Source organism: Ovis aries, chromosome 1 (assembly GCF_016772045.2).
Source record: "Ovis aries strain OAR_USU_Benz2616 breed Rambouillet chromosome 1, ARS-UI_Ramb_v3.0, whole genome shotgun sequence".
Classification (NCBI taxonomy): Eukaryota; Metazoa; Chordata; class Mammalia; order Artiodactyla; family Bovidae; genus Ovis; species Ovis aries.
In genome coordinates this window covers 130,436,941-130,725,298 of record NC_056054.1, presented here as the reverse complement: position 1 = coordinate 130,725,298, position 288,358 = coordinate 130,436,941, and the positions used below count along the sequence as shown (strand labels likewise).

Here is a 288,358-nt window from a genome sequence, read left to right as displayed (position 1 = left end):
TTACCATGCTATACCTTGGATCTCTAGAACTTAGTCATCTTATAACTAGAAGTTTATACCCTTTGATTAGTACTTCCCCATTTCTCCAGACTCCCAGCCCCTGGCAACCAGCATTCTGCTTAGAAAGAAGTTTTGAAGTTTTGCAATATACCTGTATATTTGTCTATTTTTTCTTTTAGTTTTGTCAGTTTTTCTTTATGTATTTTGAAGCTCTGTTCTTAGGTGCATACGGATTTAGGGTTATTTTGTTCCTTTTGGTAAATTGACTCTTTTAACATTATGTGGTTTCCCCTCTAGCCTTGGTTAATTTCTTTGCTCTGAAGTCTACTTTTGTATTAAGTATACCACCTCTGTTTTACCTTGATTAATGTTTATGTGGTATATCTTTACCTTTTTACTTTTTAAACTGCAAAATTCATTACATTTGAATAAACAGAATATGGATAGTTCATTAAATCTATTCTGACAACTTTTGTGTTTTAAATTGAAGTATAAACTTCATTTATACTGAATATGATTATATATAAATTTGAGTTTAATTTTAACATTTGTTATTTATCCTATTTCTTCCTTTTTATTCCTTTGTTTTTCTTTCCCTGACTCCTTTTGTTTTCTTTGAATGTTTTTAGTATTTCTTTTGAGTTTGTCTATTGTATGTTTTACTACATTTCTTTATATAGTTGATTTAGTGATTGCTCTATAGGTTACACATATTTGACTTTTCATAGGTTTTGTCTACCTCAAATGGAATTTCAACACCTTACTACCATATAGGTCCTAAAAAAATTCCTGAAGAAAATCAATATTTTTGATTTAACTATGTGTTGCAGACCCATTCTTATAACTCTTCTATTTCTCAGAAAGACATTACCCAACATATAAATGTTAATATCTAATAAGTTATTAAGGAAATATATATATTTTATCTTAAAGTCTAAAATAATTATAATGTAACTATTTTAGAAATGATGAATTATATTTTAAAATAATTTCATATGTGAAGAATAGAAATTTATTAATATTGAGCTTATTTATGAGGAGAAAATTAAATTAAACTTTTATTTTCAGGGTTTTTTTTTCCCTCTCCAAATAACTAAATAAATGAGTGAATTAGCAAACATTGAACATAGAAAATCAGTGACAAATCACACCTTGTTCACAAGACTTCCCTATTGGTACAGTGGATAGGAATCCACCTGCAAATGCAGGAAACATGGGTTCGATCCCTGGTCCAGGAAGATTCCACTGGCTGGGGAACAACTAACCCCGTGTGCCACAAATACTAAGCCCACGCTGTAGAGCCCACGGCTTGCAACTACCGAAGCCCATGTCCTAGAGCCTGTGCTCCACAATAGGAAGCCCACACTGCAATGCAGAGCAGCCCCTGCTGGCTCAACTAGAGAGAGCCCGTGTGCAGCAGCAGCAAAGACCTGTCACAGCCAACATAAATTTAGAAAAATAGTAATAAAATGAAAATAAAGAGTAAAAAACCACAAAAAAACTTGTTCACAGAAAACCTATCACTTATGATGCTTGTGATTAGTCTCTGGAAAAAGAAAATCACCCATTTATTGCCTTTTTTTTTACATAATTATAAATAAAAATTATGTCTACCATTTAATGTCTAACAATATTTTAGAGCAGGAATGAAAGTGTTACTTTTATTACGACAATATCAGGCAATATTTATATTCTACTTTTTCCATATGTGAAGTGATACTTCTCAGCAACTGTGTGAAGTAGGTTTTATCCTCATTTTAAACAAGAAAACTGAAAAATGGGGAGCATTTTTGAAGTTCATACACTTTGAGTGGTAAAGGCAGGATTTTGAGTATTTTGGTTTCAGAACCCATAGTCTGAACTGTTGTATCATCTGGTTTCTAGAGGAGAGGGCAGTAGTATTATAGTATTTTCATCCTGAGACTTTTTAGAATATACAACTATCACATTAATAAGAAAAAAAAAGCCAATAGATTATATGAGGTGTGTGTGTGTATGTGGATACAGATATCTGTATATAATTTTTGCTCAAAGTAACTCCCAAATAAGGTTAAGGATTTTTTGTTGGTTCCATAATGGGAAAAAAAAAAAAAAATCCCATTAGGCATTAGTAGATTCTAACACTTTGCGTTTACTTTCCGGCTTCACTCTGATCTCTTTAAACACAGAAGCATACACAAATAGCATGAAACAACCATCAAGTGCTCAATGCCACCTCTGAGAAAGGTCACAGGTTTACAGTCTTACAACTTTAATGAGCACAGTCCAAGCTGGCAGTGTTTTGCATATCATTATGCTCTCTTTGTAGAGGTGATCTTTCCTTGTACAATATTCCATTGTTTTGAGCTGAAGAACTACTGTACACCAATTATCAGAATTGTTATTTTATTCTTTGATGTCTATTTCTTTCCCCTTCTTCTTCAAATGTCATTTTCTGTAAAAGTGATCTGAAAAGAGGCTAGGCAAATCAAATAATTGCATGTTCCAATGTTCTGAAAATAAAAAATGACTTTGCTGCTTACAGAATATTGAAAAGGTATTTCTCATTATAGAAGTATACTTTACTTATTCTGCAGTAGAAAAAATTGAAATAGTTAACTACTTAATCTTCAAATAATTTGAAAATTCATATGTGATGTGGAATGTCTTAATAGTAATTCAAACTTTGGATGGGAAAATGCTCTGTGTGCTTTGTGATGAGAGAAGGTAGATTGTCTTCAACCATTCCTCATAGAATTTCTGTCTCTTTCTAGATACCGACAAAACAAAAAATTATAGCCTGTCCCTTTGTAACATTTAAAAATGATTTATTAAGATGTCTGAAACAGAATTTTTTCCACCATCAAACTTATTCTTCCAGTAACTCCCTTAAATTATTTTAGTGTATTCTTTGTTGGAATTTTGAAGAATGTTTTTATTTTAAGGGTGGACACAATGCTATGGAAGGAAAGTGTCCAGAAATTGGTGGACTTAGGCAACTTACTATTTTAATAGGCATTTAGAAAAATAAATCTTGGTACACATTCTTAAGTACACAGGTAGGAGTTCTAGTAGTTCTAATATGTGCTCAGTAAATATTAAAATGCTGGAAAATGCATAGCAACGGTTGTCTCAGTTAGATTAACCTTCCGTATTGTTGCGCTGGCTGCAGAGACAGTCTGTTTGCATAGCTTCACAGAGCCTCACTTACCATACACCGCTAAACCCCGAGTCCCAGTGTTTTCACCAGTGTATTATAATCCAGTGAAATCAAAGATGAAGTTATGGCCATAAACTATCACTTCTATATGTATTAATAGATCTGACTTCAACAAAAGAAGTTGAATTTCTGGCAATTTTCTATTGTACCAGAGAGACAAAGATGGAAGGGTACTTTATGTTAGCAGACTGAGAGAGACAATTAATCTGATATATGATTTTGTTTTCATATGAATCACAGTTTGCTAATAATAGACAGCATTTCTTGGGCTAGATTTCCCTCTTTCTAGAGTTTTTATCAGGGCTTTCAGCAAATATGCTCTCCTTCTCTTGATTTCCCAGTATACTCCTGGCTCAGTGACTTACTCATATGATATGAATTATTTAAATTAGTAAGAATTATTAAGGAGTAAACAATCTTGATATTTCCAACTAGTCCTCAGAATAATGCACCTAAATTTCCCTCTGCTTTAAAGAAAAGAGGGAAGATGTGGATATTCAGTTGAACAACTCACCCCGTAATATTGCATGACAGTCAATATAATATTTTTGAAATATGTAGGAGTAAGAATTCTTCAAAAAATACATAGGAGTGCAAGTTCTATCAGTTCCTTTGATAATTATTTAAATCACCAAATATTAACAGACAGCATTTTATGTTTTATATATACATATCTATATGTATATCCTATAGGCATATATATATATATACACATATATACACACACATGTGTATGTATATTACTGTTTTTCAGTCCCTCAGTGCTGTTTGACTCTTTGTGACCACATGGACTGCAGCATGCACACTTCCCTGTCCTTCACTATCTCCCAGAGTTTGCTCAAACTCATGTCCATTGAACTGGTGATGTCATCCAACCATCTCATCCTCTGTTACTCCCTTCTCCTCATGCCTTCAATCTTTCCCAGCATCAGGGTCTTTTCCAGTGAGTCAGCTGTTCGCATCAGGTAGACAAAATATTGGAGCTTCAGCTTCAGCATCAGTCCTTTCAATGAATATTTAGGGGTTGATTTCCTTTAGGATTCACTGGTTTAATGTCCTTGCAGTCCAAGGGACTCTCAAGAGTCTTCTCTAGCACCAGCACCACAATTTGAAAGCATCAGTTCTTCAGTGCTCAGCTTTCTTTATGGTCCAAATCTCACATCTCTACATGAATACTGGAAAAACCGTAGATTTGACTGTATGGACCTTTGTTGGCAAAGTAATGTCTCTACTTTTTAATACACTGTCTAAAATCCTGTGGACGGAGGAGCCTGGTGGGCTGCAGTCCATGGGGTCACTAAGGGTTGGAAGCAACTAAGCTACTTCCCTTTCACTTTTCACTTTCATGCATTGGAGAAGGAAATGGCAACCCACTCCAGTGTTCTTACCTGGAGAATCCCAGGGACGGGGGGGCCTGGTGGGCTACCATCTCTGGGGTCGCACAGAGTCGGACAGGACTGATGTGACTAGCAGCAGCAGCAGCTTTATCATAGCTTTCCTTCCAGGAGCAAGTGTCTTAATTTCATGGCTATAAATCACCATATACAGTGATTCTGGAGCCCAAGAAAATAAAATCTGTCACTGTTCCACTGTTTTCCCATCTATTTGCCATGAAGTGATGGGACTGGATGTCATGATTTTAGTTTTCTGAATGCTGAGTTTTAAGCCAACTTTTTCACTCCCCTCTTTCACTTTCATCAAGAGGCTCTTTAGTTCCTCTTCACTTTATGCCATTAGAGTGATATCATCTGCCTATCTGAGGTTATTGATATTTCTCCCAGCAATCTTGATTCCAGCTTGTGCTTCATCCAGCCCGGCATGTCACATGATGTACTCTGCATAGAAGTTAAATAAACAGGATGATGATATACAGCCTTGATGAACTCCTTTCGCAGTTTGGAACCAGTTCTTTATTCCCTGTCCGGGTCTGACTGTTGCTTCTTGACCTGCATACAGGCTCCTCAGGAGACAGGTAAGGTGGACTGGTATTCCTATCTCTTTAAGAATTTTCCAGTTGTTGTGATCCACACACTCAAAAGCATTTTCCTGATAGCTCATTTGGTAAAGAATCAGCTTTCAATGCAGGAGACCTCTGTTCGATTCCTGGGTTGGGAAGATCCCCTGGAGTAGAGATAAGCTACCCACTCCAGTATTTTTGGACTTCCCTTGTGGCTCAGCTATTAAAGAATCCACCTGCAGTGTGGGAGACCTGGATTCAATCCCTTGGTTGGGAAGGTCCCCTGGAGAAGGGAAAGGTTACCCACTCCAGTATTCTGGCCTGGAGAATTCCATGGACTCTATAGTCCATGGAGTCACAAAGAGTCAGACACGACTGAGCGACTTTCACTTTGACTAAAATCAAAGGCTTTACCGTAATCAATAAAGCAGAAGTAGGTTTGTTTTTTTTAATTCCCTTGCCTTTTCTTTGATTCAATGGATATTGGCAATTTGATCTCTGGTTCCTCTGCCTTTTCTAAATCCAGCTTGTACATCTGCAAGTTCTCGGTTCATGTACTGCTGAAGCCTAACTTGAAGGATTTTGAGCATTACCTTGCTAGCATGTGAAATGAGCACAATTGTGCAGTAGTTTGAACATTCTTTGGCATTGACCTCCTTTGGGATTAGAATGAAAACTGACCTTTTCCTGTCCTGTGGCCATTGCTGAGTTTTGCAGATTTCATGACTTATTGAGTGCAGCACTGTAACAGCATCATCTTTTAGGATTTGAATAGCTCAGCTGGAATTCCATCACCTCCACTGAGTTTGTTCTTAGTAATGCTTCCTAAAGCCCACTTGACTTCGCACCAGGATGTCTGGCTATAGGTGAGTGACCGTTGTGGTTATCTGGGTCATTAAAACCTATCTTGAATAGGTCTTCTGTGTATTCGTGCCATCTCTTCTTAATCTCTTCTGCTTCTGTTAGGTCCTTGCTGTTTCTGTCCTTAACTGTGCCCATCCTTGCATGAAATTTTCCCTTGGTATCTCCAATTTTCTTGAAGCAATCTCTAGTCTTTCCCATTCTTTTGTTTTTCCTCTATTTCCTTGAATATGTTGGTATATGTATATATATAACTTCTTATATATATTTTATATTATATATAATAACTTCTTTTTCTGGCAATAGTTGGAAAAATCAAAGCAAAGCAGAAAAATATGTGAACAGATTTTAAAAACTGACAAAGCTGAGACAACAGTTGCATGTTTACATAGGGCAGAGTGTGCTCACATGATACTCTGTACTAAGAGCACCAAAATGAATAAGGAATGATTTCAGTTCTGGAGGATTTGAGGAGGTGGAGTGATGAGGAGACACACTTATGAACAATTAATTCGATAATGATATATCAAGTTGAAGCACAGAGGAATTAATTGTTTATGCAGGCTGTATAGCTGGGAAGAACAAAGAGAAAACATCATACAGAAAAGCACAGAAGTCCGAATCTTTATGTCTGTTATCTGAGGTTGAAGAATCCTCCTCAATGTGCCTGAAAAATTGAGTGTAGGAAAGAGGTGAAAAAAAACCCAAGCAATGGACTGTGAAGACCCTGATGCCAGGCTGAAGGATCCTTGCTTTATTGGAAAGGACGAGACATAGAAAGAAGGCTGGCTGACACTTAAAAATTGGTTCTGATAAAAATACTGAACTTGAGTAACAAAAATATATCAAATATATGTACATAATGTGGGATGTTTACTGATAAAGGTTTATAGGAAATCTTATTTTATATTGGGCTACCTGATTTTTCAGTACCCCCCCCCACCCCCACACACAATAATTCACTTTCTACTTTCTAGCAGATCAAGGCTTATTTTAAAAATACTCACAAATTTACTTTCCCTGACTGACCCATTCTGTGACATTTATATATGAAAAGTAACACAAAATAAAGTGTTTGGCCACAACAAAATATTTTTCCACATTAGCTTTTGACAGCAAACTGACATGGAGTATTCAACAACTATATGCAGAGTTGAGGTAAGATATTTATTTTCATGGAAAAAATTCTCTTCATCAAGAAATATTAAACTCTTAAGGGATGTGAACATATGTTCCAAAACCATAACTTTGTCCTAAAGAGAATTTGAAGAATGCCAGTTCTCCCATGATGACTTTACCCAGAATTTTAATTACCTCATTAAAAGGAGATTTGCCATGTTAGTAAATCAAAGCATTTAGAACAAGATAAATCGAAGTTTCCAAAAAGAAAAAAAAAAATTTACGTGCTTCAATAGATACTTGAAAGCCTTTGTGTATACACGAAGAGCTTAGAGGAAAATTTATTCAAATACTTAAGATGGTAAGTAACCCTCATATGTAAATATGTTTCATTCCAAAAATATCACTGTTTGGTGGAAGTTTAGAACAAGATTAAATGTATTTTAAGATGTGGAAACATTTTGATTGAGCAGCCAAATCTCCTCCCCCTTAAAAAAAGGGAAACGATAAAGGTTGGATTTTCGGGACAAAATAATGTCAAAGATCGCAAAGATTTACATGTGTGTTAAAGGAAAACCTTTAGCATTCTTGTGCAGATGTAAAGAGCTCTATGAATTTGGACATCAGCCAATGGGCTTCCATTGGCAAGGCTGTTCTATGTTCAGACAGCTGCACAGATAGGTAAGATTCAAACTGTTTATCAAGTGTCACACCTCATAGACCTAGCAAGTAAGTGCAAACCTAGTGCAAAAGTGACAAAAATCACACTCAGAAACTACTGCCTGGGTATCTGGTCATTTCTTAGTTTGTGTCCTTGGCAGAAAGCACCACAGCAGAACTCCTCTGTCAACCCAGACCTGGTATTCACCTCACCCTCTTGATAGCAATTTAATGCCTTCTATGTTTTGAATGTTGAAGAGAAAGCTGTAAACACTACACCCAAGGCTCCTTTTCTCAGATAACTTATAAAAGAGGTATCGATGAAAGAGTACAGAAAGAAATGAGGTAATTACAGGTTGTGATGATTCTTGTGAAACAAAGATCAACAAGGTGATGCCTAAGAAATTAATCAGGGAGAGGTTGATTTAGAGAAAGTAATGAGTCAATAAAATTCCAATTGAGTCAAAGACCCTCTAAGTATATGATTGTGCTACATGTTTAAAAAAGTCATGGAAGAAGAATTTCAAGGGAAGGGCAACCCCTATAAGGGGGAAAGGACCTTTTGTTTATTCAACAAATATTATAAACATTTCCTAAATGCCAAACTCAATGTCAAGTGTAAAATTCATATCCTTGACCTAACAAGGTATTTTGGAGAAATAGGGGAGACATATATATAAGCTCTGTTGACTTAGGTTGCTAGTGAGTCATTAGTGAGTTAAGGAGATTCAGGCAAATGATCCATTTTATTTGGGTTGAGGGGAGAGAGAAGAAAGGCAGCTATTAATGCCTAAGGTAAGTGTTTAGTTGTGTCCAACTTTCTGCGAACCTATGGACTGTAGCCCGCCAGACTCTTCTGTCCATGGGATTCTCCAGGCAAGAATACTGGAGTGGGTTGCCACTTCCTTCCCCAGGGGCTCTTCCTGACCCAGGCATTGAACCTGCATCTCTTTCGTCTCCTGCATTGGCAGGGGGGTTCTTTGCTACTTGCACCACCTGGGAAGTATTAATAGCTAGGAAAGTGTTAAAAATATTGGTGTGCTTCCATCTAATGCTGTTTGTTTGAATCAGCCAGCTAGCAGACAGATTAAGTAACTGTTTCCTGTAGCTTCATTAAGACCACCAAGAAGCAGCATAATGACCAGCTGTACATTCAGATTATCTACAGGTATCCATGACAACCAGTACTAATCAGCTTGCTCTGGGTTCATCACTTCTTAGAGACTTGCTCAAATATGTCTTAGAAGAACTTCTAGTCCAGAAAGCCTAAGTGAAATGACAGAAAAGAAAGGCTATCATTATCTGATAGCTTTTGTTCAGAAACTTTCATAGGAAGTCTCTGATCCAATGAGGACTCAGTATTTTAGCCATGTTCTGAGATTATGTGACACTTTGGGATGGCACTGCTGTCATATGTGTTCTGGCTTAGCTTCTGTAGCTCACGGGTCATTTGAGACAGCTTGACCTTTGAGAATCACATGAAATTGGCTAAACGCCCCCCACCCCTGCACCCCACACCCCCTGGTATTTGAAGAGCAAGAAACTTGAACAGCACAGAAGGCTCCCAAGGAGAAGTGTAGCTAACATTTTTCCTAATCTTTTTGTCTCAGAGAGTTACCTGAATTTCTCAGAAGAAATTCAGGAAATGACTCATTTAATCATTTTTGAGAGTTCTTATCCTTTTCCTCATCTAGTTGTTCCCAATGAGGACCATTAATCACCAGGCATTTGTGTGTTACCAACTTTACTGAAGCCACAGGTAATGGAAAGGGCAACTCTAGATCAGATGATCTATCGAGTTGAATATTCAGCTTTCTGTTTCTGTGGAGTTTCTTGGGCAATTTCATCAACTCAAATTCTAAGCTTTTGCCCCATTTCTTGTCTCTCTTCTCTTCCCTTTTTACTGCTTCCATCAACTCCAACAAAATGCTGTAAAAAGGTTTGTTAACACTGCTCTGTCAATCAGGGCTTGGCACTACCGGGATGGGGAGCTGTTGGGAAGGTGACCCCGAAGACTTGCCTAGGCCAGGGTGTCTCTCTCATCCGAGTGTCTCCAGTTCACCCTGTACAGGCATTCTTTGTCTCATTCATGACCTCTCAGTTCAGTTCAGTTCAGTCGCTCAGTCGTGTCCCACTCTTTGCGACCCCATGAATCGCAGCACACCAGGCTTGCCTGTCCATCACCATCACCTGGAGTTCACTCAAACTCATGTCCATCGAGTCTGTGATGACATCCAGCCATCTCATCCTCTGTCGTCCCCCTTTCCTCCTGCCCCCTATCCCTCCCAGCATCAGAGTCTTTTCCAATGAGTCAACTCTTTGCATGAGGTGGCCAAAGTACTGGAGCTTCAGCTTTAGCATCATTCCTTCCAAAGAAATCCCAGGGTTGATCTCCTTCAGAATGGACTGGTTGGATCTCCTTGCAGTCCAAGGGACTCTCAAGAGTCTTCTCCAACACCACAGTTCAAAAGCATGAATTCTTCGGTGCTCAGCCTTCTTCACAGTCCAACTCTCACATCCATACATGACCACTGGAAAAACCATAGCCTTGACTAGATGGACCTTAGTTGGCAAAGTAATATCTCTGCTTTTGAATATGCTATCTAGGTTGGTCATAACTTTTCTTCCAAGGAGTAAGTCTTTTAATTTCATGGCTGCAGTAACCATCTGCAATGATTTTGGAGCCCCCCAAAATAAAGTCTGACACTGTTTCCACTGTTTCCCTATGACCAACCTAGACAGCATATTAAAAAGCAGAGACATTACTTTGCCAACAAAGGTCCATTTAGTCAAGGCTATGGTTTTCCAGTGGTCATGTATGGATGTGAGAGTTGGACTATAAAGAAAGCTGAGTGCTGAAGAACTGATGATTTTGAATTGTGGTGTTGGAGAAGACTCTTGAGAGTCCCTTGGACTGCAAGAAGATCCAACCAGTCCATCCTAAAGGAGATCAGTCCTAGGTGTTCATTGGAAGAACTGATGCTGAGGCTGAAACTCCAATACTTTGGCCACCTGATGGGAAGAGCTGACTCATTTGAAAAGACCCTGATTCTGGGAAAGATTGAGGGCAGGAAGAGAAGGGGACGACAGAGGATGAGATGGCTGGATGGCATCGCCGACTCGATGGACATGGGTTTGGGTGGACTCCTAGAGTTGGTGATGGACAGGGAAGTCTGGTGTGCTGCAATTCATGGGGTTGCAAAGAGTCAGACATGACTGAGCAACTGAACTGAACTGAAGGGACAGACAGACAGTAGTAAGAGTGTCACATAGTCAGGCTACTTCTAGGAAGGAAGCATCATCTATTATGGCTCAGCCTTGATAACTGGGGCGAGACTGAGGATGTGTTCAGATAAAGGACAGGGACTTTGCAGCCATAGAGTGAAAGGAGGAATTCCAAAGAAGGATACATTTCTGCACAAACGTGGCTCATACAGTGCCGAAGACAAACTTTGTTGGTTTTCCAGTTTTACCTGAGGCTGTCTCTTATTCTATAACTTGAACTGAATCACTGACCCTGCCTGAACCTTAGAAGTATTTTGTGGACAAAATACCTTGTGATCTTGCTGAAGCAAAGTAGCTTGGTTAACTCTATATTATAGCCAGGGGCAAGAGTTGGTATTCGATATAAAGTTTGCTGCCTTGCTTTTCATTTGCCCTTAAGAGTTTTCACAATCAATATAATCTATAGTTCTTCCCCTAAAAGGACTCAGTAGACCACTGTACCTCCACATTGATTCACTTAAAATTCTAGTTTTAGAAGAGAGAGGTTAGTCCTTAGCCTTCCCAAATACAGTGAAGATAGTTAATGAAAAATGTCAGGGGTACAAATTAAAGGAATGGGGATTATTTGGTATCTTATTCATCTTCAGAACATTTATCAATCCTCTTTCTTTAAACAAAGAATTATTGAGATTAAGAAGTAATATATGTTTAAACTTCTGAAACTGTTTTTAGGATATTTAAAGTTATGGTAATTTTATCTTGATTTTCCTCTTAGGTTATACATTTTGGAAAAAATGGTATTACTTCCTTTATTTATTTAAAGAAAAACACATTTCTGAATTTATATTTAAAATTTTAAGACATATTGAACAGTATAAAAGCAAAACTAAAAGTGCCCTGAATTATCTACTACTACTTATGTAACTGAACTTCCCTGGTGCCACAGTGGTAAAGAACATGCCTGCCAGTTCAGGAGATACAAGTTTGATCCCTGGGGTCAGGAAGATTCCCTGGAGAAGGAAATGGCTACCCTCTCCAGTATTCTTGCCTGGGGAATCCCATGGACAGAGGAGTCTGGCGGGCTAAGTCCGTGGGGTCACAAAAGAGTTGGATATGACTTAGTAACTAAACAACAACTCAGGTAACTATGCTGGTAATTACTCAGAGTTATCCATTATTAATATATTTTCTACTTCCTCTCTTCAGACATATTAATGCATGTGTAAATTTACACTACCATACTTGCATGTGGTGTATGTGAAGATGTTTACACCTAAATCAAATTTGTCAAATGCTGGATAGTTTTAGATGATGCTTTGTCACTTAATTTGTCTTTGACTGTTCTTCAAAAATATGAATTTTCAGAAATCCAGAAGATAACATATGGATGCACCATATTTTATTTTGAAGGTAAAAGTGAAGTTGCTCAGTCATGTCCGACTCTTTGTGACCCCATGGACTGTAGCCTACCAGGCTCCTCTGTCCATGCGATTTTCCAGGCAAGAATACTGGAGTGGGTTGCCATTTCCTTCTCCAGGGAATCTTCCTGACTCAGGGATTGAACCCAGATCTCCTGCATTGCAGGCAGATGCTTTACTGTCTGAGCTTAGCATAATGCCCTCCAAGTTCATCCTTGTCGTTCAAGAGGCAAAATTTCATTCTTTTTTATGGCTGAGTAGTATTCCAAATAAATAGCTATTTAAAAATAATGTTTGGTACATATTTTCAACTTTCCCTCTGGAAGAAGTATATCAGTTTCTCCCTGTCACAAGGGTGCTATCTCATTGTATTCTCATGTACTCTTCAGAATATAATGCTAAGAACAATGCTGGGCAAAACTGCCTCCGATTGTTTTATTTTTATCTTTGTCTCTGATAGTCAGAGATAAGTGATACATAAGGCATATTTCTTATATCAGTGCTCTGTAAGACATATTCAGATTGTTTTAATTTTATTTTTATCTTTGTCTCTGATAGTCAGAGATAAGTGATACATAAGGTATATTTCTTATATCAGTGCTCTGTAAGACATATTCATTTTCCTTTCCTTCCTTTAAGCCTTGAAAAGTAATGGTAATAGTTACCTTGTGGGAAGTTGGGACATATAAATATGTATGAGCATGCTATATACATGTTAGGAATTATTATTGCTTTTAAGCTGTATGTCAAGATGGAGAAATCATTAAGTGAGAGTCAGTTGTAAATAGCATGCCCCCTGCTGTCTCCTTTCCTGTCCTCGTGTGAAATAGAGGCCCTCGGGGCCCACATTGCACTTACTCAGGTCTCTTCTGATTTTAACCACAGCTGTGGTGGACAGAGCATGGAAGCTCAGATTCTTCTCTTCCTGCCAGGATTTTGCTGCAACACTTGCATTGTCTCTCTGCAGTCCTCCCCAGAGCCTTCTTCAATGCACGCGTCCCCCAGCTGGTTCACACTGGGGAACCCAAAGGTGCAGGGCTGAAGGAGGATGGATGCTCAATGGGAGGAGCCAGTGGAAAAGTGTTCCTCATCGTTCAGATGATCGTTGCTGGGTCCAGGGGACCAAGGGAATGTGCCCCAGGGAACCTGTGCTCTGTCTCTTTGGATCGCAGTGTCCGGGAATCCCTGCTCACATAGTGTTGAACCTGCTCCCAGGGTCTCTGCCAGCGCTCGGGTTGGACTTCTCAGGAAGCAGTTTCTGAGGAGCTTAGCACGCAGCCTGTTTAGAAAGAAGTGGTCTTGAGATGGAAACCTGGAGAAGCTCAGGGAAGGAAGCGGGACTGGGCAGAGAGTGAAGTTGAGCTGTGTTGCAGAGCTTCCCAGGTGGCAGGTAGTGGTAAAGAATCCGCTTGCCGATGAAGGAGACCCAAGAGATGCAGGTTCAATCCCTGGGTGAGGAAGATCCCCTGGAGGCGGGAATGGCTACCCACTCCAGTATTCTTGCCTGGAAAAATCCCAAGGACAGAGGAGCCTGGCGGGCTACAGCCCATGGGGTCGCAGAGAGTAAGAAGGACTTAGTGACTGACTGCACATGCACACAGGTCCAGCCAAAGTCTTAGCTGACTGCCTGGGAGCTCGGGACCTAGAATTGGGCCAGGTGGGGCGGTCCTGTTTAGTCTCACATCAGTCAGTCATTGAATGTGGGATGCCCCTGGAATGCGCGTGACCTTAGGTGAGACAGCTGAGCAGTCCTTAATGGGGCTAATAATGAGCAATGATCTACCTGCCTGCAGTGACCCTGTAGGATCAGGCAAAAAGAAGGGGGTTTGGTATCACATTACAGGGCTCACTTCAGCAGACCCCTTCCTAAGAGTCTGTCCTCACAAGAGGGTATAAGCTCTCTGGTACACACACCCTGCCACCAAGTGTGGCCAAGGAGAGGCTGATGGCAGGGTATAGGGCATTAGGGGTGAGCTTCAATTCTTGAGCCGGGATTTCTATATGTGTGTGTATGAAGACCTTTGAGATGTGGGATGTAGCTGGCGTAGGAAGGAAAATGGAACAGGGTCAGGCCTAAGGCTGGGGACTGGCTCTTCTCGCACTTCATGCTCTAGCGAAGTGCCCCCAAAGGTCAGAGGATTGTACATTTGAACCAGGCCTCCCAGGCTGTTCTGCAGGAATATTTGCCAAGGCAGAAGAGGAGAGAACCTATTTCATTTAACAGTGTATTAATTTTAAATATTTAAAAATCTTTAGATAAATAGAAGAGGGGGTCTGGTTTGTACTATTGTATTGAGTCCTGCAAATGTGGCAGGGGACTGTAGCTGACGGTTTCCCCCTGTTGAATCATTTCTGGATAAATTCAGTAGTACAGTTTTACAGGGCACAGGTTCACTTAGTAAAACTTCTCCCAACTGAAATCCTTAAATTTAATTGTTTCATATTACACTTCAGTTTACCTGCTTCAGAAAAAGATAATGGGGCCTAGAGACTTCCTCCTTAGGAATTATGGTCATATTCATTTCACCCACTGGAGTCAGTCATATGATCCCCCTTGCCCATGCTCTGATGCACAGGCTTTGGAGTAGCTATTTTTACTGGGTTGTTTTCCAGTATCCTGTGGGCCAGTGGGAGCCATGCTGGGAAACAATCACATTTTCATGACCAGATCGAACTCCCAGCTGCTAAACTCCTTTAGGGTAAGAGAAGAGCAGCCCTTGCTAAAGATGGAAAAACTTTCTTAGAGACATTAGGTTTTTTTTGGTGCACATGGCCCATTTCCCTTCTCAGCTGGAATCCAATCTAAAGTAGGTGGTTTATCCCCCTTTATTGTCTCACATAAGCTAGAATTCTTGCTCACTTGCTCTTCTTGTTTCTAGTAGACATGTATTGTTTTTGCCCGCCCTGAAACATGTCCCCTTTACTTTAGAGATTCCCCTCCTGCTCAGGTCATGGGTCTGGGAGAGCTGTCAATCACAGTGGTCTGCGTTCCTTCCCCTGCGTAGGGAGTGGGTGAAGGGAGTGTCCATAACCCTGGTACATTTGGATAATCTTTGCCAGGTCTCTAACTTTGAACAGAGTCACAGTTTAGGCTTAAAGTTGGTTGATACTGACTTGTTCTAAGGAAAATGTCCAGAAGAGACCTGTTATTGCTACTGAAGTCTCTCAGGGTACCCTTACTTATCCTTACTTAAGCTTGCAGGGTTGGCTTTCCTTCTGATTCTGCGAGCTACCTAGAAGCTTTCCAATAAGTTCTTTTGTTTACCTGAGTTAGCCAGAGAAGTGTCAGGCTGTTCTTTCTATTTGGAATGCCTTCCTCCAACCCAACTCTTATTTCCAACTTGACTCCCTACATTTAACACATGTTACTTTCTTGACTTGATGAGATAGTCTGCTCCCCACCCTACCCCCACCCCCATCCTAGAATTTTTCCTTGCTGGTTGCCTGTATGGCAACTCAGAAATCTCTCTGATTGACTGCAGGGAACTTTTGTTATCAGAATCACCGTTGGATTTTTCTCTCCTAGTGTCTCTATTAGCTTAGTGTGATGATTAAATCTAAGAAACTAGAACTCATAGTGCTCTATGCTAATGTAGATAGCTATGTTTATCCTTTAGAAAGTTCATAAATTGGACAAAAGGCTGAAGTAAAATTTAAGTAGTTTTAAACTGTTCTGTTTCAGAAGTGTGTGTATCAGAAATTGATTGTTGTAATAATTGTCTCTAATAAACAATAGCAATCTTCAGTGGGATATAGCAATATGTGTTTATTTAGCTTCTGAGTCTGCAGGTTCAACCAATCAGGACTGGATTGGGTTCATCTCAGGTATTCCCCTGGGTTGGGAAGATCTCTTGGAGAAGGAAATGGCAACCCACTTCACTCCAGGATTCTTGCTTGGGGAATTCCATGGACAGAGGAGCCTGGCAGGCTGCAGTCCTCGGGGTCACAAGGAGTCGGACACGATTGAGCAAGTAATGCTTTCACTTCTCATTTTCACATGTTTGCAGTCAGCAGGAGGTTGGGTAGGGGCTCTGCTGATCTTAGCTAGGCTCTCTTCCAGGTCTGGGAGGCTTCTAGGATAGCTTTGCTAGGATGACTGGGGCAACTCAGCTCTGGTTCTTGTTATTTCTCATTCCCTGGCACAAGAGGGCTACCCGGGGCATGCTTTTCTTATGATAGTGACAGAAGCAAGCTCTCGTGCAAGTACCTTCCATGTGCTTGTTTGTGTCACACTCATCACAATCTTACTGGCCTAAAAGGAGTTCAAACGTCTGAGCACAGGATGGGAGATTGCTATAGAATTACAGACAAAGGTTATAGATATAGGGAAGGATGGCAAACTGAGGCCATTGTTACCTTTGATCTACCACAGAGATACTATTTTTTCCTTTCTTTTCTCCCCTGCTTTTCTACATTTGATGATCTTTCTTCAAGAAACTCTACAGCCTATTTAATAAAGCAAAATTTCTAAACTATTAACAGAACAGACTGAAATTTGTTGAATGCTTAGAACTGTATATATATAATATATATATTACATACTATATATACATATATATATTACATACATTTGGCTACTCCATTGGTTAAAGTACATAGTAATTTATTAACACCAAAGTAGCTAACCTGCTTTGCATTCAGGTTATTTTCACATTCGGTAAGTACATCTTTCCCTGTTTCTATTCAGTGTGACTAGAGTTGGCAATTGAGTGCTGAAATTTATTTCTTTTGTAGACTTGAATGTACCAGTAATACCGTGGTGAGGATTAAGTGTTGTGTACTATCTTGCTACGGACTGAATCCAATGAGCTGCCTACTTCTGTAAGCTGTTTACAGGGAGTTTGGAATTTCATAAAACTAGAAGACAAATCACCGGAATCTACTCATTATCTTCTTTTTACATCAACTTTTTGATGTCCAAGTGATTGTCATGCTTTAAGAGGGACACGAGGCATGTAACAGGTTTATTTTGAAGAAGCTGGTCATTTTTGCGCTGTACCTTAGAGCTGAAATGTTGACATTCTGATCATGAAACAGAATTTACCTTGACTGTGGTCCAGTTATGAAGTCTGAAAGAAAGACCACCTCCTCAGAGAGGTCTTTCCAGATTACCCTTTAAAATATCTACTCTCTACTATTATTCCCTAACTCATTCTTGTTAGTTTCTTTCACACAGCTCTCAACCATGCATAGTTTTTTTTTTTGCATATTCTTAACCCTTTTATTTATTTACTTTTAAAATTTTATTGGAGTGTAATTGTTTTACAACGCTGTGTTAGTTTCTGCTGTATCGCAGTGAATCAGCTGTACATACACATGTATCCCTTCTTTTCTTGGATTTTTTTTTTCCCCTTTAGGTCATCACAGAGCATTGAGTAGAGTTCCCTGTGCTATACAGTAGGTTCTCATCAGTCATTTTATACATAGTATCTGTGTAGTTGTTTAATTATTTGGCATCCCCCCATTTGCCAAACCATTTGGAATCCCAGCACGCCTCGAGGAAGATGCGGGCTTGATAGGATACAGCTACTGGCTTCTGTCCAAGGTCTAGCTCTCAGCCGCTGCTCTTCTGCCTTATGTTCTTACTTCTGGTGCTACGTCTTGTCCCACTGCCTATGCTTTTCATTTTCCAGGCCATCTTCTAAAACACCTATAAAATTGTCAGAGGAACTAGAATGTTCATTTGCAAAATAATCAATGAGTATTTTGTGCTATAATCCAAAGTGCTTCCAACAGTTGACTCTTAGGAAAACCTGGCTTTTAAATGCAGACATGGATATTTGCAGCAGACATCTGCCCAACTGTACTATTGGTAATACAAAAGTCTTTTTAAGTCCATACTTTATGATATGCTTTGCAAGAAAATGCTTCTTAGCAGTTTTCATGGAATCTTGTCTTTTGCACAATAATGAAAGGCAGTTCTCCATTTTTGTGCAACTATTTGACAAAGTGAAATCCTCTTTTTTAAGACTGAAAAGACAAAAGAGCAGTGAAGGATATTTGGTTTGTGATGATCACTTACCCGGTTGGTGAAAGCCGAAGGTGTTTCTTATGTGATAACCACTGCATTTTAAATAAGTAGCAGAGATGAGTCTCATTTTATTCAGAGATGGTAGTTGTACAAAAATCAAATTTTTGTAAATTGAATTATAATATATAATACCCATAAATATACAATATACAGTATTAAATATACAATACCCATAAATTACTTACAGGACTTTTTGTTAGTAGAATATTTGTTTTACATAAATAATTGCTCAATATTCACCAATATAAATTCAGATACTTAATTACAATAGTGGTTTGTTTTAAAAAGGAACATATATCATACACATAAAAAGTACATATAAAGCACACAGATCAAATATACATATTTATTATAAGGTAATTTGTGGGAGAAAAGAAAAAAATGCATGTTTGTGATGGACTCAGCTGTTTCTAAACTTGTAGACATAATGTTTGATACTTGAAAAGTAGTTGTATTGATTTATAGAAAATAGCGTATTGTTCTCTCTTAAGCTGGGCAAAAGTTAGCCACCATAAAAGAAGAAAACAGAGTTTCTTAACTTTAGTTAAGGACTAATTTTATATTTTTAGTCAAACACTTCTTTGTTTGTTCAACTTGTTACTTGGAAAGTTTCAACTTGTTATTTGGGGAAGTTTTACCTGAAGAATTTTATCCTTTATCACATGCCATTTTACATAGGTGTTACTGTTGAAGTTATTTTGAACCCTTTCCTTCGTGAGTTAGAAGTTAAATGTCATGTTCCCTTTCTTTGAAATGGGCTTAAACTAATTCTCTATTTTGAACTAAAACTTTTAACGCAGCCTCCTGCTAGTAGGGTTCCAATTGGTTAAATAAATGAATAGGTGATAAATAAATACGGTTGGCCCTTGAAGAACACAAATTTGCACTGGCTTTTTTTTCCCAACAGTAAATACTACAATACTACATGATCTGTGCTTTGTTGAAGCTGCAGATATGGAGCAATTGTGAATACAAAAGGCTGACTGTAATTTTTAAGTTAAATGGAAAATTTCGACCCGGCCTTGTTGAAGTGTCAACTGTATATTCTGATTACCACAGCAAATCTCTTTTTTTTTTTATTATAGGGAGTCTGATTATGAAGGTCAGATCAGGTAAACAAAGCTGCTTTTACATCTGGAAAACACACAAATCAAATATACATTTCATTGTTCTTAACTGACCAAAGAATGTACCTTATATTAACTTTATTATAGTGGAGAATTGCATTCATTTTAGTCTATACACGTTTTAGTGGATTGAATGGTGCCCCTCCCCCCCAAATATGTCCATATCCTAATACCAAGAACCTGTGAATGTGGCCTTATTTGGTAAAAAAAAAAAAAAAAAAAAAAACAAAGTCTGCAGATTTAACTAAGTTAAAGGTCTCTGAAAAGTGAAAGTGTTAGTGGCTCAGTCATGTCTGACTATGTGTGACCCCGTGAACTATAGCCTACCAGGCTCCTCTGTCCATGTGATTTTCCAGGCAAGAATATTGGAGTGGGTAGCCCTTCCCTTCTCGTCAGTCTTCCTGACCCAGGGATGGAACTAGGGTCTCCTGCATTGCAGGTGGATTCTTTACCATCTGAGCCATCCTGTTGAAAAGATAAAAGGTCTCTGATGAGATCACTCTGGATCTAGATGAGATTATGTGGCTGTGCCCTAAATCCGGTGACAAGTGTTCTTGTATCAGAAGAAAAGACACAGAAACTTTGAGACTCAGAGAAGGCCATGTGAGGACAGAGGCAGAACTTGAAGAGATATGGCTGCAACTCAGGGGCCACTTGGGGCCACTGGAAGCTGGAAGAGGCAAGAAAGGATCCTTCCCTAGAGCTTTCTGGGGACGTACAGTCCTGTCGACATTTCGATCTTCCCTTCTCATCTCCAGAACTTGGAGAGAATACATTTCTGTTCTTTTAAGCCATTGAATCTGTAGTAATTTACTTATGACAGTCTCAGGAAATGAATATATACATCATATAGGAAGAGACCAATATGTTAAAGAGAATGAAAGTGACCCGAAAGGGGTCATGGTTCTTCATGCTGGACAATGAGGAAGGAAGCAAACCATCAGGAAGTTCATCTCTAACTTCTCCACTGAAAAGAGAACTTGGATAAAACTTTCACCTACTGCTGCTACCAAGATGTAAAATACTTATTTATCAATTTTTTGTTGCAGTATATAGCATACACCCTACAAGGCATACAAGTCTCAAGTGATAATTTTTTATATGTATGTTTATGTTTATATACTAATGTGTTTTGAATTTCTACACACACACGCACACATACATACACATTGTTTAACTGTAACCACCTCCCAGATGAGAATACAGAGTGTTTCCAGCATACCAGAAGGAGGTCATGGTTATTTGAGGAGGCTTTGTGAATAGTGGAAGAATGAAGAAAAGCAAAAAACAAGGGAGAGAGTGAAAGGTACATCCAATTAAACGCAGGTTTCAAAGGATAGGTAGAAGGGACAAGAAGGCCTTCTTCAATGAACAGTGTTTAATAATAGAAGAAAGCAACAAAAGGGGAAAGACTAGAGATCTACTCAGGAAAACTGGAAACATCAAGGGAATATTCCGGCCAAAGGTGGACATAAAAAAGGATAAAAACGGTAGAAACCTAGTAATGCTGAAGGGAATGAAAGATAACATGGAAAAACTGTATTAAAAAAGATCTTAATGAATTGGATTACTACCATGATGTGGTTAGTCACCCAGAGCCAGATATTCTGGAGTGCGAAGTCAAGTGGGCTTTAAGAAGCTGTTAATAAAGCTAGTGGATGCAATGAAATTCCAGCAGAACTATTCAGATCCCTAAAGGAGGATGCCATCAACGTTTTACATTCACTATGTCGGCAAATCTGGAAGACCCAGCAGTGGTGACAGGGCTGGAAAAAGTCAATCTTCATCCCAGGTCCCAAGAAGGGTAGTACCAAAGAATGTGCTAAGCATTGGACAGTTGCACTCGTCTCCCATGCTGGTAAGATCATGCTTAAAATCTTGCCTGCTAGGCTTCAGCATTATGCTAACCAAGAACTTCCAGATGTCCACACTGGGTTTAGAAAAGGAAGAGGAACTAGAGATCAAATTGCCAACATTTGCTGGACCATAGAAAAAACAAGGGAATTTCAGAAAAATACCCATGTTTCCTCAACTACACTAAAGCCTTTGAATGTGTAGATCATGACAAACTGTGGAAAGCTCCTAGAGAGATGGGGATACCAGACCATCTTACCTGTCTCCTGAGAAACCTGTAGACAGGTCAAGAAGCAACAGTTAAAACCCTGTATGGAACAACTGATTGGTTCAAGATCAAGAAAGGAGTACAACAGGGCTGTCTGCTGTCACCTTGCTGTTTAACCTTTATGCTGAGCACATCATGAAGAATGCTGGGCTGAATGAGTTACAATCTGGATTTGAGATAGGCAGGAGAAACATCAACTACCTCAGATATGCAGATGATACCACTCTAATAGCAGAAAGTGAAGAGGAGCTAAACAACTTCTTGATGAGGGTGAAGGAGGAGAGTGAGAGAGCCAGGTTTAAATTAAATATTTAAAAAACTAAGATCATGGCATCTGGCCTCATTACTGCATGGCAAATAGAAGGTGAAAAGGTGGAAGTAGTGACAGATTTCCTCTTCTTGGACTCCAAAATCACTGCGGATGGTGACTGCAGCCATAAAAGCAGAAGATGATTGCTTCTTGGCAGGAAAGCGATGACAAACTTAGACATTGTGTTGAACAGCAGAGACATTACTCTGCCAGTAAAGGTCCATATAGTCAAGGCTATGGTCTTCCCAATGATCACGTACGGTTGTGAGAGCTGGACCATAAAGAAGGTAGAATGCCAAAGAATTGATGCCTTTGAGCTGTGGTGCTGGAGAAGACCCCTGAAAGTCCCTTGGACAGCAAGGAGATCAAACCTGAATATTAAGGAAGATCAACACTGAATATTCACTGGAAGGACTGATGCTGAAGCTGAAGCTCCACTATTTTGGTCATCTGATGCGAACAGACAACTCATTGAAAAAGTCCCTCATGCTGGGAAAGACTGAGGGCAGAAGGAGAAGAGGGCATCAGAGCATGAGATGGCTGGACGGCATCACCAATGCAATGAGCGTGAACTTGGGCAAACTCTGGGAGATGGTAAGGGACAGGGAGGCCTGGCATGCTGCAGTTCATGAGTCACAGTGTCGGACACGACTGGGCGACTGAACAACAACGATACGATCTAGGAGTCCCACTCCAGGGCGTCTATCTGGGGAAAACCATAGTTGGAAAGGATAAGGCACCTCAGTGTTCACTGCAGCACTATTTACAGTAGCCAAGAGTTGGAAGCAACCAGAATGTCCATCCACAGATGAACGGATAAAGCAGATGTGGTATATTTATATGACGGACTGTTGACCAATAAAAAAGAATGAAGTAACGCCATTTGCAGCAACATGGATGGACCTGGAGATTGTCTAAGTGAAGTAAGCTGGGCAGGCAGAGCTTTACAAGCTTTTTGCCCCTTAGATCTACCCCACTTCTTTAACTGCAGTTACCTTTCTATTTGAACTTGAGGAAATTAGGGGCAGAAATAGTCATTCCTTCATGGGCAGAATTTAATTTTTGTATGTATTGATTTATTCCTAGAGAGCTTTAAAACTTGTACTTTGTGTCTATATACATTAAGGATTTGGACTCTAGTTCTTCAGTTTTCCTATCTGTAGTCCCCCAGATGCTATTGTTATATTGTCTGCTAACAGAATAGGCAATCTTTTGGGTGGGTATATAAGTTATATATTCCTATATGTTGATTATTAATTAAATATGAACTCACTTTAATTATATTATTTAAGAATAATATTATAGGAATAGTATTATAAAAATAGTAATTGGAGAAGAAGTGATTTACAATGTTAGATACACAAGATCAGTGTTAGAGCTGAGCTTAAGTTTCCAATTACTCAACTACTCAAGTTTCCAATTTTCATTCAGCTATATTTTGTGACTTCTACTTTTAAATTATCCTTGATTTATTTTCTTAACACATCATAAATGTTATTAGAGAACACAACCATTGTAAATAATTAAGAGAATAAACTGTTAGTGTATCATATGTGTATTTATGCCCTGGGGCCAAGACACTCATCTATTATTTAAAATAATGTGTTCAAAACATTTAGTATTATATATTATGGGAAAATAAATCCCCAAGGAATAAATAATTTGCTTTTAAGATTAAAATGCTTTACCTTCCTAATTAAAAATGTTGATCCTAAGAAGCTGAAGCTAAATTTGCTTAGCTTCTGGATTTTTTGTGTTGTTTTGTTGTTTTAATGGGAGAAAAAGAGAAATTGCCTAATGTTGGCTTAAACATATGGTCTTATCTCAGGAGCAGTCATAAGGTTTTAATAGAAAGTGTAGAACATTAAAAATAGGATTTTGGGTGCTACTTTCTTGAGCTTGGTTAGAGGACAGAACAATTACACAGTGGTTTTATGAGCACTCCTGATGTGTAATATTTATTTTTATTTGCCCCTCATTTATATTTAGTACATGCTGTAAAACTGCATAAGGCTATCAAGTAACTTTAAAAGTTGTAATGGGAAATGGTTCTCAATGAAAAAAATTTTTTTAAAGATTCACTTTGAAGTGTATTAAAGACTCATTTGGCTGAGTCAAGCAGCCTGTATGCATCATAGATTTAATTCAGACACATAATAAAACCTTTCCATGTGCTTGCAGAAATAATACAAAGATCAATAACCTGAAAGGGGCAGTGGAATGAAAATACATAGTAGATGAGGCTCATTTTGTATGAGACAAGAGAAGAGAAGGAATATTTAAGGCTTAGTGACAGATTAATATGGTCTGCTTTCCATTTTGCCTGCTGTATTGCCAGAGAGTTGCATCTATTTCCAGAATTTTAATCAAAACCACTGAAGGAGAAAAGTGGGCATTCAGAAAAATGAACCTAGTGGATGCCTAAGGACTTTCAGCAAAATAGTATATTCTACATGGCCTGTTATCTCTCTTGATTTTATAAGGACCTCATCTTTGAGTTTTGTTGGACATTATATACCTAGTCAGTCTGCGAAGTTATGATAAATGATGAGACTATCATGATACCAAGAAAACTTTCTTAATTTTTGCCTTTAAAAAATGTTAGGGGACTTCCCTGGTGGTCCAGTGGATAAGTCTCCAGGCTCCCAATGCAGGGGGCCTGGGTTCAATCCCTGGTCAGGGCACTTGATCCCACATACTGTAAATAACAGTTTGCATGGCACAACTGAAGATCCCATGTGCTGTAACTAAAAGATGACATGCGCTGTAACTCAGATTTAGTGCAGTCAAATAAAATAATAAATATTAAAAAATAAAAATGTTAAGATATAAAACAGTAGAAAAACTGGTTCTTGATATTGTTGGGCTTCCGTGATGACTCAGATGGTAAAGAATCCGCCTGCAATGCAGGAGATCTGGGTTGGATTCCTGGGTTAGGAAGATCCCCTGGAGAAGAGCACGGCAACCCATTCCAGTGTTCTTGCCTGAAGAATTCCACGTGCAGAGGAGCCTGGTAGGCTATAGTCCATGGGGTCTCAAAGAGTCAGACATGACTGATTGACCAACAGTAACACTTTAAAAGTAGCATATTGACCCCATGGATATTTGCATATTTGCCAGAAAGAAAGAGTGATCTTAAGTATAATAGTTGTTCCCATTGATATCATGGATTGAGGCTGTTGGTCTGGTTGTCAATGTGAGTGCCTTCTGCTTTCATTGTATTTCCATGGGTCTTTTCCCAGCTTTGCAAGAGATACGAGAGAGATGAAGAGCAGGTGAGGACACCTATCAGATAATGCAGGATCTTCTTTTGGTCAAGGCTAAATAGCAGGGGCAAACTCAAATGCCTACAGGGATTGGGTGGGCTGAGTTTAACAACTCAAACTGAGTGACATATAACAAATAGCACAGACCTCAGAGTCAAGAAGTGGCTGTAACTACGAGAAACCAGAGTATTTGTGCTTGGTTAAAGGGGTAATTATTTTTAATACCCCAATTCAGTTCAGTTCAGTCCCTTGGTCGTGTCCAACTCTTTGCGACCCCATGGAGTCACCAGGCTTCCCAGTCTATCACCAACTTCCAGAGCTTAGTCAAACTCATGTCCATTGAGTCAGTGATGCCATCCAACCCTCTCATCTTCTGTCTTCCCTTTCTCCTCCCACCTTCAATCTTTCCCAGCATCAGGCTCTTTTCAAATGAGTCAGTTCTTCGCATTAGGTGGCCAAAGTGTTGGAGTTTCAGCTTCAGCATCAGTCCTTCCAATGAATATTCAGGACTGATTTCCTTTAGGATGGACTGGTTGGATCTCCTTGCAGTCCAAGGGACTATCAAGTGTCTTCTCCAACACCACAGTTGAAAAAGCATCAATTCTTCTGCATTCAGCTTTCATCTGTAGTCTACCTCTCACATCCATACATGACCACTGGAAAAATCAAAGCTTTGACTAGATGGACCTTTGATGGCAAAGTAATGTCTCTGCTTTTTAATATGCTGTCTAGTTTGGTCATAGCTTTTCTTCCAAGGAGGAAGTGTCTTTTAATTTCATGCCTGCAGTCACCATCTGCAGTGATTTTGGAGCCCCCCAAAATAAAATCTCTCACTCTTTCCATTGTTTCCCCATCTATTTGCCATGAAGTGATGGGACCAGATGCCATGATCTTAGTTTTCTAAATGTTGAGTTTTAAGCCAACTTTTTCACTCTCCTCTTTCACTTTCATCAAGAGGCTCTTTAGTTCTTCTTCACTTTCTGCCGTAAGTGTGGTGTCATCTGCATATCTAAGGTTGCTGATATTTCTCCCAGCAATCTTGATTCCAGCTTGTGCTTATCCAACCCAGCATTTCTCATGATGTACTCTGCATAGAAGTTAAATAAGCAGAATGACAATACACAGCCTGACGTACACTTTTCCCAATTGGGAACCAGTCTGTTGTTTCATATCCAGCTCTAACTGTTGTTTCTTGACCTGCATACAGATTTCTCAAGAGAGAGGTCAGGTGGTCTGGTATTCTCATATCTTTAAGAATTTTCTACAGTTTGTTGTGATCTGCACAGTCAAAGGTTTTGGCATAGTCAATAATGCAGAAGTAGATGTTTTTCTGGAACTCTCTTGATTTTTCGATGGTCCAGTGGATGTTGGCAATTTGATCTCTGGTTCCTCTGCCTTTTCTAAGTCCAGCTTGAATATTTGGAAGTTCACGGTTCATGTACTGTTGAAGCCTGGCTTGGAGAATTTTGAGCATTACTTTGTTAGCATGAGAGATGAGTGCAATTGTGCGGTAATTTGAACATTCTTTAGCATTGCCTCTCTTTGGAATTGGAATGAAAACTGACCTTTCCAGTCCTGTGGCCACTGGAGAGTTTCCCGAATCTGCTGGCATATTGAGTGCAGCACTTTCACAGCATCATCTTTCAGGATTTGAAACAGCTCAACTGGAATTCCATCACGTCCACTAGCTTTGTTCACAGTGATGCTTCCTAAGACCCACTTAACTTTGCATTCCAGGATGTTTGGCTCTAGGTGAGTGATGACACCATCATGTTTATCTGGGTCATGAAGATCATTTTTGTATAGTTCTTCTGTGTATCCTTGCCACCTCTTCTTAATATCTTTTGCTTCTTTTAGGTCCATACCATTATTAATACCTAGCTCTAATCAGGAGAAGGCAATGGCACCCCACTCCAGTACTCTTGCCTGGAAAATCCCATGGATGGAGGAACCTGGTGTGCTGCAGTCCATGGGGTTGCTGAGAGTTGGACACGACTCAGTGACTTCACTTTCACTTTTCATTTTCATGCATTGGAGAAGGAAATGGCAAACCACTCCAGTGTTTTTGCCTGGAGAATCCCAGGGACGGAGGAGCCTGGTGGGCTGCCGTCTGTGGGGTCGCACGGAGTCGAACATGATTGAAGCAACTTAGCAGCAGCAGCTGGAGCTCTAATCAACTGCATAAAGGTCTATCATTGCAATTTAATAAATAATTGCATTTTAGAGCTACAATCATCATCACTTTTCCTATGGACAAAATTAGAACTGAATTCATGAAACCCCAGGGAGTTTTGTACTTGTTAAAATTATTTTTGCTTTATTGATGAAACATATGGGTAGAACAGCTACAGTTTCAGTACAGCAAACCTAATGTTAAAGTTGTGGTCATAAAGCTGATGTCATAGCCATGGTTTGCACATATTGCTTTGAAGATCATTAATCAAAGGAGTACCTACTATGAGTCATGAAACTGGAAGAGTTATAAAGATAGAATTATCCATCTTAGTCTAGCATCAATGGATACAATTTAAGTGCATTCAGAAAAGAAAAGTCACACAATTTAACATGTTCATACAATGTTTATATTATACATCGAGTAAACTGATTTCAGTACTTATTTTGGTTTCTAACTATGTGACAAATACTCTCAAAAACTGAGTATTTACTCTTGAATTTCTAATTTCTTATATACCATTGATGGGAAATTGCAATACTGATGCCATTTATGTTCGGTGCTAGAGTGCTTATATACCGAATAGCATTTGGAATATGAGATGACATTTGTACTTCCAAGGAGAGTACAGAAGCAATTTTAAAATGTAAGATGAAAGAAATCTCAGGAGCTAAATTTAGTCCTTCTTTGTATTTTCTCAGCCAATGCCTTTCCCCGACTCTAGAGTGAGTAGCAACACACACCCTTTCTGGTCTTAACACTAGTTCTGACTAGGACAGGGGTTAAATTGGGAGTTTTTAGTTCCACCAGGAAGTAGTAGGTGATATCATTTTATAGATACAGTCCTGGTCATTTTTTTTGCTTGGATAGGGTGGGCATTCCACTGCAGAGGTAACAGCTGGACTTGGGTCATGGACTTGGGTTTACCTCTATGTCTTTAGCTCCTCTTTCCTATAGTGTTTTGCTTGTGACCCAACTGGAATTCCAGTCTATGAGGCCAAAGCCCTGGTGTTTCTCACGTGGCGCTGTATCATCCTTCTTGTACTATCAGCTACTTGGTTGGCATCCTTCTCCAAGCATCATCAGAAAATAATTAATCTTGTCACTTTTACTCCTGTTAGTTCATTCCACCCTTTGGATTGGACCTTCCTGAGCAGTCATGCCTGTGTGAACCAAGCTGATTTCTCAAAGTGACCTTGAACAAAATATATTAATTTGGGGGGTACTTAGTTACTCCTACACAAAGCTGAGTATTCAGTAGTCTCAAATGTGAAGTTTCCCTCTTCCCCTCTTCAAGGGAAGTCCTAGTATTTTGTGGTGGAAACTGTCTGAGCCTCAGCAATATTTTGCAGAATTTTGGAAGTTCTTTAGTATCAGAATTTGAATCCCTAAAGTACCAGCTAGGTCCACCTTCCAGAACATTGTACAGTGTCACTTCCATAAGATTATATTAGAAAGACAAGCACCATCACAGGGTCAAAATTGTTTATCAAGAAAAAAGTTATTAGGCAAAGCCAGTTTTTCCTTGATTATATCAAAATGGTCTTTAGCTAGCCATGAGATATGCTCATATAGAATTAATTTTTTATTAAAAAAGATGCATATGAATTCTGATTTTTATTGCTTCTTTGGCAATGGCAATAAAATGTTTCTATCAGAAAAATCTGATTAAATATACAGTTTCTGCAAATATCACCATTTTGGAACTGGGTTTTATTTTGCACACTGGTGTCATCACAGCAGGGCACACATTTCTTATTCCTTTTTTGTTCCTTTTCAAACAACTTTATGTCTCATAAAAAGATTGCTGTTAAGGACTTGGAAGCATGAATTGAAATGCTTTACAAATTATTATTATGCCTTTCACTGAGAAAGAAAAAAAAAGTAGAAAGTATGAAAAACCAGGTAACTCTTGCCTTTGAGTAAAGATTTTGGGAGCCTTAGCTTTGTACCTCTGCTCTTGGCTAATTTAAATAATATATAGTAAGACTGAGTTAGAAAGTGAGCCCTTCTCTGGCATACAGAGGGAGTGATTATGATGATTAACAAGAGGCATTTTCCTTGGATTGTATTCTTGGCTCCAGGACAGATTTTATTGGATTCTCTTCCTAAGCCACCATCCACAGTGTTATGAACATACATCACTTGCCATAGCTAGGCAGCTGAGAAATGCAGCATGGTATCTACTCTGCTGAGGAAAAATTTCATTTTCAAATCTCTTATCTTATATTCTTATGACTTGTGCACAAGAACATTCTTCACTCTGTAGAAGTTAGAGTTTCTCAGTTTCATTATCATGGTCTATTCTTTTCACACTCACACAATTATGTTCTACATTCTGAAGATTATTGAGTGTACTGCCAACTGGTCTTTCAAATAGATTCTTCAAATCTTGCTCATGCTTGAATAATGTCATCTTCAGCATGTGTTCATAGCTGAAATAATGAAAGATATTTGCCTAAAAATGAGTTATATAATAATTGAATGTTACTTGAAGCAGTGCATATGATATAAGCTGGCATTTAAAAAATGTAGTATATTGATATTCACATAAGTGAAATTTTGTGAAGCTAGCTATAATAAAAAAAACTAAGATAAGGGCATCTGGTCCCCTCACTTCATGGCAAATAGATGGGTAAAATGTGGAAACAGTGACAGATTTTATTTTATTGGGCTCCAGAATCACTGCAGATGGTGACTGCAGTGATGAAATTAAGATGCTTGCTACTTGGAAGAAAAGGTATGAGAAACCTAGACAGCATATTAAAAAGCAGAGACATTACTTTGTAGACAAAGGTACTACTAATCAAAGCTATGGTTTTTCCAGTAGTCATGTATGGATGTGAAAGTTGGAGCACAAAGAAGGCTGAGCACTGAAGAATTGATGTCTTTGAACTGTGGTCCTGGAGAAGACTCTTGAGAGCCCATGGGCAGCAAGATCAAATCAGTCAATCCTAAAGGAAGGCAATGGCACTCCACTCCAATACTCCTGCCTGGAAAATCCCATGGGTGGAGGAGCCTGGTAGGCTGCAGTCCATGGGGTCGCTAAGAGTTGGACATGACTGAGCGACTTCATTTTCACTTTTCACTTTCATGCATTGGAGAAGGAAATGGCAACCTACTCCAGTGTTCTTGCCTGGAGAATCCCAGGGGCAGGGGAGCCTGGTGGGCTGCGGTCCATGGGATCGCACAGAGTCGGACACGACTGAAACGACTTAGCAGCAGCAGCAAAGGAAATCAACCCTGAATACTCATTAGGAAGACTGATGATGAAGCTGAAGCTCCAATACTTTGGCCACCTGATGTGAAGAGCAGACTCATTGGCAAAGACCCTGATGCTGGGAAAGATTGAGGACAGGAGGAGAAGGGGCTGACAGAAAATGTGGTTGTTGGATGGCTTCACTGAATCAATGAACGTGAGTTTGAGCAAACTCTGGGAGATAGTGAAGGACAGGGAAGCCTGGCGTGCTGCAGTCCATGGGGTCGCAAAAATTAGCGACTGATCAACAACAGTGGTGTTAGTAAGGATAGGATGAATTATGCTGCAGTAACAAATTAGCTCTGAAATCTGGCTTAAAACACACAATAAAGGTTAGATACAAAAAGAGATTTATGTAATGATTACACAGACTCTTGAGGTTCAGGAAACTCTCCAGGGCAGCTTCTTTCTGTGTGATGACTGTGTGATGACTCAGGAACCCAGTCTGGTTCTTCCATTTCAACACATGGCCTCCAAGGTTGCTTCTTAAACAGAAGAGAGGCTTTTGAAAGCCATAGTTTGGAAGTGACCTAAGTTACTTCCACTTCAGTTTCATTTCCTAGAACAGGGTTTGTCAACCTTGGCCCTATCGGCATTGGGGCTGAATGATCCATTGTTGTTGTCAGAATGTCTTGTACTTGGTAGGGTGTGCAGCAGCATCCCTGGGCTCTTTATACTAGATGTCAAGAGCACCTTCTACAGCTGTGATAACCAAACATGTCTCCAGACATTACTAAATCTCCCCCAGTGGAGTGGGGTGGAGAGGTGAGGGGGAAAATTACTCTCAATTGAAAAGCACTCAACTAGAACTAGTCATTTAGCTCTAACTGCAAGATTGTTGAGAAAAATGGTCTTCTTGTGTTCATAAGAAAGAAAGGAGAATCAGATGTGGATACGCACTGCTGCTGCTGCTGCTGCTGCTAAGTCGCTTCAGTCGTGTCCAATTCTGTGCGACCCCATAGATGGCAGCCCACCAGGCTCCTGTGTCCATGGGGTTCTCCAGGTAAGAATATTGGAGTGGGTTGCCATTTTCTTTTCTAGGGGAACTTCCTGGACCAGAGATTGAAAATGTGTTTCTTGCATTGGCAGGCAGATTCTTTACCACTGCGCCACCTGGGAAGCTCATTTCTGTAATATATTAGCTAATGGAAACAGAGAAATTCCAAAATTTTACTATATTTCGTATGTCTAAACATATATGAAAATGTTAGTATGTTTTAATTTCAACATGAAACAATATTCAATGTTCAAAGTAAATTTAATGACTCTTAAAAACTAATTAAAATTTTAAAGTATAAAAAGCACTACTTAAATAAAATTTAAATATTAAAAAAGTGACAAATACATTGAAAGAATTATTAAAAGAGGTTGAAATTATAACTTTTGTATTTGATGAGACTTAAACATTAACTATGATGTAAATATGAGCATTAGAGAGAACAAATTAGTGCTACTCTGAAAACTTGTTTAGCATCTCTGAGCATATGTTTAATGTTGAAGATAATTTCTTCTTTGACATTAAAATAGCCATTTCTAGGACAGACTGGTTAAATGTATACTTGTTCATGCATGTTGGGATCTTGGTAATTTGCTTTGTAAATGTGTTGCTAAATTGTATGCATTAGTAATGGAATAAGAATATATATTAGTCACAAGATAATTAGTCAGAATTCTTCCAGTTATAAGATAGAAACCTGGTGGAATCATCTTCTGGGAGAGACAGAGAGTGAGAGAGAGAGGGAGAAAGATTGATATATTAAAAGGAGTTTTTGTTGTACACTTCAGTTCAGTTCAGTTCAGTCGCTCAGTCGTGTCTGACTCTTTGCGACCCCATGAATTGCAGCACGCCAGGCCTCCCTGTCCATCACCAACTCCTGGAGCAAAGCTTTATTCCTTGTTCATGTTATATTCTGATTGTGTCTCTGGTACACATACATTCTCCTTCTGGGAACTGGGCTGAAGAAGCACCCCTGAAATAATTGTAGAACCAAGTTATGGTTCTTAATATTTTTGCTTGTATGTATCATATTCCGTTTGCATATATTCTGTCAGTTAAAGCAAGCCAAGTGGCCAAGGCTGATGACAAAGGGTGAGAGAAATATCACCTACAGGGAGACAGAGCAAGTGATATGACCAAGCAAGGGACATAGAGTCCTCTTTCAGAGAGGGCCACATATCATTGTGAACAGTACTAAAATCTCAACAGATATTGAGATTAATCATTGAAGACGGATACACACCTAGAACTAGGGGCACAACTGTAACCATCTCTGCTTCTTCCAGCTACGAAAAGTACCGTTGCTAAGTCGCTTCAGTTGTGTCCGACTCTGTGCAACCCCATAGACAGCAGCCTAGCAGGCTCCCCCGTCCCTGGGGATTCTCCAGGCAAAAACACTGGAGTGGGTTGCTATTTCCTTCTCCAATGCATGAAAGTGAAAAGTGAAAGTGAAGTCACTCAGTCGTGTCCGACCCTCCTTCCAGGCAGGAGTACTGGAGTGGGGTGCCATTGCCGTCTCCAACTATGGAAAGTAGGATGAAGTAAACAGCAGTCCTGCGTTTCCATTCTCCTTGTTAGGAACAAACAGAAGGACTTCTCTCCAGGAAGTAGTTCTGAGCATCCCTGGTGAGCTGATTTGCTAGAAGGAACTTGTATTTAACAATAACGTGACTGATTGACCCTACTCAAATATCCACTCTACATGGTTAAAAGTAGGATACTGAGATTCTAGCTTGACCATAATCATGTCTTAAGTGGGGAAAGTGTGTTTACCTCAAGGAAGGCAGGAGACAGTGTTGATAGAAGTAGGTACAGGTGCAGGGAAGACCAGAAAACATGCCCACTGTGTACAGAAATGAAGTCACTGAAAGGGAGTAGGTCATGATACAAAGAAAAATAAGAAAGGTGAACTTTCCCATCTTCATTTAACTTTCCCCAAGTCCCATAGTTACACAAAAATCTTTGCCACAGTAAAGGGACTGCAGAGAGCACAAAAATAAATTTTGGGGAAAAATAATTCCCTCAGTGCTTCTTATAAGCCTTCGAATAGAAATCCAGAACGATAAAAGCTTATTGCTCCATTAAAGTTATATTGTTAACTTGGCAAGGAAGATAACTTAAACTTGCTTTACTCTGGTTCCCAATTAGTATTGATTTTTTTTTCAAAAATTCTTTTGATACACTGACATTCCTTAATGTAGTGAGTTGAAAAATGATCAGTGAACCAACAATGATACATTGTAGCCACTTCTAGACATGTCTGAGATAAAGAGGAGCTCAAATTACAGTCATTGACTTTGAAGTATTTGCAGGTTAAAAGTAGAGATCGACACATTCACATGAAGAGATAATAGCAAATACCAAATGGATAGAGCCAATGAGTTGTTCATAGCCAGGGCTCTTAAAATAGTTGGCTGAGATAGTGTAAGAAAATGAGAGCGCTGAGATCTCAGGGGCAAGGCAGACAACTGGGGCAAGTTTACAATAGCACTCATTGTAGTACAGGCTCCATTCCCAAAGGAACATGTCTGTCCAGGCAGGTAGATGAACTGTGATGTCAGAAGGCTTTAGCAGCAGGTTCTGAAAATTTAAGTTTCCATACTAGGACAGTGGTTCCCAACTCAGGGTAATTTGGCCTCCTCAGGAAGATTTGGCAGTGTCAGGAAATTATTTTGGTTGTCACACCAAAATGGGAGGAGGTACTATTGGTATTTAGTAGGTAGACACCATGGGTACACATCCTACAGTGCACGAGACAGCCCCTCACAACAAACACTGTGTCACGAATTGTGCTAAGTCGCTTCAGTCTTGTTCAACTCTTTGTGATCCCATGGACTGTAGCCCACCAGGCTCCTCTGTCCATGGGATTCTTCAGGCAAGAATACTGGAGTGGGTAGCCATTCCCTTCTCCAGGGATCTTCCTAACCCAGGGATCGAACCCAGGTCTCCCACATGGCAGGCATTGCAGACATTGGTGTCTGAGCCCCCAGGGAAGTCCAAAACAACGATCCAGCTCCGATTGTCAGTAGCGTTAAGTTTGAGAAACCTGGCATTGGAAAGTTCAGTGGAAATGAGGTAGATTTGGACAAGGGTGAAGCATAAGTAAAAGAATCAGCATATGTTAGAGTCACTGCAAACAATGAGCCCATGTGAGTGTGTGTCTGGTACAGCAGAGCCCATAAAAAGTTTGTTCTGAAATTTTTCCATTTTCATACCTTACATTTCAATTCGGGCCCCAAACTGGCAATTTTTTCTTAACTGAGGGAATACTAACAGTGCTATAACAATTGGAAGGAGACTTAGAGGTAATTTAGATCTCAGGTCAAGAAAACTCATATATCTTCAATACCCAGACTAGTAATCAAATATCTGACTTAGGTCAGGTGTAAAATTAAAAGGAGGCTCCGTGAGCTGAGAGGACCCAAAAGAAACAACGCCCTAGCAGCAATGAGCATACCTACCACCCAGATCTTGGTTTTTAATACCTTTCTCTAATAAAAGGAACCAAGGCTCCTGGAGAAATGGAAGATTCTAGGACTGGGAAAGAAAATGTAAAACATGAATCTTGAGCATCTTATAGTATCAGAAAGTAAGAAAGAGCTTGAAAAAAGGTTCAAACTCATGTTGATAAGAGTGAGGCAAAGAATAGAATCCAACTGAAAAAGCTTCAGAAAACAAATGCTAGGACAATCCACAAAGTATAAAATAAATATCCATGAGTTCATATTGGAATAAGTGATAGAATAAATTTTAAAAGGAGAAAAAACACAAATCTCCCATACAGAAAAAAACCAAGTAATTTGTAGAGATATTTCACATGAAGGGGCAAGAGCATAACTCGCCACTCCTTAAATGTGGGTTGCACATATTTCAGTTCAGTTCAGTTCAGTCACTCAGTCGTGCCCAACTCTTTGTGACCCCATGAATCGCAGCATGCCAGGCCTCCCTGTCCATCACCAACTCCCGGAGTTCACTCAGACTCATGTCCATCCAATCAGTGATGCCATCCAGCCATCTCATTGTCTGTCGTCCCCTTTTCCTCCTGCCTGCAATCCCTCCCAGCATCAGAGTCTTTTCCAATGAGTCAACTCTTCGCATGAGGTAGCCAAAGTACTGGAGTTTCAGCTTTAGCATCATTCCTTCCACACCCAGGGCTGATCTCCTTTAGAATGGACTGGTTGGATCTCCTAGCAGTCCAAGGAACTCTCGAGAATCTTCTCCAACACCACAGTTCAAAAGCATCCATTCTTCGGCACTCAGCTTTCTACATATAGTTACTTCCTTCTAAAGTATATAGCGTGGAAAGGAAGAAAAAGTACCTTTATAGTGGAATAGCCTAACAAACACTGCTTCAGCCAGGTGATCAGATCAATATCAGCAGTCAAAAATCATGTTGACAGTAGGTACTGTTGATAGGTACTGTTGAGATGATGTCATGAGAATGGTGCTTTACTATCTTCCTCCTCCAAACTTACAACCCTAGTCTATTTATGAGAGAAACATCAAACAAATTTCTATAGATTAGCATCCTACAAAATACCCTGCCAGAATTCCTCAAACCTGTCATAGTCATCAAAAACAAGGAAAAGTATGCAAAAATGTTACAGCCCAGGAGACATGATGACTAAATGAAATGTAGTATCATGGACAGGATCCCAGAACAGAAGTCTTACTGAGTCTAAACTTGTACTGCTCACAGCCCAATAAGCCAATACACTGAGGGATGAGTTGTTGGGGCAGGGGGTAGTGACTTTATTTGGAAAAACAGAAGACCAAGAAGATGGTGAAGTAGTGTCCCAAAGAACCATCTGGCCTGAATTAGAATTAAGGCTTTTTTATATTAAAAGGGGAGGGGGTGTGGCTGACTGTTGCAAATTTCTGGGTGCAGGAATCGTTTGTTCTTGTACCTAGGTTCTTGGATCTATGTTTGGTCACAATGTGCCATAAACCTCTGGCAAGACAAATGTTATTCTCCATTCTGCAGCCTTTTATCTCTATATAAATGGAAAAGCTATGACCTTTATACTTTTAAAGGTCATAGCCTTGAGAATGGGCTATTCTGTATATTTCAGGCTATAGGCAATATATATATATATATATATATATATTTTTTTTTTTAACAAAAGGTGCAGAGCCAACATGACTAAGTACAGGCCACAGAACATGAAGATTAGACCTACAGGAATAGATCTAATCTATTCCTGGTATCTGGTCAATTTTTCAGTAAATACAAGACTATTCAAAAATGATGTCTATGAATTTAGAAAAGATATTCTTTTCTTTTTTTAATTTATTATTTTTATTGAAGGATAATTGCTTTACAGAATTTTGCTGTTTTCTGATGAAGGAGTAGGGCTATGATATACTAGAAAGTGAATGTTCTGCCTATCTGGCATTTTGAAGGCTGACAAAACACAATGGATTTGTCTTGCAATGAAACCTGTCCGTAGGTGTCAAATTTGTTACCCCTAATCTAGTCAGGCTCCTTCAATAATTGGGTCAGAGTCCCATCTTGAAAGGTTTACCAAAGTCACACAACTATCAGTTGCAGAGTCTGGCCCCCGAAGTCAACTTCCTTCACTTCTGGGAAGTGTTCTTTCCTCTGCTGCTGAGGTGATGCATATCCGTGAAAGTGGCTGGCGTAGTGACCAGACAGTTCATCTTTGCTCTGGAGTTTAGATGTGTGTGAACAGACCAACACTGAAACCTGTTGCAAGAGAAAAGCAAAATACAGGAAACAAAATTCTAAACACATCTATGAGAAGGGCAATTTTATCCTTTGTCAAACTTTTTTTTTTTAAAAAAACAAAGTACCATAATTCTTTATCATGTCATGAAGTTCACAGTAGCTAAAACTGATGAACAAAGAATAGTAAACTTGTGGGTCTTTATTTTCTACAATGGTAATGAGGATAGAATTAAAAAAATCTGGAGATTTAGAAAAAATCTGTAATTATTCAAATGTTACACAATGAGATATTTAAGTAGGAGTCAAAACACAGCTAATTCCTAACTTGGCCAAGCTATAATTTTCATGACTATGGATATGACAGAACCTAATGATAAAGCTAGGAAAATGTTGCTGTGGTTGAATACTTTGATGTTATTAATGCACTTTAAGATGAATTGATATTCTTATAAATGAGAAATGAGCATAGCATATGAACATAAAATAGGTTTTACAGAAATGTTATTAATCTTTTAACATGAGAGTATTTTACATTAATCACCAGTTTGGAAATTGACTATTTTTATTTTGAAAAATTGGCTATAATTTTAAAGACCTCTAAAGCTAACTATTGATTTTAAAAAGGGCATACTTAGTAGAAAGAAAATGTGTTTTTTTTTCACCATCAAATCAAACCCTTGGAGTTTGACTGATTGGTCCAAGTTCCCATCTTCTTTCTGTTGTGTTAAAACTTGGCAATAGTTCTGAGAATTTGCTATGGATTATCTCATTTAATTTTTAATATCAATACAACCCTCAGAGACAGAATTACAGTTTTAGGACTTCAAAGATGTGAACACGGAAGATGACAGCTAGTAAGTGGCAAAATTGGGACTTCTGTACTTATCGTCTATGTTCTACTGGCATACTTTAGTTATTTATAAAAATGAAAAACTGATCATTATCATATCTACTTAAAACCCTGCAAAGGCTTCCCATTTCTTTTAGAAGCAAGACTTGGGAAAGTCTTTCCCTATAAATTCTTGCTACTCATCACCACCCCCCAGAGAAGATCAGGTGGCCTTGTTATATGTTTACATATAACAAATATCTCTAAAATAATTATCTTGTAATTTTTATTTTACAGTGCTTATCACAAATCCGATTGTATATTGGATTATTTATTCAATAGCTTTTATCCCATAACCAGTAAACTCTTTCAGGACAGAGACCATATAGTTCATCACTGTTTCCCCAGTACTTGGAACAGTCCCAAGGACATAGCCTATGATGGAGAACATTTATTGAAGAAATAAATGGTAAAGAACAGTCTATTTAAATAGGACAGCATAAGATTTAAATAGAGTTTCTTAGACTACTTGTCTTACTCTATAATCCATGTGGAGGACTTACTAATATAGTAAGACTTTTTTTACTATCATAATTAAAAGAGTTTGGATTGAGTTCTAGAACTGAAATCTGTTCTTCATTCAATTATATGAAAAGGGGGCCCAAGTATATCAAAGTTTGTTCACACATTTTTCTATTTATTATTTTTTGGCATTATCACACCAAGAAATTTCAGATTGTTGTAATCATTGCCCTTACTATTGTCTAAATTATTTTTAGTTGTTTACCTTTTTGTTTTGGGAGTTTTCAAATATATGTATGTGTACATATACACATATATTATCATATATATGATATATATATTATATCATATATATGATATTTTATATCATATATATATATAACTTTGCAGACAATGGTCCATATAGTCAAAGCTAGGGTTTTTCCAGTAGTCATGTATGGATGTGAGTGCTAGTCCGTAAACATTAATGAGTGCCACAGAATTGATGCTTTAGGATTGTGGTGCTAGAAAATCCTCTTGAGAGTCCCTTGGACTGCATGGAGATCAAACTAGTCAATCCTAAAGGAAATCAACCCTGAATATTCAGTGTAAGGACTGCTGCTGAAGCTGAAACTCCATTGTTTTGGCCCCTGCTATGAAGCGCTGAATCTTGGAAAAGACCCTGATGCTGGGAAAGATTGAAGGTGAAAGGAGATGGGTGCAGCAGAGGATGAGATGGTTAGTTAGTATCGCCAACTCAATGGGCATAAATTTGAGCAAACTCTGGGAGGACAGAGGATCCTACTGTGCTGCAGTCCATGGGGTCACAAAGAGTCAGACACAACTTAGCGACTGAACAACAACATATGTATTCAAATATATACATATACTTTCAAATATATATGTATATATATTTGAAATTTTCCATAATTTCCATAAAAATTCCATTAAAATAACTTTTTATTATGGGACTTTTCAAATATATACGTACATATTTAGTATACATACACACATATATATTTTATTATGGGAATTTGAAAATTCCCATAATAAAAAGGTATACATTATATGTGTATTTATATATGTATACACACATATACACATATATATCTATACGAAGAAAGAGGAGAAAAATAAACCATATATGCTAATTATATAGTTTCAGCACTTATTATAATAATATTTGGCCATTCTGTTTCATCAATACTCCCATCCATTCCCACTTCTAAATTGTTTGAAAGCAATTCCCAGACTGATAAGTCTTATTGTAAATATTTCAGTATTTTTCTCTATAAGGAAAGGATTTTTAAATCTAATACATTTATAATACCATTATAAACATTTGATATTTCTTTGATATCATCGCATCTGTTTTCAGTGTTCACATTTGCTCAACTGTCTTATAGAAATTAAACTTATTTTTCCCTTTATTTTAATTGGGTCCTAAATAAGATACATACAGTGCAAATGGTTGGTTTCTCTTTTAAAATATAGATTTCCTGTCTTCTTTATTTTCTTATTATCTAGAGTCAAATAAATCATCCTCACTTGAGAAGCAGTTTAACCAATGATATTTACCCAAAGGCAATTCTATGCCTGTATCCACGTGAAGAATTATTGGTTCTATAAAATATTAATAACTATGTCCCTAGTTGTCACTTGCAGCATTTTAAATTAGAATCAGATAATTTGATCCTTGTCAAATTCCATATGGCACTTGTAGCCAGGATGGAGGGAGCAAGAATTTTGTGAAGAAAATAAGTTTTCCCTCTGGTATGCTAGGTAAAATTTTTCAACCAGCTTATTGTTTTGGCTATTCCATGGTTGACAGGAAAGGCTAAAGAAAGGCTAAAATGATAATCATCACTGTCTTTCAGAGTGTCGCAGTTGATAGGATTTTAAATGTTTTCTCTACTATTGACCGAAGCAGAGTAAGAATGGGTGATGGAATAACATACAAAATGCAGAAATAAAGCCATCTAGTCCAAGAAGCTCACCAATGTGCAATATATAATCATGACTCTTTCCTCCTCTGCAGACAGAATGAAGTGTTTAATGATTGGGAGAAGGCAGAATAAGACAAATATTTTCAAGAATATTTTTAAATGAATTCACATTGTAGTGGTTTTGGATTTTGTGTACTTGCTTTGTCTAGATGGCTGACATCTCCCATTTTTCAAAATCTGTGTATGGCTTGGTTTGTGCTAATAAATTCTCTCATCACCTCTATTCATTTGTCATGTACAGGATTGTTTATCCTTAGAATTTTTGAGGGTTCCATTTACTTATTCTTGTTCCATAATGCACTGCTTTTAATAAACAGAGAAGCTGCTACTGACTCATTACAAGTAGCTTTTCCAGTTGCCGTAAAGAGAGGATGCTTAAATTAAAAGCCATTATATCCACGAGAGCTATTTAGAGTTCCAGCTGTGACTTTAAAACAGAGCAAAGGGGCCTATCCTATATAAATATCTGATACTGAACAATGAGTACCGAGTTCTGGTCAGTTCATTCATTTGTGCTTAGTAATCATCCATTATGTTCTAGGTCAGTGGTTCTTTACTTGACTGCCAATTGCATTTACTTGTTAATCTTAAAACAAGGTGAGATAGCGATGCATGATTTTCTTGCTCCAGAGAGTCTGGTTTAATTGTCCTGGATTGGACCTGGGCATCTATCTGTTTAAAATCTCCCTGTGTGTTTCTAATGTAGAGCAAGTCTGAGCATTCTTCTAGATACCAGATACAGGGCAAACCAGGAAGATGATAAGGAAACATGTTCTGGAGTGAAAAAGGAGGACCATAAACAAATAGCTTAGACAAATTCACGACCATGATAGATTCATTTAATGCTCAATTCAACAAAAAGGTAGAAATACAGGGAAAGTGTAGAGAGGTACCAAGGGGGAGTTACTTCAGATCACGTAGTCAAGGGAAAACGTTTTGGGGTCAGGTGAGAATTGAATAGAATGTTGAATGAGTTTATTATGCTCAAGAGGAGTGGAGAAAGAAAGTTAATTCTTTAAAGATGAGTCAAAATATGTCAATATCCATTTTAATGTTAAGAGCTTTATTTTTTTCCCAGCAAGTTAAGACTCAGGACTCAACATTTTAATAGTTTAAAATTTTTTTGACATTTACCTTATACCAGGCACTGTGCTTGGCACTGGGGGTACAAAGATGAATAAAGCATAAGAAAATTTTAATATACTGCCTCACAAATGAACATATTTGATGTAACATGGACTGTACTGACATGGAGGTAATTTCAGGAGGGAGCTTGTGACCCACCAGTGGGAACCCACCAGGTTCCCTTTAATATATTCAAGGGACTACTCTCTCAGCCTGTTTTCTGCTTAGCATTTCTTCCCTTAATTTTGACTTTTGCCTTCACAGTTTAGAAAGCTGGCTTTAAATGAAAAAGCTGCCTTTTGTTAAGCAATTGCTCTGATCTTCGGATACAATTGATCAGTTGAGTCATTTAGCATAAGACCATTTGCTTCTCTGCTAGGGACAGTAGTGATTTAAAATGAATAAAATGTAGTTAATTATTTGGATAAATTTAAGAAAAGCCAGTAAAACAGAAAAGAACATAGTCAATCACAATGCAAAATTATAAGCGCTATACTAAGGTGTGCAAACAGTGTGTGGTTGAGTGGAGGAGCCAGTGAGGAACTTACACTGATAATAAACCTTGCTGCTGAGATCCAGGTACCTCAGGGGGCTAGTGCTGACTCTATTCATATTTACTGTACAAAACTGGTGTGACCAAAATAAAGCGGGTTTTGATTGAGCCTCACCATCAAGGTGATTAATTAGGTCATTAGTCCATTATTTAAGAACATCTTGGGGGACAGTTAAAAGAATGTCTATCCTTCCATAATCAGTGTATTCATTCTGACTCTTTTTCAGTGGTTTTTATCTTTTTGCTCTACTTTACTTTCACTTCAGAAGCAATTCTAGGTGATTTTTAATGGCCCATCAACACCCCAAGGTAACATTTTGTGATTGGGTTTTACAGAAACCATGAATAGGACTTAACAGAGAAATAAGTACAGATGAAAACAGAAGCTGAATAATAATAGTAATTTCACAACACTTTTCCACCTGGTAACTTAAAACATCTTGTGAAATACAAATAAGGATGCTGAGAATTCCCAGTGGGAAGGTGACAAAAATCATAGCTTCCCTTTAGAGAGGGAATTTTCCCTGAGAATCTCTGTGGAAGAGAAAAGTGAGGTGATATAATTGTTTTATAGTGCCTCTAAAAATATCCTTGAGGAAAGAGTTTCCTTGTGCTAAACCAAATTTTCTACACAGTAACTGGTGGTTATGGATACTTTCATTACTTGCAACAGTAGTAAACCTTCAATAAGTATCTGTTATTATCAACATCATTCAGCCTTTGGTTCAGCGGTAAATCTCCAGACTGGATCTCAACTGTGTATACCAAAAGGTTTCCCTGTTTTACATAGAGTTATTCTACATTTTCTATTTGATCCCATTCTTCTATAAATTGACTTTACCTTACTAAACTGTAAGATTGATGTGGGCAGGGAACTCTATCCTAACACACAGGTTGGTCTTAAGAACATAGTATTGTTTACACCTTAACTGAGGCATCATTGAGATGCAGGAGCTGTGTATATTTAAGGAGTACAGCTTGATGTTTTGATATATTTATTCACTGTGAAATGACCACTATGACCAAGCTGTTACCGTAACCTCACATAGTGACCATTTCCTTCCTCCTTTCTTCCCACTTTCCCTTCCTCCCTCCCTCCCTCCCTCCATTTCTCTGTCTATCTCACTCTCTCTTTCTTTTTGTGCTGAGGAAACTTAAAACCTACCCTCTTAGAAAAGATCAAGAATGCCAGATGGTTGGAGCCATCAAATTTTCTGTGATCTTCTCTCATCTCTCCTAGGTAAAAGACAATATGTTTATTCTTTCAGTGCCTCCGTGAAAAGCCATTATAGTATTCTGCAGTTTGTATGTTTGTTATTTATATCTGCCTTCCTCATGAGATTATAAATCATGTAAAGACAGAGGCCATGGAGTTTCATGTCTTTTTTCCTCTGGGCCTATGAAAATTTGTAGCCACAAAGTGGAGACCCAAGAGATGCACACTGCATGGAATTTAATCATTATATTTTCCTGTTCAGCATTCAAAATCTGTCTTCTGGGACAATAGTTTCTTGGCATAGAGAACATTATGTAGTTGGTTGGTATTTTCTTCGTGTTGAGAACTAAATCTTACTATGTACTCAGAATTTCTTTATCTTATTTTTTCCATCTTAAGAAAATTTTCCATCTTGTTCTGATTATTACTTGAATCAAAATCTGTAATTTTTTCCTGTGAAATGAGTGAATCTCAATCTTGCTTTTTTATTTGATACATTATTAAATTACTGTTTTGTTTATTTTAAAGGACATTAAAAGTAAGGAGCATGATGAAAGCAATGGAGATTTTGTGGCAAAATATTTTCTAGAAATGTTTCATCAGGGAGTAAAACAAGCAAGTAATGTATTTCTCCCCAGACTTCAAATGCTAAAACTAAGGCCTTATATTCTAGCGATCAGCAATGTGACAATGTCAAGCTTTTACCTTTCACTGTAGTGAGCTGGAGTCCAAGAATTTACTTTCAAACATGAATACTATAACAAAAGTCTTAGATTCAATAAGCAATCGACATTTGCAGAAGTAGAAGCAAGGCTACAATTCATCCATTTATTTATCAAGGACACAATATGCACTCAGATGAGTTTGTTAGAAACTTCCTGCCTTTGAATATCACTGGGGTACATTTTCACTTATAATGCTTTACCATGTCAGAAAGAAAAATAACACTCACCCTGCAGAATTTTCAATTTGTTCTTTTCTCTGTTTTGACTTCCCTTCTCTCACTGCATTCTGGATTTATTTTTCAGGATTTAAGGCTCTTTTCTTCTAGAAAGACCTTGAAGACCCTCAAGTCTAGTTTTTTGTAGCAGACACTTTGGGTGCTCAACACACTCGCTCTCCCCCTACATTTTTGTATATAGAGACCTCAGAGAAGAATACTTACACACCCTCTTTCCCCTGCAGCTATAAGTGACCATGTGATAGAGTGGGGACCAATGAACCAAAGAAGAAAGTCCCGCTAAGAGAAGTGGTTTGCCTTCTCTTCCCCATCCTCTTCCTCCTTGGAATGTGCAAATGATATTGTAGGTCCAGAAATCACTTTGTGACCCTGAAGAATCCAGCCACATGCTAAAGATGGCAGAGCTGACATACAGAAGGAGCCTAGTTCCTTGACAACATTGTTTAACAAATACACTAGCCCTGGACCATGTCCTTTTGGATTTTTTTTTCCTGTGAGATGAAAATGAATTACTTAAACAGCAATAATTTTTCATTTTTTGCTATTCACAGTGTATGCTTTTAACCAGTATAATCTTCTGTTCACCCATTCCAGACTGAGTTGAATTCAGAATTCAACTTTCTCTACGTGTAGGATTTAGAAAAAGTCCAGTAGATTAGATATCCTCCTTCTCTCCTTCCTCTTTCTTCCTTATTTCCCTCTAATTCAAATTCTACTATTAGCTTTACCATTAGATTTAATGTAATACATTTCTCTGAATTTCTTCTCTTGAATAAGTGTTATATATTTTAAAGGACTAGATCTGATAGACAGAGTGCCTGATGAACTATGGATGGAGGTTCATGACATTGTAAGGGGACAGGAATCAAGACCATCCCCAAGAAAAAGAAATGCAAACAAGCAAAATGGCTGTCTGGGGAGGCATTACAAATAGCTGTGAAAAGAAGGGAAGCGAAAAGGAAAGGAGAAAAGGAAAGATATACCCATTTGAATGCAGAGTTCCAAAGAATAGCAAGGAGAGATAAGAAAGCCTTCCTCAGCAATCAATGCAAAGAAATAGAGGAAAACAATAGAATGGGAAAGATTAGAGTTCTCTTCAAGAAAAATAGAGATACCAAGGGAATATTTCATGCAAAGATGGGCTCAACAAAGGCCAGAAATGGTAGGGACCTAACAGAAGCAGAAAATATTAAGAAGAGATGGCAAGAATACACAGAAGAACTATACAAAAAAGATCTTCACAACCCAGATAATCACGATGGTGTGATCAATCACCTAGAGCCAGACATCCTGGAAGGTGAAGTCAAGTGGGCCTTAGGAAGCATCATTATGAACAAAGCTAGTGGAGGTGATGGAATTCCAGTTGAGCTATTTCAAATCCTGAAAGATGATGCTGTGAAAGTGCTGCACTCAATATGCCAGCAAATTTAGAAAACTCAGCAGTGGCCACAGGACTGGAAAAGGTCAGTTTTCATCCCAATTCCAAAGAAAGGCAATGCAAAAGAATGCTCAAACTACCACACAACTGCAATCATCTCACATGCTAGTAAAGTGATGCTCAAAATTCTCCAAGCCAGGCTTCAGCAATATGTGAACCGTGAACTTCCAGATGTTCAAGCTGGTTTTTAGAAAAGGCAGAGGAACCAGAGATCAAATTGCCAACATCTGTTGGATCATGGAAAAAGCAAGAGAGTTCCAGAAAAACATCTATCTCTGCTTTATTGACTATGCCAAAGCCTTTGACTGTGTGGATCACAATGAACTGTGGAAAATTCTGAGAGAGATGGGAACACCAGACCACCTGACCTGCCTCTTGAGAAACCTGTATGCAGGTCAGGAAGTAACAGTTAGAACTGGACATGGAACAACAGACTGGTTCCAAATAGGAAAAGGAGTACATCAAGGCTGTACTTTGTCACCCTGCTTATTTAACTTATATGCAGAGTACATCATGAGAAACGCTGGACTGGAAGAAGCACAAGCTGGAATCAAGATTGCCGGGAGAAATATCAATAACCTCAGATATGCAGATGGCACCACCCTTATGGCAGAAAGTGAAGAGGAACTCAAAAGCCTCTTGATGAAAGTGAAAGAGGAGAGTGAAAAAGTTTGCTTAAAGCTCAACATTCTAAAAACAAAGATCATGGCATCTGGTCCCATCACTTCATGGCAAATAGATGAGGAAACAGTGGAAACAATGGCTGAGTTTATTTTTCTGGGCTCCAAAATCACTGCAGATGGTGATTGCAGCCATGAAATTAAAAGACACTTACTCTTTGGAAGGAAAGTTATGACCAACCTAGATAGCATATTAAAAAGCAGAGACATTACTTTGCCAGCAAAGATCCGTCTAGTCAAGGCTATGGTTTTTCTAGTGGTCATGTATGATGTGAGAGTTGGACTGTGAAGAAAGCTGAGTGCCGAAGAATTGATGCTTTTGAACTGTGGTGTTGGAGAAAACTCTTGAGAGTCCCTTGGACTGCTACGAGATCCAACTAGTCCATTCTGAAGGAGATCAGTCCTGGGTGTTCATTGGAAGGACTGATGTTGAAGCTGAAACTGCAATACTTTGGCCACCTGATGCGAAGAGCTGTCTCATTTGAAAAGACCCTGATGCTGGGAAAGGTTGAGGGCAGGAGGAGAAGGGGACAACAGAGGATGAGATTGTTGGATGGCATCACCAACTCGATGAACATAGGTTTGTGTGGACTCCGGGAGTTGGTGATGGACAGGGAGGCCTGGCGTGCTGCAGTCCATATGGTCGCAAAGAGTTGGACAAAACTGAGCGACTGAACTGAACTGAATTATTATGTACGATAATATTTTCATGAAGCCTTGTGCAATCTTCAAAAAATGTATGTTTACCATCTGTATGGCTTTTTGGTGAGTTTTATGTCATAAGAGAGAAATGAATCTCCAAGACTTTAAAGGTCTCACAAAAGAATAACTGTATGAACATGCATATTTTCAAAATACTCTTTGTTTACAGCTACTGCATATTCTTTGGTTTTCTCTGAAGATGATAAGTTAATATAAGTTGAATATTTGTCTAAATAACAATGAATCTTTGCAGTGTAGAATAAATATTTCAAGGAACATGGCTCAGATTCTAGTTCTATTCTAATAAGAACTTGAATGAACTCAAATTGTTGTTTCAACTTCTAATTTATAAACATAAATAGAAATATTTCACTTAGTCTTTTCAGTAGGATGTAGAGAGAATCTATCAAGATATTAAGTTGAAATAATACAATGTACTTGGTGAAGGCAAGATATAATGCTATTAATTATTAACAACAATTCTAAAGTGTGAATACTAGAATTGTTTCAAACCAGGTGTATTCGCTAAGTATAAAGAGAAATTTACTGTTTCTTCTACATCTTCTTTTTTATTTGGCTGGATCATACCCGTGAAGCCATTAGGGAGTGAAGAGAAACCTACTTGTTTTCCTAACTCCATTTCCAACTCCATTTGGGGGGTTATTTTCATCCTAAAAATCAGTCTGTATACTGATGTGTGAAACTGATGAAGAATGGTAAAAACATTAGTATATTTCTTTCCAGGCTGTGATTAGGCTACTAAGAAAGCCTACTTCTTATGAATTCTCAAGCTCCCAGAAAAGTTGTTGGAAATGAAGTGTTCTGGGGAGGGAAAGTCTCTACCAAAAGAATGCACTGAACATATTCATTCCTTTAAAAAAAGAGAAGCAAGAATATCAGTCCAAAAGCAATGGAATTGGTCATAATCATATGAAGGAGCCCAAATACCAAGACAGAAGCTTTCTACTGCTTCAGTGATTCATTCCAGCAAGAGCTATGGGAGAGAAAAACAAGTCAGGAGGTGGATCTACCCCCAGTTCAAGTTTTGCTAAGTGGACTATAAAAGAGGAAAAACATTCAACATGAAAGTTCTACATGAGGACCCAAATGCACATACATATTAGTAATTCTTTGAAAATAGGGAAAGCTATTTTGTACCTGACTGAGAACACCCTTAACGCTGGAAAAGAATTTAATTTTCTCTTATAATGTATTTCAAAGTCTCATGATATGTCTTAAAATATCTGCTTTTATATAAAATCTGTCTGCCTGAAGTGACCTTCTTCTAGGTTATGAATAGTTATATTCTGGTTTCAGTTTTTTTCCATTGGTCAAGCTTATTTTTGTATTTAATATACATGAACATTTTAGAATATGTCCTTCTTAGATTATCTAGCTGGGCTTTGCTGCTGCTGCTGCTGCTAAGTTGCCTCAGTCGTGTCCAACTCTGTGTGACCCCATAGATGGCAGCCCACCAGGCTCCCCTGTCCCTGGGATTCTGCAGGCAAGAACACTGGAGTGGGTTGCCACTGCCTTCTCCAGTGCATGAAAGTGAAAAGTGAAAGTGACGTCACTCAGTCGTGTTGGACATGACTGAGCCTACCTTATAGGAGAATATATTTAACTAGGTCATCTCCATAAACAGTTACATTTTATACATGTATCTTTTAAAATTGTAATATTCATAAAGAGTACTTTATATTTCTATTTGTAACTTAAGTATGCCATTTATTAATTAAATTAAGTTCCACCCATTTCATACTACTGCACCTGGTGGGAAGCCCCCGCTCGTACTGGTACCTCCCCAAAGCTACTTCTGCTTCTGGGGGCCAAGCCCTCACACCTGCAAGCCCATGGCAATCAGAACCCAGACACAACAGGAGGGTGCATGACAGCCCACACAGGTGATACCCCTGGAGCACCTAGCTCTCATGACCAAGAGTTTACACTCCTGGGCCCCACAGAACATCTTCTACATAAGGCCACTCTTTTAACACTGGGAGATGAAGCTGATATATCTAATACATGAAACAAACACAATGTGTCAGGCAAAATGAGAAGACAGAGAACACCTTCTAAACAAAAAACCAAGACAAAACCCCAGAAAGAACTAAACAAAACAGAGATAGGCAATTTACCAGACAAAGAGTTTCAAGTAATGGCCATAAAGATCATTGTACTCAGGAGAAGAAAAAAACATACTCAGTGAGAACTTCAACAAAGAGATGGGGGGAAAAAATCAATCAGAACTGAAGAATACAATAATTGAAATGAAAAACACACTGGAGGTCATCTACAGGAGATTAGAGGATGCAGAAGAACAGATCAGCATGTTGGAAGACAGGGTAGTAGAAATCACCTAAATGGAAGAGCAATAAGAAAAAAAAATAAGCGTACTTTAAAAGACCTCTGGTAAATTACGCATGCTAACATTTTCATTATAGGAGTCTCAGAAGGAGAAGAGAGAGAGAAAAGGACGGAAAATCTATTTGAAGAAATAGTGGCTGAAAACTTTCCTAACTTGGTGAAGAAAACAGACGTAGAAGTCCAGAAAGTGCAGGGAGTTGCAGACAACATGAACTCCAAAATATTCACATCAATACACATAATTCAAATGTCAAAAGTTTTTTTTTTTTTTAAGAGAGAATCTTTAAAGATAAGAGGAAAAGAGATAACTGTGTACAAGGGAACCTTTATAAAACTATTAGCTAATTTCTCAGTACAAAGTGTACAGGACAGAAAAGATCGACTCAATACACTCAAAGTGTTAAAAGGAAAAAAACTTACAGCCAAGAATACACAGCAAGGTTATCATTTCAAACTGAAGGAAAAATAAAATGTTTCTCAGACAAGCAAAAACTAAAGGAGTTCATCACTATTAAATTGTTCATGCAAGAAATATTAAAGGAATTTCTTTTAATGGAAAAGAAAAAGATATAACTAGAAACAAAATTTTGAAAGAAAAAAATCTCACTGGTAAAAGTAAACACATAGTAAAGGTAAAAGGTCAGCCAGTTTAAAGCTAGTATGAAAGTTAAAGATCAAAAGTAGTAAAATAATATATGTTTAAAATAATTAATTAAGTAATACACAAATAAAAAGATATAAAATATGACATCAAAAACAAAATGTTGGGGGGAGAAAAATGTAGTGTTTTTAGAATGTGCTCAAACTTAAGTGATTTTCAACATAAAATAGACTGCTATACACATAGACTGCTATATATGAAACTTATGCTAACCTCAGATCAAAAAATCTGTAATAGATCTATAAAATAGAAAGAGAAAATTGTACAAATGTGACACTAAATAAAATCATCAAATCACAAGGGAAGAGAACAAAAGAAGAGGAAAAAAGAAAACAAAAGAACTACATAATCAGGAAACAATTTACAACATGTTAGCAATTAATAATCATTAATTATTTTAATGTAAGTAGATGAAATGCCCAAATCAGAAGACATAGAATGATGGTATAGAAAAAAAAATCCATAAATATGCTGTCCTATGAGACTCACTTCAGATTTGTTCCCTGGTGGTTCAGATGGTAAAGAATTCACCTGCAATGCAAGAGACCTTTACACCTAAAGGAACTAGGAAAAAAAATAACAGCCTAAAATTAGTAGGAGGAAGGAAATAACAGCCCTGACTAGAAATAAATGAAGGGGAGACTGAAAAAATAATAGAAAAGATCAATGACAATACAACGAGTTTCTTTGAAAGCTAAACAAAATGATAAACTTTAAGGCAGGTTCATCAAGAAAAAAAGGAGGGACCAAAGAAATATATCAGAAATGAAAAAAATTACAGTCAACACCACAGAGATGTGAAGGATCATAAGAGATCACTGCAAGCCATTATATGCCTACAAACTGGACAACCTAGAAGAAATGGACAAATTTTTAGAAACATACAGCCTACCAAGACTGTCTAGTCAAGCCCATGGTTTTTCCAGTGGTCACGTATGGATGTGAGAGTTGGACTATGAAGAAAGCTGAGTGCCGAAGAATTGATGCTTTTGAACTATGGTGCTGGAGAAGACTCTTGTGAGTCCCTTGGACTGCAAGGAGATCCAACCAGTCCATCCTGAAGGAGATCGGTCCTGGGTGTTCATTGAAAGGAATGATGCTGAGGCTGAAACTCCAATACTTTGGCCACCTTATGTGAAGAGTTGACTCATTGGAAAAGACCCTGATGCTAGGAGGGATTGGGGACAGGAGGAGAAGGGGAAGACAGAGGATGAGATGGCTGGATGGCATCACCGACTCGATGGACATGAGTTTGGGTGAACTCTGGGAGTTGGTGATGGACAGGGAGGCCTGGTATGCTGTGATTCACGGGGTCACAAAGAGTCAGACACGACTGAGCAACTGAACTGAACTGACTGACTGACCAAGACTTAGAAGAAACAGACAATTTGAACAGACCAATCACTAGAAGTGAAGTTGAATTTGTAATAAAACCCAAAACTCCCATCAACAGAAGTCAAGGACCAAATGCCTTTACAGAGAATTCTACCAAACATTTAAAGAGAGTTAATACAAGCTACACAAACAAACAGAAAGATATACCATCCTCATAATATGAATGGATAAAGATGCAATATACATATGTATATAATGGATAAAGATGTGATATATATATTATTGGACAACCAATAAGTGGAATATTATTAAGCCAAAAGAAAAAGCTTACCTTTTTAGATAATATGGATGGATCTAGAAGCTGTTATGTTAAATGAAATATCAGACAAATGTCATATATGATCTCACTTATATGTGGAATCTACAAACCAAAATGAAAACCAAAATGAAAACAGACTCATAGATACAAAATCAAACAGGTAGTTGCCAGAGGAAGGGGGTGGGGAGATAAGATAAGTGAATGGTACAAATCTTCAGTTATGAAATAAATAAGTAATTGGGGTATAATATCGGAGGAGCCTGGTAGGCTGCAGTCCATGGGGTCGCTAAGAGTCGGACACGACTGAGCGACTTTACTTTCACTTTTCACTTTCATGCATTGGAGAAGGAAATGGCAACTCACTCCAGTGTTCTTGCCTGGAGAATCCCAGGGATGGGGGAGCCTGGTGGGCTGCCATCTATGGGGTCGCACAGAGTCGGACACAATTGAAGTGACTTAGCAGCAGCAGCATACAACATAAAGAATGTATATATTGCAATAATTCTGCATGGTAACATGTTTACTAGACTTATTGTGATAATCATTTCATAATGTATGCAAATGTCAAATCAGTACATAATACATTTGAAAGTAGCATAATATTGAACATCAATTATATGTCACTAATAAAAAATGGAACTACGTTTCATAAGGCTATGCTGCTGCTGCTAAGTCGTTTCAGTTGTGTCCGACTCTGTGCGACTCCAGAGATGGCAGCCCATCAGTTTCCCCGTCCCTGGGATTCTCCAGGCAAGAACACTGCAGTGGCTTGCCATTTCCTTCTCCAGTGCATGAAAGTGAAAAGTGAAAGTGAAGTCGCTCAGTCTTGTCCGACTCCTAGCGACCTCATGGACTGCAGCCTATCAGGCTCCTCAGTCCATGGGATTTGCCAGGCATGAGTGCTGGAGTGGGGTGCCATTGCCTTCTCCTCATAAGGCTATAGTTGCCATAGATACTGATTCCTTTGGTGGATCTGGGAAAAATCAATTTAAACTCTTCTGGGAAGGATTCGTTATTCTAGACTTCATTAACAACATTTTGTGATTCATGCGAAGAGGTCAAAATACCAACAGTATGAGGAGTTTGGAAGAAGTTGATTTCCCCCTCGTGGATGACTTTGAGGAGTTCAAGACTTTGGTGGAGGAAGTAACTGCAGATGTGGTGGAAATAGCAAGAGAACTAGGATTAGCAGTAGAACGGGAAAATGTGACTGAATTGCTGCAATCTCAAAATAAAACTTAATGGATGAAGAGTTGTTTCTTATAAAAAAATGGTTTCTTGAGATGGAAACTACTGCTGGTTCATTGAAATGACAACAAAAGATTTAGACAATTAGATAATGTGACTGATAAGGCAACAGCAGGGTTTGAAGAGATTCAGTTCAATTTTGAAAGAAGTTCTGTGTGTAAAATGCTGCCAAACAGCATTGCATGTTACAGAGATATTGTTCCTGAAGAGTCATCAATGCAGCAAATTTGTCTTATTTTTAAAAATGGCCACAACCACTCCAAACTTTAGCAACCACCACCCTGCTCTGTCAACAACCATCAACATGGAGGCAGAACCCTTCACCAGCAAAAAGGTGATGACTGGCTGGTGCTCAGATAATGGTTAGCATTTTTTAGCAATAAAATATTTTAAAATTAAGGTATGTACATTTTTTAGACATTATGCTATAGTGGACTCCAGTATAGTGTAAACAAGGCTTCCCTGGTGACTCAGCAGTCAAGAATCCTGCAGTGTCACAGGAGACTCAAGAGATGTGGGTTCATCCCCTGGATGGGGAAGATCCCCTTGAGGAGGGCATGGCAACCCACTCCAGTATTCTTGCCTGAGAAATCCCATGGACAGAAGAGTCTGGCAGGTTGCAGTCCATGGGGTTGCAAAGAGTCTGAAATGACTGTGCTATTGAGCGTGCACGCATACACAGGCACACGCGCATGCACGCGCGCGCACACACACACACACACACACAGAGTTATATGTGCTATGAAAGCAAAGAAAAAATCTGTGTGACTGGCTTTATTGCTATATTTGCTTTATTGAGGTGGCCTGGAATAGAACCTCCAATATTTCCAATATATGCCTATAATTGACCACTGGTTCTTAACAAATTGACCAGATTCAGTTGGCTATTAAAATGGTGAGTTTTTTCACCAATGTAGTCAATTATTTTTCTTCCCAAAGTGACTTGGGATAGTTGGGTTTAATTTTTGTAATCAATGTGAAGGCTAGACTTGGATTTAGGAAAGTATGTGTGTGTGTGTGTGTGTGTACCATATGTATGTAGCATACATATCTGTTTGGTAAACTAGAAGAGAAACGTTTTGACTTTAAGAATAGTGAATCAAAAATGAATTACACATTGTGCTTTTTTGGCACCTTTTGATCTCTTGTGCTATTCTTGGTGGCAATGAAGTTTAGCCAATAATGTCAAAGCCTGGCTTCCAAAGCCCCTTTTAGAGGACTGATTCACATGTTTGTGATTGCATCTCTGTTTATGCAATGAAATATTTTTGGTTGTTGGTCTCTTTTAAAAGTTTCTAAAATAGAATTTTATCCTATTTACTTACCTTCTACTTGAAGGTAGAACTAAATAGTCAGTTTTTTTTTTTTATTAGCATGCACACAAAATTAAATAACTTCATATATTAATAGCTTTTCCACTTAAGAATTTGTCATTCAACTTATTGTAGGTGTTTGGCCCTTGGCAAGATTCTTTTTGTTATAAATAAGACCTGATATTTGCTCTTGAAGAACATGTTGTTTAGTTGGGAAACAGACACCTAAATGGTTGACCATAATATACAATAATGGGCTTCCCTGGTGGCTCAGATGGTAAAGAATCCACCGGCAATGTAGGAGGTTCAATCCCTGGGTTGGAAAGATCCCCTGGAGGGGGGCATGGCAACCCACTCCAGTATTTTTGCCTGAAGAATCCCCATGGACAGAGGAGCCTGGAGGGCTACAGTCCATGAGGTCACAAAGAGTTGGGCACAACTGAGTGACTAAACACAGTATACAATAAGAAGTGTTTTAAAGGACAGCAGAGAAGTCTCTGTAATTTGGAAGAGATGACGGTAAAATGAGGGTAATTAAATTGACAGAGCTTCACACAGTCATGTGGGTGAAAGCCTTCTGGTCAATGGCAGGTGAAAGAGAGTATTGATCTTGGCAGGGAAGCTGCAGTGAATTCTGATGATCTTGCTGAGAATCATAATTTCATAGCTCAGTGAGATTAGTATAACAGGGGAGTTTGAAGATACATATATAAATCTTTAGAAGAAAGAAGTTATACATATTTGAAGATAGTAGATGGGTAATAAAAGGACTTCTAAGCAGATTGTAACATTTTCTGCAGACTATTGAACTTTTCCCTATCCACGTTGAGGGGATTTTTTTTCCCCAGTATATACCATCACATCTAATCTTTATAAAACATGGACAAACCTCTGCAGAAGATCAGCAGTTGCTCTACCACTTCCTTGAAGACAAGTACATGTATACTCACTTTTGTTGGTAGCATTGCAGACAAGTCCCTGTGCCTCATTCCATCCTACTTCCTCAGTTCACATCCTTTCAACAGTGGAGCTGGCCAGGAATGGGCTTGAGTTTACTCTCCATACTATTTACATCCTATTTACATATAAAGGCTTTTCTCCTGCATGGAGTCAGTTCTTCTTCTGTGAGTATGATTTTTCAACTTCAACTGCTTCAGCGCTAGCTGGGCCTTTCCTTCAAAGCTTTATCTCTTCATATGAATTCTCTGCATATTTTCCTGCTTATGTATTATCCCAGTTGCAAATTCATTCCAGCTGCAAATTCATACAGCTGTGTCCTGTGGAAACATGTGGTCACAAAACTGAAAGCCAAAGAGATACAAAGATAGAATACATTAAACAAATTTTAACTCACAGCTAATTTTCAGAAAATTGACCTTAATAATACATCAGGCTTCCATTGGGTATTCAAATAATTGGAGCAAAACCTAGTATTATGCAGAGGTTTATCATAAAGAATGCCAACCATCAAGTTAAGTCCATGAATGATAAGAGCTTCATACAAGAATACATTGTAGTGGTATGATTAAATTATTGTCATTCAGTGTATTTCCTGACACCAACATGAAAACACACTATTCCTATGCAGTAGAAAACTAATTTATTTTGCTCATTGATAGGACAGACCAGTATTTATCTTCATGGATCTGTACTGAATAGTAAGTTATTGTAAAATAATTTTAATGCCACTATAGCAAAGAAACACTCCAAGATAAAGAGAAAATGCCCTGCACCAAAATCATTCTATCTATGGAGCCACTGTTTGTAGAAAGACCAGGAAAGTGATCCTTAAAGTTAGGGTCCTAGTCAAGGATCACACTTGTTTTGGACACTGTATGCCAATGAGAGCATCTTTGGGTGGATATCTCATAGTAACAAGTATGATCATAATCATTGTTAGTTCTCAAAACTGATTAAAATGTGTGTGTCATATGAATCATTGTGGAGATGTCATATATTTAAACCAAATCAGATAAAGTACTATTAAAATTTGTTTGAAGTTAGGACATTTTTAGAATCAATAAACCACTTTAAGACTTCTAAAATGCTAAAATGATGTATGTTCACTATATAAATACATGCTCACTATGAACTCTGTCTATAGAATAAAATTTAGTTATTTTTGATTTTTTACCTTTTGCCTGGTGGCTTTGGTTTAATATTCTTCAAGAGGGAGATGTGAAAAATAACATAAACTAATGACCTTCTGGAGTTAGAATGGTTGAATATTTTGACTGTGGCTTCCATTGTTATTTTAAGTAATTGGATCAAGAAGTGTCTCTTAAAACAATGTATATCAAGCAACATATAGCTTATATAAATCGAGGAATTTCATCTCTTGTGTCGATGAATAGAAGTTATTTATAAGGAATAGGGTAAAAGAAAAACCTACATGCTCCTAGTGTCCTTTCCCACTAGCCAGACATGGGACCTAAGACGCTGTCATTATAGATACTCCCTCTAGGTGATGATTCCATAGGACCTGGTAGGATCATGGATGAAATGTCCCCAGAGTACAACCTGGTATCCATAAGCACCTGGAATTCAGAAATCTCATCTTACACTTTGTGCTGTGTCTCTCAGTCCTGTCTAGCTCTTTGCAGCCCCCTGGACTGTAGCCCACCAAGCTCCTCTGTCCATGGGATTTTCCAGGCAAGAGTACTGCAGTGGGTTGCCATTCCCTTCTCCAGGGGATCTTCTCGACCCAGGGATCAAACCTGCATCTCTTAGGTCTCCTGCATCTACCACTGTCACCACCTGGGAAGCCCCTCATAATACCCAAACCATGTTTAGAGCACACTATGCTCAATATTGAAAAAGGCAATAATGAAATTTTCATGGTCTTTACAGGGCTTCCCTGGTGGCTCAGAGGTTAAAGTGTCTGCCTGGAATGCAGGAGACCCGGGTTCGATCCCTGGGTCGGGAAGATCCCCTGGAGAAGGGAATGGCAATCCCTGGGAGAAGGGAATGGCAACCCACCCCAGTACTCTTGCCTGGAGAACCCCATGGAGGGAGGAGCCTGGTAGGCTACAGTCCATGGGGTCGCAAAGAGTCAGACATGACTGAGCAACTTCACTCACTCACTCACTTACAATTATAAAGACACTAAGATGGTGGCTATGGTCTAAAAGAAAAAAAATATTTTTAAGGATTGTAAGAAAGAATGAAAGGACTTCCTGCATTAGATAAAGTTCATTTATTCATTCATCAGGAATCTATTAAGCATATGATATTACTACACAAGAGGGATGGGTGCTGGTCTAGCTGCAGCTCATGGAGGCTGATGTTCTGGTGGTACTCACAGGAAAGCCTGCCCCCGAGGCATGAAAATACCTCTTTACCGATAGATGTTCACACTTGCAGTTTCCATAAATGACATTTTACTGCCCAGACCCCTTCTTAGGATCCCTTGTGCCCCACCTTCATCCAGCAATTAAGATGATATCTGGCACATTTGGAGAACTCTTTGACTCTCTTCCCACAGACCTCCCCCCCCCCCCCACTGTCCAGCACAACTGCCATTGCCTATTCTGAGTGGTTCATGTGAACTCATTTTAAATATCCCCTCTCCACCCGTGCAACTGGTGCAAGTTCCATGGTTGTCAAATTTCCATGATTCTTTAGAATCAAAACAGGTGACTGAGCCTGTCCTGCATGCCTGAGTACTAAGTCGCTTCAGTCGTATCGGACTCTTTGCCACTTTATGGACTGTAGCCCACCAGGCTCTTCTGTCCATGGGATTCTCCAGACAAGAATACTGGAGTAGGTTGCCATGCCCACCTCCAGGGGATCTTACCAATCCAAGGATTGAACCCACATTTTTTATGTCTCCAGCATAGATTTGCAAGCCCGAGCCTACACTCTCAATTTAACTGCATAGCTGGGATCTAGGCAGGTCAAGAACAGTTGTGCTAGAGGAATACGGCTGAAGATATAGTGTATTCATTGGAAAGAAACTCACCAATTAAAAAATGAGACTTTTAGCAAACTAAGGCAGAAACTGTCAACCAGAAACTCAAGACTAGGTCTCAATCTTGGCACATTGGAGTCGCTTGTCCATAGTATTTCCCTGCTGGCTCAGATGGTAAAGCATCTGCCTAAAATGTGGGAGACCCAGGTTCAGTCCCTGGGTTGGGAAGATCTCCTGGAGAAGGAAATGGCAACCCACTCCAGTATTCTTGCCTGGAAAATCCCATGGACGGAGGAGCCTGGTGGGCTACAGTCCATGGGGTCACAAAGAGTCAGACGCGACTGAGTGACTTCACTTTCACTGTCCATAAGGAAAAAGACAACAAAACAGAACACCACACTTATATCAGAGTTTTATTCCAGAAATTCTAACTGAATTCTAACTGAATCAGTATGTCTTGGACACAAGTTGTTTTTTTTTTTTTTTTTTTTTTTAACGCTTCCCGGGGGATTTTAATGCATAGCTACCAAAGTCAAGAGCTACTGCTTTAAGCAGAGAATAAAACAAGTTAGAACATTTAGCCTTGGGCGTAAGTTTAAAAGGCTTGAAAATGGAAAAAAATAAAGATACATTGATAACGAGGTGCGTGCATGTGTGTGTGTGTGTGTGTGTGTGTGAAAGAGACAGAGTGAAAGAAAGGCAGCACAAACTAAGTTAAAAGGATGTGGTATAAATGGCCTCATAGCTACACTTTTTAAAAAAGATTTTCCTAGATTCTAGCAACGGAATTATAGTTATCTTTGCTTTTCTTCAATGTATCTCTGGATGGTTGATGATTTGACAGTTCTGATTATAATGGCCCTGGCCTATAACATTTCACAGCTTTTCAAGTATTACAAACACAGCTCAGCTCATTAAGTGCCTCTTCCTTCCCTCTCTGCTTCTTTCCTGAACTCCCTACTGCAGATCCAAGTAGTTTTTCTTGTTACCCTAAAGAGCCCACTTCCAGCCAGGACTGTGACACCAGCTCTACTTTCTGGAGTGGTTTGGAATTCACTTGTGGTGAGAACAAGTTCCAAGATCCAGGGCCCTGAGGCCAACCTCAGCTGCTTGTGTAACTCCAAACGTGTTACAGCTTTAATAATGTCCACACTCCAGTACTCGCCTGGAAAATCCCATGGATGGAGGGGCCTGGTGGGCTGCAGTCCACGGGGTCGCAAAGAGCGACTTCACTTCACTTTTCACTTTCATGCATTGGAGGAAGAAATGGCAACCCACTCCAGTGTTCTTGCCTGGAGAATCCCAGGGATGGGGGGGCCTGGTGGGCTGCCGTCTATGGGGTCACACAGAGTTGGACATGACTGAAGTGACTTAGCAGCAGCTGCAGCAGCAGCTTCCTCTAAATGTTTCCTGATTCCTTAGAATTGGGCTTCTGTCTTTAATCCAAATTTGCAGTGTCAATCCCTCCAGCCAGAGACCTCTAGGAGCACAGCTTTCATTGGACAAGTTGGGTTTTTCACTTGTTTCGGTGAGGGGGAACACCACCCCCCCCCCACCATGGGAAACCATGGGCTGTCTCTGTAAGAGGGCATTAGGAAGGTCCTCTTAGAGGATCTGGGCTTTGAGTCATCTGAAGGAGGATCTAAGAAAGCAAGAGTTCACTCTAGATTGGACGCTGTCAAAAAGCAGGGTGAATTTTATAATCAGTTATCAAGAAATCTTATCTATAGAGATGGCAGAATAGTAAATAAATGGCAGCCATTCATTTTGGCAAAAAAGAAGGTGTTTGGTATTTTATGGGTGATAGAGTAACCTCAATTATATCTGTGCTTAGACAAGATTATGAAGTAGGCTTGTTTTGTCTCACTTATCTTGGTCTCAGAGTAACTTTGTCTGAAATTGGTATTCTGTGAAATTGTTGATGTTCAGTAGGAAAATAACATGACCTGACTGTGTGTGCAAGGTCACCCGCTGGATGTTAGGCTCCACTTCTTACGTCTTTTTATTTTCTCAGTAGTCTGCATGGTTATTCTGCCCAGAATCTCAGTTTCTTTCTAAACCTAGGATAGGACCACAATCCAGCTATGTTAGGGCAAATACTATCCTCATTTCTAGGCACCTTTTTTACAGATCTTGTGCGTGCTCAGTCATGTCCGACTTTTTGTGACCCCATGGACTGAATCACTGCAGATGGTCACTGCAGATGGTGACTGCAGCTATGAAATCAAAAGACGCTTGCTCCTTGGTAGGAAAGTTATGACCAACCTAGATAGCATATTCAAAAGCAGAGACATTACTTTGCCAACAAAGGTCCATCTAGTCCAGGCTATGGTTTGTCCAGTAGTCATGTATGGATGTGAGAGTTGGACCATAAAGAAAGCTGAGCACCAAAGAACTGAAGCTTTTGAACTATGGTGTTGGAGAAGACTCTGAGAGTCCCTTGGATTGCAAGAAGATCAAACCAGTCCATCCTAAAGGAAACCAGTCCTAAATATTCATTGCAAAGACTGATGCTGAAGCTGAAGCTCCAATATTTTGGCCACCTGATGCAAAGAACTGACTCACTGGAAAAAACCCTGATGCTGGGAAAGATTGAAGGCGGGAGGAGAAGGGGACGACAGAGGATGAGATGGTTGGATGGCATCACCGACTCGGTGGACATAAGTTTGAGCAAGCTCCAGGAGTTGGTGATGGACAGGGAAGCCTGGCATGTTGCAGTCCACGGGGTTATAAAGAGTCGAACATGACTGAGTGACTGAACTGAGTCAAACTGGACTGTAGCCCATCCTCTGTCCATGGAATTTTCCAGGAAAGAATACTGGAATGTGTTGCCATTTCCTACTCCAGGGTATCTTCCTGACCCAGGGATTGAACCTGCACTTCTTGCATCTCCTGCATTGGCAGGTAGATTCCTTACCTAGGGCCACTGGGGAAGTCCTCCGTTTTACTGAAAGTTAGGGCAATGGTGGCGGTGAGGTTCTCTAGCCACTGCTTAGGGTGCTGCTGAGGATGGGCTGATGTTCTGAAACCTTGAAATCTGACTTCACATCATAGCCCGGGAACCTCCTTCCCAATAGCTGAACAGGGCCCACTGGTATCACCTCTTGATTCCATCATTCCTGTTCTGACAATTGTATTGGAGAAGCCAGTAATTCTGCTGGCTCAGCCTGTGCATCTAGGGTAGCTGTATGTAGCTTGTATTTGTACCCAGAATACCTTTCCTCTTCAGCACATAGCCTTCTTCTAGCAATGCAGTGCTCTGTATCCTACACATCTCACATGTAAGCAAGTCTCCATGGGAAGAAAAGCACTGATGCTGAACCAAAATTTGTCTCACTGAAACTCTCCTTTGTCTTGTATTTGTCCAACAGTCCTTCAACTCTGTTATGGATTGCATGCTTGCTAAATGAATAAATCATCTCCCATATGCTAGAACTCAGCAATAGGTAGCCCTCTCTCTTGTTTAGGAACTTTGAAATATTAAAAACAAATTTGGACTGTATCAAAGACTGGGGAAAGGGCATGGAGCAGATATGAAAAAAGAAGTCCATGAAGAGAATATAGTTTGTGGTACATGACATTTCCATGGGAGCACGCCCCTGAGAAATCTGTATGCAGATCAAGAAGCAACAGTTAGAACTGAACATGGAACATCAGACTGGTTCCGAATCGGGAAAGGGGTACGTAAAGGCTGTATATTGTCATCCTGCTTATTTAACTTATATGCAGAGTCCATCATGAGAAACACTGGACTGGATGAAGCACAAGCTGGAATCAAGATTGCCGGGAGAAATATCGATAACCTCAGATGACACTACCCTTATGGCAGAAAGCAAAGAACTAAAGAGCCTCTTGATGAAAGTGGAAGAGGAGAGTGAAAAAGTTGGCTTAAAACTCAACATTCAGAAAACGAAGATCATGGCATTCAGTCCCATCACTTCATGGCAAATAGATGGAGAAACAATGGAAACAGTGACAGAATTAATTTGGGGGCTCCAAAAATCACTGCAGATGGTGACTGCAGCCATCAAATTAAAAGACACTTGCTCCTTGGAAGAAAAGCTATGACCAACCTAGACAGCACATTAAAAAAGCAGAGACATTAACAAAGGTCTGTCTAGTCAAAGCTATGGTTTTTCCAATAGTTATGTATGGATGTGAGAGTTGAACTATAAAGAAAGCTGAGTGCTGAAGAATTGATGCTTTTGAACTGTGGTGTTGGAGAAGACTCTTGAGAGTCCCTTGGACTGCAAAGAGATCCAACCAGTCCATCCTAAAGGAAATCAGTCCTGTGTGTTCACTGGAAGGACTGAAGCTGAAACTCCAATACTTGGTACCTGAGGCAAAGAGCTGACTCATTGGAAAAGACCCTGATGCTGGTAAAGATTGAAGGCAGGAGGAGAAGGGGATGACAGAGGGTGAGATGGTTGGATGGCAATACCAACTTAATGGACACAAGTTTGAGCAAACTCTAGGAGTCGGTTATGGACAGGTGTACTGCAGTCCATGGGGTCGCAAAGAGTCAGACACAACTGAGCAATTGAACTGAAACTGAAACATAACATTTTGGGTTTCCCAGGAGAATCATTGGCCCAGAATCTGCCTGCCAATGCAGGAGACATAAGAGACACTGTTTTGATCTCTGGGTTGGGAAGATCCCCTGGAGGAGGGCATGCATGCATGCTAAGTCACTTCAGTCGTGTCCAACGCTTTGTGACCCCATTAACTGTAGCCTGCCAGGCTTCTCTGTCCATGGGATTCTTCAGGCAGGAATACTGCAGTCGGTTGCACGCCCTCCTCCAGGGGATCTTCCCGACCCAGGGATCGATCCCTGTCTCCTGTGTCTCGTGCATTGGCAGGCAGGTTCTTTACCACTAGCACTCCCTGGGGGGTGTAGTTGATTCTCTGATATAATCACATAGTTACCCAGGAATGTTGAATGGTCATATCATAAGAGATTTTAAACAGGAAAACAGTAATAAAAATGTATATAATGGGCAGAAATGAAGGCCATGTTAGAATGGTCCCTGCAAAGAGAGAAGATGTGAAGGTTTTTCCATCATTGTGAAAAGAAACTCTGAAATGCAGAGAAAAGCCCAAATGACTTGCTCAAGGTTGCCTGGGACCTCGGGGCAGAATGAGGTGGGTGGATTCTTTTCACACTCTATCTACCAGGCGGTGCCATCTCAGTAGCAGTCTACCTGCAGGCTAAAGTCTTCCTGTAGCAAAGTGAGCACTGTGCTGCCGCAGAGACTTGAAGACAGCAGAATCATCATTTCAGGAGAAAGATTTATAGCGGTACTTAATGAATCTGAGTAGTTGTTTTTTTATAAGTACATAAATGTCTTTAGTACAGAGGAACAAAATTCAGTTTTGATAGCCACCTTGCAAATGTTGACTGTAAATGCTTTGTTAGTGACAAGTCTAGCTAAAAGGGAAATAGAATATGTATGAACTGCCATGAAAAAAATATCTTTGCAAGATTCACATTTGGACTACAGTAAATGTGGCCTGCAGTAAAAGTGATCATATAGATTATTTGAGGGAGCTTTTTAGGGACTGGCTGGTGTGGTGATTCTGAGAATTCCCTGTATAAATAAACTCAAATTGGGAGGGTAGGCCATTGTGTGTTTACATAGGAAAGGCCATTTCAGTTTTTAGGAGATTATCTAAAATGTACTAAATGGAGATTATCACTTGCTTAATTTTCTTGAGAAATCATTGACATAGGACAATACAACAAAACAGCTCTGGTCAATAATTAGATTGAAAGCCAGAGGAGTGTTTGTGAACACACACACACGTAAAGTCTCTACGGTATATTCGTAATTATTATCTTTATCCAGATTTGAAAGAAGATAAGGGTAACTACTATTATAATATAAAAGACCCATAAATGGCAAGATCATAACAATTCTAGCATTCTACAGAGTCAAAACCAAAGTACATATGAATTGCATCCTTTCCACTTTATCAGATCATAAATCACCAACCATTATCGCCAATAATACACCTGATCTAATGCAGATGTTTGTCTTAACTTCTATCGCATCACATTCTGTCTACCTTGAAATGATGATTGGCATTCGTTATGAAGCCATTAGATTAAACCCGAATCACAAGCTTCTGACGACAAGTGGATGGGTATTTGGGACCAGGAGGAAATAAATGATGATAAGAATGTTTTCTGTGCAGACCATAGTTTAGGGAATGTTTTCATGGAGAGGATTCTTCAGTTCCCCTAGTGAGTCAACTGAACTGCTACTTCTTCCTATAGTCAAATGCACCATGGCTCAAAATAATCGCAAGACAACCTTTCGCCCTACAATGGCCAGCCTTCTTTTCCTGCTTTCTTGTATTCTCCCAGGACAACTGCAAGAAGAGTAGAGAAGCACGTTTACTGATGCTCCATAACGTCTCCAGTTAAGGTGTGGACGAGGCGTTCCAGTGAGTGACTTGGCGCCTCACTTCTATAAATGCCGTATGTATGACTAAGGCATTCTTGAGACTAGTCCAAAACAGAGTGGCCCTCCTCAGTGTGGTATGAGCTATGCTTTGTTTGCAAACGCAGACCTTGTTAGGGCCTGCAGCTTCCCGCTGGCTGCCTCCCCTAACCGTCAAGCTCCTTCTGAACCAAGCTTTCCCCTGTCAGGAGGGCCAACTCATCCTGGGGTCTGCCATCCTGCCCAGCCTTTATTCTTACCAGCTGGTTTTGACTGTGGCAGAAACGTTGTTGACATAGCAGATGGTCTTGATATTTCTGCAAACCAGCAACATCTTTGCCGTTTCCACCCCCACGCTCTTGGCTACTGTTTCCCCTTCAAGTGGCTTGGGTCATTTTTAGAAAACCTGTATATTCTGATGATTTAAATTTCAGAACAGGAACCCTGCACTGTATAACTACCTGTCTAGAATACAGACATAGGCAGAATACAGAGCTCTCTCATGGAGAAACTCATAAGCTGAGATAAATTTTGTTTGGGATGATGGGTTCCTAAATGAATTGAGATGAGCAAATAGTGAGTAGATTTTAATTACTTGAGGAATGAAGTACTAGGACTTCCCGGGTGGTGCTAGTGGTAAAGAACCCGCCTGCCGATGCAGGAGACATAAGAGATGTAGGTTTGATCCCTGGGTCAGGAAGATCCCCTAGAGGAGGGCACGGCAACCCACTCCAGTATTCTTGCTGGAGAATCCCATGGAAAGAGAAGCCTGGTGGGTTATGGTCCATAGGTTTGCAAAGAGTCGGACACGACTGAAGTGACTTACATACACCCACACGCACAAAGTACTAAGCAGTGAGATGTGACTAACGGATCGTGCCAGTAGAAATGGAGTCTAAAGTTTGTGTGGTTTGAACCCATTTTTAAAAGTAATATTCCATTAAATAATGTTTATCCTTATTGGACTTAAGAGGATCGGAGAGAAGGGTAATTGAGTTAAAGACTGTTCCCCAGCAGTAACTGCAGAGCCAAAGCAAAACGAAGGTGCTGTAACAACTTGATGATCTGGGACCCAACTGAACCATTCTGAAAAACCGAAGCAGGCTGATTCATTCTTCCTTGCTTGCCCCGCGCAAGCAGGCAATGTGAGCAGCCTCTTCAACTCACTGACTAATGGTGTAAAAACTTCTGCTGCATTCAGGCTATATCAGTGCAGTTTTGGAAAATGCTCCTTCTCCTGGGAAAGGACTGCACAGATGGGAAGGAGACATGAGTAATGGTGGCTCCACAAGGTTCAGCCGGCTTCTTATGAGTCAGCATCCCTCCCAGGCCTGTGGGACTCACCATTGGAGACTGTCTTTTGGGTTGGCTAATAAAGATGGGTGAGGACCCCAGAATGTCACAGTCAAAAGACAGCTTACTAGGTACCAGCCTTTTCTTCTCATGATAGTAGTAAAGATCATAACAGCAGTGAGGTTTTAGCTAATAAATTCCTTTGAATGCCCAAGGCAGAGTCCTAAGGACGAGCACAGAGCCATATGGATGGAGGAACTGTATAAAATAGTGGGAGGAATTTGTGAAGGTGGACATATGGGGTGTCCTAGGTAGGGCAAGCTGAATGAAGAAAACCAATTTGAAGGTGAGGAATATGAAGGTGGGACGGAAAGAAGACATACACGTTTCCCACCAGAGCAGAGAGTGCTGGCTCCATGGCTCATCATAGGAATCTGGGGGTGGAAGAGTATTAGGTAAATGATCTAATTTCTAATTCCTCTCTGTCCTGATGACAACATTACCAGGGTCTTCAAAGTAATGCACTGCTTTGATTAAAAGATTCACTTCATCATGGAAAGCAGCTCACTCAACAAAGAGTGAGATTACCCTCCGGTAACCTCTGGCTTATGATCTCTAAGCACATAAGAACAGATATAATTGAGAACTTAGATAATGTGAAAAACATTTACCAGCAAGATAAGTGAGAATCACTCAGTAATGTCTGACTCTTTGCAACCCCATGGACTATACAGCCCATGGAATTCTCCAGGCCAGAATACTGGAGTGGGTAGCCATTCCCTTCTCCAGGGGATCTTCCCAACCCAGGGATCGAACCCAGGTCTCCTGCATTGCAGGCAGATTCTTTGACCATCTGAGCCACCAGGGAAGCCCAACAGCAAGCTAGGATGGCCACAAAACAACCAAAGCAGACCCAGTCACAGAGTTGGATTAGAGGGGAGGTGGTGGAAGGGATGGTGGGGAACGGGGATTTAGAATAATTCTAAGGGTACCCAGGGATTTCTGTTTTAATAACCAGTCAAACCAGCCAAATACATGCCCCAAAGACAGCCAACATTTCCATCAGTCATGCAGTGAAGTAGATTTGTCTAGACTAGTTTGGGAGTCCATTTTAGAAACAGTAATGACGTTTATAGTCAGGAAAAGAGCCCACAGTGGAGACCCTTGTCACCCATGAAGACTTGTTACTCTTTCTCAAACTGCATTTGTTAACCAAATGAGACAAATAATTAAAAAGAGATTCTCACACAGTTTTTCTCTTCAATACTAGACAGGAACTTCAAGGAAAAGTGCAGAGTCAGCAAAGAGTTCAAATACAAATCACATTAAACACAGGAACATTAAAACAAAGGTCAGATTGATCTAGTCCTTCTAGGTTAGCCTCTGAATTCTTAAATACATGTTCAGAGCAGATGTTGAGCCCAGCTGGGGATGCTCAATGGCCTGTGATCCAGATTCTTACTAGAAACGGCAGAGCCCTTGACGCATTTGAGAGCAGTGCTAATTCCTAGAGTGTGTTTGGGTTTCAGAGTGTTTTGGAAACACTCGGTAAATCCTTGCAAACATAGTATATGTGTATATGCGTGACTTTCCTTAAAAACAAGTTATCCAATTGATTGCTTAGTGACTACATTACCTGGGCATTTTTTTTTTTCCCTCAAGAAAAAAAGTGGTCAAGTTTTTAGGAAAATGTACTCCACACAAACTACTTAGTCTAGCACAGTGATGTGGCTATGGGTCTTAAATATTTATTATTCTTTCCTAATGTAAAATACATCTATCCATCCACTTTCCTACCTACTATAAATGGTCCTTTTTTATTGTAAGGCAAGGAGAAGTCTTAGTGATCTTGTAAAAAGAATAAAAATTAGACAAATTTTAAACATTGCTTTAGACCAACATCTCAGTTTGGAAAAAGATTTAATATATGTGTTTTTTATAAAGAAACTTTCTTTGTGTTTAAAATATTTGATAAAGCATGCCACATGTGAAAAATATGTATAGATGTATAGAGAGGTTGGATCATGTTACAAATAGAATGATGATAAATCCTGCCAACTGGAGATAGATTGCAATATTAGAAAAAATTGTTTTCCAAGCTTTCTGTGGTTGTATTTAGCAGGTATCTCACCTGAGTTCTAAATTTATTTCTTCAAGGCAGCTAAGCTGCTAGGGGAGAAAAATTATACTGCCAGGTAAGAGTTTATAAGGAAACACACACAGATGCACACCTCACAAATCACACTGAGTACAATTCCACCACAAGCCTGCCACTAGATCATCCACTAGAATTTCAGGTGAGATGAGTAAAAAAATGTCAATTTAAAGGAACTCTTTCAAAATCATAAAGACTAATTAAAATACAGTTTAAAAATTAATCTGTCATGAACCTATATTTTTAGCCGACTTTAGTTATTGCAAATATCCATCTACCATCCCCTAAAACTTCACCAAAAACACTTTGGCTTTATTTTACAGCAGACAACATTTCAGACATTCAGTCATATTTGTTTTACGCCTGCCTTTTCCTTGCTGTGTTTCAAGGCAGAATCCAGGCTTTGAAATTTGTTGCTGCATGGATGATGTTAGCCTGGCCAAAAACACAAGCCATAGGAAACCCAAATCTTCTTTTTTGTTCTATATAAAATATCTCAGCCTTTAGCAATAATGGAGTGCCAGAGCTGGTGAGGAATGAGGGAGAGGATTGGAAGCAGGGAAACAGCTAAGTCAGAATGAAAAGGGGAGAAAGGACTACAGGCTGCTGGTGTTAAGGACTCGAGCCCTGCAGTCTGACAGCACCAGCAGAGTGAAGTGTCCTCAGAAATGAGGGGCTCCATTTCTGCAGGCCCACCGAAATCCGTACACCCTAAGTGTGACCCAGGGCAGCTTACAAGACACAAAGGACCATACTAAGCATCCTCGAAAGTAGAGAGTAAATTGAAGGATCTTAGAAGGACCTTTCCAAAGATGAGAACTTGGTTTTGTTCTTATTTTTGCCTTATCAGAGCCTCATCCGTGTGTGTGTGTATATGCACGTGCACACACATGTTCATGCACACCTGGGGGGGTGGGCACTGGAGGCCGGGGTCAAGCATGGGTGGGAGTTCAAAGATGGGTCACAGTTGAACTAAGTGGATTTAAGAAAACAAAAATGAGATTTCTGTCTCACTTAGTGTGGACCAAATTCATCTTTACCACAGATGGCCACTGAGGACTATGTATAAAGAATGGAACCCTTTGGGTTGGATATAAAGGGAAACCATTGGTTTTCTAGGAAGACAAATTCATCATGCCTACTATGTTTATCTCTCATGAAGTTCAGTTCAGTTCAGTTCAGTTGCTCAGTCGTGTCCGACTCTTTGTGACCCCATGAATAACAGCACGCCAGGCCTCCCTGTCCATCACCAACTCCCGGAGTTCACTCAGACTCACGTCCATCGAGTCAGTGATGCCATCCAGCCTTCTCATCCTCTGTCATCCCCTTCTCCTCCTGCCCCCAATCCCTTCCAGCATCAGAGTCTTTTCCAATGAGTCAACTCTTCGCATGAGGTGGCCAAAGTACTGGAGTTTCAGCTTTAGCATCAGTCCTTCCAAAGAAATCCCAAGGCAGATAGATCTCCTTCAGAATGGACTGGTTGGATCTCCTTGCAGTCCAAGGGACTCTTAAGAGTCTTCTCCAAAACCACAGTTCAAACGCATCAATTCTTCGGCGCTCAGCCTTCTTCACAGTCCAACTCTCACATCCATACATGACTACTGGAGAAACCATAGCCTTAACTAGACAGACCTTAGTCAGCAAAGTAATATCTCTGCTTTTGAATATGCTATCCAGGCTGGTCATAACTTTTCTTCCAAGGAGCAAGCATCTTTTGATTTCATGGCTGCAGTCACTCTCTGCAGTGATTTTGGAGCCCCCCAAAATAAAGTCTGACACTGTTTCCACTGTTTCCCCATCTATTTCCCATGAAGTGATGGGACCGGATGCCATGATCTTTGTTTTCTGAATGTTGAGCTTTAGGCCAACTTTTTCACTCTCCTTTTTCACTTTCATCAAGAGGCTTTTTAGTTCCTCTTCACTTTCTGCCATAAGGGTGGTGTCATCTGCATATCTGAGGTTATTGATATTTCCCCCGGCAATCTTGATCCCAGCTTGTGTTTCTTCCAGTCCAGCGTTTCTCATGATGTACTCTGCATATAAGTTAAATAAGGAGAGTGACGATATACAGCCTTGACATACTCCTTTTCCTATTTGGAACCAGTCTGTTGTTCCATGTCCAGTTCTGTTGCTTCCTGACCTGCATATAGATTTCTCAAGAGGCAGGTCGGGTGGTCTGATATTCCCATCTTTCTCAAAATTTTCCACAGTTTATTGTGATCCACACAGTCAAAGGCTTTGGCATAGTCAAGAAAGCAGAAATAGATGTTTTTCTGGAACTCTCTTGCTTTTTTCATGATCCAGCGGATGTTGGCAATTTGATCTCTGGTTCCTCTGCCTTTTCTAAAACCAGCTTGAACATCTGGAAGTTCACAGTTCACGTATTGCTGAAGCCTGGCTTGGAGAATTTTGAGCATTACTTTACTAGCGTGTGAGATAAGTGCCATTGTGCGGTAGTTTGAGCATTCTTTGGCATTGCCTTTCTTTGGAATTGGAATGAAATTGACCTTTTCCAGTCCTGTGGCCACTGCTGAGTTTTCCAAATTTGCTGGCATATTGAGTGCAGCACTTTCACAGCATCATCTTTCAGGATTTGAAATAGCTCAACTGGAATTCCATCACCTCCACTAGCTTTGTTCATAGTGATGCTTTCTAAGGCCCACTTGACTTCACATTCCAGGATGTCTGGCTCTAGATGAGTGATCACATCATCATGATTATCTGGGTAGTGAAGATCTTTTCTGTACAGTTCTTCTGTGTATTCTTGTCACCTCTTCTTAATATCTTCTGCTTCTGTTAGGTCTATACCATTTCTGTCCTTTATTGAGCCCATCTTTGCATGAAATATTCCCTTGGTATCTGTAATTTTCTTGAAGAGATCTGTAGTCTTTCCCATTCTGTTCTTTTCCTCTGTTTCTTTGCATTGATTGCTGAAGAAGGCTTTCTTGTCTCTTCTTGCTATTCTTTGGAACTCTGCATTCAGATGCTTATATCTTTCCTTTTCTCCTTTGCTTTTCGCTTCTCTTCTTTTCATAGCTGTTTGTAAGGCCTCCCCAGACAGCCATTTTGCTTTTTTGCATTTCTTTTCCATGGGGATGGTCTTGATCCCTGTCTCCTCCATGTCAAATTGTGGGCCTATCTGTTTCCTATCCGGCCAAATGAGGTCATTTATTGTTTTGACACTTTCATGCCCTGGAAAGGTGCAATGAATGTTACTCTTTGCTAAAACTCTAAACACACTGACTCACCCCTCAAACATTTATAACCAGTGTTTATATCCTGTGTCTGCTGCTGCTAAGTCCCTTCAGTCATGTTTGACTCTGTGCGACACCATAGACGGCAGCCCACCAGGCTCCCGTCCCTGGGATTCTCCAGGCAAGAACACTAGAGTGGGTTGCCATTTCCTTCTCTAATGCATGAAAGTGAAAAGTGAAAGTGAAGTTCCTCAGTCGTGTCCGACTCTTAGCGACCCCATGGACTGCAGCCCACCAGGCTCCTCCATCCATGGGATTTTCCAGGCAAGAGTACTTGAGTGGGGTGCCATTGCCTGTGTATACCAAACGCTGACCTAGGTTTTGAACTATCAAGATAAATGGCATACAGTTCGACTTCCAAGGCACTCAGAAACCCTGTGTCGACAACCTGCTTCACTCCCAAATTTCTTATCATATGAGGGAACCCTTGTATTTGACAGTGATCAGCCAACCAACAGTGTGCCATAGTTGACTGTTTTAGCCAAAAGAGTGTTGATTAATTAGTCCCACTCTTCTTGAAGATCAGTTTGTATCTGGGCATATAATGCTTTCCATTCTCCATCAGTGTCTTCAGAATACATATAGCGTGTGTGATGAATATGAGTGTAGACTAGAAATGACTGTATTTCACAAAAATATCAGCAAATCTTTATATTTCAACATGGACTTAGATATCTACATGTAATATAATTTCAAGTACATTTACATGACATGGACTGGCCGGCTCTCAAATATCTGCTACACTGGTCAATATCTTTGTCAGATACCTCTTCATCTTCTTATACATAGATGGAATTATTGTCATCTACAAGTAACTTCTGTTGTTTTTAGTCATATAACAACCTGCTTGGCATAATCAGAAGTGCCAGAAACTGGATCAAATGGTAGGGGTTAAGAATGAAGGCCACCCTCTCTACTTTTGTTAAATTCAATACCTTTTCTTGATTATATCAACATTTCTCTAGCTCTTTTCATTTAAAGAAACACATTTTGGGGGAGAAATATTTAGCTATGATTCAGCAATATAGAACATGCAGCAAAATGCAGAGATGTTTTTTAAGTGATACCCTAAGCCAGGTTTTTGCCCTGAAGACTTGTTTTTGACTCTGCAGCATTTATTTCCTCTGTTTCAAGATGTCTGTAATGGAAAGAACAACTCAGAGATTAAACATCAGTGTTATTCTAAAAGCAATCACCTGAAAAATTTACATCCTTCCTACAATGACTGCCTTGAGAAATGAAAACCTCAGTCACACAATTGGTTTTTTAGTCCTGAGAATATAAAACATTTTATTTGACTGACTTTGACTAAATTGACTGTTTAGTCCCTGTTGAATGACGTGCCCCTTAGGTAAGACAGCCTGGGAAATTGTTTCCGAAGCATTTTGGACTCACAGCTTTTTTTCACCCCAATTTCCAGTACAGCTTGAAGATTATTCACTTAGCCACCAGGCATTTTCTAGGGCGCTGACTTTTCCATACAAAGGGTTGATCACCTCTTCATCTGTTGAAACCTCTCCAGAGCGGTACTCCAGTTGCTTATTGTAAAAACAATTGTTTTACAAATCACGTTCATTCCTTTAATCCCTGGGCTTTCTCATTTCAGTACCAAACAAGGGTCAGAATGTTTGTTTCCATTCTTTAGCATTTTCTTTCACCTACAGTCACTGTTCAAAGGTAACCTGGGCATCATTCACAGGGAGAAATTTATGATGTTGTGCCTGACACTATGGTTCTGTGCCTTGCATGGTTACCGTAGCTCATAGAGCATCAATCTTAGTTGGTGATCAATAACTGGTTATGGAATAAATGAAAACAGGAATGATTGAATGACTATAACCCAAAACATCAATCGGTAACAATGAGTATTGGAGTTCCTGAGTAATCAGATACCCTAGGAATGACTTCCATATTTTTACCAGATTCATTTTTTTCCCCTAGTGAGAAATATTTTCCATTCCAGTGTTAGCCAAGTTAGGCTATTCAATTGCTTCACCCAGTGCCCAGGCATAATATCACGCTCTCAAAGGGACCATTGAAGGGAGTTTAATGAAGAGAGCATGTACAGTGAAGTGGGCAGGGTTAAGCAACAAAGGATAGGGCAATCATTAGGGCCAGCAAAAGCAAGGGTTTTGAGGGGTCTGGGTGGGGAGCAGTTAAGTTACAGGAACAAACAATAGCTCAATGAAAAGGGCTGCCCTGTAGAAAGTGGGGCCTTGGGTAGAGGGTCAGAGTCTGCCTGTAATGACCTGGCAGGAAGATTGCTATTGGAATAAAGATGCTTTTTTTCATTCTTCACTAATCCTTCAATTTCTTGACAAATGTCTCCCATTGGCTGAACTGAAAGTTGGAGGGCAAAGAAGGCTAATGATGAAGTCGTCAGAAGTTAAAGACTTGGGGCTCACAGCTGGATGGAGAAGGGTGGAGAGTGGATGTGGGGATGCAAGCCAAAACCACCCAGATGCCTTTTCTACTAGCTGAGGTGCTAACTGTAATCTACAAAGTATTGACACTTTCCTTTATGTCTGAATATGCAGGATAATCAGAAACAGGGAAAACATGAGTTTCAAATATGAAAGTCTCACAAAAAGAAAACAAAGTATTGCAACAGAATAAAGCCCAGAACTATGTTCTATTTTAGATTTATCATAGTATAATTGGTAGAAAATCAATATTAAACATTATTAATGTCCCTCAAATTTGATAAAAATCTAAAAATTAGACTTGGTAAAAGTCTAAATATATATATATATGTATATATATATTTGTCATTTATATTTAGGAAAAAAGTCTTTAATTCTGCCTCCAAGAAAAAGAGTTGTATTGGGTTGTCGACTGACACAGGGATTCTTTCAGAGAGTGATTTAGGACAAGTCTTCAAGGCCACAAAGACAGCAGGGTAGTGCAGGAGAAGAAGCTAAATGAAAACATGGTATCTAGCTCAGCCTGATTGCATGATGGGCTCTGGAGCATAATGGCACCACAGAATTCTCCTACAAGGGGAGAATTTATCCTTGTGTGTGTTCAGTCACTTCAGTAGTGTCTGACTCTTTGCAACCCTCTGGACTATAGCTCACCAGGCTCCTCTGTCCATGGAATTCTCCAGGCAAGCATACTGGAGTGGTTTGCCATGCCCTCTTCCAGGGAATCTTCCCGACCTGGAGATCAAACTTGCATCTCCTGCATTGCAGGTGGGTTTTTTAACCTGTTGAGCCACCTGGGATGCCCAGAATCTGTCCTTGGGAGCAAGATATTCTGGTGGTGGTGGAAGAACATGTCCTAGGCATCTCCAGGCAAGGGTGTTCTCCATGGCTCACACACACACACACACACACACACAGAAATAAAATAAGAGGGGGCATCTGTGAACCACTAGAAGAAACTAACACCAGCTGCTGGGGGATGGGTGCCCTGGCTCAGTAAAGGAGGTCCGGTTAGGGGACCATCTACTGATTCCATATAAGCTTGTAGGTAGAATCTTACCCACCGACGAATATTCCCAAATTCTAACCTTGGGGACTTAATATATCTTGTAACATACTGCAGAACACAGCAAGTCATCCTATCTCTGAGAAAATCGTATAGAGCAATCAGGCAAAGATAAGTTGACCTGAAAGAGAATGCTAAAATAGAGACTTGCTTCGCGACCCTACGGACTGCAGCCCACCAGGTTCCTCCGTCCATGGGGTTTTCCAGGCAAGAGTACTGGAGTAGGTTGTCACTGCCTTTACAACAGAAATCCTCTCCCAATGCATCCTCTTTTATTCCCCCTTCAAGATTTCTAGCTTTTTGTTTCACACATGTTGGAATTGTTCTGAGATCACTTTTCATCTCTGAACTGTACTGGATACTAACGTTAGCTGAGATGGTAAATGATAAAGTTTAATCAGGAATGACATGCAAAATACTTACAGCGTATTTGCTTATCAATCAGTAATAGCCAACCAGAATGTACCATGAATGGAGTTGCCCTACTGGGCCAGGTGTTAAACTTTAGGTGTCAGGTCATTAAGAGAAGGGACTGAGGCTGCAGAAGAGGAGTGGTAAGACCGTGGATTAGGGGATGCCTAAGGTATAAACTGATTTTCAACCTGCTGAAAAATCTTTCATTATGATTCTACCAGTTCCTACTGATTAAGCATCAACTGGGAGAATTGTTTCTGACTTTATTTATTGTCATTGTTATTGTTGTGTTGCTTCAAGTAAAACCTTAGTAACTGTGGCTTTGAGTCTGACGACAGTCCTGCAAGTGACTGAAGAAGTCAGAAACTCTTAAGACAAATCTCTAAGACCCTTATAACTGAAGTTGTAACTTAACCTTCAAATCTAGATTCCCATGCATCTAGTACAAAACAAAGTTAAATGAGAACCTAGAAACATACTGTTGTAAGTCATTATTTATTATACCTTTGGACAGCAAGTTGGATAAGAACTTTCTAATCACAACCTTGAAGAAAATAAATAGATAGTAGGCTATCTTAGCTGATATGTAAGTGGTCAGTGCTTTTTCTATTCATAGTGCTTTAAACGGAGGCACTTTAGTGCACAGTACTGCTAATTTATTTTTTTCTGGCCTCATTTGTACAGTCTCTTAAAATCCATCACAGTTGGGAACAGTGTCTAGACAGTTATTATGATACAATCAGAAGGAAAGCTGGTAAATAAAAAAAGAAAAAGAAAGTGAATAGAAGTGCTGATTAAAATAACAGTACAGTTTATATGAGGTGCCTTTTAAATTTGTATTTTCCAGGTTTCATCTTTGGGAGGCTCAGATCACAGTGAAATATTGTAGCGCTAGAAGTCAGCTTCATTTTATGTCTAAAAAAGAAAGGGTAAGTTGAATTTGTTTCTCCATAGAGAGATTTCAGCAAACTAATTAAATAAATATTATAGCAGTGCATTTGAATAGTTTTGTTATCAGTGAGGAAAGAAAATGCTCAAATATTTTATGTCACTGTTAAAGAAGGGCAAAAAAGCCATTGCTGAATAAATGGTTTTGTCAAATCTATATCTGATTTGAGGAAGTCAACTTTTTTATGGGAACTAAAAAATGCAAAATACACATAATCCAGTCCCTGAACACAATCTTTCCCTTTGAGTTTTCAGAAGAACTCCCATTTCAGTTTTGGAGCCATCTGCTCTCGCCTTTTGCCACCAAGTATTTGGATAGATAATTTCTCAGGGTGCAGTTAAATGAACATGAAGAAACGGGTTCATGCTATAAAGGGATGCAGAAAAGCTAAAGCCTAAATGATCACATCTGTGCAAGGTATGGAGCAAGGGAGGAGACAGAAGCATGCAAATTAGTCACTCACTGTCAACACAGAAAACCAAGTCCCAGGCAAATACACTGAATGGGACGATGATTTACAGCACACAAACACATCCCTGTCAGGAGGGCAAAAAGGATGAATAATTGGTCAGAGGCATTCATGTGGCATGGGAAAGCAAAAGCAACTCAGATCGATTCTGTAAACACAAAAGAACAGAAACAACCCAGCCTGAATGAAAGACTGACTACAACTTTCCAATCTTAGATTTGAAGGACTCAATTTGCTAACAACAAATTTCATTAAGTCCAAAGTATCGTGATGGAGATTGTTTTTCCTCCACTGGGCTCATGGTTTTTGTCCTTCGGCTGCTGCATCAATTACCCCATCCCCACCCCTCGCCAGTAAAACATTGGCAGATGAGCACTGCGGCAACCCTTTTCCGGAAGGTGGGCTCCAATTCCCTCATACGGGAAAGTCACAAGTTTGGCGAGGTGTGAAGAGATTTAATTTCACTAAAAGCCTATAAGCCGAGGTTGCATTCCACACAAAGGATGCTTTCCGGACGATTAATGAAACTTTTACATCCTCTTCAATTTGGCTTTAAAATATCTCTTCCAATGACCATAATTCTCAGCCTGAGAACTTTAAACTTTCTGGATAGACTATTCTAAGTGGTTTTCACTTCAGATGAATGTTGAAGAACTTTTTCATTAAGTCTTTGTCATGGTAGAAAATCTAGAATAATGTGCCCTTGGTCCTAAGCATCTTAATTTTAGGGTCATGTTCACCTTAGGGCACTGCAGTGTTTAGACCTCAAGTCCTAAGCTAAGGATTAACCCAGAGGCAGGAGCTTCTACTCCTTATTTCTGTATCCCTGACTGCCTCTTCTCATCCTCATACCACCCACCTTCTACCTCTTTCAAGGCCTCAGTCAATGCCCACTTCTCTCTCTAAACCTTTCTGAGTCATGCTAGTATTTATTAGCTACACTGAACTACTCATGATTGCATCTGGGAGCCTTCTCGTCTACCGTAGGGCTGTGGTTTTTAAACCCTGGCCAGCAACAGCATCACTTGGAGTGCTTGTTGAATACAGATAGTTGAGCCCTACCCCAGAGATTCTGATTTAGTCTGTTTAAGACAGGTGTGTGTGTGTGTGTGTGTGTGTGTGTGTATGTGTGAGAATTTGCATTTTTAACAAGTTCCCACATGAGGTTGATGCTACTGGTGTAGGGACCACACACTTTCAGATTCTCTGCCTTTCCTCCTTCTCTTTCCTCATTCTCTGCTGGCCACATTCTAAGTCATGCTTCAAGTTGTTGTTTTCCAGTCGCCAAGTCGTGTCCAACTCTTTGTGACCCCATGGACTGCAGCACGCCTAGCTTCCCTATCCTTTACTATCTCCTGGAGTTTGCTCAATTCATATCCTTTGAGTCGGTTGTGTTATCTAACCATCTCATCCTCTGTCATCTCCTTCTCCTCCTGGCCTCAATCTTTCTCAGCATTAGGGTCTTGTCCAATGAGTCAGCTCTCCACATCAAATAGCCAAAGTATTGGAACTTCAGCTTCAGCATCAGTCCTTCCAATGAATATTCAGGGTTAATTTCCTTTAGGATTGCCTGGTTTGATCTCCTTGCAGTCCAATGAATTCTTGAGCATCTTCTCTAGCATAATATGAAAGCATCAGTTCTTTGGTGCTCAGTATTCTTTATGGTCCAACTTTCACATCCGTATCTGACTACTGGAAAAACCATAGCTTTGACTATAAGGATCCTTGCTAGCAAAGTGATATCTCTGCGTTTTGATATGCTGTCTGGATTTATCATAGCTTTTCTTCCAAGGAGCAAAACCATTCTTCATATCAGTTCCTCTAAAGCTTTCTCCTGGCAGAGTTAGTTTTCTCTCAGCCTGGACTGTCACTCACAAGATGTCCTATTTCAATGAAGGGAGGGTAACTGTGTTCATTTTCTAGGGCTGCCATAATAAAGTACCACAGACTGAAGGGCTTAAACAACAGAAATTTTTTTCTCACAGTTCTGGAGGCTGGAAGTTTAAGATCAAAGTGCTGGCAGGCTTGGTTTCTTCTGAGGCCTCTCTACTTGGCATGCAGATGACTATCTTCTTCCTGTGTCCTCACGAGGTCCTTCCTCTGTGTGGTCCATCAATGATGTCTCTCCACGTGTTCTTCTCTCTTCTTATAAGGATGCAGTCAGAATGGATTAAAGTCCATCCTAATAGCTTCATTTAATATGATCACCTCTCTAAAGGCCCCATCTCCAAATACAGTCAGTCTAACATACTTTGATTAGGGCTTCAACATATGCATTTTGGGGGGACACAATTCTGCCCATAAGAGTAGCAAATTCAGGCATCTAAAGAAACCCAGAGAGTTATGCAGATGTGTACATGTGGTGGTATGGAAGATATGAGAAATAAAGAAAATGGCTTTGCTGCCAGCAAGGCTGTGACCTTTCTGGAGGATCATAAACCTGTTCACAGAATAGATACAGTGTTCAGACAGAGCTGCACTGTGACCACATTTGGGACAAGACAGGGCCATGCTACCCAACAAGAATGACTAAGCCTCCTCCCCTCCCCACTCTACTGTTTACCCATGACAACTCTAAACCTCAGTTTAACCCTCCCGCCTCCTCGATAAAGCGTAATAAGCTAATCAGCCATGAAGATACCCACCTCTCGACAGCCGCCAGCCCACCCCAGGTTCCTGGTTCCGTCTTCCTCAGACTCTGCCCACACAGGCCACTTCCGTAGGAAGTTCCTGTCACGTGCGCTCTGTGCTGCCGCAATAAGTTCGGTAACAAACACTTTGACCCCGCTCTGTTCCCAGGGCTTCTTCATTAGTGGGCTTTATAGACAGTGGGAAGGATGTGCTGGTTTGAACCTGGAACATGTTTAGAATGATTTACCCCTTCTAAAAGTGTTTAGAAAAGACAAGACTAACATCACCCAGAATACATCACAGAAACAGCCAGTTTGCAGCTCTTGCTCGAATGTTCAACTCTCCTCTGAAATCTAACTTCTCCAGCCCAGCGGTGTTCTCTTCCTTGTCTGACCACTAAGAGTGGGGTATGAAAGGAGCAGCAAATGTCTGCATTGTCTCTCATAATTTACAAAGCATGCTTACAACCTTTGAATTATTTAATTTTTACAACACACTGGTAAGCTAAGTACGCTAGATGGGTGGTGGAGGCTGAAGTGTAGGGGTAGGAGGAAAAAAGTTACAAGCTATTAGGTATAAAATAAGCTACAAGGATATACTGTATAACATTAGGGAATATATCCAATATTCTAAAATAACTATAATGGAGTACAACCTTTTAAAAATGTGAATCATTACATTGTACACCTATAATTTGTATATTATGCATCAACCATACTTCAATATAAAAAAGGAAACTGGCCCTTAGAGATGTAACTGCCTTGATCAATGTCACATCAATAATGTGACCAAGTTCATACTGTAATTAAGTAAAAATTTGCTATACCACGTTATAGTATGCTCTCTCAACCTGCCAAGAGCTTGTAGTTGAGCAAAAAGATGTTCTCCTATGCCCTTGTGTATTTATGCTCCCTTCCTGTATAGACCAAAACGTCCTCAAATTAGAGATCCTGTTGAGTGTTTCTCTAGCATCTCCCACAGCTGGATCTAGTGCAATGCTGATCACATAGCAGACCCTCAACAGGAAGTCACTGATTGAGTGAAACTTGTGAACATTTCACAGAAGGGGGACAAAGGGAAGACATTCAGTTCAGTTCAGTCCAGTCGCTCAGCCTTGTCTGCTCTTTGAGACCCCATGGACTACAGCAATGGGACCAGCTTCCCTGTCCATCACCAACTCCTGGAGCCTACTCAAACTCATGTCCCTCTCATTGGTGATGCCATCATTGTTTTAAAGCAAAGCCACCTTTCAATCTTTGTCTCATAATTGCAACACCAGAGGCTGTTACTCTAATTCTTCAAGGTGCTTAGCATCAAAACATTTTTCATGCTTGGCATTTTTTCTTTTCCTCCTATGGTTTCTGCTTTGAAAAAGGTTGGGGAGGTTCAAACTTCAATTCCATGTTTGCTTCCTGGAGTTGTGTGGGAATTTAGGAAACACGTGGACAGCATATGATGGACAATGTGTTGTGCCATATCCAGATCTGCCTTTAAGGAAGAATCTACTGCTCTAGCTACTGGGGTGCTGTCAATACCAGCCTTCAGCTGTCAGCTCCTCAGAGACTGCTGAGCCACAATAAGCTGCCCTGTCTGTTGATTGCACCCTTGCCTGGAGTAGCCCACATCCAGTGACTGATCAGGCAGGGTTTAAAGTTCTGGCCATCTTGGCCCAGCTCAGGACAACTCTGAAGACACATCTTACATCAGAACTGCCATGACATTGACTGAGGCTGTTACAGATCTGCGTCATGGCTCAACTTCGGCCAAATCTTGCTTCTTTTCCTTCTTTGCCCCAGTGTTGAAACTTAAGCCTCTCCTAGGTAAACATTCTGCACATTAAACTCTTAGAGCCTACTTCCTGAGAAACCCTACTTGAGACAGAGAAATTTGGTTGGGGAGAAGGAGGGCTTAGCTGGTCCACTTGAAGAAGATGAACTTGCTGTGAACCCTCAAGAGCATAAATCAGTAGAATGTGTTTGGCTGTGGTCTGTTGAAGGTGACCACATTACAGTGAGAAGTTTGGATGACTCCTATGGCTTTGCTAAGCACAATTTATGCCTCCAACATCCTGAGGATGATGGACGGGAAGCTTTCCATGCTGAAGGGGGCCCCTCAGGGCCTCTCAGGGTTTACTCAGCTGCTGAATATCTTCCCACATCCTCTTGCCTTAGAGCTAAGTAGACAGTTTATTTGCTTTTGCAATATTTGTATGACCTTGATCATTCTTAATCCAGTGAATGTGGAAGGAGTGCATTATTGTAGTCCTCATGTCCTCCTAATGGTGCTGGAAATCTCTGAATTTTCTGATTGTGTTCAAGACATTTTCACCCAAGTTCCAGCCTGGTAATAAAGACTTTAGGTGGACATTGGTCTGCTCTCTGAATCTTCCTTTCTTCCTGGAGCTAAAGGTGTAGGTTTTCTAATTAGCATCATTTTAGCTTTGTTGTCTACAGTGGCAGCTAGAAACTCCATTTTCACCTATAAGTGTCCTGTCACTTAGGTAAATTTCACAGCACTCCTTGGCTCCAGGCCTCCCTCCAGAGTCTCCTCAGCAGGACTAATTTGATATATTGGCTCAACAAATCCCGTTGGCCTGGCCCGATTTGGAACCGAGGGTGAAGATGGTTTATAGGAGTAATAGCAACAGAAATGTCCTCTCCAAGATGGGCAAACCATTTCCTCTCTGCTTCAGTCCAATACTATTTCCCTTAATCTTCTTAATGCCTGAGAAGCTGCTGTATCCTCTGTCCTTAAAGCTATTTTCTCCCCTGAAGGTTAATGCACCAAAGGGAGAGCTGGCCCATTATTTCTGCTCCTTTGGGCAGGCACCCTATTTTCTTCACTTCCATTTGGCATTATGTTAAAATGGTTTAGTGTTGAAGCACATGATTCATGGTCACTGGGTTAGGCTGAGGCCCCAGGTTGTCTCATCAAAGGGTCTGTTAAGACAGAATAAGCTGGCCAGCTGAACCTGACAGTGTCTCTTGTCCACTGGGTGGGTCTGATCATGACCCAGTAACACACCCAATCTGCGTTCTTGATGGACTCTCTGCTGGTGCCTGCCTCAACTTTATTCCTGTATTCCTCACATTTTTGAAGAGTTCATCTCTTACCTTTCTTCCTGAGGTTCCTCTCTTTCCATCCTTCCTTAACTGCCCTGAAAAAGACCTTGTCTGAGTTTCTGGACCCCTGTCTAGTTGGTTGACATCTTTCGTCTCTGCATTCTGCCCGCCCCATCTCAGGGAAGGGAACACTTCAGCAAAATCTAGACTATTTGACTATTTAATCAGTGCCTTCATTCTTATGTTTTAACAAACATTTTCTGTTCAGAACAGTTCCTGAATTTAATCAAATTCCTGGTTCTGCTGTTCCTGTCCAGGTAGTCTATATTTTCTCAGCTATCTTCTTGGATGAAGATCTGTTGTTGTGCTCTGCTGCCAACGCTCTTGATGGAAAAAAGACCATCAGTTGGATATTCTTTGTTTGTAATCACTCCATCTAGGGTACTGCTATTTTTTTTTTTCCCAGAGCCATTTTTGGTCACTCTATAATAAATAGGTTTTGGGGGGTAACTTTGGTGATTGTCTATGTAGTACATGGATAAATTTAACTATAGAGCATTACTTTTATGATATACAGTTTGCCCACTTCCAATTTTAATGAATTGCTTAGTTTCATTCACAAAGGGTATGTGCTATTGAGATTTTTTAATTAATCATCTTTTTAGTGATCTTTTCTATGTTAGCTGTTAATGTGTAGATTCAAATGGTATCAGGAGTTTATGAAAGTTCTTAAAAAGTCCTAGAAGTTGTGTTTCAGAAGAAATTGGTGCTGTGAGTGGAACATCTCTGATCTCCTTCTAACTGTTTGGTCGGGTCACTGTGAACAACGGCCCTGTCTTTTTGGCTAGCTGGGCCTTAGTTTACCTATGAATGAAATAAGCATTTTGTATGAAGTGGTTCCTAAATTCCTTTTTGGATCTAGCATTCTCTGTCTCTGTGATAATGGGCAAAATGTTAACTTTTTGGATTATTCCTTTCAAATCACATTTGAGTATGCCATTTTGAAAAGCATTATAATTCCTTTTGTTCAGAAGTATTTTTTCTACACCTTGATTAGAGAATTGCTTAAGGACAAGTCTCTCAAATGAGACTCAGATGGGAAAAGAAAATTGGGAAGGGAGAACTGAGCCTCAAATAATTGGATGAACCCTTCCCAGACTGTGGCTTCCCAGGTGGTGCTAGTGGTAAAGGACCTGCCTGCCAATGCAGGAGATGTAGTTGCAGGTTCAGTCTCTGGGTTGGCAAGATCCCCTGGGGGAGGGCATGGCAACCCACTCCAGTATTCTTACCTGGAGAATCCCATGGTCAGAGGAGCCTGGTGGGCTTCAGTCCATGGGATCACAAACAGTCAGACAGGACTGAAGTGACTTAGCCACACATTCTCAGATTGTAAACAGCTCTCCTTCAGCATAGCCTGAATGCTGGGAAAAGCAAAATTCTAGAACAAAGATTTAAACTATCCAATAAGTAGTTTAAATGGGTAGATTTCCTAGTTCCAAACCTGGGGTGAGTGTAAGGATTTTACTATTGACCTTTTTCTCTGCAGGGAACTCATTGCTAAAGAATTTATCCATCTCAAATGACAGCCTTGCCCCTTAGACATTGAATCCTTCCCAGGAATTCTTCCTTAATAATAATTATAAGAATATTTATAAAGTATTACACATAAATATACATATTTATTTATATTCATATTTGTACATTTTAATTTTGCTACCATATCAAAGAGATATCCAATATCTACCTCATGTATATATTATATAAATGTATATACATTGGATATCTTTCTGTTTGGTGGCTAAATTTCAATAAGTACAACATCCTGTTATTTATTCTAACTGCAAATAAAAAGCTTTCCATGAGATAGAGTTGGCTTTTATGGGCATTTATTTTTTAATATCACATACTTCTTCCACGGCTGGCTTTCAGTCTGAATCCAGGCGAATATTTCTCTTTTGAACTTATGATAACTAAGGACATTCCTTTTTGTGTAATCCCTTCCAACCTTATAATCCAGTGGAGAAAACTCAACTGACATACTGAGCAATAACTGATTCCAGTAATAGGCATTGCCACACACCAGGCTCTCTCCTTCCCAGATACTTTTTTATACATCTGGACGTGTTTCTTTCAGCAACTGCCTACAGCTTTTCATTTTATGCTTGATTTACCTCTGTCTGCTCTTGTGTTCTTTATGGCTGCCACTACACTTCCAGCCCTGTCTACTGTAATCTTATTTTCAATGTCTTGGTCTCTAGCTCAAGAATTCACATTTTCTTACCTCTCTGATTCTTATCATTTAATCATAATTTTAAAATTTGGAAGAAAAACTATGACAAACCTGGACAGAATATTAAAAAGCAGAGATATCACTTTGCCAACAAAGGTCCACATAGTCAAAACTGTGTTTTTTTTTCCAGTAGCCTGGAGAATCCCAGGGATGGGGGAGCCTGGTGGGCTTCTGTCTATGGGATCACACAGAGTCGGACACGACTGAAGTGACTTAGCAGCAGCAGTCTTGTACAGATGTGAGAGTTGGACCATAAAGAAGGCTGAGCACCAAATAATTGATTCTTTTGAACTGCTGGAGAAGGCTCTTGAGAGTGCCTTGGACTGCAAGGAGATCAAACCAGTCAATCCTAAAGAAAATCAACCCTGAATTCTCATTGGAAGGACTGATGCTAAAGTCCTCCAATACTTTGGCCACCTGATGCAAAGACTCTGATGCTAGGAAAGATTGAAGTCAGGAGGAGAAGGGAGGGGACAAAGGATGAGATGGTTGGATGGCATCATCAACTCAATGGACATGAGTTTGAGCAAACTCTGGGAGATGGTGAAGGACAGGGAAGCCTGGCATGCTGAAGTCCATGGGGTCACAAAGAATTGGACATGATTTAGTGACTGAACAATAAAAACAATATTTATAAGTATCACAATGTACTCTCACCTTAAGTTAGAACAATAGCATATGCAATAATATTTTAGACACATATGTATGTATTTTAGGAAGAGATATTTCTTCCATAGGTTCTGGAAGAATAAGCTTTTCTCAAGTGCTAAAGGATTAATGAGATAATATTAATGTCTTAGTGAGATAATATTTTTAAGATACCTAGCTTAGGGTTGGATTCCTGAAATGCTCTGTAAATGGTAATTGCCTTTCACCCTCATTGTGGAATTTCGTAAATCACGGTTGGTGAGTTGGGGAAGATGCTTTGCTAAAGAAGTTTCACGTTCCTGAGTCTCTCACATTGTGTACCCTTAGTGCCTATTCTGCTTATTCACAAGTTTGGCCATGGTGGAGCATGGCTTACTGTGGAATCTTCTAGTTGCATGTGATAGAAACCAAAGTCAAAGTATGTCAAGCCAAAAGGGGTATGGTAAGCTATTAAAAGGGCTTCTTCATGGCTCAGTGGTAAAGAATCGACCTGCCAATGAAGGAGACTCAGGTTCTATCCTTGGGTTGAGAAGAGCCCCTGGAGAAGAAAATGGCAACCCACTCCATTATTCTTGCCTGGGAAATCCCATGGATAGAGGAGCCTGGAGGGCTATAGTCCATAGGGTCTCAAAAGAGTCAGACACAACTTAGTAACTGAACAATAACAAGAGCTATTAAGGATTCTCTTGCAATTGAAGGTCTAGGATTCAGGAATGCCTAGAATTAGGGTTAACAAGGCACTCAGGATTCTCTCACTTTGTATTTATGCACATATGCTTTATTTTTCCCCAGCCACACCCCCACAGATGTGCTTCTCATTTTCCCATGACATGAAATAAGGATTTGCATTTCCACCAATCAAGACTTTCCAGAAGGAGATGGACTCATTCATCTCCAGGGCCAAAACTCCCATGGAAGGAATCAGTATTCATCCATCTTGTGTGAGGTCCTCATTCCTAGGCTTATCCAGAAGGTTGAGGTCTTAGAGAAGATGGAATTAACCAGATTTAGAATGCGAGCTCCTCTCTCCATCACCGTCTGTAGCCATGACAAAGGCTCTCATGGATTTGACAGGGGGTTTCTGCCAGAAACATTCCACAGAGAGGACAATTAAAAACTGTCCCAGGTGACTAGCTAGTTTATACCTCTGCTTTATCCCAAACCTCCACTATCTCCCCATTTCTCAGTCTCAACTGTGCTTTGTATTTCCCTGAAAAATAAAAAACAATCCAAAAAAGAACTTGATATGTTCCCTTAGTAAATCTAATACATCTTTTCTCTGCCTTAATCTCCAGTGACTATGGTTGATCTGCTCTCCCTCATTTTATCTAGAGCCAATTCCTCTATTTCATCATTAGTTTCCATTTTCCCTCTACTTTTCAATGCCTTCTCTCTTCCTGCACTATCACCTCTACTTACACTGTGTCATTCTTGTTAGCGTTCAAAGGAACCATGGGATCTTCCATGTAAACAACCCACCCTTGTCCTATATGCTCTTGCAGCTCTGACTCTATCTTTCTGTTCTTCTTGGAGAGAACCCTTTAGAGGAGGTGCCGGGAGCCAGCACGGGGAGTCCCGCCCGTGGCAAAGGTCATGAGGTTAAGGGGCCCGACAGGCAAAGGTGAGTTGGGCCTTAAGGGAACCTCACTGGATCTGCTCATGCATCTGCCCCAAAACCAGAGCCTGCCTGCTTTACTGTGTTATGCTTTCCACCTACTCTTCTGACATTAACAGGGGGCTGTCCTCCTACCACTTTTTTCTGGAAAAGGTTAATTTAGAGCTTTTAGATAAGAAATCTCCTGGGCATAATAAAAGTGTTTTAGTCCAAAACCCCTTCTGATGGCTTTCTAGCCTGCCTGCCAGACTTACAGCTGTGCATGTGATTTTTTGTGGCCTCCCAACCGTGAGAGGCACAGGAAGCTTAAAACATCCTAGGAATGTAGGGGCTTCCGAGGAGTCAAAATCATTAGAATAGGACTGATTAAGGGTTTCATTTGTTGAGCCAATACTTGCCGCCAAGTTTTCATATCTTTTACTTGTTGATATAGTTGGTATATAGAAAAAACAGGTAGTAGCCCTGGCATTAGCAACATTAGATCTTTGAGTTAAGTACTTTATTTGTTATAACCCATTGCACCTTTGTTCTACAGGAATGTAACTTTATTTAGTACTTTGAGGGTGATGCAGGTTAAAGAAAAAACACTTCAAGGGAAAAAAACTTTTCTGGTTGATAGACATTTATCTAGGAAGAGAGCCATAAAAATGTTAACAGGCCCCCTGGCCATAAGATGATGTAAAACCACCCAAGACCTTTTGGATATGGGAGGGTATGCAAAAAGAAAGCCTGGTCTCAATAAGGGTCAGGACTGCTGCCCCTGCATAACTCTGCATATTCCATTATTTCTTTATGTACAACTTGGGGTATGTAAGCTGCTTTTGAAAATAAAGTTGTGGATCTGGCACCGATGCTTGGCTCCCCCATGTCTTTCTTTTCTCCCTTTTCTTGCTGAATTCCCATCTGGAGCTTGGAGGCTCACCGTGTCTATTTATTTGCTCTGGCTTCTAAGACCCACGCGAGAGGGAGCCCAAGGCGGGGCACCCTCCGCTATTCAAGTGGGTGCCAGTGGCCTACGTAGACTGTGCAAACTCCTTGTCTTGGAGTTTTATTGGTTTTCCCCGTAAACCAAGTTATTCAACATCTTTTCTCCACTAATTTTCCTACTACACTATTCTTTCCTAATCTCTATTTATATTTCTGAATAAATAAGTCTTTTCTCGCCGACTTCACCCCTGCTTTGAACTACCCTGGATCCACTGGGGCTGGACCCCAGCAAGGAGGTGTTTATTTATATTCATATTTCCAGTTATTCTCCTTTTATCCTCTTTGAGACCTCCTCTTATCAGGCTCTCTTCCCCTCTACTTCTCAAAATCTGCTCTTGCCATGGTCACGAATGACTCTAAAATGGTAAACTTCAAAGGTAAACCTCAGCCTTCATTTTATTTTGACCAACAGAAAAATTTGCCACCCTTCATCATTTATTCCATCTTAAAACACATTTTTATCATGTAAACAGGGGATAAATTCTATTTATTGAAATTTAAGAACTCAATACATCCTACATAAAGCACTAGCAAAATCCACCCAATGTTCCTTGGTCAAAATACAGATGATAAACTTTGAGATGCATTCTAATTCTTCTAATGTATGGACTGAAGGTTTCACAAGTTTTCAACTGCAGCTAAATATTTAATAAAGCCGGACATGCAAGAAGTTAATGTCCTTGCAGAGAGGAGTTAACCATGCTTTTCTCTGCTGTTGGTGAATATTCATTTATTTCTGTAGCATAAGCCATTACTCATGATCTATAAGTTCTCCTGCCATAAAGAAGCATCTTATTCTTAAAGGACTGGTGGTCCTTTATCCTAATTCACAAAGAGTAAGACAGTTCTTTCCTAAAATACAAAATGCTCCCGTCTTAACTCTAATACAGGAGAATGATGGCCTGAAGCCCTATTGTGATAAGTTATATCACTATTACAGTTCCACCAACACAACACATCCTGACTGAAATGTATACCGTATGTCTTTTCGTGATTACATCTCATAGTGATTATATATAAATACTGTTATTCTTTCTAGGCATCTTAAGCATACTGCATAACGTTAAACATTTTATCATTCATCTTCCTCTAAACCTCAGAGGGAATAGGCAATTAAATACTCTCCCAGACAACCAGTTCGCCTCTCTTCTCCACATTTCCTCTCCATTCGTTACTTTCTGATCATGATCTTGCTTCCTGTTTCACTGAAAAAACCTACTCATCTTGCTGACTTTTCCAGCTCAAGTAAAGACAGCTCTTTTTCTCTCAGATATATAATCCAAAATACCTACATTAGGGAGACTCATGTTTCTCTTTAATAACTTGTGTTTAATCTATCAGCATGGGAACTTCCCTGGTAGTCCAGTGGAACATGGGTTTGATCCCTGGTCAAGGAACTGAGATCTGCATGCTGTGGGGCAACTAAGTCCTTGCACTGCAACTACTGAGCTCACAAGTTTTAGAGCCCATGTGCCACAATGAAGACCCAGCACAGCCAGAATTTTTAAAAAGAAAAAGAAATAAAACAATCTGTCAGCAGAATCAGTTGGCTGTACAGAATTTAGTAGTTTTTGTTTGTTTGTTTTTAACCACCATTACCACCCTACTCTAAGAAGTGTACAGTCACCTCTTGATTGGTCAACTTCGAGTGGATAATTGATCTCCCAGTGCTCACCTTTGTTCCTCCTCATTCATTTATCCTCAGGGCATCCTGACTGTTTATTGTCTGCTTTCCTTTCTAGGGTGTCACTGCCTTGAAAAGAGGGACTTTTTCTGTCGTTCACTGTTGTTTCCCCAGCAGCAAGTACAGTGTCTGATACACAGGAGGGACTCAAAACAATGTCAGCTGACAGAATTCATTCATCTGGGAGCTCTTGCCAAACTAGGACCATCACTTATCAACTTTTGTATTGTGCATCATGCACTATCAGACAAAGAGCAGGTGCTCAAATATATCTTTGTCCAGTGAATCCCCGAGTTACTGGGAAGTAATAATAGGAAAGCACAAACTTCTCCCTCCAGCTTTTGTCACAGGCTGTCCGTTTGTTCCCATCATTGAAAGGGCACTGTAAAATGTCAAAAGGATAAATCTCTCCAGAATTAATAAAAGATCATTTGTTAGGATGAAGATCAGCAGATCACAGTGGGTTAAAAAAAAAAAAAAGGCTGGTGGCAAGGATTTGGTGGAATAGAGAGTGCAGAACAAAAGCCACCTGGGAGACTGTCTGCAGGAAGACAAAGACCAGCACTGTCCATATAGGGAATTATAACATCTCCTGATGCAGGTCTGTGAGCTTTCGGGAGCTGAACAACTAATACCAGGGAACTCAAGCATAGTAAGAAATAGAGTTGGTTTTCCCTTTTTCATCCATTTACTTTTATCCTCCTGTTTGCTCCTCTCTTACCCCTCCCTCCCTCCTTTCTTTCCTTCTGTCCTTCCTTCATCTATCTGCATTGAACACAGGCATAGGAAGAGGCGAAGACACAGACAAGACCCTTGTCCTGATAGAAGCTATTGCACTGGATTGAGGGGGTAGGTATAGAGAATCAAGTTAAGAAGCACAAATAGAACAAGATGACAAAAGCTCTGATGTCCTTACTCAAAGATGTAGGTACAATTGTGGGGAAAGAGGACATTTCCCATCCGACTCTGAGATGTGATCTGTGTTTTAAAGGATGCATAGGAATCTTCTAGCTTATAAAAAGAATAAAGGAACTCAGGAGATGACAGCCATGTGGATATGCTGAGGGTCTAGCATGGTATGTGCTGAAAACCACAGTTGTCCCGCATGTCTAGGGAAGATGTGGCATTTGGGATGATTAAGGAGATGAAGCTAAAAGTAGGCAGATTATGAAGTTCATAGAAGCTAAACTTAGAAGTCTGAACTTATTCTGGGTGCTCTGGAATGTAATTTTAGGATTATAAACAGGAAAATTAATCTGAATTTTTTATGATAAATTAACATTAATAGTTTATTTAATGAGGACATTTTATGTGCCAAGCATTGTTCAAGAGCTACTTACATAGTATTTCACTCAATTCTCTGCATAAGCCTCCAACAAAAGTATAATTAGCCTCATCTTAGAGTTAAGAAAATGGAAATTTAGAGAACTTTTCCATTGGATTGGAGCAGCCAAGGTAGAGGCTGAAGGAGGTATAGGATGCTGGCTAGAGCTAGATGGGAAGGATTTGGGAGAGGGGACTGACTCCATGGAAATGTTGGAACATTTTTTTAAACTAAAATACATTTTTAATTTGGGGGTAATAGCTTTACAACTTCCCTGGTAGCTTTACAATACTGTGTTGGCTTCTGCTGTGCAACAGTGTGAATAAGCTATTTTTTGGGCTCCAAAATCACTGCAGATGGTGATGCAGTCATGAAATTAAGATGCTTACTCTTTGGAGGGAAAGTTATGACCAACCTAGACAGCATATTAAAAAGCAGAGACATTACTTTGTCAACAAAGGTCCATCTAGTCAAGGCTATGGTTTTTCCAATAGTCATGTATGGATGTGAAAGTTAGACTATACAGAAAGCTGAGCGCCAAAAAATTGATGCTTTTGAACTGTGGTGTTGGAGAAGACTCTCGAGAGTCCCTTGGACTGCAAGGAGATCCAACCAGTCCATCCTAAAGGAGATCAGCCCTGGGTGTTCATTGGAAGGACTGATGTTGAAGCTGAAACTCCAATCCTTTGGCCACCTGATGGGAAGAGCTGACTCATTTGAAAAGACCCTGATGCTGGGAAAGATTGAGGGCAGGAGGAGAAGGGGACGACAGAGGATGAGATGGCTGGATGGCATCCCCAACTCAATGGACATGGGTTTGTGTGGTCTCCAGGAGTTGGTGATGGACAGGTAGGCCTGGCATGCTGGAGTTCATGGGGTCGCAGAGTCGGACACAACTGAGCAACTGAACTGAACTGAATACATATATTCCCCTTCCTCTTGAGCCTCCTTTCCAGCCCATCCCCATCCCACCCCTCTAGATCCTCACAGAGCACCAATCTGAGCTCCCTGTGCCATACAGCAGCTTCCCACCACCTACCTACTTTACATATGATAGTGGAACGATTATTCCTGAAGAATTATTCTGAGAGACTTGTAGACTTTTGACTTCTTTCAAATATGCATGTGAGGATAGATGCTATTTGTATATCCCCTTCTAGTTTTATCCAGACATGCAACCTACATGGATACTGTTAACTCTTTTAAGTATAAAATATTATTTCTCTTTTTATTCCCTTTTTGCCTCTTTCTCTCTACCTGCTGAAGCACAGGAGCTTAGGGAACAGAAATTCTGATTTTAATTCACCACCGGTAAATGTTTTTCTTTCAGTGAGCCCGTGTGAACAATCCCTGCCACCATGCTGCCAGGGGAAGATTCTGAACTGAATTAGGGTGCCTGCTTAACACAGGGATGTATCCTGAATTCTCAACAATGTCAAACCGATTTTTCTATTTGCTGAAGTCTTGCTCCTTCCCTCAGAAGCAGACTGAATCCTTGATTCCAGTTTTAGTTCCTTTTGATTGAAAGATTAAACAGGGTCATATTTCAGGTGTTTCAATACAAGAAGCAGAAAACAGCTTCTTCCTTTCTTGACTAAAGTAGAGTCAAGGGCACTTATAATCACAGAGAGGGACCACGGTGATCGTTCTCTTCGTCTCTGTATTCAAAATCCATTGGAGTCCATTGATTTCAGAAGCATTTGATTGAAATGGAGGTGGGTGGGGGAGGGAGTGAAGAGAAGTAAGATGGATGTGGAAACTTCCTCAGATGGAGTTGTTTTTTACACCTCAGAGACTGAGAATGCTGGAGGATGTAGAATTCCAGGTTGGCTTGCCCTTTGGTACTTTTATGGAGGATTTAACTTTTCCAGAGAGTCACGAAGGCAGTCTGCACTTCCTTCACTTCTGAGTTTCAGTGACTTCACCCTTAGACAGTATCAAATGGCCTGGAACAAATGGAATTTTCTTGTTCCTCCAGGGTATTGCCAACCCACCCTGGAACCTTTATTTGTTTCAGTGAGAAGGACTTAGACCTGCGGGGCACTGCTCAATGTTGGAGGACTCAACAAAATCTTCATTGCTGATTGTTACAGATACTCGGTGGTGGTTAGAAAGCTGCTGTTGACTGAAACCCGCAGATCAGTCCATCAGTGAGTAGTGTTTGGATGCCTTGACTCAGCTTGACAAACATGTAGCAAGCTGTGATGAGTGAAGTTGCTTGTTACCTGTGAACACTGAGATTTGCCTGCCCTCCTGTTTCCTCAAGAAGCCCAGGGAACCGACCTTGTTGGTTACTTACATACTTGCACCACACTCATTAATTATTAAGAAAAACAACTAAAATTTTTTATCATGTCCTCTATAAGTTATTTCCCTTATTACCTTATTTGCAGCTCATAACAATTTTGAGAAGGTGATTACTATTGCTAACTTAGAGATGGGGAAAACACAGCTCAGAATGTGTTAGTGATGTAACTAGAGTTACAGAGCCAGTGCAAGGCCAGAAGGCAACTTGGTTTCCTGTCTTGTGTGGTGTTGCTCTGCCAGTAGTTACTCCTGCCCTATTGTTATTAATAGGAACAGAGTTTTAGCAGCCAGTGAAGTCAGTAGACTCTTGGAGTTAGACCAAGGAGATCCAAGACAAAGAGAGCTTGGAGACTGCTGGAGAGTGGGTATCTTAGCATTGGTCAGACTTGAGGTCAAATAGAATAAAAGAAGCACTAAGTAGCTTTGCCATCTCAGGGCATCTTGTGCCTCAAAGAATTAAAATCCTATCAGTTCCAACCAGACTGGATGAAGTTCATGTTTAGATCTCCTGGTTTACAATATGAAGGTTCTAGTGAATTCTATTTTTAGTTAAGGTATGGAAGCCTAGATATTCATTTTTATGGATTTTACACAAAAGTCTGTAAAGGAAGAAAGAAAATGAGAATAATTGAAACAGTCATATGTTTTGAACAGTTTTCTTTCTAGAATTCAAGCATATACTTTTTCACAGGTCAATCTTTTAAAGAAAACACGATGTTTTCAAAAAAAAGAAGCAATCTTTTAAAATATGATCATTAAAATGATGTATTGCTTAAGCAGATAAGGACTTCCCTGGTAGCTCAGAAGCTAAAGTGTCTGCCTACAATGCGGGAGACCTGAGTTCGATTCCTGGGTCGGGAAGATTCCCTGGAGAAGGAATGGCAACCCACTCCAGTACTCTTGCCTGGAAAATCCCATGAAAGGAGGAGCCTGGTAAGCTACCGTCCATGGGGTCACAAAGAGTTGGACACGACTGAGTGACTTCACTTTCTTTAAGCATATAATGGTGCCTCCACACAATGAGTCACTACAGAATTTTTAAGCTTAATGGTGCTGAAAATATCTAATGAAAACAGAAATATGTACATATCATTGTGTTTAAAGAGCAGTATATACAGCAATATGAAGAGGTGTGAAGGACTGGGAGGACAGATACAGAACCTTAGCAGTCACTACCTGCGATTCAGGGATGTGCTAATCGGGTTATCTGGGAAGCAGACATGGTGACAAAGCTGGGAATGCAAAACGACTATTAGTATTTTAACAAATGGTGTTAGGAATACTGCATATCCACATGCAAAAGAGTGAAGTTAGACCCTTATCTCATACCATACACTAAAAGGTTAAACTCAAAATGATCAAAGACCTGAATATAAGACTTAAAACTATGAAACTCTTAGAATAAAAAAGAGAAAAATCTTGATAACGTCAGATTTGACAATGGTTTCCTGGATACGACACCAAAAGCACAGCCAACAAAAATGAAAATAGATAAATTGGACTGCATCAAAATCAAAAACATGTGTGCATCAAAGGACACAGTCAACAGAGTGAAAAGATAACCAATGAAATGGGAGGAAATATTTCCCAACTCTATATTTGAAAAGAGGTTTATATCTAGAATATATAAACAACTACAACTCAACCATAAAACCCCCCAAATAATCCAACTAAAAAAAAAATGGACAAAGGACTTAAATAGACACTTCTGTCAAGAAGATGTACAAATGGCCAATAAGCGTGTGAAAAGGTACTCAACATCACAAATCATTAAGGAAGTGCAAATCAAAATCACAGCATGATACTACCTTGAATCCATTAGGATGGCTGCTATCAAAAAATAAAATTAACAGGTAACAAGTGTTGATGAGGATGTGGAGGAAGTAAAACCTTTAACATTTGCCATGGGAAATGCAAAACAATATGGTATTTCCTCAGAAACCTAAAAATATCTTTCCCACATGATCTTGCTATTCCATTTCCAGGTATATGCCCAAAAGAATTGAAAGCAATGTCTCAAAGATGTATTTACACACCCATTTCCATAGCAGTGTTATTTATTTATTTTTAAAATTATATTATTTTAAAAATATTAATTTAGTAGTGGCTCATGGGATCTTTAGTTGCAGCATGTGAAATCTAGTTCCCTGATCAGGTATCAAACCCATGCCCCCTGAATTGCAAGGCAGAGGGTCAACCACTGGACCACTGGGGGAAGTCGCTTACAGCAATCTTATTTATAATAGGCAAAAGGTGGAAGCAACCCGAGTTGGATGAACAAATGAAAGACGAACAAAATACAGTTAATACATACAATGTAATGTTATTCAGCCTTAACAAAGGATTGAAATTCTGACACATTCTTGAAACTTGAGGACATTATACTCTGGATCTGTCAAAAAGACAAATATCGTGTGATTCTGTTTACATGAAATCATCTAGAGCATGGGTGGCCAATCTCCAGAATCTAATGCCTAATGATTTGAGGTGGAGCTGATGTAAGCATAACAGAAATAAAATGCATAATAAATGTAACTTGCGTGAATCATCCCAAAACCATTGCGACACCCCTACCCTGGTCCATAGAAAAATTGTCGTCTACGAAACCAATCCCTGGCACCAAAAAGTTGGGGACACTGTTCTAAAGTTGTCGAATTCATAGAAACACAAAGTAGGATGGTGCTTGCCAGGGTCAGGGGAGTGTCGGATGGGAAGTTGTTAAAGGGGTACAGAATTTCCGTCTCAACAATGTGAGTGATACTGAACTATATACTTTAAAAAGGCTAATAAGGTAAATTTTATGTTATGTGTATCATTCAACTTCAACCAAAATAAACAATGAATTATTGGGGTTAACAGTGGTGGGGGAAAAAAAGGGAGGAAGGAATATTAAGCAAGGGAACTGTCAGATTGTGTTGTAGACAGTCTCTCCCAGGCCAGTAGGAGTTCAGGAGCAAAGACAGCCCATTAGAAGGGGGCGCTTTGGGCAGAAATGTCTAATCTGTGGCTAGTCCTTAAAATTATATTATTTAAAAAATATTTATTTAGTTGTGGCTCATGGGGTTTTCAGTTGCAGCATGTGAAATCTAGTTCCCTGATCAGGTATCAAACCCATGCCCCCCGTGTTGGAAGGTAGAGTGTCAACCATTTCCTTGACTTTGGTTGCCATAAATTTGGCCACCATAGCCTTACTTAGTTCCTGTTTGGGGGCTGCCCTGAGATAAGCAGGACTTCATCTGGGAACCTGAGGTGGATGCCTGCCGAAGGAGATAACATTTGGAGGTGGTCAGCTAGCCACGTTCCTGGAAGCTGGGCAATGATTCCTTCTTCGAACAGGCATCTGAGCGACACATCTCTGTGACTGCCACGTGGGACTCGTTTGCATTTATATGTATTCCTCATTTCTAACCATAAATAAAAGTGACTGGGCTTCCCTGGTGGCTCAGTGATAAAGAATCTGCCTGCCAATGCAAGAGACATGGGTTTGAGCCCTGATCTGGGAAGATTCCACATGCCACGACCAACTAAGCTGGGTCGCCACGACTATTGAGCCGAAACTGTTGAGCCCACACGTTGCAACTCCTGAAACTCAAGTGCCCTAGAGCCCGTGCTCTTAACGAGAGAAGCTTTTGCAATGTGAAGCCCAGGCACTGCAACTAGAGAGTGGCTTCTGCTCGCTGCAAATAGAGAAAGCACATGCAGTAATGAAGATCCAGTGCAGCCAAAAATAAAAATTATTTTAAAAGCTGACCTCTTAATCAGAAAAGAAATATAAGTTATTATGAGGGCTTCCCTCATGGTTCAGATGGTAAAGAATCTGCCTGTGATGCAGGGGACCTGGGTTCGATCCCTGAGTCGGGAAGATCCCCTGGAGAAGGGAATGGCACCTAATTTTACCTATGGAGCAATTAGGTCCATATTAAATATCCGTTTCAGATTGTCACATTCAGATCTCTACCAAGTAAACACATCTCATTATCATAAATCAAGGAATTATGGATCCTCCTGTGAATTGAAAGAAAATAATTGTTCTGCCACATCAGTTTATATTTGTAAACTTGATATTGGTATATAAAATGGGCATCGACTTTAGATACTGCCTACTTTAATTGTGTCCTACATTTCTACCAGAGTATAAAAGACATTCCAGTGGGTCAATGGAAAGATATCAACCACCACAATGGAAAAACTTTACAAAGCATCGTTTTATTTCTCTGGAAACAATGGAGTCCTCCTGGCAGGCTTAAGGCAGAGGTAGAGACTTTCAAAGCAGGCCTAGGTACCTGCAGGAAGACTGTCAGGTATCATCATCCAATAATGTTGGTAAAAAAGTGTTCAGATCCTCACATGAAAGGAAGCTTCTAAGAACAAGATTCAAGTGAAATCCTCAGAGTGACAGCTCTTTTAACTTTAAATTATTTATGGGTTATCTACCTGCATTTGGGGTAGGTTGGTGTCAAGAGGGCTTCATTCACAAAAGAATAAAATTTTCTAATTTCAATGAGGGGAAGATGAACTAAGGGAGCAAGAAAATTATAGAGCAAATTATAGATCCAAAGGCTGAGAGAAATGCAGGGCTTTGGGCTTTTCCACATGCCAAGAATAAGGGCACTGACGTGCTGAGAATTCATCCATGCAAAATTACTTGAGTTAAAATTACTTTCGCCTACAAACTCACAAAATGGAGGATCAGTATACTGCCAGCAGATAGAAAACACTGACTAATCACATATCTCAGACTAAAGCTGTTTCTGCTATACATTTCTGAGATCTGGCTTTATGTCTAATTAAACAACTGAAATGATTTACAGACTGTATAACATTTACAACATTCACTTTAAATGCGTGATAATGAAGGCAATTCTGTCTTGCTAGACTTTACCTGTTTGAATAGGAATCTTAAGTCACCAGTGGTGAAACTCAGTTAAATCTCTAGTTAAAGATTCACTTGGGTTTGGATAAAGCTAAACAGATTTCATTACTAAACTGGGCAAGATTTTCAAGTTCTGTTGACCTTGTATTCAAAAAGGCTCCTCCGTAATCACTGGGACATCCTTGTTATTCCTCTTCATGTCAGCCAGGATCTGGCCTCAGAGCTCATGCCAAACGTCTTCAGTCCACTCCCACCCCAGACCCTTTCTCCCTGCTCCATACGCAGAAACATCAGAGGTGAACTGGATGGCTCTACTGGGACATGTCAAGTCCTTCTCTCTTACTGTTGGAGAGCTCTGTGTGAAAAGGTGACCAGGGCTGAGATATCCTAAAGGCATCTCTCTGGATGCTGGGCTAATTAATAATAGACTGTGGTGAGACAAGGATGGACTCGTGAGACCAGTGAGGATGCTGTTGCTTAATTCAGGCAAGAAAGATGATAGTATATAGATGGATGCAGGGAAGGTGATAAAAAATGCTGGATTTCCAAATACATTTGAAAAGTAGAGCAAACAGGATTTGCTGGCAGGCTGACTAGGGTATGTGTGTGTGAACCAAAGAGGGAAGGCAAGGAACCAAGGGTGACTCCTAGCTGGAAGGACAAAGTGACCATTGGCTGAGATGGGGAAAACTGTGGAAGGACCAGCACATTTGGAGGAAAGTTTAGCCATCAGTTTAGGACATGCTGAGCCTGAGGTGTCTGTTCAGTTCAGTTGAGTCTGAGGTTGAGTTCACTTGAGTCTGAGGTGTCTATCGGGACATGGTAAATAGATAGGTGGCTTTATCAGTCTTGAGTTTAGAAGCAAGGTCTTGCTGGGAGATAGCAATTTTGTAGATGTTAGTGTTGGATGGTCTTTAAATTCATTAAATGAGATGCGATCACCAAGGGAGTGAGTGTGGAGAGACAGGAAAGGGGGACCAAAGATGGGTCTGGAGACTCTAACATTAAGGAGAAATCAACAAAGGAGACAGAGAAGGAGTTGCCAGCACAGTAGGGAGAAAAAAGATAAAAGAAGAGGAGATGGTTTCCTGAACGCAAAATGAAGGAAGGGTTTCCAGTGGGAGAGAATGATAAATCAAGTACAAGGAGGATTGAAACTTTACCATTGGCTTGATTAACATGGAGGTCTTTATTTTTTTTGGCAAGTCCAAATTTCCTAGGATGGTGGGGAAACAAACTGATTAGACTGAGTTTAATGAGAATGGGAATGGAAAGATATGCGTTGGAAATAATTAGTAGAGGTGTCTCTCAAGAGTGTTTTGTATCAAAAAAATATCAAAAAGATCTCATTCTAAAAAATGTTTTGCTATAAAGATAAATAGAAAAATAGGGCAGTATCTGGAGATAGAGTCATGAGAATTTTTTTTAGCAAGAGGTAATATAGCATGTTTGAGGGAGATAAGAATGCTCTAGCAGAGGAAAAAAAAATCAAAGATGCAAGAGAGAGAGAGAGAGAAGAAATTGCTGGAGAAAAGTCTTTGAGGAGGCAAGGGCAGAGGAAGCTACTGATCATATTGAAAGGTTGTCCTTAGATATGAGTGTTGACCATTGAGTCATAGCAGTGATTCTCAAAACTGCCCATTAGAATCACTTAGAGGAGTTTTTACAACTTCTGCCATCCATCTCTTATCCCCTAAAATTTAAAAACAGTTTCTGGGGGAGGACTTTTAAGCAAAATGTTTCCCAGATGGCTCTTAAGCTTTAGCATGTGCCAAAGTCACTCCAAGGACTTGGTGGAATACAGATTGCTAGGCTCCGCCTCCAGAGTTTCTGATTCAGTAGGTCTGAGTCCATCTGAGAATTTACATTTCTAATATCCCTGGTGATACTGATGCTACTGTGCTCGGGACCACTCTCTCAGGATCACTGATCATAGTAACAGGAGAAAATTATAGTGTGTGGGGGCCAATGAAGGTAGGTGGGTCAACTTGAGGAAGTTCTCATCTGATGATCTGAATATTCTCAGTGAAGTGAAAAGAAAGCTTATTATTTAAGAGTGTGATGAAAGGTTGGAATGATGTCATCAAAGATTCAGGATAGAGGAAAGAAAGTGTTAGGTGCTTCAGTCATGTCCAACTCTTTGTGACCGCATGGACTGTAGCCCTCTGGCCATGGAATTGTCCAGGCAAGAATACCAGAGTAGGTTGCTATTTCCTTTTCCAGGGGATCTTCCCAACCTAGGGGTTGAACCCTGGTTTCCTGTACTGCTGGCAGCTTCTTTACCATCTGAGTGAACAAGGAAGTCCAGGATAGAGGAGAAGGTATGTTACGGTCATTTAGTAAGTGACAGAGTAGGTGTTCTAAGGGAATGTAGCATAATTTGGGGGCAGGAACAGAGACCACTTGAAATTGGAAGCCATGAAATTAAAATGACACCAACCAGCATGTCCCCCCCAACCTTTTTACTCTTGCCACATTTAGTTGCAGAGATCAAGTGTAGGGAAGGCAGAAAGATGAGCTTGACTAGGGTTCAAGTTTTGCTAAAGATGGGTTACAAAGTGATAGAGGAGCAAGAGATTGAGAGTGTTCACCAGGGAGGGTTTACAATGACTGACATGGTGTTTAAGTTTGGGTCAGAGGGAAAAGGAAGACTTGAGAAGTGTGAATGGAAAGGGGCTGAGCAGCAGGATAGTTGTTTGTTAGAGAACAGAATTTTTGAAATTGAGGTTAAGGAGGAGTTGCATATATTCATTTTGACAAGGTCTGTGTTATGACCAGGGGAGCCTGATTGAGGAACTGTTCAGATCAAGATTATGGCAGAGAGGCATTTCATGAGTGAAGAGTTGTGGTACTGGGAACATCGTTAATATGAATCAAGATATCACTGGGACTGGAACTTCCCTACTGGTCCAGTGGCTAAGACTGCACACTCCTAAGACATGGTGGCCTGGGTTTGATCCCTGGTCAAGGCACGAGATCCTACATGCTGAAACTAAAGATCCCACATGCTGTAACTAAGACCAACTCAGACGAGTAAATATTTTAAAAAAAGAGAAATGGAGAGGGAAAGGCAGTGAGCTGGATGCTAAAGTTTTTGAGATACAAGAGGAATGCAAAGCTAGGTCTTTAGGAAGAATAGACTGGCGTGGAAGCGAAAACCCAGGAAGACTTTTCCTAAGCTCCCTGCTCAGGGTATGAGGTGGTGGGAGAAGGTCACTACCTCTTGAGGGGATTTGAGGGGCAGCTTGCCCTTGGGGAGATCCAGTTATCTGTTGGACTAGAAAGGGCAGTCCTGGAAAAGGAAATGGCAACCCACTCCAGTGTTCTTGTCTGGAAAATCCCAGGGGTGGAGGAGTCTGGTCAGCTACAGTCCATGGGGTGTCAAAGAGTCGGACACGACTGAGCAACTTCTCTTTCTTTCTTTCTCTTTCTTTAGGAAGGGCAGTAAAGCCCCAGAGGAGAGTTGAAGTGATTGGATGTTTTGAGGATGTCTGGCGCGAGTCCCAGAGGGCACAGCAGAAGAGTTTCAGGACAGAGTCAGGGACTGGAACAGAGCCAGGGATGTGACAGGATGGGGGTGGTTAGAGGCAATGAAGGCCACTTAGGAGTTAGAGCTTCTTGAGTTGACCCATACAATTAGCCCATAATTCAAGGCTCCTGAATGATGTATGAAGGCCAGGGAGGGGTGGTCTCACTCTGGGGCTCTGGAGACATGAGGCTGTCTCTCCTCTCCTGAGGATGGAGTCTTGAGTGCACAGTGAGGAGATGTTTGACCCAGAGCACACAGTCAAAATCATTCTAATTAAAGGAAATGATCTTGTGAATACTGCCCAACTCAGGGGGAAAAAAAATCTCTAATGATTACAGGGAGAATTAATATAACATTTTGGAAAGAGCTCAGTCCTTATTTCTGTTATATAAAACACAAGGGATAAAATAAGAATATGAGAAATTGCCCGCATCCATCGCTCTTTCAGTTGGGTGATTTGGTTAATTTATCCAGCTTTATCTAGCTTTCCCAAATTTTATTTTGATGTAGCTTATCCAAATTGCACACATAATTGCTTCAACTTTGTACCACATTTTATGAAAGTGGTCTTTAAGATTTCTTGGCAGAATCTTCCTCTACAGGCAACCTCAGATATTTTGTTTTGGTATTTCTTTTACCCTTAATTTTTCTGGATTTGGTGGTGTCAAATTCAATCTAACTAGTACTTATTGAGTTTTGGTGTGCATGGCAATGGTTATGTCCTCTGGGAAATTCAGAAGAACTCTCAGATGCTGGGTAGCTTTCAGTTCAGTTCAGTCGCTCAGTCGTGTCCAACTCTTTGTGACCCCATGGACTGCAGCACACCAGGCTTCCCTGTCCATCACCAACTCCTGGAGTTGGCTGGGTGGCTTAAATGAAACTAAATATTGCTTTACATTTCTCAGCAGTTTTTCCTGCTGAACATTTGCAGATATCAAAAGTGCATCCTGAACTCAAATTTATTTTACCATGGCCAATATGAAAATTAAAATTTATAATTTAAGAAAAGGCCTGTGTATGTAGAAACTCCCAGCAACATGAAATTGTTTTGTAGGGCAGAAACTATTTTACAGTTATAACTAGAAAATCTAGACTATATGAAATGGTTTCTCCTCTAGTTCCTACCACCGATCTCTGTTCTTTCAGTGGTCCCCAACATTTTTGGCACCAGGGGTGGTTTCATGCAAGACAATTTTTCCATGGGCCTGGGTATGGTTTGGGGATGATTCAAGAGCATCACATTTATTATGCACTTTATTTCTATTACTAATTACATCAGCTCCACCTCAGATCATCAGGCATTAGATCGTGGAGGTTGGGGACCCCTGCTTTATTGCACGTACATGCATGCATAGTTGCTTCAGTCATGTTCAACTCTTTGCAACGCAATGGACAGTAGCTCGCCAGGCTCCTCTCTCCATGAGATTCTCCAGGCCAGAGTGCTGAAGTGGTTTGCCATGTCCTCCTCCAGGAGATCTTCCTGACCCAGGGATCGAACCTACATCTCTTATGTATTGGTGGACGGCTCTTTACTACTGGCGCCCCCCTGCGCAGCCTTTGGCAAATACTTCTACTACGTGTTGGCTACATTACCATTACCTTCCATTCCCTCTCGCACTTACGCACTTACTTCGTTCAGGAGTCACTGCTAGTATTCATGGAGATCACTAATACTGGCTGAGTTGTCAAGGTCTTAGCCCCATCATCCCCATGTGATCAGCGTTTAGTCCTTACCTTGTTTTCTCACCACTTTTGACTCAATTGATCATTTTTTCCATCTTGATACATTTTCTTCTGCTGTTTTCCTGAATCCCACATTCTCCAGGTTTCCTAATTCTCCTTTGGCCGTTCCTTGTCAGACTCCTCCTCCTCTTTCAGGTCCATAAAATGTTGAGGATTCAGTCTTTGGCCCGCCTCTTTTCCAATTGACACTCCTTTCTTATTGCTCTCATGCAACCCTGCGGTTTTAAAAATTGTCAACAGGATGGTGGTTCCTGAATCTTTATTTCTAGCTGTGAGTTCTCCCTGAACTCCCGACTTCAATGTTGGAACTATTTGACACCTCCATTTAGATGTCTAGTGAGCATCTCAAACTTACCAATGCCCTTGAGCTGGACCCTGATGTCTTCCTCTCTCCAGTTTTTCCCATTTCAGTGACAGACACCACCATTTACTCGGTTACTCAACCCCAACAGTCACATTTCTTTTCCTTATACCCAGAATACTCTAGTAAATCCTTTGGCTCCACTTCCAAAATATGTCAAAAATGCAACCATGCTTCATCATTATCATCCTTGTCCAAGCTTTCACCTGGACAGCCACCAAAAAGCCTTACAACTCGTCTCCTACTCTTGTTCTCCTAGAGCCTAATTTGCATACAGGAAACAAAGTGGTGTTTTAGAAATGCCAATTAGATTGTGCCCTTTCTTATTCCAGAACCCTCCAGAACACTCACATCACAGGGACTCTAAAATGCAAAGACAAAGGTCTACATTTCTTAGTCATTTTCTCTCACGTTCCCCCTTTTCATGAAAGCTGGCCACACTGGTCTCCTTGCTGTAACTCGTCTCCTTGCTTTAATATACTAAATATGTTTCTATCACATTTTTGCCTTTGCTGTTTCCTTTGACTAAACAGCTTTCCCCCAAGATATACACAGCCTTGCTTTTATTTTATTCAGGTCTCTGTACAAATGTCATCTATTCAGAAAGGACGTTCTGGACCATCTCATTTGAATAGCAGTGCCCCCACCACCACCACAAGTCACCACCCCCCCAAGCACCCCACATTCTCCCTATCTTTCTACTATACTCATTGTTTTTCTTGAACTCTGTACTGCTTGATGTTATGTTATATATTTATTTGTTTATTTTTGTTTCTTCCAATGGTATGTAAGCTTCCCAGAGTCAGGGATCTTATTTTATTTCTCTGCTGTGTCTGAGGCATTTAGAACACTTTGAAACTTGGAAAAATTAAATTACTGCTGGTAAGGTGAGCCAAAGTAGCAACTCCCTCCAGGAAGACTTTCGATAATGGTAAACATTTGACAGATGGCCTGGAGTTATCTTGTTCTAACAGTTGTTACCATCTATTTCTGATAAGGAAACAGAAAAAACATTTTGGATTTTTATGTTTTAAACCTAATGGTAGAGAGACAGGACCATAATAAGTGCTCAACAAATTTTTGTTGAATAAATGAATTAAGAAATGAAAGAATGAATACAAACATATCTGTGTGTGTGTGATATATGAATTACATAGAGATCACATCTCAAATTACTAGATCTTCAGATAATTTATTTTGCAGTAACTATGTCTCTTTGGTTAAAAATATTATTTAATGAAGAAAATAATTTCACTTTGCTTTAAGTAGTAAAATGATTATGACATTCTTTCTCTATGTTTTCACTAAGTTTAAAGCAAAATAACTTTCTATCAATCTAAGAAAAATAAGAGTGTATTTTAATTGACCAGTCCAGTAAAAAATCTGTCTGAAACACAGGAGACTCGCAGGAGACTCACAGGAGACAGGGGTTCAATCCCTGGGTCACGAAGATTCCCTGGAGGAGGAAATGGCAACCCACTCCAGTATTCTTGCCTGGAAAATTCTGTGGACAGAGAAGCCCGTCAGATTACAGTACATGGGGTCACAAGGAGTCTGACACAACTGGGCATGCATGCACGTACATGTATGAACTCTTACAAATACACTTAAATTGTAGATGTAGAACCACTTAAGACAGAATTTTCAAGCCTTTACACATCAACTCCGCATGACAGAAATTTCAGGAAAAACTGCATATCCACAATAAAGACATAATAAAACAATTAATTGAATTTTGGAGTGAATTTTGTTTTTTTTAATTCTTACATTTTTATCATACAAAGCAATTCATTTCAGTTCAGTTGCTCAGTCATGTCTGATTCTTTGTGACCCCATGAACTGCAGCATGCCAGGCCTCCCTGTTTACTCCTGGAGTTTACCCAAACTCATGTCCTTTGAGTCGGTGATGCCAACCAATCATCTCATCCTCTGTCATCCCCCTCTCCTCCTACTTTCAGTCTTTCCCAACATCACGGTCTTTTCAGATGAGTCAGCTCTTCATATCAGGTGACCAAAATATTGGAGCTTCAGCTTCAGCATCAGTCCTTCCAATGAACACCCAGGATTGATGTCCTTTAGGATAGACTGGTTGGATCTCGTTGCAGTCCAACGGACTCTCAACAGTCTTCTCCAACAAAACAGGTCAAAAGCATCAATTCTTCGGCACTCAGCTTTCTTTATAGTCCAACTCTCACATCCATACCTGACCACTGGAAAAAACATATCTTTGACTAGACAGACCTTTGTTGACAAAATAAAGTCTCTGCTTTTGAATATGCTCTCTAGGTTGGTCATAACTTTCCTTCCAAGTGGTAAGCCTCTTTTAATTTCATGGCTGCAGTCACCATCTGCAGTGATTTTGGAGCCCCAAAAGATAAAGTAAATCACTGTTTCCACTATTTCCCCATCTATTTGCCATGAACAAAGCAATTAGAGCTTTACTTTCTTGGACATGAAATTTTGTCCTCCCTTTCCTGTGGTAGTTGTGTTAGACTCTTCTTTCTCTCTTTTGCATTTCACACAGAAAATAGCAAGAACTGAGTGTAGACGGAGCCGGAGCTTGGAAAGGTTCTGAGTTGAGTTGTCAGGAAACGTGGTTTCCAGTTTCTAGCTGTGTGATCTTGGGCACAGCATGAACCTCTCCATGTCTCCAAAAAAGAAGATATTCTTGTTGACCTTTATGATAGTTTTTCACTTCACAAGTCTTTGGTTTATAAAGTTAATATCAATTTATTACAGTGTGAGATTTCCTACCACTGAAAAAATATACTCTTCAACCTGCACTCCACTGATGAGACCAAAGTCACAAGTTTTAAAATCACTTGGAATCCTAAATTTTTGCCACTCTGTATTCACATCCTTGTATTTAAAAAGTCAGTTCTTCATTAGGAAATCACTTGAATTATGTAAGCTATAAGCAACATTCGGTAGGAGTTGGTTAATTTCTTGCATGAGGAAAAATGGGATAAGAATTATCTATTTGCTGAGTTTAATATGCTGGGTTTAACATACTTGGGGAAAATGTAGGACAAAATCAAGGTTCGCCTTATAATGCACTATTGTATTCAGAGACAGAGGGCGAGTTAACTTCTCTAATATGCACTTTACATGTCAGATTTCCCCTGAGGATGCTCACAATGTGAAAACACAGGATACTGACTCTAGATAGCTGAGGTGCTTATCAAAGGAATGATTTCAGTGAGCCCAGACTTTTGCATCTTGCCATGTATAGAAAAGTGCTAAATTCCTTAGCCTGACATATCTGCTCTTTAATTAACAATAATCTTTTGATGTTCAGACTCCCTGCCTTTTGTTGCAAAACTCCTGTTCCTCTTAATTCCTTGAAGCAGTTCCTTCAGGGTTACATGAGATGCTGCCTCCCGGGTTTGAGACCCTACAAATTCCCACTGAATAAAACATAACACTCAATGACAACAACAAAAATTTTCATCTATGTCAAGCTTTTCTACAATTGACTTTATAGTATAAGGCACACATTTTAAATGCACAGTTCTATGACTTGTGGCAAATGTACAAGCCATGTGCTGTGGATTAAATTGTGCCCTAAAAAGATACGTTGAAACCTTAACCCTAGTAGTCTTTCAGAATGGGACCTTATTTGAAGACAAGGTCTTTACAGAGGTAATAAGTTAAAATGAAGTCATTAAGGCAGCCGGTAATCTAATGTAATTGGTGACCTTATGGAACGGGGGATTTGGTCCCATGCACGCAGGGAGAATGGCACGTGAAGTTTGCAGTGATGCTTCCACAGGCCAAGCAACTACCAGAAAGTAGGATTTTCTATGGGATTTTCCATGCAAGAATACTGGTCAGTTCAGTTCAGTTCCTCAGTCATGTCTGACTCTTTGAGACCCCATGGACTGCAGCACGCCAGGCTTTCCTGTCCATCACCAACTCCCAGTGCTTGATCAAACTCATGTCCATTGAGTTGGTGATGCATCCAAACATTTCAGCCTCTGTCATCCCCTTCTCCTCCCACCTTCAATCTTTCCCAGCATCAGGGTCTTTTCAATGAGTCAGTTCTTCACATCAGGTGGCCAAAGTATTGGAGTTTCAGCTTCAGCATCAGTCCTTCCAATGAATATTCAGGACTGATTTCCTTTTTGGATTGATTGTTGGGTCTCCTTGCAGTCCAAGGGATTCTCAAGAGTCTTCTCCCACACCACAGTTCAAAGGCATCAGTTCTTCAGTGCTCAGCTTTCTTTACAGTCCAACTCTCATATCCATACTGGATACTGGAATGGGTGGAGTAGGTTTCCATTTCCTTCTCCAGGGGATCTTGCAGGGATCAAACCCAAGTCTCCTGCATTGCAGGCAGGTTCTTTACCACTGAGCCATCAGGGAAGCTCTTAGGTGGAAAGTTAAATCACTTCAAAAAAAAGGACTCAGACCTTCATCAAGGCATACAGGTACTGTATCCCTGCATCAAGGGAGCGGGTACTGCTCCTACATGGGAGTGGGAGAAGGGCATGGCAAGTTGTCAAGGCTGTGGATGAGAGGTCAGATTATTATAGCAGGATTTTCCACCGATACAAGAATAAGTTCTTAATAGGCAAGCAGCTGGCCAAGGCTCTCCCAGGCTTATTAAATGGGGCCTGAGAAACAGAACCAAGACAATTCTCAATTACAGTTCCTTATAGAAGGTCTTTCTTGATGGGACTGAATCAGTAAAGGTTGGGACTGAATCTGACAATTGAAGGAACTGATTCTTGTAGGAGAAAGGAGCTGCGGAGGGGTTGGAAGAGAGGGACTAATATAGGGTGATCATGACATAGAGTGAAGAGTCTTTCTGTCTTACCTGTGCCCGAGGGGATTCCTGGGACACGGGCCTCTGAGTTGCAAAACTGAGAGTCCTGTTTTAACTGCTGGTCACCCTATGAAGAGTCTTGGTCAAGACTATCAAACGCTTCCTCAAGTGTTGCTTAGGGTTAAATATGAAAAAAAAAATCCTTCTGCAAAATGTTTAATGTAGTACTTTATGAAATGTGGTAATTTTAAAAATAATTTTGGGAAGTAACAAATATACACTTTTTACTGACATATCTCATTGCAGAACCTGAGTTTTAAAATTGAGATGGAAATTAGATGTCATTTAAATTTTTACTGTGTAAATGATAAAATTGAGAGCCAGAAAGACTTGAATAACTCAAGTTTGTGTAGCTCCTAAAGGGCATGCAATTTTTTTGAGCCCAAATTCTTTGCTTGGCCTCATCAATTTTTTTCTGCATCACCTAAAGATTCTTCCCTTTTCCTCTTGTCAAGGGCCTTTAGAAAAGATCCAAAGGGCCTCGTTATGATCAAAATAACATTTTTTGCCTCTTTTTTTTTTTTTTGTATGAGATGATGGATGTGAACTACATTTCTTGTGGACATCATTTCACAACATATGAAGGTCAAATCTTTATGTTATATGCCTGAAACTTACACAGTGCTGTGTGTCAATTATCACAATAAAATGGATCCAAAAAAGTGAGCTTTTATCACACATAGGCTAGTGGTTCTTCTTTTAGTTAGATTTCTTCAATCTTCTTCACAAGTTTCTGGTAAAATGTACCATAGAAGTCTAAGGATATTGGTATAATGTTTCTATGACAATTATTAATGTGGAGAACTAATAGCATGAATACCATTGGCACCACTTCTGTAATAGAAGAGGATATGAGCCAGTGATTTAATTCCAGTTTCTTAGGTAGGTTGAAAGGAAGAACACCATGAGTTCAAGAAATCCAGCAGTACTTCTTGGCTCCTGGGTGTCTCTTTAAAGTCCCTCCATAAATCTCTGAGACAGACACTTAGCTTCGGGGTCAGTCAATTTACTCTTTCCTACATGTTGTCATTCTGGTTACTGCCTGAGCTGTAAGTCATATTCAGGCCTTGCATGCCTGCAAGTGGGAAGAGAAATCGAATACTGCACATCCACCAAAGCTTCGACCCCATAAACTGTTGCAAGAAAATTCCATACCTGCAGAATGAGTGAATATGACTAAGAACTCTTCAAAGTTGCAAAGAACAGATCGATTCCAGCTGGATGGTCAGTCTGACATTTTTCATTCCATGTATTGGCAGGTCCATCATGTTGAACATGTTCAGAGTAGCTCCAGGGGCAATTGTCTGCTGCTGAGAAGCACAAGCAGAAGGATGTTTTGAACAAGTTCATGGATAAGATGTGTTTATACTTTAAAAGTTCTTCAGGTGAGTGTGGGAGAAACAACAGTCCAGATTCTTCTCTCCTTAAATGGACACTAGCAGACTAGCCTTGAAATAGCCCTTTGGTATTTCATCTGGCCCTGCTCAAGGTTGGATTGAGAATAAGTTAGATCTGGGTTCAAGTTGAAAATATAGATTCATATTTTGGCTCTCAAACCAATGAAGTTATTAAATGATGGGTTTAGTTCAGTCACTCAGTCGTGTCCAACTCTTTGCGACCTCATAAATCGCAGCATGCCAAGCCTCCCTGTCCATCACCAACACCCGGAGTTCACTCAGATTCGCATTCATCGAGTCAGTGATACCATCCAGCCATCTCATCCTCTGTCGTCCCCTTCTCCTCCTGCCCCTAATCCCTCCCAGCATCAGAGTCTTTTCCAATGAGTCAACACTTTGCATGAGGTGGCCAAAGTACTGGAGCTTCAGCTTTAGCATCATTCCTTCCAAAGAAATCCCAGGGTTGATCTCTTTCAGAATGGACTGGTTGGATCTCCTTGCAGTCCAAGGGACTCTCAAGAGTCTTCTCCAACACCACAGTTCAAAAGCATCAATTCTTCAGCGCTCAGCCTTCTTCACAGTCCAACTCTCACATCCATAAATGACTACTGGAGGAACCATAGCCTTGACTAGACAGACCTTAGTCAGCAAAGGAATGTCTCTGCTTTTGAATATGCTATCTAGGTTGGTCATAACTTTTCTTCCAAGGAGTAAGCGTCTTTTAATTTCATGGCTGCAATCACCATCTGCAGTGATTTTGGAGCCCCCCAAAATAAAGTCTGACACTGTTTCCACTGTTTCTCCACCTATTTCCCATGGAGTGATGGGACCAGATGCCATGATCTTCATTTTCTGAATGTTGAGCTTTAAGCCAACTTTTTCACTCTCCTTTTTCACTTTCATCAAGAGGCTTTTAGTTCCTCTTCACTTTCTGCCATAAGGGTGGTGTCATCTGCATATCTGAGGTTATTGTTATTTCTCCCGGCAATCTTGCTCCCAGCTTGTGTTTCTTCCAGTCCAGCATTTCTCATGATGTACTCTGCATATAAGTTAAATAAACAGGGTGACAATATACAGCCTTGACATACTTCTTTTCCTATTTGGAACCAGTCTGTTGCTCCATGTCCAGTTCTAACTGTTGCTTCCTAGCCTGCATACAGATATCTCAAGAGGCAGGTTAGGTGGTCTGGTATTCCCAAAATGATGGGTTAAATAATTAAATATCATCACCAAGGATTCTGTTTTTGTTTACATGCTATCATTGATTTAATTTGAGTTGAACTGGTTGATGTTTTTGCCCAAACAATGCCTTGACTACTTTGGAATTTAAAAATATATATTATTTTTATTTAAAAAAACCCAAATCACTTATTGTTCCCAGGAAAACTGTGGATGTTTTGAGTGGTAAAGAAAGAAAAATTTGTTACCAGGGTCCAGAAGCTACATATGTGGGACTAAAAATGTTTTCTTCCATAATGACCACAGTTACAGGAAGGGAAATTGATGTTTCAAAATTGAATGGTTCATCTTCAAAATTCTAGCGAAGTTTTTCTGAATTACCCAGAAGCTAACCTCAATATTAAAAATCTCTAGGGAGTTCTAAAGTATCCCTTGATGATGAATAGATAATCTCTCATGAGAAGTTTTCTCTATTTAATTTGGTTAATATCACCTCTATCATGTTTTTATGCAAGCACCAAGTGCAGTGTTATGTAAGTAGTAATAACCAGAGTTTCAGGCTTCTGTAAATATAAGGCCTATTAAATACAAACTAAGTGAAGTTCATCGCTCTTGCTACTTAATAAGTATTTAACTTAAAATAGTCACCTTATTTTTTTTCTCTAGTATAAGACCTAGCACGTATTATTAAAGACAATTAAAAGTTTCATGAGAAGATCAAATTTAGATGGTTAATATGCCCACACTGGAACTGGGAGATTGCTTTCTCAGAAGGAGTAAAAGTTTTTCTCTGTAATATATTGTTTTCAATAAAGAATCAGTCGCTGTATTAACTATTCCAATATTCATTACAAAGGAAAGCATAATAAAACATATCTTGTCAGATTAAGAAGCTCCTGAATCAACCTTTGGAAGACAAAGTGGAGCTTCTGAATAAACAGATTATTATTATGTAGTGCAATGCTGGCAGGCAACCTTAATTATACTTTCTCCTAGCATGTGATAGTAATTCCTATGAATTATTGTGAGTAAACATTTGGATGGCAACCAACAGAATAATTTTTAAAGTAGTCACATTGCATAGTAGTTCTTTTGCTTTGCTCTTATGCTTAAAAATACCTAGTTTTATCATTTTCCTTAGTTTGATCCAACTCATATTTGATCTTGTAATCTTATCAAGAATAAATCCCTATGTAGTCAATGAAGCACAGAAAGAAAGTAGGGAGAACACAGCTCATAGTTTTTCCCTGTGCAAGTGAGAAGCACCGTTTCTGCATAGACAGAATAGACGTTGAGGACCTGTATGTATTTTCCTGTGCTGTCATACTGTGTGAGGAAGGCAAGCCAAATCCATCTTCTAGCCTCAGTTTTCCCATGTGTGAAAACGGAAGAATTTGAGTTAGCAAGATTATCTAAAGTAATATAAAATACTATAACTGAGACAGGCTGGGACCTGGGATGCTTCACTTCAGTGCTTGCACCTGGACAACAAAATACAAAGAGGCTGTATGGGACTAAAAATAACTGTGTAAAGCACAGTTGGGGCAGATTCTGCACCAACAGATATAAAAAATAATTAAAAAAAAATTCCAGCTGCCATTTCTGAAGAGCCAGGATCAAAAGCTGAATGTAGGAGCAAAGGCAGGGTACTGTGCTTGCCCCCCTGCACTCAACACCAGAAAGGTGTGGGCAAGCCACCTAAACCACCCCTCCAGCCTGACCTTTTGGATACACCCCTCTCCTCACCCCACATGAGAAACACCAAGAGGGGAAAGTAGTCATGCACCAATGTGAGAGTTAGACCATAAAGAAGGCTGAGTGCCAAAGATGTGGTGCTTTCAAACTGTGGTGTTGGAGAAGTCTCTTGAGAGTCCCTTGCACTGCAAGGGGAGTAAACCAGTCAATCCTAAAGGAAATCAACCCTGAATATTCATTGGAAGGACTGATGCTGAAGCTGAATCTCCAATACTTTGGCCACCTGATGTGGGGAGCTGACTTATTGGAAAAGACCCTGATGCTGGAAAGATCGATGGCAAAAGAAGAGGGAGACAGAGGATGAGATGATTAGATAGCATCACCAACTCAGTGGACATGAATTTGAGCAATCTCTGGGAGACAGTGAAGGACAGGGAAGCCTTGTGTGCTGCAATCCATGTGGTTACAAAACGTTGAATACAAGTTAGTGATTAAACAAGGAGGAGTGAGAAGGGACCCTATTAGTTGTTTTAGCTCCCTCCTGCAGCTGGTGCAGTAGCCCCAATAATGTCTTACTTGAATTTCTTGTCTGGCTAGTAGTCAATGTCTATTGCTTGGGGAAGACTAAGAACCCTGGTTGGTATCATAACTATGTATTATGCACAAAAATATTCCTGAAAGTTTTCATTGTAAATCCAGCTTATGTGAATAGAAAGTTAAATTCACTAGGTGAACTGATTATAGGAAATGTCATGGATTAATCATCCTATAAAACAGGTTTTTTATCTCTCATGGTTGTTTAAAATGGAGCAAAAACCATCACTAAAGGAAGTCACTGTGTTTATAATAGACTTAGTGAGGGTACACAAGGTTTAGTTTGATATAACTAGAAGCAGGTGGGGCCATTTTGAGAAATCTGACAAAATCAAGGAATTCTTCCTCTGAAATGATCTCACAGAATTTGTCTGGATTCACTTGAATGTGCTTCTAGACCAAGGCTATTGCTAAAATATCACAGAAAAGTAAAATGCCTTTGTCAGTTAGTTTCGTAGTCTGATGTATGGTACACACCTTTCCATTATTTTTGATATATAATCAATTTGAAGTCACCAGAAATATCTTCTAACCAGAAGTTTCATTCCAACATTTCTGACATGTACTGTCTAAAACGTGACCAACATAATATGATGATTGCTTTCTGAACTAAAGGTGCTATTTCCTCTATAAAAGCCTCATTTATGAGCAGATAATCTATGACAAGCTTGACTTTTTAAGGTAATTTCTTAATGTGACAACCTTGCCACAGCTAATCTATTTTTCCCCCCAATCTATAGGACTGGAATCAATCTGGATATTTAGGTCTTCTTGTTCTTACATCAAATAAGATGTTCTCACATTAATGATTTTATTTAAATTTAGATTCTGTTTTATTCTTAAATAGCTGCTATGTTTACACAATTCAGAATTCAAAAGGCATAAAAGAATGTTCACTGAAAATTCTCTCTTCACCCCGTCCTTCTTCAGCCACCCAGTTTCATTTCCTGAAAACAACAATGCCACTCATTCTTTTATTTTTTATTTGGTTGTACCATGTGGCTTGTGAGATCTTAGTTGCCCAACCAGGGATCTAACCCAAGCCCTCAGCAGTGACAGTGGGAAGTCCTAACCGCTGTAGGAAAATCCCTATGAGTAGTTCTTTGGGGATTCTTCCAGAGAGACTTTATGCTGCATATACAAGGTGGCTCAGTGGTAAAGAATACACTTACCAATGCAGGAGACGTGGGTTTGATCCCTGGGCTGGGAAGATCCCCTGGAGAAGGAAATGGCAACCCACTCCAGTATTCTTGCCTGGAAAATCCCATGGACAGAAAAGCCTGGTGGGCTACAGTTCATGAGGTTGCAAAAGAGTTGGACATGACTTAGATATAAATAGACTGTATGCTGGGGACCTTCTAGTCAGGCATGCAGAATGTGCCTTCAAGTTACCTGATTTCCCAGGTGATGTTAATGCCCTCATACTTCCACATAGTGCGTGCGTCAGAATGGCTGAGGCAGAACGGTGTCCCAGGCAGTAGCAGTAGCAGCAGAGAAGCCCTAGGGCAGAAAGTGATAAGTGGGTGGCATGGCTACGGAGAGGGGCTGCGGGCCTACCCAAAGTGGCTGCTGAGCAATAACTCACAGTAAAACAGTAGAGCCAAGAGGACAGGAAAAAAGGCTCTAGAGACGTCCAACACACTGACCATTTTGGTATGAGTATGCACAGTCCATCAGACTTAAGGAGAGGTGATGGTACTGAGATTCTAGCATGGATTCAGACTTTAATACATTTGCATAATTCTAGAAAGAGACTCATATTGAGAATTTTCATTCCATGGACTTATTGTCCTACTAGACTTTCCTTGTGTTTGTGTTTGTGTGTGGTAAAATATACACAACTTAAAATTTAACTTTTTTTTTTTTTGTTTTGTGTTGTATTGCTTTTTGGCCATACTGTGCAGCTTGTGGGATCTTAGTTCCCAGATGGTGGTGGTTTAGTTGCTAATCGTGTCCGACTCTTGCAACCCCATGGACTGTAGGTGACCAGGTTCCTCAGTCCATGGGATTTTCCAGGCAAGAATACTAGAGTGGATTACCATTTCCTTCTCCAGGGGATCTTCCAGATCCAGGGACTGAACCTGAGTCTCCTGTACTGCAGGCAGATTCTTTATCAACTGAGCTTTCTGGGAAGACCATAGTTCCTAGACCAGGGATCAAACTTGTTCCAGCTGCATTTGGGAGCACAGAATCTTAACCATTGGACTTCTAGGGAATTCTCTAAATTTTAAAAAAATTAAAAAATTGAAGACACACACATACACACGTATAATCACAAATGATCAGTGAATAATTTGTATAAATATGTTTCAGAAATTCAGAAGAGATATTTCCGTGGACCATTAATAGTGGTGGTAATACAAAAAATCCCAAGAATAAGAATTCCTGAGAAGGAAGAAGAAAGAAACTGTAGGTTCTTCTTTCTTTCTTTCTTTCTTTCTTTTTTTTGATAGGTAAGAATTGGATTTACTTAGAGAGAAGGAAATGGTGACCCACTCCAGTGTTCTTGCCTGGAGAATCCCAGGGACGGGGAAGCCTGGTGGGCTGCCGTCTATGGGGTCGCACAGAGTCAGACACGACTGAAGCGACTTAGTAACACAGAGAGAAACACACTTTACAGATAGAGTGTGGGCCATCTCAGAAGGTAAGAGAAAGAGCCCTTTCTGAAAAAAAAAAAAAAAAATAAGTATAGCTGATTTACAATGTTGTGTTACCATTTCAGGTGTATGGTTTAGTCCTTGTTGATTATCTATTATGTATATAGTAATGTGAATATGTTAATCCCAAACACCTAATTTATCCTCCTTTTTCCCCTTTGGTAGCCATAAGTTTGTTTTCTACAATTTCTGTTTACCACTTCAATCATTTTTAAATGTACAATTCAATAACATTAAGTGCATTCACATTGTTGTGTGACCTTGTAAGCTTTTGTAGAAGAAATGCATGGTAGGCACTTTCAAATTTTTGCTCATGTTGAAAGTTGCCGTTTCATGCCTTATTTTTCATTTAGACCCCTGCTGCATTAAACGACTTTGATGTCCTTCCATGAATGTGCCTTCTGCAGATCTAGAGAATGAAAATCACTAAAAGATGATATCATGTCTGAAATTATAGAATTCCAGAAATGACTGAAAATTTCCAGGAGCAAAAATAATTTGAAATGGCCATCACTTTACTCATCATTTTGAGAAGTGCCAAATTTTGGAAGTATCAAATTAACCCATTCAAGGAATGTTATTAGAAAACTTTATGATAGCTTTTGCATACAATGCTTAAGGCAGTGTTTCTTGACTTTGGCACTAATGACGTTTCAGGTCAGATAATTGTTTATCATGGGGCTGTAGAATGGTTAGCACTATTCCTAGTCTCTACCTGCTAAATGCTGGTAGCTCCCTGCCCCAGCTGTGACAATTAAAAATGTCCCCAGAAATAGCCAAAGGTCCTGGGAGGGGGCAGCAAAAATGCCCATCTTTTAGACCTGCTCGCTTAAGAGAGTGCGTGTAGAGAAACTGATTTAGTGCACCACATCTAGAGCTAATCCCAATGCCAGCTGCACCCAAAGATTACAGGGGGATGCAGCATGATTGAAATATGGAAATAATTTTATACTAGTTGCTAAATAGGCATATATCTTTCTTTTTCTCCCTTGCTTTTGGCTTTTCTTCTTTCCTCAGCTATTTGTAAAGCCCCTACCCTTGCTCCTTGAAAGGAAAGCTATGACAAATCTATACAGCATATTAAAAAACAAAGACATCACTTTGCAAAGGTCCGTATAGTCAAAGCTATGGTTTTTCCAGTAGTCATGTTTGGATGTGAGAGTTGGACCATAAAGAAGGCTGGGCACAGAAGAATTGATGCTTTTGGATTGTGGTGCTGGAGAAGACTCTTGAGAGTCTCTTGGATTGCAAAGAGATCAAGCCAGTCAATCCTAAAGGAAATCAACCCTGAAAATTCATTTGAAGGACTGAGGCTGAAGCTCCAATACTTTGGCCACCTGATGCAGAGAGCTGACTCATAGGAAAAGACCATGATGCTGGAAAAGATTGAAGGCAAATGGAGAAGCGGGTGGCAGAAGATGAGACAGTTAGATTGCATCACCAATTCAATGGGTCTTCCCAGGTGGCCCTTGTAGTAAAGAATCTGCCTGCCATTGCAGGAGATTTAAGAGACACAGGTTTGATCCCTGGGTCAGGAAGATCTCCTGGAGAAGAGCATGACAGTTCATTCCAGTATTATTGTCTGGAGAATCCCATGGACAGATGGAGCCTGGCAGGCTACAGTCCATAGGCTTGCCAAGAGTTGGACATGACCAAAGCAACTTAGCAAGCATGCATGCATGCACTGACTCAGTGGACATGAATTTAAGCAAACTCTGGAGGATAATGGAGGACTGAGGAGTCTGACATCTTACAGTTCATGGGATCACAGAGTTGAACTTGACATAGTGACTGAACAACAAATATGTGTTCTTAGATCTCCAAATTCTTCTTCCACCCTGTGCTTTCTCCTCTGCAGGACATAGTTCCCACCTCCCCTCTACTCCAGGACCTATCTTTTCTATTATTAAGTTGTGTTAGCTATGATTACTTACTAATGTTATTATTTATTTTGTTGCCACCCCTTTTGCACTTAGAGGAAACTGGACTCATCAACACCTCTGTATTCAGAGTCCTTGGACAGAAGTTCAGTTTACTCCCTTTATTTTGTTGTTTTGATAGACAAATGCACGTCATCCCTCCTCAAAAATGATTGATCTCCCTTTATCACTGAACATGTATTAAACCTTATTCTGGCTAGAGTTTTGTTTTAAGATGAGCTTGTTTTGAGAATCAGTGGAGAGATACCCAGAGAGAAATTGCCATGTAAACTTACAATGTAAAACTTACTCCAACTGAGAAGGTAACAAAAGCTTTGTCAGCTTGCTCATAATAGAATCAATGACAGACAGTGCTTGGAATTCATCCTCATGATACCTGAGTCATTTATTGACAAACTGCCTCTGCTTCTCTACAGATTTAGAGACAATGACAAACATATTTTTTCAATAATTACCATGGATCTCAGCCTACATTCTTAATTGCAGGATTACTGAGCATTTAAATATTTTCTTGTATTTTCCTTGGCTTTCAAAGAATTGTTTTGTTTGCATCTGAAAAAATTCACTTCTGCTTCTGCCTTACATTAAGAATTATTGACCAGTTTTCTGAAACTTCAAAAATTAAAAACCTTTCTTAAAATATGTGAAAGCAAAATTTTGTACTATCTATCAGTTCAGTTCAGTTCAGTGCCTCAGTCATGTCTGACTCTTTGCGACCCGATGGACTGAAGCAAGCCAGGCCTCCCTGTCCATCACCCAACTCCCGGAGCTTACTCAAACTCATGTCCATTGAGTTGGTGATGCCATCCAACCATCTCCTCCTCTTTTGTCCCCTTCTCCTCCCACCTTCAATAGTTAAAATTTTAAATAACTATCTTTTTTAAAATTATAAAATGTATTGGGCTTTTTCTCTTGTAAGTGAAAGGAAAGAAAGAAAAATATTACTATCGTTTCACCCAGCAATCCAGAGACAACAATTTTTAATTTTTTGTATATAATATTTTAGACTTTATATACAGATAGTATTTTGTTAAAAGCAACATGGCAGCACACTCCAAGTTTTCCTTTTTCCGCCTAATATAATGTAGATGTAAACTAGTTCTGCATGACTCACTTGTGGTAGTTGTGGAATATTTCCATATGAATGATCATTATGTATTTAACCTTCTTGGATGATAATTATATTGATATTACATTATCTTTATAATCAGCCTTGTAATTATAATTTTCATGTATACATCTTTGCATGTTTATCTTATTATTTCTTTTAGATTATTTCCTCAGAATGAAAACATGAAATCAAATCATAAGCACATTTTGCTTTTTGGTGTATGTTGCCAGACTGCTTTTTGGGAAGATCTTTCCAATTTACATTCTAATAGGGTACGAGTTTACCTGTACCCCACATCTTTGTTTGACACGTATCTTTGGAAACAGTTTTTTTCAATGCATTTTGAAGACCACCCAAAGTTTAAAGTCTTGAACTGGCTTAGCTTGACTGTGAAAGTTTGTGATTCTGTCTACTTGAACAACAGCCATAAAATTCAACATCTTCCCAGAAGAAATCAGTTCAATCCAATGTAGAAGTTAGTCTGGGAGTCCAGAGAGAGATGAAAGTGAATCATATGTGTGGTTGTTGAGAGATATGACTCTATGAGTTTACTTTATGAGACTAGTACCAACTTTATAACTTACCTGACTTTGGTTTAAGTTTCTGCCTTAGAAATTCTGATAAAGAACAGTGATGGTATTTAAGGTATTACATTATTTTTAACACATTTAGTGACAGAGAAAACATAACCTCATTTCATAGTGCTTCTTCTGATGGAGTTATTTTTGAATTCTTTTTCTCCATCTGCTTTTGAGATGCCAGAGCCCAGGTGAAGCACAGTTTGGTTCTGGCTTTGAAGTGAGAGGATTTCCAGAAATGAGGCCCACAGCTCTCATTTAAAGTGACTCCAGCTGGGCATAGAACATTCTCCTCCAGTGGAAGGACACCCAGTCCGGGGCTGGATCTGGGATCTGGACCAGGAGACAGCTAATGACACACTGGACTCGAATTTTTGGGTCCTGGGCAGTTACATCCCTTGTGGGAGAGACCATCCTTCTTTACTTTCTCCGCCTCTGCCCCCTTCCCCAATTGGCCTATAAAGCCCAGAGGACAAAGCCAAGTTGTTTTCGAACTTGTCTTATGTGTGGACTCGCTGTAACTTTTTGAGGGGAGGGGTGGGGGAGTAGAGGGGCAAGAAACCAAGATTTATTAAACACCTACAGTATTCTGGCACCATATGGAATTTCTTGCATCTTTATAACAACACTGTGAGGTAGTATATTGGTCCCTGTTGTCCAGAAAACAGAACCATAGGATATATATGTATGTATATTTCACTACTGCTGTTTAGTTAATAAGTTGAGTCCAATTCTTTTGCGACACCATGGCCTGTAGCCTTCCAGGCTCCTCTGTCCATGGGACTTCCCAGGCAAGAATACTGCAGTGGGCTGTCATTCCCTTCTTCAAGGGGTCTTCCCAACTCAGGGATTGAACCCACGTCTCCTGCATTGGCAGGCGGATTCTTTACCACTGAGCCACCAGGGAAGCCCAATATATATATGTATATAGGTATATATACATACATAAAGGATACATACACAAACATATTAAAGCATTTTAGAGCTTTATAAATTCCTCACCTTCTCCCCTCTTTTCAAGGAAATTAGAATAGTCTGCTTTTGATCGGCTACCTCTTAAGACATTGAGTGCTTTGGCAATTTCAATATGCAGGTCGATTCATTTTTATTCTGTATGTACCGAGGAGCTTGTGCATTCCTTCATGCCCACTCAGAAATATAAAATGGGAAATTAAACAAGTCGGAAATCAAATGGCATTACTTTATTAGAATATAACCATTCAACCCCTAAATCGTCATGTTTGGGCTCTGAGTTAGGAAGCAGTATCATTGTTTCAGAAAAAAAGAGTTTTGATGGCAGAGACAGCAGTTTTCTTTAAGTGTCCATATTTATGTTCTTTCATTTGACTCCTAAGAATAGCTTTCAGAGAAAACTGGAAAATGCCATGAATTATTGACTCAAGGGAAATGCTAATCTTACATTGAGAACCACTGTGGTTATTTTCAAATTTGAAGTCGTCCTTTGAATGTTTTATGTAGGCAAGGGATTAAAATCTGGTAATTGATATAGGAAACATTTAAATGGTTTGTAAATTTTATTTTGTAATGGACTAATTTGGGGATGAAAAATGATTCATATTCATAAATATATGATGGGTTCTCTGCCATCACCCCCATATCTATCTGCTATTATGAATGCTTAAGTGAACATGGGACACACACTAAATTACTCATCATTGAAAATGTAAAGACCATTAAATATTCATAGCAATAAACTAAAAGTTTCTACTTTCAGAAGTGTACAGCTTCCTTAAATTCATTTTAGAAGGAACTTATGGTCAAATCATATTTCTCATTTTTGCTTCCTATCTGCCCAAAACATGTACAAAAGATTTTAAATGTATTTTTTAAATTACAATACCTTTAGGAAGTAAAAGACCCCATGTTGCATAGCAGTTCTGGCAAAAAAAAAAGGTAAAGCAAAAGAACATTCGTAAGAACCAAGCACTGGGCTTCCCTGGTGGCTCAGTGGTAAAGAATCTGCCTGCCAATGCAGGAGACACAAGTTCGATTCTTGGTCTGGGAAGATCCCACAAGCCACAGAACAACTAAGCCCAAGTGCCACAACTATTGAGCTTGTGCTCTAAAGCCACAACTGTTGAGCCATCATGCCTCAATGACTGAAGCCCATGTGCCCTAGAGCCCAATGGTCAGCAACAAGAGAAGCCACCACAATGTGAAACCCACACATCACAACTAGACAGTAGCCCCCGCTTGTTGCGGCTAGAGCAACGCCTACAAAGACCCAGGACAGCCCATCAATAAATAAGACTTTATGAAGAATCAAGGGCTTACTGCTTATATTTCTAATTACCCAACACAACCTTTCTTGTGCATACTCATGGCCCATAAAAAGAATGAAATTGGCTGTGTATTTTAGTGTAGTATCATAGAGATAGTAAACAGTCAGAAGCATAGACAGAACCACACAAACAACCAGATTTTCCAGTCTAGGAAACTGTAAATTGGGTGATAGAACATCTCAGACTGAAGACCTCAGAGCTTCTTCAAATGAAAATGAAACTCTGACATCGAATCTTGTACTTGAAAGTTTTATTTCTGGATGTGCCTCTGGTGGGCAAGCTAAGAAGGGCTGAGTAGAGCTCGACAAGTATACTCCAAGCATTAGGGGACATTTTAGGGATCAAAAAAACTTCAGGGAACCATTGCTCCCCACTTTGAAGGATCCTAATTTTATTCCAGTACCATCTCTCTGTGAGCTACTCCCAACTGCTACCCAATAACCCAACTCTGCTCCCTGCCCCCTCAAGATCCAAAGTGGTGACCGTGACCCAATTCTCAAAATTTTATTTATCTTGTTGTTTAGTCATTAAGTCATGTCTGAGTCTTTGTGACTCCATGGACTGTAGCCCGCCAGTTTCCTCTGTCCATGGGATTTCCCAGGCAAGAACACTGGAATAGGTTGTCATTTCCTTCTCCAGGGGATCAAACTCACATCTCCTGCACTGGCAGGCAAATTCTTTACCGCTGAGCCACCAGGGAAACCCAAACTCCCAAGGAGGATACAAAAAGCTGATTATACCTGTGAAGTAGTTAAGCCTTGCTAAAGCTAGCCAACCAACCGATCAACTGACAAACAAATGTAGGTATAGCAAGTAAAACTAAATAAAAGCAGTAAGTGTTGGTCACATTAAAACAATAAAGAAAAAAAAAAGAACTCTTAGGTTTAGAAGATGAATGTTCTTAAGGAAGACTTTAGATGGCATGACTTATGAGCCTGACTAGAGCTAAAGTGCATACACAGCTATATTTTGCCTATTGGTGGTCTTGTTAGCCTTCTGCTGCTGCTGCTGCTGCTGCTGCTAAGTTGCTTCAGTCGTGTCCGACTCTGTGCGACTCCATAGACAGCAGCCCACCAGGCTCCCCCGTCCCTGGGATTCTCCAGGCAAGAACACTGGAGTGGGTTGCCATTTCCTTCTCCAATGCATGAAAGTGAAAAGTGAAAGTGAAGTCGCTCAATTGTGTCCGACTCTTAGCTACCCCTTGGACTGCAGCCCACCAGGCTCCTCCGTCCATGGGATCTTCCAGGCAAAAGAGTACTGGAGTGGGGTGCCATCGCCTTCTCCGTGTTAGCCTTCTACATAGACGAAAATCACTTCTACTTCTGTGTTAACTGGTGTGATCCTCAGGAGGGCCTCTTCCTTTGTCTAGGCTCACCTAAGCCCCTTCCCCTTGCACTTCATCCTTCCCATCTTTGAGATAATGGAGTCAAGGTTAATGACTTCTAAGGTTGCATCTTGGACTGATTTGTCTTCACAGAACTTCCTATATTTGGAGTGGATAAATGGATTTTGTCAGGACTGGTATTTTCCCTGTAAGGCAAATAGAAACTGCTGTAATCTCTGTGAGGCAAGAGACCTTGTCCATTGTCTTTACTGCTATCAACCCAGAATTTAGTGCCTGACACAAAATAGGTTTGCTATAAAAAAACAATCCTATTGATTGAAAAAAAAATGCCCAAAGGGACTTCCTTGGTGGTCCAGTGGCTAAGACTCCATGCTGCCAAATGCAGTAAGCCTGGGTTCAATCTTTGGTCAGGGAACTAGATCCCACGTGTGACAACTAGGAGTTCACCTGCCACAATAAAAGATCACATATGCTGCAACTAAGAGCCAGCCCAGCCCAATAAATGAATGATTATTAAAAAAGAAAGAGAAAAACACCCAAATTCATGGATGAATGAGTGAATGAAAGTGGTTCTTAAAGAAAGTGCCCACAAATGTTCCAGGCTTCTGCTGTTCTTCAGTTGCTAAGTTGTGTCCAACTCTGCCACCCCAAAGACTGCAGCACGCCAGGCTTCCCCGTCCTTTGCTATCTCCCCGGGTTTGCTCAAATTCATGTCCACTGAGTGGGTGATGCCATCCAACCATCTCATCCTCTGTCGTCCCCTTGTCCTCCAGTCTTCAATCTTTCCCAGCATCAGGGTCTTTTCCAAGCTCTTATCCAGGCTCTTTGCATCAGGTGGCCAAAGTACTGGAGCTTCAGCATCAGTCGTTCCAATGAGTATTCAGGGTTGATTTCCTTTAGGATTGTCTGGTTTGATCTCCTTGCTGTCTGAGGGACTCTGAAGAGTCTTCTCCAGCACCACAGTTCCACGATTTTTGGTAACTTTCTAGAAAAATATCACTCCTTCTTGTGAAATCTACCAACTTTGTTTTATTTTAAACCTAGACCTGGAGATACCATTACATCAGTGGACCCATTTTAGTAATTTTGTTTTGTTCTCCTTATATAAGTAGAAAAGTGGCCTCTAACATTTTAATTTCCATCATATCTCATGGTTACAGGACCTGATTTACTTAAACCCAAGCCCAGGATATGTAATAAGCTAATGTTTTTGCATCCAAAGACATTACCTTACGCCTGGTATCATAAAAACAGGGCTTCTTAATTGAATTTCCCCTAATGAATGGAGTCCATAAAAAGGACTTATTTCCAACATCAATTATTCATACTCCAACTTAAACACTTCCACAAGTTCCCACTCGCCTCTTCAACAATAAAACACAGCAGCTTCGCTCTGAATGGAATGCAGTTTGCTGTCAGGTAGAAATATATCCTGCCTTGAACAGTGGATATTTGCATCCATTGCTGAGAGGCAGCAACATGTGTCCGTGACCTGAGTGAAACACAGCTGTCAAGACAAAACTGCACTCAGAGAGGCCAGAAAGCTACTTGAAATATGCTTGGTGTTTACCACATGCCTTTGAAGTAGAGAATGGAGGTAGAAGATTTATTAATACTCCCTTGTTCCTCAGACCAGCACAGTCAGTGGAGCAATTCACTGCTAATGGCATGTCTTGTGGTCATTAATTCTTGGAAACATTTCAAAATTAATGATGCAATAGGTAATTGTGGATTTTTACCTTTCGGGTTGACTCTGAAGTGCTCGAGGAGAGAAAATCTGGGGTAAAACATTGGCACCTGTTGCTGTTGGGGTGGGTCAATTCTTTGTTTTGCTTTCCAACGTGATGTTTGTTAGTTTCTAGTGTACAGCAAAATGAATCAGCTATATGTATACATATATCCCCCTTTTTGGATTTCCTCCCCATTTAGGTTACCACAGAGCATTTAGTAGTGTTTCTTGTGGCACACAGTAGATCCTCATTAGTTACGTATTTTATGCATGCATGCATAGTCACATCTGTCACTTCGAGTCTGTGACCTCAAGGACCATAGCCCATTAGGCTGCTCTGTCCATGGGATTATTTATCCTAGCAAGAATGCTGGAGTGGGTTGCCATGCCCTCTTCCAGGGGATCTTCCCATCCAAGGAATTGAACCTGGGACTCCTGCATTGGCAGGCAGACTTTTTACAGCTGAGCTACCGGAGAAGCCCCCTATCTATTTTATACATAGTATCATGCCTGGGTGCTAAGTCGCTTCAGTTATGTCTGAGTCCCTGTGACCCCATTGACTTGCAGCCCACCAGGCTCCCTCATCCAGGGAATTCCCCAGGCAAGAACACTGGAGTGGGTTGCCATGTCCTCCTCTGGGATATGTAGTATCAATAGTGTAAATAGGTCAATTCTAGTCTCCCAATTCATCCCATCCCTCTCTCCCCCTTGGTATCAATATATTTGTTCTCTATGTCTGTGTCTTTTTTTCTGCTTTGTAAATAAGATCGTCTGTACCAATTTTTTCAAAGTCCACATACACGCATTGATATACAGGATTTGTCTTTCTGACTTACTTCACTCTGTATGACAGTCTCTAGGTCCATCCACTTCTCTACAAATGACCCAATTTAGTTCCTTTCAGGATTGTCTTCTGTGCTACACTAAATGCCAGTAGCATCTCTGTAGGCACTGCATCTGCATGTTGTTCTGGAGACCCCCGGTCCGGGTGGTGGTGATAATGATGTCAACTGTGAGCCTGACCTTAGATAAAGTGCCAACACAGCTATATTTTGCCCTTTCGTGATCCTGTGATATGTGTAGATGAAGATCTCATCTACTTCATCTGTGTTAACTGGTGTAAGCCTCAGGCCTCTTGCTTCCTCTTCCACTGCCCCTCATTGTGGATCATGCCCATGAAGGCAGGGAGTATGGAAAGAGAGTAGAGAAGGTAACACATAGGAAATAGTGACTCAGAGTAATGGTAAGGGATAGTTGGAGACTTACTCAGATCCGGTTGTCAGGGAAGCCTTGGATTATGGTTTGATATTTAAACTGAGATCTGAACAACGAGAAAAACAGGATCAGCAGGTGCAAAGGCCCTGAGGTTGGAAAGAGAACAGTAATAACAACCAGAACCAACTGCTGTGTAGAGAAGTGGCATGGTACACTGGGTAAGGGCAAAGACTTTGGGATCGTATGAGTTGCCACCACCAAGTTGGCTCATCACCAGTGATTTTGAACAGGTCTCTTCTCTTTTCTTTTTTTTTTCCCCCTTCTCTTTTCTATGTCTATTTCCTCACTTTAGAAATAAAGATATTACATAAAAATCTTATGGTGCCTTATAGTTCTGAGTCTATGCAATTCTTTTTATTAACTTGTTCATCTTAAAAGCTGCCACATAGCAATTTATCAGTCCCTTATAAGACATATTAGTCTCTTATTCAGTTCAGGTCAGTCACTCAGTCATATCCGACCCCATGGACTGCAACACACCAGGCTTCCCTGTTCATCGCCAACTCCCAGAGCTTGCTCAAACTCATGTCCATCGAGTTGGTGAAGCCATCCAACCATCTCATCCTCTATCATCCCCTTCTCCTCCTGTCTTCAATCTTTTTTAGCATGAAGGTCTTTTCCTTTGCATCAGGTGGCCAAAGTATTGGAGCTTCAGCTTCAGCATCAGTCCTTTCAGTGGCCCAGGCCTCAGGGTGTGTGTCTGTCCAAATTCAAATGGCCCCTGGAGCCAACAGCCTTCAACAGCATCTGGAGGCAGATACAGCCCATGGGTTACTCTTCATGATAGCTCAGTCACTGCAATAGTGGGCAGTGACACTGTAACCTGGCAGCTCCTGAAATAATAGGAATCCTGGGGTCTGGGCACAGCAAACCAATGCACAGATCTTAACAGGGGTCTTGAACAGCATGGTAGTGCCACGTGACCTCATGCACTCTAGTGGTTGGCAAATGTCTAGCTAATAACAGCAGTAAAGGGAACCTAGAGAAAAAGAAACTGGAAGATACAGCTTAGTAACTTAAAGGCAGTAAGGCGTATCCTCTGGGGACTCCCAAATATAATTATAGGCTGTACTTTGTAGGAGTATGAAAGTCCCACAGTAGCGAATGAGATCCAAGATGCAAAAATATAGTTTATTAGATTACTGTGGCCTGGAGAAACACAGACTTCATAAATATTTTAATTTTGACATTCAGGCATAGATAGCAGTGTGCTGGGCAAAACTTATTTTATTTCTTGATTAATATAGAACTCTGTCTATGCAGAATTATTCGGAAGGTTATTATTGCTTTTTTCTCATTAAAAAATCTTTTCCTAACTATGCTAACATATTATTAATGTCATTCAATATTTTCTTGCTTAAGTGTATTTTTTCTCTTAAAATTCTACAGAGATCTTGTGTTTCTGAAAAAAAAAACAAAAACAAAACAAAACTGTGCAACAGAAAATCAAGAAACAATTCCAAAGGAATATTATATCTGTACAATGTAGACACCCACTTTTACAGTTTTTATTCATTGTTACCAATATTTATGACTATTCCTTAAAAATTAATTAGAAGTTCACATCAGTTTGCAGGTGTCCTCTCCCTTAATGGGTTTCCCTGGGGTTTCAGTGGTAAAAACCCACCAACCAATGCAGTAGGTGTGAGTCTGATCTCTGGGTCTGAAATCTCCTCTGGGGAAGGAAATGGCAACCCACTCCAGTATTCTTGCCTGGGAAGTTCCATAAACAATGGAGCCCGGTGGGCCACAGCCCATGGGGTCTCAAAGGAGTTGGACATGACTTAGTGAATAAACAACAGCAATAATAACAACCTCCCTCAATGCCTCATTGACTCATTCCTTTGTCCTGGTTGAAAGAGAATACAGAGCATCCCCAGAAAATTCATAGTGGCTTCTGTATAGGTGGAGAGTCATGACGTAAGAGATAAATGAGTGAAGATGTCTGCTGAGACCAGGTGCCATATCAGAAACGAAAGAGTCCTGTCTCTCTCTATCTCAGCCATGGTGTACTGTAAGGGCTGGAACTGTTGGACACTAAGTAATGAATTGCAAGAGAAGGACAAAGTGAAGGATATGAGTCATCAAAATTGCTCAAACATCCACTTGGAACTCACGAAAAGGCAGTTTCTACAATCAGCTCCAAGATAGCTGTGGGTAGTTCTTACAAGCAAAGAATAGATATGGATATATTTTGTTGCAGCATTAAAAGTTAATCCTCACTGAAAGATATTATGAATTGCTCTATCTACAGTTTATGCAAAATGGGGATAATAATAATAATACCTACATTGTGGGACTGAAAGATTAAATGTAATTAAATATAAAGTGCTTACCACAGTGCTTGGCACCTATACTCACCCCAAACTATCATTATTATTATGATTTAATGTAAGGTATTTCTAGGAAAGATTCCTTTGAGAAACAGTCTTTTATCATAATGGTATTATCTGGATAAACACTCTATTGTTCTCTATCTATATTAAATAATAATAGCACAAAAGCTGATAGCCATTGTATTACCCGTTTCCAGCAGTTTGGGCCCTTTTCATTTCATTTCAGACTATTCAGTGGTTTTTCAACATACCTTGAAGGAATGGTAATGTCAAAACTATGGCATCTTGCCTTTAGTGAATCCTTGGGACACTGCTTCTGAAGTCAGCATTATATTAGGATGCATTCTATAAAAATGTGATTTATGAGACCATTCTTTTCTGATATTTGATAGGTGTTCCTTTATGTAAAAAAATGAGAGGCTCAATTTTAGTGTGAAGAATTATGAAAGTGCCTCTCCTGTGTTGGCGTGTTGTCTTGTTTTGAGTCAGTGAAGATGAGCCTGTGCGATTACTTGAGCCAACATGTGTTCACTTGTGCTTAAAAACACAATCCAGCTGTTTCTGGATTGACTTGAACCATCAATTAAAAACCACAGAACTGTAGCCTTTTGTCCAGTTCCCTGAGCCATATCTTGAGTTATGGACCCCTTTTGGATATGCTCTGCTAAAGTTGCTTCAGTTGTGTCCGACTCTGAAATCTTAGTGACTGTAGCTCCCCAGGCTCCTCTGTCCATGAGATTCTCCAGGCAGGAATACTAGAGTGGGCTGCCATTTCCTTGTCCAGGGGATCTTCCTGACCCAAGGATCAAACCCACATCTCTTATGTCTCCTGCCTTAGCAGGCAGGTTCTTTGCCACCAGCGCCACCTGGGAAGCCCCTTAGAACATGTTGCTCAATATAAACTCTTTTCCTTTCATTCTTAACATTATCTGAACTTTCTTTGTTGCCATGTGTTATTTGCTGACTTAATAATACTTTAGTCATTTATTTCAAATATAGTCACCACCGGGGGATTACAGATATCCAAGAAACAGTTCTTGGAGTATGAAGATAGGTACAAAATGAAGCAGAGGTGGGGATCAATTAATTCTGACTTGGAGAAAAGAGCTGACCTCACCTCAAAGTATACGCCCTTGGTTACATCTGGACAGATGAGCAGGGGTTTTACCAGGCAACGACGTGAGAGAGTTTGTATGTTCAGGTGATGGGTCCCCAAATGTGTTTTCACATGTAAAACACAAGGAATTGAACTTCAACTATTTCAACTGAACTGCTTTCAAGCTGTTCCCAGTCAACAGAGAAAATAATACATAAGATGCGTGAAAAATGAAGACACTAACTTACAAGATGTAAAAATAGGAAAATCAGATCTCAGGTTCTCTGTGGACTTTAATCAGAAAAAGAAATAAATTATCCATCGTTCACGCCATGGAAACAGTATGAGATCTCCTATTCACCTACTACTTACTACCAGATTTCATTCAGGAAGTTACTCCTCTGTCTCTTCTTCACTAAGGAGTGGCTGGTGGTACATACTGAAAAGCTGCTCATGACTTGGGCAGCGGAGGGGGAGCAGAGGGAATTCCCTGGTGGTTCAGTGCTTAGGACTTCATACTTTTACTGCCACGGTCCTGGGTTGAGCCTTGGCGGTGGAACAAAGCAGGTTTCCCAGGTGGCTCAGTGGGTAAAGAATCTGCCTGCAATGTAGGAGACGCAGGTTTGATCGCTGAGTCAGGAAAATCTGCTGGAAGGGGAAATGGCAACCCACTCCAGTGTTCTTGCCTGGAGAATCCCATGGACAAAGGAGCCTGGTGGGCTACAGTCCATGGGGTCGCAAAGAGTTGGACACGACCAACGTGACTGAGTGCGCATGGGCAGGGAACAAAGACCCCACAAGCTGCACAGTGTGGCCAAATAAAAAAAAAAGAGAGAGAGAGGGTGCAGAGCTGAAATAAGAATTGAAAAAGAGTCTGTGCTTCATTGTTGATTGTTTTAAACCAGTGATTCCTGAATGTACCCGGAGAAGGCAAACATTCCAAACACATGTTTCTGCAGTTCCAAACATTCTTCAGGCTTGTTTTCCATTTTTAGTGAAGGTATTCAGGATTAGGTTAGGTAGCAACTTGATCCACTGTACACTCATCTGGAAACTTGTCTTGGGAGTGTTTTCTTGATGAAGGTGAACTATTTTGGAACAAAGTTAAAACAGGTTAGAACTGGGACCATGTTAAGACTTGTTCATAAGGTACATGGTATGCGTTTACTTCATTTCCTGTCAGATGTGATGGGCTTTAGTGCAGCTCATAGACGAAGTTCATGGAAATGCAAATGTGGTGTCTCCTTTCAGTATTCCTCAGGAATGCAGCTCTTAGCCAGTTAGCCTGGGCCTCTGAGTGCTGCTGGCTCCATTCTATCCCTGCCGGGTCCCTAAGAGCAACTTGATCACAGCCAAGCATGGCGCTAGTATTCTTTTGCCTGTTGAGTTGGCACGTTCCTGTCAGAGGGAAGATTGCCTAAACTGCAAATAATCAACTTAAAGGGAATGAGCTGAAATATCCCTGCTCTAGTAGGCCGAGACGGCCCCAAATGCTCTTATCTTCCTGTAATCCCCTCCTCCTCTTTTGTGCAGAGTGGACCCAGGGAATGGATTCTAAGGAACAGGACATTTCAAAAGGGATGGGATGTCACTTCTGAGATTAGGTTTTAAGTGTGTGACTTCCCTCTGGCTAGCACTATGATTTGCTAGCAGGTTCTTTTACTCCCCGGCTCTTCTTGCTGGCTTGCACTGGGGAACAAAGCTGACATATTTTGAATTGCCCTATGGAGAGGCCCATATGGTAAGGAAGTGGGATAACCAACAACGAGTGAGTGAATGAAGCCCTCAGTCCAAAAGCCTGCAAAGAACAGACTCCTGTCAGTGACCATGTGAGTGACTGAGCTTGGAGGCAGATCTTTTGGTCTGTTGCACGTTAAGATGACTGTAGCCTGTGAGAATCCCCAAGCTGGAGGACCAGCTAAACTACACCCAGATTCTGGACCTATAGAAACTGAGATAATAATTGATGCTGTTTCAAGGCACCAAATTTTGAAGTAATTTGTTACACAGAGATGGATAACTATTTCACTTGCTTATAGAAGGTAGCACCAGTGGTAAAGAACCTGCTTGCAAGTGGAGACATGAGAGATATGCATTTGATCCCTGGTTTGGGAAAATCCCCTGGAGGAGGGGATGGCAACTTGCTCCAGTATCCTTGCCTGGAGAATCCCATGGACAGAGGAGCCTGGCGGGCTACAGTCCTTGGAGCTGCAAAGAGCTCGACACAACTGAAGTGACTTAACACACACACACACACACAGAAGTGGTAAGGTTTGGAAGTAGGAACAAAGATTGGAAAGGGAGTAGGTACATAAATTTGTGTCTTTCTGAGTCACCAACCAGATCGAATATTTATGACAGATATTTTATATACTGTTTTTATGTAGACAGTATATAAAAACAACATCCTGGCAAGGGTGGCGTGGGCATGTCTTGGACAAAACTTAGGTTATGGAAACTCAATTGTTTGGCTCAGACACATGGCTTAGAAGGTAACAGAGATGAGAGAAACTAAAATCGTGCTCTGAAGTCTTAGTTCTTTCACACTAGCCAGTCATAAGAGGCAGTGGTAGGGTTGGGATTAGGATGGAAATCAGAATCACCTCTAGATCTTTTTTTCAAGCTAGTTATGTTACTTTCCTTTCCCACACAGTTTGGGCCAGACTATACCACACTGCGGGGCTGCACCATAAGAGCACTGAACTTATACAAGTACAGCCTCATTCTTTGTGACTTGGACTAACAAGTAGAAAATAAAACTTGTACATTTCAGGTAGGTTCTGATTGAGGATCCAGTAGTCCTTAGGTGCCTCTGCAGTGATGAGTAAAGTGATCACGCGGTTTTAGCATGCTGGTATTGGATGGTTTAAGCTAAGTTAAAAAGTAAAAGAACAGCACCCAGAATTCCATTATTTGATGGTCTCAAGCTTGTCTGATATGGCAGATCCTCTCTCACCTACAGCCCCAAATTGGCAAAATGGGTTTGGCTAAACAAGGACAAGTTGGGAAGAAGGGGATGCGTGGCGAGTGCAGCTTTTATTCGGTGGTGAGAAGATGATGTAGTAATGAAGGAACCCACTTCAGTACTGTATCTATCTACATGTGTGTGGCCCTGGAGATCCCTGTAATGGCTGCTAGAGCTGAGCAAGGCAGCTGCAGAATGGATTAGACTCCAACAGGCCATGGCCCTGTGTCATCAACTCCTGGACCAGGTCCAGGGGCTCTCCTCCGCCATCAGCCCTGGTCCTGATGAAAGCATCACTGGGACTCTCATTGTTCATGGGTCTCCTGTAGATCACAGCCTTACGTCCATGGCAACTGCCTGACATAGTTGTGAAGGACAGTACAATTAACTGACAAACCCTACAGTTTCTCCTGGATAAGATGACTGTAGCAGCTTTTTCTTACTTCAGCTCCTTTCTGCTGCCTCTTTGCATTTTGCAGAAAGGATTTTTCTAGAGCAGCACTGCCCAATAAGGCAGCTGTTGGCCACATGAGACTCTGGAGCATTTGAAATGTGGCTGGTGAGACTGAGGGATTCCATTTTTCATTTAGGATTTAAGTCTTTACTGAATGTCTTCCAACATTGCTTCTGTTTTATATTTTCATTCATTGGTTGTGAGGCATGTGAGGTCCTAGCTCCTCAACAAGGGATCAAACCTACACCCCCTGCATTGGAAGGTGAATCCTAACCACTGGGGCCCAAGGAAGACCCCCATTTAGTTTAATGTAAACATTCATTTAAACTGAAATAATCATATGTAGCTGGTGGCTATTGTGTTGGTCTCACAGCTAGAAGCTGTTGTCCTTATGTCATCCTTTTGTTAATTTATTTTTGGGTAATATTTCTAAACCATTTTCTACATGCCAGGCACAATATATAGAATGTTGTGTGCATTCATCCAATTTTCACAACACCTGATGAAGTCGATTCTATTATACATTTTCCAGAGCAGAAACTGGAATTTTAGAGAGATGAAGTAGCCTGCCCAGGTGCCGCTACTGGTAAAGAACCTGCCTGCCAATGTAGGAGACGTAAGAGACATGGGTTTGATCCCTGGGTCGGGAAGATCCCCTGGAGAAGGGATTGGCAACCCACTCCAGTATTCTTGCCTGGAGAATCTCAGGGACAGAAGAGCCTGGCTGGCTACAGTCCATAGGGTCGCAAAGAGTCGGATGTGATTGAAGTGACTTAGCACACACACACACCTCAAATCATTCAGGCAAGAGACAGAATTCAAAATAAAGTTTATCTGGCTCCAGTCCTGTGTCTCCTGTATAGATGAATGAGGCTAAATCTGCAGAAATGGAGGATGAAGCAGAATAAACACAAGATGATTTAAAATATAACTCTTGTTATAATGGGTTATTTCATTTTATTGCTTATTGTAAACACTTTGGCCACAGCAAATACATTAGTTTTTAAATAACTGTAATTCAAAGCTTTCACATCATATGCTATTTCCCCCCAAGATGTGTCATCTATGAAAATAATCAGTGAACTCCAAAAGTCTATACTGACATTGTGCACATTTACGCTATTGTGACCCTAAATACAAATAGTAAAAATGCTCATCTATTGGAGGTCTATGGGTTTGTGATATGCCTTAAGGGAGGCCTTAAAACGACTCAGAGAAGAGAGATGGTGTGGATTGTAATAGCTCCTATGCGAGTAATGTTGGCAGAACATAGGTGGTATGCAGTAAACATTTATTGACAGCAAAGACGATGAGAATTCAATTACTGCTGTACTTGCCCTCTCCATTTTTTCTTAAGGAATATATGGTGCATTGGGAAATATCACTCTGAATGTCCCAGAGGCTCTCACACTTTGAATTGTGTAGCTACTGTGTAATTGGGTCTGATCACACTTGCAGAAGAGAGAGAAATTAAAGCATATGTACTGTTAAAACTGTGCTAAAATCTCAGTTACTAGGTAGGACAGGCTGGAATGCTTGAATGGTTTCCATCTTCATAAGCAAGAAAGTCACAGTGCCTGAAAATTAAGCTAGTCATTCAAAACAAATCTAGCTTTCAGATCTCACTGGCAGTTAGACTGTATTTCAGTTCAGTCAATGTCTTTGAAAGCAAAATATGCTAGTTATATGAGTTACTGAGTTTCCTAACTATGATTTTTACTTTAAGACATTTCTTTTGATTTATTCAGCAAAACCCTTAACATCATTTTGGGATTTCACTAAATTATGCTGATAATGTTGGCTTAAACATTTTAGATTTAATTGCAAAGTGACACACATATTTCATTATTCTCAATGTACAACTTTAAATACATGACAATAGAAATGTTAAGATCATCTGTAGCAATGAATATGACATATTAGAATTATTTATTAAAAACTTTTACACCTAAAGGTAGGCACTTTATAAAATTTGGGTTTTGGCAAAAGGCAACAGTTTGACATCAATATCTTACTTTTCTGTTAACTGTATAACTTTTTAAGAGACTAGATTATTAAAACATTATAAGACATAGAAATGTGTCCAAGTTGCATGTGAGTGAAGTTACACAAAACAGAATTCAAGCTTCATTTTCCCCTCTTCTTTTTGTAAACTGCTATATAGCTTCCTGGTCAAGTTCTAAATTTTACTCCCTGATATAAAATCCCATGGGATTCTGGCTTCTCATCTTTTAATCTGAAGTGAAGTATTTGTTGCTTGTGGAACTTGATACGGATTTTTTTTCAGAGTGGGAATTACCATTATGATCACATACTACATAAAGTCAGATGATTTTTAGGTGGCGATAGCTAGAGTGAAGAGTTCTTGGCTTTAAGCGGCTGTTGAGTCCTTTGGATTATGTTTCAAGTCTCAAATTATATAGATTCAACTACCCCTGTTGTTTTCATTCTTGGTGATGTAGAAATTCACCTCACTTCTATCTAAAACATGAGCGGAGCTTTGGGGCCCCACTGAACCCATCTACCATTTGACTTAGCTCTCCCTTCTCGAGCATGTCTCTACTGGGTAGTCAGCCAGGGTCTGTTGGGAGTCTTGGAGACAGGGAGCTTCACAAAGCAATCTAGTCAATAAGAAAACCCCAACTGCCCTTTCTTACACTGAAACCTGAGTTCTCTTCCTGCAACTTCCATCCAGTGTTTCCAACAGTGTAAGGCACAGAGTAGGCTTTCAGGCACTTGATCTGCATTGTGGATGAACAAAAAGACTGAAGAGTTATAGTTCTGACTCATAAAGCTACAGAAGACAGTTGTTTCCTTATGGAGTCCAGGATAGCCTTGTTATCTCACATAAATCTTCTCTTTTTCAGGGTGAACACTGCAATTTCCTTCATCTGTTCCTTAAGCAACACGAATTTCTGATGTTTTGTCTACGCGTTACTCTTTTCTGATGAGAAGAGCTGACTCATTTGAAAAGACCCTGATGCTGGGTAAGATTGAGGGCAGGCGGAGAAGGGGATGACAGAGGATGAATGGTTGGATGGCATCACCGACTCAATGACATGAATTTGGATGGACTCCGGGAGTTGACGATGGACAGGGAGGCCTGGCATGCTGAGGTTCATGGGGTCTCAAAGAGTCAGACACTTTGTGTCAGTTAGACATTCATTCAGACTGAGCAACTGAACTGAATGAACTGAACTACTCTTTTCTGAGTGTGCTTCTGTTGATCAGCAGACCTCTTCAAATGTGGTTCCCGTGAATCCAAAATAATACCCCAGATGGGATCAGCTCTGAGTAGGGCAGAAATCCTGTGTCTTTTCTCTTAGCCTGGACATTCCACTTGACATATTGTCCAACCCAAAAGGGTGTTCCTTAGGGCAATCTTTTCCTGTCTGTTTCTGAGTAGAGGCATTTTATTCTAGGCAAGATTGCTGATTGGCACATACTCTGTTCCAGGAGAAGGATTACTTCCTCGAATTTCCAGGATACGGAGGGGGTGGAGAACGCTGGGCTGGGGTCGGGGAGTATGGAGGAGGCAAGTCTGCACAGTATTCCATCTCATGGTCATAATTATAGGGGGGTGGTGCCACTGAAAAACAACAACAACAACAAAAAAAAACAAAACAAAAGGAGAAGGGCATCAGGCATTTAGCAATGATAGAGTGTCTATTATACTTGAGACACTCAGCTGGGTACTTCGGGGGAGGACACAATTTTTACAAAGTTTCCTAAAGTCAAAACTATGGTTTTTGCAGTAGTCATGTATGGAGGTGAGAGTTGGGCCATAAAGAAGGCTGGGCGCCGAAGGATTGATGCTTTTGAACTGTGGTGCTAGAGAAGACTCTTGAGAATCTCTTGGACAGCAACGAGATCAAAACAATCAATTCTAAAGGAACTCAACCTTGAATATTCATTGGAAGGACTGAGGCTGAAGCTGAAGTTCCAATACTTTGGCCTGATTCAAAGAGCTGACTCACTGGAAAAGACCCTGATCCTGGGAAAGACTGAAGGCCAAAGGAGAAGAGGGCGGCAGAGGATATGATGGTTAGATAGCATCACCAACTCAATAGACATGAATTTGAGAAAACTCTGGGAGATAGTGAAGGACAGGGGAGCCTGGCATGCTGCAGTCCATGAGGTCACAAAGAGCTGGACACAACTTAGGACTGAACAACAACAACGACATAATTTTTGCCTTCAATAATCAGTTTTATCAGGCTGAGGACACACATGTATGAAAAGTCAAGTGCTATAAAAATTGGTGCTACTGACCAAAGTATTTAGAATTGGTGGCTTAAGGCAAATTTCTTGGAAAGATGATGTTCAAGTGACAGAGAAAGCACTAAAGGATAATTCAAGATGCGCAAAAGTTCTGAAAGAGGAGAAAGCTTTTATTCAAAGCAAAAACTACACAGAAAAGAGAAATGGGAAAGGATACTGAGGAATCGAATTGTATCACCATTATGGTGGGCTTGGACTATCACAAAAGGCGTGTGTTATATGCGGCTTTTAGAGATTTTTTGAATATGCTAGTGAGTATGCTTTTAGGAAGGTGACTGTCAGCAATATGCATTCAGGTGGACCAAAGAAAAGGTGAGTTGATGTAGTAGCATATGTGAGGGATTATAGCGGACTCATGGAAGTTGGTGGTAGGGATTATTAGGAGCTCTTGAGCATTTGAGAGCTTCAGTGATGACTGGGTGTGTGGAAAACAGGTAGAGAGCAAGATGGTATGGAAGTATTGGGTGCCTGGTACTGGGCTCCTGTAACTTGGAGGGTCATGGAGTCATTATAGAAACAAGAAACAAACAAAAGGGAAGAGAAACAGGTTTGCAAATGAGGATGGAGAAACTTTTTCAAATCTCATTAGAAAAAGTTTCTTTAATTTACTTACTGTAATATACGTCAGTGTGTTTTAAAATTACATTTAATATAACAAAATCACATTTGTTATGATTATGTATGGACATCTATTTTGTAGTGCTCTCCATCCCATCTACAGGGTTGGAAAAGAGGTACTCCTTGAGCACTCCATGTCTTCAAGAACCAAATCCCTTGGAAACATCTGAGCAACCCTTCTGGTGATTTGCCAGTAGTTTTGATTTATCATCAAGATCACGATTCTAGTTGGAAATTCATATGTCTTAATTGCTTCCTGTAAATGCAACCTAAACCACAGACTAGTGCTATAATAATGTGAATAAACAGCCAAGCTTTCACTTTTAGATGGCAGAGAAGAACAAGCAACATTTCAACAAACCTCAACAGGTCTTCTCAGTTATACTCTTACTGATAAGACTATGATAGTATTCTGGTCAATAAGCATGAATTAATAATATAAACAGAGGGCTTTACCCTATATGCAAACACAAACTGTTTTTTAGCATCTCTTTATTTTGTATTTGAAACATTTTAGATTAATTTCTATTGGAGTATAGTTGATTTACAGTGTTATGTTAGTTTCTGTGGTACAGCAAAGTGAATCAGTTATACATATCTTGTGTTCACTCGCTCAGTCATGTCCAATTCTTTGCTTTTGAATGAACTTTAGCCCCCCAGATTCCTCTCTCCATGAGGTTTTCCATGCAAGAAGCCTGGAGTGGGTTGCCATTTCCTTATCTAGGGGATCTTCCTGATCCAAGGATTGAACCTGCGTCTCTTGCGTCTCCTGCATTGGCAGGCATATTCTTTACCACTGAGCCATTTGGGTAAGCCCCAGTTATTCGTATCCTCACTTCTTTTAAAGACTCGTTTCCCATCTGCATCTCTTTAGCTTGGCTCGCTTTACCAGGAGCCTGGTGATTCTAATCATTTACTGACCTACCTGTGCTTAGCCAAGAACTGAGTCATCTGACACAGAAAAAGATGGAGACACAGAAGTGAGTGGGCTGTCCTCTGCGAGACACCCCGGTGAGGAAAGACTCTGAAACTCTCCTGTGGGCTGAGCAGGCCAGGGCTCACAGCAGAGGACACAGTCCTGTGGAGAAGGCTGCTTTAGGCCCTCAGAGGCGGGGCTGTTTCAAGCTGTGTTTTCTACAACAAAATGGAGTAACCCCCATTGAGTCTAAACACACCTTCCCTCTGCATACAACCACTCCTTTGCTTCATTATACCCAGGAGGACTGAGGCAGAGAGATGTATGATAAAATTCCTCCAAGCCAAGCAATGCACCCTCCACGTAAAACAGAAAGTTGCAGCTGGATTCCCACTGAACTGTTTCATGTAAGTACGTGGTTCTAAGTTGTTTATGTGCTGAAGCTTTTCCCTGCCGCCCACCTGAGGGGCACACACCAGGTGAATCTACAGATTGACTCTGCATCCTTCTTGGTCATGAAGCCATGGTGTGCCTTTATGCTTCGGTAACAAAGCATTTATATTTTGCCATCTGCAAAAACACTGCTGGAGAACATTTCAGTGAGATTCCCTCTGGTTTATACAGATTCATGTTGAACAGGAAAATCTAAGATATGAAGCCATGTTCTTTCATTCATATAGGTTTTGAATTTGATAAAGTGATAATATAATGCTGAAGAACGGTATTTTGAGGATTTTGAAGATCATATCCATCATGAAATAAACATGGAACATCTTTTACAGGACCGCCTATGGGAAGGCATTGTGAAATAATACTGGTGTAACTGAACTGTGCTATCTTTCTTTCTTACAGATAAAAAGGTTTCACTAGGAAATAAACTTTTCAGGGTATCAATTTTAGAATTCCTGATGAACTCTAATAGGTTTTTTTTTCTTTCTCTTAAAGTCAAATCATCTTTAAAAGATATATGGATGTCGCTGGAAATGCACTTTTGAAATTCTTTCATAACCAATCATTCCAATTCTCTAAAAAGTGAAAATATGCCACTAATCATGTATGTCAGTATAGTTGTCTAGAATTTTACAAAATTCAGGGATGCTAAGAAATTCATAGCAGAAAGTTAATTTTTTTTTAAATCCACCGAGGACAACATCTCTAAAGCAAATGTAATGAAAGATGCAAGGTGTTATCAAAATTGTACATTATTTTAGAAAATTGGAAACAGAGTAAAATCATCCATGATTTTGTCACCAAAGTTTAATAAATAATCTGCCTGCCAATGCAAAAGATGTAGGAGACACAGGTTTGATCCCTGGGTTGGGAAGATACCCTGGAGAAGGAAATGGCAGCCCACTCCAGTATTCCTGCCTGGAAAATCCCATGGACAGAGGAGCCTGGTGGGCTGCAGTCCATGGGGTCGCAAAGAGTTGGACAGAACTGAGCAACAGAGCATGTGTCTTTATATCCTTTCTTTTAGTCACTTGTGTATTTATATAAAAATAGTGTTATGCCTTTTCACTTTGTATTGTAAATGAGTCTTTTTCATTATGTTACATATTTTCCATTAACTTTATTGTTAACACTTCACATTGTTCCACTGACCATTTACTTATTTTTTATTAGCAATTTTTTAATTATTATAAATAATGGAGTGAAAATATCTTCTCACACAGAAGGCTTCCCTGTCCTTCACCATCTCCCAGAGCTTGCTTGAACTCAAGTCCATTGAGTCGGTGATGCCACCCAAATATCACCAACTCAGTGATAACAAGATATAAATAAGTGTACAAAGTTATTTATCTTTTCCATGCCTTTCTTAAAATAAGTGTTTGTCGAAATGGTAAGTTATGTTATTTTTACCTTATTGACTTCAGTTCAGTTCAGTTCAGTTCAGTCGCTCAGTCATGTCCGACTCTGCGACCCCATGAATCGCAGCACGCCAGGCCTCCTTCTCCATCACCAACTCCCGGAGTTCACTCAGACTCATGTCCATCGAGTTGGTGATGCCATCCATCCATCTCATCCTCTGTCATCCCCTTCTCCTCCTGCTCCCAATCCATCCCAGCATCAGAGTCTTTTCCAATGAGTCAACTCTTTGCATGAGGTGGCCAAAGTATTGGAGTTTCAGCTTTAGCATCATTCCTTCCAAAGAACACCCAGGACTGATCTCCTTTAGGATGGACTGGTTGGATCTCCTTGCAGTCCAAGGGACTCTCAATAGTCTTCTCCAACACCACAGTTCAAAAGCATCAATTCTGTGGCACTCAGCTTTCTTCACAGTCCAACTCTCACATCCATACATGACCACAGGAAAAACCATAGCCTTGACTAGACGGACCTTTGCTGGCAAAGTAATGTCTCTGCTTTTCAATATGCTATCTAGGTTGGTCATAACTTATTGACTTACTGAAGTTTAAAACATATCTAACAAAATATATGGTTCTTCATCTTTCTTTTATATTGTTTCCAAGCTTAAAAATTTGTCTTTTCATATATCTGATTCATAATCAATCTACTTCTGAATTCTTCCATGTTAATTAATATATTTGATGCTTCCTTACTTCCATTATTTCATGTATTTTGCATCAGTGCTCATTTTTTCTATTTAAAATTTTGATTAAATCAAGTCATTGAAAAGTAGCTTCTTAATCCCTGCTTTCCACATTGTTTTTTTATCTTTTCTATAGAGTTTGTGGGCTTCCCTGGTAGCTCAGTAGGTAAAGAATCCACCTGCAATTCAGGATACCTTGGTTTAGTTCCTCAGTTGGGAAGAACTGCTGGAGAAGGGATAGAACACCCACTCGAGTATTCTTGGGCTTCCTTTGTGTGGCTCAGCTGGTAAAGAATCTGCCTACAATGTGGAAGACCTGGGTTTGATCCCTGGGTTGGGAAGATCCCCTGGAGAAGGGAAAGGCTATCCACTCCAGTATTCTGGCCTGGAAAATTCCATGGACTGTACAGTCCATGGGGTCACAAAGAGTCAGACACGACTGAGAGACTTGCATGTAGAAATTTTAATAGCAATTTCACATAGACATCTTAATCTATTTATTCTGTCTCAATGACCAAGGCATATCATTTTTTAATCACAAATACCCAATTTTAGTTATTATTGATTCTAAATGGTATTAATATCTGGTAGGATAGATGAAGTTTCATTGCTTATTTTTTAAAAAATAATATTTTCAATTGAGATATAATTGACTTAACATTGTGTAAGTTCAAGGTATACAATGTGTTGATTTGATAAATTTATATATTGCAACATGATTATCACCTGCTAAATTAATTTAAAAAGAAGGTTGTTAAAAAGATTGATGGGGGCTTCCCTGGTGGCTCAGTGGTAAAGAATCTGCCTGCCAGTGCAGAAGACTTGGGTTCAATCCCTGGCTTGGGAAGATCCCCTGGAGGAGGGCATGGCAACCCACTACAGTATTCTTGCCTGGAGAATTCTGTGAACAGAGAAGCCTGGTGGGCTACAGTCCATGGGATCACAGAGTTGGACACAACTGAGCCACTGAACACGTATGCATGCAGTATATATATGTCAATCCCAACCTCCCAGTTCATCCCACCCACCTTCACCCGTTGCTAACCATACATTTGTTCTCTATGTCTGGGACTCTATTTCTGCTTTGTAAATAAGTTCATCTGTACTATTTTTCTAGACTCCACATATAAGCAATATTACATTTGTTCTTCTCTTTCTGGGTTACTTCACTTCATATGACAGCCTCTAGGTCCATCCAGGTCTCTGCAAATGGCACTATTTCATTCCTTTATACGGCTGAGCAATTATTTCATTTATATATGCATTGCATCTCAATCCATTCCTCTCAGAGCCATTTTTAAACAGCTGTCTTTAAGAACCTGAGCTCTTTTGTAGCACATTCTAAGAGATTATACTACTTTCTACTCCTCCTTGTCATCCATGTCTGTGGTCCTCTCTACTCCAAAATCTCATCTATTGAAGATTTAGTATCAGGCTCATTGCCTTTCTTTGCATCACAGCTTCTATTAATAGTATCATTCTCTCGGTGATTTCAACACCCCTTTGTTGAAATAAATTTCTAGCCCCAGAAACCACTGGGTTTCTAACCACTCCTACTCAAGCTCCCATATCAGCAAACTGAAACTTATATCCATGTCCTAGTAAACCTCGGTATATCAGAAACTCAGTATATCCAGTCATAAAATCCCCAAACACCAAGCCCACTCTGGGCTCTATACTCAACATTCCTGGTTCCTTTTCACCCAAACAAGGCTGACTGTGTGGCCCCAACCAATCAGATTGTTTCTATTTTTCTTTGTTCTTATTCTTCATCCTACAAAAGCTTCTTACCTTTCTTCCATTTTACTGTTCTACCCATGAAAACCTTCCAATTCATGAAGTGTTAAATAAAGTTATCACCTAGATTGTCTTCTTTAATCAGTTTTTAATATAAGGATGGAATCACCAATTCAATGGACATGAACTCGGGCAAACTCTGGGAGATGGTGAGGAACAGGGAAGCCTGGTGTATTGCAGTCTATGGGGTTGTAAAGAGTCTGACATGACTTGGCCACTGAACAACAACAATCCTGCCTCTCAGTGCTTTGGTTCTTTTGTCTTCAAAGGTCTTTTTCTCACTTTTATTGTAACCAATGATGGTACCATATTGTAATCTAACCAACACTTCTTATCTTTCTAGAATATACATCCCAATATATCTTGGACTTCCCTTGTGGCTCAGCTGGTAAAGAATTGCCTGCAATGTGGGAGACCTGGGTTCAATCCTGGGTTGGGAAGATCGCCTGGGGAAGGGAAAGGCTACCCACTCCAGTATTCTGGCCTGGAGAATTCCATGGACTGTACAGTCCATGAGGTTGCAAAGAGTTAGACACGACTGAGCGACTTTCACTTTCACCTGGATTTCTGATTTACTGATGGCCTTAAGCAGATTTATTTAAACTGACATCACTACTTTCCTGTCTTCATGTCTTTCTTCATTCAGCTTAGATTTATGGTCCATCAATAAAATGATCTCTGTGCATCTATCATCAAATTTATCTCTTTCTTTCCCCACTGCCTGACAAAACTCCAACCCAACATTTTGGCTATCCTAGATCTGTATCTAGGAGCTTAATATGCTTAGAGAAAAATGCACAATTGTGCCAACTGATCTCACTTTAAATGCATGACTATATTTAAGTGTGGAGGCCCTTGGCATTGCTCTGAAATTGTGCATTAGGCATCTCACCACCCCTCCATTCTCCGAGACTACTTTTTCATGATTTTTTTTTCTTTCTCCTTAATTACAAACTCCTCAAATTCACTCTCAGCATGAAACTTACTTATTTCACTAGATAGATACAATTGGAAGATACAAGAGATACAATTGGAAGAGACCATCCTCATATCACCAAATCCTTTGTTGAATACATGAGTCACAATGAAAAAAAATGTTTATCTATCTACCTATCTAACTTCATCATCAGCATCATCATCCATCTGTCTATCTACCAGGTATCAATCAATCAGTGAATCAATAATCTACCTACCTAACTACCATTAGGGACTCTAAAATGTATTGATACTTCAAATCTCCATTTTCTTGATAGCACTATAATCCCTAGTTTTTCTTTCATTGGCATTTAATTTTTATATCTTTGACAAGCCTTTTTCTTGTGTTTTATCCATATGATTTCTTTTCATATATGTATCATCCAAACCTCCTGTTTAAAAGGAGGTTAACATAATCACTTTCTTTTTTTTTTTTATATACCGAGGTTTGGAAAAGTCATGGAAATTTAAGACTTGATAAATAATTCTTATTTTCACAATGATGGTTTTTAAAATAGTTGTAATTAAACAAGGCTCAGGATACTCAAGGTGGTAGGAATACAAAACTATTGCAAAAGGTCACTGTGCAACAAAGGGTTCGATGTGGCAGATCGCCTTTCCTTGGTAATCTCCTCCCAGTGCAGAGTAATAATGTTCACTGTAGGGTTTCCCACTAAGTACTTTCAACAAGAGATACACTAAGCTTGGCTAAATTATTTTCTACTCATTTATGGGGCCTCCCAGCTGTAGGACTCTGTCATAACTTGAGTGGTTATTCAATTACCACGGGGTTAATTAATTAGTGTGGGTGAAATCATTTTATATATCCACTGAATGAGAGATTTTTGAAAAGCATTCAATACTACTCTGTATTGTTTCCTGATCCTTTAAGTGAAAGCTTAATTAGTGACTTTATGAAGGAAATGAGAAGTAATCAAGCAAATTATGTTTTTGAAGGCCTAGTCTTTTAACAGTGAAAATGCGTCCACCATAAGGCTTATTATGTTTTCTGCATTATTCAGTTCCCAGAACAACGCCATTTACTGAACAGGCAACATGGTGCTGTGATCTACCAGTATAAATAATGCCACTAGAATAAAGTGTTTAAAAACACATTTCCATGGGTAGAAGAGAAATCTCAGACCCAAGAATGCAAAACATCACATTAAAATATTTTACTTTTTCTAGTCTAATTTTATAAAGAATATTTTTAAATATTTTAAAAATTAATTTTAATGACACTTTTTTTTGTATCAAGGAAAGCAAATCTGGAATATTATCTACAGGGTGTTTCTCCTCATCTTCTCTTGGTTTAATGTCTCTGTCAGGCTCTCCTCCTCTCTTGGGTTATGGGTTGACCAGTAAAAATGGGGAGATTTGAAAAAAAAATCCCCCCTATTTTTTTTTTATACCATAGTCTTAACATTGTCATATTAACCCTAACCATAATCTCAGTAAATTAGAAAGTTTCAGAATTGTGAATTGCTTTTGTAGTGAGTAAAAGGTATAGTATATTCCAGGGTGGAATTTAAGGTTAACTGTTTAGGTATTAATACAATTAAATCAGATTTGGTCATGATATTCATTCATTCAGCCATATCTACTGAGTGCCTGTTACATGCCAGTTCTGGTCTTGTATGCTTGGGATTGAGATGCAAATAAAATCGACAACAAGGCCTGCCTCATGGAGCTAATGTTCTAGAAAGAGGGGATGAACAATAAAAAATAAACACAACCATTAGGTGAACCATATGCTATCTTAGAAGGTTAAATGAAGCCCTCTGGATGAGTAGAGTAAAAGGATGGGTTCATGTGGGAGGTGAGAAACCTTACAATCTTAAGGAAGGTGACTGAGGAAGACCTCATTCATAAAATGACCTTTAACAAAGACTTGAATTAAGTAAAGCATTGATGCTTTTGAACTGTGGTGTTGGAGAAGACTCTTAAGGGTCTCTTGGATAGCAAGGAGATCCAACCAGTCCATTCTAAAGGAAATTAGTCCTGAATATTCATTGGAAGGACTGATGCTGAAGGTCCAATACTTTGGCCATCTGATGCGAAGAACTGACTCATTTGAAAAGACCTGATGCTAGGAAAGATTGAAGGTGGAAGGAGAAGGGGATGACAGAGGATGAGATAGTTAGATGGTATCACCGACTCAACAGACATGAGTTTGAGTAAACTCTGGGAGTTGGTGATGGACAGGGAGGCCTGGCGTGCTGTGGTCCATGGGATCACAGAGTTGGACATGACTGAGGAACTGAACTGAATTAAGTAAGTTCAACCCTAAGATAAGAGTGTGCCCTGTGTGTTCACAGAACAGCAAGAAAAAGTGTGAGTGGAGCCAGGTGGCAAGAGGGAGAAGGAAGTGAAGTCAGAGAAATAAGAGAGGAGCCAGTTCAGGCACTGCCTCGAGGGCCCTGGTAACGAATCGACTTTTTGGATAAAATGAGAAACCACTGACTTTGACTCTTCCTCTGGGGACATGGGGAGCCACTGAAAGATTCTGAGCAAAGAAGTCTGATACGATCTGACATTTAATCATCTTAAATGGGTTCAGTCTGCTACTGTGTTTGGAATAGACCCCTACAGGGCTCGAATGGCTGCTGGGAGAGCAGCTAGGATATCACAGTTATGGAAAGGAGAGTTGATGGTGGCTCCCACCAGAGAAGGTATGGTGAGAAGTAGTCATATATACTGTTTACATTCTGAAGGTGGAGCTGAGAAGTTTTCCTGGTAGACTGCATGCAGATGTCAGGGAAAGAGAGAAGTCCAGGATGACGCCAAGGTTTTTGGCCTGAACCGCTTGACGGTTGGCCGTGCCATCAGTTAAGATGGTAGAGGGTGAGTGGAGGAGTCTCTGGGGGGGAGGGGGATGATCGGAAGTACAGATTCAGACATGTTACGTTTGAGATCTGTCTGTTAGACATCCAAGTGGATAGGTTCAATAGGCAGTGGGATCAAATGAGTGTGAAATTCAGGAAGGTGGTTTAGAATGGAGATACATAACTCTGGGAGGCATTTAACATATAAACGGTCCTTAATACCATGAGGCCAATTGATACAACTAAAGAAGTAAGTCTGGATACAGGATAGAAGACACAAGAGTGAGACTCGAGGCACTCTAACACGGAGATATTGGAGAAGGGGGAGAACCAACAAAAGACGACAGAGGAAACGATCATGCTGACGTTCATCTGAAATTTGCTCCCTCAAGGTGACTGTCATAGGTAAAAGATTAAGGAAGGAGAGACATTATCAGGGAATTGATACACGGGGCAGACCAGACGTAGAAACTACCTTCTTCCTTTGCTGTAAGGGGTAGAGAGAGGACATGAGTGTATGAAAAGTGAAAGTGAAGTCGCTCAGTCATGTCAGACTCTTTCAGACCTCATGGACTGTAGCCCACCAGGCTCCTCCATTCATGGGATTTTCCAGGCAATAGTACTGGAGTGGTCTGCCATTTCCTTCTCCAGGGGATCTTCCTGACCCAGGGATTGAACCCAGGTCTCCCACATTGAGGGCAGACTCTTTACCATCTAAGCCACTAGGGAATCCCTATATGCGTGTGTGTGTGTGTGTGTGTGTATGTCTAAATATATATATGTATATATATTTAAGTGAAAGTCATTCAGTTATGTTCGACTCTTTGGGCCCTATGGACTGGGGCCCGTCAGTCTCCTCTGTCCATGGAATTCTCCAGGCAAGAATACTGGAGCGGGTAGCCTATCCCTTGTCCAGGGCATCTTCCCAACTCAGGGATCAAACTGGGGTCTCCTACATTGCAGGCAGATTCTTTACCAGCTGAGCTATCTACATATAGACTTAAAAATACTATATTGACTTAAAAATCAAAGCAAAACATAGCACTTTGTTTAAGGATTCATATGCGTACAATATATTTATATATGGAATTTCTGGAAGATTCTCAACAAATACTTGCAAATTACTAAAAATTATGTTTTCTCTTTGTTGGTAATTTTAGTGTTATGTTAAAACCATTTTCTTGCATAAAGAGGACACATAAAAACTTTCTTCAATACTTACTCACTGGTAGATAGACACAGCAGGTGTGAACTGTCTATTTCTCTTAACTACGGCAGGTTGGCAATTGTAGTCAATAAGGCAACCATTGAACATACGAATATCTTCAAATAGGAGGTAGATATAATGCAGATCTAAGTGACCTCCACGGAAAGTTAAAGCTTCGATCTACATTAACTAAGAAACATCCTACATACTTGGGGATTATTCCAGTGAGAATCTTTAATGATTCTTCTCTCCCAGAACCAGAGCATAACTAACAAATCTGACTCCTCCTTCAGAATGAGTAAGCAGTATTGCTTACCAGGGTAAGAGGAGATGGCATTGATGTGGGTGGTCCTGATGACACCCACCCGGGTCCCACGGTTGTTTTTCATGCACATGCAGATACATATGGCAATTCCAGCAATGACCCCCATGATGAACACGATTCCAAATACTATGCCAGCAATTGCTGTGCCCCTAAAAAAGAGAAGCAGAATTACATTTTTTTAAAAGACTCATAGGGATTATAAGGATTCCTCAGCCTTTCAAATACAGTTCCATGACTATACGACAAGTGCCCTTTCAGAAACGTTCTTAAGAATAATGTTAAAAAAAAAAAACAAACTCAAGTTTTTCAGTTCTTAAAATCATTCCATAAATTAATAATTTCCTTTCTAGCATTTTCTCTGCTTCTCTTTCTGGAAACCTATTCTGAAATAGGCCTCTTAGTCTCCTGGATAACTTCTCTAATTTTTCTTATCCCTATTTTCTTGAACTACTTTGTGGGGAATTTCATGACTTTATCTTCTAAAATCTTACTGAATTCTAGAATTTCAGCAATCATATTTTTATTTTCCAGGTGCTCTATCTTATCCTCTACGTCACTTCCTTTTTTACATAGTGTCCTTTTTTGCTTTTATGGATGCAATTTCTTCTATTAATCTCTAACGTACTCATGATAATATATTCCTTGAGACTATTTTTTCCTATTTCCTCTGTCCTGTCTAGGCTCCTTTTTATTGATTGTTCACTTGGATCTGTTTGCGTTTGACATTTTCCTTAAATGTCTACTGTGGTTGTTGTTCAGTCACTAAGTGGTGTCTGACTGTTTGGAACCCCATGGACTGCAGCACGCTAGGCTCTTCTGTCCTCCAATATCTGCCAGAGCTTGCTCAATGACTCCTGAATCTACTCCTATGTTAAAATTTGTGGGTTGGAAGTTCAGCGTGCAAAGTCAGTACTGGACAGATGAACCCCACAGTAGGGGATCAACTGAGGTCAGTTCTCATGTTTTGTTTTTCTTCTGGTTTGTAGATTTTACTCTTTAAAAGGATCCTCCAGTTTCATATTTGAGGAACATGAACTGGGCTGGCTGCCAGTTTCCTGGAGCCTAGAGTTTTATCCATAAGGGTATGAACTTTAAAAAATCCTCGGGCTTTCATCTCAGAGACTCGGTCTCATTCTGCCGTGATGGGGAAGGCTTTCAGGATAGGTCTTCAGAAACAAAATCTTGTGTTTTAAAAGCATGACTTCTAAAGCCAGACTGCCATGGTTCCAACTATAGCCTTGGGTAACCTTGGGCAAGCTGCTCAATGCCTCAGTTTGCTTATTAATGAAATAAAGGTCAGCTTGGTGCTTTTCTGACTCTCCTCTCAAATTCAATGTCATGAAATAATTGTGCTCCTGGACTCATTGGTCATATCAATAAAGTCCTATTCTCAAGTGCTATATAAACAGCTATCCTGTACTTTTCTAAGACAGGTCCATGATCTCCCATCCCAAGTCCTTGGGACTAGATGTGTTCATAAGCCAGGAATGTTCAGATTTTGGAAAGGGAATATACATATACTGTATATTGTATGATACTCCCACAGCCAGCATCTGGGGCATAACACATGAACATTTCTGAATATTAACACTTCGATTCCATGGAAGCTATAAAAAAAATCCCAGGTTCATTCAGGTCCAGGCTTGCCACCAGTTGCATTGTATAAAACCTTTACTTTTCAGGTTCTTTTTTTCTTTTAAGGATTTCAGAATTGCAGATAAGGAACTGTGGACCTATCTGTCTGTATGCTTTGCAGTAGAAATCGTCTCTTTATGACTTTCCCCCACTCACTTAAAAAAAAAACAAACTGAAAAGTATTCTTACATAATTTTAACTTTGTTAGTAAATTGTGAAAGTAGAACATGAGATATTTGGATGGGCTATTAGCAATTAAAGAATGACAGAGTCTAGCAGTTCAGTAAATAAATCCTTTCAAGGAAAAAGATTTATCAAAGGAGATAACATGAAATTTTAACAAAAGTGATCTGGAAACCTCTTTTTCACTGTGATTTTTAGGTCTAAATAAGATTAAATTGGAGGGCTTAATTCATGTCCTAGAAATAATCAATGGCCCAATTATTTAGGCGTAGAGTTTCTAAAGTGTGTGCTATGGAAGCTAAGACATCAAATCAAGGCATATTTATATTCATTAAATCCTCTTTCAATAGAAAAAAAGTAGAAAATCAGTCACATTTTATTTTCTTGTCAGCAGCTCCAGCAAAAGTGTCTGCTCTTAAGGTCAATAATGAGGTTGCAATTAATGTGTTAAGAGGTTTTTTGATTAAATCATGATTTTCATGTCCTTGATACTTTGATACCCATTAGCAATTATAAATTAGTTATTTAAAACATGGTGAGCATAAAATTTATAGCATTATTTACTCAGTTATTAATTAAAAAAATAAACAGTAACCTTCCAGTATATAAAATATTTGGTTTAGTCATCTTTTGGAAAGAGAGTTTATTAAGTTGAGAAATTTGACATCATAAAATCCTTGAAAAAATTTAGGGAATGTATTTTTTTGAAAGAAAGCATTACAGGGTTTGCATATTTTTTCTTTTCTAAACCTCTAATTTGAAATAATTATAGATTCCCAGGAAGTTGCAAAAGTCATGCAGAGAGGTCATGTGTATCCTTCACCTAGTTTTCCTCAAAGGTTACATCTTAGGTAGTCAAAGTGAAAAGTGCAAGTCGCTTAGTTGTGTAGCCCACCAGGCTTTTCTATCCATGGAATTCACCAGGACAGAATACTGGAGTGGGTCACCATTCCCTTCTCCAGGGGATCTTCCCAACCCAGGGATCAAACTCAAGTCTCCGGCATTGCAGGGGGATTCTTTACCCTCTGAGCCACCAGGGAAGCCCTAGATAGCCAAAGTACAACATTAAAACTAGAAAATTGCAATTGGTATAAAGTGTGGGTAGGGCTTTCCTGGTAGCTCAGCTGGTAAAGAATCTGCCTGCAATACAGGAGATCCTGGTTCAATTCCTGGTTTGGGAAGATCCCCTGGAGAAGGGATAGGCTACCCACTCCAGTATTCTTGGGCTTCCCTGGTGGCTCAGCTGGTAAAGAATCTGCCTGCAATGTGGGAGACCTGGATTAGATCCCTGGGTTGGAAAGATCCCCTAGAGAAGGGAACAGCTACCCACTCCAGTATTCTGGCCTGGAGAATTCCATGGACTGTATAATCCATGGGGTCACAAAGAGTTGAACATGACTGAGTGACTTTCACTTTCATGGTTGGTTCTATATCATTTTAATACATGCATAGATTTATGCAACCAATTCAATAAGTAAGGTACTCTTCCATTACTGCAAAATACTTCTTTGTGCTCCTTCTTTATAGGCATACACACACCTACCACCATCAATAACCCCTACCACTAATCTGTTCTCTGTTTCTATAATTTGGCCATTTCAAGAGTGTTATACAAACGGAATCACATAGCATGTGACTTTCTAAAATGGTCTTTTCTTCACTGAGCGTGATGTCCTTGGAAGCCATCTTGACTTTCATATATAGCAATACATTCATTTTTATTACTGTGTAATATTCTGTAGTATACCTTTAAGCCAGTTCATTAAACCATTACTTATTATAGGACAGTTTGGTTATTTCTAGTTTTACCTTTTCCATTTATCAAACTGCTATGAACAATTACGTACTAGTTTTTATATGGACATAAGTATTCATTTCTCCAGAATAAATGCTCACAAGTAGGACTGCTAGGATATACAAGCATATATTCTATTTTAAAAGAAACTGCCAAACTATTTTCCAGAGTGACAGTACTATTTTACATTCCCACTAGCAGTGTAGGAGAGATCCAGTTTCTATACATCCTTGCCAGCATTTGGCATTGCCATTATTTTTTATTTTAGCTATTTTAACAGGTGTGCTGTGGTATCTCATTGTGACCTTAATTTACATTTCCCTTTAGTTAGTGAAGCTGAACATTTTTTAATGAACAGATGTGCCATTTATATATCTTCTTCAGTGAAATGTTTCCTATCTTTTGTTCATGTTCTTATTGGATTGTTTATGTTTTGACTGTTGAATTTTTGAGAGTTCTTTGGATATTCTGGATATGAGTCCCTTCTCAGATAAGTAAATTGTAAGTAGTTTCTCCCAGCTTGCAGCTTGTATTTTCATCCTCTTTATAGAGTCTTTGGCAAAAGCGAGAGTTTTTCATTTGAATGAAGTCCAATTTATCAAGTTTTTTTCTTTTATGAACTGTGTTTTATGTTTTATTGTCATGCCTAAGAACTCTTCTTCAAGCCCTAGTTTCTGAAGATTTTCTCTTAGGTTTCATTATAGTTTTATGTTTGATGTTTAAATCTATGATCTATTTTGACTTAATTTTGTATGTGGTATCAGATTTAGATTGAGCTTCATTTATTTTTGCCCATTGATATCCAGCTACTCTGGCACATTTATTGAAGACACTATTCTTCTTCCATTGTACTGCTTTTGCACCTTTGTCAAAAATCAGTTGGCCTCGCTCTTTGGCTGTGTTTTTGGGCTCTGTATATTTTCTTGCTGCTGTGTTTGGGTGTTTTATAAATGTTGATTCGATTTTGTTTGTTGATGATATTGTTCAGTTCTTCTATATCCTTGTTAATCAATTCTATATCCTTGTTTCTGTCTAGTTCTACTAATTGTTGGTGAAGGATGTAGAAGTTTCCAACTATAATTTTGGGTTTCCGTGTTTCTCTTTTATGTGTTTTGCTCCATGCATTTTGCAGCTTTTCTGTTCTGTCTAGACTTCACACTTGACCTTTCCTGATAGGCACTTGGGTGGAGGGTTTTTTTTTTTTTTTTTTTCTTATGGTGTTTGGCTATAGTTAAATTAGCCCAGTTGTTACTGTCTAAGAATTTCCTGTTTTGCTAGACTGTTTCTTTCTGGGTCCTCTGACTGAAGAGATCAGGCTTTTGTTGGGGTTTTTATTATCTGCTTTCATTGGTATCTATGGGCTGTCAGGTTCTTTACCTATAAACCTGGGAGAAATGAGGCAAAAAGAAAACCCAGGGAGCTCACTATCGTGTTGGTCTTCAGCCCATGGGGTTCCTGGCGGCTCTGCCTTCTTTTCTTCACCTTTCAGAATTTTCTTGTTTGTTTTATATGTAACATCAAGGGTTTTAAAGTACTCAGAGGGAGGAATAAGGAAATGTGCATCTACTTAAAAAAAAAAAACACAACAAAATATTGCAATATATGGTATTGTTTAAAACTGTAAAGTGATTTTTAAAGTACAATATAAAAACATCCTTATGGAAGAGATTAAAATTAGATGAATATCCTTAAAAACATAGTTTTCAATATTACTTGGGTTTTTAGGGAAAAACTGTGTCATTTTATATCCTATGATTTTGAGCTTTTCCTATACATATTAAAACTGGTCTGAAATCTTTAATACACAAATTAAGCTAAACTTTTGCGCTTGGTCACTGAGTCACATTTGACGCTTTTCGACCCTTTGACTGCAGCATTCCAAGTCTCCTCTGTCCATGGGATTCTCCATGCAAGAATACTGGAGTGGGGTGCCATTTCTTCCTCCAGGGGATCTTCCTGACCCTGGGATCAAACCCTTGTCTCCTGTGTCTCTTGCATTGCAGGCAGATTCTTTACCTGCTGAGCCATAAGGGAAGCCCCTAACCTTACCCACACTTGTTAAACTATTAGGGACTAATCCACAAAATCCTTTCTCTGTAATGAAAGTATTTCCTAACCTGTTAATCCCTTATTCAGATCAGACCTAAAAGGGCATTTTTCTTGGGAAAAGAAAGAAATACAACTTCTTTTTGGTGTTGTTCTTTTTAATTGATGACTTTTTGGATTATAAAGCATAATTCATCTAAATATTTATATATGCAAAGAGAAATTTCTATTTTCAGGGGACTACTGCAACACCTTTTATGAATTTTGCAAGTTCACAAGTAATTATGCTTTCGTGCTTTTCATAATTTCACACGAGCTTGGTACTAAACAAAAGCATTTAGTTCAGCAGGCAAAATATCAAAGGTTTGCGAACAAATTCTTTTAAACATTCATTATAGTTATTTATTATAGCAAATGACTTCTTTACTCAATTTAGTCTATGGGAAGGTGAACTATGGCCATGGACCAAATGGGGCCCACTGGTTGCTTCAGTAAATAAAGTTTGATTGAAACAAAGCCAAATCATTTGTTAACCTGTTGTTTGACTGTTTTGATGCTAGAATGGCAAAGCAGAGCAGTTGTGACAGAGACCACATGGGCACAAAGCCTAAAATATTTACCATCCTGTGCTTTATAGAATAAGTGTACTGAGCTCTGATTTAATTCACTTGTGAATAAATTGATGCTGCCTTTCCCTAGATGATGTTTTCTGAAACATGCCAGTAACAAAATGGTAGCAAAGCAAGCACCAACATAGCCAAGACAATTTGTACTGAAAAGTGAAAGTGTTAGACTCTTTTCGACCCCATGTACTGTAGCCCGCCAGGCTCCTCTGTCCATGGAATTCTCCAGGCAAGAATACTGGAGTGGGTTGCCATTCCCTTCTCCAGGGGATCTTCCCAACCCAGGGATTGAACCTGAGTCTTTCCCATTACAGGCAGATTCTTTACTGTCTGAGCCACCAGGGAAGCCTCATTTCACCACAGAGTGTGAGTGGTGACGACTAACACTGTGGTGTAATAAATAAAAAATAAACATTTGGTCTTTGTCCCAGGCTCTTGACACACAGTTTTTAAAACCTTTAGAATCTCTGAAGTGACTAAAGTGTCTTGTGTGTGCTAAAGAGATGCCTGGTGGCCCCTAGAAACCTTAAACAGGGGGTCTGGTCTCCAGAAAGACCAAAGCATAATTAGAGGGTTGGAACTTTCAGTCCCACTTCTGACCTCCAGAGAAGGGATGACAGTTAGAGATTGAGTTAATCACCAGTGGTAAATAATGTTTTTTTTCTTTTTGAATTAATTTTTATTGGAGCATAGCTGCTTTACAATGTTGTGTTAATTTCTTCTGTAAAGCAAAATTAATCAGCTATACATATACATGTATCCCCTCCCTTTTGGACTTACAGTCCAGGTCACCACAGTGAACTAAGTCGAGTTCCCTGTGCTATACATCAGTTATCTATTTTTAAAATAGTATCAATAGTGTATATGTCTTGATCCCAGTCTCTCAATTCCTTCCACCCTCTCTTTCCCTCTTGGTACCTATATGCTTGTTCTCCATGTCTGTGTCTCTATTTCTCTTTTTCAAATAGGATCATCTATACCATTTTCTAGATTCCACATATATGCATTAGTACCCAACATTTGTTTTTCTGACTTACTTCACTCTGTATGACACTCTCTAGGTCCATCCACGTCTCTACAAATGACTGGAGAAGACCCTTGAGAGTCCTTGGACTTCAAGGAGATCAAACCAGTCCATCTTAAAGGAAAGCAACCCTCAATATTCAATGGAAGGACTGATGCTGAAGCTGAAGCTCCAATACTCTGGCCACCTGATTCGAAAGCCAACACATCGAAAAGACCCTGATGCTGTGAAAGACTGAGGGCAAGAGGAGAAGGGGACAGAGGATGAGACAGTTGGATGGCATCATTGACTCCATGGAAATGAGTCTGAGCAAACTCCAGGCGATAGTGAAGGACAGGGAAGCCTGGCGTGCTGCATGCAGTCCATGGGATTGCAAAGAGTCTAATAGGACTGAGTGACTGAACAACAACAACGTCATCAATCATGCCCACAAAGGAAACCTCCATTAAAACCCCCTTTTTCATGGGGGTTCAGAGAGCTTCCAGGTTGGTGAACACATCATGGTGCTGGGGTGGCGGTGGGCCTGAAGAGGGCACAGCAGCTCTGCGAGTCCACTTCCCCTCTCCCAGTGCTTTGCTCTATGCATCCTGCCCTTTGACTGTTCATGAGTTGTATCCTTTATCATCAACTGGTAATAAAAGGCAAGTAACGCATTTTCCTAAGTCCTATGACTTGTTCTAATAGTCAAATCTGAAGGAGGGGGCTGTGGGGATCCCTGACTTTGTAGTCAAGTTGGGTGGAAGTGTGAGTAACTTGGGGAACTCAACACTTTCGATTGACATCTGCAAGGAGGGCAAACTGATGAGACTGCTGGGTGGTGTGTGTCAGAATTAAATAGAATTGTAAGACCACCCCCCCCAAGTTAATATGAGTATTAGTTGGTGTCAAGAGGAAAGACATCCCACAAGCTTTCTTCTCTGTTCTCCAAAAATCTTTGCAGATGCATATAAGTATCAGTGTGTACTGTTTAGCTCCATGGATAATTTTTGACCCTTTGCTGACAATGGAAAATTTTTGAAGAAAATTATTGATTGAAATGTGTACCAAAATGAGACTTTATAATCAAGATATTAAATGTACTTGTAGTGGCTCTGAAGTACTGGGAGATGGGAGTTTATAACAAGGCTCAGAGTTAATATATTTTATTCCACAGATAGCTTTTCATAAGTAAAAAGGATACTGATAATGTTATGATTGTTACAATAATATTTACAACACATTTAAACCTCAATACCACTACACAGCAACTTAAAAATACATATATCTTGACGTGGTTTTACTATTAATGTTTAAGGCAAATAGTAAATATGAAAAGAATGCCATTAGATCATTTCTCTTCTTTCTCTGACATGACCAATTTACAAATTCATTTTATAAAATAGCAAAATGTAAAAGACTTATGAATATTCCACACAATAATTTAATTACATCAATAATTTAATTACATAATTTAATTGAATAGGGGCTTCCCTGGTGACTTGGGGCTTTCCTGATAGCTCAGTTGGTAAAGAATCGGCCTGTGATGCAAGAGACCCTGGTTCAATTCCTGGGTCGGGAAGATCTGCTGGAGAAGGGATAGGCTACCCATTCTAGTATTCTTGGGCTTCCCTAGTGGCTCAGCTGGTAAAGAATCCGCCTTCAGTGCAGAAGACCTGGGTTCAATCCCTGGATTGGGCAGATCCCCTGGAGAAGGGAAAGGCTACCCACTCCAGTATTCTGGCCTGGAGAATTCCATGGACTGTAGTCCATGGGGTCACAGAGAGTCGGACAGTACTGAGCAACTTTCACCTTCACTTTCACTTCCCTGGTGGCTCAGATGGTAAAGAATCTGCTTGCAGTGCGGGAGACCCGGGTTCCATGCAATGCGGGCTACAGGACACGACTGGGCGGACCAGTCTCTCAATTGTGTCCACTCTTTGCGATCCTATTGACTGCAGCCCGCTAGCCTTCTCTGACCACGGAATTCTCCAGGCAAGGATTACTGGAGTGGGTTGCCATTCCCATCTCCACAGGTTTTCCCAAACTAGGGATCAAATCCGGGTTTCCTGCATTGCAGGCAGATTCTTTATCGTCTGAGCCACCAGGGAAACCAACTAACTTGTGTCACATCCTATTAAATAGAAAAAGAAAAAGAAAAAGAAAAAGAAAAAAAAAGCCACAGAGATATTTGATGCCTGTAAAAGATGCAGGCAGATTATAGAATATTTCTATTAGGAGAAACTTTTCAAATGAACCTAAGAGATTTTAAGAAGTATGTTAAGTGAGAGAGAAAACTTTTAGAAGAGATTTTTCTGGAATAACTACAATTTCAAAAGAATAAACTTGAGTGAATTTCCTATTATAATGAAAAATAAGTCATAGATGCAGGAAAAGCATTTTATCTTTCTATTAAAGAAGGAAATATTAAATAATCCTGTTTATTTATAATACTTCATAAGTGATTAATTTGCTTTTTGTTTTTTTAGTGACCAAGTCATGTCTGACTCTTTGCCACCATATGGGCTATAGCCCACAAGGCTTCTCTGTCCACGGGATTTCCCAGGCAAGAATATTGGAGCAAGTTGCCATTCCTTTCTCTGGGCGATCTTCCTGACTCAGGGGTCAAACCAGTATCTCCTGCAATGGCAGGTGGATTCTTTAGCACTGAGCCACCAGGGAACTAATGCACAAAGTGATTAATTAAATTATGAAAAAAAAAATCATTCCAACTCCTGGGCTGAAAGTAAAAAGCATGCATGAGAAGGATAAAACTTGGTAAAACTTTTCTTCTGACTCATTTATTTGCTTGATAGTTACTCTTTGGGCCAGTGCATTAAAATATGTAATACAACATTTTCAGGCTCAAAATCTTCAAAACTCATATTTTATTTTACACCTATCTGCAGTTTGTAAGGCATATAACTTCAGCAAAACTTGCTTAATTTAAAAATGTACATTTTCTTCCTTGTTGCGTTGCTTTGATAATCAATATAGAAAAGTAAGAATAGAAAAACAAGCTCAATTGAGTATGGTTTTCAATATGAAGAGTATTTAGTTCTGTCCCTTTTATTAAAAACAATAAGACTCCAGAACTAAATATATCTATATCTGTATCTATTTATCTACATATACATATATATGTAAAATAAGATGACCACAATTTCAGTAAGTTATTGCTAAATATTGTTATAGTTCAATGTATAAAATGCTTATGAAGAGCAGAAACATCAATCTATATGATTTTCCCAATAAGTCCATATTACTTGCAAAAAAAAAAAATCCTGTAAAATTCAGACATGACAAAGATATTTATGTTGCCTTTTTTTCCCCATTGTAATCCCTCTCTCTAATAACATCATTCAACTAATCCTCTTTCTTGGGGTTTTACAGGTAATTTCTCTGTTGTCCTCAGAATAATAAAATTAGAAACTAATTTTTTCCCTTAAATGTTTAAATTCACTTCATTTAGTGTCTCAGCCCCTGTGGTAGACAGTTGCCTACTTCAATATTTATTCTCTACATTTTCCTTGGTAAAAGAACTCTTGATGTAAGTTAACTGGGTATATGCTGAAGTAAATACTTTTTTTCCCTAGATACTCTTAAAAATACTCTTTTTATGTGGTAAAGTTCTGGAAAAACATTGTAATTTTGTGAAATCACACAAGAAACCTCCTTAGAGATGGCTAGGTTGGGTTTTTTGCCCCTTCTTCCTTATCTTGTTTTCTGTAATGTGGGTGTGACGGCTGAGTTCTAGTCTCCACGTAGGACCATGAGGCTAGTTCACCTAGAGATAGGGGAGGTATGAACTTGATGAAGTAGGCATCTCTAATAACTACACGAAGATGTTATATCACTCCCAATTGCCTATCTCTAGATTTCCCTTACATGAGACAGAAGCAAACTATTTAAAACATTTATTAAAACCTCTCTTATTTTAAAGCGTGTGTGTGTGAGAGAGAGATATACTACTTGAAATAATCTTACCTAATACTACTCCTTTGCCACAATAAGCTCATCGGGTAAACAAAAAGAAATACATAATGTGCAAATAAATAGCAGTTCCTAGGAGCACACAGGCACTCTGAGATCGCTAGGAAAATGTTCCATAAAACCACACCAGAACCAAGAACGCATGAGTCTGCATTCCCTTCCACTAAAATGAGATTATTCATCTTCTGTCTTATGTAGAATTAAACTTTTAGAATCCCTTCATTGACTACACGTCAAAGATATATACACAATGAGAATAAAAAATGGTCTTGGATGTGTTGTGAATGGTAGGGTGACCTGCATGATCTCTTGATTTGATTGATGAGGAAAGCAAGAATAACTCAGATCAAACAGTACCCTTTGAGAATTGCTTGGTTTGCGTTTATCTCCACTGATCAAATTTTCTGAACAAGTGCCCAATTCCTATGTTTGATTTGTAAAGTGAGTCCAGTGAAGACCAAATCCACATAATAAAATAATATTAATAATATCAATTAATTATTTGACCACATATATACGATCGTTTATGAACATATTGGGCTTCCCAGGTGGCGCTAGTGGTAAAGAATCCGCCTGCAATGCAGGAGACTCAGGTTTGACCCCTAGGTTGGAAAGATTCCCGGAGGAGGAAATGGCAACCCACTCCAGTATTCTCGCCAGGAGAATCCCAAGGACAGAGGAGCCTGGTGGGCTAGAGTCCATGGGATTACAAAAGAGTCAGACATGACTGAGCATATGAACACATGAACATATTTAACTTTAATTTAGAAAAATAGGAATGTGAGTGAAGAACTACATTACTTGACATATTCTGTATATCACGTACATTCCAAATGCCATGATCTGACTCACTGTCAGTCTAGCTCTGAGACAGCACAGCATAACACATTGTAAGTCAAAATTTAAATACAGTCATTCATAATTACAGACGTTTCCAGAGCACGTCTGTGCAATATTCACAAGTGTGATTCATTTCATTGTTTATTTAGCAATAATATTTGGAAAAATAGAATTGAAAAAAATAGAATTTCAAGTTGGTTGAAATTTCCAGTCATGGTCGTGAAATGTTTGATTTATTCCTCAGTCATGCCTGCAATTTTATTTTATTTATAGATATGAAATGTTTTCTTTAATGTACTACTTAAAAAATGATGAATTTATTTTAATTGGAGGCTAATTACTTTACAATATTGTAGTGGTTTTTGCTATTCATTGACATGAATCAGCCATGGGTGTACATGTGTCCCCCATCCTGAACCCCCCTCCCACCGCCCTCCCCATCCCATCCCTCAGGGTTTCCCAGTGCACCCGCTTTCACTGCCCTGTTTCATGCGTCGAACTTGGACTGGTGATCTGTTTCACATAGGGTAATATACAAGTTTCAATGCTATCCTCTCAAATCAATTAATGTATTACTTTTAAGTGTTATTTATTTTGCCTGCACTGGATCTTAATTGGTTTGCCTGGGCTGTCTCTAGTTGCAGTGAGTGGGGGCAGGGCACAGGTTTCTCATTTCGGTGGCTCCTGTTGCAGAGCTCAGCCTCTAGGTGCGCGGGTTCCAATAGTTGCGGCTTTCAGGCTCTAGAGCTCAGTAGCTGTGGCACAAAGACTTAGTTGCTCCCCTGGCATGGGGAATCTTCCGAGACCAGGGATCAAGCCCCTATCCCCTGCACTGGCAAGTGATTATTATCCACTCTGGCACCAGGTAAGTGCCCATGTAATTTTGAGTGCAATTGCTACATAATGAGCAGTCATTGCTTTATTGAGGAAATATACGGGGAGGGAGGAGAAAGGGGGGGTTCAGGATGGGGAACACGTGTATACCTGTGGTGGATTCATGTTGATGTTTGGCAAAACCAATACAATATTGTAAAGTAATTAGCCTCCAATTAAAATAAATAAATTTATTTTAAAAAAAGCAAGAGTTCCCCCCCCAAAAAAAGGAAATATATATATATATATATAGGTTATCACCATGTGCTGGGCACTATTATGGGTGCCAGGATGCAAAATTGAGTGCAGATACGTGGTATCTGCCTCCAAGGATTTAGAAGCACTATGGGATAGTAAACAAAAAGAGATATTTTGATGAAAACCTACTGTATGGCTAAGGTAACTCTACTCAGTGCTCTGCGGTGATCTAAATGAGAAGGAAATCCAAAAACAGAGGGGATGATTCACTTTGCTATATAGCAGAAACTCACACAGCATTGTAAAGCAATGTACTCCAATCCAAATTAATTTAAAAAAGAGAGATTTTGAAGGTCAACTATCTCCAGGCATAGAAGACTAAAGACAATAAAATAATCAAAGAATTTGATCATACTCAGCAAAAGAGAACTGTTCTTTTTTTTTTTAAATGAATACAATCAACTCAAGAGAATAGTAATGATTTCTTACTACTTCTTAGTTGCATGTAACAGTTTTTTTTGACCCAGAGGGTGCTTTTGTGAGATAAAAGCCAACTCACTTTTTTTCAGATGACAAAATCAAATCCTTGAGAGTCGAAAGTAACTACCTTCTAGCTAGTTTTGCTGTAAGGAACAAAGCCAAGCAGCCCTAATTTCCATCCCAGAGCTCTTTATATGGCAGCGGACTGCCTTGCTCTTGTTCTTTCAACCACTCCCCACACGTTTATGGAGTCTCTCTGCTGTGCCAGATACTCGCATGAACAATAGACAGATGAAGAGGAACAAAGTCTCCTTAGGAAGCAAAGAAGAGGGGAGAAGAGATTCCTGGAATATCTGGTAAATGGAAGCCCTGAGACCTGATGATTGATTGAGCATTGTCTCAGTCATGTCCGACTCTTTGTGACCCTTTGCGACCCGCCAGGATCCTCCGTCCCCAGGCAAGAATACTGGAGTGGGTTGCCATTTCCTTTTCCAGGAGATCTTCCTGACCTGGGGATCGAACCTGGGTCTCCTGCACTGCAGGCAGATTCTTTACCGTCTGAGCCACCAGGGAAGCCCGATGATGGATTGAATCAGGTGGTACATGAGGGACAAGAACGTGGAGCACTTCCCATGCGGATGGCTGCCCCTTGCTATACTGCATACACTTCATAAAGATGTCTTGAAGTGAAGAATATATAGGACATGCATCCATAAACCAGATTTAAGTAGACAGCCACTGCACACAGGTTTCCTTGCCTTCTGCCTTCTAAACCTAACAGAGCTTGATGATGTAATGGACCACTGGGCCATGAGCCCATGTGCCACCAAATGCAGTATTTTCACAGGTGGCTCTGCCAACTGCTAGACTATACACATTACAAGGCACCCAGCCCACCCAAACACCTGTGGTCCTCTTTGCAGACCCTAGCAAGTCCTCATCCTCGGCTGAGACAAACCTGTGACTGAGCACCATCTGCTGGGGTGGTCTCCATTCTAGGCCTGCCAGGGATTTGCTCGGTTCTGACATTTATTATCTGCACACAGCTCCCACAGCAAGGGCTGCCTGCTCTCACCTCTCTGGAAATCTTGTTCACAATCTCACCTGCACCAGCCTAATGTGGTAGATCAGAGCTGTCCCAATTTGCTTCTTTAAAGGATCTAGCCTCATACTCACTTAAATGATTCTTAAGATCATGCACAAAGAATACATCCTCATCACAGCATCAGTGGTATTCTCTCTCAATGTAGATGGCTGCCTCTACATAGCTCCATACAGTTTGAGTCTTATGCCATGAGAGGAAAACTGATTTCAACCATGTCTCATTAAAGTAAATCTACTACATAAGAACCTTCAAGTTGTGAACTTTCAAAGATGTGGATGGATCATGAGATGCCTAGACATGTAACTCTTCCTGCCTTTTCATTCGATGCCAGTCCCTGTATGAGAGCTGTTGTGTGTTAGTTGCTCACTTGTGTCTGACTCTTTGCAATCCCATGGACTGCAAGGCAAGACTTTCCAGGCAAGACTGCAATCCCATGACTTTCCAGGCAAGAATACTGGAGTGAGTTGCCATTACCTTCTCCAGGGTGTCTTCTTGACCTAGGGATTGAACCTGTGTCTCCTGCATCGGAAGCCCTGTTACACTGTTCTACTGTAATTGTCAAGGAACTGTAGTGCAAGATTATAATGTTTTGTCTATTTTTTGTGTTTGCTTTTATTTATTATTTGCGTGAAAAGTATTATAAACTTAGTATAGTACTGCATAGTCGGTTGTGTTAATTGGGTACCCAGGCTAACTTTGTTGGACTTATGAACAATCTGGACTTAAAATGCACTCTCAGAACGGAACTCATTCACATGTGGGGGACTTACTGTACAGGAGATTCGGTCCCAGAGGAGGAGGAATGTGACTGGCTCAGGTGATCCAAGGCCTGCAATACCACAGTAAGGCCAGCTTGAGTGAAATGCCTGTCCTCAGATCTGTTCCATGTAACCAATGCAGAAACACACCGGGGAGACATTGCTGTACTTGTTTAGTTGGTCAGTCATGTCCAACTCTTTGCAACCCCACCAGTCTCCTCTGTCCATGGGATTCCCCAGGCAAGAATACTAGAGTGGGTTGCCATTTCCTTCTCCAGGGGATCTTCCTGACCCAGGGAACGAATCTGCCTCTCCTGCATCGCAGGCAGATTCTTTACAGAGATGGTTAATTCAGAAGCAGTGACAGGAGTTTGGCAGACAATAACAGAGACAATTCACAGACACAATAACTTTGTAGAGTTGACATTAGGATTCCAAGCCCAAGTTCATGGATGTAAGCTAGGATCATAAAAAAAATGAAGGACAGACAGAAACAAATGCCTCCAAATCTCAGTTCTGTTCATCCTTCCTCTAAATATATATGTGGTACCACAAAACCAGAAAGATAACTTCAGACAAATACAGAGGTGTGAGACTACAAGGCTTTCTAGTGGCCATCTGTCTTAAAAGACCATATTTCAAAGAATATTTTCTGAGTTATTTATTTATTTATTTGTCTGCATTGGATCTTAGTTGCAGCACATAGGATTTTTTTTTTTTTTTGGTTGCATGTGGGACTAGTTCCCCAATCAGGGATTGAACCCAGGCTTCCTGCCTTGGGAGCATGGAGTATTAGCCACTGGGTCATGAGGGAGGTCCCTAAAGAATCTTAAATTATATAACTGTAATCATTTTTGTGCATTCCTAACATATGTTAGGAGTTTCAAGGAAGACAGAGCCTGAGGAAGACACGTTCGCATGCATGTAATCACAACACACGGCACTGACTGCAAATAGGGTAAGCATGGAGAAGGTTCTACGACAGCAGAGGACAGCAAATGTGTGAGTGTGTGTGGGTGTGGAGATGGGGTGTGTGAGAGAAGGTTTATCACCGAAAGAAGATGGAGGTGTATATGCATGTTTTTGGAGGGCGGTTCTTGAGGATGGATAGATTCCCGAAGGAGGTAACCCCTCCTGAATCTTAAAGGAAGATGAGGAATTAATAAAAGAGGATTGAGGGGATTAGAGCAGAAGCACATCTGAGATCAGAAAAGCAAAATATAAGTGTCATAGGGATGGAGGATGCTGTGACGTGGTTAAGGGACCATGAAAAGTTGAGAGCTGCTGAAACAGAAAAGAGGGAGATAAGACAGAAGAATAAGCAGGGGTTTGGGGGGGATATTAGGAGGGTCTTCAATAACACTGTAAAGAACTTGACCTTTTGTATTGAGGATACCGGAAAAACAAGTGAAAAGCTACAGCATGGATCAATCTAAGAGTAATGTGAAGAGTGGATTTGATGGGTACCAGGCTGTACCCAAGAAGTCCTAATGAAAGGCCATTGTCATTCTCTGGGCAAGACATGGTGAAAGACTGAACTTGACCATGAAAATGGGGCAGAGGTGGGGAGGAGGGAGTCCGAAAACACAGACAATAGAACATAGAAAGTGAAGTTATCAGCGTCTTCAGGTCATCTAATTCTAACTCCTAAAGGACTGTTTAACTTTGTGCTATCCCTAGGCCCCCAAAGCCTTTGGACGCTCCCAGCACTTGAAAGTCACAATATCCAGAGGCATCCTTTTCCTTAGTGAATAATTCCTTGTTAGTATGTGACACTTCAGTAGATTTAGTTCACCAGATCTCTTATCTCTCTCACAGAAGGGACCTCTGCAGAGAGAAAGCTCGGAGTTTTCATAGGAAAGAAGAGAAGTGTCAGAATCAGATGTCAGAGAGCAGGAGATAAACTGCTCACCCTTGCTGCCCGCTGGTCTCATTTCAACCAAGTGTGTTTTCCAGAGATGTGTATGTTTACGCAAAAGCATATGTACCCTTTAATATTGTATTATATAAACTTTTAGCATACTGAGCATGCATAGATAGGAAGTTTGCTTTATTTGTATAATCAGTGAACTCTTAATTGCCCTTCTCTGAAACCAATGTTCTTAAACCTCTGTAAAACATAAATTTAAAATAGTAGTCTTTGAGTTATTCTTAGATTGTTTCTGCAGTCTGATCTTCTGATCCAAGTCTTTGTGCAGTTAGAATCTAACTGGATCAGATGATGCCCCAGGTCCCCTCTAACTCCCCAGTACCACAACTAATTAGCAGAAATTCCACTTTAATTATACAGCTGCTGCAGGTCAAGAAAGGAAACCAGAACAGAGGTGGAAATCGCAACCTAATGAACATGGAAGAAAGATTAGAAGAGAGTTAAACTTCAGTGTGATAATTAATTACAGTCCAAGAAAATGAATATTGGCTCATTGTAATTTAAGCTCTATTTAGGCACACAAATCTCTTCCAAACATCATCTCCATTTCTAAGATGGAAAGAGACTATCTCTTCTCAGTAATCTTATCTCATTTATCGTCAATATGAGCAACAGCCTCAAGTCTGTGAAGATGTAAAAATCATCAAGGTAGTATTCAGTATTTTACATAAGTAATTATAACTGTATGTACTCATGCATAGAATCAAGGCAGCTCTTTATTATTTCTACTTTGGAAAGTCAGTTTTACTTCAGAGATCTTGTCAAAAATAGCCATACTATAATACAACAGTTGGTGTAGAAGACACTTGACATGATTTTTTTTTAAAATAGAGAATAAAAGATTTAAAAATCAGATGGATTCAGTGCAATTTTAGGAGCAGCTATCATAATGTGCTTGGATGTCTCACTGTATTCTCTGACATTTCAATGGGCTAGGATTCTACTCTGACAGCCACGCAACATACAGGGAGGGCATTTTGCCTGATTTGAACCACCAGAGTGGTATAACATCAGTCTTGTCTCTTATTTGTATGTCTCTTAAACTAGGCAGATTTCATCCTTTTCTATCTAGTAGAAAATCAAACAATCAAAAACAATCAAACTGGAAGAGTAGCCCCCCCCACCCCAAATAACAGCTCTGTTACTGGGGGAAAAACAGTTAGCCAACATCAGCTATCTAGTCTAGCAAGATGAGGCAAACAGTAGGTTATTTAAGTAACTTATATTGCCTGTGTGGATGGGCAGAACAGCAAGTAATGAGTCAACAAAACACAAAGATTCTTCTGATCAATTCAATGCAGGTTGAGCAGAGAGGTGGGTCCAACAAGAAGAAACACAGCAATAGAGAACCCCTGGTGGCTCAGCAGTTAAAGAATCCACCTGCCAACGCAGAGGCTGCCTGCAATGCAGGAGGCGTTGGTTCCATCCCTGGGTTGGGAACAGCAACCTGCTCCAGAATTCTTGCCTGGAAAATTCCATGGACAGAGAAGCCTAGAGGGCCACAGTCCATGGGGGTCTCAAGAGCCAGACAGGACTTAGCAACTAACCCACTACACCAATCTTTAGTTCTGCAGATCCATCTAGGGCAGATGAGTGCTGGCAGCAGGTTGCTATGGTGATAGTAAGAGTTACCTGCTCCTCCTCTATATTTCCCAGCTTTCCTTGCATCTGGGAAGGGAGGGGCTATGTGACTGATTCTCCCCAACAAAATATTAAAGGAAAAGATGCATTGCCTCCTGTCAAGATCAGCTGATAGCTGGTGTTCCTTCCTTACCACCTTTTATTACTGTAACCAAGCTGGATCCTATGGGGCCTTCTGGGGTCAGGCCTTCCTCAATATCCATCTGCTTTAGCTTCTCTCTGAAGCACCTAGATAACAGTTGGTCAGTTCAGTCGCTCAGTCGTGTCTGACTCTTTGCGACCCCATGACCACAACAGGCCTCTCTATCACCAACTCCCGAAGTTTACTCAAACTCATGTCCATTGAGTTGGTGATGCCATCCAACCATCTCATCCTCTGTCATCCCCTTCTCCTCCCGCCTTCAGTCATTCCCAGCATCAGGGTCTTTTCAAATGAGTCAGGTCTTCACATCAGGTGGCCAAAGTATTGGAGTTTCAGCTTCAGCATCAGTCCTTCCAATGAATATTCAGCACTGATTTCCTTTAGGATGGGCTGGTTGGCTCTCCTTACTCTCCAAGGAGTCTTCTCCAACACCACAGTTCAAAAGCACCAATTCTTCGGTACTCAGCTTTCTTTACAGTACAACTCTCACATCCATACATGACTACTGGAAAAACCATAGCTTTGACTAGATGGACCAATAACAGTATTGGATGGAAATTGCCTGAGTTGTTTTGCAGACATGAAACCCCGCCCCCCCCCCACCACCAAATGCAATATAAGTAACTTGATGGCAATAAGCACATAGCCCTGCGCATCTGGGAACCTAAGGACAGTTCATGTTAACCTCTCGGACACCACCCTGTTCCCTCCTATCAATACAAGAATTGTGCAGGTCTGACCAGGTACCCTACGACATCCCCCTCCCTCACCTGGATTTTAAAAATGCTGAAACTTAAGGGAGCTTGAGGCATTTTAGGGCTTAAGTCACATTGTTTCCTTGCAAGGCTTTGCCATAAACCTTCCTTTGCTCCAAACTCCATGAAATTTTAGTTTGTTTGGCCTCCCTGTGCCCATGAACATGAACTTCATTAACACTAGCCCAGCCTAGGTGGATGGAAGCAAAGGATTCTGGGATGGTGAGCCCACTATATGGAAGGAGGTGGGGTCCCTGATCATGGCTTCAAGGAGAGCCACACAAGTGAGCTGCTGATATGATCAAGAACTAATATGGCATTGGGTTGACACACTGAGATTTCAGGGTTTATCTGTTTCCGTAGCACAGCCTAGCCGTCCTGTCTAATGCATCAGTGCTATGACTCAGAGCACAGGATGTGGATTCAACACACCAGTGTGTAAATCTGATTCACACCACTAATGAGCTCTGTGACTTCATGTCTCTGAGCTTCAGTTTGGGGCAAGAATTCTGTTATCAGGATGAGATGTCATAAGTGGTTTCAACTCAGGAAACAGAATTTAAGTCCAGCTGGTATGTGCCCCTGGAAATATTACATCCTAAAACCTGATGAAGCTTCCAAGATGAAACTTCTATCAGGCCCCATAGGGTGCCTGATTTGGTAAAGAATATGAGACCCAATCCCATTTTGCCTCAGAGAGAAGACTGGTCCTCAGATCTGTCTTCATGTTAGATTTAAATTCAGTCACACCCAGGTGGCATGGTAAAGAATCCACCTGCCAATTCAGGAGACTCAAGCTGATCCCTGGGTTGGGAACATTCCCTGGAGGGGGAAAAGGCAACCCATTCCAGTATTCTTGTCTGGACAGAGGGGCCTGGCGGGCTACAGTCCATGGGGTTGCAAAGAATCGGACATGACTAAGCAACTAAACAAGAATGGTGATATTTCCCCCGTGTGTTAAGTGGAATGGATCTGAGGACAGGCATTTCACTCAAGTTGGACTAACTGTGGTTACAAATATTGATACCTGGGTCCAAAATACAACTAAATGAAGCCAGAACCTCTGGGGATGATATGCAGATGTTATTATATTTTTAAAATTACCCTGATGGTGCTAATATAGAGCGAGAGTTAGGAATCAATGAGTTGGAGTAACAAAGAGATCTAAAGCTGCCTAAAAGTTTTCAGTCTCAGTTGAAATTGGTTCAGGAGGTGAAGGATGGGGCTCAGGAAAGAAACACCAAGTGGACTCAGATATGTGGAAACAATTACTCAACAAAAAAAAGATAACAATTTAAGTCAAAACATTTCTATTTACAGAAATTACAGAAATGGATAAATATTATTATGAATATTACTGTTATTTTCTGTTCAGTCCTCATTCTATTTCATATTCTTAAACTACTAAATGCATTTAAGATATGGGAAGATACCATGGTGTACACAGTGACTATTCAGCTGTGAATATTCAACATAGAAAAATGTTTCTGAGGCGTAATATAAAAAAACTAGCAAACATTAACAAAATGTTACAGACATAAAGAAACTGAATAACTGATATGTTTGGCTCCATGAAAATAGGCATATCAGTGTTTCTGAAATAGGAAGGAAATTTAGTTCAGCAACTATTCGTTCAGAAACTGCCAATTTGTACAGATCCTTATTCATCCAATGTACTGTTCTATGGCTGACCTAACCCACATTCAGCAAGAAAGATCAATTACCTAGTGGATGTGAGGGACTCTTAATGGAAATGTGTATGTTAATTTCCTTTAGTCATTTTTAGCTATTCGTCAAATTTCTTTTAGCTGTTTTTGACAAACTTGAAAGCATCTACTAGTAATGAAAGGCATTTATTGGACATTAACATATTAATTACTTGGTTTTAATGATGTAGGAAGGTTACTAAAAGTACTCAATTTAGGTTCACTAAGTGTCACTGGCATCAAGGTTTATTTTTTGTTATTCTTTATTTGAAATCAAAGCCAACAATCTTAATAATTTTGACTGGTCCTTAAAACATTCTCACATTTGCTCAGATTTAATTTGCAAATCATGAAAGATTGAAGGCAAAAGGAGAAGGGGGTGGCAGAAGATGAGATGGTTAAATAGCATCGCTGACTCAAGGAACATGAATTTGAGCATAAATCTGGGAGACAGTGGAGGACGGGGGAGCCTGGTGTGCTGCAGTTCATGGGATCAAAAAGAGTCAAATGTGACTTAGCAACTGAACAATATCAACCACATTTTGTAAATGAGCCCTTTCCCACCAATCCACCCATATCAGGAAATCTAAAATCATAAAAATTCCAGTGAACAACACCAATAACATTTTATGTACACAGTTTGGGATTATGTCAATCAATTCAGCAGTTCATGAGTTCAAAGACTGTTTCATCAGTCTTGTATTACTCAGGCCAAAGAACATAAAATAGGCCCTTTACCAAGAATCTGGATTTGATTTTATAGAAAAGACAAGGTCATTTTTTAAAAGAAAATCAGCTAGCAAGAGGGCTATGAGAAGCATACCTATAAAGAAAAATGGTCACAGAACCTTTGGGTTCTATTCTATAAATCTTGACTTTTATTTTTCCCTTCTGCTACTAATTTGCTTCTTATAACATTCCCTAAAGGAAGTTCTAGCATCACATGGGGCTAAGAAATACAATTTGGTGTTTTACTATTTTAAGCTCAAGTTATTAAAACGCCATGAACTCAGTGAAGTGTCCAACCTCAGAAAACATCATATATCCTGTCTCTGACAATACTGGGATAATGTGAAACTAATTGCTTTGTGGGAAATCAATTTAAAATCAAGGCTCCTAAATGTTATGCTTCAAAATACCTTAGAAACACACATTTTTTTTTTCTACACTGAAAGACAATCAAAACATGAGTCTTTTAGGAAACCCACATGTAAATACTGATTTTATGCTGTCCACTGAATTAAAAGGGCTTCTCTGATGGCTTAGTGGTAAAGAATCCACCTGTAATTCAGGAGATATAAGAGACGTGGGTTAGATCCTTGGGTCAGGAAGATCCCTGGGAGGAGGAAATGGCAACCCACTCAAGTATTCTTGCCTGAAAAATCCCATGGACAGAAGGACCTGTCAGGCTCAGTTCAAAGGGTCACAAGGAGTCAGACACGACTGAGCGACAGAGCACACACACCATGAATTAACATATCTAAACTGGATCTTGGGCTTCCCTGGTAGCTCAATCGGTAAAGAATCCACCTGCAATGCGGGAGACCTGGGTTTGATCCCTGGGTTGGGAAGATCCCCTGGAGGAGGGCATGGCAACCCACTCCAGCTTTCTTGCCTGGAGAATCCCCATGGACAGAGGAGCCTCGTGGTCTTCAGTCCATGGGGCCCCAAAGAGTCAGACACAAGTGAGCGAATAAGCACACACACACAAAAACTGGATCTCAATTGAGCTCCCATTTTATCCATATCATCTATTTTCATTTGGTTTTAAGCTCCAAGCAGCTAAATTTGGCATCAGTTTGAGAAGATTTCCATTTCTTGTACTTGATAAGATATTGAAAAGAGAGTGAAGAACACATGTCTTCATATACTCAACAGTTGTGATGAAACACCTATTCAGGTGTTTGCTTAGGAGCTGAGGACACAACAGTGATCCAGAAAGCATCTGCCTCGACCTCTACCATGGAAGAAAGACAGATAATAAGTTAGGACATACTAGATAATATTTAGAAATATTAAGAAATTGTGATTAAAATGAGATTTGAAAGATGAATTAGTCAAGGAAGGAAACAAAGGATTTGGCAAGAGAAAACAACCTATGGGAAATCGGATGACAGAAGGAATATTTTAAAAGAAAAAGATCAGTAAAGCAAGTGCTGTATACAGCTCTGATGGCAGGAAGGTATTTGACTAATAGTTGCAGGTGGGCTTGACGCGCTAACTAGCAATAAGGTTGAAATGAATGGAAAGACCATAAAGTAAGGGTGTAAGTAACAAGAAGACAATTGTGTTTCAGGGTGATGTGGATATAATGACAAAAGAGATTGCCTGAGACAAGAGTGTAGACAGGGATACCGACTGAGAGGTAAGAAAAGGCATTGCCAAGCATAGTGGGTTCAATGGCATCTCTCCAACAGACATATCCATGTTCTAATTCCCCGATCCTGTGGACATTACCTTATTTGGAAAGGACCTTTGCAGATATAATGTAATGAAAATGTTTCATTTGTAAATGAAATGATCTCAAAAGATCTCTTTGATCCTGAGATCAAGAGATCATCCTAGATTACCCAGGAAAGTGTGAAAGTGAGAGTGTTAGCTGCTCAGTCATGTCTGAATCTTTGCAGTCTCATGGACTGTAGCCCACTAGCTTCGTCTGTTCGGGGATTCTCCAGGCAAGAATTGGAGTGGGTTGCCATTCTCTTCTCCAGGGACCGAGCCTGGGTCTTCTGCATTCCAGGCATACTTGTTACCATCTTGGCCACCAAGGAAGCCCCTGGTGGACTCTAACTGGGTTAGATTACCTGGGTAGACTGTAACTGCAGTGTCAAATATCTTATGAAGGGCACACTGGAGAGTTTGACAGAAGAGCAGAATGCAGGGCAACAGAGGCCGAAGTCTGAGCACAAGCCAAGGAACGTCAGCAAACACTAGGCACTGGACAAGGTGAGAAGAATTTCTTCTCTAGGGCCTCCAGAGGGAACATAGCCCTGCTGACACCTCGATTTGGGACTTCTGACCGCCAGAAGTATGGAACAAATTTCTATTGTTTAAACTACAGTTTTTGGTAATTTGTTACGGCAGCTACTAAAAATGAATATAGCAAAGCAAGAAACAGATACAGGAGGAGGGAGAGAACACAGGGCGCTTGGGAGCAGAAACTAAGGGCAATCATGAGTGAAACTGGAAATGAAGTTGGGCAGACAGTCAGGAGGTTGTATTAGTGAAAAACTGCTGGGTCTGGATGCACACGGCATGCCAAGTATCAGTAAATATACCAGAGAGGCTGAAGGGGAGGAATTATGGTCTTGAGTAATTTGAAGGAAAATTGGAAAGGGAGGAAAAATGGACAGAAAGCAGTATTTTCTGGCCAGAGGAGAGGTCTATGGCAATACAGGGAAGGAGAGTTAAAGGGATGGGTCTGGGGAACTTATATCCCAGCCAAACACAAGGCAGTGTCTTAGCTCAGGCTGCTATAAGAAATACCATAGACTGGGTGATTTAAACAACACAGCAAACAACTCTGGAGGCTGGCAAGTCCAAGAACAAGGTGCCCTCTTCCTGTCTTCTGGATGACTACCTTTTCACATGGCAGAGAGAGAAAGCTCTAGTGACTATACCTCTAGTTGTCGCTAAATCATGTCTGACTCTGCAACCCGATGGACGGTAGCCCACCAAGTCCTCTGTCCATGGGATTTCCCAGGCAAGAATACTGGATTGGGTCACCATGCCCTCCTCCAGGGGGTCTTTCTGACCCAGGGATCAAACCTACTAACTAGGCAGGTGGATCCTTTACCACTGAGCCACCCGGGAAGCCCCAGAGAAATCCTAGTAAATGATTTTTCCCTCAGAACCAAATCAGTCAGGTGGCAAGGCCCCATTCTGAACAGATGCTACCTAATTGCCTAGTGCCCAACTGAGGATCACAAACCATGGTGTGACTATTGGTTTTTCTTTAACTATGTGCTGCATGAATGCATGCTAAGTCGCTTCAGTCGTGTCTGACTCTTTGTGACCCTATGGACTGCAGCCGGCCAGGTTCCTCTGTCCAAGGGATTCTCCAGGAAGAATAGTGGAGTGGGTTGCCAAGCCCTCTTGCAGGGGATCTTCCCTACCCAGGGATCGAACCTGTGTCTCTTACGTCTAACTGCATTGGCAGGCGGGTTCTTTACTGTTAGCGCCACCTGGAAAGCCTTTCTTTAATGGTATCACTTAATAATTCTTAGGGAAAGTTTTATTCAGAAGTTTCTAAAGCATTCCATCCAGTTTGGTCTCTTTTTCCGCAGTCGAGAGAGATCTGTAACAAGATCAAATAGAAACAAGCCAGGGTTTGAGAGCTGGGATTGGAAAAGTGTTTGCACTCTGTTCACACAGCCTCTCTTTCTGTTCCCTTGCTCCACCACTTCATCTTCTGTGCTCATTTTCTTCATCTGTACAGTAGAGATAATGGATCCCAATGTCATTTTGTTATCTTGATGGAAGGTTTCCCACAGTTATACTGAATGAAAATCCGACGAGTGATGCTCACCTATGTGCTTCTCTGAAGTGTTTAAGAATTAATGATGGCTGGGAAAATGTATTGAAGATGAACAGCACATCCTGAGAGAAAGCTGATGAGTACTATTAAAAGTGTCAACCGATAAGTATATTTTAATGAATGTGGAAAAAAAAAAAACAACACCCATCAAAGGATCTTGGCTTACCTGCCCTAATACTTCAATGCCTTAGGGTAGAAAGGAATATGCAAAACTTCTGAGCAGAAAAATAAAAGCAATAACAAAACCTGACATTCCAAGACCATAAACCCATTCACAATAAAATGTGCTTTGCATCCTAAGAAATCCAGCTGGATTTTTAAAATAAAGCACTGATGTATGCATCCAGGATATAATGAAACCAAGCAACATGTCTTGGAAATTTAGTCTGTATAGAGAGTCAAAGGACAAAGGACAGAAATGTTCAGAAATCAAGCCAAGGCAATGCGATCAAGAACACGTTCCTCCCCAATTCAAAATGCAGCATGGGCAGAATTCATTTGCTGTGTATAAATTTGATAACTGCATTTTTTTTCCGGTCTTGCAAAAAGAGATGAAAAGGATATATGAATGTGGCCTGCTTTGGAGGATATTCAGGGAGCCAATGAAAACGCATAGCAAGTTTGACAAGAAAGGTAGGAAACATCTGTAAAGCAATAAGAGAACAAGTTATTTATGAATTTAAACATTTTAAAAGAAAGTTAAAGTCACTGTTTCCTTCCTGTATAGTAATTATTTCAGGCCATAAACCTTCCAGAATATAGAGAATAGTTACATTATCTTGGCCTTTTCACTTTCTCTTGGTCTTTGTATCTACAAGGACAAGGTATTATATTAGCGTCTGTTTTTTCTTTTAGAAGGCTCTTTTGATTCCTTGTATACATAAAACAGGTGTCTAAGTCTATTTATAATATATTTCACTCCAAATATATTTTCTATTTCATATTGTTATGTTGTAATACACCAGTGAGCTGTTAATGTTAAAGCTAAGACGTTTTATTTAATTTCTTGTCTTTAAAAACATGTGTGAAACAGGTGGTGCTCTGTTCCTATAGATGAATATTTTTGATGATGACTTTTTCCTTTTTATTCCTTATTCCCAGGTGCTTGTTTATTTTTGCCCAAATGTTCATATTCTTCCCTAGTGATATGGTCTCAGTGTATATGCTGAAGTCAACAATGTCTGTTTTATACTTGATTCTGGAGGCAGGTGGGACAAGGAAAATAAGAGTAGGTGGAACACATAATAGACTCTGCTTTTTATTTTTATCACAAAGTTCAATTTTAGAGCAGCACTGGAGTCCACAAAACAGTCTCTATGATATTAACTCTAATTTCAGTAGGGTAATTTCATCACCATTAAAAGTACTGGGAGGTACTATTATAATGAAAAAAATATTCAGGGGCCTCATTTATTTAGGATATTAGTGAGATAATTTAGAGTATCTTCCTGAGTGGTGAGATACACTTTAAATATTTAAGTCCTGCTTTCCTAATCACTGATTTCATTCTTTAAAAAAGAAAATAGTAATTTGAGGTCTGTGATCAAAACTGAGTGAAAATTATTTAAGAGTATGTTAAGCTTTCACTTTGGCCACCTGATGCAAAGAGCTGACTTTGGAATAGGCCCTGATGGTGGCAAAGATTGAGGGCAGGAGGAGAGGGAGGTGACAGAGGATGAGATGCTTGGATGGCATCACCTACTCAATGGACATGAGTTTGAGCAAATTCTGAGAGATTGTGAAGGATGAGGAAGCCTGGCGCGCTGCAGTCCATGGGGTCACAAAGAGTCAGACATGATTGAGCAACTGAACAACAACAGCAATAAGCTTTCCATTCTATTGACAAAAATTCAAATGTTCTTAAAGTCCTGAATAAATAATTTTAAAATCCCATATTCTAAGAAATTAATTATGGGTTAAAATGCCACCTTTTAACTCCTCTCTCCAAGACATTAGAATGTTCTGACATGTATCTCTCAAATGCATCTACATTTTTTGTGAATTCTTCCTTTTTCCAAACTCAGTGTCTCATCTTATTTCTGTTCACTTTTGTGTCCTCTGAAGTATCTGCTTGGAATCCTGTTGCCTGGAGACCGCTCTTGAAGAACATTCACTGCCCTGGCCTCTTGGAGATTTAAGACTTCTAATGAGAAGCTGACAGAAATCTTTAGCTTGCTCCCTATCAAATGACATTTTTTTTAAGGTCACAACAAACATTTGTCTGGATATTACCCATTCATGTGGTCATAAAAGTAAAAGTATAGAGTGCAAAGTAGGGGAAAAAAAAAAACCCTTGGGAAAATTCTAAATTTTACAAATCCATGCCAAAGGCAGGTGGGACAAAAAAAGTAAATCTTCAAATTTTTTTTAAAAGAGAGCCTTTCAGGCTCTCCCCCATCATTGCTTACCCATTTTAATTTTCAAAATTATTCTAAAAGGCTCTAATATCTGTATTTTAAGCTTTGTTTGTCTTTAAACAAACATTCTCTTTGGCCCAAAGGACTTTTAAATAGCAAGTTCAATGAAATGGCATAAGGACAACTGTGAAAAAAGTTAACAATAATGGAAACACTAAATGCAGCTATAAGAATTCCATATCAACAAAAAAATCAACAAAATGAAAAGAAAACCTATGGAATCAGACAAAAATATTTGCAAATCATTTATCTGATAACAGGTTAATGTCCAAAATATATAAAGTACTCAAATAACTCAATAGCTATATATATGTACATATATATGGGCTTCCCTGGGAACTCAGCTGGTAAAGAATCTGCCTGCAAAGCAGAAGAACCCGGTTCAATTCCTGGAATGGGAAGATACCCTGGAGAAGGGATAGGCCACCCATTCCAGTGTTCTTGGATTTCCCTCGTGGCTCAGTTTACAAAGAATCCACCTGCAATGTGGGAGACCTGGTTTTGATACCTGCGTTGGGAAGACACCCTGGAGAAGGGCATGGCAACCCACTCCTATATATATATAGGCTTCTCCAAAGCCCATGGACACAAGAGCTTGGTGGACTATAGTCCATGGAGTCACAAGAGTCGAACAGGACTTAATGACTAAACCCCCACCACCACCACAGAAAAGATGTGCAACATTCTAAATCATCAAGGAAACACAAATCAAAACTATAATGACATATCATCTCATGTCTGTTAGAATGGCTGGCATCAAAAAGAGGAGATAACAAAAGCTCATGAAAATGTAGAGGAAGGGGAACACTTGAGTGTGATTGGTAAGATTATAAATTGGTGCAGCCACTATGGAAAACAGTATGAGGCATCTTAAAAAATTAAAAATAGAACTACTATGTGTGCATGTGTGTGCGTGTGTGTGTTAAGTCACTTCAGTCATGTCCGACTCTCTGCAACCCCTATGGACTATAGCCAGGCTCCTTTGTCCATGGGCTTCTCCAGGCAAGAACACTGGAGTAGGTTGCCATGCCCTCCTCCAGGGGATCTTCCCGACCCAGGGACTGAATCCATGTCTCTTATGTCTCCTGCACTGGCAGGTGGATTCTTTATCACAAGATTACCTGGGAAGCCCTAGAAGTACCATATGATCCAGCAATTCCACTTCTGGATATTTATGTGAAAAAAAAAAAAAAAGTTCTGAGACCTCTAGGGCTCGCTACCCTAACTCAGTGGTTGCCTACATGCTAAAATGACCCTGGTTCCTCATTTGAGCACTTAGCCACTGGAAACTTCAAGCAAATGAAGCTCGTGATAAGCCGATGGTCAAGATTTAGAGCTGATCACAGAGAAACTAGCATCATTTCCAGTATCATCCTTTTCATAACAAGAATAGTGAGCTCTGAGCTTGGATTTTTCCACTTGCTGCATGACAATACAGAGTATAATGATGCAGCTTGGAAAAAAAAAATTGAATAGTAGCTATGAAAGCCTTCAGCCCACAGGTTGCTGTGATTTTTCACTTGAGTATGTTCAAGGGTTCATTTTACTTTTAGCTTTAAAACTCACATCAATTTTGATACAAGACATATGACTCAGCTCTTTACAGTAGCAATCCTATAAAAACCAATGATTCAGTCACCAGTTATAATGGCATATTATTGCGGTATTCAACCAAACATGAGTTAGGCTGACGAGAGAGGGGTTTCAAGATGGTAAGGCAAAAACAGCAATGTCCCAACTCAGAATATATGCTGCTTTGTAATAAGAAAAAATAAGAGCCAAATACAAATATTAAACAATGCTGTATCACTGAAATGTACTTTCTTTAAAAAATCAGGCATCTTTAAATTTTCCATTATTTGATTAATTTTAGAATGAAAGTGAAAATGAAGTCGCTCAGTCGTGTCCGACTCTTTGCGACCCCATGGACTGTAGCCTACCAGGCTCCTCCGTCCATGGGATTTTCCAGGCAATAGTACTGGAGTGGTCTGCCATTTCCTTCTCCAGGGGATCTTCCCAACCCAGGGAATGAACCCAGGTCTCCCACATTGTAGGCAGATGCTTTACTGTCTCAGTCACCAGGGAAGTCTGGTGAATAGTTGCTCTTAAATAAAATCTATTTTTACACAAATTTCAGAATTCAGATCTGCATATGAACCAAGAAACCAGAGGCTGATTTTTCTCAACAGGTTTCCCTTTCATAGCCAAAGTATCCAGTGAACAAGAAAATGAGGTCAGCCCCAAGAAGAATGGTAATCATTTAATAACGGTGGCTGCAAGCCAGAAATTTACAAAGACAAATCAGTTTGAAACAATAAAATGCCAGGGGAAAAAAGAAAACCTTAAGTAAGGACAGGTTCAATTTTAAAATGTCGTTTGTGTGCAACTTACCCAACAAACTGCTGAAAGAAATTACCATATTTTCCTCAAAGAATGTAAAAACATAACGCCACTTTCTACCCATTGAAGTGTCTGACTCTGTGACCCATGGACTGCAGCCCACCAGGCTCCACTGTCCATGGAATTCTCCCAGCAAGAATTTTGGAGTGGGTAGCCCATTTCCTTCTCCAGGGGATCTTCCTGATGCAGGGATAGAACCTGGGTCTCTTGCATTGCAGGTGGATTCTTTACCATCTGAGCCACCAGGGAAGCCCTTCTACCCACTGAACATCATAGGATATTGGGATAAAGACATGACATTCTCTTCATTATGTTGATGCCAGGCAGTAGAGCTGGACTGGCATTTTGGAGTATTAATTCACTCAGCTTGGACTGAGCACCTACTATGTATCTACTCTGCCTCTGTCTTAGGGGCTTGGCAGGCACAGAGTTGTCTTGTGGGCGTGACAGATGTAAGCGCAAAGTCACCATTGCGATAAAGTTACATATGAGAGGCCCTGGAGGGGAGATCAGGAAAGATTTCACAAACGGTATAGCATATAAGCAGAGGCTGAAAGCAGGAACAATTCTGCAGTTAGACAAGGTGAAGAAATATTCCAGCAGAGGGCATATGCAAAGTCACAGATGACTGGAAAACAACAAGCAGATTTGTATGGCTGCTGCAAAAACTGCAATCTAGATCTGACAAGAAATGTAGCCAAAAATGCAGGCAGAAACTTGATGTCCAGGAATCTTTTAAGTCCAAAGGGGTTTAGCTCATTCTTTACTTTATGTTTTTTAAGATTTGTTTTTTTTGATGTGGACCATTTTAAGTCTTTAATTGAATTTGTTAGAATATTGCTTCTATTTTATGTTTTGCTTTTTGGCCTCAAGACATGTGGAATCTCAACTCCCTAACCAGGGATTGAACTTGCACCTCCTGAATTGGAAGGTAAAATCCCAACCACTGGACTGTCAGGGAAAAATCCCAGTTTAGTTCATTCTTCACATGGAGAATGGTGCCACAACTGGATTTGTGTTTTAGAAAGATGCTTAGCAATGTGCAATGAGAGGATGGAGCCTGAGAGATGCATTAGGGGCTGATTCAGCAGTTCACATGAGAAGGACTGAGGGCTAGATGTGAAGGTGTGTCTAAGGAAGAATACTTTGGCCATCTGATGCGAAGAATTGACTCACTGGAAAAGACGGTGATTCTGGGAAAGATTGAAGGCAGGAGAAGGGGACAACAAAGAATGAGACGGTTGAATGGCATCACTGACTTGATGGACATGAGTTTGAGCAAGCTCCAGGAGCTGGTGATGGACAGGGAAGCCTGGCGTGCTGCAGTCCATGAGGTCGCAGAGTTGGACATGACTAAGCAACTGAACTGAACTGAGGAAGAAAGGTAAAAGGGTGGATTTGAAACATGTATGGGAGAAAGAAGTTTTAGAAACAGTTATCAATCTTTAGGTTTCTAACTTGAGCTATGTGGCAATAGGTTTTTGTTTTTTGGGTTTGTTTGTTTGTTTTTGAGTCAAAGATTTCTTTTGGCGATCCAGTTGGAATTGACAAAATAGTTTGTGGGGTCAACATATTCACTATCTAGGATATTCCAAGTGCTGGTTTCATATGTTATGAAATGATATCCAACTCTTTCTGACAATTTACAGTGGAGATTCAGGAGATTACAGACTCTTGCAAAGATTTCTTTGATAGCTTTATGGCAGTGATTCAAATTGGGGTGCTGCAGCTTAGTGTATTATTGGGAACCTAAGAGGGAAGTCTGATCGTCATCGATATAGTTTGCACTGTATGTGAACACAATCATTATTGGATTGGTGAGAATTATTCCAGGATGATAATGGCCCACAAGTGAAGCCAGGGTTATATTGCAATAACTGCATCCATTGTAAATAACGTTTTAGTGTCATAAACACACTTTTAGAAGACAATTCTTGATAAATATAAACCAAATCATGTCACTACACTGCACCACAGTTTCCAATGGCTTCCAGTTTCACTAAGAGTAAGAACCAAAGTCTTTATAACAGCCCACGATGTCCTGTATAATGTGTTTTTCTCTCTTTTCCCCTCTAATTTCATTTCTCATTACTCTCCTCCTCTGGTCACTGAATTTCAGCTACATTGGCCTCTTTGCTTCTCCTAAAACAGGGGTCCCCAACCCCTGGGGCTGCAGATCAGCAGGAGATGAGTAGAAGGTGAGTGAGCGAAGCTTCTCTGCTGCCTCACATCGCTTTCCACTGCTTGCATTACCATCTGCACCACTGCAAACCCCCATCTTTGCCCAGCCCAGGTTAAAACTGTAGTCCATGAAAGCAGTCCCTGATGCCAGATAGGTTGGGGACTGTTGTCTTAAAACATCAGATGACTGAATATTCTCTTGTTGCTGAGAGTGCAATTTTCAGAAGATTTCTACACGGCTTCAAATCATTGGTCAAATTTTATTTCTTAAGTGAGTCCTTCCGTGACCAACTCAATGTAACATCTAAAGCCACTGGGTTCTGAATTAATCCCTGTCACCTTCTCTTGCCTTGTTGTCTCCATAGCAACCAACAGGAGTTTTTGTACCTTCTTTAAACATCTTAATTGGAGATCATGGCATATGGGGATGAGCCGCAGAAAAGATCTAGATGCGTATGTTAGGATATGCTGAGCTCATGCTATTGTGACAAACAAGCCCCCAATTTCAGTGGCTTAAATGACAAAGGTAATGTGTTTCTCAGTGGAAGTCTGCTTAAGTCAGATGACTCAGCAGGACAGCTCTCCTCCATGCAGTGAGTGACTAAGTAATTCAGGCTCTCAGTATCTTCTGGCACCACTGGCCCCATGTGTGGCCTCCATGCTTGCTGCCAAAGGGGAGGAGAGACAGTTGGAAGGGCCTATCGAAGCTTCAATAAAGCCATACAAAAGCGACACACATTTCTATTCATGGTCCAGTGATCAGAGCCGTTCCGAAGTTCACTGACTACAAGAGGGCTGTCAGGGGAGTGTCGTCTTCTAAGGGCTCTGGGAGGACAGATAAGCAGGATATTGGTGGGCACTCCTTAGAGTTGCCACAGTAGCTGACTTTGGAATGAGCTTAAGAAGCAGGGTGATGTGATGGAGACAATGTGGGAGTAGGATTCATCAGGGCTGAGCAGAAGCCGCGGTTGAACCATTTGGACTAAGTCAGATGCCATCTCTGGGACTCTGTTTTCAGATCCACAAAACAAGGTAAATAATACATATCTTGCTTATTTCAGAGGGGTTTGTGACTCACTAACTTAAACGTCTGCAAAGAGACTTGCCAAATTTAGGTTACCATTCAAATGCAAGTAGTGTACATAAATAATACAGTATGAAACACAGAAAACCTGCCTGGGTGAGATAAAATGAATTATGCTATTTCACATCAACATTGATAAAGTTATCCCACAGTTAAAGCCATAGAGAATGGTATCATTTCCAGACCTTCTGGTTTAACAGCTGTGACATCTCAGCAGTGAAGTAAGGAGCTGTTTGTATATTAGCATTGAGGGGGTATGCAGAAAATGCCAAAGAAATTCAGATATATATCAAATATTAAAGATTACAAAAGCATGAGTTAGTGGAGCCTGAAGATGCCTTTGTGTTATCACTTTTGTGTCATCAAGGGTGAATTAATCCAAATTGGCAGCTTGTGTGGTGTCTTATGCTCTGTTCCCAGAAGGTGTTCTCTTGGTTCAGTTACAGAGTGACAACATCAAGTCTAGGCTCCAAGGGTTGATGCATATTTAGGAGAAGGTGAAATACTGACTGACTAACTATTAGCTATTTGAAAAATCTCCCTGGAATGTACTTAAGGATTTATCAAAATCTTTTAGTAGATTTTTATAGATTTGGGTGCTTAATGAGTACATGTATTCTCAGACTTCAAAGATACTGCATTTATACACAATTATTTTGCTAGTACCTCAAGATTGTCATTGATGATAAAATGTTCATAATGTTAATCATGATATTCTATTTGTCCATTTCTTATATTCAAAGAAATGTTGAAAATAGCAACTGTCATCTTTTAAACACATTAAATGCAAAATTCTCAAAGATGTGGGTTCTACTATTAAAATATGCTTTGTGTTCTCTGGAAAACTTAGTGGAATCCTACAACATTAGGATAGGAGGAGTCCAAGTCAAGTATTTCAGTATCCTACCAAATTGTCTGTAAGGAGAACTTCTTATTAACTTAGCATCTTATTTACTTTCTACAAGAAGGTTCATTCCATTTGTATATATCTCTGATAGAAAAGTATGTCCCATAGTAATCAAATATTTGCTTAGGTTTGACCTCCATCCATTACTGCTGTTAGTAACAGGACTGTACACACAGATACTAAACATTAGAAACATCTTTACTATTTTTTAATTATCATAGACTGCTAGTCTGAAATATTAAAGACCATAAACCAGTCAGTATTGGGGTTCAGTTCAGTTCAGTTCAGTCGTTCAGTTGTGTCTGCCTCTTTGTGACCCCATGAACCGCAGCACACCAGTTCTCCCTGTCCATCACCAACTCACAGAGTTTACACAAACTCATGTCCATTGAGTCAGTGATGCCATCTGATCATCTCATCCTCTGTCGTCCTCTTCTTCTCCTGCCCTCAATCTTTCCCAGCATCAGGGTCTTTTCAAATGAGTCAGCTCATCGCATCAGGTGGCCAAAGTATTGGAGTTTCAGCTTCAACATCAGTCCTTCCAATGAACACCCAAGGCTGATCTCCTTTATGATGGACTGGTTGGATGTCCTTGCAGTCCAAGGGACTCTCAAGAGTCTTCTCCAACACCACAGTTCAAAAGCATCAATTCTTCTAGACTCAGTTTTCTTTATAGTCCAACTCTCACATCCATACATGACTACTGGAAAAACCATAGTCTTGACTAGACGGACCTTTGTTGGCAAAGTAATGTCTCTGCTTTTTAATATGCTATCTAGGTTGGTCATAACTTTCCTTCCAAGGAGTCAGCATCTTTTAATTTCATGGCTGCAATCACCATCTGCAGTGATTTTTGTAATTAACATTAAAAACCATCGCTAGGACAATGTCCTAATTGAACCTCGTCATGGAGCTTTCCTGCCCTAGTGACTGGCCCACATAACTCTGCTGTGATAACCAACAGAAGATGGATCCAACAAGGCCGGCCACAAATAGATATCAATAACCACGTGCTAGAATGCCGACAGCACATCCACAATGAGATAAAGCTTTCTGAAGCAGAAGGTAACTAAACCAAGAATTCTGAAAAAAAAAAAAAAAAAAAAGGCAACCAAGTGCTTGCTTTTCAAATGGACAGCAACAGAAAGCAGTGAATTTTGTAACATGGCTTTTGTGATGTCGGGATAAAACAGAACCAGGCTATCGTTAAAGCTGAATGCTCCTTTGTTTCTTCCGGCTGTCAGCTTATTCAACTGCTTTGAATCAAGGGTTTGGGTGCCCTCCTCCCCTGCTGTTACAGCCTTGAGTATGACCGCTTTTCTTATTCTCTTTAGACACTTCTGCTATTCTTTTATAAAAGACATTCAGGGAGCTCATCACAGTGTCAGGTTGATGGTCACACACTGTATGAGTCGCTTTGGAATAGAGAGTGCAGAAAAAGAAAGTCTAGGTCAAATGTCGCTTTCTACATGGCAGTTCAAAAAAGTGTCAAAAATAGTGCACGTGCATGCATACACACATACACACAGCTGGAATTATGACAGGAGCCTCAGAACTGGCCTTCTCAAAAAAAAAAAAAAAAAGAAGAAGAAGAAGAAGAAAAGAAAGAATTGGCCTCCTATCTTACATCTCTTTGCCATGATTCTATTTCTTACCTAGCTTTGACAATATCATCCATGTCTTTTTTTAGGGGTGGAGTATAATTGCTTATTTAACTTATATGCAGAGTACATCATGAGAAACGCTGGGCTGGAAGAAACACAAGCTGGAGTCAAGATTGCCGGGAGAAATATCGATAACCTCAGATATGCAGATGACACCACCCTTATGGCAGAAAGTGAAGAGGAAATAAAAAGCCTCTTGATGAAATTGAAAGAGGAGAGTGAAAAAGTTGGCTTAAAGCTCAACATTCAAAAAACTAAGATCATGGCATCTGGTCCCATCACTTCATGGGAAAGAGATGGAGAAACAGTGGAAACAGTGTCAGACTTTATTTCTCTGGGCTCCAAAATCACTGCAGATGGTGACTGCAGCCATGAAATTAAAAGACGCTTACTCCTTGGAAGGAAAGTTATGAGTAACCTAGACAGCACATTCAAAAGCAGAGACATTATTTTGCCAACAAAGGTCTGTCTAGTCAAGGCTATGGTTTTTCCAGTAGTCATGTATAGATGTGAGAGTTGGACTGTGAAGAAGGCTGAGCACCGAAGAACTGATGTTTTGTTTTGTTTTTTTTTTTTAATTTTAATTTTTACTTTATTTTACTTTATAATACTGTATTGGTTTTGCCATACATTGACTTGATGCTTTTGAACTGTGATGTTGGAGAAGACTCTTGAGAGTCCCTTGGACTGCAAGGCGATCCAACCAGTCCATCCTAAAGGAGATCAGTCCTGGGTGTTCACTGGAAGGACTGATGATGAAGCTGAAACTCCAGTACTTTGGCCACCTCATGGGAAGAGTTGACTCATTGGAAAAGACCCTGATGCTGGGAGCGATTGGGGGCAGGAGGAGAAGGGGACGACAGAGGATGAGATAGCTGGATGGCATCAATGACTCGATGGACATGAGTTTGGGTGAACTCCAAAAGTTGGTGATGGACAGGTAAGCCTGGCGTGCTGTGATTCACGGAGTTGCTAAGAGTGGGACACGACTGAGCGACTGAACTGAACTGAACTGAACTGAACTGAACTGATAATTGCTTTACCATGTTGCGTTAGTTTCTGCTGTAACAAAGTGAATTAGCTATTGTTGTTCCATCACTATGTCATGTCAGACTCTGAGACCCCATGGACTGTAGCTCACAAGGCTCCTCTGTCTTCCACTATCTCCTGGAGTTTGCTCAAATTCATGTCCACTGAGTCAGTAATGCTATCTAAACACCTCATCCTCTGTCATCCCTTATTCCTCTAGCCTTCAGTCTTTCCCAGCCTGAGGGTCTTTTCCAATGAGCTGGCTCTTCGCATCAGGTGGCCAAAGTATTGAGGCTTCAGCTTCAGCATCAGTCCTTCCATTGAATATTCAGGGTTGATTTCCTTTAGGAGTGACTGGCCTGATCACCTTGAAGTCCAAGTGACTCTCAAGAGTCTTCTCCAGCACCACAGTTGGAAAGCCTCAATTCTTTGGTGCTCAGCCTTCTTTATGGTCTAATTCTCACATTTGTACACTACTGTTGGAAAAACCATAGCTTTGACTATAGCTATGTTGACAAAGTGATGTCTCTTCATTTTAACATGCTCTCTAGGTTTGTCATAGCTTTCCTTCCAAGGAACAAGCATCTTTTAATTTCATGACAGCAGTCACTGTCTGCAATGATTTTGGAGCCCGAGAAAATAAAATGTCATTGCTTTCCTCCTCCCATTTTCCATATGTATACATATATCCCCTCCCCCGAGAGAGTCCCTCCTACTCCACATTCCACCCTTCCACGTCGTCATAGAGCACCAAGCTAAGCTCCCTGTGTTACACAGCAGCTTCCCACCGGTTATCTATCTTACACATGGCAGTGTATATATGTAAATTCTACTCTCATCTCACTCCCTCTTCCCCTCTGGGTCACATGTCTGTTCTCTAAGTCTGTCTCTATTCTTGACCTGCAAATAGGTTTTCTGTACCACTTTTCTAGAACTATTGACAACTGTCTGTGAACAGAAGCATCTAAATGTGCACTAATAAATGAATGGATAGAGAATATGTGAGTGAATACATATATATGCACATATATATAATGGAATATTAACTACTCAGCCATAAGAAGAAATGAAATTGGATCATCCGTAGTGATGTAGATGGACCTAGAGCCTGTCATACAGAGCAAAGTCAGTCAGACAGAGAAAAATAAATATGGTATATTAAAACATATACATGGAATCTAAAAAAAACCATTTGTCTTACTGTCCCAGGAGTATTCTTCACATTGAATCTCAGAGTTGGCAAACTATATGCTGAGGGCCAAATCTGGTCTGCTGTATATTTTTCTATAGCCTATTAACTAAGAATATTTTTTTACATTTATTCAAAAGAATAATCTTGTGAAATTCAAATTTCAATATCCATAAATGAACTTTTATAAAAACACATCCATCCTCATTTGTTTACATATCATCTGTGACTTCTTGAGTTATGAAGGCAGAGTTGAGCAGTTACAACAAAGACTCCATGGCCTGCAAAGCCTATAAACTCTCCTATCTGGCCAGATAAAATAGAAAATGTTTGTCAACTCGCCACATGTAAGAATTGGATCTCGAGGAGCTAAGCAGTGAATAGCTGACATGGCTGTGTACTTCAGCCCTGATTTCTACTACTCATCATATTAAGTGCTTTTTCCCTGACCAGGCGCTCAAGAGTTCCCATAATGTAGCCTAAACCAGGTTCTCTCTCACATTCACATCACTACTTACTCTTTCCTTGGTACCCTGTTTCTGTCTATGTTGCTTCTAGCTGTGTGTTCCTCTTTATCTGTCATCTGATATCTAACACTCAATGTTTTTGTTTTGTTTTCCAATCACTAAGTCTTGTTTGACTCTTTGTGACTTCATGGACTTTAGCCCACCAGACTCTTCTGTCCATGGGATTCCATAAGCAAGAATATTGGAGTAGGTTGCCATTTCCTTCTCCAGGGGATCTTCCTGACCCAGCCTTCAAATCCACATCCCCTGCATAGGCAGGCAGGTTCTTTACTGCTGATCCACCTGGGAAGCCCAACACTCAGAGCCCACCTCAAATGTCGTTTTCAACAAGGCAGTTCAGAAATGTGCCAACCCAATGTGATTTCTTCTAAGAATTCTTGCTTCTCTGACACGCTTACCATGTTCTAAGTATCATGTGCTTAGTCAAGCACTTGCCTCATTTCCTCTAGTTTGTTATGTGATCCTTAAGGATGGGACTTGTTGTACTCATCCTTGTACCCTGAAGAACACTGCGGATGTTAACGGGCCTGGTACTGATCCCTGTAGACCGAGGGACTAGTGCCAGGAACCACACACATGCAATCACATACTTCCTCACGGTGGCAGGGTGCCAGGGAAATTCCAGTGGTGTGGCAAAAGACCCAGATCAGTGCTCTAATAAAGCTTCTGCGGGGAGGGGTGGCTCAGTTCCATAAAAAACAAACAAGTGCTTTGAAGGGCACAAGCCTAGGACTCAACGCAGAACCAGATGATCTCAAGCTGAAGACAAGTCAGGCCCTAAACATGGGTGGGAAACGTGGTAAGTAGCAAGATTCAGTTAACCAGAACAAGAGACAAGAGAGCCAGCAGAAAAGGGAATACAGTGGAGGCTGTGGAATTTGGCAAGAAAATAGACTGGGTCTTAGAAAGACTGAGGTTCTGAAGAGGGGACTGGGCCAAAGGTCAAAGACATAGAAACACTCAAGATCGGAGCTGAACTCCTACCAAGAGGATGGTAGGCGTCCCAAATATACTTTCCATGATTCTTGCTTAGGTTTAGAGAGCAGAAAAGCCTATACAGAAGGATGAAGTGGCCCTAGCTATGGGGGAAGACAAGAAACACCGAAACAGAAGGATCAGAGCCCTGGAAAAGACCCAGTCGGAGAGAACTTCTCTTGAGCAGTAAGTCCACCCTTGATCCTGTGACAGTAAGTCTTTTACTTATAATACCTCCTTTGACATACACAGGAGCTCTGCAAGGAAGCAGCATTATCCCAATTTTACAGATGAGGAAACTGTTCAGAAAGACAATAAGCAATTAGTGCTCCTGAGATCTGAAGGCTGGTCTAAATGAAACCAAATCAGTTTCCCTTGGTCCCCACCACTACATCATGCCTCTCAAATAAATATTTACTAAATGTACAGTGAAGATAGAAAAATTATGAAAGGACAGTCTTTTTTTTTTTTACAATTCAGTGTAGTAAGTGTGATAGTACTAATCTTTTCCCCCATTTTTTCTTATTTCTTTTCCTGGTAGTTTAGGCAGCTTTTATCTCTTTTATTGCTAGTCCACTGAACTCACAACTCATGGATTCTGTGTCCCACGTACCATAACGAACACATAAATAAATTTAAGAATATATTGATTGCTCTAGGTTTCTGGTTGCTCTGGATTTCTGGCCTTTCACAGACTAGTATAAATTTCCTTTCCAGGATTATTATATTTTGCTCAATCCTCCTGGGTTACCTACTGTCTTCCAATCAACCACTGCACACCTTGTGCACTCTATGTTAAAAGTTATCTCCCTGATAAAACCTGCTTTGATCTCTTTATTCAGAAATGGTCTCTCACACTCTCTCCCCTACTTTTAAAGCATTTCCATCTATATCATTTACATCGTTCTAATTTTATTTGAAATAATACTTGTGTGCCTACTATAAATTCTATGAACTTATAGTAGATTTTATCAGAGTTGATAAAATCTTTTTATCCCTCACATTGCCTGATAGTGTCAGTTATACAAAAGAGGTGTTTAAAAATATATAAGTACTAAAGAATAATGTGTAAATGAAACTTCACATTCTTAGGCTCCTCTGTGTCAGCGATATTCCTCTCAGAACTTTCCTTTGCCCCCTTATTTTTGACTTGGTTCTTTCCAGCTAATACAATCTTTCTGGTCACTGGAATTCTGTACGATGAGCAGTTGTATGAAATGGACATAAAAGTATTGAAAGTAAACTATGGCTTTATAGTAGACTTTGTTTTATACCACTTGCAAAGTCAATGTGAGGATATGAATCTAAAAATACTTTCTACTACCAATAGTATGTACAGGCTTATTGGTATACAATCTGTTTTTCAAAGTCTTTAATGAAATAGATTGATTTGTATCTTAAAATCACATATTCTTCCAAGAAGTTCTACGTAAATAACTGCATAATTTCTTTTATTACATAATTTACATCATTGTGACATACTGATAGCTCACAAGGGCCTTTTGACAGCCAGTTGGATTAGAGGGCAAAACTCATACTTAGGGCATATTCATCTCATTTGATAAATATTAGGGCATTTATTTTAGGGCTTCCCTAGTGACTCAGTGGTAAAGAATCTGCCTGCAATGCAAGAGACTCTGACTTCGATCCTTGGGTTGGGAAGATCCCCTGGAGGATGAAATGGCAACCCACTCCAGCATTCTTGCTGAAAAAAATCCCATGGACAGAGGAGCCTGGCAGGCTATAGTCTAAGGGATTGCAAAGAGTCAGAGATGACTGAGCGACTAAGCACACACAGTGCATTTATTAATGGATAACCAAAGGGTGCTAAATTATGAAGAAATAATCTTGAATTTACAGTGACTACAAGAAAATTCACCATTACTGAGGCCAAGAGTATGTAATGCATTCTTCTGAAAACTGCATCTTAAAAATATTGCTGGTAGAATACCAAACTAATATACTGCTGGATGATGAGTTCTCTAGTCTTTTGTAGGTTTATAGAGGCTTCCTTAAGTATAATTAGTTTTAATTATCTATGCAAATAGACAATAGGAGCTATGTATATTATGTATGATAATGGTTAACTATAAAGCCACTTACTGGCCTCTAGAATATGTTATATATTCAAGGGAATATTTGCTTCAGAATTTTTTGCTTAACTTACTGTTAAAACTATTCAACAAGTAAGTAATGAAAGGATTTTAGAGAATAATAAAAGAAATGTTTAGCCAAGATTTAAGAAGTCACTAGGATAATCTATCCAATTATAATTTTGACTATGATCAGGGCTAAAAATATGTACCTATCAATAAAGCGAATTACAAGGAAGAAATAGAATACCCTGTACTAGGATTATCTAAACCTATTTCTTCTAGAATCTTTTTTTTTTTTACTTTTCATGTTATTATATGCAGCTTTAACATGGTATTAGTTCTAATCTTCCAAGTACTGCTGTCAGATAAATCTAATTATTTTGAAGAAGTGGCTTGTAACTGGAAGAAAAATGTAGCAGAAAATGTATTCATCCATGAAGTATATTTGGTTTATATAAAATATTTTTCCTTTTATTCTTTTGTCTAAAATGAGAAGATTCAGATGAGGAATAGAGTATATTGGCAGAGGTAGAAGGTCGGGGGTGTGGGGTGGGGGGAGTCCAGGCAATTCTTCATTAAACATCTAGGAGACCGCAGAGGATTTCCAAACAAGTACACACAGGTATTTCTTGGGGACTGCATGTGGACAAATATTTGTGTCCCCTTAAGATTCAGATGTTGAACCCCTAATCCCAATGTGATGCCATTTGCAGTTCGGCCCTTTGTTAAGCAATCAGGTTTAGATGAGGTCAGGAGGGTGAAGATGGGATTAGTACCCTTTTCAAAAAGAGGCCAGAGATCTGGTTTGCTCTCTGCCTCCCCCTTCGTCATGCCAGCAAGAAAGCAGCCGTCTATAAGCCAGGAAGAGAGTCCTCACTAAGTGCCCCACCATGCTGTCTTTGACTTCCCAGTTTCTAGAAATGTGTGAAATAAATGTTGCTTTAGCCACCCAGTCTATGGCGGCTATAGCAGCCTGAACAGATCGTGACCTGAAGGTGCATCAGTGTTCCTCTCACTTGGCTTTGAGGTTTTGGCTAACAATATCACCAGATCTTTGTGTCTCAGTACCTACACAGCCATGATGAAGACACTGATCCTTAAAAAGGAAGGGTTGGCCTCAAATGTTGGGAGGACAATGCCAAGACAGGCTCTGGGTCATGAAAGCAGAAATCAGCACCTAAGTGCCTGCAACCACCTGAGATCCAAACTTAGACTCCCGACACTGTTGTCCAGGACACTAACTTCTTGAACCTACTGTTTTCATCTCTGCAGAGATTATACTACTTTATTCCTTGTAACTTCATACTTCATGACACTCCCAGAGGGATATCTCCCTAAAGCTTAGCCTACCAGTACATAAGCCAATGGTTCAATGTACTTCCTCACCAATCAACTACTTCAAGAAAGGGAAATGGCCCTAGAACAGACTCACAGACAAAGAAAACAAAAGTGTGGGAAAGGGTTAAATTAGGAATATGAGATGAATAGATACACAGCACTATATATAAAATAGATAAACAATAAGAATTTAGTATATAACGTGGAACTATTTTTTTTTAAATTAACTTATTTATTTTAATTGGAGGCTATTACTTTACAGTATTGTAGTGGTTTTGGAACTATTCTTAATATCTTATAAGAACCTAAAATGGAAAAGAATCTGAAGCTGTAGACCTGAAACTAACTACTGTAAATCAATTATAGTTTAATAAATAAAAGTGAAAAGAAAATAGGAAGCTGCTAGAAATAAAAGATAATTTGTTACATTAATTAAAAAAAATACAGTTGTTCCTCTTTTTTTCAGAAGTCCAGAAAACCTGTGGTCTAGAAGTTTTGTTTTTCTAACTTCCTCCATCCAATTACATTGATTCTACCTCTAAAACATATTCAGAATCTGCCCCCTTCTCTTTATTCCCAGGTCATCAGCTGAGGAGAAGCCCCAGTTCTCTCTCTCTCCTGATCCCGACATAGCTCCAAATTTATGTTTCTGCTCTCTCTTGTCCCTCACAATTCTCCACACGGCAGCGAATGACCTTTAAAATCAAATACAGATCAAATCATTTAATTCCCGTGTTGAAAACGCCCACTCTGCTGAGGAGTCACATCTAAGCGTCTGACTGTGGTCTTCCAGGCCCCGTGTGATTGGGTCCACGGGCTCTGGATCTCCTTCTCAGTCCCCAGGCCTTGCACTGGGTAAGGATGCTGCAGCCACAGCCATGTTCTTCCCATTCCAGGACCACTCCACATTCTTCTCTGCCTGAAATGCTCTTCTCCTTTCCCCCATGGCTCACTTTCCACGTTCCAGACCAAACAGTCCCTTGTCAGAAAAGCCCGGCTGACTCCTCATTCTAAGGAAGCTGCCAGTCTCATCACTGCATTCCGCCTTTAATAGATGTATTGTGTATCACGTGCGGGGGATTCCCAGGTGGTGCAACTGGAAGAGAATCTGCCTGCCAATTCAGGAGATTCAGGTTTGATCCCTGGGTCCAGGAAGACACCCTGGAGTAGGAAATGGCAACCTACTCCAGGATCGTTGTCTGGGAAATTCCATGGACAGAGGCGCCTGGTAGGCAAAGACTCTGACAGGACTGAGCACACAAACCCACGCAACAAGGCAACAACAATATATTGTTCGCATGTTTGATATCTCTACCTTTCTCCCCTTGTTGCCCCCTCCCATGCATGCTCCATAACAAGCAGGGTATCTTGACTGAGTTGTTTCATGCTCTGTTTCTTGCCGCACGTCTAGCACGGTGCTGTCCAATCCAGCAATCATCAGCTATCTGTGGCGACTCAACTATGAGTTTAAATTAATTAAAATTAGACACAATTAAAAGTTCGGTCCCTCATCTGCACTAGCAGCATTTCAAGTGCTCAAGAGCCACATGTGGTTATCATATTGGACAGAGCAGAACAGAACATTTCCGCCATTGCAAAAAGAGCTGGTAAATATGTGTGGAATGAACACACTTTTGATGGGAAATGCAGAGCACTACCACCTCCTCAACTTGACTGCATTGTAAGTGGCCACTCATTTTACAAAGACTAATTAAAACCCTGTATCTTACTCAAATAAAAAGAAAAACTCTCTAAGATTCTAGTATAATCACTTTTCACACAAAAATATCCAATCATTAGGGACTGAATGCTCAGGTTCCAAAGTTTATATGCCGAAACCCTAACCTCCAGTGCAATGGTATTTGGCGGAAGGACTTTGGGAAGTAATTAGGTTTAGATGAGGCCAGGAGGGTGGGGCCTTCATGATGGAATTAGTGTCCCTATAAGAAGAGGAAGAGACAGCAGAGATGCTCTCTCTGTCAAGTGAGGATACAATGGGAAGGCAGCCCTCTGCAAAACAGAAAGAGTGTCCTCACCAAGAACCAGATCTGCTTAGCGCCTTGACGCTGGATTTCCAACCTTCAGAACTGTGAGAAATAATGTTTGTTGTTTAAGTGACTGAGCTATGATATTTTGTTATCAAAGCTCAAGCTGATTAAGATACGAACACACAAAGTTTTCATTACCATTTGTCGTTTTGATTAGCAGGGACTCAAAGCAGTGAATGTTGGCAAAAACTTTGTGTGTTCGGATCTTAGGTCTAAGGTCCAGATTTGACAGGAAGATAAGTAAAAGCACACACATTTGTACTCCATTTTCTAGTTGAGGTTCCCCTTGGTGAGGCAGAAAGCTCGCAGGGCTCTGGATTCCATGATTAAAGGGTCCCAGAGAAAGGTGACTGTCAGGCCAAAGCTGCAAAGTTACTGTGATCTTGTGCTCTGGGTGGGTGGCTGGAGCAGAGCTCCACCTGGTGTCTTCACATCCACACTGCTGACCTTCTCCCACTTCCTTGTACCTCCTTGTACACTTCAGTGCCCTCTACTGAGAAAGCTTAGCATCATGCTCATTATATAAGAGCAAAGTTTAATGGAATTCCATCTGTCTTCTCAGGGAATATGCCGAAGGGTAAATCTGGAGCTGAGAGGCAATAAATTGATAAACTGACATGGGAACATTTTAGAATATTCCATCTGTCATCTCCTTTCTGATGTCCCTTATAACTTTCTCAAAACAATCTTCCACTTAACTAAATCTCTCTTCAACCATACACAGATCTTATTCTGTGAAATTTTCCTTTAATCTCAATGCCACATTTTTAACTTGCAGGATTTCAAGTATTTCTTCTTTCCCCTACCCACCAGGGTCTCTTCCTCTTTCTCCTCCTTTTTCACCTTCCTCACATTTTTTTTCTCCTTGTTTGTTTTTCTTTGTTGCTCTTCCAAAATTTTTAATGGCCTTCTTCCTTTATATTATTGAGACTCTAAGAAACATTTATTCTGAACTATTTTCAATGGCTCTGTCATGTTATTTTATTGCAACTATTTCAGCCTCTTTGAAAGGTGGGTAAGCTTACTTCAACCCCATCAGCACCTGCAGGTTTAAGCAGTGAGTGGTTTCAGACTCCAGTCCTGTAACCTCCACAATGCATGCAGAATTTCGGTAAAAGAAATTCCCAGACATCCTTGCCTGCTTCTCTCCTGAAAGTTTCCAGCCCTGACTAACATCTGTGTGCTTCTATTAATTTTTTATCCATAGAGCTATTTATTCTGTTTCTGAGCCCATAACAACATTTAAATTAAAAAAATGTTATTCTAATGTGTATATGAACCATCTAATGAGTGAATTTATAGCAATATATTAGGTGGAAACATTTTTTCTTAAAGAGATCTACTTATTCATTAAAGCTATTCTAAGCTGTCTGACCCCCCATTAGTCTCTATAATCATTGCCTATATTTTAAAACCACTTTACTTTGCTAACTTTATAGGTATTTTTTAGCTTGCTAAAAGTTAAGTATAGGCAGTAGCTAGTTAACTGGTAAACTGTTTTACAAAAGTTACATTTGAACCTCTTATTGTAATGTAGAAGCTACCTCCATGTTAAGATCAGGACAGTCATTTTTAATTTATAAATTATTTGATGAATATGATAGTTCTGATTATATTTGAAATAATTTACAAATATCTCAAATTTAAAAAAAATTCCAGTTCCAACTTCAGGATTCCATGAACATATATGCCACCTTGGATTCCTAGTGTAAAGTTCAGAAAACTAAGTTTCCATCTCAGATCAGCAATCTAGCTATCCTTGCCTGCTCCCTTTCCAGCAGCTTCAGCCCTGACTAATACCTATGAACATGTATCCCTTTTTTTGTCCACGGAGATATTTATCTTATTTTTGAACACTACTGTAGCCTCCTATTGGGCTTCATGTAGCTCAGCTAGTAAAGCATCTGCCTGCAATGCAGGAGATCCGAGTTTGATTCCTGGGTCAGGAAGATCTTCTGGAGAAGGGATAGGCTACCCACTCCAGTATTCTTGGGCTTCCCTTGTGGCTCAGCTGGTAAAGAATCCACCTATAATGCAGGAGACCTGAATTCAATCCCTGGGTCAGGAAGATTCCCCTGGAGAAGAGAATGGCTACCCACTCCAGTATTTTGACCTGGAGAATTCCACGGACTGTATATTCCATGAGGTCACAAAAAGTCGGACATGACTGAGCAACTTTCACTTTCATAACTTTCTATTAGCTAAGGGACTATGTAAATCCTATGTAAGGCTCTTTACCTCTTAAATTCTTGGTTTTTATTTGTTTTTATATTTGATGGAGTAGAATACTTCCAGTTCTTACTTCAGAGTTCTAGGTATTAAAGGAAACAAGAAAAGTGAACACATTTTAAAATCCAGGAACCCCACTTAACAATATATCATGTGTTTTCCAAACACTATAGCTTTGCTAATTCTCAAAATCTGCCTGAGATAAAGAATTCTTATCCCTGTATAAAAGAAACCAAGGGTTCAGGTCAATTACTCATAATGAATTAGACAATAAATTAAGTTGATCCTAATGGTGAAGAGGCTTTGGACTCTTCTAGTTTTTTCCTTGTAAATATACCAGGGTGTTCATAACATGAAGGATCAGTGTCAGCGCATGGCTGCTCTGAACTCTCTTCTGTCCAGGAAACGTATCATAGGACATATGGACATTTGGAGCAAATTAGAGCCAGAGTAAAGGGCAGAAACACTGCTGGTTTTTCTCTTTTCCTTCTCCATAGGCCAAAATGCTACCATACTAGTCCTGTCATCAAACCAGGGTTTAGAATTTAGAATTAACCAAATTTGTGAAATATTATGGCTTTCCCTTTTTGATTTTGCAGGCATGAAATTCTGTAACCTCAGCATATTTTAATTATGTAAAATAATCCAACTTACACAACCACATAAAGTCAAATCACTTCTACTTTTTCTCAGTGAATGGCGTATAAACCTCGAAGTTTAGAAAGCCAACTGCAAAAGAAGATCTAATAAGTAGCTTTTAATATTCTCCCTAAATTTAGGAATCTTTCATTCTATAATAATCACTGGATTGTTGAATAGATCTGTTTTCATCATCCAGTAAAAATGGCCTATGCTGGAATGAGCACACTCTGTTTGATTACTGATTCTGTACATTTCTTTTATTTTGCATGAATATGGCCAGATGAATAATATACAAAGAAAGCTCAGCTCCTTCAGAATACTGCTATTTTACAAAGAGTTCTGCTGCCAACTTCAAAGCTAAATTCAGGTTTGAGGTATCAGAATCCTTTATAGGTCCCAGGAGAATATTTTGTTCAAATAATATAATAGCCCAGTGATCAGAAGTTCTGTTCACCTACTGGGCCTCCAGAAATATGATACTCAACTAAATCAGAAGTAATGAAGCTTAAGGCATTATTATCTTCTTTAAAAAAAATAAAGCTCAAATTAAAGAGAGAACTGTTTTATAAAAACAGCACATAGAATGTTCAAGAGATAAACTCTAGCAATTCTGTAAAGAAAGGATAAAGGAAAAAATTCAGCAACACTTAAAGTGAGTAAAAATCTAGAAATGCTGTGTTAAAAATACAGTCAACTGTCAATCAAAAAGAAATAAATATCATTACAGAAAAAAATTTTGATATAATAGAAATAGGAATATTTTATGCCAAAAAACTATCATTTTGATTAATAGCTAAATCTCTGCTTTTAGAGTAAAAGGTTGACATTGAAAAACCTTTTTTTTTTTTTCCAGACCTTCTTTTTAAATAATATTTTCAAAAAGTTTGTTGATGCAATTTTGGAAAGAACTTAAAACGAAGGAAAAAGTGAAAGTAAAATCTTAAGATTCAGTTCATTCTGTTGGGATGGTACCATTATTTATATACTCAGAGAGAAGTAATTTCCTGATCGGAAATCAATTTGACCTACAGTTATTGAGGTGCTCGGTTACTGATTACATGTGGCCATCGGAGGAGGAAATGTGCAAGAGAAAAAGGAACATTCAAATGAGTCTCTGATGAGCTTTTTGAACAAAGGATTTCTGGAGCAGGCAGGATAACACTGTAGAGTTTCACTGGTTTAGTATCTATTTCACACACACCTTGTTCGTCATTAAGAGCAAGCACAGGCTCATGGGTGAAATTATCAATTATTATGCCTTTCTCAAAGACACTTTACAAAGACAAAATTTCACATATATTACATATTTCTCACAACTATCCAATAGATGTGTATTGTAATTATCACAACCCCAAAGTAAGGCTCAGAGAGACTTATTAACTTGCCCAAAGTCATCTAGCTAATAAGTGGCAGAGGTTGCAATAATTTTTTTGCCAATTTGAATGGAAATATTCAAATTCTATTGGCTTAATCCAAAACTGATCATGTGTCTATCATATTAGATTTTCTTACATATGTTTATCTTTGCATATTTTTAACAAGATATACTGAGTTTGATGAAATAATTGAGTTTCTAATAAACTGAATGTAAATTACCTTTATAAAAAGTGTGTATGTGTGCTCAGTCATGTCTGACTCTTTTGTGATCCCATGGACTGTGGCCAACCAGGCTCCTCTGTTATGGAATTTCCCAGGTAAGAAAACAGGAGAGGGTTGCCATTTCCTTCTCCAGGGGATCTTTTTGATCCCAGGGCTGAACCTGCATCTCCTGTGTCTTCTACATTATAGGTGGACTTTTTACCTGCTGAGTCACTGGGGAAACCCATATATTAACTTATATGGGTTAAATATTATTTGTGTTTAAAATATGTATTTAACAATTCTCCAAGCTAGGCTTCAACAGTACATGAACTGAGAACTCCCAGATGTTCCATCTGGATTTAGAAAAGGCAGAGATCAAACTGCCAGCATCTGTTGGATCATCGAAAAAAGCAAGAGAATTCCAAACAAAACATCTACTTCTGCCTCACTGACTATGCCAAAGCCTTTGACTGTGTGGATCACAACAAATTGTGGAAAATTTCCTCAAAGGATGGGAGTACCAGATCATTTTATCTGCGTCCTGAAAAATCTGTCTGCACGTCAAGAAGCAACAGTTAGAACCGGACATGGAACAATGGACTGGTTCCAAATTGGGAAAGTAGCACTTCAAGGCATATTGCCACCCAGCTTATTTAACTTATATGCAGAATACAACATGCAAAATGCTGGGCTGGATGAAGCACAGGCTGGAATCAAGATTGCCGGGAGAAATGTCAATAACCTCAGATAGGCAGATGACACCACCCTTATGGCAGAAAGTGAAGAAGAACTAAAGAGCCTCTTGATGAAAGTGAAAGAGGAGAGTGAAAAAGTTGGCTTAAAGCTCAATATTCAGAAAACTAAGATCGTGGGATCCGGTCCCATCACTTCATGGCAAATAGATGGGGAAACAGTGGAAACAGCGGCTGACTTTATTTTGGGGGGCTTCAAAATCACTGCAGATGGTGACTGCAGCCATGACATTAAAAGACAGTTACTCCTTGGAAGGAAAGTTATGACCAACCTAGACAGCATATTAAAAAGCAGAGACGTTACTTTGCCAACAAAGGTCCGTCTAGTTAAGGCTATGGTTTTTCCAGTGGTCATGTATGGAGGTAAGAGTTGGACTGTAAAGAAAGCTAACTGCTGAAGAATTGATGCTTTTGAACTGTGGTGTTGGAGAAGATTCCTGAGACTCCCTTGGACTTCAAGGAGATCAAACTAAAGGAAATCAACCTTGAATATTCATTGGAAGAACTGATGCTGAAGCTGAAGCTCCAATCCTTTGGCCACCTGCTGTGACGAGCTGACTCATTGGAAAAGACCCTGATGTTGGGAAATATTGAAGACAGGAGGAGAAGGGGATGACAGAGGATGAGATGGTTGTATGGCATCACTGACTCAATGGACATGAGTTTGAGCAAGCTCTGAGAGATGGCAAAGGACAGGGAAGCCTGGCGTGCTTCAGTCCATTACATCACAAATGGACATGATACAAGAATGTAGCTGAACAAAATCACAGCAAAACATGTATTTTAAATACAAACAGTCCCTCTTGACTTTGCCTAAAATGGACTAAATTTATATAAAACATGGTTTTGCTGGAGCTAACAGCAGCAGTTAGCATGATTTGGGAATAAGGGCACAGGACTGCAGACTTGGAGGATGGAAAGAACAATAGTCCTGCACATCCACACACAGATCCTGAAGGCACGGGGGAATGTGGGCTGCACAGTCATAGACAATATCATTAGTCTCTATTTCGCTGAATTTAAAATTCTCAGCTGTAGGTAGCTTGTTTTTGATCGAGGTCACTGTGGTTCAACAGTATTGGATTTTGTCTTACTAAGCATTTTAATTTGGTTGCTCGAATGATTGAGGGGCAAAGCTGTATCTGGAGTAGCTAAGGAGTTAGCTGTTAGACATTTGCTAATAGCAGATCATTAAAATAAAGGAAACAAAGGATCTTTAAAAGCTTGCTAACAATTTTATATTATCGTGTCCACATTTTCAAGCAACACTAATATTTATCAAAAGGAATGCTGACTTGTTAATGTCAGTGAGCAAGGCCATAGCTGTGGTAAATAAATAATCAGTTCTTCCATCAGAGACTAGAGTAAACCCAAACTCTAGGATTTGGGATGGGCTGTGACGCTCAGATGTGTTAGACAGTTTGCCTCTATATGTGTGTTATGGAAGTCACTGAAGCTGGAGAACTGCTTTTGGAATCCAGCAGGTCAAAGCAGCCTGCATGCTTATTTCACAATAATATATTATATGTTTTCTTAATGGAGAAATTTTACTGGTGTCTAAAAGTTGAGTGGGCTTCCCAGGTTGCACAGTGGTAAAGAATCCAGCCGCCAATGCAAGAAACATGGGTTTGATCCCTGGATTGAGAAGATCCCCTGGAGAATGGAATGGCTACCTACTCCAGTATTCTAGCCTGGAAAATTCCATGGACAGAAGAAGGTCCTTCTATTAAACTCTCTCCAATTTCCAGTTTGAAAGTGGTGTCTGTCTCCTTCTGGGAACTTATCAGGTACCAGCTGCTTGCATAGATCTTACATAATTAATTTTATTCCACACACTTACAAAGAAAATAAGACTATTCTCATTTTACAGAATAGCTTAAAATGGATAATAGAAATAAATATGTAATATAAATATATAATAAAACATAAAATAATGCTACAAAATAGATATATAATATACATATTATATATATATATATATGATACATATACAATAATACAATATTATATTCCTGGCAGACTGAAGTTCATGGGATCACAAAGAGTCAGATACAACTGAGTGACTGAGCACGCACTGGGCACACAAAAGTTGAGTAGCCTCTTATTTTGGCCACACTATCAGCAGCCCTATCGACTAGGCTGTTGCTATTACCATTGTCGCTGTTCGTGGTGGTGCGGTGCGTGTGTGTGTGTGTGTGTGTGTGTGTGTGTGTGTGTGTGTGTGTGTGTTCAGTGCTTGGTTGTGGTTCTGAGAGTGAAAAGATTTGTAAAAGTGAATGTCAGCGAACCCTGCTATACATACCATAGCCAGCCAAGACCACTTATTTTTTCATGGCAAAAGGCCTAGAAGCTTTTGTTAAGATGTATTTGCTTTAAGGTCGATTCTAATGATATACAATTCAGGATCAACCTCTAACTGCCATACAAGCACACACGGCATGCCCTTCACCAGTATTTCTGGCACTGTGTCAGTGTTTATTTCCAATCAGTTTAACCAACTAGCAACCAGAATCTCAAAATAATGACCTTTGAAGAAGACTTTGCCAATAATTTCACCAATATCACCATGATGTACTGTCATTTGCCCGTTTACATATCGGATCTGTCCATTACACTCTTTCAAGGTGGAAGCGCTATCTTATTTCTTTGTATTCACAGGAATTAGAGGCCTTCCTTTACATAAGGTCTTCATAAAGGGTTAATGTGGTATGCGTGAATCGATTCTCACTTCTCAGCCCCAGCATCAGGGGCCATACACTGAGTCTTTACCGTGTGTCAATGTGCCAGATACTATCTTCATGTGTCTCTGAGCCATCCCGCCACCCTCTTCCACCCTGCTCAGTAATCAGGAAGGCGGACCCACAGTGCAGCCCACAGTGACTGCACAGGCGACCAATGTGCCCTCTGCCTTCTGTTTGGGTTTGGCCAATGGAAGCCTGATGCAGGAGCCTGGAGGCTAACAGGAGAGTGAGGATAAGAGCCACGATGTTCTGGCTTCTCATCTAGTCAGTTACCAGTTGGTTGCCTTCCATAGACAGCCATAGTTCTGGTGGGAGCGACCCTCTCTGGATTTTGCTAACTGCTCCCTCCTCTGCCCATTTCTGCTTAGGGATGGTACAGGCTCTCTGCTGTTGACAGTCCAGAATCCTGAACCAACTTTTCTTGGTTTCTCCAGTCCTTCCCTGCACCTTTACAGAAGATATTTCTATTAAACTCTCTCCAGTTTCCAGTTTGCGTGTGCTATTTGTCTTCTTCTGGGAACTTGTCTGGTACCAGCTGCTTGCATTGGTTCAGTTCAGTTCCGTTGCTCAGTTGTGTCCAATTCTTTGCTACCCCATGGACTGCAGCATGCCAGGCCTCGCTGTCCATCACCAACTCCCGAAGTTTACTCAAATTCTTGTCCTTTGAGTTGGTGATGCCATCCAACCATCTCATCCTCTGTTGTCCCCTTCTCCTCCTGCCTTCAATCTTTCCCAGCATCAGGGTCTTTTCCAATGAGTCAGTTCTTTGCATCAGGTGGCCCAAAGTACTGGAGTTTCAGCTTCAGCATCAGTCCTTCCAATGAATATTCAGGACTGATTTCATTTAGGACTGACTGGTTGGATCTCCTTGCAGTCCAAGGGACTCTCAAGAGTCTTCTCCAATGCCACAGTTCAAAAGCATCAATTCTTCGGTGCTCAGCTTTCTTTATAGTCCAACTCTCACATCCATACATGACTACTGGAAAAACCATATAAGTCTTAAGTAATTAATTTTATTCCACACACTTGCAAAGAAACTGAGACTATTCCCATTTTACAAAATAGCTGTAAGAGAAACACATCCCACCTGTAAGTTTTATTTCTTTCATCCATTCCTTTTTTTTTTCCCAATAAATCATGGGAAGTTTATCTGCTGACAAAGCAACTGCTGAGGTGTAGCGCCTGTCACAGCAGGGGAGCCCAGAGACAGCCTGGCCCAGAGGGGCTGTCTCTGCTGGATAAATGAATAAGACAGTTGAAAGGGGCTCTTCGCTGAGTGGGGACAAAAAGAGGGAGGAGGGAAGCTATGAGAGGAAAAGAGGTATTTCAGGTCAGAGTAATTTTGCTAAAGATCAGTTCTGTGGAGGTTTTGTTCCTTCTATTCATTTGGATGGAGAGGGGACAGACTTGTGAAACTTCTAGTACTAGTACCTCGCTCGATGGCTGTGGAGGGAGGTCAGTGAGTTTCCAGCTAGGTTTTGTTACAGCTGTCTCTAAAATCCAGGAGATGCTCATAACTTCATTTGTTTTGTCCATAGTGGCTGTGGTGCGAGGGTTCTTTTCTCTGCGTGTGCTGCCATGGTGAGTCAGTAGCCACTCTCAGATCCTGCCCGCCAAGGGCTGCCTCAGTTTCTCCATCAGGCTCAAGAGTCGAGTGAGCACGGAGGCACCTTCACTGAGCAGCATATTTGTAACTTGCTTGTCCAATAGACCACTGGTGTGTTGGTATATCTCCTTTGCCACACAAGACTTCAGTTAGCACAGGAACATGAAGAAAAAGGCAGAAGTGATATATTCTTGAAAGCACTGTGGGTATTAAGCCCTGCTTGGCTATTATGCTTTTAACAAATGGGTATATGTATAGTCTTTGTGAATTAAGAAATCATGTACATTATCAAAAGGAGGGAATGTCAAATTATAACATTTTGAAATTGGGTATGACAGGAACTTAAGACTTTTTTTGGGAAGTGTAAGTCACCTTAGTACATTTTAAGCACCATTTTCTCCATACTTCAGAGATTTTCATTTCAGAAAAGCATGGCAGGAGTCACTCTAATGTGACTAGAAAGGGCCTGAAGCTTTGCTTTTAAAATTCAGTACTTAGGTAGAAAGAAAATGATAACTTTTTCCCTTTGATTTTTTGCCACTATTTTTATAACACTAGCAGCCCTGAGACCAGAATGGAAATGGATCTTCTTCTTGATGTCACCAGGGCACCACTCAACTGTAGGCCTTGAACTGGTTCTATTTTCATCTGCGCCTTGATCTTTATTTCTGCATTTTCCCCACACCACATAATTTCTGTATTCTGCAGACGTATTCCCAGATTTCTGGATGCTACTTAAATGTGCTTCCTCATTCTACTGAGCACCTATTATGTGCTAGACCCAGACAAAGACGCTGCACTTATGAGGTCAAGCAAAAGAGCCAAGAATTTGTAACAGTAGGGACTTCCCTGAGGGTCCAATGGTTAAGACTCTGCACTCCCAAGGCAGGGGGCCTGTGTTTGATTCCTGGGGAGGGAACTAGATTTCACATGATGCAACCAAATATCCCACAGGGTGCATGAAGATCCCACAGGCTGCAACTTAACACCCAGCGTGGCAAAATCACAAAAAAGAAAAAAAAATGTAACTGTAAGCTCAGATTCATTGTAAATATTGTAAGGGAAAAATACAACGTGTAGGAGCATAAAGCTTGGGGACCTCACATAGTATCTGGATTTGGACATGTTTTCATGGGAAATGATGTTGGAGAGAATTGGGATGGGTGAACACAGTTAACTAGTTAAGTAAGGAGTACAGGAAAAGATCTAGGGAGAGTTCATCAGATAGAATGGCATGTACTTGATACAGTACTATGTGCTTCTTTATTAATGCAGCATGCAAAAAGCTTTAGAGTTATGTCTAGTAACTGTTGAAGTAATGATGGGTGTAAATACTCTTTCAAGATATATGCAGTGAATTATGTGATAAGAAAATAACTGTGATTCCTGTTTGTGATGAAGTCACAGGTGCTGCTAATACTCCAAGGGTTTCTTGGCCACACTCAGAAATGACAGAAATGCTAACTCTCAGAGGTTGGGGAAAGCAAAAATAAATTACTGTTCTCATTCATGTTCATAGATCCTCTGGTTAAAAATTCTTACAGGAGGTGTTTATTTTGGTATCACTGTTTTGAAGAAGAAGAGTTTATAAATCTCTAACCTCAAGTATGCAGACCTGGTAGTATGCTTTTCAGGAGCCAGGTGAAGAACAAATCTCTCTGCAGTGGGAAGATTTTCCCATAATCCTTCTGTTGCAGCACAGTAACTCATCCTCCAGTCTCAACTATACTGGCTTTCCCCCAACCCAGTGACTGCAGATGAAACCTCTCCAAAAACTGACCCCAGGTTTCCTCCTGTTGAAGCAGGGGTGGAGACGGGATATGAGGATCAATCTTCTCTTTTAAAGATATTCACTCCACTCTCCAGTTTTCTGTCTCTCTCTATTTTTTGCACACCTGCCTTACAAGCACTAGTTGTTTCCAATCCCTGAGGATTTCTGTAGTTTTGTGTGGAAATGACTGGCTTTTGGCTTTCTGCCTCAACAGATTCAGATCATTGCTTTCTCTAGTATAAGCAGTTATCAGTGGTTAGACAATTCCCCAGATTTCAAAAATGTTACTTTGTTGTCTGCTGTCTTCTTTTTGTCCTTGTGAGGTTTTTTTTTTCCTTCTTAATTTCTTTACTGTCACTGCTTTGTGAGGCTTCAGGAGGAAATAGACATTTGCATTCAACGCTGTATTATCAGAACCTTTGATGCATTCATAAATGGCATTTTATTATGTCTGGGATCCACATCTTTTTTTCCCCCTCTCATAAGAGCGTATCTCCTTCTTTCCGATTTAATACAAAAGTAAGTGAGAAAACAAGGTTGATATGCAATGCCACTTTAAGAAGATATCTCCTCTGTGTTTTAAGAAAATCATTTCTTTAAAGACATTTTCTTAGACTCTCTCCAGATGCTCTTAGCCTTTCTGCTAAGAGCAGAAATATGAACTCCTCAAAGTCAACAACCAGGGAGTGGAGAGTTTCTGCTTCCAGTAGAACGGTCAAGTGGAGTGTTTCCTATGGGTCCAACCTTACAACAGATAACAGCTATGAATTCTTAACAGAATACAAAAAGCAACTTCCTGAAGTCACTAGAGAGAAACCAAACACAGGCAAAAGTTGGAAGATAGTCAAAACTTGCAAGAAGGAAATGGGATTGGGTGTTTCCTGTGGATAAGACCTTTTGTTCAAGGGCATGCCCCAATCAGATTAAGCAAATGAGCTATTTTTTAGATAGAAACCCTTGTAGTGTACTGATTTGAAGAACCAGAACACAGAGTTTAGTACTATCAAAGTAGATGGAAAGTGAGGGAGAAATCAGGGAAAGGAGAAACTATGGGGGTAACAAAGACATTAAATTTTGCACATAAGCTGTGAGAAAATCTCAGGATCATATCTGAATCACGCATGCATGGTTCATACCAACAGCAGTCCAGCCACAGCTAAAAGAACTGAGCAGAGATGATAGCAGCTACCCAGTGCATTGGTGACAAAGACTGAGACTTAAGTCTTGCCATGTTAACTATCTGATAAAACAAATAAACAAAACAAACAAACAAAAATCAGCACAAGGAAATAACAGAATCCAATTTCCACCATGTATTTTTCACAATGTTCCAGATACATCTCAGATGACTAGATACATAAGTTAAGAAGAAAGACAATTAAAGACATTAATCCTCAGATGACCCAAATGCTAGAATCAGCTAACAAGGATTTTAATGTTAACTATGACCAAGGAGGATACAAAGGAAAATATATTTGTAATGAATGAATAAACAGAAAATCTCAGCAGAGTGAGATGTGTTTTACATATACACAATGGAGTATTACTCAGCCATTAAAAAGAATTCATTTGAATCAGTTCTGATGAGATGGATGAAACTGGAGCCAATTATACAGAGTGAAGTAAGCCAGAAAGAAAAACACCAATACAGTATACTAACACATATATATGGAATTTAGGAAGATGGCAATGACGACCCTGTATGCAAGACAGGAAAAAAGACACAGATGTGTATAACGGACTTTTGGACTCAGAGGGAGAGGGAGAGGGTGGGATGATTTGGGAGAATGGGAATTCTAACATGTATACTATCATGTAAGAATTAAATCGCCAGTCCATGTCTGACGTAGGGTGCAGCATGCTTGGGGCTGGTGCATGGGGATGACCCAGAGAGATGTTGTGGGGAGGGAGGTGGGAAGGGGGGTCGTGTTTGGGAACACATGTAAGAATTAAAGATTTTAAAATTTAAAAAATAAAAATAAATAAAAAAAGAACCAAATAGAAATTCTAGAAACAAACAAACAAAAAACTACAATATTCAAAACAAAAAATTCACTGGATGAGCTTAATAGTGTATTGCAAGTGAAAGAAAATCAGTGACTTGAAGATAACCCAGTCGAAACTATATAATGTGGGGAAAAAGAAAGTCAGGGAAAAAATAGATTCTCAGTGATATGCAAGGCTATATCAAAAGGTCAAATATACACAGAGTTTAAGAAAATGAGAGACAGAACTGAGTAGACCCAACATCTGAAGAGAGGATGGGCAAAATTTTACATACTAAAAAAATTCAGGGAATTCTACATAGTATAACTAGGGAAAAAAATCCACCTTGGAATTGTGAAAAACAATCTTAAAAGCATCCAGAGGGAAAAAACACACTATATACACAAAAACCAAATACAAGTTACGGTGACATCTCAGCAGAAAGGCTGGAGGACAGAATACAATGATATAGCATCTTTAAAGTGCCAAATGAAAACAAATTGTCAACCCAGAATTCTTTCTGTAGCAAAAATAACTTTGAGGGATAAAGGTGAAATAAAGGCACTTTCAAATGAATAAAACAAAGATAATTCTCCAGCAGACCTTCCTTAAAAGAAGAGCTAAAGGAAGTTCGTTGTCAAAGGGAAATGATTCCAAGTAAAAATTCAGATTTAACTTCTCTAAACTATTCATGATCTTTTAAAGTGAAATGATGCATGTATTGCATCTTATGTAACAAACATGAAATCTATAGCACAAATTATAGACAGTAAAAAACCCATAAGATTGAACTTAAAAAAAAACCCTAAAAGATTGCAGTTATTATATTTAACTCCCAGCAGACTGAAAATTAAAGATGTATATTTTAATCTTTAGAATACCACTAAAATAATAATAAAAAGAGATAACAATATAAACAAATTCTAAAAGTAATTTCAATTAACTCAAAATGACAGGAGAAAAGGATAGAGGAACACACACAAAAAAGAAGGACAAATAGAAAACAAAAAGAAAGCTGAAAAACCAAAATTCAACTACATCAATACTTAAAGTCAGATGGAGAGTAAACACTCCAATAAAAAGGCAGGGATGGTCAGAAGAGGTTAAAAAGCATGAAATATGTGCTGTCTACATGGGAGATACTTTAAATGCAAAAATTTAGGTAGATTCATTCCGAATTCAAAGACTCACTGAAAGGCTGTAAAGAAAATACATAAGTATTTCCATAATGTTAAAGGTCAATTCAACAGGAAGACTTAACATTCACAAATGCGTTTATACTTAGGAACAAAAAGAGTCTCAAAATCCATGAGACAAAAATTGGTAGAATTAAAGAGATGAAGTAATAAATCCGCAGTTATGGTTGGAATTTTAACAACCTCTCTTGGCAATTAATATAGCAACTACATATAAAGTCAGGATAAAGACCACTTGAACAACACTGTCAACCACCTTGTGTACCTGACATCTATCAAACACTACACCTAAGGAACACAGAAGGCACATTCTTTTCAAGTGTACCCATATAGTCACCAAACAGGCCATATGTTAGGCCAAACACAAATCTCATTAAAGTCCAAAATTTGAAATATTCTGGAGTATGTTCTTCTACCAAAACAGAACTAAATTAGAACTCAATAATACTAAGATACTGAGTAAAACTCCAAATATCCAAATAGTTGAAATTTAAGAAACATACTTCTAAATAAATGAAATGATGAATCAAAAAAGGAATCATAAAGAAATCAGAATAGATTTTCACGTCAATGATTATGAAAGTTCATAGCAGTATTTGTGGGATGTAACTATACATGGCTTACAGGAAAACTTACACCTTTAAATGATTATATTCGAGAAGATCTGACGTTGAATGATCTAAGCTTCTATTTTAAGAAGAGGACAAGAAGAATAGTGCAAATATAAAATAAATAGGAGGAAATAACAAAGAACAGATAGGTATCAGTGACTTACAAAACAATAGATAACATCAACAAAGCCCAAAGTTGCTTCTTTGAAACTATTAATAAAATCAAGAAACCTCTAGATAAGGTAGACATTAAAAAAGAAAGGGAGGATGAATGAACAAGAATACAAATTAGCAATATTGTGAATAAAAGAGGATTTATCACTATAGATCCTAGGATATTAAAGAATAATAAGGGAATATTGTGAACTTGGGAAAATTAAGTTTGAAGACATAGGTGGAATGAAAAATTTTTCTGAAAAATATAGAAGTAGGAATAGAAAATCTAAATAGTTTCATACCTATTTAAAATTAAAATCATTATCAAAAATATTTCCCTCAAAAGGACTCCAAACCCAGAAGACTTCACTGATGAATTTCAACCAGCATTTAAGGAAGAAAAAAATCAATTTCACATTTTCTTTCAGAAAAGAGAGGGAAAAAGAGCACTTCATTGGCTGTTGTATGAAGTTATTGTAACTGAGAACAAAATTAAAAACATTTACAAGGAAGTAAAATTACAGACCAAGATCCCTCACGAACATAAATGTAAAAATCCATAATAAAATCTTACCAAATTAAATTCAGAAATATATTTTAGAAATTAAAACATCATTTACTAAGTAGGAATTCTTCCAAGACTTCAAGGGTAGCATAAAATGGGAAAATTAGTCAATATAATTCATGTTACAAGAGAATTAAACATATGATCATTTTAATAGATGTTAAAAAAAAGGTGTTTGATGACATTCAATCCCCAATCATTAGGAACAATGCAGAACTTTCTCATTCTGACAAAGAGTATCAACCAAAAAAATCATGTTTATGATAGCTTAATGGAATATTTTTACTCGTAAGTTCCAGAATGAGGCAAAGATGTCTACTTTAATTACTCATATTCAATATTTACAGGGAAATAAGGTAAGACAAAAAAAATAAAGGCACACAGATCAGAAAGGAAGAAGTATAATTCTATTTGAAGATGACAATTTTTTACCCAGAAAATCCTAACTAATGTATGAAATAATTAATAGGAGTACTAAGTGAATTAGCAAGATTGCACAAGGATTTATACACAATACCAATTATATTTATATACTAGCTGCAAACAGAAAACAAAATTAAATACAATTCTTATGTATTCAAGCGTTAAGAAACAAACGACTACTTAAGAATGCATTTAACAAAGGCAAGAACTGAATCACGTTTACCTCTGTTTCCACAGCAACTAGCAGAGTTCCTGCCAAGGAACACATTTAATAAAATTTGTTGAAAAATGAAAGAACGTTTGTCTGCTATAACAGAGATTTAAACTGACATCTTAAATATGAGAAGTTGTTTTCTCCCTAATCTATCTGTCATGGTATAAGTTCATCAGAGATCAAAGGATGGTACCCTCATGTCAAAAGTCACACTCCTTTCTTCCCCCGCTGGAACTAAGCTACTTACGCATCGCAGCCAGAGCCTATGTACTGAGGTCATGCTTCTAGCCTGTGCTCACACACCATGAGCTGTGTTAGTGACATGGTCACACAGCTGCAAGGAAGGCTGCCAAACGTAGTGTTTATCTTGGGCAGACATGGTGCTCCATGAAAATTAAATAATAATTTTTTATTATTATAGCAAAAGACAGATTGGATATTAGAAGACAGCTAGAGGGTTTTGATGTACCCAGTCCCAAGCTGGCAGCAACCGTCAATAATCATTGCAATGACAATATTTCACTCTTCTTTTTTTCAAGACAGATTAAACTTTTATTAAAAAGAGAAGCCTTAGTATTATTTTTAAAATTTTTACTGGAGTAGAGTTTCTTTACAATGTTGTGTTAGTTTCTACTGTACAGCAAAGTGAATCGACTGTACAGATACATATATTCTCTCTTTTTGGATTGCCTTCCCATTTAGGTCACCACAGAACACTGAATAGAGTTCCCTGTGCTATACAGTCACTTCTCACTAGTTATCTATTTGAAACCTATTTTATACACACTATCAGTAGTATATATATGTCCACCCCAGTCTCCCCATTCATCCCATCATCAACCCCTTTCCACACTGGTATCCATACATTTGTTCTCTAAGTCCGTGTCTCTGTTTCTGCATTCTGAACAAGATCATCCATGACAATTTTTTCAGATTCCACATGTATGTGTTAACACACGATATTCATTTTTCTCATTCTGACTTGCTTCACTCTGCATTAGATTTATAACCAGCTCATTTGTTGGTTCCCAGTATGTCTTTTTCCTTTTTTTTTTTTTTTTAAATTGTTTACTTATGTATTTATTTGGTTGCACTGGGTCTTCCTTGCTGGGCACTGGCTTTCTCCACTTGCCGGGAGCGGGGGCTACCCTTCCCTGTGGTACGTGGGCTTCCTATTGCGGTGACGTCTCTTGTTGCGGAGTGCAGGCTATAGAGCAGTGGTTGTGGTTCCCGGGGTTCCCTGGGCTCTAGCAAACAGACACAATAGCTGTGGCGCACTGGATTCGTTGCAGGGGGTATAGAGAGGGGTCTTCCCCAGCCAGGGATTGAACCTCTGTCCCCTGCATTGACAGGTGGATTCTTTACCACTGGGCCACCAGGGAAGCCCCCACCCCCCACCCAGGGTGTCTGAAGGGCCACATTAAGTTCCCTTTGCTCGACTTCTGAGCTATTTCTGTTCCCTCTGCTCTTTCCTGATGAAAGCACAGCCACTCAAGCCTCCTCTTACCACTGGCCCCAGCTAGTCAAGCTGCTGTTCACTGCTTCTGTTCTCCCACAGCTGGCTTAGTCTCCCGGCCAGCAGAGGTACCTGTATCATGTTTGAAAGTTCCTGATGTTCACAGAACCAGCTTGGGAGATGCCCTCTTGATCTGGCCAAGGAGTACACTTTTTATACAGTTGATGTTGCTTCAAATTGAGAAAAGAGTTATTCCTCCTTCAGAGGCTACTTTTAGTCCAAGAAACCAGAGGAAAACTTCTTTTTACTGTTCTTAAAGTTTGAAATCGGAGAAGGCAACGGCACCCCACTCCAGTACTCTTGCCTGGAAAATCCCATGGATGGAGGAGCCTGGTGGGCTGCAGTCCATGGGGTCGCGAAGTCGGACACGACTGAGCGACTTCACTTTCACGCACTGGAGAAGGCAATGGCAACCCACTCCAGTGTTCCTGCCTGGAGAATCCCAGGGACGGGGGAGCCTGGTGGGCTGCCGTCTATGGGGTCGCACAGAGTCGGATACAACTGAAGCAACTTAGCAGCAGCAGCAGTAGCAAGTTTGAAATAAGTGTAGAGATCACGTCTACCAATGCACCCGCTAGAGTTCAGACAAAGTTCTCCTTAGCTGCAGGTTTTAACTGAGTTATGTACAAATTATCAATCATTAATTGACATCCAAAAATATATACTTACAAGACCCACTGCTAAATGCAGAGCACTTAGAAAACTAAAAACCTACACTGACCAGGATTTATGAATTACATGTCAAAACAGAAATAAGATTTGTGCCTGATCAAACAGTAGATTTTAGCATACTGACTCATAAATCAGTCACTTGAATCCTAACGGCAATAAAAGAATTTATAAATCAAGACTTATTTAGGATTTATTAGCAAACGTCTATCGTAGTAATGCCATGTTTATAAATCTCTTTCCTGACTTACAAAACTAAATTTTATAAACTCTTTTTTTGCCATCAAAGTGAAAGTTGCTCAGCCATGTCTGACTCTTTGTGATTCCCTGGACTGTAGCCTGCCAGGCTCCTCTGTCCACGGAATTCTCGAGGCCAGGATACTGGAGTGGGTAGCTATTCCCTTCTCCAGGGAATCGTCCCCAGCCGGGCATCGAACCCACATTGCAGGCAGATTCTTTGCCATTTGAGCCGCCAGGGAAGCCCGTGGTCCTTCTCTAATGATAGTTTTGGTGAGTAGACATTGTGAGGTACGCTGGTGATGCTTAGGACACACTGATTAATGATATCAGAAAGATACTTTTATTAAAATTGTTTAACATTATTTACATGCAATTTTTATGTAAATAAATTTAAAGGATACTTCTATAATTAAAACACAAAATTCTATCTACATTTTTTTATTTTACAGAGATGTGAATGCTTTTGAATTTGAATATTTAGAGAATAAGATAAATTGTACTTTTAAAATATCATAAAAAATAATTTAAACACCAAAACCATTTCAGAACAGGTTAAATGTCCCAGAACATGTTAAATAACAAAATTTCTCTACTATAAATCCTGGAATATTACTCAGCCATAAAAAAGAATTTTGCCATTTGCAACAGCATGGATGGACTTAGAGGGTATTCTGCTTAGAGAAATAAGTGAGAGAAAGACATTGGCTTGCAATAATTTAGCTACACATGGACACCACTAGGAATCACCTAAAATATATAGTAAACTTAGACTAAACGCATCCTCAGTTCCATTTCTCCAATCTGGACCCCCCAAATGGTATAGCTGTTTCAAAGCCCCTGATGGTGAAGAAACTGAAGGGGAAAGAGATTGTGGTTTTAAAAGAGGCAGTCAAAATATCATACTTTGTGTTACAAAAGAGCAGGACCATGGGAGTGTACCTCTTAGATACAATGTAGGGGCCCTGCAAGATAAGAGTCCAGAGGAGAAAGCTTCATTAACATCACAATAGATTCTACTGGGTGCAGAGTAGTCCAGCAACAATTATGGATGAGTTCTCAGGAAATAACTTGTTCAGCTCCAGGAGGAAGCTCATTGTGGCCTGAGGCTGTCTCAGAGGATATTAAAAAGCCACAAACACAATCTAGTGGAAATGCCAGCTTCCCAGCGTGGAGACAAGGCAGACAGTAGGGTAATCTGTCAGGCGTCAAAAGCTGAGTAGGGCTGAGGGTGGGGGTTAAGGAGCCTCAAATGTGAGCACTCATTTTTATTTTTCTTAAAATAGCACAAGAAAGGATCCAGCCTGTGCAGCATTTAAACTAAGGGTCTTATCCTTTCCGGTTGAAGACTGTAATTCTATTCTGACTTTTTTTGGACTCCCTCTGCCAATGAAAAAATCATGTGTCAACCAACATAGCTTCCCTGTTGCACTAATACCATGCCTGATTTGCCTAAAACATATGAGATAACTGATGTAATGGAAGCACACACTGGAGAAGAGTAGATGGTAGCCAGTAACTACTGGGGGTTTGCTTCCCTGGTGGCTCAGTGGAAAAGAATCTGCTTGCCTAGCAGGAGATGCCAGTTTGATCCCTGGGTGGAGAAGATCCGCTGGAGAAGGGCATGGCAAACCACTCCAGTATTCTTGCCCGGAAAATCCCATGGCCAGAGGAGCCTGGTGGGTTACATAGGGTCACAAAGAGTCAGACACAATTTAGTGACTGAGCTCGCATGCACACATGCAGTAACTACTGAGCACCAGCTATTGTTCTAAAGTGGTTCCTAATATTAACTAATTTATTTTCTGTAACTACTTATGGGACAGATTCTAACGGTCTCATCCTTTTACCACTCTATTTTGGTTGTGCTAAAAGCTTTGTAAATTTGACCGTCTATGGCTCACTGGGAACTCATTGATCTCCCCCCATATTCAATTACTTTGATCAAACATAAATTCTATAGGACTTTAAGACTCCTGAATATATTCACCAGTCATTTGAAATAACCCTTTATATGTCTATGCATGTGTGAAAAATTTATAGTTTATGAAATTACAGTTATATCTCTTAATTTGATTACTAAACAGGATAATAGGTGAGGCTTTCCAGGTGGCACTAGCAGTAAAGAACCCGCCTGCTAATGCAGGAGACATAACAGAGGCAGGTTCGATCCGTGGGTCAGAAAAATTCCCTGGAGGAAGTCATGGCAACCCACTCCAGTATTCTTGCCTGGAGAATCTCATGGACAGAGGAGCCTGGTGGGCTACAGTCCATAGGGCTGCAAAGTGTTGGACATGACTGAAGCAACTTAGCACAGGCGAAAATAGAATAATAAGAGTTCAAAAATGAAATGGATTTTTTTTTTTTTTGGCATGGTTTATTTAGACTAGTGTGGTCCAAGGGCCATTTATTCTAGAACTTCCTAGTGGGAGGTGGTTAAAAAAACGTTTACCTATTTGGAACAACTGTACCTGAATTTGTAGATTACATTCTGAGAAAATGGATTTTTGGCAAGCACTCCTGGGTGATTATAATGCATATAAAGTTTGGAAACCCCAATTTAAAGTAATTGAAATGCTGTGAAATCTCTACTTTCCAGTGAACAGACATAACTACTGTCTGATATTTATAGTTACAAGATATTTAAAAGTTTGAATGTGATTTAAGAAATGAATAAATATGTTTTTGTTTCTTGTATGCTAATGTAGGCTTAAAAGTGGTATTTGAAAGAAGTGATGCAGTACAGGGAGAAAAAAAAAAAAAACTGCAAGATTTAGCAGATCTTTAAATCAGATCATCGATTAATTGAAACACCTGGGAGGTTAGTCTTCTTAATAACATAATCTGAAAAGCAGAACAGATTTTACTGGCTTTGGATTAGTCATTTCAGGATAAGCTCTTTTCCCTTGTGAACAAAATACTAGTTTGTTCTAGCATCTCCTGCTAGTTCCCTTCCTATCTGCACCCAGAAAGGAGCGAATTTTAGGGTCTTGCATTCTGAATAAGTGCTCCCTTCTTATAAATATTTAGATTAGAAGAAAAAAGCCAGGATCATTCTTTTAAAAACCTTAATGAATTTTTTTAAATGTATGAACACAGTTGAGAAAGCCTGCCAGTGATGAAAAGGTCTCAAGTTTAATATTACATTCCTTTCCCTTTCCAAACTCTCTTCCCCATTTCATAAAACAATGTATTTGTCTTAATAAATCTAAGTCGAGATTAATTATTTTAGTAATTTTCATCACAAAATTTAATTCTCTACAAATTTTCTGTTGCTCCTGACTTTGTCTTTATTCTCTGTCACCTACAGGGCACACTCTCCTTCCTGCAAGTTAAAAGAATATTTCTACCATCCCTGCAGTGGCTTTTTGGTGCCATTTGTGTGGGCCATTTCCTTAAAGATCTCATTTCCTAGCTGAGGTGTTTACACATAAAAGTGCCACGGACTGTCAAGTTCCAGATTGGTCTAAAATTAGAATAGAGTAAATATAAGCTTCCAAGCTATTGTCTGTAATTCACTGACATGACTCATAATGAAAAATGAACAAAAAGAAAATGTAAATAATTTCACTTAACCATCCATGTAAATCAATTGTACACATATTGTTATTTTTCCCTTTGGAGGTTAGTTTCAACAAAGAAAATTAGTTTTTTTTTTTTTTTTTAATTGCTACTTAGAAAAAACAAGTATCAAAATTTTTAATCTCTCCTTTTGATTTTTATGCCTTCTGTGGGCTGTGGTTTCAATGCAAATTTCATTTCCAAAGCCTCTGTGGGCATGTCTGGACCTGTCCCACGTGTACACCCCTCGACTGTCAATCTAGGTCTTGGGTGGCTGTATATCCTGTATTCAATTCTTAAGGTCAGTGGTGTACTGTTTAGGATCAGCTCCATTCATGCGCAATCTGAGATGAGCCCAGGAGTTCACAAGCAACTTTAGGGGTCATGTCCTTGAGTTCTTCTATCTTGATGATCTCCCTAGTACTATCTGGTTCCCTGGGGCCATATTTTGCAGTCCTCTGGTCCGAAAGATGGACTTTATTTACTTTGCTTTTTTGCATACTGACACAAATGGGCTCATTTCCAGGGTTGAACAGTAGGAAGGGAAAGAAAAAAAAAGCAATGGGGATTCACCCTATCCTCCTGGTGTTACTTCATTCTGATCAGGAAGGAAGCCTTCTATTCTTAGAGTTGCAGGCTCCTGTCAGGTCCTAGTGCTGCCATTGCTGCAGCAACCAGATCATTTAGAAACTGCTCAAGAGAACAAAGAAAAACACTGAGAGATTTCCGCCACCATCTGTGACCACAGAGACCTAGCTTCTTTTGCTAGAACTAGAGAGATTCCTTGTATCTCTCTCTGTCCATGTCTTGAAGCCTACCTATGTACTCTGGGCTATGTTTGCTGCTGTTCTTTAGTTGTTCAGTCGTGTCTGACTCTTTGCAACCCCACAGACTGTAGCCCTCCAGGCCCCTCTGTCTATGGGATTTCCCAGGGAAGAATATTGGAGTGGGTTACCATTTCCTTCTCCAGGGGATCTTCCTGACCCAGGGGACGAACCTGTGTCCCCTGCATTGGCAGGTGGGTTCTTTACTGCTGAGCCACCAGGGAAGCCAGACTAAATGAGGGGGGGGCGGGGGAACAACCTGGTAAACTCTTAGCTAATTTGGTATCACTTTGAATTTTGGTTTTGTTCCTTAATCTTTGTATGCTATTCTTCATCTTCCTGAAATACCTTTTCCATATATTATATATAAGTTCTAGAGCTGCATTCAGTGGGAGGCAGAGAGTGGAGTGTGCTCTCTGTGTGGACCAGAACTGGAACCATTGTTCCCAGTGAAAGGTAATGAGACAAAAACAATTTTACCATGAACACAGAGCAAATGTATAATAAGCTTAAGTTGTTTAAAGCCAACAAGCTGAATAAAAGGAAACTCATTTTAGAACTGATAGACCTCAGCTGATCCTTGCTATGATCAATGACTTTGTATTCAGCATGCCATCTGGCATTTATTTGCTAGCACTGAAAATACTTTCAGTCTGGCAATTGTTACAAAATGTAGGTTATGTACAATACCATTAGAGATAAGTTATTGCCCTTTTCATTCTTATATGTTTCATAAGCATTGACATGTTGACAGACTTGCTGATTAACAATTTTAAAAAAAGTCTAATCAGGGCAAGGGTAAACTTTTGCAAGTGATATTGTTGTTGGTCGCTCAGTCATGTCCAACTCTTTGTGAAACTAGGGACTGTAGCCCACCAGGCTCCTCTATGAAATTTCCCAGGCAAGATTACTGGAGCAGGCTGCCATTTCCTTCTCCGTTTTACATGCAAAGGTATTCTCAAATCTAGAGACCACTGATCAGTCCACTGAAATGGCTGTCAGTTAGGATACTGTTTTTGCATTAACTATTGACATGTTATCAATAGAGATGATGGGGAAAGACCCTGATGCTGAGAAAGATTGAGGGAAAGAGAAGGGGATGACAGACGATGAGATGGTTGGGTGGCATCACTGACTCAATGGACAAGAGTTTGAGCAAACTCAGGGAGACAGTGAAAGACAGGGAATCTTGGCGTGCTGCACTGCATGGGATTGCAGAGTTGAAGGTGACTTAGACTGAACAACAACAATAGAGATGAGACAGCCACATGTGCAATATATATTTCTGAAAAGTTATGAATAAAATGGGGCTTTCCTGGTGGTTCAGATAATAAAGAATCTGCCTGCAATGCAGGAGACTCAGGTTCGATCCCTGAGTCAGGAAGATCCCTTGGAGAAGGAAATGGCTACCCACTCTAGTAGTCTTACCTGAGAAATCCCATGGGCAAAGGAGTCTGGTGTGCTACAGTCCATGGGGTCGTTCGTGAAGAGTCGGACAGGACTGAGCGACTAACACTTTTCACCCATCCCAATAAAATAAATTACGCAAAGGAAATTAACTGGAACTCTGTAATGAATCCCTTTTGTAGAGCAAAATCATTGCCCTCTGATTTTGACATTACATATATGGCATTTTCATAAACCTGATTTATATATTTTTATTTAAACCTGATCACCCTGTTTTGGGTCAGCTTCTCTAATTCTCAGGTCAGCCTGGGGTAATGTGGCAGATTCGCTACTTAAGGCACACGACTTTGGGGCTGTCTGTTGTTTACAGCAACTGCTGGGCAGCAGGAGAGAGTACTTAATTAGCTGCCTTTGCAGTTATCAGACTGCAATCACATTTGATTAAGAAGGCTGTTTATTTCACTCAAAGCTGAGAAAGCTCTCCTGAGGAGAGACACCCATGTTTTAGCCGAGAGGACCAGGAAGATAGCCTCACACCTGAAGGGTTCCTCTGCAACTCAGCCACGGGCTTACTGAACGACCATGGAGAAGTCATTTTGTTTCCCATCTTCTCCCTCTTTTCCCACACACCAAGTGTTTTCAAAGCACAATGTTTTCATTAATGACAGGAGCATAATTCAAAGCTCTTCTAAGTACTTTTATGCGCAAATATATCCTTCCATCTAATTCTGTGAGATAGGCAAGTTGTTACTATTATTCCCTCTTTACAAATGAACAGAGGTTCAATGATATTAGAAGAATAAAATTTACACAGCATGAAAGAAGAGGAACTCAAACCCAATTTGGTGAATCCAAACTTTCTCAGCTGTTCTACATCTCTTATTTTTGAAACTACTATTAATTAAGAACAGAATCATAGAGTTATTTCCTGTTTAATTTCACCTGACAGAGGGCAAGAAAGTCACTTTACTTAATATAGGCTGGGTACAGCTTGAGATTGAAACTGGAAAGAAGAGTCTTCACCATGTATTTGATAATATACATTCAAATATTTCCCTACATGCAATATGTTGGAAGTTGACCTTGTATTATTCCTGGTGTTTTTAAAGGAAAAGTGTTGTATCACATGTATGGTTGGTCCTTTGCAACCATGGGTAGCAATTACTTTTTGCAAAATGAAGCACAAAAAGATAGTCTGTTTACCTTTTTGATGGTGTGAATTCCTACCGAGTATGTTTGAAATAATTTGTCATGTTTTTCTCTATTTCGGTCAGATTTGTGCAAAGGCATAGAAAAGCATTCTTCTTGTTACCTGTAAGACTTTCTTTTTTCTCTTTCCTTAAGAATGAATATCTAAACTACAAATTCTATTTATCCCTGAGTTACTGGGGGTTAAATAGTCAAGGCTTTCACCCATGGCACTTTCTGCTGGAATCCTATTACACTTTATGAGGTTATCATCTGTCTCTGAAATTTTCATTACTTATGGGTGTGTTCATCCTAACATTTGGCAGTGGAGAGCCAGCTGAAAGATAGTGTGCTCAGGCCAGCAGCTGCCAGCCGGAATTCTCTCAATATAAGGGAATAAAAATCACTGTGTATGCATAATTCTTGCCTCCTCAATTTTATCATTAAACATTCTGTCTCCAACAATTATGCAAGTGATGAGTTGTACAGGATCCTGTTGCCTTTAAAGTCACAGACTGACAGATCATACTGTCTCATAGATAGATAGAACACATCCAAATACGCGAATTGTGCCAAAGCAGATCTGGATGGGCGGTAGGTAGGACCAAAGCTAGACCTCCTACTATATGCTTGGGCAGCATTTAGAGCAAAGCACCTTCTACCTTTGGGTTCCAGACATTCTGTAGTGGAGCCATTTTTCAATTTTTTCCACCGAAGCACAGAATGTTGATAGAGCACGTTAAAATGTGTGCTCCACAATGAAACCCAGTGGTCATGTATGGATGTGAGAGTTGGACTATAAAGAAAGCTGAGTGCCGAAGAATTGATGCTTTTGAACTGTGGTGTTGGAGAAGACTCTTGAGAGTCCCTTGGACTGCAAGGAGATCCAACCAGTCCATCCTAAAGGAGATCAGTCCTGGGTGTTCATTGGAAGGACTGATGTTGAAGGTGAAACTCCAATACCTTGGCCACCTCATGCGAAGAGCTGATTCATTGGAAAAGACCCTGATGCTGGGAAAGATTGAGGGCAGGAGGAGAAGGGGGCGACAGAAGATGAGATGGTTAGATGGCATCACTGACTCAATGCACATGCGTTTGGGTGCACTCTGGGAGTTGGTGATGGACAGGGAGGCCTGGGGTCGCAAAGAGTCAGACACAACTGAGTGACTGAACTGAACTATGAAACATGACAAGAAGTTAAATCACTCTAATCGAATTGGCTTTTGAGTTCTAATTCCTATCATCTGATTATAACTCATCATAAACAGTGTGATAAGAGAGTGATAGCCAACTCCCTAGAAGTCACTCCTTTCATTTTGTAATGACAGCTGATTTGTTCTCCATGAAAGAAATTCTCTGAAATCAATAACATATTTGAATTACGATCTGATTGTTCTAAGAAAATATTTATCTAAACATATTTATTTAGAATTCACATAATATCAGCTTCTTCATGCTTCAGTGGAGGATTACTTGTGTCCACATGATCCACTCCAGATCATTCAGTTGGTCAGGCCCTGTACCTTAAGTGGTTAATTGGCCAACTTCCTGTCCTCTTGGACTCTAGAGTGTGGAAGAGCAAACAGTTCTTTTAGGAACTTGAATGCAGTGATAAATAATAGCAGGGTAAAGAAAGGATACAATGATGCCATCATATAGGAGAGAATTTAATCCAGATTGAGGGTGGGAAAAGGCTCCCACCAAGATATGATATTTAGATTTTCATTAGGTCTCATAGTAATAAGTAATTTTCATTTATTTCATCTTGAAATCCTCAATTCTGCACCAACCAATGGGAAGTAATTGAACAATGTCAGGTATAGGTAGTTCTTTTCATATATTTTAATTGGAGGAAAATTGCTTTACAATACTGTGATGGTTTCTTCCATCAGTTCAGTTCAGTCACTCAGTCGAGTCTGACTCTTTGCAACCCCATGGCCTGCAGCACGCCAGGCCTCCCTGTCCATCACTAACTCCGGGAGCTTACTCAAACTCATGTCCATTGAGTTGGTGATGCTGTCCAGCCATCTCATCCTCTGTTGTCCGCTTCTCCTCACGCCTTCAATCTTTCCCAGCATCAGGGTATTTTCCAACAAGTCAGTTCTTCACATCAGGTGGCCAAAGTATTGGAGTTTCAGCTTCAGCTGAAATTCAGTCCTTCCAATGAATATTAAGGATTGATTTCCTTCAGCTTTGATTGGTTTGATGTCCTTGCAGTCCAAGGGACTTTCAAGAGTCTTCTCCAACACCACAGTTCAAAAGCACCAATTTCTTCAGTGCTCAACTTCTTTATGGTCCAACTTTCACATCCATACTTGACTACTGGAAAAACCATAGCTTTAACTAGATGGACCTTTGTCTGTATGCTCTCGAGGTTTGTCATAGCTTTTCTTCCTTGCATCCCTGGGATAAAAGCCCACTTGGTCATGGTAGAATTCAGCTGTGAAGTTTCTAAGAATTTTGTCCATTTCTTCCACGTTGTCCATTTTATTGGCATACAACTGCTGATAGTAGTCTCTTATGATCCTTTGTATTTCTGTGTTGTCTGTTGTGATCTCTCCATTTTCATTTCTAATTTTATTGATTTGATTTTTCTCTTTGCTTCTTGATGAGTCTGGCTAATGGTTTGTCAATTTTATTTATCCTTTCAAAGAACCAGCTTTTGGCTTTGTTGATTTTTGCTATGGTCTCTTTTGTTTTGCATTTATTTCTGCCCTAATTTTTAAGATTTCTTTCCTTCTACTCACTCTGGGGTTCTCCAGTTTCTATGCATATTTTTGATTTCTTTTGATTTCTTCTGTGATTTGTTGGTTATTCAGAAGTGTGTTGTTCAACCTCCATATGTTGGAATTTTTAATAGTTTTTCTCCTGTAATTGAGATCTAATCTTAATGCATTATGGTCAGAAAAGATGCTTGGAATGATTTCGATTTTCTTGAATTTATCAAGTTTAGATTTATGGCCCAGGATGTGATCTATCCTGGAGAAGGTTCCATGAGCACTTGAAAAAAAGGTGAACTTCCAGAACTATGTTGAATAGTAGCGGTGAAAGTGGACACCCTTGTCTTGTTCCTGACTTTAGGGGAAATGCTTTCAATTTTTCACCATTGAGGATAACCTCGACTTCAGGCTCTACTACAAAGCCACAGTCATCAAGACAGTATGGTACTGGCACAAAGACAGACATATAGATCAATGGAACAAAATAGAAAGCCCAGAGACAAATCCACACACATATGGACACCTTATCTTTGACAAAGGAGGCAAGAATATACAATGGAGTAAAAGACAATCTCTTTAACAAGTGGTGCTGGGAAAACTGGTCAACCACTTGTAAAAGAATGAAACTAGATCACTTTCTAACACCGCACACAAAAATAAACTCAAAATGGATTAAAGATCTAAATGTAAGATCAGAAACTATAAAACTCCTAGAGGAGAACATAGGCAAAACACTCAGACATAAATCACAGCAGGATCCTCTATGATCCACCTCAGAATTCTGGAAATAAAAGCAAAATAAACAAATGGGATCTAATTAAAATTAAAGCTTCGCACAACAAAGGAAACTATAAGCAAGGTGAAAAGACAGCCTTCTGAATGGGAGAAAATAATAGCAAATGAAGCAACTGACAAACAACTAATCTCAAAAATATACAAGCAACTTATGCAGCTCAATTCCAGAAAAATAAATGACCCAATCAAAAAATGGGCCAAAGAACTAAATAGACATTTCTCCAAAGAAGACATACGGATGGCTAACAAACACATGAAAAGATGCTCAACATCACTCATTATTAGAGAAATGCAAATCAAAACCACAATGAGGTACCACTTCACACCAGTCAGAATGGCTGCGATCCAAAAATCTGCAAGCAATAAATGCTGGAGGGTGTGGAGAAAAGGAACCCTCCTACACTGTTGGTGGAATGCAAACTAGTACAGCCACTATGGAGATTCCTTAAAAATTGCAAATAGAACTACCTTATGACCCAGCAATCCCACTTCTGGGCATACACACCGAGAAACCAGAATTGAAAGAGACACATGTACCCCAATGTTCATCGCAGCACTGTTTATAATAGCCAGGACATGGAAACAACCTAGATGTCCATCAGCAGATGAATGGATAAGCAAGCTGTGGTACATATACACAATGGAGTATTACTCAGCCGTTAAAAATTCATTTGAATCAGTTCTGATGAGATGGATGAAACTGGAGCCGATTATACAGAGTGAAGTAAGCCAGAAAAACACCAATACAGTATACTAACACATATATATGGAATTTAGGAAGATGGCAATGACGACCCTGTATGCAAGACAGGGAAAGAGACACAGATGTGTATAATGGACTTTTGGACTCAGAGGGAGAGGGAGAGGGTGGGATGATTTGGGAGAATGACATTCTAACATGTATACTATCATGTGAATTGAATCGCCAGTCTATGTCTGACGCAGGATGCAGCATGCTAAAAAAAAAGCAGGGTGATCATATACAGCCTTGAAGTGCTCCTTTCCCAATTTGGAACCAGTCCATTGTTCCATGTCCAGTTCTAACTGTTGCTTCTTGACCTGCACACAGATTTCTCAGGAGGAAGGTCAGGTGGTCTGGTATTCCTATCTCTTGAAGAAATTTTCCAGTCTGTTGTGATCCCCAAAGTCAAAGGCTTTGGCATAGTCAATAAAGCAGAAATAGATGTTTTTTCTGGAACTCTCTTGCTTTTTCAGTGATCCAATGGATGTTGGCAATTTGATCTCTGGTTGGTTCCTCTGTCTTTTCTAAATCCAGTTTGAACATCAGGAAGTTCTCAGTTCACATACTTTTGAAGCCTAGCTTGGAGAATTTTGAGCATTACTTTGCTAGCACGTGAGATGAGTCAATTGTGTGGTAGTTTGAACATTCTTTAGCATTGCCTTTCTTTGGGGTTGGAATGAAAACTGACCCTTTCCAGTCCTGTGGCCACTGCTGAGTTTTCCAAATTTGCTGGCATATTAAGTGCAGCATTTCCACAGCATCATCTTTTATTGCTTGAAATAGCTCATCTGGAATTCCATCACCTCCACTAGCTTTGTTCACAGTGATGCTTCCTAAGGCCCATGTGACTTCACATTCCAAGATGTCTGCCTCTAGGTGAGTGATCACACCATCGTGGTTATCTGGGTCATGAAGATCTTTATTGTACAGTTCTTCTGTTTGTTCTTGCCACCTCTTCTTAGTATCTTCTGCTTCTGTTAGGTCTATACCATTTCTGTCCTTTATTGTGGTCATCTTTGCATGAAATGTTCCCTTGGTATCTTTAATTTTCTTGAAGAGATTTCTAGTCCTTCCCATTCTATTGTTTTTCTCTATTTCTTTGCATTGATCTGAGGAAGGCATTCTTAGCTCTCCTTGCTCTTCTTTGGAACTGTGCACTCGGATGGGTATATCTTTCCTTTCCTCCTTTGCCTTTAGCTTCTCTTCTTTACTCAGCTATTTGTAAGGCCTCCTCAGACAACCATTCTGTCTTTTTGCATTTCTTTTTCTTGAGAATGGTCTCAATAACTGCCTCCTGTAGAATGTCATGAACCTCTGTCCATAGTTCTTCAGGCACTCTGTCAGATCTAATCCCTTGAATCTATTTGTCACTTCCACTGCATAATCGTAAGGGATTTGTGAATCAGTCATATTCATACATACAAATGCCCTCCCTCTTGAGCCTCCTTTTCCTCTCCCCATTTCACCCCTCTAGGTCATCACAGATTGCCAGGTTGGGTTCCTTGCGTTATGCAGCAACTTCCCATCTACTATCTATTTTGCACATGGTAGTATATATATGTCAATGCTACTTCCTCCATTCATTGCACCCTCTCTTTCCCCTACTGTATCCCCAAGTCTGTTCTCTACATTTTCTTCTCCCTTCCTTCCCTTCAAATAGGTTCATCAGTACCATTTTTCTAGATTTCATATATACATATTAATATATCATTGGAGCTGGAGGAATCAACCTTCCTGACTTCAGACTATACTACAAAGCTACAGTCATCAAGACAAGATGGTACTGGTACAAAAACATAAATATAGACCAATGGAACAAGATAGACAGTCCAGTGATTAACACACACCTATAGGAACTTAGAGGAGGCAAGAATATACAATGAAGAAAAGAGAGACTCTTCAACTGGACAACTACATGTAAAAGAAGGAAACTAGAACACTTCCTAACACCATACACAAAAATAAACTCAAAATGGATTAAAGACTTAAATGCTCTCACAGGTAGTTTTAAATGCCAGCTAGCTGTGTGAAATTAGATAAATTACTTAACTCTGAGCCTCAACACCTTCATCTGTATAGACAGGAACCCAGGTCATGAGGGCTATTCTGAAGACTAATAAACTAATATATTTTAAGCTTCTGGAACAGAGATTGCATTAAATAAATGACAGTTCCTTTCACTCTAGTAATTTCTCCCACCACAAAACACTCTCTTATAAAATACAACTGTGATTTCTATCTAGTGAGAGTGGCCCCTACTTGGAATATATGACCAGCTGTGATTTATTTTCGGCACATTCCCATGGATGAAAAAATAAAGATGCATCCTCACATAAACTGCTTTGTTATGGCAATATATTCAATTCGGGATGAACTGAGATATCACAGATCCTATCTTTTACATAATATAAAACACAAAAAGAACATAAAAGAAAAGGTATTCACTGTCCCACCACCTTGGAAGGTGAATTCAGGTTAATGAAGGACAGATCAATTCTGGTAGTGAAGGAGTTTTGAAGGGATGAAGAACACTTTTAGGGAACCTGAAATAGATGTAGAATGATTTTCAGGAGGCTAATGGAATGTAAAAGGGGAGAAATACAGTGTATTCCTGAATTTTCATGGGTTGGTTTACTGTTCTCTTTCTCATGGGAGGGGAGAGGAGCTGGAGGTTGAGTTCAATCATCCCAGTTGTGTTGTCATGTTCGACTCTTTGCAACTCCATGAACTATAGCCCCCAGGCTTCCTCTGCCCATGAGATTTTCCAGGCAAGAATACTGGAGAGGGTTGGGTCGCCATTTCCTTCTCCAAGAGATCTTTCTAACACAGGGATCGAACCAGAGTCTCCTGCATTGCAGCAGATTCTTTACTACTAAGCCACCTGGGAAGCCCACTTCTGAGTTACACTGTTTAATTCCAGTAAGTAAAATGTTTCTCTGAGTTCTCTGAGTACTGCAGAAAACTAATCAAACCCAAGAGTCATTGGAACCTCTAATCTACAGTTCAGAACCTCAGGTGATAACCCTGACTTGCAGTTGGTGGCTAAAATTAGGGAATGGGGGAACAGTCATGTAGGACTGGACACTTAACCTGTGGATCTGATGCTGTCCCAAGGTCCACAGTGTCAGAACTGAGTTAACTGCTTGTAGTGTTGGAAAACCCACACCATGGAAATGGTCTTGAAATTGCAGGCAGCTACTTACTCCAGAATTCTTGGGCTTTCCTGGTGGCTCAGGTGGTAAAGAATCCACCTGCAATGTCGGAGACTGGGTTTGATTTCTGGGTTGGGATGATCCTCTGGAGGAAGGCATAGCAATCCCCTCAGTTTTCTTCCAGGATTCTGGAGAATCCCCATGGACAGAGGAGCCTGGTGTGCTAGTCCATGGGATTGCAAAGAGTTGGACACGACTGAGTGACTAAGCACAGGTAATCCTTTACTGTTTTCATCAAACTTAGTCCTATCATAAAGATTTTTAAAAATAAAAGAATTACAGACACTAATATAAAAAGCCTACATACTCACTATATACACTTATTACATGTTAATAATTTATAATATATTTCAGATTTGTAATTTTTAATAAATTGCATACTTTATTAGAGTGAGAAAATATTAGAGTTGAAGGCCATCCTACTCTTCTGCCTAAGGTGACTGACTTGTCCCAGGACTTTCCCAACTGTAGCACTGAAAGTCTCATACCCAGGAAACCCCTCTGTTCTGGGCAATCTCAAAAATCATCTGTACTTGTCTCAGTTCCATTCAGCTCAGTTGTTCAGTCATGTCTGACTCTTTGTGACTCCACGGACTGCAGCATGCCAGGCTTCCCTGGCATGGTTCATCACCAAATCCCAGAGCTTGCTCAAACTCATGTCCATCAAGTCAATGATGCCATTCAACCATCTCATCCTCTTTTGTTCCCTTTTCCTTCTGCCCTCAATCTTTCCCAGCATCAGGGTCTTTTCAAATGAGTCAGTTCTTATCAGGTGGCCAAAGGATTGGAGCTTCAGCCTCAGGATCAGTCCTTCCATTGAACATTCAGGACATTTCTTTTAGGACTGACTGGTTTGATCTTGCAGTCCAAGGGACTCTCAAGAGTCTTCACCAACATCACAGTTCAAAAGCATAAATTCTTTGGTGCTCAACTTTCTTTCTAGTCCAACTCTCACATCCATACATGACTACTGGAAAAACCATAGCTCTGACTAGACAGACCTTTGTCAGCAATGTAATAATGTCTCTGTTTTTTAATATGCTGTCTAGGTTGGTCATAACTTTTCTTCCAAGGAGCAAGAGCAAGCATCTTCTAATACTTTTCTCAACACCCCTCTGCAGGGGCTTCGCTGACAGCTCAGTTGGTAAGGAATCTGCCTGCAATGCAGGAGACCCCAGTTCAATTCCTGGATAGGGAAGATCCCCTGTAGAAGGGATAGGCTACCTACTCCAGTATTGTTGGGCTTCCCCCATATTTACACATTTACCACATATGCATGTTTCTTTTAAACAGAAGTATTCTCTGCATTTAACTTTACACAAACAGTACCACATCTGGCACATTCTTTTTCTGTTCACTGTTTTTCACACAGCATTACCATTTTGAGATTTACTATAATGATACACTAACATGCATGGATTTAATTGCTATATACCATTCTACTGTATGAATATACTCCAGTTTACTTATCCATTCTCCTCTGAAAGGAATTTATGTTGCTCCCAATGTTTTATTATTTTAATTAATGTGTCAACCAGTGTTAAAATGTCTCCTGGTATGTATTTGGGTGTATTTGGGAGTTTTCCAGGGGAGATAGGTAGGAGGGGTATTGCTGCATCATAAAGGATGCCCACCTTCATCTTTTCTGCATGTGGTCAGATTCTTCCTCAAGTGTTGATAGTGGTTTGTGTTTCCCCACCAGCAGTGTGAGTTCCCTTTCACGCTGTCCACAATGCTCGGTGCTATCAGGATTACAGAGTGTTGACAGCCTGACAGCTCTGGACCGTCTTGCGCTGTTTTAAACTGCATTTCCCTGTTTTGGCTAGCTAGGGGCAGCATCTCCCATATGTGTATTGCCCTTCAGGTTTTCTGCTCTATTATTCCTTTTGAGCGACACGTTGTCCATTTTCCTTGTGAGGCATTCTGGACACTAATCTTTTGTGAATCATATGAATTGCAATTCTACAAGTGGGAAATTTGCCTATGGAATTATTGCCTTGCATAATTAAAAAACAGCTTCCCAGGTGGCACTAGTGGTAAAGACTCCATCTGCTAATGCAGAAGACACAAGGGATGCAGGTTCGATCCGTGGGTCAGGAAGATCTCCTGGAGTAGGAAATGGTAACCTACTCCAGTATTCTTACTGGGAAAATTCCTTAGGCAGAGGAATCTGGTGGACTACTGTTCATGGGGTTCGAAGAGTCGGACATGACTGAACAACTGAGCGTGTATGCACATATTCTAAAGGACATTTTTAAAGACTGAAATATAATTCATATACCATAAAATTCATCATTTTAAAGTACAGAGTTCAGTGATTTAGTATATCTCTTCTTTCACTATTTGTGCATTTCATCTTTTATTTTAGAAATCTTTCTTGTCCTGATATGATCGTGACATTCTACCTCTTTTTTAAATGTTGTTAATGTTTGCTTCTTGTCTTTCTGTAATTAGTCCATTTTGGGTGAAGTGTGATGGGCTAGTTTGATGTTTATCCACATAGTTACTTTCTCAGCATTATTTATTAAATAATACATCCGCCTCTACTGGTTTGTAATGCCATCTCTGTCACCTAACAAGTCCCACAGATACATGAGTCAATTTCTAAGCTCTATATCCTATCAGTTTATCTGTGATCTGTCAAACTCAACAACAACAAAAACATGGTTTTGTGGGTTTTGATTAGAATTTCACCGAATTTATACATAGTTCATGAAGAACTGACATATCCGAATATTGACATCTTTATACTCCCATCTGCAATTTGGTATATCTCAATTTCTATAGGTCTCCCTTTCATCTCTTGAAACTTTTATATATTTATGTTACTCCATAAGTGCCATGCATAAATTAGTGGATTTCTTAGTAGATACTCAATCTTTGGTGTTGTAAATGAGATTTGTGCACACATACACACATCACATTTTCTGAGTGTTGTTGATGTACAGGGATGCACTAATGTTCATACATTGATCTTACATCCTGCCATCTTAATGAATTTTCTCATTCACTTTTATGGTCTGAGGAATATAGGTAATCACATCACTTGTAAATAATAACAGTTTAGGTCCTTCCTTTCCAATTTGTATCATCTCTTTTTCGTTCATCTTGTTGACCAAGACAGCAGAATGCTGAATAGAGGTGTTAGATGCTACCTTGGGCTTTCCCAGTAGCTCAGAGATAAAGAATCTGTCTGCCAGTGCAGGAGCTGCAGGAGACAGGAGTTTGATCCATCAGTCGGGAAGATCCCCTGGAGGAGGAAATGGCAACCCACTCCAGTATTCTTGCCTGGAGAGTCCCATGGACAGAGGAACCTGGCAGGCTATAGTCCACGGGATTGCAGTTAGCTTGTCTTACAGTTGCCTTTAAAGGGAAGGGTTATAACCTTACAGAATCGAGTATGATGTCTGAGGTAGGGTTTTACATTGGTTTGTTTTTTTCCCAAGATCTTTATTCGGTTAGGAAATTTTCCTCTCTATTTGTAGTTGAAGTTTTTTTTTTTAACTCTGAGTGATGGATTTCATTGATTGCTGTTTCCTTCAAAGATCATCTTATAATTACTCTCCTTCAAGAAGTCTTCTTAGCACCCTAAATTTGGACGAAAAACTCCTCCTCTCTGATTTAACTGTGTTGAGTCCTTTCCACAGCCTATTAAATTGAAAACTATGTTCTCCAAGCGTCTTCCCAGGTGGCACAGTCGTAAAGAATTGCCTGCCAATGCAGGAGCCCCAGAAGACATGGGTTTGATCTCTGGATTGGGAAGATCCCCTGGAGGAGGAAATGGCAACCCACTCCAGTATTCTTGCCTGGAGAATCCTATGCACAGAGGAGCCTGATGGACTATAGTCCATGGGGTCGCAAAGAGTCAGACATGAGCATGCACACACGTAAAAAATACGTTTCCCAGTAGCTTATAAGCCATTCAGGAGCAGGAACTGTGTTTGATTCACACATATGTCCTCTAGTACCTGGTATAGAAGACAGAATATCTCTGTACATATTATAAAAATAAATTGCTGGGAACATGTTCTAGAAACTTCATGTAGCCCTTCATAAGAACAATGTTTTTCACAATGAAGCTTAATTTACATAGGCAATTATGATTGAATAGAGTTGACTCAAAAAAGTTTTAGATATCTCCATATTTATATTTGCTCTTAATAATACATAAAATATGCTTACGTAAAACATATAACACATGCCTTCTGAGAAACAATGGCTACCTTCTTATAGCAAACATTATTTCCTGTGTGTGTACTCAGTCTTGTCTGATTCTTTGAGATCCTGTGGACTGTAGCTCGCCAGGCTCCTCTATCCAAGGGGTTTTCCAGGCAAGAATACTGGAGTGGGTTGCCATTTCCTCCCCCAGGGATCTTCCTGACCAAGGGATTGAACCTGGTTTTCCTGCATTGGCAGGCAGATTCTTTACTACTGTGTCACCTGGGAAAGCCAAACATAATTTGTTACTACATTAAAAAAAATCCAATTACTTAAACTAAACAAACAAACAAACAAAAAAACCCCTGGTTTTTTAACATGACATTCTCTGCAAATCTCCACGTGTTCACTGACCTGGCAGCTCTCCAAAGCCTGTTCTTTTGCATTCTCATGGAAGTTTCATTAGAAAGGCATGATTGATTAAATCACTGGTCATTGATACTGAGCTCAGTGTCCATTCCCTCTTCCTTCCTCACAAGTTCAGAGTTTGGGACTCAAAGTTCCAACTCCCTAATCAGAGGGTTGGTTTCCCTGACAACCAGCCCCCACCTTCAAGTGCTTTCCAAAAGTCACCTCGTTAACATTAAAATCAAGTTTATATTTATTTTAACATTATATTAGTTATTTAGCTTTCTATCATTATTAAAACAAAAACAAGACTCCTACGGACTTTGTGCTCAGTATGTACCTTTCATAGGTGGTTTTTTTTTTCATACCTAAGTGCTCAGAACATTTGAATTCATTTAATTCAAATGATGTTCTTGCCAATGACAAAGGGGTTTCAAGCTGTATTATGTTTCTGTCCTTATTTGAACAGCCTCACTTTTTTTTTTTTTTTCAGGATGCTCAGCTACTTCATGAGTACAGGACCTCAAATGCCGTTTGGAAATGTGAAACCTCTATCTTTTAACTCAGTTTTGCTTTCATGCATAACATGGCTCTAACACCACAGCTTTGATATTTATTAGCTGTCTTTGCAAAACTTGGGGCAATACATCTTTCACATTTCGAGAAGAAAAGAAACTGAATCCCACCAGGATCTCCATTATTAGTTCTTCCTCCATCTTTTATCACCTGGCTCACTATGTCCAAACCATTGTCTAACCCAGTCATTTGGTTTATGTTCAATATCATACAGTTATCATCTTACTTACATAGCAGTTTTCCTTTATTTTCAATACAGTCCTGCTTTTAGTCGGCCTCATTATTAACAGTAATTAGGTACTCACTTGCATCCTCTGATCCTACAAATTCTACTAATTCTAAGGAACACTCAATAAACAACATCTTTATGTTGGATTCTATCTCCAGGAAATGTCAGTCCAATTTCATCAGCAGCAAAACTGAAACACTGCTTTCCATATTCATCACAGAATGTTTATTTTCCATGGAAAAAAGTGGCTGGATGAAATGTTTGAGAGTCAAGTATGATGAGAAATCGTTTACTTTGCAGATTGGGCCAGTTCTCCTTTTGAAACAAAGTGAGCTTTTTAATTGTCAAGTACTTAACTCCCTGATCAAAAATGGAGGTAGGAATGAGAGAACAAGATGGTGGAGGAGTAGGTGAATGTGGAGTCCATCTCTCTCCATGGAGACATCAGGAATACACCTCAGGTACAGAAGTCCATGCAGAACACCAGCTGAGAGTGGACAGGAGGACCTGACTAATGGAAAAGAATATATAGAACCATGCAAAAATCGTCAACAGCAGTGCTTGCCCTGGGATTGCTCCACAATTGCTAAACTCCAGCTCCCAGCCACTGCACCTTCCAGTGGACCAGCATTCCTGTCCAGGAGATCAAGCCCTGCTCCTTTGGAGTGAGAGCACTGACTCCAAGACCCTAGACTACCAGAGAACTAAGCCTAGGGAGTATCAAATGGTGAGAACTCACACAAAGGACACCACCTGAATACAAGACCTGGCATCACCCAACCACCAGTAGTACCCTGTGTAGGTGCCTCATCTAAACAACAAACAGAGCAAAAATACAAACTCAATCATCAGCAGACAGGATTACCACCTCACTTGGCCTTGCCCATCAGAGGAAAAACAAACAAACACAAACTCAGCATAAATCTCACCCTTGTGTGAAGCTTACACAAACCACTGGACCAACCTAATAAGGGCAGAAACCAAAAGGAAGAAAGAAATCAACCTTCTTCAAGGAAAGAATTCAACTTTCCCTGAAGCCTGGGAAAAGGAGACCTCAAACACAATAAGTAAAAAAAAGAAAAAAAAATGAAAAAGCAGAAAAATATTACACAAATGAAGGAACAAACTAGAAACACAGAAGTCCAAATAAATGAAGAGGAAATAGGCAAACTATTTAAAACAGAATTCAGAATAATGATAGTAACGATGATCAAAAACCTTGAAAACAAAATGGAGAAAATGCAAGACTCAATTAACAAAGACTTAGAAGAATGAAAGAATAAACATACAGAGACAAGCAACACAATTACTGAGATTAAAAATACTCTAGAAGGAATCAATAGCAGAATATCTGAAGCAGAAGAACGAATCAGTGGGCTGGAAGATAAAATGGTGGAAATAACTTCTGAAGAGCAGAATAAAGTAAAAAGAATGAAAAGAACTGAGGACAGTCTCAGAGACTGCTGGGACAATATCAGACACACCGATATTTGAATTATAGGGGTCTCAGAGGAAGAAGAGAAAAATAAAGGGTATGAGAAAATTTTTGAAGAGATTATAGTTGAAAATTTCCCCAATATGGAAAAAGAAATAGTCAATCAAGTCCAAGAGGCACAGAGAGTCCCATACAGGATAAACTCAAGGAGAAACATGCCAAGACATATACTGAACAAACAAAGACTAAACACAGATACAAGAGAAACCCCATATGCTTAACAGCTGATCTTTCAGCAGAAACTCTGCAGGCCAGAAGGGAATGGCAGGATATATTTAAAGTACTGAAAGGGAAAAATCTACAACCAAGATTACTGTACCCAGCAAGGATCTCATTCAAAACTGATGGAGAAATAAACAGCTTTTCAGACAAACAAAATTTAAGAGAATTCAGTACCACAAAACCAGCTTTACAACAAATGTTAAAGGGACTTATATAGTCAAGAAATACAAGAGAAGAAGGATCTACAAAATCAACCCCAAACAATTAAGAAAATGGCAAAGGGAACATATATATATATATAGATAATTACTTTAAATGTAAATGGATTAAATGCTCCAACCAAAAGACACAGATTGGCTGAATGGATACAAAAAGAAGAGCCATATATATGTTGTCTACAAGAAACCCACTTCAGACCTAAAGACACATATAGACTGAAAGTGAGAGGATGGAAAAATACATTCCATGCAAATGGGAAGCAAAAGAAAACTGTAGTAGCAATCCTAGTATCAGACAAAATAGATGTTAAAATAAAGAAGATTACATGAGATAAAGAAGCACACTACATAATGAGCAATGGATTACCAAGAGGAAGACATAACTATTGTAAATATCTAGACACCCAACATAGGAGCACTTCAATACATAAGACAAACACTAACAGACATAAAAGGAGAAATTGACAGCAGCACAGTAATAGTAGGAGACTTTAACACCCCCCACACACCAATGGACAGATCATCAAAACAGAAAATTAATAAGGAAACACAAGTCTTAAATGATACATTAGATGAGATGGATCTCATTGATATCTTCAGGACACTCCATCCAGATGAAGAATAATACACCTTCTTCTAGAGTGCACATGGAACATTCTCCAGGACAAACCACATCTTGGGTCACAAATCAAACCTCAGTAAATTTAAGAAAATTGAAATTGTTTCAAGCATCCTCTCCAATCACAATGTTATGAGACTAGATATCAATTACAAGAAAAAAAAAACTGTAAGAAACACAAACACGTGGAGATCAAACAACACCTTTCCAAAGAGCCAACAGGTCACTGAAGAAATCAAAAGAAAAATTAAAAAAATTCTAGAAACAAATAACAATGAAACACAATAACTCAGAACTTATGGGATACAGCAAAAGGACTCCTAAGAGGGAAGTTTATAGCAATACAATCATATATCAAGAAACAAGAAAAACATCAAATAGACAACCTAACTTTATACCTAAAACAACTGGAAAAAGGAAAAAAAACCCACAAAATTAGTAGAAGGAAATAAATTATAAAGATCCGAGCAGAAATAAATGGAAAAGAAATGAAAGAAACAATAGTAAAAATTAATAAAACTATAAGCTGGTTCTTTGAGAAGACAAACAAAATTGACAAACATTTAGCCAGACTCATCAAGAAAGAAAGACAGAAGAAACAAATCAACAAAATCAGAAATGAAAAAGGAGAGGTTATAATAGACAATGCAGAAATACAAAGGATTATAGGAGACTATTATGAACGAGTATATGGCAATAAAATAGATAATCTGAAAGAAATGGACAGATTCTTAGAAAAGTTCATTCTTCCAAGACTGAACCAGGAAGAACTAGAAATCATGAACAACCCAATTACAAGCACTGAAATTGAAGCTGTGATCAAAAATGTCCCCAAAAACAAAAACCCAGGACCAGATGGCTTTACAAGAGAATTCTATCGAACATTTAGAGAAGAGCTAATGCTTATCCTTCTAAAACTTTTTCAAAAAATTGCAGAGGAAGGAACACTTCCAAACTCATTCTATAAAGCCACTGTAACCCGATACCAAAACCAGACAAAGACAACACACAAAAAAAGAAAACTACAGGCCAATATCACTGATGAACATAGATGCAAAAATCCTCAACAAAATTTTAGCAAAACAGAATTCAGCAACACGTCAAAAGGCTCATACACTATGATTAAGTTAGGTTTATTCCAGGGATGCAAGGATTCTTCAATATACACAAATCAATCAATGTGATACACCGTATTAACAAATTTAAAGATAAAAACCATATGATAATCTCAGTAGATGCAGAAAAAGCCTTTGACAAGATTCAGCACCCATTTATGATTAAAACTTTAAAAAATGGACATCAAAGGAACCTGCCTCGACATGGCCTAGAGCAAACATTACTCTCAATGGTGAAAACTGAAAGCATTCCCCCTAAGATCAGGAATAAGACAAGGGTGTCCACTCTTACCACTGTTGTTCAACATAGTTCTGGAAGTCCTAGCTACAGAAATAAAATGAATTCAGATTAGAAAAGAAGAAGTAAAGCTCTCAGTTTGCAGATGACATGATACTGTACATAGAAAAGCCTAAAGATAGTATCAGAAAGTTACTAGAGCTAATCAGTGAATTTAGCAAAGTTGCAGCATACAAAATCAATACACAGAAATCACTTGCATTTCTATGTACTAACAATGAAAAATCCGAAAGAGAAATTAAGGAATCAATCCCATTTACCAAAATAATCTAGGAAAAATATCTAGGAAAAAACTTACCTATGGAGGCAAAAGAACTGTACATAGAAAATTATAAGACACTAATGAAAGAAATCAAAGATGACATAAACAGATGGAGAGATGGTCCGTGTTCCTGGGTAGGGAGAATCAATATTTTGAAAATGACTATACTACCAAAGGCAATCTACAGATTCAATGCGATCCCTATCAAATTACCAATGGCATTTTTCACAGAACCAGAACAAAAAATTCACAATTCATATGGAAACACAAAAAGACCCTGAGTAGACAAAGCAGTCTTGAGAAAGAAGAATGGAACGGGAAGAATCAACCTTTCTGACTTCAGACTATACTACAAAGCTACAGTCATCAATACAGTATGGTACTGCCACAAAAACAGAAATATAGACCAATGGAACAAGATAGAAATCCCAGAAATAAACCCATGCCCCTATAGGTACCTTATTTTTGACAAAGGAGGAAAGAATATACAATGGGCCAAAGGTAGCCTCTTCAATAAATGGTGCTGGGAAAACTGGACAGCTATACATAAAAGGATGAAATTAGAACACTTCCTAACACCACACACAAAGATAAACTCAAAATGAATTAAAGACCTAAATGTAAGACCAGAAACTATAAAACTCTTAGAGGAAAGCATAGGCAGAACACTCAATGACGTAAATCAAAGAAAGATCCTCTATGACCTACCTCCTAAAGTAATGGAAATAAAAACAAAAGTAAACAAGTGGAACCTGATTAAACTTTAAGGCTTTTGCACAGCAAAGGACACTATAAGCAAGGTGAAAAGACAATCCTCAGAATGGGAGAAAATAATAGCAAATGAATCAACTGACAAAAGATTAATTTCCATAATATATGAGTTTTCTGAATACCAGAAAAACAAACAACTCAATCAAAAAGTGGGAAAAGGACCTAAACAGACATTTCTCCAAAGAAGACATACAGATGGCTAACAAACACATGAAAAGATACTCAACATCACCCATTATTAGAGAAATTAAGTCAAAACTATAATGGGATATCACCTCACACCGATCAGAATGGCCATCATCAAAAACTCTACAAACAATACATGCTGGAGAGGGTGTGGAGAAAAGGGAATGCTTTTGCACTGTTTGTGGGAATATAAATTGACACAGCCACTATGGAAGATGGTATGGCAATTCCTTAAAAAACTAGGGATAAAACCACCATATGACCCAGCAATCTGACTCCTAGGCATATCCCCTGAGGAAACTAAAATGGAAAGGGACACATGTATCCCACTGTTCATTGCAGTACTATTTACAATAGCTAGAACATGGAAGCAACCTAGATGTCCATCAACAGATGAAAGGATAAAGAAGTTGTGGTACATATACACAATGGAATATTACTCAGCCATAAAAGGGACACATTTGAGTCAGTTCTAATGAGGTGGATGAACCTAGAACCTATTATATAGAGTGAAGTAAATTAGAAAGAGAAAGATAAATATTGTATTATAATCCACATATACAGAATCTAGAAAAATGGTACTGAAGAATTTATTTGCAGGGCAACAATGGAGAAATAGACATAGAGTACAGACTTATGGACATGGGGAGAGGGGAGGAGAGGGTGAGATGCATGGAAAGAGTAACATAGAAACTTACATTACCATACGTAGAACAGGTAGCCAACGGGACTTTGCTGTATGGCTCAGGAAACTCAAACAGGGGCTCTGTATCAACCTAGGGGGTGGGGTGGGGAGGGAGATGGGAGGGAAGTTCAAAAGGGACGGGATATCTATATACCTATGGCTGATTCTGTCTAGTCAAGGCTATGGTTTTTCCTGTGGTCATGTATGGATGTGAGAGTTGAACTATGAAGAAGGCTGAGCGCCAAAGAATTGATGTTTTTGAACTGTGGTGTTGGAGAAGACTCTTGAGAGTCCCTTGAACTGAAAGGAGATCCAACCAGTCCATTCTGAGGGAGATCAGCCCTGGGATTTCTTTTCTTTTTTTTTTTAAATTTATTTGGCTACACCAGCTCCTAGCTGCAGTATGTGGGATGTTTAGTTGTGGTGTGCAGGTTCTAGTTCCCTGACCTGGGATTGAACCCAGAGCTCCTGCATTGGGAGCACAGAGCCCTCACCACTAGACCATCAGGGAAGTCCCTGGGATTTCTTTGGAAGGAATGATGCTAAAGCTGAAGCTCCAGTATTTTGGCCACCTCATGCGAAGACTTGACTCATTGGAAAAGACTCTGATGCTGGGAGGGATTGGGAGAAGGAGGAGAAGGGGACGACAGAGGATGAGATGGCTGGATGGCATCACGGACTCGATGGACGTGAGTCTGAGTGAACTCCGGGAGATGGTGATGAACAGGGAGGCCTGGCGTGCTGCGATTCATGGGGTCGCAAAGAGTCGGACATGACCGAGCGACTGAACTGAACTGATGGCTGATTCATGCTGAGGTTTGACAGGAAATAACAAAGTTCTATAAAGCAATTATCCTTCAATGAAAAATAAATAAATTTTAAAAAAATGTCAAAAATGGACCAATAGTTCCCAAGTCATACATTCCATCATAAATGGTACTAAAAAGTATAATATCTCAAAGTGTTCACTCTAAATCTTTTCTCTATGGAATAAATAAAAATAATCTTCATTTGGTGGCTTCTCACCTTTGTCCCTCATCTTCCTGGTATCTAAGGGGCTTCCCTGGTGGCTCAGATGGTAAAGAATCTGCTTGCAATGCTGGAAACCCGGGTTCAATCCCTGAGTCATGAAGATCCCCTGGAGAAGGCAATTGCAACTCACTCCGGTATTCTTGCCTGGAAAACTCTGTGGACAGAGGAGCCCTGTGGGCTACAGTCCATGGGGTCACAAAGAGTCAGACACAACTGAGCAACTAACACTTTCACTTAGTGAGATCTAAGAATGTGTCCTTTCTACATGAAACCAGCTATCTTATTTCCAGAAAAATATTGAATTACTTTATTTTAGTTTTGTTAGACATGACCAATAAGATTATGTAATCTACCAATAAAAGTCTATAAAAGTAAGTATCTACCTTTTGTCTTACCTAAAGTTTAACCTTCCTTTTCTAGCAACACTGACCAACATGGTTTTTCCCAAACTGATCATTTCCTTCATTAAATCTCTGCGTTTATAGCAGAGACTCTGTCTGGAATCCACTTCCTTTTCTTCACTGTTCACTTATGTAAAAATCTACTTTCTTTAAAACTGTTCAAATTTCATATTTATGAGGCTTTTTCTAAAGCCTCATCTCTTTCTAGACACACACACATATACACACTTAATTGCTTTCTCTTCTCAGCCCTTCAATAACACTTCATAGATTAATTCACTGAATTAGAATTATTTGTCTACATCTTTTTCTCTTATTAAATTGAGAGATCATAAAGGTCAGGCAACATCATTTATTCATCTTTGGATCCTATGCTGCCATGGTAACAGACACTCAATATATATTTGTAAATAATTGATTGCATAGTAATGTTGACTTTTGGAAAAATTATCCTTAAATTCTAAAAGCTAATATTGTTACTTTTCTATATGGAAGTGAATATCTGTGACCATAATGAGCAAAAGCAGGCATGCCATTTTAAATAGATTTACGTCAAATAGACTTATTGTAGTGATCATTCTGCAGTATATACAAATATTAAATCATTATGTTGTACATCTGAAATCAATGTTACATATCAATTATACCTTGATTGTTAAAAGTATTTTTTAAAGTTTAATTTTTAAATTGTTTTCACAAGATGTGAATTTAAAATTTTCTAACTGAAAAAGGGGGTAGATCTGAATTTATTTGTCAAAATTAACTCATATTTAGAATATAAAACATGTAAAAGGGAGAGATCTGAGTCAAATAATACTTTCAAACTAAAAGGTAAATTGAATGCTAGCTTTTGGGATCTATTTGTAACCAATTCTTAACGGTTAATTTTTAAAAGTTTAGAAAGGGTAGCTGAAATAAGCAGAATTAAGGGCTAAATATCTCTACTCTGATTGTTTTGAAGAGAGGTCTCAGCAAGAAGGATCAAGTGTGCCTGACCTGACCAATTTATACAGAGTCTGCAATGACCCAAATTGTTTTTTATATTCTCTTTAGCTCATTTTAAACTAAGCCAAGACATTTTTTATTTTAAAAATAAATAAGACTAGAAACCAAATTAAAACCAATTTGTAGAATTATTCATTTAGGATACATAACATTCCAGTATGTTTACTGCTTTCTTCCCTATTAACTTACTGATGACCACGAAGATTAAATTTTGTTAGGATGATTAAAATGATTTTACCAAGAGTGTGCCTACTGGGATGACCCAGAGGGATGGTATGGGGAGGGAGATGGGAGGGGGGTTCAGGATTGGGAACACATGGTGGATTCACGTTGATGTATGGCAAAACCAACACAATATTGTAAAGTAATTAGCCTCCAATTAAAATAAATAAATTTAAATTAAAAAAAAAGAAGAGTGTGCCTAGATGCTTGCAAGAGAGGAAGCAGAGTTTATGAGTTCCAAAATAGTAATATTTGAAAACATGTGCATGAAAGAACTTCTGTAAGCATTCTCGGAATTATTTGCTCTTTTTCTATTCCCCTCACCCTAATTCAAAAAAAAAAAAAAAGGAAAGCTTTGGGTGGAGTCAACTTTTTCAAATCTTAAACAATAACTGGAAATCCTGAAAATGTATTTTTTATCCAGTGGGGAAAACACTTTAAAGCTCTTTTTTTCTCTAAGAATTGTTTAGCAAGGGAATTACTTGGTGGCTTCTATTTTAAAGAGAAAATTCAGTTTAACTGCCTGAAATATTATGCCATCTGTGTTTATTTCCGCCATCCACAGAACACAATTCTGTTTTTTAAACATAACAAGTACATGGCCCTAAAAACCTAGATAAATATATAACTCAATGAATTCTTAACCAAGTGATGAAATCAGTTCAAAGGACAGGTACCATTCAAAAAAAAAAAAAAAAAGAACAATCTGATTGTAGATATAAAACATGTAAAGCCCAATGGTAAATTTAAAAATATTTAAGCACTTTGATTATAAGTATTTATGTCTTCTATATATATTGATCAGGGTGGAGGTATCTAAGAGGTGAGAAATAGGAGCACAATGCATGCCATGATGCAGTTAGTGGGCAGAGACCTGGGCCAGGTGCCAGAGAACCAAAGAGTCGCAGAGGCATTCTGATCCCAGGTTGCTCAAACCTATACCACCTATGAGGCCCACTCACACATCTGCCTGGAACAAGCAGCCTCAGGAGTGTGAAGACCACCCACAAATGAAATTTGAATTTAGTAATCAAGTACTTTATTTAAAAAGCATGAAATGATATACAAATGTGAAACATCATTATTTGTCTTTTTGCTTAAGGTATTCTTCAGTTCAGTTCAGTTGCTCAGTCGTGTCCGACTCTTTGTGACCCCAGGAATCACAGCACGCCAGGCCTCCCTGTCCATCACCAACTCCCGAAGTTCACTCAGACTCACATCCATCCAGTCAGTGATGCCATCCAGCCATCTCATCCTCAGTCGTCCCCTTCTCCTCCTGCCCCCAATCCCTCCCAGCATCAGAGTCTTTTCCAATGAGTCAACTCTTCACACGAGGTGGCCAAAGTACTGGAGTTTCAGCTTTAGCATCATTCCTTCCAAAGAAATCCCAGGGCCAATCTCCTTCAGAATGGACTGGTTGGATCTTCTTGCAGTCCCAGGGACTCTCAGGAGTCTTCTCCAACACCACAGTTCAAAAGCATCAATTCTTCAGCGCACAGTCCAACTCTCACATCCATACGTGATCACGGGAAAAACCATAGCCTTGACTAGACGGACCTTTGTTGGCAAAGGTAACTGATTCTTACCGTTCTCTAAATGTAAGGGGACTTAACGTTTTTCTACCAAGTCTTCAATGAGGAAAACCATTTTATTTAGAATTTATATGTATCTCAAAGAATGTTAAAATTCTATTCATCAGTATTTATGACAACCTGACATTTCTTCCATCACCATGACAATCTTCAAAAATATCCTGAACTCTGATTCTTTCTGGCCTTATTCAGCGAGACATAACCTCTAAGATCAACCCCACTTTGCGTCTAGAAAGTGTATGCTACGCCAGGTTTTCTGTTCTCAGGAAACAGGATGATTTACAGACCTTCTCAATGGACAGATGCCTAAAATGGTCAGGCATGTATCACTCAGTGAGGGATCTTTCCTGGCTCTACTTAAGCCTTCATAGAACACAGACTAAGCCACAACAAAACAGTTTCAAATCATCCTGATTGTCACGTGAAAAATACAAAGTAAGGAGGACAGAAGCAGACTCCTGAAAGCCTTGAGTGATGGTCACCCATGGGTGAAATTCATATGTTCTTAATTCTCTGACTTCTATTTCTCAACTTGAAGGTGTGTGTAGGACAGAGTTGCAGAGTTCTCAGACATACAGCCCTGCAGGCAGCTTCTGCTTGTCCATTTCCCTTACCCAGAAGCATCTCTAAAACAAATTCTTACTCAGTTATACACAAACGCTTAATATATTCTCTGTATTATGTTTCACTGATTTTGTAGTTGGTTATCAGGTTACATTGTTGCCACCTAGCTTTTCTTAGGCTCTAATCTTGTTGCCTGAAGTTGCTTAGGTAAAAACTGACCTTTCATGTCTCAATTGTTTTTTATTTATAAAGTTTCTTTCCCCTGATGTCTACTGGATGAGTCTGACAAACACATGGGTGGCAAAATAAACTGGCTATCATTAAATGACAAATTCTAATCTTTTAACAAAGCAGATAAAAATATATCATTTACAACATTAAAAAAGGGATCGATATTATGAATATGGTCTACTTAGGACATTATTATTACTATTATCATAAATACAAACTAAGCAATAAAAGAATATCTTTTAAATTTCTAATAAAAGCAATTTATGTTGTATATTAATTTACACATTTAATGAAAAAAATGACACATTAGACTGTCACGTGTGTTTAGAATCTCTGGTAAGGATTTTATATCAACAACCAATCTTAAAATTTCCTACTCAAAACTATAACTTAGCACTTTTTGAAAACATAACTGGGCAAAGGAAAGAGTATCAATATTGCCAAATGTGATTAATACTCACGAAAGAATATTCCCAATATAGGCATAGTAGGAGCAACAGTAAGGTGTGGTTCCATCACAGCAGTAAGATTTGCAGTCTTTGCCACATTGAGCAAGGCAATCCTCTACAAAATAAAAACCACATCCACATAGTTACTATTCTAAAATCGCAGCTTTACAAAAAAATTACTTTATTTTACATCTTAATTGATCAATGACCACTCTTTGGTACATTTAGATTTTCAAAGTGCTCAGAATTCTAAAACATTTGTAAACATTTGAACTAGTCTTGCTTCCTTGTTGTTCTTTAGTTGCTAAGTCATGTCTGAGTCTTTGTGACCCCATGGACTGGAGCCTGCCAGGCTCCTCTGTCCCTGGGATTCCCCAGGCAAGAATACTGGAGGAGGTTGCCATTTCCTTCTCCAGAGGATCTTCCTGACTCAGGGATCAAACCCAAGTCTCCTGTACTGGCGGGTAGATTTTTTTTTACCACTGAGTCACCTGGGAAGCTCTGTTCTTCTTTATCAAACATAAATCTAGAAAAGGCAAAGACCATTCTTGGAATCTCCTGCCTCAAGCACCATAATGGGTAGTCAGAGTGGGTTGAAAGAGACAAGGAAGGGAGGAATGAATGATCCAAACAATCAGACATTCAATTTGTCAACAGAGTTCTTACGATAAATTTTAAATGATAAAGTCTTTTGACTTCAGAGTGTTAATCCTAAATATATTTGACGGAAAATGTTGACATGAATAGTAACAACTGGAAATCATTTTTAAATAATGAATGTTTTTCATGACAGTGCATTATATGCTTTTCTCTACCATTTTTGTCTCCATAATTACAGCATGCATACATAAGGTAACACATATGAGTCTGCATAGCCTATCAATCCATTTGGAATCAGCTGTGGGAAAAAGTTCCTATAGATAATTAACTGGTGAATAATTAAGGGTTTATTTAATGTCAGATTTAAGCATCAACAAGCTATGAAACAGCACTATGTGACGGGAGAAAGAATTTTCTGATTAAAAAGGGACATACTGGAGCTGACAAAACCAAATTATTGTCTTTTTTTCTGTTTTTGGCAAGGAAAATTATACCAAATGTTGAATAAAAGTCACTCTACCTGTCAAAAAATTTCTATATTCCATCTAAATGATTTGTTTAACAAGTGAAGGCTATCTTTTAGTTATGTCCAACTCTTTGCAACTCCATGGACTGTAGCCCACCAGGCTTCTCTGCCCATGGGATTCTCCAGGCAAGAATACTGGAGTGGGTTGCCATTTCCTTCTCCAGGGGATTTCCCGACCCAGGAATCAATACTGAGTCTCTTATGTCTCCTGCATTGGCAAGTGGGTTCTTGACCACTAGCACCACCTGGGAAGCCCTATCTTTTAGTTACAATCAGTTATAATCAGTGGTATAAATTATAATGGATATGTGAGTTTCAGGTACATGTAAGAAAACGTGTAAGTATAGTCTGATAATTTGAGTTACACATTGAAGAATCACAAAATTGGTCATTTCCAACTCAATCTCTGAGGGCAATAATTCTTATCAAAATTACATAAGACTTTTGTTTTCCTGTCAAAGTCATAATATAAAAGTGTAAATGTTATATTTATGCTTGCAGGTCCATGTAATTGATTTGTCTAGAGAGGAAAATATAGATTTGGCTTTTAAATCACCTCCCTACAAATTGATGTGATCACAAAACTAGCAAAGTTCATTCACCTCTATCAATAATGTATGACCTTTGTGGAACAAGTGAAAAGTTCATGTTTTCTTTCCCTCAATTTTATTTCTACCTCACAAATGAAAAAACCTTAATGTTTTCTTCAAGGATGTGGTAAGAAGGCATGAAAGGGGAAAATAATTACCTTTGTAAGATTCAGTAACTCTACTTAAATCCACTTTAAAATTTTGAAGACAGAAACATGATCTAATGATTTATTGACATTAATGCTTTTTGCATTAATATGCTGTGTATGCTTTTACAATTTATTTTACCATTTTCCCAGGGAATTTCCATAGCTCTCATTTTTAGTATTATTTAATTCAAATATTTAGACTGCTCAGTTATCTCAAGCACTTAGCTGGGATGTTCTGCTTTGTGCACTTAAAACCCATTCAGAGAGTGGGAGAGCTGACACACCGCCTTACTCTGGTGGAGCAGGACAAGTAATGTTTCAGTAGCTTCCTTTTTGAACGACACCCAAGACAGTGACATCTTATTAAGCTCTCCATGATTATCAAAGATTTAATTACTATTATTATAAGGACACAGTGTTATCAAAATATTTTGAGCCAACGTTTCAGGAAACCAAGCCCCAAGTCTTGTTGCCAAGAAGCTGGATTATACCTGCAGCAAATACTTAGATCCTGTCACACACTGTTTATTATTTTTATGGCATTTTCCAGCACTTTTGACTGCTTCCCAGAATTAAACAACTGAAAGTGTGTGTTAATTGCCCAGTCGTGTCTGACTCTTTGCGACCCCATGGACTGTAGCCCGCCAGGCTCTCCTGTCCATGGAATTCTCCAGGCAAGAATACTGGAATGGGATGCCATTTCCTTCTCCAGGGATCCTCCCGACCCAGGGATCTGAAATAACTGAAAAGGGAAGTTTTACTAGCATGACAAATACACTCACAATCACATTTCCAAACCTGGAAGTCAATCACACCTCAAACTTCTTTTGAGAGGTTAGTTGCTTTCTCCGGTTCATTTGAAAATACTCCCATAAAGATCACAGTTTGGACAAAACGGAGACAACTTCTCACTTGTGAAAGCATGGAACATCCCAATGGCCCTCAGAAGATGAATAATATTACTACTAATATTCAAGTTAATATTCCTGAAAATTAGCCAGCTCCAATTTTCTTCAGTGACTTTAAGGCAGGATCTGGAAGAAGCCTCCCAACTCCCTTCTCAAGGAATGTGTAGAACAGGAAAGCATCTGGCTCCAAGCACTTGCTCAGAATTGGCTCTTGTAATCTACAGCTAAGGATCAGAAAGGAAGGAAAGGGAGGGGACAGAAATCACTGGCACAGGCCAGGAAGGTTAAAACCTTGGCCAAATCCTGTCTTTGTAGCCTGCAGTGGGAGTTAGATAATAATATAAACACTCCGTTGGATTTCTTTCCAAAAGTGACTCCAAAGTCAAACACAATGCTTCAGGTATAGAAACCTTGCTTTTATTTTGCTAACAAATGGATCCCGTATTAATATATTTTCTTTGGGGAAAATAATTCAGGTTACCGACTGCTTCCCAGGTGGCTCAGCAATAAAGAATCCCCGTGCCAATGTCAGAGACTTAAGAGACGTGGGTCTGATTCCTGGGCCGGGAAGATCCCCTGGAGAAGGAAACGGCAACCTGTTCCAGTTTTCTTATCTGGAAAACTCTATGGACAGTGGAGCCTGGCGGGCTACACAGTCCATGGAGTCGCAAAGAGGTAGACATGACTGAGTATGTGTGCGCGTGCGCACACACACACACACACACACACACACACACGGACAATGCATCGACAGGTTTTTGTCCCGTTAAAGCTGACAACCCATTTAACAGGGTGTCTGGATTAATTCTGGACTTCCCTGGTGGCTCAGACAGTAAAGTGTCTGCCTACAATACGGGAGACCGGGGTTCAGTCCCTGTGTCGGGAAGATCTCCTGGAGAAGGAAATAGCAACCCACTCCAGTATTCTTGCCTGGAAAATGCCATGGACAGAGGAGCTTGGTAGGTTACAGTCTATGGGGTCCCAGAGTCAGACACGACTGAGCGACTTGACTTCACTTTACTTCTGGATTAATTCTATTTCTGTAGTGTTCCCCCATCTCATCCCAATCCTCACTTCCAGCCTTATCTCTTAGTTCCAATCCAACTGTATTGTCTGTTTTTACACTTCTCATGATTTCTGCCTTTGTTCACACATTATCCTACTTCATCTTCTTATGTCCAAAGCTTCCCTATTCTGCAAAGGTTTAGGCCTAAAAACCCAAAAGCCTCCTCAATTTAAATTCTCTGAGCAAATATTTATTGCACTCCTCTTATGGGCCAGGCATTCTGTTAGTCTCTGAGAATATTATGCTAAGTGAAACAGACATCATTTTTACGGAGCATATACTCTTAAGTCAGCAGTAAAGTCTCCTCCTTTGAATACCTAAAGTATACCACTGTCTCTCTTCCATCATACAGCTTTCTATAATGTCGCGTAACGGGCACAGTTTATCTTCTAGACAAGACTCAAAGTATGACCTCTGTCCTAGGCATCACTCAGCATACTTCACTCAATAAACAGTAGCTGAGTAAATGCTGCAAGCATAAAGAAGCCTCTGAAGTAAAGAGCTCAGGAATTAATATCAAAAATGCATTAGCTAATCATTTCTTATCAAAGGTGATAAGCTGACCTAGCACTGGTGAGTTATGACTTTGTAATGTACTGAGGAGGGATGCAGATGGAGAGAAGGAATGAATGGAGTAAAAACTTCTACACTGATCAAGCTCCCTGCTGGCCGGGTGCTTGGGTTCCCTGAATACTGGGGTTTGGGGGTGGGGTGGGGTGTGCACTTAACACTGGGGCAACAGGAAGAAGGGAAGGAAAATCAGAAGCTTCAGCTCACCAAAGAGAATGAAATAGACAAAAGAACAAGAAAAAATTGTTCAATGATGTGGTTGAAGATGAGTGAAGGTATTAAAATTTCACTTAGCTGTATTCCATTTTCTCATTTTTGTTTTCTTTTGGTAAACAGTGGAAGTGAAAAGAATTGTCACTGCTCCGAAGCACTTAATGAAAAGATTTTAATATAAAATGGATATTGATGCAATTGATTCTGTTAGACTCTCAAATTCTGCAGACTTTATAGGACTTAAGTAAAAGAAGTAAGTGCTGGAAACACATTACGATGTGGACTCTCACTAAATAGAAAGTACTTTCCCTATTTTATGCATTTTGTATTTGAAGGTCAGCATTTTCCTTATAATAAAATATCTTTGAAACAACTCACAGATGGCCACTACTTTACATTTTTAAAAATAGAGTGTAAATTTCTATAGGAGTTACCATTGTGACTCATTTTTCCCAAGGCTGAATGAGAAATTCAATTCTGTTGATGTTCAGGTAAGAATACTGAAGACCCTCTTCATTTCGGGTGCCATTATTTTTGCAAATATCAAAAGGTAAATCACAGTACTATATATAAATTTAGTATTGCAAGGTCATAGGTAAGTCTGTGGCTTTTATTATAGGAAGTCAGAGACATGAAAAATTTTACAAAAACTCTGCTTTTATCCTGTTCATATAAAAATATGAAGCAGATGGAAAACTGCATGTGCAATTAACTTTATACTAAGTTAATAACTAAGGAAAGACCATTTTAGGCTTCACATCAGTCGCAAAAACAAAAGAAAACCGCTTCGGTACATCAAATATTAGCTAGCAATTCTAGCCAAGAAAAATTAGGATGAAGGAAATGAGATACTCTTCATCTATAAACAAGGGCTTAACAAGCTCAGCAAAAACAAATTAGACGCTGGGTAAATTTATGCCTCTTGAAAACCGTATATTTCAACTCAAAGCTTCCAGTTGCCCTGTTCACCACACTTGATAATCATCCTCTAAAGAATGAAAACACCAGTCTATGGCTTTTTGGGGTTGGTTTCTGAAAAGAAAAATCTGGAATATTCAGCATGTGAAGGTGGAATAAGGCAGTGGTAGCCTTTACTGAAAAGTCTTCAGTTTATCTGAAAATCTTAGTGATATCTCTGAACTTCAGGTGCTTAAAGAAAAAAAAAAAAGCTTTCCTTCCACCGCTCACCCTATCCAGAAAATAAAAAGAAAATCGCTTAAATGTGGGGTTGAGGTTATTAATAGTTGTTCCACGGAGAGAAAGGAAAAGAGAGAGAGAGAGAGAGAAAAGGACGCGTGGAAGGAAAGGGACAAAACAGAACCGCGTGGAGGTCGAGCCCCGGGCGGGCGCGCGCGGGGTTCTCTCCCGCCGGCAGGGACCACCCAGCCTCTGACCTCCCACCGCGTCCCGCTCAACCCGCGCTGCCGGGACAGTGACCCCAGCGCCGCCCGGAGCCCCAGTCCCCCCGCTCCCGCCGCCCTAGGTCACCGACCTGCGCAGACAAAGAGTAGGACCAACTTCGGAAGCAAGACCCCTGGACACCCGGGCACCCTCCGCGCGTCCATCCAAACCGGTGGCCGGAGGTGGCGCGCCAGGACAGGACAAGCAGAACCGGTCTGTAGAGAAGGCTGGGAGCCAAGGGCGAGCCCAGCACCGGGAGAGGATGGGGGCGCCGGAGGGCGCTCAGATGGAGCGGGTGGCGCTCTGGAAAGCGGAGTGGCGCGGTGACCCGGCCATCGCGCTGGGAGCTTTCGCGGGGAGCCCGGGCGGCCGCGCGGGGCAGCGTTGTGGCCGAGGTCTCTTTGTCTGTCCCTGGGGCGGTCTGGCGGCAGGCTGAGCAGCGGATCCAGCGTCTTCGGCCACCCGGGCTCACATTTCATCTCCGCGGGTGGCACCTACGCGAGGCTGGGGGCGGGGGTGGCCCCGACTCCTCCCCACGCTCCGGTTCTTCCTTCTATAGAGTGACTCTCAGAGCTTGGCCCTGTCCTAAAGGAACTTCTAACCTTTTGCTCTGACTGTCTGCACTCCACAGTTTTTCCTTTGGAGTAATGGATACTGCCCAAACTTTGTAATTTATCTTTACACGAATGGACGGAGTTTCCAACTTTGAAGATTTTAGACGAAAGCTAACGGGGAAAACCTAGGACAACTGGAAAGTACAGAAACAGTGTATGGTTTTTTTCTGCCGAAAGCTGGTAAAGCTTTATTTGTTAAACACCTAAAACATTTCCAGTAAAGTCAGAGAAAACAAAACAAGACTGCATACTGTCATCACTATTATTTGATACTGTTCTGGAGTTACTGGCCTATGCAATTAGATAAGAGAAAGAGGAAAAAAATCCTAAAAATTGGAAAGAAAATTATCATTTGCAAATGATATGCTTTTATATGTGGACAGTCAAAGACAGTCACCTATAAAGCTCTTAACTAGAGGTGACTAAACAATCAATAGTTTTTTCTCATGCAAATAAAAATCAGACAGTTATCAATTTTATACACAAAGAAGAAGAAAAGACACAAATAAGTGACTAGAGATTCTCTTGACTAAGAATATTAAACATAATAAAGGTAAGAATTTCCCCCCAAATTAATCTATTAATCTGGAAATTAAACTGGTGGTTCAGGTGGTAAAGAATCTGCTTACAATGTGGGAGATCTGGATCAGATCCCTGGGTTGGGAAGATCCCCTGGAGAAGGAAACTGGCTACCCACTCCAGTATTCTGGCCTGGAAAATTCCATGGACTATATAGTCCATAGGGTCCCAAGGAGCTGGACAGGACTGAGCAACTTTCACTTTAACTTAATATAAATATCAATTTTTTTTCAAAACAGTCTAGTTATAGTCTATTTAGAAAATAACCAAGTAAGACTATCAGTTAAAAAAAAAAGAGTTCAGTCAGTTCAGTCGCTCAGTCGTGTCTGACTCTCTGCAACCCCATGAATGACAACACACCAGGCCTCCCTGTCCATCACCAACTCCCAGAGTTCACTCAGACTCACATCCATCCAGTCAGTGATGCCATCCAGCCATCTCATCCTCTGTCGTCCCTTTCTTCTTGTGCCCCCAAATCCCTCCCAGCATCAGTCTTTTCCAATGAGTCAACTCTTCACATGAGGTGGCCAAAGTATTGGAGTTTCAGCTTCAGCATCAGTCCTTCCAATAAACACCCAGGACTAATCTCCTTTAGGATGGACTGGTTGGATCTCCTTGCAGTCCAAGAGACTCACAAGAGTCTTCTCCAACACCACAGCTCAAAAGCATCCATTCTTCAGCACTCAGCTTTTTTCACAGTCCAACTCTCACATCCATACATGACTACTGGAAATACCATAGCCTTGACTAAACGGACCTTTGTTGGCAAAGTAATATCTCTGCTTTTCAATATGCTATCTACGTTGGTCATAACTTTCCTTCCAAGGAGTAAGCGTCTTTTAATTTCATGGCTACAGTCACCATCTGCACTGATTTTGGAGCCCAAAAAAATAAAGTCTGACACTATTTCCACTGTTTCCACTGTTTCCCCATCTATCTGGCAGGAAGTGATGGGGCCAGATGCCATGATCTTTCTTAGTTTTTGAATGTTGAGCTTTAAGCCAACTTTCTCACTCTCCTCTTTCACTTTCATCAAGAGGCTTTTAGTTCCTCTTCACTTTCTGCCATAAGGGTGGTGGCATCTGCATATCTGAAGTTATTGATATTTCTCCCGGCAATCTTGATTCCAGCTTGTGGTTCTTCCAGCCCAGTGTTTCTCATGATGTATTCTGCATATAAGTTAAATAAGCAGGGTGATAATATACAGCCTTGACGTACTCCTTTTCCTATTTGGCACCAGTCTGTTGTTCCATGTACTGTTCTAACTGTTGCTTCCTGACCTGCATATAGGTTTCTCAAGAGTGGTGAATGGAATAAGCCTCAATGGATAATAAATATAACATCACAGTAACTGAAACAGTTTTGATCAACACCAAAATAGATAGGTTCAATGGATCAGAATGGAGATTTCAAAAATAGAGATATACATGCAGAAATGTAATTCATGGCGTTAAAAAAGTATTATTTTAAAATAATAAAGGAGGAACTTATGGGTTATTCAGTGAATGTTTTAGGGTCATGAGTAGGCATCTGTGAAGTCTTATCTCCTTTCATCAAAATCAGTTATATAAGAATTAAATAAGTTTAAAGATACAACTATGAAAATACTAGGTAAAAGAATGAGAGGATGACATTTAAATAACTATGGAATAGAGAAAGATTTCCTAAGCATTATTTGAAAACTAGGAAATCATAGAAGAAAAAATTGAGCAATTTGATTACATAAGAATTAAAACATTCTGTAGATAACAAAACATTCTGTAGATAACTGATAAAAATATTTGCAATGGTTTGGCCACAGAGACCTGATCTCCTCACTAGATAAAAAGCTTTTAAAAATTATAAGGAAAAGAAAATCACCAATAGAAAATTGAGCAGGGAGATTAATAGATAACTGTCTTCTAGTCTTCCAAACATTTAGAAGAGGTTCATTCTTACTCTCAAACATTTTTTTAAAAAGTAAAAATCAAACCGACAGCAAGACATTTTTCATGTGTTAGTTAACCCCCACCCCCAAATCAGTTTTAAAGAACACTGTAGCCATATGTATCAAAATTCAATTGCTCACACTCTTTAGTCAGTCCTTCTCTAGGAATTTATAAATATACTGCTACATGGGTATTAGATGATGCAAGGATACATCATTTCCAAAATAAATATGTTCCACTGTGTTTTATGCATCATTGCAGAGTTAATCATCCACCAGGTTCACCAAAAAACCTGGTCAACGTCTCCTTTTCCGTCAGCCCCAATAACCAGTCTACCACCAGGTACCACTGATTGTACACCTAAATCTCCACTCAGCTGTATTTGTATTTAAGCCTCCATTTCTGCCCTAATCTAGGCTCTTATAGTCTCCATTGCCACTCTTCCTGCCCCCAGGGATATGAGCAGACTGAAGCTAGATTATTTCTTCTTAAACTACAGATTTAATCACATTCATTCACCTGTTTAAAATTCAGTGGATTCCTGTTGCCCTTAAGTTAAAATCCAAACATTTAATCCCTGGTTTTTGAGAAACTTCATCTCTTGGTCCAATAGGGGTCTACCTGGTCTCAATATTCTGCCAAAGAGCACAATGTTTAAATAACTGGGTGAATGGTTGTAGTCTAGAGGAAATCTCAGATAGACAGGGTGTCGAGTTCTAATAAAACAAGATACAGGTGTATGTCAGTGCTTGCAGAGTTGGAGATGGTATGAAGGATTCTTGGAATTGAAAGATGCTTAATTCTGCAGATGAGGCTGGACCCAGAGCTCTGGAGTAGGAATGGGCAGCTGGTGATGGACGAGGCACCTACTCCTGCCTGGTTGTTGCATACAGCTCTGGAAAGGGCTGGTTTTGCATTGCAGCCAGAGGGTCAGAATAGCCTTTCCCAGTTTACTTTTGAGAAGAAAGAGCTTTCTCCTCATACAGTTCAACCAATTTCCCAAATAATGCTTGCCTACTGGTTCACTACTGCAAAAGAAATTCTGCCTTAAAATATTCAGGTGCTTAGGAGGACCTACTCAATTAACATTCAAAGATAAAGAGTGCTATCAAGCCATTTAAAGACATGTAGTAGCTTTAAAAAAGGATTTGAAGGAAAAACTTTAAAAGTTGATACATGTATATATATATATACATATATATATATATATGTGGATACACAAATTTATATGAAATAAGAAACCTTAAGAGCATGGCACTGGAGGGCATAGAAGAGTTCCTGGAAATTTGGCTTGAGATTTTTTTTTTTTAAACCACATAAAAATTATAAAATGCTCACTTTCAAAAACAGTGTAGACCATTCAATCAATAGAGAGCATATTGGTAGTATAAAGAATGAATACAAAGGTATGGAAATCATGAATAAAATATTTAAAAATATTAAGGCACATCGAGGAAGTCCAATATGAGGATAATATGCAGGCTCAAAGCAGTTTTAGAAGAAAAAAACAGTAAAGAGATTTTTTAAAAAATTCTGAGCTATCATATTTGAATTTTCAGATTTAAAATGGAGAGTGTATATATGTAAGAGAGTTCCAGAAAAACATCTATTTCTGCTTTATTGACTATGCCTTTGACTGTGTGGATCACAATAAACTGTGGAAAATTCTGAAAGGGATGGGAATACCAGACCACCTGATCTGCCTCTTGAGAAATCTGTATGCAGGTCAGGAAGCAACAGTTAGAACAGTACATGGAACAACAGACTGGTTCCAAATAGGAAAAGGAGTACGTCAAGGCTATATATTGTCACCCTGCTTATTTAACTTCTATGCAGAGTACATCATGAGAAACGCTGGACTGGAAGAAACACAAGCTGGAATCAAGACTGCCGGAAGAAATATCAATAACTTCAGATATGCAGATGACACCACCCTTATGGCAGAAAGTGAAGAGGAACTAAAAGCCTCTTGATGAAAGTGAAAGAGGAGAGTGAGAAAGTTGGCTTAAAGCTCAACATTCAGAAAACTTAGATCATGGCATCCGGTCCCATCACTCCATGGGAAATAGATGGGAAACAGTGGAAACAGTGTCAGACTTTAATTTGGGGGGCTCCAAAATCAGTGCAGATGGTGACTGCAACCATGAAATTAAAAGACGCTTACCCCTTGGAAGGAAAGTTATGACCAACGTAGATAGCATATTGAAAAGCAGAGATATTACTTTGCCAACAAAAGTCCATCTAGTCAAGGCTATGGTTTTTCCAGCAGTCATGTATGGATGTGAGTCGGACTGTGAAGAAAGCTGAACGCTGAAGAATTGATACTTTTCAACTGTGGTGTTGGAGAAGACTCTTGTGAATCTCTTGGACTGCAAGGAGATCCAACCAGTCCATTCTGAAGGAGATCAGCCCTGGGATTTCTTTTGGAAGGAATGATGCTAAAGCTGAAACTCCAGTACTTTGGCCACCTCATGTGAAGAGTTGACTCATTGGAAAAGACTCTGATGGTGGGAGGGATTGGGGGCAGGAGGAGAAGGGGATGACCAAGGATGAGATGGCTGGATGGCATCACTGACTCTATGGACGTGAATCTGAGTGAACTCCGGTAGTTGGTGATGGACGGGGAGGCCTGGCATGCTGCGATTCCTGGGGTCGCAAAGAGTCGGACACGACTGAGCGACTGAACTGAACTGAACTGAGTCTCCCAGTTCATCTCATGCTCCCCTTCCCTGACCCCATGTCCGCATATCTGTTCTCTGTCTGCATCTCTATTTCTGCCCTGCGAATTGGTTCATCTACACCATTTTTCTATATTTGAGATGTGTGTTAATGTACACTGTTTTTCTCTTTCTCTTTCTGACTGTAAGACAGATTTTACACCCATTCACATCTCTACAAATGACTCAATTTTGTTCTGTTTCATGGCTGAGTAATATTCCCTTATGTATATGTACGTCTTCTTTATCCATTCATCTCTCAGTGGGCATTTAAGTAGCTGTTATGTCCTGGCTATTGTAGATAATGCTGCAATGAACATTGGGGTACATGTCTTTCTAAATTATGATTTTCTCATGCTATATGCCCAAGAGTGGGTTTACTGGGTCATATGGTAGTTCTATTTTTAGTTTTTTTAGGAACTTCCATCCTGTGTAAAATAGGTAGCTAGTGGGAACCTGCTCTACAACAGGGAGCTCAGCTGTGAGCTCTGTGATGACTAGAAGAGTGGGGTGGGGAAGGAGGGACGTTCAAGAGGAGGGGCTACATGTTTACATAGAGCTGATTCACTTCATTGTACAGCAAAAAGTAACACAACATTATAAAGCAATTATACTCCAATAAAAAAAGTTTTCAATGGTAAGCAGGTTCCAAGAACCTTTTTTTTTTAAAAAAAAAAGAATCATGTCCCATACATATCCCAGAGACATATTTGAACTTGCATAAATTTAAAATCATATAAATTTTTATATATATTTTAAAAAGATCATACTTTTAAAAGATTTTTTAAAAGAAAAAGAAGCAGGCAGACGTCAAACTTCTTATTTGCACCCTTGAAATCTAAAAAAAAAGTGAAAATATTTCCAAACCATTAAAAGAATCTAATTCCCAGATCAGATTCTGTTAATGTTTGAGTTTATGAAGATATTTATAACAGTGTTTGTTATTATTTTAAAACATGGTAAAATGCTTGCCTGTCCAACAGAGGTAAAACATTTAAATAAATTGGGATATGTGCATGTTATAGCCAAACTTTAAAATGATGGGAAAAATCCATAAGATTTATAGTTAAAAGGAAAACTGGAAGTAATCCATGGATAAACAAATTGTACTGTATCCATCCATACAATGAAATATTCCTCAGCAACAAAGGAAAGTTTGACGTAGATGCAACAACATGGATAAATGTCTGTTAAGAATATGCTGAGCAAAGAAGCCAGGCACAAATAAATCAGTTTTATTTTGTTCATATGAAGTTCTAGAAAAGCATGATTAATCCTAGTGACAGAAAGATTGCCTGGGGGTAGGAAGAAGAAATTGATGGCAGAAGGTTAAGAGGGAACTTTTGGGGGGTGATGGACATCTTCTGTATCTTGATAATGGTTGCGCTTCTACAGGTGTACACATGTGCAGAAGTCATGGAACTGCACACTTAGTGGTATACTTAAAATGTGTGTGTTTTAGTGTGTAAATTTTACCTCAGAGAAGTTGGTTTTTCAAAAGCTTTCCTACTTCATAATGGGGGATAAGAGCATATACATGCTTTTTAAAAACCTGCTTTTGACTACTGAAATTTTAACTACTGATTATTTCATAATTACCCCAAATATTCACATATTGCTCTACATAGCTCTAAAAATATGATAAATCCTAGTTTTAAAGCAACAGTAGGTCCATCATTTGCAGTATCATTCTGTCATTAACTCATGTCTGGAAAATATTTTAAAATACAGGAAAATGCTCTTGTTCTCTCTAAGAGAAGTAAAACTGTATTTAAGATCCTAATTTAGTAAATACACAGTATTTCTTTATGCTTGTTTATACATTTTTCAGATATTTTACAGAAAAGCCATATTGCTTTATAATTAGAATAATGAGTTTTTTTAATCTTTTGGTCTGATCATGCCAATTAAAGTGGACATTTGCCAACAATTAATATGAAAGTTTTTAAATACTATTGCATTTTGAAATTGAATGGTTTCTCTTTTGGAGGTATATTAATTCAGCCTAAGTTCTGAAATTTGAAGATGCATGTTCATCAATGGGCATTAATGAGTACATTGTGTATAATTTGGTGTTGTGTGTATTTATAGTTCTACTTAGGTTCATGTATACATCTACATTTTATTTTTAAAACATTTATTTACTTGGCTGCGTCAAGTTTTAGTTATAGTCCTGATGCATGCAGGATCTTTCATTGGGGCCATGGGCTTAGCTGACCTGCTGGGATGGAATTTAGTTCCCCGACCAGGAATCCTCTACATTGGAAGGCAGATTCTTAACCACTGGGCTACCAAGGAAGTCCCTACACCTACATTTTAAATGCCTGAAAATGATTTTTTTTAAAAAAAGCAATAGTTAATATATGACAGTTGAGGAATTTTACCTTTTAGTTTTATTTAGGACCAAAGGGTTAGCATAGGACAGGACTTCATGGATTGTCTAGATCAACTTCCCAGTTTCACAGCTGAGAAAGCTAAGGCCAAATTATCAAGTCAGCTAGAGGCAAGGTAGGTTCCCATGCTGAAAGATCACATGTTAGATTTTGCTCTGATATGGTAGAAAAAAAATGAAAGTGTTACTCTCTCAGTCATGTCCCACTCTTTGCAACTCCATGGATGGTATGTAGCCCACTAGGCTTCTCTGTTCATGGAATTCTGGAATGGGTAGCTGTTCCCTTCTCCAGGGTATCTTCCTAACCCAGGGATTGAACCTGGGTCTCCTGCATTGCAGGCGGATTGTTTACTGTCTGAGGCACCAGGGAAGCCCTGATATGGTACAGTAGTCCTGAATTTGAGGATGATTACCTTGGAGTTCTTCTGACCCACACTTTCTTCAAATAATTTATTTCACTATATGGTCAGGCAGAACAGTATAATGTATCTCAAATAGTTACTCATTCATAAATAAAAAAACATTTAAGGTGTCTATTGATATTAGTGCCTGTCTTCATCTTCATTAGAAAATGTGCAGAAACCAAGAAATGAAAGTGTTCAGGGAGAGGGGCATAAAACTCCGAAGAAAGCGAATTGGGAAAAAAATGAAGTAAAAAGGGAATGAAGTAAGTGTGGCATTCAGAGTACAGGAAGAATCTTTAATGTTGTGTACGAGGCCATTTCTGAGTTCTTTAAAATTTTAATTAATACTCTCAAAGTCCCAATGAGGTGAATATTATTATTATCACTCTTGTCCTGTGAGCAAAGTCAGGAGGCCCAGTGTGAGTAAATAGCTTTGCCAAAGTCACACAGCAGTGAGTGGTACCCAACAGCATAACTCCAAAGCATAACTCTAAACACAGAAGCTAAATTGTCTTTCAGAATTAATCACTTGGTTGATTTGGTGAAGTTTAAAATTCCCAGTTTGACTGTATCAAAAACAAGAGATAAAATACTTGCCAATGACCTTTTTCAACTGGACTTATTTCAGTTAGCATCAACGAAGCTTAATGAGCAATCCTCTGTGCAAGACTTAGCACCAAGTGTAGAAGTTTTAAGGAATTAAGCTTTTTTGAAGCTTTGCAAGAGGGCAGTTTGATAATAGCCCAAAGTACTATTGGCTTTAAGATTTTTCTCCCACAATTTTATGTCACACAGTAATAATCTGCCATTAATGATGAGAGTTTTTGTAACAGTTTAGAAATCACTTCCTCACGGGTAATACATCGTTTAATCTCCGTCATAATCCTAGGATGGACTCTATTACTATTGTTTTTTTTAATTACTATGATTTTATTGTAGTTTAGACTTATGGTTCTGAAAGTTTAGTATCAGAAAAACTTGCAGGGCCTTTTAAAAACATAGGTCAGTAGATCTGCCTCAACTCCATAGGTGACGGGTGGTACCTGAAAATTTGTATTTATAACAAGTTCCTGGTTACTGAGGATGGTGTTGGTCAGGTACCACAGTGAGAACCAAACCACTGGTTTAGAAAATCCTAACTTAGAGAATTTCGCCCCTTGCCTTAAGTGACTTCTAAGAGGAAGAAGCAGGCTTTAAATCCAGGTTTCTGTTTTCTAGCTCTCATGCCCATTTTAAGATGCTACTCTTTCTCATCCTCTCCTTTTCACCATGATTGACTATTAGCAGCCCTACAAATCACCTTTTAAACAGTCTCATTTTCTTGCTGCACAAGAATTTCTGATTAAAAGTGAGATTTGAGTTTGATGAATTTTTCCCCTCTCAATATGACCATACCAGCTTTTCAAAAGAAATTTGGGAGAAATTCATGTACTAGCCATATGCTTTGAAATATCAATTTAGTCTTTAAAGTATATCCATTGGGAAGTAATTTTATTCTTGTAATCTATCTTGTGTAGCATTAAATGCTTGGTTCTTAAAAGACTGCAGTGTAAAAAATTCACATTTTAGAGGAAATATACTAGTATTGCTACTAAGCACATAATGTACCTATTTTATTTAACTATTTAAATCAGATGTTTCATTGTTTCTTTAAGTTTGTGTAAAATACCCAACAATCTGCTCCCAATTCAAAGAGAGATGGAAACATCGCTGTTTGGATATTTTTTTGTTTATCATGTGTGGCACTTGCATTTACTCAGAGGATGGTGGAAAAGTGACATTTGTGTACAGTTTATTTTTTGTTTTGTTTTCTATTTGGAAATAATGTCAAACAGAAAATTTGCAAGAGCAGCACAAAAACATCCATGTACCCTTTACCCAGATTCACCAATTGTTAACATTTTGCCCGATTTATCATTTGCTCTTCTCCTATATATGTGTGTGCATTACTGTTTTTCTGAACCATTGAAATTTGCACACACCATCTCTCTCTCTCCCTAAATACTTCATTGTGTAGGCCCATTTATTGGAAATTTCTACTGTACAGTTGCTGCTTTTTCCTTCCCTAGAAATATGCAATCTGTGGGAATACATTAAATCTTACAAACATCCTGCTTTTCAGCAGAATCAGACACAACTGAAGCGACTTTGCATGTAATATACTTGAATTAGTCAAACTTTCCCTCTCCAGCCCCAACTTTAATTGTGTAGTTGGATTCATTTATTATCACTTATTTCCAGTGTTAGTTTTTTGAGGTTGTTACTGTTGTCCCTGTTGTTTTGCACCCCCATCTTTGTTGATTTAATTTTGATTTTTGAATATGTAGAGCTTCTCGAAGTCAAAAACAAATGGAAAGACATATTCAGAGAAGGTTGATCCTTCCCACATGCCTTTCATCCCAGTCTCCCCATGCCTTGAATGGAGCCAGCTTCATTTTTCCCTAGTTTGTCTCTTGAGTGTTTCCTTTTGTTTGCAAAGAGGAGCAGTTTCTTTTTTGTAGTGGGCAAAGAAATTTTAGATGTATTATAGGACTGTTGGATTGGAAATGGAAAGGGAGAAATCTGGGGTGATAGACTGAGAATATGTATTGTTGGCACTGTATTTTCAGGGTAAATTAGAAGAAGTGAAATTGCTAGGTTGTTAAATACTGTCAAATTCTCTTATAAAAGGAATAACCACTTTGGACTCCCACCAGAAGTGCATTAATGCCTGTTTCCCACATCTCTACCAACAAAACATATTGTCAAGTATTTGATTTTTATCTGTTCTGTCTATTTGATGGTGGTGGTTTAGTTACTAAGTCATGAGAGTCTGCTCTTGAGACCTCATGGACTGTAGCCTGCCAGGCTCCTCTGTCCATGGGGTTCTCGGACAAGAATACTGGGATGGGTTGCCATTTCCTTCTCTGTGGGATAGTCCCAACCCAGGGATTGAACCTGGGTCTCTTGCATCATTGCAGGCAGATTTTTTACCAACTGAGCTAGGAGGGAAGCCCTGTCAATTTGATGGGACAGGAAGTATCTCTTGCATTTCTCTTATCATGAAATTGAACATCTACTCATAAGCTATAATTTTTCATCTTTCTGTGAATTATATGTTCAAATCTGTAGGATTTTGGTGGTTTTGTTTTTTCAATTAAAAGTCTTTGTGTATAGTATATGAGATCTTTTAAAGTTGCTGCCGCTGCTGCTGCTAAGGCGCTTCAGTCGTGTCTAACTCTGTGCGACCCCATAGACGGCAGCCCACCAAGCTCCCCCATCCCTGGGATTCTCCAGGCAACAACACTGGAGCGGGTTGCCATTTCCTTCTCCAATGCATAAAAGTGAAAAGTGAAAGTGAAGTCGCTCAGTCGTGTCCGACTCTTCGCGACCCCATGGACTGTAGCCTACCAGGCTCCTCCGTCCATGGGATTTTCCAGGCAGAAGCACTGGAGTTGGGGTGCCACTGCCTTCTCCACTTTTAAACTTATGTTGCTGTTTTTCAATCACTAAGTCATTTCCAAGTCTTTGCAACCCCACAGACTGCAGCACTCCAGGCTCCTCTGTGAAGGAGTTCTTGGGCCTAGAAAAGAAAACAATGGTCTCAAAGGCCCTTGCTGAATCATCTAACCTTGGGGAAAATAAAACCAAGCTTTAAGTCCTGACCTGATGCTCCAGGCCGGTTGCATCTACCTGGGACTTATCACCCTCTGCCCAGAAACCTCTCAACCCCTACATCTGTCCATCACTTATCGCCCCCTGACCAGGGGACTTATCACCCCCAGTTCAACTACAAATGCCATCTCAACTAAAGATTACCCAAAACGTTCCGCCTGACTAACGTTTCCCTTATCGCTTCCACAAACCTCCCTTTCAATATGAAGCCTTCTCTAGAGCTCAGCCTGGTTGTTAGGCTGACTGTCGCCCCTCCTTGCCTAAATAAAGGTGACCTACCTCCGTTGAGGTTGTCTCTCCTGCTTTTCTGCCTCGGCATGAATTATACTTTCCTTCTTAGTGCCAAAACCCGGGAGAGGGCGAGACACTCGCTCTCACTCTCGCTCTCTCTCCCTCTCATTATTTTCCCTTTGCCTGGAATCTGGGATGCCTAGTGCCTTCGTGAGCAGTGCAAGCCTTGTGCTAAGGCTTTATTGATGCTTTGCGAACCCCCAGGCCTCTGGCTCTACCTCCTTTCCCTTTCTCTGATGACCTCCTGAATAGGGAACTCTTGCCATTCGACCGCTGTATGTGCTACACTCCACTCAAGCCAGCCCCTAGATTAAGGTAAGATCCGGATGGTGTTCTAGAGGTGCCCTAGAACAGTCCTCTCCAGATCCCGGGGACCCCCAGCCTAAGGCCACCCTGTACGCGATGGTGGGGGACACTCCACCTCGACACAGAGCTCTCTTCTCATAACTCCTATTGTGACTACGGGTGACGACTTGAACTCCCAATAGGAGCCTCTGCTTGCCTTTTGATTATGGGGTTTGGCCAATATGTGCCAAAGGTGGGGTCCTCTGGTCCTGCCACCTATGGCCTGTGTTCTTAAAAATCTCAACCCACTCTTACTCACTGAACTCAAAGCTAGCTGCTTAAAACAACTGTGTATACAGATCTGGCCTCAATACCAATTGGACAATCAAGACCACTGGCCTGAGTTCGGCACATTTGACTTGAACATTCTTCAAAATCTTACCTACTTCCTTAAGTGGAATGGCAAGTGGTCGGAGGTCCCATATGCCCAAGCCTTTTAGGCCCTTTGGAGCAGGCCCTCTCTGTGCAAGGCCTGTCCACCCATGAGATCCTTCTATGCACCTTGCCTCCCAAGCAAAAAGGCTCTTCTTCTTCAACTAACCACCAATCATGACCTTCCGCTTCCCTGGAGTTCGACCCTACCAGCCACACCACCAACCCTCTCCTTCCCCCTCATCGAACTCGCCTCCTGGCCCCAAAACCTCTCCTAACTCCCCTTCCACCCCACTACCTCATCTTCCAGACTCCCCCTGCCCTTTCCCCTGCCCCCTGCCACACGGTCGCCTACCCAACACATGTTTCCCCTGAGAGAGGTGGCAGGACCAGAGGGCCCCACCTGAGTCCACGTGCCATTTTCATTGTCAGACATGAGCCAGATAGAAGAAAAGTTAGGATCATTTTCTGAAAATCCTACCAGATACAGAAGAGAATCCCTGAGACTCTCCCAGGCCTGTAACCTCACATAGAGTGACGGATATTTTATCTTAAATGCCACTCTCACCCCAAATGAAAAAGACCATATCTGGCAAGCAGCAAAAGCGCACACCAATCACTTACATAACCACGAGCAGGACAGTCCAGTTGCTGATGAGGCGGTGTCTCAATTAGATCGCCACTGGACATACCAGCCTGGTGACCCAGGTATGAGGAGACTCAATCATATGATTACCTGCCTTCTAGAAGGAATGCAGAAAAAATACTCATATCCATGTCAATTATGATAAAGTCAGGGAAATCACCCAAGGGGCAGACAGAAATCCAGCCTCATTCTTGGCACACCCCATAGAGGCAGTCCAGAAGTAGACCAACCTAGATATCACCACCCCTGCTGGGTTACTCTACCTTCATGTTCATCAGCTAGGCCACCCCTGACATTAGACGCAAGCTTCAACAACTAGAGAAAGGCCCTGTGTTCAATAATAGAGAGGAGGAGGCTAAGAGAGAAAAAGACTGTGAGAGGAAAGCTAAATATGCCTTTTTGGTGGCAGTGATTAAGGGAAGAGATCAGCCTGGCCCAAGTCATCCCAGACCAGGGCTTAAGACTGCTCCCGCACCCCCTCACCCTGCTTCTGATGCAACCAAACAGGACACTGGGCAAAGGCATGCCTGATCCCACAGCCCACTACAAAAGCGTGCCCAATCTGTGGTCAGTGGGGAAACTGGAAGATGGACTGTCCCCAGGGATGCCCTGGCACCCCTGGGGAGGTCCCCACCTTCCAGACCTGGAGAGTGGAATGTTCACAGGGATGCCCTGGCACCTCTGGAGAGATCCTCACTTCTCCCCAGAACCCCAGCCCAACCCTACAAGAGTTGTTCCAATGATGTCACCTGGGTTCTAGCCTCCCAGTCCGTGTCCTGGACACGAGCTCAGAACTTAGGGGTAGACAGGGTAGTGACCGGGAAAAAGACCTCCTTTATAGTGGACACTGGAGCTGCTTTCTCTCTCTTAACTTCCTGCTCTGGCCCAACTCAAGAGTCAGAACTCACAATCAAAGGGGGTCTCTAGAGTTCCCTTAAAGTCGAAATTCAGTCCTCCATTACTCTGTCAATTTGGAAAATCAACCCTCATACACTGATTCCTCATAATGCCTCAGTGCCCAATGGCACACCTAGGGAGAGATTTGTTACCCAAATTGGGGGTCTTTATTACCATACCTTCCCTCGATACACTCTCTATTCTGCATGCAGATGGCTCCTGGACTGTCCCTCTCCCTCACCCCTGACCTTCCCTTGTATCTACTTGCCTTAGACTCCCAAGTCTGGGACACTGATCACCCATCCGTAGCCAAACATCATCCCCCAGTCCACATTACCCTAAAAGACCCCTCAACTATAATCACCCAACACCAGTACTCTCTCACCCTGGAGACCCACAAGGGACTTAAGCCTATCGTAGACCATCTTCTTCAAGCCTCCATCTTAATTCCTACCTGTTCACCACACAACACCCCTATTCTGGCAGTAAGGAGGGGACCAAACTCTCGGAGATTGGTCCAGGATCTGTGAAAAATCAATGAGGCCATCACACCGACATTCCCAGCAGTCCCTAACCCTTACACCCTTCTGTCCACCATACCCCTGACTGCAACCCGCTTCACCGTATTAGATCTCCAAGACGCCTTTTTCACCACCCCCCTCGACCGCCTCTCCCAACTCCTTTTCACCTTCACTTGGCAAGACCCTGAGACTTGTGTTTGCCAACACTAACATGGACAGTTCTCCCCCAGAGGTTTAGAAACAGCCCCCACATTTTTGGACAGGCTTTACAAAAGGACCTACAGACACTCGACCTAGCCCCGAGTCATCTCCTCCAATACGTAGATGACCTCCTCTTTTGTAGCCCAACCCGAAAATTCTGCCTCCAACATACTGCCAAACTCCCCGGGACCCTGGGATCCTGGGGTTATCGGGTATCCCAAACTAAGGCCCAAGTAGTCCAGACAAATGTCACCTGCCTGGGGCTCTCCATATCCCACCAACAAAGAACTAATGCCCCAGATAGAATTCAGGCCTTAATTAACTGTCCACTTCCAAAACGAAAAGGGAGCTCCTGTCTATCTTTGGCCTCCTCAACTTTTTCTGTATCTGGATTCCTAACTTTTCCCTGATGCAAAGCCGCTCTATGAGGCATCTAAAAGATGTCTGGATGAGCCCCTCTTTAAACCCTCCTCACTGGCCAATCCTCTTCGCCAGCTCACCCAGAGCCTCCTCCAAGTGCCAACACTCCACCTGCCAGATCACACCAGACCATTCTTTCTCTTTGCCCATTCCAACCAAGGACAGGCCCTGGGACTTCTGTGTCAGCGGGCCAGGGACACCTGGGCTCCCACAGCCTATCTGTCAAAACAGCTGGACATGGTGAGCAAGGGGTGGCCCCCCTGTTTACAGGCCATGGCTGCAATTGCAGCCCTTGTACCCAAAGCAAATAAACTCTCCAGACATGCCCCTTTACCAGTCTCTTCTCCACACCCCTTCCAAGACTTACTATCACATCGGGCTTTCCTCTCCCTTCCCCCTTCCAGGGTACAGGTCCTACATGCCTTTCTCCTCGATCCTCAGCTCTCATTCTCCCCCTGCTCTCCCCCCCTTAACCCGGCCAGCTTGTTACTCACATCCTCTACGACCGACTCCCTCCTCCATAGCTGCAGCCTGGTAAGCAGATCTTACCCAAAACCCCTTCCAACACTGAACAGATCAGCCCATCCTAGACCCAGACGCCCCACATTGGTTCATTGATGGCAGCTCTCAAAAATCCCCACCCTTTATGGCAAGATATGCCGTCATCCAGGGGGACCTTTGTTGCAGTCATGGAAACCAGACAATTGAAGCTTCACCTCTACCACCTCACATCACCCCCCAACAGGCAGAACTGATAGCTCTAACTAGAGTTTTGACTCTAGCTAAAAATCTAAGGGTTAATATCCACACAGACTCCAAATATGCCTATAACATACTTCACTCAAACATCCTAATATGGAGAGAAAGAGGTTTCCTAACCCAAAAGGGATCCCCCAATATTAATTCAGACCTGATCCACAAACTTCTAGAGGAAGCACTCTTACCAAACAAAGCCACTATCCTCCACTGTAGGGGACATCAAAAGGGAAGTCTCATGCCAACCTATATAGCAATGCCACAGACCAGAAGGCAAAGGAGATAGCCCTGTCCCTTCCCCTCCTCCAGTCCCCTGTCATCTTAGCCATGACTCCATCCAACCCTCCCACCACCAGAGAAATCCTCTCTTATCTACACTCACTGTTTCATCCCTCATCCAAGATACTCCAGCAGTTCCTCCATAACCACTTCCCCATATCAACTGCTGACCAACAATATTTAGATAACCTTTCCTGGTTCTGTCAGACATGTCAACGTACTAATCCCAATTCCAACATTAAACCTACATCCTTTCCAACCCATCAAATGCAAGGCAGCCTCCCAGCACAGGACTGGCAGATAGACTTTACTCATGTGCCCCCGCTTCGGTGAGTCAGATACCTCCTGGTCCTTGTGGACACCTTTGTGGGATTGGTAGAAGCATTTCCCACCACAAACAAAAGAGCCCACACCGTGACCCAAGTCCTCCTCACAGATATTATCCCCAGGTTTGGCCTACCTTTATCCCTACAGTCTGATAATGGCCTGGAATTTACATCCAAGGTCACCCAATAACTTCTCCAATTCTTACAGATACCCTGGAAATTTCACTTTCCATATTGTCCCCAGTCCTCAGGAAAGGTGGAAAGGAGGAATAGAATAATCAAGGAAGCTCTGACCAAACTATCCCTTGAGGAACATCTGGGTTGGATTAAACTTTTGCCCATTGTTCTCCTCTAAGTGCAGGCTTTGCCCAGAAAGCCCCTGGGGCTGAGCCCCTTTGGGGTGATGTACGGAAGGCCCATGCGCCCTCCTGGATTCCCCCTGAATCTCCTCCCATACCAAGCTTCCTACACGCCCCTCTGCTGGCGGAACTCCACGATGCCCTCTGAAAGTACATCAACCACAACTTGCCCGCCCCTGACCCCTAAGCTCCCTTGCCCCCTTTACAAATTTGGTACGTGGTCTACCTGTCTAATAATCCCCAGGGTGACCTAAGTGGCAGGGACCATTCAAAATCATCCTCCTTACCCCGACTGCAGCCAAACTCAAGAAGGTCACCTTTGGGTGACACCTCTCTCAGCTAAAACGGGTCATCTCAGATCCTGGGCTGCCTTTCTTAACTGACACCGATCAGGTCTCCCTCTCAGGGACCACCTCCTTAAGAATCACACGGTGACATCTTCTGCCAACCATCTGAGAGGACACTGAATGACCTGGACACTCCTCAACCTACAACTGTTCCTGCCCCAACTACTACAAGACCTCTGGACCAGCGCCCCGACAGGAACCTCCTTCAGTGATCTGACCACGCTGGTGTCCCATCCGTGGCTCCTCCACAACCTAAGTCCAGACGAACCTGATTTCTTTACTCTCACTCTCTACCTCATTCTACATCCTAATGAACACTGCTGTCCCTCAGATTCAAGCAACCAACTTGGGGCCTCCACCCCTCGCCCTGACTATCCTCTTCCCATCTCTCGAACTATAACTGCACTCTCAATCTTAGTCCATGCTGTAGGCCTAGCAACTGTCTTCCCTCAGGACGGGTCACCTCTCCTTCGTCCCTTCATCGGTATCACCTACGTTGTTAGCTGTGTTCTACTCCTAGGGTGCTATTTCCTCTGCACTAACTGGCAGATCCCTGACTCCTCTGTTCCTTATCCTTGCTGCATTCCAGAGCCTTCTGGCTGGTCCCTGCCCCTGCTCAGACATTTATTCCTATGTTCATCCCTCATGTTACAACAGGGCTCCAAGACCATGCACCATGAACCATGAACCTTGGGGTGGGGTGGGGTAGGGGGGAGGGAGGAGTCCAAATCCCTACTCACTGTTAAAGTACAGAAGAGAAGGAGTTTCGTGACCATCTGCTATAAGCCAAATGGAAGAAACATGTTTTTATCCCATTACCCACTGTGGGTACTCAGATAGTGGGGTGCGTACTAGATCAATATAGGGAAAAGAAACAAGAACAAGTCATAAAGAACATAATTTCCCAGTTACAGGCAACCTTGAGCCTCATAGACCGCTTTTCCCAATTACGGCCTCTCCTAAGACCTGCCTCTGACAACCAACACCTTACCCGTCTTCTCAACTCTTCTTTCTAATTCTTCCAGTGCACACAACACATCCCAGTGTTGGATATGCATGTCACTGTCTCCCTCACCACACATAGCAATTCCCTCACCCTCAACCTGGTTGTCACAGGGCAACTATACCTCCCCTCCCCCCCAAAAACCTCCCCTCCCCCACACAACTCATTGGGCCAGTCTCTGACAGTGTCCTTCTCTCAGCCTTTTCAAACCTAACCTGTATCAACTACTCTAGTCCCAACTACACTGGTCTTACAAACCCCGTTCCCTCCTTTTGTTCCACTTGGGTTCTCTGGAACAACACAAATAATTGCACCAACCCGGGAATCTTCATTCTCTGCAGGACCTACGCATATTCATGTCTCCCCTTTGACCCCCCTGGACCTTGCATCTTGGTCTTCCTGACCCTGGGTCTAACATTCCTCAAAGAAGAAGAGATAGAACAAATAGTCTACCCCCAAGGGGAACTTTCCCACCAAAAAAAAAAAAAAAATGAGCTGTTGTAGCCGTGCTCCTGATTGGGACCAGCATAGCAGCAGCCCTCGGCACCGGGATTGGGGGCATCTCGACCTCAGCTCATTTCTACTACAAGCTGTCCCAAGAATTTATTGAGGATATGGAGCAGGTAGTGGAGTCCTTCGTTTCGATTCAAAGACAAATTAACTCATTAGCTTCTGTGGCCCTACAAAATGGGCGAGCCCTGGACCTTCTCACCGCGGAAAAAGGAGGGACCTGCCTTTTCCTAGGAGAGGACTGCTGCTCTTTTGTTAATGAAACTGGCATAGTCCAGGGCAAAGAACTTAGAGACAGAATCAAAAGCCACAGAAAAGAGTTACAAAACCTTTACTCTCCCCAAATCTGTTCCAACTGGCCCTCCCTTGGTTGCTCCCTTTCTTGGGGCCACTGGTACTTATCATTTTATTCCTCTTACTTGGTCCTTGTCTCTTCAATCTCTTTCAAAGGTTTCTCCAAGAATGGATTCGGGCCATCTAGGTCAAAACCATTCTTCCTCTTGGGAGCCTCACCCCGGCCTCAGGAAAAGGAGACCCTGGGCCCTAGGACGATCCTCCGTTCCAGAACCAGAATGTCACCCCTATCCAACAGGAAGTAGCCAGAGAGATATGGCACCCTTTTCCCCATTTTTTATGATTTCAGGGCTCTGGAATGAAGGAGTCCTGGGACCTAGAAAGGAAAAACAAGTGTCTCAAAGGCCTTTGCTGAATCATCTAACTTCAGGTAAAATAAAACCAAACTTTAAGTCCTGCCTTGATGCTCCGGACCAGTTGCATCTACCTGGGACTTATCACCCCCTGTCCAGAAACCTTCCACCCACTGTTCAACTACATATGCCATCTCAACTAAAGATTATCCCAAAAGTTCCGCCTGACTAATGTTTCCCTTATCGCTTCCACAAACCTCCCTTTCAGTATGAAGCCTCCCTGATCCCTCTCACGCTCAGCCTGGTCGTTAGGCTGACTGTCGCTTCTCCTTGCCTAAACAAAGGTAACCGACCTCCGTTGAGGTTGTCTTTCCTTTTCTTCCTCAGCCCAAAATGTGTCTTACACTCTGTCCTTCACTGTCTCCCAGAGTTTGCTCAAAATCATGTACATTGAATCAGTGATGCTATCTAATCATCTCACCCTCTGTTGCCCCCTTCTCCTCCTGCCCTCAGTCTTTCCCAGCATCAGGGTCTTTTTCAATGAATCGGCTCTTCACATTAGGTGGTCAAAGTTTTAGAGCTTCAGTTTCAGCATCAGTCCTTCCAATGAATATTCAGGGTTGATTTCCTTTGGAATTGACTGGTGTGATCTCTTTGCAGTCCAAAGGACTCTCAAGAGTCTTCTCCAGCACCACAATGCAAAAACATAAATTCTCTGGCACTCAGCTGTCTTCCTTATTTATGGTCCAACTCTCACATCCATACATGACTACTGGAATAACCACTGGGCTTCCCAGGTGCTTCAGACAGTAAAGAATTATCCTGCAATGCAGGAGACCCGGGTTTATTCCTTGAGTCAGAGAGATTCCCTGGAGAAGGGAATGGTTACACCCCAGTAATCTTGCCTGGAGAATTCCATGAACAGAGGAGCCTGGTGTGCTACAATCCATGAGGTCACAAAAAGTTGGACACTGCTGAGCAACTTACTCTTTCACTTTTCACTGGAAAAACCATAGGTTTGACTATATGACCTTTTTCAGCAAAGTGATGTCTCTGCTTTTTAATATGCTGTCTAGGTTTGTCATAGCTTTCCTTCCAAGGAGCAAGCGTCTTTTAATTTCATGTCTGCAGTCACCATCTGCAGTGACTTTGGAGACCAAGAAAAAATATGTCACTGCTTCCACTTTTACCCCATCTATTTGCAATGAAATGATGGGCTCAGACGCCATGATATAGGTTTTTTGAACGTTGAGATTTAAGCTGGCTTTTTCAAAAAAGTGATATATATTGCAATTATTTTCTCCCAGTTTTTCATTTCCCTTCTGACTTTGCTATGTGCTTATGTTGTGCAAATGATTTTAATTTGTCAGAAGTCAGATATTTTTATAATTGGATTTTTATCGGACATTTTATTGTAGTTAATTGATTTTTACCTTCTAGTTCCATCAGTCAGATTTTAATAAACATCCATCCTACTGCTTCCAGTGGAATGAATAATGGTGCCTGAACTGATGCTCTGAAACATATCCAGTCAAAGCAGAGTCCAAGCTGATCTTAATCACTGCCATGAATGATGTTACCTTGCCTGGCTTAGAATCTGCTGGGTTGAGAGACACATAAGACCACATGGCAGTTCATAGAAGATAGATTTCAGATAGTGGGTATCTGGATTTGGGAGTCATCGTTAGCTTTTTTCCTATTCCAAGGTTATGGAGAAATTCACTTTTAATAATAATACTTGTATAGTTTCTATATATTTAGAGCTTTTTTGTAGGATAAAGGGTAACAGGATATAGATTTAGCATGCAAATATCATTAAGCATTCAACTACACAAGTCATAACAATTTGGAAGGTATTTTTTTGTTGTTGTTGAGATATTATACGGGGAGGTTTGAAATCAGATAGCCACCATTGTTTTCCAGTTGGAGATCTGATGCATTTATTTTAACATAATTAGAAATTCTTCAACAGATATCTTTTTTGTGCTTGTAATGCAAAGAATGATATAGGAAAACTAATAGAATGCCTCTTTGTATTAAAAAATAAACTGAAACTCACTCTTCAGTGATAAACACAAATGCAAATATGACTTATATTGTCAACAATATAATCTTCTGGGCTGATAAAAATGTCACCCTACTAAGAGAAAAAGCAAGAGAAATCTTTCAATTAACTAAAGAAAATTTCCCAATTTACGTTGTAAAATAACATTACATTATTTTAAAAATTTGGAGGAAAATATCAATTAAAAAATTATCCATATTTCCACGGTTTATTTTTCTTTTGTGAGGTAGTTGGGGTGTAGTCTCATTTAAGTCTTTGTATGCATACAAAACCTCACATCAATGTTACATTCTTCTCTTTTCAGTTAACATCGTATCCTAAACTTTATTAGTATTTGTGTAGTCTTCATCATCATTGTTGTCAGTAACCATTTAGAATTCCATTAGCTGATTTTAGCATATTTTACTTAGACCTCACCTTATTGTTCTCATAGCCCTAGTACTGGTCTCTTTATTTCCACTTGACTCATATACAATCAGTTTTCTGGCCATTGGCCTGAGTAATCTTTTAGAAATTGTATCAGATCCCCCTGAAAGTATTTCATCTGTTTCCTTTGCACTTTGAATAAAATTCAGATTCCTTACCAAGACCTGCAGAACCACACACCAGTTGGTCCCCACCTGCTTTTCTCAGTTCTTACCACCTTTTCATTCTTTCTCACTGTGATTTGCAGAAGAGCCTCTTGGATCTTCCCAGAAGTACCAGTCAGTTTCTTGAGTCAGAATCCTAGCCCATGCTAGTCCCTCACTCTGCAGCAGGTTTCTCCCCACACCTTCACCTTCAGACTTCACCTGAAAGGTTACTTCTTCAGACTTCTTCCTTGATTCACCCTCTGTTCCTCTCAATTAAAACACTAATTAACATGCCTTTGAGTTAATTTGGATGTATATTAAAATTTGAGGACCACTGGTCTAGAAAATTGCTGTCTAATAAAAATATAACATGAGCCACATATGTAAAATTTTCCATAGCCACGTTTAGAAAATATGATGAAAGAAGTGAAATTAATTTAAGGATATATTGTATTTATCTTGATCACTCAAAAATATAACTAGAACATGTAATGAAGATATCATTAATGAGATATTTTACAGTACTTTTTATTTGAAGTCTTCAAAATCCTGTGTGTATTTTTACATAACAATCCATCTTGATTTGTGTACTAAATTTCCATCAGAAAACCTGATCTGATTTTTGATTTCATAAAATTTCCAGTTGAAAAAGTAAATACACATACAAAAGTTGTTCCAAATATACTTAAAAGTTTCCCAATAAGTGAATGAAATAGCTATTTTGAAATTTTAATTAAAAAAGTAGTTTTATCAGTTGCACTAGCCATATTACAAGGATCCAATAGATACATATGACTATTGGCTACCATATTGGATCTCACAAACGTAGAAAATACCTGAATGATACCATGAAGCTGCTTAACTGACTCTACACCTTGGGCACCAAATATTATATTAATGATCCTTTTCTGGCCTGGATGACTTTGCAATGTTTATGCCACCCTCAGAAAAAGTAAGTTCTGTGTTGGACTTCATCTTCATGGCATTTTATTTTGTATTTAATATCAACAGTGTATGTGATCAGCAGAGCTATAGTCATAGGCTTGTGATGTCATTGCAAGAGAGACTAGAATATTGAGTTTGGGGATCTTCCTTGAGAAGGTAGGTTTGCTTAAGTGGAAAATTTGCAAAACACTGGAGAAGCACTAAGAGGGTGCTGGGCAGTCAGAGAGGTATGGTAAACAGCCACTGCATGGCCCCATTAGAGTGTAAGCTCTCAAAGATAGGAGCAATATCGATTCCATTCATGGCTATTTTATCCAAAGCTTTAAACATGATTTGGCTCACATGGTTGTTCAATCATTTGATTCATATCAGAAAATGTCAATTAAGAAACGTAAAACACAAGTTCATTTCTGTGTTTGGGGAAAATCAGTTTTAATTTTACCCTCTTGTGAGGGAGATATATACTTATCTATTTGATTTTAACCTCTGTTACTGCTAGGATCATTTTTCTGAGATCTTCCAGGGATTTCTCCAGATGATAAATTATAAATGGAACTTGGATGATAGCAGAGCTGAAGGGCAGAATGACCTTGAGTACACACCAAAGAGTGATTTACCTGGTAATTTGGGAAGATATGTCAGTCAGGAAACTTGCCAGCCCACAGACTCTTTAAAGAGAAACTGACTTGACTGCAATACTGCTCAAGGGAAACTGCAGGCAAGTGTTTTAGTACTCACTGACATTTTCCTACCGTAGACTTTTTGATTGGATTAAGAAAGGGCGTCTGAACCAAAAGTAGTGAATCCTTATATTAGCAAGCAGTGTATGGCATTACTTGGAACCAAGAGGTAATTTTAGGCCACTAGATGAATTCAAATTAGAAAATACCAAAATAATGAGACAGGTAATTGTGGGAGCTGGAAATGGAGGAGGGTGATGCTAGGAGACAGCAGATGGGTAGAAAGAACCATTTACTGGCCTAAGTTAGCAAAGGAGGAGCAATTATGAATAAACAGGAGGAAGGAGGTAGAGAAAAAGTGAACTTAATTGTACACGTGTGTACACACTGTCTTAGTTTGTTCAGATTGCTATAACAAAAATATGATAGACTGAGTGGTTTCTAAAAAAACCAGAAATTTATTTCTCAGGGTCCTGGAGGCTGGGAAGTCAAAGACAGCCCTACATACACATATATCCATTCTCCCCCAAACTCCCCTCCCATCCAGACTGCCTCATAACATTGAGCAGAGCTCCATGTGTTATACAGTAGGTCCTTGTTGGTTATCCATTTTAAATATAGCAGTATGCACATGTCCATCCCCAACTCCCTAACTGTCCCCTCCCCTCATCCTTCACCTTGGCAACCATAAGTTTGTTCTCTAAGTCTGTGAGTCTCTGTTTTGTAAATAAGTTCATTTGTATCATTTCTTTTTAGAGTCTGCATATAAGGCAAGCACTATTTATCATAGCCAAGGCATGGATAAATATCATATGACATTCCTTATACATGGAGTCTCTTTTATGAGGGCACTAATACCAGTCATGAGGGCTCCATCCAGATGACCTAATCACCTCCAAGAGACCCCACCTTTTAATACCATTTCTTTTAGGGATTAGGATTTCAGTATAGATAATTTTGGGGTATAGACAATCATTTAGACCATAGCACAGAGAAACACAGACCTTTCCTGGTGGCTCAGTGGTAAAGAGTCACTCTACCCGCCAGTGCAAGAGAATGCCAGAGATGCAGGCTTTACCCCTGAGATGGGAAAATCTCCTGGAGGAAGAGTTGGCCACCCACTCCAGTATTCTTACCTGGGTAATCCCAGGGACAGAGGAGCCTGGTGAGCTATAGTCCATGGGAGCACAGAGAGTCAGACACGACTGAGCACGCACACACACACACACACACACACACACACACACACGCATACACCTATATATATATGGTGCTGACTCTTTTCTTCTCCATGAATCATCTTTTCAGAACTTTGTATGAGAAACCTTTAACCTTAAGTTTAATGTCTAATTATCTTTTGGGTTTTGAGTCAGGGTCATCTCTATGGTGGAATTTCCCTGACTTGCCTGTGAAATCTTGCCTTCTGTGCTTCTTCCCCCAACTCTACCATTCATTTCTAACACATTTCACCACCAGAGTTGACTTATTTATTGATTGGCTTACTGTTTCCTGTCAACTACTCCATGTGAATACAAATCCCGTGAAGATAAAGACCCTAAATATCACATACACTATTGTATGCGCCATGTCCCCAGTGATCCCTGACATGTTGTGGGTGAGATATAGATATTTGCTACACAAAAATGTAGTAAGTATAAATTGATAATGACATGTATAATGTGACTGCTGGAGAGACAGTGAATGCTGAAAATAGTGAAATACTTGTGTGAAGATCAAGGGCTTTTACCACTGAGTTACTCAGAGCCTCATTGGCTCCTTCCGTTCCTCACCTCTCCGGAAGTCTGATTTGTTTCTCCTTAGATCATAGTGTAATTTAGGGTCAAAAGCATTTTTTTTTAATTGGAGTATAGTTGCTTTACCATGTTATGTTAGTTTCTGCTGCATAACTGCATGACTCAGCTATATGTATACATATATCCCCTACCCCTTGAGTCTCACTCCCTCCCCCATCCCACCCACCTAGGCCATCACAGAGCACTGAGCTGAGCTCCCTGTGTTATGCAGCAGCTTCCCACTAGCTCTCTATTTTACACATGATATATAAGTCAGTGCTACTCTCTCAATTCGTTTCACCCTTCCCTTCCCCACCTCTGGGTCCACGTGTCCATTCTCTGTGTCTGTGTCTCTATTTCTGCCCTGCAAGTCTAGAAAAATGGTACTGAAAATTATTTTTTAAATTGAAGTGTGATTGGCATGTCACATCATGTTAATTTCAGGTGTATAGCGTACACTGGAAAATGATCACCACAATAAATCAAGTGACGTCTATCACCCTACATAAACACAAACATGTTTTGCTTGTGATGGGAACTTTTAAGATTCACTAGCAACTTACAGATATGCAATAAGTATTATTAACTACAGTCATCATTCTGTAGGTGGCATTGTTGTTGAGTCACTAAGTCATGTCCGACTCTGCAACCCCATGGACTGTAGCCTGGCAGGCTTCTCTGTCCGTGGGATTTCACAGGCAGGAATACTGGAATGGCTTGCTGTTTCCTTCTCCAGGGGATCTTTCCAACCCAGAGACTGAACCCATGTCTCCTGCACTGGCAGGAGGGTTCTTTACCAATGAGCCACCAGGGAAGTCCCTGTATATGGCATCAACAAGGCTTATTTATTTTATAGCTGAAAGTTTGTAATTTTTGACAGGGTCAAAATATTGTGATATGTCTTTCTATAACATTTTCCAAGTTTTTTGTGTTTTAGATGAAAGAATAGGGTATCTTTCTTCTACTTCACCCCTCTCTTCCTTACCCTGGTAATAGTAGTTTAATTTATCTCTAAATAAGAGGTCCTCAACCAGGAGAAAACTCCCCTGTCTCCTTCCACCACAGAAGACATCTGATAACCTCTGGAGACATTTTGTTGTCATGACTGGGAGGGTGGGTAGCCACCAGGGATGCTGTAAACATCCTGCCAATGCACAGGACGGCTCCCCACAAGTAAGAGTAATCTACTCCCAAACGAGAACAGTGCCGAGGTTGAGAAAGATTGCTATACGTGATCATCCCATTCATTTATCTTATATAGATGATATAGTGTTTACTTGTTTACTTTGTCCCAAATCGAAGAGTTTTCTGTCACTTAATAGAAGAGTTGAAATAGAGAAATCACCATTAAGGATACTTCCCATTAACCAGGTAGATCGATTACATGCTGTATGTACCCTCTCTCTCAAACTTCGCTAAAGAAGAATTAAAAGTATACCAGTTCATAAGGTCAAAGAGAATAAGAGACAAGACCCATGTGGGCAAGAGATGGCTATGAATTTTGGAAGCCAGAAAGTCAGTTGAGGAGAAGTACCTGGCCTAGTAAAGGGAAAAGATACCTCAGCTTAAGTATCAGCAACAGATAATCCAATTGCAATACTCAGAACTTGGAAGTATCAGGTAACTTGGAAAATAACAGTAGGGAGAAGAATGAGACAAGAAGGATTGGTTTAAAGTTTAAAACTGGTTAGACTCCATGTCTCCTCTGCAACCATGAAATGCTAGTTACTACACTTTCCTTTTCCTGTCTCTCCTGCTTCACTCCCTCCAACCACCATGTCCATCCTCATTCCCATCTACCCATATTTAGACCCTGGACAATTTGAACAAGAGAGTTTCTGGAATCAGTGTCCCCCAAGCATGAGTGAGCCAAGCTAGTGGCTAGTGGTATGAGAAGTTGGTGTTGGATTCAATTCTTGTTAGTCCTGGTAGACCATAGCAAGTTCAAAGTGGTTCTAAGTACGGCAGGAAGACTTTGAGAATTTCAAGAAGAGAGTTGTCATGATTTGATTCACCTTTTAAGAAAGTTACTCTGATTGCTAGTATGGAAAATGGATTCTAGAAAAACAATGATATAAGGAGATAATTCTGGAGAATAGATTTGTATTTCATGGTGATTTGGACCTGTGTGGTAGCAGAATAGATTAGAGAAGTGGATGACCCTGCTTCCATCATGGAGGTTAAAGAGTGAGAAAGAACTGTTGACAGAATGCATGTAAGAGATAAGGGTAAGGAAGGAACAAGAGATGACTTTTAGATGTTTATATTGAACAATGAGGTGGATGTTAGCCCAATTCACTGAGATGAAGAAGGCTGAGAAAGGAAAGGTTTAGGGCTGGGACAGGGGGCATTGGGACAGTTGATAAGGTTTGCCTATGTTAGATGCCTAGTTAGATATCCAAACGGAAATACCAAGTAGGCAACTGAGAGATTGCTCAGGGTCAATATTAAAGCAACGAATTTGGGAATCACCGGTATATTACTGGTGTTATAGGTTGAACTGTGCCCTTTAAAAAGATACATTGATGTTTTAACCTTCAGTAACTTAGAATATAAACTTTTTTGGAAATATGGTCATTGTAGGTATAATTAGTCAAATTAAGATGGGATCATAATGAAGTGGGTCGGGCCCTAAATCCAACAAGAGACTCAGACATACAGGCACACAAGGAGAGGACCGTGGGATGACAAAGGCAGAGACTGGAGCGATGCAGCTGTAAACCGAGGAAAGCCAAGAATGGCCAGCAGACCATGAGAAGCTGGGGGGAGGCAAGGCAGGATTCTCCTACAGGTTTCAGAGGGAACATGGCCCTGCCTACACCCTGACTTTGTACTGCCTCCAGAACTGTGAGACAACAAACTGCTGTTAAGTTGCCTAGTTGGTGGTACTTGGCTATTGTAGCCCCAGGAAACTAATAAGATGAAATTTAAAGTCAAGGACTTAGATGAAAACATTCAGGGAGAAAAAATACGTAGACTAGAGGGCGAAGAACTGAGTCACGAGGCACTCCAAGTGAGAGGTTCTATGTCATCGTCCCAGTTTCTGACTGATTTCTAATTCCGGTGGTAACCAAGTGCTTCCTCCCACGGAGACAAGCTTAAGATATCCTATCTAGGCCCTCCAGACATTTTGATCATGGTTTTGCTTGATTTCGTGGTTCTGTCTTTTAGAGTGACTCATGCCAGTGCTGCCTTACTAAGACAAGAGACAGAAAAGCTGGCAACCGTGTGAAGGGCCACATTTATTTCCATATGTTAAAGGAGTTTATGGATGTGTCGAATTCACTGCTAATAAGCAAAGGATCCAGAATACTAGGCTCTGAAGATTGCAGAACTCATTCTCTTTTCACTATCATCTGTTATAACAATCCTGAGAGCAGGCAGCCTTGACATTATGGACATGGTGATGTTTGGCTTCAGTGGATGCACAGACTCTCCTCCACAACATCTGAATGTTTCATATCACAGACCAGATGAGACTTTCAACCCGATGAGGAGGAAGTCCTACCTTCTGTCTACTGGAATGAATGACCTTATATTTTTATAATTAGGATCTATAATTATCCAGCTCTCATAGCAGGCTTCTTGTATATATCCCCTCTTGATTATGAACAAGATATTATATACTTTACTGGAGGTCTGCCACCTTCCATTTCTCTATGATCACAGATTTTCTATTTGTTTCTTAATTTGAGAAGTAAGCAGGGGTGCAACCATACCTCTCTTTTATAAGGTTAATTCAAACTTAGGAAACTAAAGAAGCTTCTTTATTAACTGCTTAAGAGCTAAAGATGAATTAAATAAATCTAATGTTTTAGCCTATCCATCATGAGATCATATTAGAGGTTTCATTTTTGGTTTAGAGTCTTTCCCCAGACCTCTAGTCCCAAGGCTTAACCAGCATCTCTTCCTATCTAAGGTTATTCCATCCACTTGTGTTCTGACTTCCATCTCCTAGTTACAGTCCTCCTAAGAGAATTTTTTCCTGCTTGGGTCTCTTATTCTGCATTTTAGCATCTCTTTCTTTCTTCCTAGTTTTTTTCCTCAGTGTGTAAACATAACTGCAGATGTTATAAACTGAGAAGCTCTGTAGTCTCTTTGGTGATTTTAACTGGCATGCATAAGTTTTTGGCAAACCCGTGTCTCTACAGATTTTGCTGCTTCTTTGAGAGATGCGCTTCTGCTTTATGAATATATTTATAAAGTAGTCTGCTTGTATACTGTAATTTATTCCCTGAGATTGTGTATATTCCTGCTTGAGCAGCTGTTTTCTGGAATGCGGATCTCAGATGTAAAGGATTTCAGGAAAGACACAGACATAATTTTAGACATACTGGAAGAAATTAGAAAAAGGAAAGACATTTGTTTCTGAGTGTAAACGTCTTTGATTTCTAATCAGTGATGTTGTCTAAGTGAATGACAAGGATGCTGAGAAATGACTTGATACAGGATTACTGTGTTCAGATAAGATGTTTCTCTGGGGATCAGTGGAAAAGGCTACATCTCTGTGAGGGTGGGGAGTGGGTCTCTTTTTAAGGGAGAAGATAGTCCCTCAGTGAATCTGATTAAGTATCTAGAAGAGCGTATACAGGCTCAGAGTCATGGCACTTTGGGGGCATTCATAGACATGTGACCTTCAAGCCTAGATAATAAAATATTATCTTCACTATTTCTTCATTTCCCCTCCTCTATTGCAAAAACAAATGTCTTTCCTCTAATCCTGAGAATATGCAAAAACATAATGGTTGTGCTCTTAGTGACCTATGGGGAATGATGAATTTACCAGAGAAAAGATGAAGAAATATAGCATTTAATTAATGAATAACTGCAGAGACTATAAATTGGATGTCTATATTTAACTATATTTGGAAAATAATTTTAGGCAAATATTTGTGTTAGAAATAAAGCAGAGTGAAATGAAAGTCAATACATTGTGATAGGAAAAACAGCAGAGTATACATCCAAAGATCAGTATTCTAATTCTGAATAATGCTCACTTGCAGTGAGTCCTTGTAGCTAACCCTTTATCACTCTGACCTTTCATTTTCTGGATAATGCAATAGGAGCACTCTTACCTTCTCTGCTTACTTATATAATAGTAAGAGTAAAATAACATATATAAGACATATAAATATACACTTATTTAACTTATATGCAGAGTACATCATGAGAAACGCTGGACTAGAAGAAACACAAGCTGGAATCAAGATTGCTGGCAGAAATATCAATAACCTCAGATATGCAGATGACACCACCCTTACAGCAGAAAGTGAAGAGGAACTAAAAGCCTCTTGATGAAAGTGAAAGATGAGACTGAGAAAGTTGGCTTAAAGCTCAACATTCAGAAAACGAAGATCATGGCATCTGGTCCCATCACTCCATGGGAAATAGATGGGGAAACAGGGGAAACAGTGTCAGACTTTTTTTGGGGGGGCTCCAAAATCACTGCAGATGGTGATTGCAGCCATGAAATTAAAAGACACTTACTCCTTGGAAGAAAAGTTATGAGCAACCTAGATAGCATATTCAAAAGCAGAGACATTACTTTGCTGACTAAGGTCCGTCTAGTGAAGGCTATGGTTTTTCCAGCAGTCATGTATGGATGTGAGAGTTGGACTGCGAAGAAGGCTGAGCACCGAAGAATTGATGCTTTTGAACTGTGGTGTTGGAGAAGGCTCTTGAGAGTCCCTTGGACTGCAAGGAGATCCAACCAGTCCATTCTGAAGGAGATCAACCCTGGGATTTCTTTGGAAGGAATGATGCTAAAGGTGAAACTCCAGTACTTTGGCCACCTCATGCAAAGAGTTGACTCATTGGAGAAGACTTTGATGGTGGGAGGGATTGGGGGCAGGAGGAGAAGGGGACGACTGAGGATGAGACGGCTGGATGGTATCACTTACTCAATGGATGCGACTCTGAGTAAACTCCGGGAGTTGGTGATGGACAGGGAGGCTTGGCGTGCTGCGATTCCTGGGGTCGCGAAGAGTTGGACACGACTGAGTGACTGAACTGAACTGAATTGAACTGAAGTTATTATTTGTACCATGTGATGAGCTCTTGCATGTGTGTGTGTGTGTTTATGGACTATAACCCGCCCGCCAGGCTCTTCTGTCCATGGGATTCTGCAGGCAAGAATCCTGGAGTGGGTTGCCACTTCCTTCTCCAGGGGATCTTCCTGACGCAGGGATCAAACCCACATCTCCTGCACTGGCAAGTGAATTCTTTGCCCCTGAGCCACCTGGGAAGCCCAGGAAGTGCTTTTAAGTGCATGAAAATAGTTCTTTGTATTAGTCTTCTTGGGCCGCTGTAACAAAATATCACGGACTGGGCAACTTACACAACAAAATTTTTTTTCTCACTCTTCTGGATGTTGGAAATCCAAGATCAAAGTGTTGGCAGAATTGGTTTTTCCTGTGACCTCTCTCCTTGACTTGCAGACAGCCACCATCCTGCTGTGAGTGTCCACACATGGCCTTTGCACTGAGCACACATCTCTGGTGACTTCCTTTTCCTTACAAGGACACCAGTTGTTTGGGATTATGGCCCCACCCTTATGACCTCATGTTGTGGGTTATGGTTTCAACATCTGAACTTTTGAGGGTACACAATTCAGGCCACAGCACTATTATAAGACATTTTCCTAAAACTAATGAAAATCAGCAAAATCTAAAGTATATTAGCAGTGTACAGTGGCAAATTAAAATCCCAGTCCAGGCCAACGACAATAAAAAGTTTAGTTAACTGGTTCATTTCTTTCTTTCTGGATGCGGCTTAATTACAGAAAATTATTGATTTATAAAACATACTCTATGTTCCAATCCCAGGTATAAAAGTGTGGACTGTGATTAATTCCCTAGTATAAAACCATAAGTCATAATATTAAGATATGGGTTATTAAAAATTGTCTCATTTATTATTATCAAGGTTTAAGATTTTACACGAACCCATATGAACAGAGGCCATGTAAGGAATTTTCTCTTGTAAAAAATCATTTTATTTATTTACTTTTGGCTTTTCTCTAGTTGTGGCAGGCAGGAGCTACCGTCCAGCTGCCATGCATGGGCTTCTCATTGTGGGGGATTTCTTGCTGTGGCGCACAGGTTCCAGACACACGGGCTTCAGCAGTTGTGGCGTCTGGGCTCTAGAGCACAGGCTCAGTAGTCGTGGTACATGGGCTTAGTTCCTCCACAGCATGTGGTACCTTCCCAGATCAGGGATGGAACCCAGGTCTCCTGCACTGGCAGGTGTATTCTTTACCACTGAGCCACGAGGGAAGCCTCAAGGGATTCTTTAATTGTTATGAATAATACAGATGGCTACCTCAGCGTTAATAAGTAAAGGTGATATTGGCAGCAAACTGCTGGTTGGGGAGGTTGCTTTGTCTATTTGACCCTCAGCATCCACAGTAGCAAAGTGAAGGAGTTACATTAGCAAAGACCAAATTCTTTTCTATCTTTAAAGCATAAATGGTTCTCTGCTGGCTGCTGGTTCAGGAGAGGGTGAGTGGTTTGGTGAAGTTGAGGGTGTTGGGGATAGGATGGGAAGAAAGCTTTCAAAGAAACTCTCCTTCTTCCCTCTTCAAGGAAGACGGGTTATTCATGTGATTGGTCAGATTATATGACCATAACTGGGACACTTTTTTGAGTGGGCAGGTGAAATTGCATTTAGTGACTGCACAAAGGAATATGGCTCTCTCATCTGCCCCTTATTCTCAGTGGCAGAAAGAGGTGTGTTGAAGCAGATCCATGCCCCCAGAAAGAGTGTTTTCATCCTGTTCTATTCTTTTTCTTCTTCTCCCCTGAGATATATAGATATGGTGGTGGTGGTTTAGTCACTCAGTCATGTCTGACTCCCGTGACCCCGTGGACTGTAGCCTGCTAGGCTCCTCTGTTCATGGGATTCTCTAAGCAAGCCTACTGGAGTGGGTTGCCATTTCCTTCTCCAGGGGATCTTCCTGACCCAGGAATATCGAACCCAGTTCTCCTGCATTGCAGGTAGATTCATTACCAACTGAGCTATGAGGGAAGCCTTATATAAATATATATAATATTAATCCAACTATATCAATAATCAATAATAGATATGCATATGTGCACACACACACACACACACACATAATACAAGGCTTACTAAGTGGCACTGTGGTAAAGAATTCACCTGTCAATACTGGAGACACAGGTTCAATCCTTGTGTCAGGAAGATTCCCTGGAGTAGGAAACGGCAAACCCACTCCAGTATTCTTGCCTGGAGAATCCCATGGACAGAGGAACCTGGCGGGTTACAGTCCCTGGGATTGCAGAGTCAGAAATGACTGAGCACACATAATATGCATTTTATGGCTACATGACAGGTAGGAATTTTAGTTTCCTGGTCCTGACCAGGGAACTACATGGAAGCTTAAAATCTTAACCATTGGACCACCTTTGAGATAAATTGAGAACGTCCCTTGGCACCTTTGCCACTCAGAGATGGGTCTAACCATCTCTGTGAAAGCCTGGGACTACTGCCTTTTGGGTCTGTTTTTCTCCAGTGGTAAGATTCAGACTCAAGTCTCTAAGCCTAACTGGAGGCTTATTGACTTTCTTAATTGCGGTATTCAAATGACCAGCTTTTGATTTAATTGGTTCTCTTTATTGATTTCCTCTATTCAGTTTCATTGGTTTCTACTCTAATTCTCATTATTACTTTCCTTCTGCTTACTTTGGGTTTAATTAGCTCTTTTTTTTCCCTCCTAATTCCTAAGGTGGAAACTTAGATGATTGATTTTGCATCTTTTTTTCTCTTCTCTACATTGAATTTTATACTTTCTCTCTAAGCACTGCTCTATCCATACTCTCCAAATATTGATAAGCTGCATTTTTGTGTTCACTTAGTTCAAAATATTTTAAAACTTCCCTTGAGTGTTCTTCTTTCACCCACGTATTATTTAGAAGTGTGCTGCTTAATGCTCATGTTTGTTGGGATTTTGCAGTTGTCTTTCTGTTATTGACTTCTGGTTTAATTCCACTGTGGTCTGAAAGCAGATATTGTATGTTTTCTAATTTTTAAATTTAATAAGGTGTGTTTTATGACCAGGAATGTGGTCTATCTTGAAGAATAGTCCACGTAAGCTTGAGAGAAATGAATATTTTGCCTATAGATATCAATTGTATTTAATTGATTGATGATGCTGTTGCTTAATTCAACCATGTTATTCCTAATTTTCTGCCTGCTGCTGTCTGTTTCCAATAGAGTAGTTCTGAAGTTTCCAGCTGTGAAAGTACATGCATCTATCTATTTCTCCTTGCAGTTCTATCAATTTCAGCTTCTTGGAGTTTGACACCCTGTTGTTAGGCACATACACAGTAAAGATTGTTAAATCTTCTTAGAGAACTGACCTCCTTAACATTAGGTAATACCATTTTTTATCCCTTATAATGTTCCTTGTTTTGAAGTTTACTTTTTTAAAAAATTAACATAGCTACCCATCCTTGATATATTTTGATCAGCATTAGCATGATTTTTATTTCTCCATCCATTAACTTTAATATGTATGTATCTTTATATTTAAAGTGGGTTTCTTGTAGACAACAAATAGTAGAGTTGTGGTTTTGGATCCACTCTGATAATCTCTGTTTTTATTTGGTGAATTTAGACCATTGGCATGCAAAATGATTATTGATATAGTTGAATTAATATTAAATGTATTTGTCACTGTTTTCTGTTCGGTGTCCTCTTTCTTTTTTCGTATTTTTGACTTCTTACCTATAGTTTTTCATTTGTGTTTTAAAACCCAGATATATATAGGAGCGTATGCATCATATGCGTATAGTAATAACAAGCTAACAGTGACTCTAAAAGGAAGAAATGGAAACTAACAGTTTATGTAATATAGCAAGAAAAAAATCTCTAAATCACTGATATGTCAAACTTTAATGTCAAGAAAAGTATAATGATTTTATTTGAAAATTTTAATAACATCTTTCTCATAAAATATTTTATTATTTCTTTAAGTAGATATAACTTAGAGAATTAGTCTTGAAAGGAAGATGTCTGAGAGAAGGATATGGAGGACAACCTTATATTATAAAAAGTTTAATCTGTTTCCATGGTACTTATATCTAAAGGGGCTTCTGTGGTGGCTCAGATGGTAAAAAATCTCCCCGCAATGTGGGAGATCTGGGTTCAGTCCCTGGGTCAGGAAGATCTTCTGGAGAAGGGAATGACAACCCATTCCAGTATCCTTGCCTGGAGAATCCCATGGACAGAGGAGCCTGGCAGGCTACAGTCCATGGGGTTGCAAGGAGTCAGACATGATTGAGTGACTAATGCACGCACGCACACTAGGACATCTTCCTATCAACTGGGATGTAAAGACACACACAGAGAGAAAGGGGTATGAGAGGGAGATAAATGATTTCTCTATTGATATAAGCTGGTTTGGGATAAAATTATTTTTGAAATCATGCATTTTAGAAATCTTTGTGGGAAAGAGCCCCTGGAAACATGCAAATGGCCAACCACATCTGGCAGTTCACAGTAACAGATGAAAATCCACTTGGGACAGATAACCATTACAGATAATTTTGCAAAATTTGGCAGCCTGCTTTTCTGTTTGTTTGCTTTTTAATAATGAAAAATCACGTCAGACCTACGGAGCCATATGTGTGGGGATGTGCATCTTTTAATCTGTCAAGTGATGAGACCAGGGATAAAGCATTTTGTACATTTTATATATATTGCTGATTACACTCCTGAATTTTGCCACTAATCTAGGCAAAGAAGCCGGTTTAGATGACATCATTCCTTACATTTAAGTTTGTCTGTGACTATTTTCCTGTG

The 288,358-nt window shown here is 39.9% G+C and overlaps 1 protein-coding gene, 1 long non-coding RNA gene and 1 other non-coding gene across 5 annotated transcripts; 1 reads left to right on the top strand and 2 right to left on the bottom strand.

Moving 5' to 3' along the window:
• Positions 1–35,425: 35,425 nt before the first annotated feature.
• On the bottom strand, positions 35,426–57,676 carry LOC132658340 (uncharacterized). The gene is made up of 2 exons (XR_009597811.1): positions 55,618–57,676; positions 35,426–37,431 (listed from the first exon to the last, which is right to left on the bottom strand). It is a non-coding gene; the product is annotated as an uncharacterized LOC132658340 (long non-coding RNA).
• On the top strand, positions 57,522–57,593 carry TRNAS-GGA (transfer RNA serine (anticodon GGA)). The gene has a single exon. It is a non-coding gene; the product is annotated as a tRNA-Ser (tRNA).
• Positions 57,677–122,614: 64,938 nt separating the features above from the next.
• Positions 122,615–251,697, bottom strand: CYYR1 (cysteine and tyrosine rich 1). Of its 3 annotated transcripts, none has more exons than XM_012186896.5 (4): positions 251,366–251,697; positions 245,264–245,366; positions 149,066–149,223; positions 122,615–131,248 (listed from the first exon to the last, which is right to left on the bottom strand). In XM_012186896.5, the coding sequence occupies exons 1-4, from the start codon at positions 251,436–251,438 to the stop codon at positions 131,133–131,135; spliced, it is 450 nt and encodes a 149-aa protein (XP_012042286.4). In that variant the 5' UTR covers positions 251,439–251,697; the 3' UTR covers positions 122,615–131,132. The 3 variants fall into 3 exon arrangements, with proteins under 3 accessions (XP_012042286.4, XP_042085842.2, XP_004002847.5); XM_042229908.2 differs by having other exon boundaries at positions 122,615–127,475; XM_004002798.6 differs by lacking the exon at positions 122,615–131,248 and adding an exon at positions 134,520–137,168.
• Between the last annotated feature and the right edge of the window lie 36,661 nt (positions 251,698–288,358).

Coding starts and splice junctions, on each gene's coding strand:
- CYYR1 (XM_042229908.2), bottom strand. CDS start 251,438: ATGGACGCGCGGAGGGTGCCCGGGTGTCCAGGGGTCTTGCTTCCGAAG. Junction 245,367..251,365: donor CCTACTCTTTGTCTGCGCAG/GTCGGTGACCTA, acceptor TTTATTTTGTAG/AGGATTGCCTTGCTCAATGT. Junction 149,224..245,263: donor TATATTGGGAATATTCTTTC/GTGAGTATTAAT, acceptor TCTCTTTTTTAG/GGGCACAGCAATTGCTGGCA.